Source organism: Physcomitrium patens, chromosome 15, assembly GCF_059467195.1.
Source record: "Physcomitrium patens ecotype Gransden chromosome 15, ASM5946719v1, whole genome shotgun sequence".
NCBI lineage: Eukaryota > Viridiplantae > Streptophyta > Bryopsida > Funariales > Funariaceae > Physcomitrium > Physcomitrium patens.
The window spans coordinates 8,313,867-8,575,597 of record NC_143424.1 but is presented as its reverse complement, the minus strand read 5'-3'; the positions used below and the strand labels follow the sequence as shown (position 1 = coordinate 8,575,597).

Here is a 261,731-nt window from a genome sequence, read left to right as displayed (position 1 = left end):
TGAAGAGATATTTCAAAGTATATAAGATATTATATATAAAAAATAGAATTTAATTAGATTTTTAAAAAGAAGATGATTGAGCTATTTGGACTTATTATAATACTAGAAATAAGAAAATATCTTAAATCAATTATAGAGCATTTTGGAGAATAATGGGAGACATATTTACATGCATTAAAGGACAAATATTTTTAGAGAATACTAATTAGATTACTAAAAAAATATTTTTGAAATGAATTGAGTAGACTAACAAAAATTTATAAACTATAAATTTTTTGAAAGAATTTGAAATGCAATATTCTTCATTATTAAAGATAGAAAAATTAACTATAGAGCTGAATAAGATTGAATTATTTTTTTGAATAGTTAATAGAGAATTGCAAGAAAAATTAAAAATTCTTTTTGAGAATAAAAAAAAAGATGAAGGATTGATAACAAAATGAAAAAAATTAAAGATACTATAAAATTACTTACAAACATGGAAAAAAGAATGAATAGGGTTGAAATTTAAAGAATTGGACAAGTAATTATAATTCAAGTATCTACTTTATAATTCACAATACCTATTGTCCAACCTCCAATGATCACATCAAAGAAAGTAGATATGAAACTTGAAAAGATTGTACATGAAATGCAAGATCTTTAAATCAAATTTGCCAGGCTTGAGGAGAAGACTTCCACAACAAGTTCAAAGGTTACTTTTAAGCAAGGATACATTATCATATAATGTATAAAAGGTAGAAGAAAAATTACAACAATAAGATTCTAATAATTCTAATAGAATTCTAAATAAATTTTAATTAAACCTTAATAATATTAAGAAAGCTTTAATCAAATCTAATAGAAATCTTAAAGAAATCACAAAAAAAACATGAAGAAATCTTTAAAAAAAATTAAAGAAATTATAAAGAAATAATAAAGAAATAATAATTAGATCTTATAGAAATCCAAAATAAATATTACAAAAATCTTAAATAAAAATTAAATAATTCCTAAAATAATTTTATTTTAGTTCTAATTAAAATCTTAATGGATCTTAATTAAATCTTAGGTCAAACCGTAACTAAATCCTAATCCAAATCTTAGATAAATTTATCTAATCCTAAGGTAATTTAGAACCTTAATATCTATCAATTATACTATTGATCTTACTTAAGAGTTTACAAATCTTTTAACAATTAAATTGGCAATATGTACAAAAAATTTGAAAAAGATCAAATTTACCAAATAGAAGATCAATCCTAAATTCTACTTGGGTATTAGCTAGCCTCCTACTTCAATCTAAATGTTGAACTTTTAATATCAATATCTCCTTCAAAAACCATTGAATTACTTTTAAAATTTATTTATATTGTTAAAAATCAAGTTTAGTCTCTAAACAAAAAAATTCACTTCAATCTAATTAATAGATTGCTAAAAATCTTAAAGATACTCATTAATCTTCAAACTCTACTTTCTGAGTTCTCAATTTACAAACACCTTCCTACACTTTGATCTAATTGTTTGATTGATTTTAAATTTTGCATACATATTTACAACTAGTATACCAACACTCTATCCAAAATTTATCCATATACATACCACAAAATGTAAGTAATCTTCAATTTTGTAAACATAACTTTATTTTTTAAAATCTAATCCAACCAAGAACATCATTAACTTTGAAAAGCTTCCAAAAACTGAATATTAACTTGATTGACATAAAAGCAATGATCGAAATTTTTTTTTAATTTTTCTCTCAAATCTCATTCTTTGATCTACTAAAGAACCTCAAAGTTGCCATAGGTGCGTGGTTTTGTACCTTAAGATCTCATTTCAACCTAAGTTGACAACCGGTCCTTCTTAGGTATCAATATTTGATAATTTGAGGTAATTTTTTCTTACACCTATTAGTAACTCACTTTTAAATATGTCTAAATTAATCACTTATCTCATTTACTTTGATTTGAGGCATTTATGTCTCTACAAAGCAAATAAAAGCCTCTTCTTTGAAAAGTAGCATTAAAACTAAACCTTTTATTATCTTCCTATTATTTATCCTTATTTTTCTATCACATTTTTATACTAGTTTCTTCTATAAAAACATCCATGTTTTTATTTTTCACTATATAGTTGTATTACTATACAACAACATATACAAATTTATTTGATGTGATGATGATTTTTATTTTCAAAAAAATTGTAGAAAATTGAATAAAATAGTACAAGATATTATTTTTTGGAAAGATAGAAAGATAGCATTGAAGGATACTAATAATCTTCTCTAAACTAATTTTGCTAAGGGAGGTATAAAAGTATTTATTAAGAATTATTTGATTGTATATAGAGTTACAACAATGGAAGCTACAAGTTATAGTACTAGAGTGGATGATGTTGGCAAATAAAGTTTTTTTTTGGAAATATTATATCAAGTGGACTTTGGTCTTTCACTATTTTTATAATACAAAAAAAGAAGATATCACAAGAAGCATTATTGATGACTGCTACTATAATTTGTGAAATTATATGTTGGAAGGATCTTATGGAAGCTTTGTGAAAGCATGCTTATATTACAAAAAAATCAATATAAAGCGTTAATAGAAAAGAAGAAGATGCAAGATTTTGAAGACACAAGAAAAAAAAGTACTTCCAAGAGACAAACTCAAACAGACAAGGCTCGTGAGGTCGCTTCATAAAAATTACCTACAAAAGATACATCATCAATATTAGAAAAAAATACAAAAGAGACAAAAGGTAAAAATAAATCAATACCTTATAAACTACTTTGTGACATTGAAGTAACAATGGATTTAAAAGGGATAGATGGACATATTATAGTTTAGCTACTATATAAAAGTAATGTACATAAATATTTAATGTACAATTTACTATACAATGTGATAAGAGCCACAATATTAAAATTTAATTAGTCACAAAATATGATTAGATTACTACTTTGAAATGGTTAGTTTAAATAGGCTATTATTGAAGTTGGTTTTATATTGATAATAGTTCAATATATTTAAAGCCACCTTTATTAGACATTGGTGATTCTTAAAATCTTATTTTATTTCAAAATAAGATTAAAACATATATTAAAGCATATATTATATAAATTATAAAAAAAAAGATTGAAAATGAGTTTTGGAAGCAAAAAGAGTAATTAAGGCATCTGTATGGTTGAATGGAGATACATGATAAAAATCTCAATTACTATTGGTCAAAAGAGATGCCCAATAGGCTTTAAAGAGATAATCCAAGGCCTTATTAGGAATTAGGATTATTTTTTTGATGTCATTTGAACTTAAGAGGCTAGAATCAGAGAGTTTAGATTTTTGGCTATGATTTTGGTGCAAATTTTGGATGATTTGAAGTTTTTATAAGAAAAATATAGCTATCCAAAGTTAAGGTGTGGATCTTGTACCTACTGTCATTCTTTTGGACATAACATGCACATTAGGAATGCAATGAAGGATCAACAAGTAGGATTGAATAGAAGACTTTTTTACCTATATTTTTTATTTATTATACAATTAATTCTAAATTGAGATGAAGAAAATATTGGAGGTTGAAGTTAGCACTTACAAGTTAAAGATAGTAAGTGATCCAATTTACTAGTGGTTATCTTTTAAATTATATCTTAAAGAATTTGATAAGATTTTAGCTTAAAATTTTTAAGAATATATATAATTATGTTAATAAATATTATGCAAAAATTTTATGGTATTGGAATTTGGGATTTTTGAGATATGAAGAAAATAGTGCTCAAGTGCTTGTAAGTTAGGATTTAGAGCACTTGCTATGATTTCTAAGATACCAGAAGATTAGTAGCAAATTTATAATTTATCTTTTAGTAGTAAAGCTTAAAGATGATAGCTATATTTTATAAAAATTTGACAAAAATTAAACAATTAGATCAAGAGATACAAGATTGTAAAGTTTATGGAAAAAAAATCTTTTGCATAAAAAAAAAATAAAAATAAAAATAAAAATAAAAATAAAATAAAATATTTTGAAAATATTATATTATATTTTGAGATTTTATGCCAAATAAAGGAGTTTTTGGAAGCCAAGAATTTGAATATAAGTTAAAGGTGGAATAAATTACTTATTAAAACTTAGCCAATATGTTAAAACTAAGCTCTCTATAACTAGATATCCCATGTATTTTGAGATTACAAATCATGCCATACGACAATAGAATAAATAAGATATTGAGGAATTTTATTCCTAAGAAGACTATGCCTTTTCTACATGATGTTCCTATGAAAGGTACAAAAAAAAAAAAAGACAATGATGAAACTTCAAATAAGAGGGGGTGTGGCAAGTATATTGTTGATTATATATAAGATTATAAAAAAATATTGACTTGGCTTCAAGAAGTTTATTATTGGATACAAAATTTACATTTGAGATATAAGAAGTCATAATTGTTGGAAATTCATATAGATTTTATAGAAAAAAATCAGATGCAAGCAAAGTTGATGCAATTGAAAGAATGAAAGAGGATTGTAATTCTTTAATAGAAGTACGTAGGTTTTTGGATACATGTGTATTATATCATATTTGGATTTCTTACTATACTTACATAGGATATCTATTATATGAATTATTATGCAAAGATTATTGGTTTAAATATATATATTATAATGATTGAAGAAATTATTGATACTATTCTTAATATTGAAAAAAATTGATTATAAGTACAATAGACTAGTGATTCTTATAGTAGATACTAATTCAATTGCCATTGGATGGATTGTAGGTCAAGATGATTTGGATGGATACAGATTTGGAATTCAATTTAAAACTAAGGTTTTATAGTACTCACTAATATGTATATTTATAAGTGAAAAGGAGATTATGGAAAGTTGTTTCAGCTATAAAAGCTTAAAAATATTATTTGATTAAAAAAATGATAGTAATTAAAATAGATTATTTTTCTCTATTTGAAATAATTACTAATTGTACAACATCGAATATTGTAATGTTGAGATGGATTGCTTATATAAAGTTATTAAATCTATAATTTAAGCATGTTGCAAAAAAAGACAATTTGGTAGTAGATATATTATTTCAAATAAAATATGATGGAAAAAATGAGATGATTTAGGATACTAATGATGTGGGTAAAAAAATTTATTTGCTTTCACAATTAAAGAAGGAAGATGAGCCATTTCATAAAGAAAAATATAAAAGAGAGTTATTAGATATTAGACATTACTTGAGCATATTAATCAAGCATGCTCATTGGTTAGTTGAAAATTTTAAACAAATCAGAAAAAAAGTATATAAGTTCATATTAACTTCTATAGAAGAGGCCAAAATCAAACATTGAAATGCCACAATGAGTAGTAGGTATTAAAAAAGATACAAAAAAACTATTCAAGGAGTTTCATGATAGTCTATAGACGAGGCATAGAAGAATTTGGGCTATTTTTATTAAATTGAAGGAACAATATTAGTGGAAGAATATGTATCGAGATGTAGCTTTGTTTGTAGAATCTTATGTAACTTATCAAATATATTCAAATATATGACACAAAGATGGTTTACATCCAACATATCTTTTGGCAATTTATTTTAAATAGGTTGTGGATTTGATTATTATTCCAATGGAACTATGATAAATGAGGTAATAATTTTAGTTCATAAAGATTTATTAAATCAAGCAGGAGATAGGATACTAAGAATAAAATCTATAAAGGAAATTTAAAGGTTTTTGCTTGAAAATGTTATTTTTCATTATAAATGTGTAAAAAAGATTATATCAAATCATAAAAAATTGGATGTACATAAAGCTCATGAATTCTTTAAAAAATATAAAATTAAATTATCATTGACTATTATTTATAATCTAAAGAAGAAAACAAAGATTGAACGTGGACATGCATTAATTATAAAAGCCTTGATTAAAGCTTGCAATGGAATAGTGAAAGAATGGCCTTGACTTCTATTTTATGTATTATGGATTGATTGAATAACATATAATTTAATAATAGGATATATGCTAGTGAAACTCATGATAGGTCAAAAAACTATTATACCTATTGAAAAATATGTGTCAACTTAAAATATGCTACCTTGAGAAGATAGGTCGATAAGAAAAGAATTCTTGGCTATTAGCATCTAACAACTTAAATAAAGATCAGAAGATCTAGAGCTCATATTAAAAAGATTACAAAAGGTTAGGCTAAAGAATAAGGCTTGAATAGATAAATAACATTAATTGAGGCCTAGAATAATTAAAGAAGATGATTGGATATTTGTTTATGATAGTAGTTTAAATAATTAGCATAGTACTCTACGAAAGTTTTTAAAATGTTGGTTTAGATTATATGTGGTGGTATTAGTCCATGATAATGCTACATATCATTGAAGGAGTTGGATGGTATAAGGTTAAAGATACCTGTTGCTGAAAAATAAGTGAAGATTTTCAAAAGATAAGATAGAAAAATCCATGTAGAAGATCATACTGAAGATATGAATATTTTTGAAGAAAATAACTATATTGAAATAGATGGTGAAAATAATAATGAAAGAATTGATGCAAAAATTAAGAGATGGTATAATACCAACTATGACATATGGTTCATTTGACACATATTGGAAGATGCACAAGTTAAAAAGAGATGGATGTCATGTTGTAACATAACTATATGATAAAAATATAATCAAAAATAAATTTTTAATTAATATTTAATGATCTCTCTTTAATAATAATTTAAAAAATTTAAACATGGCTTTTAAAAAATTCTCTTAATTTATTTTTTTGTCTTAATAGCTAATAGATTAAAGATTGATTAATAATTTTATCTTCTAGGCTATAAAAATTCTTTTAGTGCCTTATAAAGGCTACAAATTGATAAAAATAAGTTAGAAGAGATAAATAATTAATATGCTTTATAATAAGATTAAGTTGAAGATTAGAATAGGCTAAAAAATTCCTAAGATAGGTTGGATTGATATGCAAGGATTGACTATTAGTAGAACAAGGTCAAAATCAGTCCTCCAACTACTAAAATAGCTATCTATGACAAAGTATATAGATATTTGGAGATTAAAAATTATAATTAAAGAGCTAGATTTAAGCTTGTTTCAAAAATATAAGATTATTTTTCATAAGATATGGAATTAATTTGTAATTGTTATTCAAAGTCAAGATTTGTATTGATAACTTTGGATTTATAAAATACAATTAGGACTAGTACTCTCAACTAGTTCATACAATTGGTATCACATCTATGGTTCAAAATTTGAAAGTACTTGGTTGATTAGGTGTACTAAGTGTGCATAAATTTTTTTATTAATTTAATAGTATCTTTGAAAGATATCTATTTTTTGGTACAAGATGGTATTAGAATTTGGCAATTTGGAGTGATATAGAATTTCTATGATATTTGAAGATCTATTACTTGGAACAAAATTAAATTTAGCATGATATTAAAAGACTTAGAAATGAAGCTATACACCAATTTTGAATTAAAGTTAATAATTAAAGAAGAAAAAAAATGCTACTAGAACATCTACTTCAACTTTCAAGTTAGCAACCAAGTGACATCACCATGGTTTTTTGGACGTTTTTTCACGATTTGTAAATTGGATCAGATTGAATTTTTTTGAACGTTGTTATGATGCACTTAATTTAAGTGCATCAAAGATTATTAAAAGGTAATTAATTTTATTTATAGGAATGGAAAGAATATAATATTAATATATTTATAAATTTGAATAGAATTTAGAATATAAAATTATTATCTTGAATAGATTATTTGAGCTTAAGGATATTATCTTTTAAGATAAATACTTGGTTCTATAAAAATTTAAGATGGATATTAGAAGAAGATTAGGAATAGGGATTTTTAGCATCAAGGATTTAAATTGTTTTGGAAGGGGAAAGAGGGGCTGGGAGTAAAAAAGAGGAGAAAGGAGGGTTGCTGGAAAATTTGAAGAACAAGTTTCAAGCCTAATTCAACTTTTTGAGGACTACTTATAAAAAAATTATCTTTTTGTTTTAAAATTTTGCGAGAAATTAAATTGCATTATTTGCTTTCTAAGAAGCTATAGTACATAAGAAACGAAGCTATGACAAAGGAGATTCAAGAAAATTTGTGACAAGAGGATTCTTAGAGTTTTTGGGTGACAAGATTTAAAACTGGTTTGATGTTTTCTATTGCATTTCTTAAACATTCATCTTTTTGTTTTGAACTTTTGAGAGAAGTTAGATCACGTTCTTAGATTTCCAACAACTTATAGCAAACTATTGTAATGCACTTAATTTAAGTGCATCAAAGATATTTTGAAGGTAATTAATTTTACATATAAAAGAGAAGGAGGAGGAATATATAACTAATATATTTACAATTTGAATAGAATTTAGAATGTAAAATTGATGTCTTGAATAGATTATTCAAGCTTGAAAGTATTGTCTTTCAGAATAAATACCTTGCTCTATAATAGTTTAAGATAGATATTGAGAGAGGATTAGGAATAGGGATTTTTGACATTAAGGTTTTTTTTAATTTTAAAAAAGGGAGGGAGGTTTAGGATAGAGAGGCAAAAAAGAGGGTCACTGAAGTTTTTGGAGAGGAACGAGATTCAACTTTAGTTTGGGATTTTGAAGGCCACTTACAAAATTTTCATCTTTTTTTTTTTAAATATTAAAAGAAATTAGATCATATTATTAGCTTTCTAATAAGCTATAGTATGTAAGAAATGAAGCTATAATAAGAAAAAACCATGCAAATTTGTAAAAAATAAGGTTATTGGAGTTTTATTAGCTTTAAAAAAAGTAAAAAATGATTAGTTTTAAAAATTAGATTATATTAATAGCTTTCCAACAAACTATAGCACGCATGAAATGGAATTATGAGGAGGGAGAACCATGTGAATTTGTGAAAGGAGTGTTGCTAGAATTTTTGAGCGGCAAGATTCAAGATTGATTAGGAATTTCTATGCCATTTTTTGTATTTTCTTCTTCTTATTTTGAAATTTTAAGAAAAGTTAGATTGTATTTTTAGCTTTTCAAAAATTTAAAAAGATTGAGTATAATTTCAAGTGGTAAGTTCATTTTGAGTATTATTGAAGAAGAAGGATTTGAAGATGATTATGTAAAAGTTTAAGAGGGATTGGCTTTATGTATGGATAGAAATGGAGCTAATGTTGTTTTAGAGCTTTATTTAAGACAAATATATAAAGAGGTTTTTGAATTTTCGAAGAGGCTTGGAGTCATTGATAGTTATATGATATTACAAGAAGCTATGGTATATACTAAGTATAAGTCCATGGCCAAGAAGGTAAAACCCATTGTCGCATAGCATAATTTGTAATTAGAGAATATATGGAGTGTTTAGCTATAGAGAATTTAGTTTTAACTTATTGACTAAGTTCCAATAAGTGATTTATTCCATCTTTAATTTATATATAAATTCTTGGCTTCCAAAACCTCTTCACTTTATATAAAATATCCAAATTGAAAAGAAATTTTATATAAAATGTAAAATTCCTCAAAATATATTTTTTCCATAAAAGATTTTTTCTTTCTAAACTTTAAAAATTCATATCTTTTAATCCAATGATTCAATTTCTTTAAGATTTTAATATAATTTAGTTATTACTTTTAAGCTTGACTACAAAAAAAATAAACTACAAAATCGCTACCAATATTTTGACATTTTAGAAACCCTAGTAGATGCTCTAAATCCTAACTTATAAGCACCTGAGTACTATTTTCTTTATATCTCAAAAATCCAAAATTCAAATGCCACAAAATTTATGTACAAAATTTATTAATATAACTATATACATTTTTGGAAATTTTGAACCAAAATCTCATCAAATTATTCAAGATATAGCTCAAAATACAACCTCTAGTGAATCGGGTCACTTACTACCCTTAAATTTGCAAGTGCTGACTTCAATCTCTAATATCTCCTTTATTCCAACTTAGAATCTATCAAAAAATGTGAAAAAAGTATGGATAAGAAAATTTTCTTACAAATCTTAGTCGCCTATCCTTTATTTCTTTTTGTATGCATGTGTTATGTCCAAAAGAGTGACAGTAGGTACAAAATCAACACCTTAACTTTGAGCCTCCATATCTCTTTCATTTAAATTCCAAATTACATAAAATTTTCACCAAAATCATAGCCAAAAACCTAAATTTGTTGGTCTTAGCCTCCAAAGTTCGAATGCCTCTGAAAAAATAATCCTAATTCCTAATAAGGCCTCAAACAGCCTACTTCAAGCCCATTGGGCATGATTTTTGGCCAATAGGAATGGAGATTTTTATCATCCATCTCCATTCATCCATATGGATGCCCTAACTTCTGTTTTTGCTTTCAAGACCCCTCTCCAACCCTTTTTCTAATAAGATTTATATAATATATACCCTAAACATCAAATAAAAGAATCAAAATAAAACTTCAAGGATCACCAATGTTTAATAAGGGTGATTCTAATTGTTTGAAAGATACTACTAATAAGATCAACTTCAAAAGATACTATTAAAAAAAAAAAAAATTATAAATTCTAATAATAGTCCTTTTAAATAATCTCTTTTTAAGAAAGTAATCTAACTCTATTCTACAACTAAGTAAAATTCATTAACATAGCTCTTACCATGTTACTTAGTAAATCATATATCAAATATATAAATACAATATTTTCACATGGTAGCCAAACCACAACTTAACACCATAAAAATTCAATTATCTCAAGACACCAAAGAGCATATCAAACAAGCTACTATAGAGCCAGAATTGAGGGAGTCAAGAAAGATTGGTCATAAATTTATCAAGGAGTCTTCGGGTAAGTTGAAGATTGGAGAGAGTGACTTTTTGACCAAGGAGGAGAGAAAAAAGTTTCTAGAGATGCTCTCTAAATATGTAGATTAAACTTTAAAGAATTTTGTATCAAAGAAGACCATATTTTTTAGTTGATGTTTCAATCAAGGATTGCAAGAAGAGACTAAAGATTTGACTTTGAAAGAGGATGAATGTCGTACATTTATAAAAAGAATATATTGAAGATATGGATTGCATTTTGAAGAAACTTAAGGAGGTATATATTACTTTATTTCTTAAAAAATCTACATTTGGATTTAACAAAATTATGGTTGTTGGATTATTTATGTGAAAGCTATAGAAGAAAATCAAAATCGGAAAAGGTAGATGTCATAGCAAAGATGAAGGCATTTAGAAATTAATCAAGGTTGTGGCCTAGGCTTTTTTTATTTATTTTATAATCAAATAAGACTACTTATAGCACAAATATTGGGTATATGCCAATAGAGTTGATATTGGGACAAAAGTCTTTAATGCCTAAAAAAAAATCTATTTTTTCTTGATTATTTTTATCTTAGAAAGATACCATTGATAAGAAAAGATTGTTGAAGCTTTTAATTTTCTAATTAAAAAAATTACCTAAGGATCATCAAGTTACTTTAAAGAAGCTTAAAATGACAAGGTTGAATAATAAAGAAAAGTTCAATAAAACTCACTGATTGAAGCCTAAGTCAATTAAAGAAGATGATTGGATTTTGATTTATGATAGTAGTTTGGTGTATCAATATTTTGTTCTTTGTAAGTTTGCATAGCATTGGTTTGAATCCTATATGGTAGTTGAAGTGTACAAAAATATAACTTATTCTCTTTAAAAGTTAGATGAGACACCATTGAAGACAAGAATTTCAAAAAAGTAAATTCAAGTTTTTAAGTAGCAATATGGGATGAAATATGTAGAGGATTTAGAAGTTTTTTAGTCTCAATATTTTAATCAGTAATTAAAAAGTAATATGGCTCCTAATGACTATAATCTTAATCACGAAGGTATTGTGGTCTAATTCTTTCGTACATATAAGCATGTATATGGGCCTAGAGGGAGTGAAAGTTGTGATATACTTAATTTAAGTGCATCAAAAATAATTAGAAGGTAATTAATTTTACTTATAAGAAGAAAGAAGAATATTATATTTATATATTTATAAATTTGAATAGAATTTAGAATATGAAATTGTTATCTTGAATGGATTATTCGAGCTAGAGGGTATTATCTTTTAGGATAGATACTTGGCTCCATAATAATTCAAGATGATTATTCAGAAACGATTAAGAATAGTAATTTTTGATATGAAGGATTTAAATTTTTTTTTAGGGGAGAAGAAGGTTGGGGATTGAAAAGAGGAAAAAATAGAGTTGTTGGAAAATTTGGCAAGGAACAAGGTTCAAGTTTGATTTGAGGTTTTGAAAACCACTTACAGTGTTAAAATGTAATATGAATAATTGGTAAAAATGATGAAAAAATTATTATATTATAAAAGATCTTACTTCAAATATTATAAAAAATTAACTTAGAAAATAAACAATAATTCAAAAGAAAGTAAAATCAAAGATATAAATGCTATCTTTTTGTAAAGTAGGATTCTACTTACTTTGTAAGCCCATAAATAAGGCAAAACAAAGTAGATTAGGAAAATAAAGAATATGAAAATATTTAAAAATAAGTTAGGAGTTGATTTTAATAAAAATTAATTCAAAAGAATAAAAATTGATACCTAAAAAGGACTAGTTATCAACATGGGTCGAAATTAGACCCCAAGGCACAAAATTATGTACCTACAATAACTTTAGGGTTCTTTTGTAGATTAGAGAGAAAGATTTGAGAAAAAAATTAATAAATTTTCTTTAAAAATCAATGTTAAATGATTTGAGTGTGTAATGACTTTGTGAGAGCTTTCCAAAGTCATAGTTGTTTTGGATGATTATAGAATTTATAAAATAAAAAGGATGTTATGTTTTTAAAAAAATTCTGAATTTGATAGTAGATCTACAATTCAAATTTTGAGGACATATGTGAATAGTTGTTTGAAGTATCTGTTGTAAGTTTGAGCTTGATTGAATGGCTGAATTGAAGGTTATTAAACTTCAAGTAGGTTGAAGTCTTAAAAATCAAACTTTGAAGGGTAGTTAGAATTTTTAAGATCTTTAGCAAGCTATTAGTTGGATTGAAGTGAAATTTATTTATAAAGATAATAAACTTAATTTGTTATATATATGTGAAATTTGAGAATAATTGAATGGTTTGAAAAGGAAATATTGGCACTAAAAGTTTAACATTTAGATTGAAGTAAGTGGCTATTTAACTTTCGAGCAGATTTTAGGATTTTCTTTTGATTTGATAAGTAAAATTATCTTCAAATTTTGTGTGTTTATTACTAATTTAATTGTTAAAAAGTATATAAAATTCTAAGTAAGATCAAAAATTAAATCAATAGATATTGAGATTCTAAATTATACAAATGTTAGGTAGAATTGATTAGCTTTTGGTTAGGATTTGATTCAAGATTAGGATTAGATTAGGATTTAGATTTTATTAATGTTTGGTTAGGATTTAGTATTGGAGTAAGATATAGGATTTGATTTAGTATTTGATTTAGAGTTTAGGATTTTTTTAGGATTTGATTTAAGTTTTAGAATTTGTTTAAAATTTAATTTAGGATTTAGGATTTATTTAGAATTTGATTTAGAATTTAGGATTTATTTAAGATTTAAGATTAAGGATCTAGAATTTGTCTAGGATTTGGTTTAGAATTTAGAATTTTTTTAAAATTTTATTTATGATTTAGGATTTATTTAGGATTTGATTTAGGATTTAAGATTTATTTAAGGTTTTATTTAGAATTTAGGATTTATTTAGGATTTGATTAAGAGTTTAGGATTTTTTTAGGATTTATAATTTGAGCTAGAGTTTGATGAAGTCTATTGGGATTTCAATTAGAATTAAAATAAGAATTGATTTAGATTAATTTAAGATATATTTGTAATTATTCTAATATTTCTTTAATATTTCTTAAATATTCTTTTAAATTTTTTTTTTTTTTTTAAACTCCTTTAAGATTTCTTATTATTTCTTTTGTAATTTCTTTAAGATTTTTTTTGAATTTAAATAAAGCTTGCTTAGTATTATTAAGGTTTTAATTAGAAATTTTTGAGAAAGGAGGTCACTAGAATTTTTAGGTGGCAAGATTCAAGATTGGTTAGGGATTTCTATGCCATTTTTTGTATTTTTTTCTTCTTATTCTAAGATTTTTTGGAAAATTAGATCTTATTTTTAGCTTTTCAATAAACTATTTTACATAAGAAGAAGAACTATGTTGATGGAGATTCATATGAATTTGTAGGAGGGGATTTATTAGAGTTTTTAGGCCACAAAATTCAAGACTAGTTTGGTAATTTTAAGTCATTCACTTGATTTTTTTTTCTTTAATCTAATAATTTAGAAAAAATTAGATCTTATTTTTAGCTTTTCAATAAGCTTTAAAATACAAGAAGAAGAGCTATGATGAACGAAATCCAAACTAATTTGTAGATGGAGGTTTTGAAGCAATGGCTATAGCAAGCAGCCAATTTTTTTTTTCTTTAATATGGCTCTCATTTTCTCAAGATTTTGTTTATGGACTTTGATAATTTGAAGTTTTTAGCTTAAGTTAAGCTCAATAAGCTAAACTTTGCTTAGATTGAATTAGTAATAAGTAATAGATATTTTAATAAGATGAGGTTTGGATTTAAGATTTGAAGTAGAAATTGGCTCCATCTTTGCTAAAGAAAGAAATTAGTCTAAATTTTTTACTTAGTCTTTGGCTATCCTTTCATATTTGATTTCATTTGAGCAACATTGTGCTTCTTACAACCCACTTGTAATCAAAAACTCTATGTTTTTTTAAGGAGGCTTGTTCTTTTGACAATATATAGAAGACTTATAATGGCATTTGTGTGCAAAATTTTGTACCAAGTGCACAACTAGATTAGAAGTTATAGCTTCCTAAAACTCACTGACTAAGATTAGGGCTTACAAAATAAATCAAAATTACCAAATTATGAAAGTAATAAGGTAATTAGAGTTTGTATATAGTTGAAATTACTAAAAAGAGTATTTTTGAGCACTTTGTATTAGCTTTAAGTACTTTTGAATTGAAATTTGAATTATAGACTTTTTATATATGTAAAACCTATTAGGATTTCTTTAATATTTGTAAAACATAACTTCACCTTCCACAACCAAGTATTCACTGTATTTTTAAATAAGATAATATATAATAAAATAGCATATAGAATATAAAAATTATACCTAAATTTCAAACAAAGATACGTTAGAATCTAATATCTAATTGGATCTACAAACAAACATTCTAAATTTCTTTCAAAATATTAGATTGTCTAACTTTAAGACAACTTGATATTTTTTTTAAGATAGGTATCTACCATCCATTTCTATTAGCGGGTATGACTAGTAAGTAGATTTAAAAAAAAAAAAAAAAAAAAAAAAAAAAAAAAAAAAAACTTCAAATGGAAGATGGATATCTATTCTAAGAAATTGGTTAAAAAAAAGAAAGATAAAACTTTTGAAGAAAGCTATGAAATAAGGATAAGTTCTAATTTTTGACTAAATATCTAAAATTATAATTTCATCTTCCTATCTAATTTGATGTACAAATATTATCTTCTAACAATGCAATAATTGATATTGTATAGTAGATCAAAAATCATTGCAACCTTCTCAATATACCAAATACATTTTGTAAGGCTTGGAATTGAAACACTAATAAAATGACAAATGAATTGATACTCCAAGTCCCTATCAATTCAAAAAATTTTGCCTTGTAGCTCATTGCTACTTTCTTGCAATCACCTTGTTAGATCTTTTTGTTGTACTTTTGCAAGTTTGGATCAATAATAAAGATAATGCTTATATATTCTTTGAGAAGCAATTTAAACAAGCCTATGAAGACTAAGATCTACATGAAGATGTTATAGATTGTGGAGGAATGTAACAATATTTGGATGTCATTGGATTTACTTTCAAGCAGATTTTATTTTCAAATTTAAAGAATAAAAAATCCATATATTGTAACCGTTGTTTAGCTTTGATAGTACGGTCAAGTCTCTAAATTGAGCCAAAAGATAACTCAACTTCTACTTCTTTATAAAGCATCATGAAAGTATTTTGGATTCTTTTAAAGATGACTAAAGATTGATATCAAATAAGATTTATACTTCAATGAATGGTGCTTTATGAAGCATAACTCTTATTTTTAGAATAAATTAAAAAATAAGGTTTTAGATGAATTTGATTGACAAATCTCAATCTACATTTATCACTTAGCAGAGTTACAACAAATTTGGAACCATGTGGCTAGCTATAGCAATGACTCTTGAGTGCAAATTTTATTGTATTTGTCACCATGTGCTACAAAGAAATCAAATATTCTTTTTTGTTTCTACCTTTCTCAATTTTGACTGCAAGCATCACAACAAACCTCTTTGTTGTCATCATTGCACTTATTGCAACATTTTTTTTTTAAAATATATATTTTTTTTTCTACTTCCTAAGCTTTTTCATCAATATGTCAACTTATGATGACACCAAGGCTGCTACAGCTCAAATGAGTGAAGAAACCAAAGGGGCTGCTTAGATATATGGTGAGTGCAATTAAAACAATGTTGATTTGGTAGAACATGAGACTTCTGGCTTGTCTCTAGCGAGATAGAAAAATTCTAAAAAAACTTATTGTAACTAGAAAGTGTTAGTTTTTTTTAAATAAAATAATTATTTGTCTTAGGTTCTATATATAAAATCCTAAAGTAGAAAGGTGCTTAAAATTTAGTAGTCACTATATTAGAAGAATCTATGAAAGGAAAGACTTGAGTTTTTAAAAAATCTTAATATTTTAGAAATTCTAACTTTAAAATCTTAACTTAAAAAACCAAGTTTAAAAACCTTAATTATAAAAAACCTTAATTAATTATATAATTAATTATAGAATCTTACTTATAAAATTTTATAATTAATTATAAAAATCCTAAATTATAAAAATCTAAATTTTAAAAGTAATAATAATTTTGTGAAGTATTTTTTGAATGTGAATAAAGATATGGTTGGATGAGTATATTATTGAAGATGGAATTATTAATCATGTAGGGTAAAAAGACTATAAGTCATATATTATTTTTGTTAATCAATATAAAGCTTCTATAGTAGCAATAAAAAAATATTATGCAGTTAAAAAAGAATTAGTCCTTTGTATTCATGGTACTTGGAATAGTTGTGAAAAAGCAATGAAAAGATATTTAGGAGCAAAATTCAAGAATTTTAAGAATTACAAAGTTATTATATAATTCACAAAAGATATAATTTGAGTAGATTGATGAAATTTGAGTAGACTAAGAGTTGTTCAATACTACTCAAATTTATTTTGAAGTAGCGCTTTTATAAAAAAAATGTCTACGTGTTAATTACTTATATATATATATATATATATATATATATATATATATATATAAAGTAGTTTTATTTTAATTAAGTATTTCTCTGATGAAATGGTAATGTACTTTGATGTATTTTGTTCTTATATAAAATATAAGATTTTTGGCTAACTTGATTGTTGATTGGTTTTTGTAGAATAAAGTGTGATTATTTTGGAGTTCTAATATAAGATTTTTCTTCTTGTTGTTGACTGAGAGTAAAAAAGATCATAATTAAATGGCTCCAATCTTGATAAGTAACTATCTAAATCAAATAGCTCTTATAATTCTTATTAATAAGTTTATATATTTAGATTTTTTGGAAGATTTAGCCATTGTTGGTTGTCTTTGTCATATAATTGGTGCTCCAACTAGCGTGAAATAGTAGCCTCTTCTAGATTTGCAATTTTTAAAATATGATGATGACATATTATGTATATTCTTGCAAAAGAATGCACTAGGTTCCTAATTGTTGAAGGTAAATAGAAATGCAATAATAATTCTATTAAGTCTAATAGAATTTCAAATGAACTTTAAATAATCTTTAATAATCCTAATCAAATTTTAATCAATTCAAAGAAAATTTAAAAGAAATCATCAATTAATTATATAAAAGTCAAAAAATAATTTCAAAGAATAATAATAATAAAATCCTAAATATATATATATATATATATATATATATATATATTTTAAAAATATTATTAATAGGAAATTAAAAAAAAAAAAAAAAAAAAAAAAAAAAAAAAAAAATTTAAACGTAAACGTAAAAAATATTTTAAAAAATCCTAAATAAATCTTAATCTAATTCTAATTTAATCCTAATTAAAATTTTAATGAATTTAAACCAAATCCTAAATAAAATCTTAATTGAAATTTTAATGAATCTTAACTAAATCTTAGGTGAAAACCTAATAAAATCTTAATAAAACCCTAAATCTTAATAAAATTCTAAATCCTAATCAAATCCTTTAATAGATTAAAAATTAAATATCTAATAATTGAATCATTTATTTTAATTTAAAATTTTTAAATTTTATAAATACTAAATTAAAAAAAAATTAAAAAGAATTTAAAGAATATTGTATATATCAAATAGATATTAATCTCTAAACTTCTCTTGGATGTCAGTTTGCCTCCTTTTTCAACCTTGATGTTAGTATTCTAGAGTAAAAATCTCTTAATTTCACCATTAAATTGATTCTAAATTTTGAAAAATTATTTAAAGTTAAATTAGCTATTATTAAAAAAATTATATATCAATCCAACAAGCAGATTGATAAGTATCTTGAAAATTCTCATTAAACCTCTAAATCCCAATTTCTAAGACCACAATCTATAAAAACTCTCATATTCTTCAATCTAACTACTTGATTGACCTTAACTTTCTTCCACACATTTACAACAAGCATAATAAAAAAACCACCAAATTTTTACTTATGAATATGCTAAAAAATTCACAAAACTTTTAAACTTAAAAACTTATTTTATTTCTCAATATTTGAATCTATTGAACACATCATTTAACTTTAAAAATCCTTCAAAATCTTAATATTAATCCAAATGATATAAAACTAATTCTTAAACTGTCTTATCAAGTCTACTTTCAATATCTACTCTTTAATTTGTAAAAAAACCTTGGACTTGCTATAGGTACATGATTTTGTGCCTCATGGTTTGATTTTGACCTTAGTTTACAACCGGTCCTCTTTGAGGTAATTTTTGCTTAAATCTATTATTAATTTTTTTTAAAGATGTCTATATTATTTACTTATTTCATTTACTTTGATATGAAGCACTTATACTCCTTCAAAGCAAATAGAAGTTTCTTCTACAAAAAGTAGGATTAAGACTAAAACATTTACCACCTTCCTATCATTTATCCTTATTTTTCTACTACTTCTTTCTATTAAGCTCTTTTATAATAATATTCTTATTCCTATTTTTTATCATATAATTTTGTTATCACACTATAATGCCTAATTGGCATTGATATAGCTTGTCACTTTATTAAATTTAAATTTATAAAAAAGTCCAAAATTAGAGATTATTTTGATGTATTTGAGAATATGCTTCATTGCTTCAAAGTGTATTATTTGTGATTTTGAAATGTACCTCGAGACATTGCTAACTACAAAAGAGATATCTAGTCATGTTGTTGTAAGAAAGATAAGTTTTTCAACCATTCAACAATATTCATAAGGATCCACAAGTGGCTTTTTCATATTTGTAAAGAACAACAATCTAAAAGATAGAAATATATATGCATCTTTTGAGTCTTATATTCTAAATTCTTATATTATCTTTTCAGTATATTGCAATTGAAATAGAAATAGTTCCATCAATAAAATTTTAAATTTGATGCTCAAATATTCATTGATAAGATATAAATCACTCATATATTCACTATAATGTCCAATGTTGTTTTAACTAGTGTATTTTGTTGGTATCTCTTCCAACTAACAAGAGGTCATTGGCATAGGCAAGAAGAATTGTTTTCATGTCATCAATCCCAATTTGATAAAGATTGCGATTACTTATACTTTAGATTATATCTAGACTTTTTAGGTAAGTATCTAACCTTTTGCACCACATTCTTTGATTTTGTCATAAATCATAGAATGAATTTTTAAGTTTACATACAAGTTAATCATGATTGGATTTGAAGAAGCCAAGTAGTTCCTCCATATAGACCTCATCCATAAGATTGTCATATAAAAAGATTGTTTCACATCTAGATGTTAGATAGGATGGTTTTTTTAGGGAAGTTCTAGCTACAAGAGATCTTATTATGGACCATTTTATTACAGGGGCAAAGACTTCATCAAAATCAATTCCATATACTTATTTAAATCTTCATACTATGAGTCACATCTTCTTCTTTGGTGGTTGATTGTTGATGCTAGGCTTGGTTTTAAAATCCCATCTTAAACTTATTATATGTTTTTTTGGACATAATGTCATTCTTAGCAATAAAAGAGAGCCCATCTTCCATGGCTTGATGATAGTCTTTCTTGGAGTCTACTTTTGTAAAGAATATTTTGTCCTTATTGTCTTTGAGTGAGTATTAAATAAGATAAATATTTGCATGTTTTGGTGTTATAAAAAGAATACAATTTGAGTTTGATAGTTTATTTTTTTTATATGTATAGAATGCCAAAAAAAATAGAAGGAATATGTCATTGGTTAAAAAATACATAGAATGTATCAAAATTGTTGTTAGAGAGTTTTAAAAGATAAGTAGTGAGAATGGAGTACCGATGATATTATCAAGTAAGTTATTAAAAGCTAAAGCATTGCTATGATTGTCATGGACTAGAATACTTGCTTCTTGTTTTAAAAAGAAGTAACAGATGTCATAACTAGAGAATATTGAAGATGCAATTGGTAGAGTTTTCAAATTATCTTCATCAAAATTAACATCTATTGTAATAATCATTTTGTTTGTGATATAGTTGAAACATTTGTAGGCTTTAGGATTGTCATAATAATCAATAAGTATAGATTTTTGAGCTTTTGACTATAGTTTGTTTATATTTGGTAGATGATAATAGGCTATGCAACCAAACATGCATAAGTGAAAGAGATTAGATTTTTTATTTACAAAGAGTTATAGTGGCTAAATTTAATAATCTAAATCAAGCCCTACATTTGATAATTGGTGAAGATAGAGTATTAATGATGTTATCAATGAAGAATTTGATTGGAGATATAATTTGCTATACAAGCTACTTCTTTTCATAGATAGACTAATAGATTAGCACTAAAGAAAAGAGTGCATTGTTTACTAGAAGCATATATTCTTTCTTTTGGCAATTCCATTCTACTAGGATTTTTATACTATAATTAATTGATATTGTTTGCCAAGTTGAAAAAAAAAGGAAGTAAATTCCTTAGACATATATTCCTTTCCACAATCACTTCTTAGGCAAGATATTTTGTAATTCATTTCTTTTTCAATCATAGTTTTGAATCTTTTCAAAGTTTCAAATACATCTTCTTTATGAGTGAAGAAGTAGATCTAAGGTTGTCTTAAAAAGTCATCAATAAAGATTAAAAAATATTGTGATCTACATAAAGATTTTATATGTAATAATCTACACAAGTCTAAATGTACTAATTGAAGTGATTTGTTTCTAGGAGTCAAACTTGATTAAAGAATTGAATGGCAAAGATGTTTTTCAAGAATATAAGCTTTATAAGATATCTTCACAAGAGATAAAATAGGAATATGAGTGACTATATCTCTATGTGATAAGTTGTAAAAAGACTAAAAATTGAAGTAATTTTTTTGTGCCATAGCCTTGTGATGTCCAGTGCAGAGTGGTTGATGGAATTGATAGAAGTTGGTACGGTGTTACTCAGCCTATAAAAATTCATTTCCTCAATCTGATAATTGCATCGTGTATTAAAGAAGAAGAATGTTTACTATCAAGATGCAGTACACAAGGGGATACAAATCACTTATGTGTAGTACTTATATGTAGGTCTATGTATAGATATATAATCTAATTGACCAATAGCGTGAGTTCAGTGGATTATCAACAGAGAATGAAAAGGTACATGATGAGAAATGAGCTTCATCACTCACTGGCACCCCAAATGTGTATTACAAAAAAAAAAAAAAAAAAAAAAAAAAAGGTATGTCACCTCCATCACCTCAGTCACACATATCTCGGGCGAGACATTGGTACAGTATCAGCGACTACTATAGGGTCAGGGCAAGAGAGAAAACTTCATTTGTACAGAAGTGATATCACGAATGACAGTACTTTCCTGGCATTCGTGATATCTAAGCCTAATATGGAGCATGAGAAGGCTGCGATTAAAGAGGTTCTAGAAGGGAGCAATGATCCACATTGTAGGCTGCGAGGTAGAACTGGAAGTTGGCAATCGCGGCTACCTACACCACGGTATCCTTCATTCTGGTCGCAGTTTCAAGCTCTGCTGCGAACATGGGTGGTAAAGAAGTGGTGCGATCCTAAGATAATACAGAGCTTGGTAATAATGATTAAGGAGCCTATTGATCGGCATCATCATTGTAGCAATAGTAAGAGAAGACGATATGAAACGTGTACAGTAATGGGCAACAATGGAATCCTATTAAACAATACGTTGGAAGAGGCAATTGATGCACATGAGGTAGTTGTGCGGCTAAATAACGTAAGGATAAAAGGGTTTGAGAAGCATGTGGAAGAAATGACAACTATTGCGTTCATGAATAGCAACATTCTGCACAAATGTGCACATCGAGTGCGTTGCTACTGCCATCCCCACAGAGACGATATTTCGATCGTGATGTAAGTCAGCCAGGTGCCTTATTTAATGGACATGGCTATGTGTGACCCTGTGCATGTGGCGCCTCCACTGGTGACCGATCCTCATTTTGACACTCTGACATCGCGCATTGCAAAGTGGTACTCGGTGCGCAAGTTTGTGGAGCAAACTGAGAAGGTAGTGAATGAATGGCTATAGGTGCAAGGATTTCACTACTTGTCAGGCAAGCAGGCGGTGATGCTTGCGTTGGGTATCTGTGAAATTGATCTTCATAGATTTAGAAAACGAACAAGTACAAACAAGACTGTGTCCAGGCACCACTACCACACGGCCCAGCAAAAAGAACTTCACTTACATAATAACGAAGCGGAGTATGTCTTCTATGATGAACTTGTCATGACATGTCACTCGAATAGCAAGAGTAATCATTCAATTCCTTTCCCTTGCATCACATGCGAATTCCTTTCTCTTGTGATGCAGGAATTTGCATTCCTCCTACGTACATGTTTGGAGGATAGTTTTATTGGTCAGCAGTAAGATTGTCAATTCCTGTACTGATGAACATCATATGGAAGATTGATGTCTTGGTTGAATATATGCAGGATTTGCATTCCTCCTGTGTGTGTTTGGGGGATAATTTTATTAGTCAGCAGTAAGATTCTCAATTCCTGTACTAATGAACATCACAAACAAGATTGATGTCTTGGTTGGGTATATGGAGAATTCAATGGGAACTAGGATGTGGAAAGGAAGATGCAATGATGTTCTAGATAGGTAGGTTGATGTAGTAAAAACTTGGGTAGCTTTAACATTCCCTTATACATACATATATGTATATAGAGAGAGACATATAAGATTAAAAAGACAAAATACCAAAAACATTTATAAGATTTCTTCTATTCCTAAATATTATCATTTTTTAATTTTTCTTATTTTTATAACTTAAATTTTGAATTTTATATATGCATAATTGTTTTGGACTATTAATAGCCTTGTAGTTAGGTCTTTTATAATGTAAATAATTTCTCTTATTACCAACATTATTTTTTTTTCATTGCATTAAAAAATATAATATTGATTTGCAATTCTTCTATTCTAAATTATACATTTTGAGTGGTTATAGTAATGTTAAAATAAAGTCTAAGGATAACATGAATTCAAAATTAGTTTTTTTATTTTTGTTTTGTTATTATAAAGATATATACTTTATAAGTGTGACATTTTTTATTTCATGTTAATATCTAATTTTTATAATTAGAATATATATATATATATAAAATAAAAATTATATTGGTTGGTACTCAATTTTCACTATGTTTTTTATATAGCTTAAATACATGTTTAATTAAAATTAAAATTAATACTATCAAAATTGCAATTTTATTGCTTTAAGAATAATGACAACCACAATTAAATAGGCCAAGTGAATAAAGTTCTAATAAATAAAACTTAATATGGTTGAGTCAGATAAGTTTATGGTTGAAATTTAATGACCACGTAAAAGTAAATAAGCCCTTTAAGCTTGGATCATGCTCAGTTGGATTTCTTTCAGAATCCAACGTGTGGTTCACTAAATGCAAAAAGCGGCATCGAATATTAAAAGTCAAGATTCACTGTTATTTGTCACGATAACCAAAAATAAAATTAGACTTTCACACATAGCAGTAAACCACAATCTCAAACACGAAATTACGTTCATTGAACACCACTAGAACATACACCCTTTTCCAGAGCACACTTACTTTTTTTGAGTTTTGTACTCTTCACAACCACCAATTCAATGTACATTGTGCACACATCATGAATCCAAACATTCTTTACCCTCCCAACCCCGTCCCAATCATCAACCAGCGCTTCCAGTTCGCACTCAAAATGGGCCATAGAGATTCATTTTGCACCACATGTCACATTATCAGGAACCATCAAAGCTTTTATTATTCCAAACAAGCAAAGGAGAACCTGCTACAAGTGGCATCATCAACTATTTATCACGCCAGTTTTATTCATTCCCAGAACCAGAACAATATCACTTCCGAAACAAAAACATGGGTGTTAAAATCAAGCAGGAGAATGCTAAGTAATGAGTTCCATGGAGCAGTGAAACTAGCCAAGTTTGCATTGTGACACCAGATTACTGTTGTAAAACACAGTGCAAGACAAACAGCACTGCTTCACTAACACTTTTGGGGCAATGCTTGAGGTGGGTTGCTCAATGATGCACTGGAGAGTGAAGAATAGGGTATGTGTGGTTAGAGAGTTGGGGTTGCTGCGGTAGATGGGCGTGAGCATCAGGGCGTAGCACGCAATTGCTGCTTCGAGGAGCTTGTGAGTGTGCACAGGAAGCTCACTGTGCAGCTCAGCTGCAGCTGCAGATGTAGAAGGCTGGAAGGGGTTGTGGGGTGGAGAACCCTCCTTTGAATTGTTTCGAAATTCCTCTCTCGTTTTGTAGCTTGAGGTGCAGGTGCTGTGAGAGCCTCGAAGGAAGGACGAGTCTAAGTTTGATTTTTGTCTGTGGGAATCGTCGTTGGATGTGACTTGATTTGGTTCTAGTACGTACCTGATCATCCCTATTGCCTCTGCTTTCGTGGCAAACCTAGTTTTTTATCAGTTTGCGTGGTTGTTTAGTCATCGGACAGCGTCAATTAGCGTTATCACTCTTAGTTTTGTGACGACGGAAGGATACCCGAACGTCTTATGTTTTTTCCTCCTTTTCTGATACTTTGGTTGTGATTGGAATTTTACTGCATAGTTTTCGGTAATGTCTGTAAGGAACTTATGACACTGATGCCGCAAATTGAGCTTGGCGTATGGAGTCAGAGGAGGTCTGTCCTATCTCGTCTTAGGGTTTCGAAGTTTTGCACTAGGATTGATGGTTTGTGATGTACTTTGTTATTTTCAAGAGGCTCTTCAACATTTATGAGAGTAGATGCAAAGTGGGTAACGAAACGTCCTAACCTGAGGTTGGGAAATGCCCGGCCCGAATTTCATATTAGTTTGGTTTCACAATTTTTATCCATGTGACACAGAGGTCTGGAGAAGTGGTTTATGGGGACGCCCTTAATATGTGAATTTAGAATGATCTCACATTTGCTTTAAAAAAGTATATTCTTTTTTTAGCGTGACTAGCCGGAATTTCATATAGAAGAAGAAAAGATGTTGAAACCTAAAGATTCTAAGGATGTCGATATGAGCTTTTGTTGTACAAAATATTGTAAACTAGTAGTCGTACACTCTGAATGGTTTGGGTGATCAAGTTCTCCGGATTGAGTTTGCAGACCCTGCCGTTTGAACACTTTTGTCTGCCGAGAACATAGATGAGGCAGTGATCTGGAACCTGACGATATGCAATTGTGTCAGTTGTTGTGATGGCCAGACGGCAAGCTCTGATTGGATCATGGGCTTTAAATTCGTGGACATCGTGCACAGGGGATCATTTTTAACACTAGATCTGCGTTCGTGTAGAAAGAAGGCGCTGCATTAAGATAGACCATTTTATTGACCTGTTCAGGTTTGAAGGCTGTCTATTGCAAGGTACTGGTTCAATCCTAATTTACATATGCAAATGGCTAATTGACTGGCGACCTTAGGAAGTGCACAGATCTCAGCACTACAAATTTACATGGTTGGCGTTCTGCAGGTAGTTGAAGATGTCACGCCCCATGGCTTTGGGGTTGGTCTTATTGGTGTTGATTTTGACTAGTCAGTCAGACTGGAAGCAGGACATGAAGACAGAATCAGAAGATAGAACCTCTACTATTACGAAACAAGAGGTGGCTTTGACCAACCTTGAAGCATTGAGGAAAGAAGTAAGTCTGATCTTCCTTAAGTTATTTAATTGTGAAACAGAGGGAGTATAATGAAAGAAAGTGGGCTTCATAAAACGATTGTGGTAGTTCGTAGGCTTTTCTTTCATCTTCAGCTTGCTGGATGCCGTATTATGTCTCACCATGTATCGGATGCGCAGGTCATCCTGATGCAGGAGAAGGAAATACACGATCTAAAGCTGCAGGTGCAGAGTTTGCAAGAACAACTGAAGAATTGCAAATCAGGGGTTCCAAGTAATTCTCCGAGTAGGTTGACTTCTTTGGAGCAAGAATCAGATACTCGAGTAACCCGCAGAGGCGAGTTGGAGGAGTCTGCTCCACATAAATCTACAAAGCTAAGAGGAAGTGTCAGAACTGCTAGAAACGATAAGCTCTCTGAACGTCCATCTGAGTTATTAGCGGTTGACGCGTTCGAAATGGCCGATGATGACGAGGAGAAGCTTGGGGACAGGTAGACGAGTCTTACTCAAGCAGCTAAGAAAATTTGGGCTTGTCTTGAACTTGTAGTCAAGACTTGAGTTTGAGCCTTGGTCTCTGTAAAATAGATGTACCTAATATTATTCTTCCTGGCTATCAATGACGTTGGCAGCTAACACAGATGTTCATAGAACACCATGCGATTGTTTTCCGATAGCCTGCTTACCTAGACCTCGAGAAATCTGTAGCTTTTCTTCATATTTCGACTACTGGATCACGTAGGGTTTTTAGTTCTTGTGAACATGGCTTCTATCCTTCACTTCTCTTCTACTCATGAAGCGCAATGCCATGTTCACAAATGTTGGCTTCTGAACACATAGTCCATTTTCACAGCTTTCAAGTCATTTCAGAGTTGTATTGTTGATCACTTATCACTGTTTTGCATGCAAGTCCTGGACCACAATTCGTTGAAGCACCACTTACAATATGCAAATTGTATAGAGAAGATGATGTATAATTCCTCCCACGTCATTGTATTATGCTGGACTGAAAGTTGTGTACAGGTTGCTCTTGTAGAAGTGAAACGTTTCTGTACAAATCTTCATGCACAACCATCAGCAGTGAAACCAAAATGTGGTACCACCGGATTGTTATGATAGTTAGCAAATGATATTTCGCTTCAGTTTCTGTATTTGTAAGGAAAATTTTACATGTTTTCTTTAAAATTAATCTTGAATTGGTCTTCATAAGTAGATTTTTAACTCCAAAACTTTGCAGAAAAATCCTCATTATTCTTACACTTGCAAATGTAGGTATAAATAGAGATGAGACTAAACATTTATATTTTAACTTTGTCATCTTGTTTCTTGTGACCTATTTTTAGGTCCTTGGAAGTTTTCTAACACCTTGTTTTTTTCAACTAGTTTATTTATTTCTAATTTAATTACAGTCAATTTACAAAACCACAATATTGATTTGTGTCTAAACAAGCAACTTATTTGTCAAGCTTCTTTCTTTCTTTAAGAGCTTGAACAAGAATCCTTGTGTGTCTACAAGCATGAACCTCTTTGCCAAAAGTTTTTTAGAATATACTTTGTTCTCAAATTTCTCATTTGACATTTCTTTTAAATCCTTCAATTTTTCCTTTGGTTTTAGGATTTTTGTAACAAGAGTTGCACCACTAAAATAGCTCCAATGTCCCTATTTGTAATAATTGATGATAACAATTTTACAATCTTCATGATCATTGGAAAGGGAGGCATCTAGTGTCATTTGATATAGCAAATCTGCTCGATCTACATCAACTTGGTGGCACATGAACCAAATGAACACGGAAGACAAGACTTTGCTAAGATATGCTACGTCCATCTTTTGCAAGCCTTTGAAAACCAACACTTTATATCTATGAGGTAGTTGCAAGATGGTGTATTTGACTATGAGCTGGGATGGATGGCATTTCTAAATGGCAAGCTGAGTTGGATTTGTGTATGATAGAGTAAATTGTGATATAATTATAAAATATGTGAGATATGGCAAAACTCTACAATTCAAGTTTAGGATAGGTTGTGGTGGTATTAGCAAAAATTGTGGTGATATTTGGTGGATGGCAAGTTGCGGTGGTAACACCAAAAATTGTGATGACATTAGTAACATCCTATTACTAAATAAATCCACCCTTGATGAAGAATATGGTAATCATGATGAATGTGGTTGATTCTCATTAATTGAAGATCTATTAATGGAGAAATGATTCCAAAAATCATTATTTATTTAATAATAGTTAGGATGAGGGGTCAATTTAATTACTTAGGTCTATTTAATATTCTCCTAAATTTAAAACATACAAAATAATTGGTGTACTATAAAACTAAATATCTTCTTACACATAATATAAGAGCATAACCTAGTAAAATTGGCATCAAGGTTAACTTAAATTATAAATAAACAAATGCCTCATAAGACATGGAGGCAAAATATGTTCATTTTCCAATCTAAATTGTAACATAATCTACTTAGAACATTAATTTGTTCTAAGTTAAGTAACATGAATCAGTATGAGGTCGTAGTGATGTCACCAGAGCGAATGTCACAATGAAGGCCATTTTTGAATCAAGCTAAACCACTGTTGAATTGTGAAGAATTGTGTCAATTGTGGGGCTAAGCGGTATGAGTAAACATGACACTGAATTAATTGGGTCAGGCACATGAAACCCCAAGCAACCAGTGAAATAACTCACAAGATCATGGAAAGGCAATTAGGAAAAACTTGAGCCTGAAGATGATTTCAAAGACTTCTGGCATTGTTGGCAATTGGATGGACAGTTTACAATATATTAGAGACTTTCAAAATGAGCTCCAACGACTTCCAAGTAGCCGATCAAAACACTAAATTAACTACAGGTAGTCATCAAGACCCATGTCACGAAGAGCAGCTGAACCGACATCGTTGCAAATCGAATAAGTATCTTTAGCCCTCCGTATCAGTGGCTCCAGACCCTTCTCAAGAGTTATAGGCCTGCACACATCGACAGAACAGAAGCTTTGGCATCACGGATACTCGTTTACATTCATCCATGTACTTACTACAAGAATTACATTACTCATGAATAGAAACTTGTACCTCAAACCATCTCTTGAATTAATCACGTTCTATGCTTTTTCTTTCAACAACAAGTTCTTCAGGTTTATCACTGTCATCAACATAGAACCCACTCAGGCAAAAAATCTAACTAAACTTCTTCAGATGGGATCTCTGACATACGATGGTGAAGCTTGAAAGCAAAGAAGCTTTCACACATGGATATATGCCTGTCCTAGCAAGGCGTACCTGTTTTCTGGGTTTCGAACATTAAGGTTGCGAACCATCTGACAAGCTTGGCGAAGCATTTGGGGAGCGTTCGAATGAGCCTCCATCATCTCTGCTGCCAGATCTAGAGCCCCAGCTTCAACTGCTTTCGTTGCATGCAATGGTGAGCGCAGAGTCAGCGTTGTCACAACTGCAAATCCCTGCAACGCCACCATCACTGAGGGAAATAAGAATATAATCACATTGCTGTTAACTCATGAGAAACAAGAAAAAACCAAAAGAACAGGAAAAATTAAAAGCAGACGAAACGGCTTCCTATTCTCTACTAGTCAAAAGTGAATGTAAAGCAATCACCTCTTGCAGCACTGATGGTTCCTCATTGTAGCTCTGCATAACCCTAATTATTTTTTTTAAACCATCCATTTTCACGATTGCTTCCTTGTTTGCGTCACTGCCTGCAAGCTGTCACGTACAAAACCAACCCATGGAAGCTGATACAACCGTTGCGGCATAGCAGGGGTGTTCAACTCAATAATGTTCCTTTTCACCCGGCCATTGTGTAATTATCGACCACCAGACTCTTGAAAGACATTGCTAATAGCTGAGAAATTGCTGAAATCCGGCAACAGTTAGCATATAATTTCTCGAAATGGATCTCTGCCGGGACTTAAGTTTAAGTAGCATAAAGAGTCCACTTGTAAAAGAGGCAAATGTACAACATTCTACATTAGAGGTCTCAAAACCCTAGTAAGATCACCGGATGCACAACATGCTTACTTGATTATTACTGCTTCAGTATTAGTGTGTTCGAGACACGGAAGGGATACACCCGTAATGAAAGAGAGACGAGAAAGGCAGTACAGTGTACAGAAAAGTCATAAAAGAAAACCAACCTGACATAGAAGCGCAAAAGACTGACGTGCAGCAATTTTATTTGGATATTTACACGCATAATCCAAAAAATCAATGACCATGTCTAGACCACCTTCCTCAGCGAAATGTTTGCATAACTCATCCTGGAAGCAACAAAATATACCACGTGGTCTTAGATCTCACTGAGTGCGTAAAAATTCTGCAAAAAAACATCTCACTGGTCGACACACCAATCAAGAAAGGAAACTTGGAATTTCAAGGAAAATTTGAATATTTTGAGAAGCAAGACTATAAAACGAAGGAATTAAAGCAAAGAACATACGGATGAAGATATTGATTGTACTAGGTCTTCATTATGATGAATAGCTGGGAACGAAAGCTGCTTACGTTGACGCACAAGCTCTTGAGAGTGAAACAAAGAGAAGCCAGAAGTGGGATAGTCTTGGCCTTCTGAGGCATAATCTCGAGAAAAGCATCTATTGCACCAAGTTTGGCGATTTTCATTGCATTCCTAAAAGCCTGTGCCAAAACAATTATGTTCTAGTTATGCATGAGACCTGGAGTCAACATAAGAGATCATCAAGTTGAAATACACGCGATTTAAGTCCTGACTGACGACACTGAGAAGAGAGTAAGCATCATATTTACGTTAGAAGTAGGGACTCGATCGTCATCTGCCACAGTCATTGACCGAATTGCATCACAGGCTGCTTGAAGAGCTGCACCATCAGATCCCATTTCCTCTGCATGGAATTTGAGATAAGTTACAAGTGTCCGATCTGCTCCTAAATCCATAAAACACTCCTTCAACTTTTCATTCTTTGTTGTAGCCACGGCTATAACATTTGCAGCTGTGCACGACAATTCGCGAATCATAGTATCATAAGGTTCCTGTAAAATTAGAAGTTGTCAATGACTTGAAAACCCTAAGTCTTACACACAATCAAACGTCAAAACAGCAGGAAATACTTTCTTTTTCTTCTTTGAATTATATTCCTAGAGTGATTTCACTGAACAACGTTCAACATGTGATCCTAAACATGCCTGCGCTCATTATCAATCACAAGAAAGCCAAAGTTTCTATTCAACTCAAAACAATATTCATAAAATCTCCTTTAAGGAAATCCCAGCTTCATGAATGAAGTACGAAAGTCATTTTAGTCCTCTCATAGTACTAGGACAAACGAAGAAGGCACAGCATTCACCTTATCCTCCAACGCTATAGCTTCCAGAACAACCTGTGGACCATTGGAGTTCAGAAACACTTCTTTGCCTGGTTCCTCTGAAGGGGTGTTCTAGGAAGAAAACCAGCAGACAGTGAGCAGAAGACACAAGGGTCACATGCATTGGAGAAAATTAATTAGAGACTTGGATAAATAACAAATGACCTAGGAAAACAACGTCACATACATTGTACCCTAATGGACAATAATCCCGGGACAAATGCTTCAGAAGCGACAGCATAGAGCTACTAAACATTTACAGACATCAACAAACAGTGAAACACATTAAACACCATGAGAACTCACGCTCAAATTGTCCCAGGCTCGAGCTACCAAATTAACTGTGTGTTTCGAAGAGCATACTTTCCCATATTATACTACACTAATGCTCAAGAAAATGCCATAATATTGCGGGTCTGCGTTTCCCAGTGCCTGGCCTCTAAAAACATTTTGCAAGTTTATCTAAGTCCAACAAAACTGTCTGAAAAAACAAGGCACAACCTCTTCTTGTGGGAGAAACAGAAAAAGCATATTTGTGTGTGCTCCGTGATAATGCTTCCGAACAACTAACTTGAGAATCAAGGAATCACCTGCGATAACGCTGAGAAGAAGTCTCAAGGCAAGACTCGCCCAAGTCGTTCTATACGACTTCAACGCATGATAGGACTGTAGGCTTGCTTCTACAACCCCGTGCTTTACAGCAATCTGTGCATTTTCTGGTCCCTTGCACAACTCTGCAACCTTTTCCAAAGCCTCTACAGCAGTCTCAAAAAGTGTTTGAACTTTTTCGGGTTCTGTAACACCGAATTTGAGAGCGGTCAAAATAAACACTAAGCCCAACAATGAAAAGTAGGTCACCACAGAAAGAATCAAGATAGGTAGGCAGGTCTTCATTAAGATAAAGGAAGGCTACCCAAAATCAGTTTGAGCACTATATCCCTAGTCAAATGGGTGCAAAAGAAAATTAATGGCAAAGTTACCTGAATGCCTAATTTCCCAGTCAAGGTAACTCCCATTTTCAAGTCGCAGACAAAGTAGACTCTCGTCAAGTTTCTTCAGAGCTTCTACTACAGGATGGACGTAGTCAGCCTTTCCTATGTTGCTTCCATCAATAATAATTCCTGATATCAAAAAAAAGAAAAAAGAAAAAGGAAAAGAATCAAGTTGTTAATCGAGTTGAATCATGACGGCAATCATAACTACTGAATGTCACGCAAAAGCTATTCTAGTTTAGATCCAACTGAGAATTCGAATTCAGAGAAAGGACGCCCAATTTAAATCCATATGGTGCACGAACGTAGCTCAATAAAAGGCATCACCGCTAGCAAATGGAGATTTTAAGTATCTCGACTGTACGGTTGAATCATAACCGCGAATCAAAGATTTCGCAAGATGTTACAAAAGCTACTATGTTGCCTTCAGTTATGCATAGCCAGGACAACCAGCGATCCTCTATCAAGGAAACCAGCAAAAAGACATCAAACTCACAGAAAATAGACGGACATGAAAATTGGAGGACTAAAGGGTGCCAATGCTACATCATGTGCTGGCCATCTGGTGCCTACCCAGCGGACATCAAGACAACCTGAATAAGACAACGCTAGAGATAGTAGAATACAGAAATGTAAAATGAATGCCGTTGTTACTCCAAAACGTAAAGCAATGCCAGCAAGAAATAGGAGGTGCTCCAGAGCTGATCGACCTTAGAAAAGTATGTAATCGAAACTTACAGAAGCGGAGGCTAAAAATCTAAGATCTCCTTTCTAGCCATTTCAGACTCAAATTGTCAGGTGAAGTGGGAGGGCTATCATCCAGAAAATTATCATTTGCAGCCAGTGATTTCTCAACTTTTTCCTCAATTTTAAATCTGTTCCAAAAGGGACTCAACATCTTTCAATTAATCGCTTAGAAATATTATAATCTTAACTTTAATAAAAAAAAGGGGGTTAAAAACCCACCAGTGAAGGATTAGCGTCAAGCTTAACATTGTTCTTGATTGCTGGGCTGTAAAGATTTATCTTCCATCTTATCATTTTTAGCAACTACAGACTTAACACCCTTCAAATGTAGCATTGATAACCTTCAGTAGCCCATTTTGCGTCCATTATGTTAGCGACATTAAAAATCCACAAAGAAAAAAGGACATCCAACTTTACGGGATACAAAGCTCAAATACTGGATTCTATATGCCGAAGGTTACGGACGGTCGACGTATTTCGAAGCACTACATACAGATACCACCCCATACGGAGAAATATTTTCAATGATTGTGTTCTTCTTAAAGACATGAATATCTTTTTTAGTCCTTTTTTTTTTGTTGTGAAGAATGTAATCCACACATTTACAGACACAACGTATACGAAAAAAGAAAAAAGAAAAAAACCATTTCAGCTGCAAACAAACAAGAGGCACGCGGTCACAGTGAAACAAAAGACACAAACCGATCGATCAACACCCCGAGATGCACACCCTACAATTCCAGCTCTTAGCACAATAACGCGACCCCTATTTCTGCACTATTCGTAGTGATACATCACATCGGCATCAAGACAGAGAGAGACACGACCCCTCGAAAATGCACGTACCGGACAGATCGACGCCCTGAATTTTGAAGGCCTGGACGGCATCTTGCACAGCCTCCTCCAAGTCCATGTCGAAATCGTCCATGTTCTCCTTGACGGCTGCGTCGAAACTCTCCTGCGAGATGGTCATCTTCTTTATACTGGGCGCCATGCCTCTCCCACTTCACGGCTCTACAATGCCCCCCAAACCCTACTACTCTGATCAAGCACCAGCAGCAGCAGTTCGTAACCAGAATCCAAACAAACAAAACAAAACAAAACAAAACAAAACTTTACTGCTCCCCTTTGCTTTGCTTCTTCCACTGCTCTGTCCCTCCCCTCCCCTGCCTGCCTTCTTCCCTCCTTGGACATATTTCATTCGTTTTGGATGAAACTTTGTTGGAGGATGTTTTCCACCCGTGACTTGTTTTTAATATGTGTTTGTTATTAGTGTGGTTGAGATTAGTTACGTGATTCTGATTGTATTGATTTTGGGTTTTTATGAAACGGGAATTGCTGATGTAATTAATGTAGGGTTGTGTGATTTTGGGAGGCGGTTTTTTCAAAATTGTGTTATTTTGATAAGAATAATTGACTACCGATGTGATGATTAGATGCATTTCTATTTATTTATCTTTAAATTGGCAGGAATTTTGTGTAAGAAAATCGTTTGGTTTTTTGTTCAAATTTATTTTATTCCAACTTAAGGCATTGTTTTAAAATTGCGTGTATTGTAGAAGCTAATCATCAACTCTCTGGTAGCAAAAGATCGTACAAAATGATTTTAAAACTTACATATAGTTGTATGGATTTAGTTAAAAGAACCTTCACAGAAAACTAGGACATTGTTTTATACATTTAGAAAATACCAACCTTCCTTCAGATTGGAAATAATGCGTGGCTTTTTTGATGCAATATGAAAACGAGATGGTAATGTAAGAATTAGAGTATAGTAGGAAAAATTCAATTCCTTCATCAAAAACAAGAATTTAGAGTACACAAATATTAAAAAAAATTCAACCATATGGCCTGTTGTTTAAAATATTCAGCGTTAATTATGATACAGTATCTTTTTATTCTGGATTAGATCAATCAATTTGAATTGAATGTACAATGTTAGACGACTCTAATCTTAAAAAGACTTTATGTTTGCTAATAATCCTTGAATCAAATTCAAAAGCATTTATAAAACACCAAAAAAATCAAAATTCAGAAATACATAAAATGTTAGTATTGGATATTAATATTCGTCATGAAAATCTATATATTCCTTTTAGACCTGATTTAATAGTATAGTATTTAGTATATGCTGTACGATACACACACACACACATACATATATATATATATATACACACATATAGTACTCATAATTTGTTTTACTTATTATAACAGAACTTATTGCTAAAAGAATAATGTACCACAAATACATACTTGGATAATTTTTCAATCTTTAAATTAATTTTAATAAAACTATATTCCAATTATATATATAAATAAATAAAGAGAATTTCACATGTGTAATATACATTAGCAATATTAGGGTAATTTTCAGTTTCTTTCTTTCTTTGTTTTAAATTTGAATAACTGAGTGTTTTATGGGCTATTTTTTATTTTTAAAAAATGTTTAATTATCTTGTAGAGTTTTAACAAAAATGCATCTGTTACTTTTATTTTACTATTTTGTAAAAATTCTTCCTTTTTTTCTTTTTTTCTTTTTATAAAAATTCTTCCCCCTTCTTTTTTTTTTTTTTTTTTTTTGTCAAGTTGTACCATTGATATCAAGTCTCAAAAATCTGTAGAGGTACAAGAGATATTTGATCTGATATTTTTCATAAAATTTGAGATGATCAATCTTTTTTTATAATACTAAGAACAAAAATTGCAAATGTCTTTTTATTTCTTTACCTCTTTACATTTGAATAACCATCTACTACTATCTCGGTTGCTGCCAAATTTTGTCATGTTTAGTTATTAATATTTTTTATTCCAATAAAAATAATACTTATATATTTTTTAAATTCGACATTTTGTGTAGTTTCTTAAAAATTGTGTATATATTTTAACATTTTAAAAATTATATTTATATATATAGTATATTTTAAAGGTATAATATACAGAAGCCATTATTGCACTTGGTACCATCCAAATTTTTTAATTCCTATTTTTTACTCTTAAAAGTGCAGCTTATGACTAAGTGGCAAAATATTATGTAATATTACACTACACAAAAGGATATTTTGAAGAATTCGTAGCAAATCTTGATAGCTATGTAGTAGAATAACTATACAGCATCACATGGCATTACTAACATTTAATTTCTTTAAGTAAATAAAATTAAATAGAAATAGATTGGATAGACAACATACTTTTGCAAAACATTGTAGAAGCTTTTTAGATGTAGATTGAATCTATAAGCATCTTTCAAAGTGCCAATGGACATAGAATATTTTTTAATTTTTTTTGTCAAGATTTAGGAATAGAATGCAGAAGCATCCTTCAACTTCAACACTGGTTTTGCAAGTTTTGTAGTTCTTCTAAAACTTCTACATGACCTTCTTATCAGCTAGTATATGTAATAACAAAATCAAGGCCATCATCCATCTTGTTGATGCTTTACTTGCATTCTAGTTTAGGATTAAAACTTTCCATATTTCCATACTTAGTAATGCTATTCTAGAATTATGTCTCTTTCTAATATATTTTTGTGATTTACTATGGATATGTAAATTACTGTTTAAAAACATTGTATAAATTCATATCTTTGATATATGATTATTAACATTTATCATTATTTAAAAATCATGAACTTTTGAAGTTCATTTTATTTAAATTGAAAGTTCCTAAAGGTCATGAGGTACTTGCTTGAGATTCCCCTTTGGTTTCACATAAGAGCTTGCTTAACAGGACTATATCTTATTCTGTATAAAACATTTTGATATAGTCTAATAAAATTTATAAATACACTAATTGATTATTTCTAAGTAAATTTTTAGACATTTCTAATGACATCCTTAGAAAATTCATGGGTAGTAATTACATCTGGATTACAAATGTATCTAAGATAATTTAGAAGATCAAATGCAAACCAAAAGAATTTATTCGACAAAGCATTGTCACGTTGATAATAAAATAATGAAATAGAAATAGAAATAAAAATAATAAAGAAGGAGGGTTTTTTATATATAAATCAATTAAATCATAAAGAAGGCCTCAAATATAAGTAAAATTTGTTTCTAGTCTTGAATAAACTTATGAGGTTGAAAAGCATCAAAACTTTAAAAATACTTTAATATAAAAAGCTGATAATTTACTTATGTAATTTTTGACATGTATAAACTGTGAAGTTATTTTTGCAAGATTTTTATAATATTCTTGAAAAGTTTGTAATTATTGAATATCACCTGAGATATGTATTAGTAGTAAATCATTTACACATCAATGATTGATTCGATGCATTATTTCAAATTCAAATTATTAATTAATTGAAAATATTGTCATACGTTGCAAAGGTAGTTTTCAGTTGAAATTACATGCCATTGATGTGTTTGTAGATTTTAATATATAAACATTGAGTGTTGATAGATCACTATATAATGTAATTATGAAAAAAAAACAATAATACTCATATTGATAGTTTGTTTTAAAAAAATATACATGTGTCATGAAGAGTAGAATATATATATATATATATATATATATCTCTTTACAGACACAAATACATTTATGCTTGTATAATTTTATTTATTTATATATAAAATTGTAATAGTTAAATATCCTGATTTTGGAAGTTTTTAAAATTTTACAGTTGATCACAAAGTTTTAATTTCGAAAAATGATAACATTATTGTTGTCGTTGCAGTTATATCAACAATGTATTGTTAATATTGTTTTTATTGTTTTTTTAAACCATAACAATAGACCTTTTGTTAGGTTTATTTTTTGAATTTAAATATGTTATTCCAATCATTGATAACAGATGGTAGCAATGCCAGTTATGTTCTTCAATGTTTAATTGAATGCTAAATACCTATTCGTTTTTTATTTGTTAAAATATGTTTTTTAATATTTTATTTGTTTATAAAAGTTTCCCCAACAAACTGCACTTTTCATTATTATTACTATTATTATTATTATTGCTAATAATTTTCACAGGTAAGGAACTTTGATGATCACCTTTATAATTTTTTTCTTGGTTATGTCAAAAAAGGAATGTATCATCAGACTGATTGCTTTAAGGATGATACTCTTGCGTTTGTTTTAATTATTTTTTACATAACCAAAATAATTAATTTCGATGTAACACCATTAACTGTGAAAACAGTATCACAAGAATCCATTTTTACAGAAAAGAACGACTCTTGGGAAAAATCGATCAAAAAATATATTTTAATTTAATTTATTAGATATTTTTGTTAAATTTAGGGATATATCTTCTAATATACAAATAAATAAAATATCTAAGAGAATTGGACTGTACACAGTGGTACGTCGTGATGTTATTTTTTTCTATTAACACGTTCACTATACTTGAACCAATTACATATTACCTACAACACTTTTACTTTGTTTATACTTTTAAAGTAATTTCAATGACAGGTCTCATGGTGGGACAACTTTCACTTCAAAAAGCCACACTTTCCCCGTCGTGGACGAAGAAGGCCCGTTCGACGAACGATGAAGACACTCGTCCTCGATAATTCGTCGCGGTGGACGTGGATGGGCCCCGAAACTTCCAGTGTCATCCTTTGTCGAGCTTGTGCTCCATATCCAGTCCACACTCGACCTAATCAGTAGCAGACTGGAGCTGCTCGTTGTCGCAAATCCAATGGTGTACTTACGCCAATGTGGCTCGCCGGAGCAATAAGATTGTTAGACGCGCTTGTCAGCGCGTGAATTGCAGACATGCCGTCGTGAAGCAAGGCCGATGCACTTTGCACAGGTGAATTTCGTTGAACATCTCTTGACGCGGCTCATTTGTAGACGTTTTGCATTTACGGGTACCGAAGTTTCACAATGTGTGTGTTCTGATTCTTTACACTCTGAGCGGTATTGTGCTGTCATTGACTTCCCTGAGAATTGAATTGAGAGGGCGAAGTGTCGTTTGCAGAGCGCGATAATGGTTTTGGAGGAGATTGTGAGTTTCAGAGAATTGTGAATCTGAGAATCAGGAGGAAGTGTTGCAGGCAGCTGGAGGACCAATGCTGTGCTTCATTTTGGAATTATAGGTACTGGCTGGAAGTAGCTTTCTAGTGCTGTGAGAACGAGGTCTATTGGTGTGCGTTAGGTTCATTAATTGTTGCTGACTAAGGTGTTTATGTTGTGAAATTGAAGGGTTGTTTTGCTTTTGAAGAGAATAAATAATTTCTGGTAGGGTTACAATACGGAAGGTGAAAAGGTTCATAAAATCTCTTGTAATTTTAGACCGGGTGTTGGATTCTGACACGTAGGGCACGTTTCTCAATGCAGGGCATGGAATCTGCGAGTCCACGAGTTTTCAAGTAGCGTTTTGAGATGGCGTTTATAGGCATCAATGCGTCTTTTCAAGCACTCAATTTTGATGAGGCTTTGCGAGTCGCTCACAACAATGCATTCTCAGGTCTGAATTCCTTTTGCTTTTCTACTTCGGTGATTTTAAATGAGAAAGATGTGAAGGATTCCCCTGAGAACATACTGTGCGTCAGTTCTGTAACAAACCATCAATCATGATTATTACGTTTTTGCCATAGTTTGTGGAATTTTGTTGGTTTCGAAAGCCTACGATTTTCTTATGTATTTAAGCTTTGAAGCATTTGTTTCGGTCTCAAAGATTTTGTCTAATGGGTTTACGTCGGGCCTTACCGTTTTGTGAAATTAGATATTATTGTTCTTGTTGAGCATGGTGCCTATCTTCGGTGTAATAGTTGCAGGATATGGGCTGAGCAATTCATGTGCTTCACGTCAAATGCAGCCTTACTCTGTCGTTGTCATTCGAAAAGATTGTTCTGATAGTACTCACTGTTCCCAACTGTATGGGGAAGTGGTTAGAGTCTGGGGAAGTCCTTGAATAAAGTTCCGCTTGAGTTTGAATTACTGCTCAATAGTCTTGTACACATAACGGAGGCACGATCTGGGCTTTTACATATTGCACATTTGTGATTGATACTTTGCACATTGCGAATAGCAGGTATGGCTCTTCGGAGTGGAGCAACAGCGGGGTCGGGGTCGGGGTCGGGGTCAAACTTTAAGGTCTCCGGATTTTCGCTTGGTAGACATGCGATGTCGAGCTCTTCTGGAGACTTCCAACTTTCAGATGTTGAACCCTCTGTAATCGGTATAAATATTCTCATTATCTCAATATCTTCGATGCAATTTCAAACATTCAGCAATAATTTTGTCGAGTGGGGATATGTTAATTCTACGAAGAAATTGTAGCTTATTCAAAAACTGTACGTATCCAAGCTTGCTGTTCCCATTTGCTGTACTCAGAATCATTTCTGCATACAAGATGTTTATTCTTGCTTATCAATCTTAAAATGCAAAAAGTACTCTGAAATGGGCGATCTAAGGGGTAGTATTCATGCAAGCAATTGAAGTGCCACGTAATCTCTTCTGACGTCGTGTAGTGATGGTCTTCGAAAGTTTATGAGTGACGGAGAATGTCTGAAAATATAGTGTTTTTTGTTTTTCAGTGGACAAATTCGTGTCCCGGATTATTTAATTCTAGTTTCAATTGCTAACCTTGCTAGTGACTGGATTTGTTTTGAAATTCCTGTTTACTGCTTTCTCGTAAGTCCCGACTTTCGAAGTCTGCAACGGTATCAATAGTGAATGGTTTTTTAACATAAGAGAGAAACGCGCTTGAACATGAAATCAGGCTTTGACACTATTTTTACAGCGAACGCATGCATGATATTAAGCATCTGAATAACAGCTTTTATCCTGTGTTGTGACACTTCCAAAATGTTTTCAGCTAATGGACAGAAAAGCTGGGAGCTTGTGGACCTTAAACAAATGGTTGGTGAGCGAGAAGAGATAAAAGCCATGCTTGTTGACTTCCTGCGATCTCGGAGTGTAAGCCGTCCTCTCGCTGCTCGTGTAGTGAACAAATCCACCCGGCTCATTACCCACCTTCTATCCCTCTTGCGCACGGTTCACCGCGCACGTTATCTTAAAGGTGCATGTTACTTCTCTAATTATGTAATACAATTTGATTCTTGGAGGGGGATGTTGAATTGCAGTTGCTGTTAATGTTTTTTTTGTTGATTCGAAGTGTCTTTTTTATTTCTTTTCTTTATTTTTATTATTTCATGATTTTTTAGTATGTTTGCGGAAAACAGAACAAAGTAATTTTGACTACATCTATTGTCGACGATTGCTACAGTGTGTCATACCTCTAAGTAAAAGTATGTGTTGCATAGTAATAGCCTTTTGCTGAAACTTCTTGCTCGTTTTCTTACCAACTGGCTGGTTTGCTAGGGAGAGAGCCAACGACATCAGAAGTGAGGAACACGTTACGATCTTTCTTGGAAAACCTAGGAGCTCAACACAAGGATGGACTTGTAGATGTACTGTTAAGCTTCCCCGATCCTCCACCAGCGAAGTCGAAACTTTTGGATTTGCAACGTTTACAGAGCACGTTTACTTCATCAGCCCTGTGGGAGTTAAACCTTGGTGATTATCCCAAGCTTGAAGCATTTGTTGTAGATGGACAGCTTCGACCCGCTTTGGAATATTTTCTAATTTTGGGAATTTCTCCCAAAGAGCTTGAAAATCTTGTGTCACGATATCCAATGATTTCAAGCTACAGCGTGGAGGGTAAAATTAAGCCTGTTGTAGATTTCTTGCTTATCATGGGCGTGCCCAAAAGTGACGTCCCGAAGATTGCCGTGAAGAGGCCGCAACTCTTTGGGTGCAGTTTAGATAACATAAAGCCGACGGTGGCACTCCTTGAAGGTCTTGGCGTGGAACCAGACAGATGGCCGAAGATACTGGCTTCATTTCCACATATCTTGACTTACAGCGCTGCCAAGGTTGATCAGGTGGTGAAGTTTTTAGCTGACATAGGGATGTCTCCCGAGGAATCAGGTAGGATACTTACCAGGTTTCCACACATCGTTGGGTATAGCACTCAGGAGAAGCTGAGACCCATTCTAAATCATTTCTACAGCATTGGGATAACGGACGTGAAAACGCTAGTCTTACGCTCCCCTCAGATTCTTGGGTTAAGCCTAGAGGAAAACATCAAGCCGACACTTCAATTCTTCACAGACGTCGGTTACAGTAAGGAAGAGATCAATACTATCATACTTCGATTTCCACAGATTTTAGGGTTGAATATAGAGGGCAATTTACGGAGCAAGTGGATGTACTTTCTGCAAATGGGCCGCGAGTCGAACGCAGATATAGTTGTGTTTCCCCAGTATTTTGGATATAGTTTGGAGAAGCGTATAAAACCCAGATATGAAGCACTTAAATCTAGTGGTGTTGATTGGTCGTTAAATCGTATGCTTAGCACTACAGAGCTCCTGTTTCAGAAGTATTTAGAAAGGGATAAAGAGCTAGTTGCTGTTGTACGTGATCTAAATGTTAATGAATCTGTTGGGGACTAGTTGTGTATTGCTTTCGTGTTTATCTTTAAGCTCCATAGCCTTCTGGTGAATCGACGACTTCCATCCACCCTCAATGTCTCGTTGGGTTTTATTCCCATAGTGGAACAATGTTCCGTTTATATCTCAAGCGAATGGTTGTAGTCTCACTTTGTGTGACTTCACATCGAAGTTCTCTACTGAAATTTGTCATTCGACTTTCATGGACACAGTTAAAAGATCACCTTTTCTTGATGGACTTTATTGCGACGTCCACAGGTGAGTCACTCTAGCCGACACTAAGAATCCAGAGTATGAAAGTTGGTGATCATTTGACAGTTTTGGTATTTGAAGCATGTAAAGCAATGTGGTCGTGTCTCAGCAAATATACATGAAATTATTGCGTTATCCAGAAGTGAACTAGATAAATTCATGAGAACAAGCAACCTTGCATGTTCGTGAGAGACATTGCAGTATAGGCTTGAAACGAAACAGGTATATTCTAGTTAAATGCAATCCAGCTGAAACCTTGTCAAACGTTGTCAGGTGACATGTACTCCTTGGGGGAATATTCAAATCCGTTGGCGAATGTAGAGTTTGTCTCGTGTTCTCATGTCATCGAAGTGTACTCTGAATGAAAACATACGCAATCTATCAGCTTGATCTGCATGAATCAGCAAGATTAGTGGTTGTACTGCACTAAGAAACTCATTTTGAAAGGTAATGGTTTAAACTCAAATGACGTTCTTGTCTAGTGAAAAAAAAAAAGTTGTTTTTGGAAACATTCGTGTTTGGAGATAATACAAAGTGAGAATGAGATATCACATGTAATAAATTATTTTCTCATTGTGATTATAAATGTGGCATCTTATATCGTAATTGTGGCAATTGTAAAAAATTTAAGCTACCAAGTATAATGGTCACGGGAACATTAAAAATTACAATCTTTCTCTACCTTATATGTTTAGAATTTTAATAAACATGTTAAGCAACTTTTGTAAAAATCACCTTGGAAAAAGATACATTCCACCTCGTTTTTTCCAATCATGACCTATTGGTTGATTTAAAAAAATGTAAACCCAGTTAAAAGAGGCTTCTTCATGCATTGTTCATGGGACAATTTCCTGCCTTCATGGAAAGAACATCTCCCAAATTACCAAAAATTGAAACATTTCAGGTCCCGAGTAAATGTTACCAACTGACTGGTTCTTTCATCAGGACAAGTGCATGAGCAGAAATTAAGACCTTGCGTCTTTTCTGAGTCCAGGATGACAACAAGGCTAAGTCATAAAAAACACACACAAAATTCTGAAAAAGGATTTTTTGGTAAGCAAAATGTAGTGTGTTGAGTTGACTTCCAAATCTACAAGGAGGTTATAAGATCAAAAGAAATCCTTGAAATGTATCAGATGGCTGTTCTCGAGGACTCTTATCACTAACTGACAACTACTGCTGTTGCCGAACTACCCACAAAGTCTTCTAAAACTCTGATGGTCTAATTTGAACAAATATTACATTTTGAAATGCACATGCTGTAATGCAAAAACATCTCTGAAGATGGAAGGATCAGTTGTAATACCATGTCATTTGTTCAGAAACTAACTGCGGGAAACTTGTCAATAGAAACGTTTTGATGTATTAACGTGAAGTGGTGAAAGATGAAGAGGTCCAGTTGTTAGTAAGAAATTTGCGAAATTCATTTAAAGTCCATTATCTGAACTTGACATCCCATTCATAAAATTAAAAACAGAAAAGAATGGATGGCTTCATAGCCATCCGCTAAGCTGTGATAGGCGCTTGTCAGGATGCTGTTGAAATTGCAGCAGTTAAGGCAGCACTCTGTAAAAAGCTGCAGCCACACTAATGACTGGTTTATCCAACTGCAAAGCTTCCAAATACCGCTCTTCGCTGTAACTCAAACCTGGCTACCAGTCGTCAGATCCTCCTTTCTACTCCACGCAGCGCCAGATCGAAGCCTCCGTTCTCAAGCCATTTTTCTGCACATCTGAAACCTTTTGCTCGACTTCTCCCTTGTGTGTGTGCACAGCCTCCAAGAGGACACAAGCAAGTACTTGCAACTTGCTTTCGACTGCGTTAACTACGTGAGACCACTGCCGCGTTGCTTAGCTCATGTTTAGTGGAAACGGTGTGTGTGATGAAGCTTATAGGAACTGGTAATGTGACGATCGTTCTTAGGTCAGTAGTGACCTTGCTGAGTCAATCAATTCACAAGGTCGTAAAGCATTGTAGCTGTGACCACCGGATCAAAGAGCCTGCACAGTACATTCATGTACTGTAAGGTGAATTGCAAGTTGAGTGTACCACCAGCCTCTCCTTTAGTCTCTGCAAATGGTTCAGCACGTCTGCGAAGTTTTCAGGTCACGTTTCATGATCTCCCCTCAGTTGTAGAAGGTCTGCGTTTTTGTTTTTTTGTTTTTTTCAGGGTAGCTTCTGATTTTTTTAATGTATGTCGCCAAGACCTTGTCACGGAAGTCAGTGGTTATTTCTCAATTGGTGAAAAGAAACGAAATTTTTGTAATTAGTTTGACGATTTTGAGGAGTGGCATCCTAAGGCTGTGGTTGGCACCGGCATTGCAGCCTGCAATCCTGCCAATCCTTGCCTGAATTGCACCGCCCAGATTTCAGGTTGCGTGTTGAAAGGAGCTCTGGGGAGGATATCTGAGAAGATATAGTGAGCTCTAGCAGTCGTCTTAGAATGACTTGAATGGATTTGTGAAGAAAAGGAATTCAGGAGACTATACAAACCTTTGGGTGGTTGAGTATTTTAGGCATTGGATTAAGATGGCGGCTCGATTGGATGGTGCTATTGCACCATTACTGGGGGGGAGTGCCAGATCCGAGGTAGATGTGCAAAGATACTGGGTCAGAATTGTAGTTGGCGTTGCAACAGTAGTTTCGGTGATCGTTCTCCTGGCAGCAAGCAACAGCCTGCAGGGAAAACCTGGAATAATTACCCCTCAGCTGGCCGGATTGCAAGTTTTCGATGCTGCTTGCGGGGTGACTTTCCACCCCGAGACGTGCATGAAGACGCTGCTGCCGTATCACCGGGCGCACTCCTCAAAGCCTGAAGAGTTGACTAGAATCGTGCTTTCAAGTGCTTCCGAGGGAGTGAGGAATACTTTGACGGCAGTTCGTGCACACAAGGGCAACAATGGGATTGGGTTTCCAGGATCGAGGGTCTGCCAGCAGACGCTTATGTCGTCAATTGAGCAGCTCGAGGCATCTCTTGAGATGCTCAGTGAATTGGGTTCTGATGTCTCCCAATACCCTTTCGAGACATTGAAGACAAGACTGAGTGCAGCCATGGAGTTTCACACAACTTGCATTGATGCGCTCGTGGAGACCAGTGCGCTTGAATCCCACATCGTCGAGACGAAGCATCACACTGAGGAGCTCCTGAGTAATGCATTGGCATTCGTTGAAGCTCTGTCCATTTATGGATCCAACTTGCTATCATGGAAACATTCCAAGGGCGCAAATGCTGATTCCAACTTGGAGGATAATTTCACTCCTATTCAAAACTCTCGCGTATTTGTGACATCTTCAGAAGCAGAGAGTTCAACGAGCTACCCTAGCTGGATGAGCAGTGAACAGCAGAAGTCCCTCTTCGCTGATCTCCCATCCGACGTTGTTGTTGCAAAGGACGGTTCGGGAAAATACAAGTCCATCCAATCGGCAATCAAGCATGCACGGAAAAGTGGGAGTGCAACCGCAAAGCGCTACGTCATTCGCATCAAAGCTGGGGTGTACAATGAGCAGGTCATTGTGCCCCAAAACGCCACCAACTTCATGTTCATCGGTGACGGGGTTGGGAAAACCATCTTAACTGGCGACAAGAGCGTCGGCAAAACCCCTGGGATGACCACTTTCTTATCGGCCTCTCTAAGTGCGTAGCTATAACTCTCAACTTAAGCGGTTCCTCATTTACTTTGCTTTCTAGTGATCAATCTTGATGATACATTCATATTTGCCTAGTGGTTCCAACCAGAAACTCACATCCCATGTGGCCTCTGCAGTTGTTGAAGGTCCAGGATTCATCGGCAAGGCCATCACAGTTCGAAACACAGCAGGTGCGGACGGTTTCCAAGCTGTGGCAATGCGAGTAAGTGCAGACATGGCTGCATTCTACGATTGCGTCTTCGATGGCTTCCAAGACACACTCTACACCCACACATTCCGTCAATACTACAGAGATTTAACCGTTATGGGTACCGTCGACTTCATTTTCGGCAACGGCGCCGTCGCCTTCCAGAACTGCACCATCATCGCGAAGAAACCCCCTCTGGTTGGGCAACAAAACACGTACACGGCCCAGGGTAAGACCGATCTCGGGCAAGCCACGGGCTTGTCGTTCCAGTCGTGCACATTCGACGGCACGCCGGAGCTCAAAGCCAACAAAGCCACGTTCAAGACCTACCTCGGCCGACCGTGGAAGCCATACTCGACCCACGTGAACCTCAAGTGCAACTTGATGGAGCACATCGACCCAGAAGGCTGGTTGCCATGGAACACATCCGATTATGGCCTCAAAACGTCGTTCTTCGCGGAGTGGCAAGACTTCGGCCCCGGGGCCAACACTGCGAAGCGCGTATGGTGGTCGAAACAGATTACAGACAAAAGTGTAGCGCAGAAGTATCAGGCAGTGCCGTTCACGCAAGCTGACAAGTGGGTTCCAGCTACTAGCATTCCTCTCACGCGAGACCTGCCTTAGATGGACTTGTGGCACGAAATTGTGGCCATCATGCTACTCTTGGTTAGAGTCGCTGACATGCCGCTGCAGTTATCTATCTGTCCGAAAACAAAAACGGGGCAGCTAACTTAGGCAGTATCGCTGGCTGTACTGTGCGGCTGCTATTGTAACGGTGCCGATGCACTGCGGCTGCTGTAATACTACCACGATGTGTGCACAACCTTGTGTTGGCTTCAGAATTAATGCTTTGTCTTATGCATGGGTGGGGTGGCGACACTGTTTCCTTTGCATTGCGGCTTTGACTTTGTGCTCCTCGGTGCCGTCGCCGTCCTTGCTGCTATGTGTCTTGTCCATTTCTGCATGGGGTTAAACCTGACAATCTACTTATCAGTTTTCGAAATCAACGTTTTGAGATTTGTTTACAGAAATCACCATATCGTGTTGGATTTTAAGTTTGAAGTAATCAGCATTAAATCATATGTTTTGAAGTATGCTTATATCTATCATATTAGCGGAAATCTGTGCTATTGAACACAAAACAACATTTAATAGAATATAAGGCAACATATGTAAAAGGGCAACATTTAAAATAAAAAAAAATAAAAAAAATAAAACATTTCGATACAAACTAATGCAACAGAAGTTTTTTTTAATTGTTCTCAATGTTGTTGAAGTGCTTTGCAGTAAATGAAATTGCATTTTAATCCAACATCCTCTTTTACATTGCTTTCTAGTAAAAAAAATTATGATTTTTGGAGCCATTGAGCAAGAGAATGGAATATTTAATTACCGTTGGTGAAGACATTTTTTGCTGAATTTAGCCCAACATACTTCATTGCATATCCTTGAGATTTATTTATTGTCATTGCAAAGGCCATCTGCAAGGAGAATTGTTTCTAATTCAAAAGCTAAGAAGAATATGACTTATTAGTAATTAGAATGATTCCAAAAAGGAATACAATCTGGCCGAACTTTTTTTCCTATCAACACCTTGACTTCAATGACTCAATTTGTAAAATGTTTAGATTACAAAAAAGTATTACAAATGTGTCAACTTTTTATATGAACTTATGATATTGCCACCGACTTATTTGCAATATGTTTATATATTCTATTTGAACCATATCCAAGCCTTCTATATTATAAACCTTGCTTGTGCTTAATTAATCTCAATTCTCTTGTAATATTCCTTCTAATATATATTTTTATTTATCATAGCAACTTCATCATTTCTAGCGGCCAAAATAACACATTTGCTAAGAAATTCCTTGCTTCATGGAGCAATTTATATTTTAAGGTATGTCTTGTCAATTAAGTCCAAAATACCTTGCTAACTTTAAAGCATGTTAAGTGGACAATCAACATAATCTTCTTCTATAGCCATGAGTTTAATTTTCACCTAAAGTAGAAGCCAATTTGAAAGCATTTTACTCAAAAATTTAGCATGCATAGCAAGTGCAATAGCTATATGCATATTTTTTTACAAATAGAGAATATCAATACACCTCCAAAGGTTGGACTTTCATTTATTGCAGATGACTTAAACTTTGATTTAGTTTCTTTTAAAACCACAAAAAAGACTTGTTTGGAATCACTTGATATCACAAAAATAATACATATAAATAACTCATATTTTTTGATTATATCTCAAAACATTTTGTTGACCATTTCAAATGCCAATTTATTCATCATTGGAGCTTTTTTCCAAAAGATTAATTTTTTTTGCTATAAAAAGTTTTATAAGTTCCAATTTCCTCTAAAAATAATAAATCAATATAAAATCTAATTTAGTTGGGATTTTTAATCTAGAGTATGTTATCATAACTTTTTGCTAAAATAGAGTGGTAATATACAAAGATGCAAATCTAAGGATAATTTTATCATCGATGTATATGGTTTTAAAAAGAAAATTCTTAACATAGATTTTTTTGATTCTCCTAATATCAAAGAAATGAATCTCATAGAACCAAATGTTTCATACACTCTTGTATCACTAGAAGAGAGTAAATAGTTACTTAAAATTGGTATAACATTATACTAAAATAGATATTATTATAGACTAGAAGACTAAAGACTCTTGAAACATGACTAAGAACAAAAAGATGTTGACAAGAGTGAGGAAGGCCTCACTCTTGGCTTCATATATACTAACTAGGAGTTATGTGACAACATTTCATGGGACTTGTAATATATATCCAACTTGCAAAACATGTCTTTGACTTGTAATACAACTTTCTTATATGTGCACCACATAGTTAATTTATACCACAAGTCTTCAACATGTGCAATATGTAGCTAACTTGTATAAATGTGTGGAGCCCAATTCATATCCTTAACCAATAGAAGAAATGATTAGGAGAGGTGGTAGTCTTTTTTATCATGGCTTTGCTATCTAGTCAATTGGAAAGGGAGGATTATGAAGCAATGTTTTTTGGAAGGGTTTTTGAGGACAAAGCAACAATATATATATATATATATATATATATATATCTTTGAATGGATTAGATTTTTTCTAAAAATAACTAATTTCTATGTAAAATCCTATTCATGCAGATTTCTAAGATTTTGTTTTGTAAACTTATTTTACAATGACTTTCTTATTCTATTATATAAGTGAATTTCTAATAATTGGTATCAAAGTTTGGTTCTTTATTTCTATGGTTTAGATATACAATAGGTGATGGCATTTGTACTTATTTGTATTGATTTTTTGAGATTACCATACTAGAAATATTGATTCAAGTGTTTGAGTGGGAGCAATGGCTTCAAATGAAGGAAAAATAAAGATTGACAAATTTAATAGGAAGGATTTTAGTTTTTGAAAGATACAAATTGAAGACTATTGGTATTAGAAGAAGCTTTACAAATCATTGGATGGTAAAAAGCTATTTGCAATGAAGCAAAAAGATTAGGATTTGTTAGATTGTCAAGCTTTAGATATGATTTTTTTAATATTAGCAAAGAATGTTGCATTTATCATCAACAACAAGATGACTACAATAAATATAATGAAGGCACTATCAAATATGTACAAAAAGCCTTCTATCTCTAACAAGGTACATTTGATGTATTGTTTATTTAATCTAAAGATGAGAAAAGGTATGCATGTTGCTAATTACATTAATAAGTTCAATGTGATTAAAAATCAATTGAGTTTTGTAGAACTAATCTTTAACAATAAAATCAAGGTTTTATCTTTTATTTTTATAAAAGGTAGCATCTTAGTTTCTTTGTTGCAATAATGCAATGCTACTATTGATTAGTTGCTAGATACAACAACAACAATTGTACTTGCAAAATACTAAGTTCACTATGAAAGCCTAACTGTGCTGCTTTTCTTGTAGCTTTACTCCTTCCTCTTTCTTTTAATCTTTAAAAATAATAATTTATTTAATTCTTATTGCCTATTAAATCCATATATTATTACTACTATTTGTACTTGTAATCTAACCCACATGTTAATGCTTATTACAAATGTTTTATAAAAATTTATGTGCAAATTAAAATATATAATGTTTAAAAAACCTATGTTAGAGGCTTTAGTATATTTTTAGAAGAATTATTTTGGCAAAAGCACAGTTTTTTAATTATATTAAGCAAAGAAAAAACAAGACATTTATAGAATTAGAAGATTTGGTGAAAAAAAGTAGAAAAGACTTAGAAAAGATATGCTAAAGATTCTAAGTTTGACTTTTGCTAATATCACTTTGGTATCTATTTAATATCTATTTTTCTACCTTTTATAATCAGATAGAAAAGAATAGAAAAGAATGGAAAAGAAAAGAAAAGAAAAGAAGACTTTGGAGTCTTTTTGCCCCAACTATCTTTTGATAAAAGATAAATAAATAAATAAATAAATATTTTGGTTAAAAAAAAACTTTAAGCTAAAAAGCCATTAATTATAAAGATTTATTACAATGGATTTTTTTTTTCATTCTAAATTTTTTATCTATTTTATCCTTAATTGCAACTAAATTCTCTACTTTAAAGTCATTTTTTTAATTTTTTAAATCCACATCTTCCAACTTTTATTCAAGATTAAATTCTTCCTTACTTTAAATTCAAGATCAATAATTATTATTATCATTATTTTCTTGCAACCTTCTTGTTTTTTTTTTATAGAATATTCTTCAAGAGTTCTTTTAATATACCATTGTTTTGTTTATGAGATGATTTTCTTTTGCATTGATAAATTCTTCATTCTTCATCCTTCATCTACATAAATACATTTGTATAAACATATTGAATGAAGGAGATTTTTTCTCCAAATTTATATAAGCTTGTATTATTTCAAATTTGTCTCATCATGAATAATTTAAAATATTTTACATTTTATACAATGTAAAAAATTGAATTTATTGTATATTAAAATTTACTTATTAAAGGAGAATTTTTGCTCTAAGTTTGGATCATAATAGTTCAAACATTTGAAGTAGAATAAACAAACAAATAGTACTCAAGTAGTAGTTGTGTTGGATTATGCACATACTAATTTTCTCTACAGGAATCTACAGTTGGCTACTTAAAGGCCTTCTATTGATTTAAAAAAAACAAAAATCAACACAATAAGTTAAAGATTTGTATCACACAAAAGTCAAGAACAAGCAAACCCAATTTCAGGATTCTCATCCATTTCAAACCAGGATATATACATGAGCCAATTTCGCAACCACCAAAGTGATGAAACCCTAAACGTAAATCTCACACCATAATGCTTCCAAGAGCGGCTTAATTGCATGAACAGTGTTACAGATTACTGCGTTCTGAAGGTAACGCACCTTCTCATTTAGCATAAAAAAATCAATACGGCAACAGTTTCTAAGACCACATTCAAGGTCTGTTTTCAGTATTACAAAACACATCACTTGCTGATTTACTTGCAGGTTTACTTGCAGGTTTGTTAGTGTCTTTTTAGATTTTAGCTATGGTTTTGGTTTGGTTTTGTTTTGTTCCCCCCCCTCCATCCAGAGCATTAATGCGAGAGCTCACTTTAGAATTGGGAATCAGTAGAGGGAACAGTGCATTAGTCGTGTGCTATAGAACGTGCTTTGTAATCTACATGGTGGAAAAAGTGGACTTTATTTCTGGGGGGCCATCTCCACAGCCAACCCTTCCCCCACATTTTTTTCTCTTTTTCTTCCTCTTTCAAGGCCCTCTGCCAACTCTCTTTTCAGGTGGTGGTGTTGTGGGCCGATTGCCCAGACTCGGTTGATCCCACGCCATGGCGGCTGCGCGATGGCGAGGCGCAGCAATGCTCCTCCTCTTCGTCGCATTGGTGTCGCAGTTTCTCCCCGGGACAGCTATCTATTGTGAAGAAGATGACTGCTATGATCTGCTGGGGTATGAATTTCAATTGGGTTGTCACTTAGCTCCCTCTGCTTCGATGTGGTGTTGATTCGTGTTGCGGTTTTGAGTGTTTTGTGAACTGGGTCGGATTTCATTTCGAGGATTCTGGATTCAGATTATGGATTGGGTTTGATTTTGCTGTATGGGTCTAGGGTTTTGCTGCACAGAGGGAGGTGCGGAGGTAGTCTCGGCTCTTCTTTTTTGTAATCATACAGTGTGTATATATATATATTTATACTTAAATAAAAGAAGTTAAAACGTGTTTGACGGCCATGATTGTTGACCTGATTTTTCAAATGATTTGCAACTGATTAGTCAGGAAATTGTGCAGTATCACTAACCTGCCAGTGCCAGTAAGCCCTTCCAGCGAGAATTCTTGAACTAAAAGTACGAGAAGAGCCGCAAAATTTCAATCTTGTGAGTTAGTAGAGTTTTAAGGGGATTTTTGTGTGGTCTTGTTGAACAGGGTTCCGGAAACTGCATCGCAATCGGACATCAAGAAGTCCTACTATAAACTGTCGCTTAAATAGTAAGTGTGTTAGCACTTGGATTATGACTATCAAATCTTTGTTTATTTTATCTCCTGTGTGAAGAACAAAGAATAATTTCATTCGATTCTAAAGTATTGCTGCTTAGCTTTAATGCCCACTGCAAAGTAATCGTTCCGACATTTTGTGGTACAGTCATCCCGATAAAAATCCTGATCCAGAGACCAAACTCAAGTTTCAAAAGATCGCAACTGCCTATGAGGTAGTATTCGCGTTGTACATGTCACAAATTAATTATGCCCTCATGTTTTTATAAATGGGGCTATCACTTATTTATTCTCCTTCACCATGCTTGCCTTTTATGTGTTACAAAGTTGACTTGGTGTATGGCAATGCCGTGGATGGAACCAGATTTTGAAAGATGAAGTCAAGCGGGAACAATATGACTATGCCAAAGCTCATCCAGAGCAGGTTTGAAGCTTCTAGCTTTTGTTGGCAAACTTGTTTTCTGCGTGAAAGCTGGGTGTTCCGTTATCTTCCATGCATCATGCATCCGGAATCGCAACTTGAATATATGTATATATTCGTCGACGGTTGTGATTGCTTGAGGAGTATTTTCTGTTTTTCTTTCTTTCCTCTATTGCTATATGTGGAACATTACTGTGCGAGAGTATTACAATTTATGCCAACTGCTCATACCTTTGTCAAAAAATATTTAATTCAAAGCAAATGGGTGGGAATTCAATTCCCGAGATGCGTAGGGCTAGGAAATGAAAGTCGCACTCACCAACTGTACTGAAGAGAGTAGTAATAGATGGCAATTCTCGTTCTTGTTGGATTGTTTTCGAACTACCCGTTCTGGATTGATCATCAGTCGTTTGAGGACTTGAAGACTAGTTCTCAGAGTTGGGGGTTTCGTCTTTGCAGTTCTTTTACAATACGGCCCGCTATTATCAAGCTTACTACGGGCCGCAAGCGGTAAGTTATCCCTTCACATTTTCTTTTTCTTTTTAAAAAACATATGAATGTGGCAGTATTTTTCTCGTGGAGCTTATTAGTTCTTATATATATATATATATATATATATATATATATATATATATATATATATATATAAATTGCTTTAACAGATTGTTTGATGTTTGTTATCTGGAATGAGATCTGTATGAAGGTGCTGAGCCGATTATCGAGTGTTGTTCTTTCAGGATTTACGCGCAGTTCTTGTTGGTGTTTTGGTTTTATTATCGTTCTTCCAGTTTCTGAACGAGAAGATCCGCCACGCTCAGGTGAGAGGATCTCATTGTCATTCTATTAATCTTCTAACATTCTTCTAATTTTCAAGTTGTATTTTGTGATAACATCGTACTGATCTCTAATATTTTAGAAAAATCAGGATTTGTTTATGAAATGTGCAAAAAGTACACATGATTTTAGAGAGTAAATGAATCAGACGTACCTGAGTGTTTTGTCTGATATATAGGTAACAAACATAAATACATCAGATTTACCTGAGTGTGCTGAGTGATTTTTTCGTGACTTAACTGCAATCTGATTTTTTTTGAATAGATGGTGGACATGGTGAAACAAACACCAGCATACAAGAACAAACTAAAAGCTCTTGAATTGGAACGTAACGGTGGAGTTACCAACAAGAAAAAGGCTCCAAGAAACCGGAGGTTGTGTCGACTTATTTTTTTTGTATTTAATTCCTTTAGTTACTAGATTGATTGTTGTGAGGGTAGAAAGGACCTTGGAGCTTTTTATTTGTTGATAGGATGTTCGACAGGTTTATTTGAGGTAATGAATTTTTATCGATCTGGACTTGTGAATTTATGGAGGTTATACGAAAGTTCTTTCATGTCGTTTTAGAGAAAATTTTGTTTCTTTATTAACTGAAGTAGCATCACACAGGGTGGAAGGTGCAGATGATTTGAGCAAAGAGTTGGACTTGCAGATTGCAGGAGCTGAACGACCCACTGTTTGGAGACTGTTGGGTGTCAGATTTATTCTCCTCCCGTATACACTCGGAAAGGTCAGCTCCTTTATAGATTTGAAATTCAGAATCCATATGAACTGTTGATTTTATTCATGTGCAGCGAACTTAACTAGTGGGATAATACGATCCCGTTGCACGGATATTGCAGTGGGCAACATGGAAAGCATCGTGGATTTGGCGTTACTGGATTAAGAAGATGCCTTACACCTGGGCTGATGCATCATATCTGACCCGTTCTAGCCTTGGAATCTCTTCGACAACTTGGAAAAGCATGAGTGAGTATGAATGAGGTTTATCGTGGCGGAAAATGATATCTGGATGCTATTATCGTTGGGAAATAGTAACAACTATAATAACACCAATATCATTCCACATTGTAGATTATGCCTGACTGTTTTACAGAGTTTAAAAAAAGAAATGAAACGAAAAGACAGCTGTTTTTGGATATTTTGAAAGATGATACATGTAACTAATAGCGTGGTTTTCAATGGGTGTAGATGACAAAGTAAGAGATGACCTGGTCGTGAAGAGATTGTGGATAAAGTCGAATTTGGATGCGTACAAGACAGAGAAGTCCAAAGACTCTAGGCGGCGGAAATGAGGTGCTTTTCTTTTCTTTTTTCTTTTTCTTATGCTGAAGTTTCGCCAAAAACTCTTGGAAGTGAGCTCTTTTTCAGTAACAATGAATTTGATTGACAAGGAAGTCATTTTTCTTGATCTATTCCGAGCCCCATGGAATTTTTTTCTACTCTTTGTATCTGAAGTAGAGGGAGATAATATACATTAATCAGCTTGCTGCAAGTGAAACGTTAGTGTCTAATCATATTGTCGGTTTTGCCTTGGCTGCAGCCTTTTGTTCACCAACCCGACAGTCGATTGCTCTTTGGCTTGGATAGAATTTGAGTTCTATAGGGGCTTTTGGAATTTTTAAGCTCAACATTTCGAGGTTCTAGTATTTTGCATTTAGATGACCAACAAAAACAGCTTTTCGTAAGCTGATTGACCTTGTTGGGTAACTATGGTCATCTGGATATGTTCTCGAAGACCCTCCAAATGCATTATGAATTCCTTGGTTGGTCTGGTGTTTAGTGACATCAGCTGACTTACCAAAAGAGATTTACGTTCATAACAGTGTATCTTGCAAGAGATGTATGTATCTGGATGCCTTATAATGGTAACAGTTTGGTATTGCGAAGTCAGATCTCTAAAACGAAGAACCTGTTTTGTTTTGTTTTACTCTGACAGTCATCAGGAATACGTTAAATTTGATGAATACATACAGTCGCATTTTCATTCGATTCTAATAGTGATACTTGCGGAATCATCAACCGTGTGCGAGTTTGCACCTGAAGTAGTGGTAAGTGCGTGCAATAGGTTCTGAGATGGTCTTAGAACAGTTTGTATAGCTCAAGCCTGCATGTTTGTCAGGTCATATAATCTAAATGGTTAGAAGACCACAATGAGCACCACTCTGTGTGGAAGGTTTAGCTGAAAGCACCCTCGTCAGTTTGGCTCGACCATCTTCCTCTATCAGGTGGAGCTGTTTAAAATAACCGTGGAGCATTACAGTTCTGTTTTGAACCGTCGGCACTAAATTACTAAGGTGCCTCACGTATTTGTGCGTTGGTAAGATCCGTAAGCAGCGGAGTTAATGGCGAGGCTATCCTGGTGCACTCACAGATCACAGATACGTGATGTGTCCTTTGAAACCCTGTTGTTTTCTCTAGTTTTCAAGAGCTGTGTCTCTTCCTGTCTGTTCAAGTGAGCAGAGAATAGTACATTTTAAATTGGTGATTACTCCCGCCAACTGCTACATGCCAGTTGATCCTTTATTACTACCATCATAATACTTTCCAGATACATATTTGTTGACAAATGACGTGGATATCTCCCGTGCATATGTGACACCTTTCATGATACAATCATGGGTTAGAGATCTGCAACTACTAGTGACCTTCGGGACTGAAATATTTAATGAGAAGCTGACAAGACTCATTTGGAAATATGTGCCTTAATCACGTCTAAGTTGAGTCTGTTTGTGCAAACAGGGGTGCCACTACGAGTTCTTCGATGCTTACGAACCAATCTTAGGGAGAAGAGACTCTTTCATACAAGAATTGGCAGGAAATGGAAAGAACGACAGTTTATCCTTTCACTGTTTGTTACTCTTGTTACGCCACTTGGAGAAAATATGCCCAAGGACTTTTAGCACAACTGAGAGCCTGCCCAACTTGCAGAGGAGCAGCCGATGGATTTCCAATCTCTTTTCTCCAAAAAGCTCAGAAGCTGTCAGATGGTAAGATGTTGATATCTAAAGGACTTAATCCGACTATCGATCACGTTCCCTACACTAATCACACTGTTGTGGAGAAGTATGACATGGCAAGCATAGACCCCAACTGTCCGAATCACGGGAAGTTTAGTCGAACAGCGTGGCTCCGGAAGCTGAACACGGATACGGCAGGGTCTGTATCACGGCCAGGAGTGAAAGTGGAATCTAGATTACAGATTGCTTTAAAAGCAAGGGAAAGGCTCAAAATCGCTGATAAAACAGGTAATAATTTGATGCATTGATTTCCTTTAGTTTTGATTTCTATGCCAAATACGAGATATTTGCAATCGTATGATGAGTACTTAAATCATGGTTTTACTCAAACTTGGGTGATCAGCTTAGTACACAAGAATCAGTGCAAATGAGGGTTTCTAGTTGGCTTTGTCATAACGCAGAAGTGTTTCTTAAACGCAGATGGAGTCGAAAGGCCAGATGGAGAATCGATGGATACATCTCAGCTGTTCCAGTTGGACATCGAGATGATAGACAACCCACTGAGAATGGTCTGTGTGCACAAGAAGCACAAGGGTGAGAATTTTGAGCCTGGTAGGCAGACACAGATTGCCAAACCTGTCGAAAAGGTGGCGACAAGTGACGTGAAGTGCATGTCATCAGTTTTGGCCAAAAAGCAACTTAGAATTTCAAGGGTTTATAATCAAACGATGGGTTTGCTCTCATGCCGAACGAAGTCACCTGTGACACAGGCGTCGAACTGCAGCCAAGAAGAGAGCTATGTTTGGGAACTTGAGTCTTGTGAATCCAACACCGAACAGGAGAATCTGAATAGGAAACGGGAAGAGCTAGCTTTTACAGGTGGTCTGGATGATGCACAGATAAATGCATCACGGAGTATGGGTTTCGATGATGTTGGCTCTAGGAATATCAGCTTCAGCGCGGACCATTGTACTCCCACTCAGGCTGCAACTGCAACGTCGACGATCTCGAGGATGGGAAAATCCACGCCAGCCTCCATACAGGATGGCACAGCACTTATGCAGGAATTTCAGAAAGTTGGACCAAAGCAAGAGACATCTAAAAAAAACATACACGGATGTCCAGAGACTTACGGCTCGCAGTTTAGGGTGACCTGTCTTCTCAAGGGGCTCAACAAAATCTCTACCGACACTTGCAATGAAAATGTCAAGACCATGGAGTATCAAGAGAAAAAACTTATCGAAAGAGTACTCGAGCTAGAAACCAAACTGAAAAACAAGATTTCATCAGGAAGTGAATACTTTCACCAAGAGAACGTTAATGCAAGGGATGAAATCACAAGGTGCGCAGCAGATGAATTAGGCATTCCTCCGGCAATCAAGTGTTCTAAAGTAGATGATCAACCCGCGACATGTAAAAAGTTCTATTTGGAGCTTGAGAAAACTGCAGAACGACTGGAAAAGTTTGCATGTACAGCGAGGGCTCTACAATTGGGACTGGAGGATCAGCTTGTGTACGAGAGGCCGGCCGCAGCAAAAGTTAGGCTCATAAAAGCCCAGGGTGTTGGCAAAAAGGAAGCACGAGATTGGCTTTTGGATACGGCCATAGAAAGAGCTGTAAATTCTATGCCTCAGAAGACCGACGTTGGAAGAGTCCGCCACCTTGTACAGGCTTTTGAGAGTATCAAATAGTAATTCCTTTCGCAAAAAATCTGCAAATAGAGCCGCTCATTGTGCCCGATGCCTTTCTCCGGATATTTACGTTGCTTTTTCAGAGCTCATGAAGAGCAGCAATTTCGTTGTGAATTGAAAGATCAATTTGGTTACGTACCTCTAAAATTAATGGGATTCCAGCAGTCTCCGCTGCCTCCGATGGTAATTCAATTATGCTACATTGCAAACGATTATTTGCTAGGCGCCTCTCCGGAATCGAACTGCTTAACCAAGTACTGCGCGAGTATTTGGTGCTACTACTGCTAAGAGTCAATTCAACCCGACCCAAGTTACACTAGATCAGCTAAATTGTCTTGGACACAAATTGGTCTGAAATCAATAATGCGATCTTCTGAACCACTGGCGAAGCCAAACCTCCCACTAGCGTACTGCCATACCCGGCTCTGAGTTACGCCCCCCGCGCCAACATTGTAGTTCAATCCAGGTTGATCATCCACGGTTGCCCAAAGCAGTTCCACAACTTCCTCGTTTAACGAGTCATCAACTGTGAGACACCCATTCTGGGCTCTAAGTTCACGAGGAGACGGAAGTATGTGTTGTCTAAACTCAAATACTTCTCGTTCTGTGTCCGGCAACGGTCCAGAAATCCCATGCCCTGCTTTTGCAGTCCAGCAAATAGAGCCACTACGTGTCATCCCTGACGAGTCACCCACCTTTCGGCAAACGATGCTTCCATGATCATCGTAGGAGAGGACGACGAAGTCTAGTCCTTTACCGCGGCCGATACCCTGCAACGACGACAATTATAACGTGAGCAATGTTCCTTACAGCAAGTAGAAATATGCATAACGCACTGATAGGAGCTTAGTTCACAGACATCTGCTAATACCCTAAAATGAATAGTCCAACTAATTAGGTACTGTACCTTCCAAAGACCCTGAAGAGGTTGCTCTGTAGTTGGACAGAAGTGAGGGATTTTTACGAAATGCTCAGGTTCGTAACGATGCCTGCCTTGATTCAATGCACGCTCTCGATCTCTCCTTCTCTGCTTACGAGCAGCCCGCTCTCCACCGGGACTGGTTACCTTCTTAGCCAGATAATGGTACATCTCATAAGGGAAGCTACCGGGGGGGCTTTTGCCTGCCTCTGAGCCACCACCAGAGCTTGCTGGGCTAAGGTGTCCAGGACTTCCTCCCGTTGGGCAGAGATTTTCACTGGATCCGAAGGAGGCCAAAGCTGCTGCCTCTACCAGAGTTTTTCTACCCGAAAAGGGATAGCCATTAAAAACAGCCTGTTGATATTCTTCCAGGACAACGTGTTCACTTCCTACGAAGTGGAGGTCCACAACAACCAGGCCAGCAGGAGTAGGATCCTCAAGAGTCCAGTCTAACCCAAGTGCCTCGAAAGGGCTCACTCTTCCTGTCACAAAGAGGGGCAGCCTTATATGTCATCAAGTGGGTGCAGTTGCACTGCAGAATGTCTACTTGGCGGCACTCCACATTTGTAAGCTTTCAGGTTCCTTCAATCAGCCCTTTTAAGCTTGACTGGTTCATAAGAAGACGAGACTCAACATCAGAGCAATGCCAGAGAGACAACGAAAATAGATCAAGGAGACAATCAAGATCGAGTAGACGGAGACTACCTGATGAAGAACAAGCATTTTTCCTTGCTGCAGATTTGGGGGAAACAGGTATCTGCAGAGGTTGTGACAAATGCGGCTCACTCGCCTCATTCCTACCATTTCCGTCCACGCCGAGGATCTCAGGAACTAGCTGCGCCCAATCGGGATCCAGCAGGCAGGCAGGCATTTCCTTGTGCGACACTCCAATCCACCCTATTTCCATGAACGGCACTTTGCGAACTTTGTAGGAACCTAGTCGCGCAGGTACTACTCGGTAACCCACAATTTTGAATGAGTGCCACTCAAACACAACGAGAGATCCATGGCATCCGTTGCCCACTCCTCTCCAAAAGCCAACGAGGTTTCCGAAGTGAGACAAGACGGAGTGAACTACCTTGTATGATATGCGTCCACGACCCCACCACTCGTGGACGTTTGTGACACCCCCGAATCGCCGTTCGCACATCGGATACCATATCTGCAATAATATTCTCTTACAAATAAGTGCCTCGGCTAACTCTGATTCTAGAAATGAGCTCACATCGTCTTCTGCAAACTCAAAGTTACCCTAACTTCCATGACACCTCTGAGTGTCACAATGTTCTCTGAAGCTGTGATACTCTCTCAAGTCAATCCAAATGCTCTCTTCAGAAAGTATGAGTCATTTGTCCAAGTTATGATGTGGCCCTACCGACCTGAATTACAGACATCTTCTAAAAATGACCCATTGCGGTAAGCATTACTCTGCTAGGTTGCCTCAGTTGCATTGAGCAATCCAAACGCGAATAAAAACCTAAATGCTCTGTAACCTAAAATGCTCGGAACTAACATTTCTAAAAAGCTAAAGGGGCATCTGTAATCGGGAACTTTCTGTGCGAGAAAAAAATGGCGTGACCAATTCCTCGTTCAGAATTCCACGCAATTACAACCAGCAGTAACCTATTACAATCTTGATGCAACTTTAAGCTTCTATTTCCTTAATTATTGAACAAAGCTACTCTCGAAAAACCAACTGCCGCAACCAAGAACTAAGTTTCCCATTGCTACATGAATAATCCACCATCACTCAATACCCAAAAAAATTCACAACAAATCCAAAACGACCAACGTAAAAATCCGAATCCCACCACTCACCTTATCCTCATCCCTGCAAAGACGACGCAACCGCTGGCTTACGCGACTACAGGATGCAATATCCACAGGCGAGAGGAAGGACAATACGTAGCTTAGGGCGTCATCCCCGAGGTCATACAAATTCCATGGGCCTGAGGCCATGGCTCCTGCCCCTTCCAATTCCACTCCACCACCATCTCCAATCATACATCCTCTTTGCAAGCACCTCACCAAAACATCCTCATCCCCCTCCATAACGGGGGCATGCTCACAAACACGCGCACACTAACACCCACAAACTACCATGCAATGCTGCACAATTACAACACAACACCGCACCAGCTGAACTGTCGGTCTACGACAGCCTTGAGATTGTGCTTCACGCGCCTGGTAACAGCAGTCTGTCTTTGATTGCAGACCTGGGCTTTTTCAAACTACAGGCCCCTAGACGAGTAGAGAATAACCGACTCTTTTCCGAATCTCGTCGAGAATATGCCCACGGCAAGATGTCTCTGCGTGTGGCTTGGGTTTTATTTTTCGCAAATCTCCGATCTCTCGGACTTTTTCTAAGGTACCAAATATGGAATATGTGTACAGCCTATTCGTATTTACTATCCTCCATTTTCCTATTCTCGTCACTAAAATCTGTGTGTCGTGCACTGCAACGCAAGGACTTAATGGTTCATGGTCATCTTCTCTCACATTGATCCTGAAGTTGGACTAATCAGATGAACCCTAACTTTTCATATTACCAGCAAAACAATTACATCGATATGTTGCGGAAGGATAGATGTGATGTATAACTGCAGCCTGTAATGCAGGTTATTTATTTGCTTGTGTTGGAAGAAAAACAGACATTAACTGATCACTTGGATGTTCAAAATCACATGATATACCTTAAAAGGTCTCACTAGCCAGATTAGAAGCAACTACACTACTGCACAATGGTAGCACCTTAGGGAAGGCTATTTTACAGCTACCCTATTCACAGCGAAGCCGCTCATTTACAACTTGAGCTGCACTAAAAGCTTGTTTAAGCGTTTTCTTTCATTGATCGAGTCTTCTCAATCTCAGCACTCAAGATGTGGTTCAAAAGCGAACTGACGTTGTCATTTCTTGCCCTGCCACACAAAGATGAACAGACTTCTTATGAAAGAGTAGCCGAGCCATCAAATAAATCAGCTATAAATACAAGGTGTGCATAATTATCCTCAAGTAATTGAAAATCACATGTTATTTCTTACCTTTTAACCTTGTTGCGAGGATCACGAGGATCACGAGAAACTCTTCCATTGCCCTGCAGTTTTTGCTAAAAGAAAAGCATTAATCTGATTGTGATAGCAAAAGAATTTAGCATATAGAGAGCAATTATAAACCGATTCCTGCACATAGAACAAGCTTTGGTCGTTAAAGAGGTCAAACCTCATCATCTGATGAATCCCCGTCAGACGCAACTTCAGATTCTTTAGCAGTAGAATGCATTTCCATCTCTGCAAAGAAGGCTTCCAACACAAATGCTACCACCTGTTTCAACACAAACGTATATTTGAGTATATATAGTTTCACCACTTACAAGTGGTTGTCAACACATGAGCTCACACATTTCACAAATACTGAACCTCAGCTTCAAAATCTCAGATTCACATACCGTCAGAAACAGCTTTGAGATTTGGAACATACCAGATTGAAAAGAAATAGAACTGCGAGCACATAAAAACTCCAGAAATAGAACTGGGTCCACCACTTGCCAGTTACTTCTTGAAAGCCCTGGTACGCTCAAGTATTGAGTTCAGTCAGAGACACACAATTCACCATTTTCTGTTCATGATCTTGAAATTATCAATTAGGCTATTGCCAAGAATTAATTAGTTTATGAGAGTTTTGATGTGAACAATAGCACTTACATCCATCCATATATGCCAGTTTCCTGTAATGAGTAAGTCGAAAAGAACCACCATCCCAGAGGGAAAGTCGTTGAAATTCTTCACCATGTAACTGTGAATGGTTAAGTTTTCACAATTCATTCGGATTCATGCCTGTCAGTGCATAACGATTTGCAAAGGAAATACACACATTTTAAGTAGATTTGGATACTCATTCTCTTCAATAGCGCTGCCTGGAAGCCTCGGATTGCCATCGTATATGATACCACCAAATGCCTGTAAACACACCATCGACCAGAATACGAAGAAGTTATGCGTAGAAGACATAATAACCTTTTACATTTTCTCCGATTTTAAACTAGTTCTCAAATTTTCACCCAAGCAGCAAACCCATCAAAACAGAAGGCAAGTAAAAGTATTTACCTGGACACCTAGAGTACAGAAGAAACACATGATGCAGAAAGTGATGCCCAAGTAAGGCATGAGACTTGGAATGAGCTTTAAGAACGTCGACACCATGACTTGGTAACGCTCCATGAGGACCAACAGCCTTGTCAACCTCAACAACCGTGCAATCAAAAGATAACGAATCCTGCCAGTAACACAGATTGGGTTATTTACTAAGAAAATCAATTACGATGAGCAAGTGCAAGACTACTCCCTGACAATTCTATGGTCTATGAACTTGAACTTTGGCAGACTTCCAATGCCGGATTCATAAAACATACCATTCCTCGTTCGCAAAAAAGTTGATCTTGTTGGGTAAAGTGTAGGTCAATGTCTCCGCAACGACTGGTACATCACAAACTTAGTGAATTTGCATATATTGTTGCTTACATTAAAATAATAACACTAGTACATATACTGTAAATTAGAAAACTAGCACGAATGAACGTAAAGGACCGTGAAGGAGTCGCCATTTTTGCAGAGCAGAGACTCACCTATAGTCACTGTAATTACAAAATCGAAACGATTCTGAGCTGAACGCCAATAGTTATTGAAACCATAAACCACCACTTTAAGAACCATTTCCACCACGTATAGCCAACCTGCAATGATCCAGAAACAAATTCCATTGTTAAGCACCTTCAGAAATTAGAACCGCCTAAAATAAAATAAAAACACTGGTGCATAGTGAAAGCAGCATGAGAATACGAGCACACCAACGTGTCATTGTTGAGATATGATAAGCGAGAAATGGGTCTACCTAAAGCAAACTCGACATATTGCCAACTCTTCTGAGAAGTGCTGTTTTGAATATCCAGCTGCAAACCACGTCTCATTTTAGAAACTGAATGAACTGCATAAAAATTGGTTATGATCTCGAAGACAAATCATCAAATATCCGGACACTCATTGCAATTTGGATCAAGCACAGTCCTGATGAAGAAATAAGATTTGATGGTGCAGCTTACTGTTGTTTCGATTATGACGGCCACCAAGTTCACCAAAAGCATGCCAATCACAATTTTCTCAAACAAATCACTTCGCACAAATCTCTTTAATGCTTCAAATTTCTGTGAGTGATATAGCCTTGGAAACTTTTCCAGATAAGCTGGCTGCAACACAAATGAAAGTAGGATATTTAGAACTAGGAATGCCAAAATTTCGAACAACGAAGATGATAATGATGTATGATCTGTAGCTTCCTAGACGAATTCCCTTATGTAGAGTAGTAAAGTGAGTAATACATAAATAAATAAAGCACGTACGGTATTCAAGATGTTTTTCTTACCTCATCAGCTTTGTCGAACTTCAAAGAGATTGCGTTGCAAAGGTCAGCAAGTTCTTCCCTATTAATCTGTTCACGTACAGACGCAACAATTCATACTTCCAATATACTGGTGTTTGATACCAATTCTTGTATCATGCATAGCACGATTTTCGTGATGAAAATTTAAAGGGAGGGAAAATAAAATAAAAATTAAAAACAAAAAGAAACACAGGACGGGTGGCAAGAGAACTCCTGCGACTAACCTTGAAATCACCGCTGTCATCCAAGGCGTAGAAGATTGCCTCAATGTCCTCATCAGCAATGTGTGGCAGAGTCCTTTATTAGCATCAGAATCCCCAAAAGCCTCAAATCAGCATCTTTTCAGTGTCTCGAACAATCATAATCATGTAAATTTCATCACTCCTCGCAGGAACGTTTATTTCGTTCACTAGAAACATTAATGTATTTAATTTTATATGAGTATATACCTGTAGGTCTTAATTTCGTTGAACAGTTTACCGCACTGCTGTTTATCCAAGTAGCCTCTTCCCTGTACCGTCAGAGTTCTCAAGAAAATGTTAGACAATTATCCTACTTGAGTTTATCCATAAAAATTCAAATTGGCTGTTGGCCAATGACGTATGACTCGATAATTAAGCCATTGATTTTAATATAATGTAATCAACTTGTGCTGGACCTTGTGAGTCGACCATAAAAGTACAACTTCTCAACCACTTTTAGCGCTTTGTCAACCAAGGTAAATCTTAGTACCTGATCGTCTAGAAGATCAAATGCTGCACTTAAGACCTCCTGTCTCGCATTTTCCGCCTCCACCAGAAGTTTGGCTAACTATAGAAAAGCCGAATTCAACACTGAAAGTCAGGGTTGAATACGAAGAAAGTGTTTGCAATGGTCAACATTTTAGTGAGTCAAGATGGATACATTCAGGCTAGTGTAGTAGTAGAAAGCGACGAGATGAAAGATGAACTACCTGGCCCTTGAAGCTGTCGTAGACGACAGAAAGAACAAGATTGGCGACGAAGTACACTCCAAACAAAATATAGATTACGAAAAATATTGCTGAAAACCGTGATTGCCTGTACAATTTGTTTCATAAGAGACGTGAATACAAGTACTTACAAACTCTCTAAAAACTTTTCATATAGTTCACAGCACAGCTTTAAAACAACTTTACTCTAAGAATTCAAAACTATATAAAGCCGATATCATGCTTAGATTCCAGTCTCTAAACATCAGAAAGTAATAGATCGTGAGGAATTAGTGTGGCAATTTGTAGCAAGCTTGAATTTGAAAAAGTCTAAATAGATTGAAGCTACGCAGAGAACTCACTTGTATGCAGGAAGCCAAACGTCAGGATTATTGGAAGTAGTATAGAGGATGGACATTTGATAGAGAGTGTCCCCATACGTCTTAAACAAGGTCTTTCCTTGAATCGTGTCCTCAAAGAGAATAAATGCAAGCCAGCTTGAAAACAAGAGGAACAACAGAAGGAGCGCCTGTTGAGCAGCAACAGGATCTAGTTAGAACTTCACCACATCCACTTCTTTTAGGAACAATCAAATAGGAAATACAAGTAATGTAAAACTTGATACACGCCACTTGAATTGGGTAGTCGGATTACTTACAGCAATGTCCAAAAAATCTCCTAAGATACCTGCTAATGTTTTGACGCAGTCCCGCAATCCCCTGCCATCACCATAACCGTCGCGGATAATCAGCAGTATGTACATATGTTAGTCTTTGGAAACTCCTTACTGGCATCACATAATTTATTAATCGAAACAAGCTTAGCATGCGCTTACCGAAGGTTTACTACCACAATCAACACTCTTATGTAAGGACCCAGACGAAATGGGAGGTGCTCAATGGGACCCCATGGAGCTACGTAGACCAAATTAAAGATGGTGTCTCCAGCTAGCAACACTAACAATAACACCTGTGCATGAAATCAGGCAACAAGATGAGTTATCGTATCATCAATTAAAAATCAATTAATCAGAGGACAATGTATGTTTTCAATTTCCACGTGTCACTTCTATTAGCAGGATCAACAATGGTTTCTAAATAATGTCTTTAATCCAATTCTTTACACTCAACCATACAGTAGGTGCGAAGCGAATATTTTAATAACCGGGGCTCATTGAATATGAAAATGAAAGGCAACAAGCTCAACTTACTTTTATGTTATCAAGCCGAGTGTCCCAGAAAAGCTTGTTCCCATTAAAAGCAATAGGGAAGAAGGTATGCACGGCAAGAATTACCACGCAGGTTACCTGTGTAAAGAATAACACGAGATTAAATACACATCAAGCATCCATTCCAGAACTTAAGATGAACTTTGAACTGAAAATGTCCCTCGTCACTTGAAAAATCAAGTCACGCTTAAAAATGACCAGGGTTCTTTCACCAATGGAGACCAAATGGTTCAGTAGTCACTTCAAAAGAGTGCTAAGTTACAAACCTCAAGGATCAGAGATTCAGTTCTTGTCAAATACGGCAAACCTCCAAGGTAGAACTTCTCAGGATCCCCGCATGGATTAGGAAAGTCTTCTCTGCACCACAGAGGCACCTAGCTAACAACTGAAGAGATTACTTAAAAGAATAGAGGATTTAAAAACTGTACACTCCACATTCTAAGCAGACTGTAAGGAATTGACATCTTATGATCTAGAGGAAAGTGTTCAACTCCTGCTGGTAGTATTGCATCTAATACTGTGAAGGAAGCTTTTACAAAACAGTGAAGTCTAAATATTTCTCACATGACCTGCAGTTTCTGCTTACCTCAAAGAAGTTGAGTAGTAGAAGTATTGTAAGATTGAGAGCCCAAATAGGGTTAAGCCATATAAACCAAAAGTAAAGCTTGGCACAATGCTCGAAATTGGGTTGCTTCAACACCTCGACTGGTAACCCCACTCCATCATCTGCCTGCAATGCAAGAGCACGAGTTAAACATTTTTTTTGCAATTCTTCACTACGGCAGGATAATGACTTCACCAGTATAAATATCCACGACAAATGACGAGATTATTTGTATCCATGGGGTGATCGATTTCGTGCCATATCCTTCTCCGATCTGCTTCGCATTTTCTACAGCCAAGAAGAAGCGTCTTCCACACTAGCGCTGAGACCATCTCTGAAGCACAAGCTACGCAGAGCACTTGCACGAGCTTTGAGAATGCCAAGGCAGTTGCAGGCTGCGACACAAGGATTTTGGCTAATAATCGTCACGAATATTTCGCATGACCATGTGATCCTGTCTTAACCAAAAGTTGACGATTAGAAACTTTTGAAGCCCTACTGTAGCCGAAATCAACCTTCTCCGTTAAACAGAAAACCTTAAAAGCGGAACTCCACAGCCTTTGAGGTATATCTCTGTGTCTAATCAGCTCCAAGGGTATGATCTACGAGAAAGTTTTCTCAAGTCTGAATTGCTCACTTGATCAACCATGGCGGCAGCTTTCTGGTATCTGTCACCACCTGCAATGGCACGTTCTCGCCGTCCCAGCACAGTGCTTTCCACGCCATCTTGCCTCCGCGAATCAGCCGGAGTGCTTCCGCTTGGAAGCAAGGCTTCCTCCATAACTGCTGTACAACGACCGCTCAAGCAAATACAAAACTGTGTAAGGGGATCGACCAGTACTTCCTTCTAAGCTTGGGTGTGTAACAGATTCTTCAACCCTTCCCCTATCCGAGCAGTCGGTCTCATCGAGCAGGCTCTAGATCACGTTTATAAATTTATTTCTTGCAAGATTTTCAAGCTCTAGAGCAGCAGCGATGGCACCATAAAGACGGGAAAATTGCGGCTCCTTGTGCTGCCATGTCACCGAGTACTTGGTCTTCTTCGAGTGCTTCATGACACCTCGCAAGCTGATGTTTGCAGATCCTAGTCTTAGAAACTGATACCAAGCCTGACCTGTCATTACTCGATACGGATTGTACTCTGAACCAGATTGTAGGTTAGTGAAGCTTGGAGTCACTCAGAGGAAAGAATCAAAAAAGGTACTGTATCAGAGAAGCAGATGGCCAAGCAACAGACTGCCAAGTGCGTAGACATACAAAATATGTGCCATGTGGCCTTGGTACCCACAAAGTCAGACGTTGGATTTCTAGACGCTTGTATTTCTAAGTTGGTGGGACCTATTCTACCCTCAACTTCCGAAGACTGTGCGTGAAATTCTGCAAAATAAACACGTGTGATCCTTAAGACATAAAGGTATTTTCTCTTCTGGAAGCCCGAAGAAAGCCCTAATTTGCAAGGTGAGCGATGGTTAGATGATCGTCTCACATTCAGCCTTTCTTGCAAGACACCTCTCAAGTTTCCATCGATGGGAAAACAAGTAGATTCCGCCACCTTGACCCTTTTTCAGTGGATCCCACAAACTGAACTGAGTATATGCAGTATACTAACTTCGTCTTACTTTACGGATCTTTCGGTGGTAAATTTTTTTTTCCGCGAATACCGATTCCGTGGAAGTTGGACTATGGTGTGCGGTGAAGCACCTGAAATCATTGCAGTTACGTATCTGCAGTTTGTACATTAAGTTAGTTCCCCGAGAGGATGACAAAGCGCTTTACTGAGACTGCAATTTGGTTGATAGGCTGCAAAAACCGCGCCGTAGCAACGGATCATTCCCAGCACGTCTTTCCGACTCAACCTTATAATCCATTTCGAATACAATTTCATGACTGCCCACTACAGAGTTATGCTTACGTATCTCAAAAGTCTAGTCTCGCTGCAGTATTCGTTTGGCTGTAAAGTTTGATCTTAATTGAGAGTGCTGCAGTTCATGAATGGTGAAAGACCCTTCTATACCCTGTGAACTACTCCTGGATGTTGGAAGTTGTGTGCTCATTTGGTAACACAGTGAAAGAGCTCAAGCGTTCTTATTTTAGAGCAAAGTGAAGGTGCCAGCCATGTCGTGTACGCAGAAGCAAGTAGCCATCAGCAAATTCCAAAAGAACCTTATCGCCCTGCTGCAGCCCAATTTCTCTCTAGCTCCGTTCCTCACCGGGATTTTCATTGATCCTCCACTCTCTTCCTCTGTCTATTTTTTAGTGTGCCGTTCGTAGCAGGCTCATCATCAATAACTCGACCTCGGGTCCGGACGCATTCCTTCCTATAAATTGGTACTAATTATCCCTTGTGGTACTCATTTGGTATTCATTTTCGTGATAGCCGGGTGAGCTGTACATTGCCTGTGACTTCGCGATTGGTCGCGTTGAGTTGCGGGTACGGGATGTGGGTACCACTTTTGCGGAGGTTTGTGACCCAAATTTTACATGAGCAGTGTGTTATTATTCACCGCAAGAGCTGTCCTGGATGGTTGTGATTTTGTGGCGCGATGGAACATTTTCTGATTCGCTTACAGAATTACACTCAAGCTGTAGAACCCAAGTGTCAAATTTCCCATCTATTCAGTGTCACGTTGTAGAGCACTCTGCACACCTTTCTTTACTCTGCCAGGTTTAGCAGTGCAAATTTTCCATATTGTATCTGTGAGCATTTTGACATGGACTCCTTACAGAGATTCAATTGGCTACTTTCTTGTGAAAGAGTTAGGGGTGTAGAGTATTCCGTACCGGCTTAGAGGTCGAGATGGTCTAGTTTACTTCGAAGGATAAGGGAGATGTCTAGACCATAGCACTCGCTGATCATACAATCGTCCATTTTCCTCCGGGTGCGCATTTCGTATTAGGTTCCTACGGATTAAGTGTAGAGAAATGTACGCTCTACAATTCCTAGTTCTAAGACAATTGCCGCTGTATTCCGAAAAGCCTACATAATACTTTAGTAAGTGGGCTTCATCTTCAATCTTGGGTTTCAAAGTCCTTATCTCATGTCTTCTGAAGGATGATGATTTCTCTCTGTAGAAAGGTGGAAGGAGCTGCCGCCTTTGCATTCTCCAGACAATTGTAGCATGCCAGGTGAAATTACGAGGTTGTCATTAGTTTTTCAACTTTCTAAGAGGAGAATGTACATTATGCATAATCTATGCACCCAACCTTGATGCCTGACAATTTGGAAACCGAAGTTATACTCTGTTCAAAGAATCCTGATAAGTAGTCTCTGTTACGAGAATGTACAGAGAGTTACGAGGTGCATGTGGTGATCACTCTTAACAAATACTGACAAACTCGATTGCTTACAAGAGTTTGGTTATGATGTAGGGAGTTCTAAGAGATGGATCAACGAGAGCCGAACGTACCCATAAAAAAAATTTGCAGCTTTTATACATGTAGATACGGAAAGTGGAATTGCCTAGTTGGCAGGCCTGAGGAAGGCTTGGGCACTTGTGGGGCAAGAGCAACCACGGGAACCATGACTAGGTTGGGTCATGGTCTCACTCCTCTTGAAAGTACTGTAAACGCCCCTCAACTCCGAGTTGCTCAAAGTGGTTCCCATGGTTTTAGGCTTTTTTCTTCTGATGTTTTTATTCTTCGAGAGAAAAAGTGCACATCATTCTCGCCATTTCAAAATCAGATGAATAATCATGGCATCCGGAAGTCTGACCTTCAACGGTACGCCATTAGACCTCGGCGAAGCTTGGGGTGCAGAGCATCCTCTGCAGTTGCAGGGGCCGGAGACCTACCCAGCGAGCTTGCAGATGATTCTAGATCTGGAGTGAGTAAGTTGAAGCAGGGGGGCAGCAAGTGGTGGAATGAAAGGCGTGGCTGAAGCATTTGACATCTCGTCTCGTACTGCATTTGGAATTTTGGCTGTCATTGCCATCTCCGGTCTGCTGTTACCAATTTATATGCCAACCTCTGGAGTAGGGATGACTTTAAGAACTAGAGTACTGTCTTATTTAACACTGCTGCTCGGTTTCTACATGGCGTGGAATATCGGTGCTAACGACGTTGCTAACGCCATGAACACTTCAGTAGGCTCCAGTGCCTTGACTTCACGGCAGGCTGTCTTGACAGCAGCTGTCCTGGAATTCTTGGGGGCGTTTATGGCTGGCTCTCACGTGAGCCATACTAGGCAATCCGGTATATTAACAGCAAGTGTCTTCGCTGGGAAGGAGACCTTGATGTTTTGAGGGATGCTCTCTTCACTTGGAGCCAAATACCCCATTGGGGTTAAAGTAAAAAGCAGTAGCAAACGCATTACTTGTTGAGTAAACGGGTTAGCGCCTGTGTGAACGCAATGATTTGTTATGGTAACAGGTTGTTACCTTCCTTGTATTTCTGTCTTAGTTGCTCTCTGTGGAGTCTAGTCGAGAGGATTAGGCCTTTGCTATTCTGATGTTTCTAAAGTTGACATGGGTTGCAGAGCCCTCGTCGGATTCTGTCTCTGAGGAGTGTGTGTTTCCGTCATGGCTGTCCATGTTTTCTAGCTGTTCGCACCATTCTTGCTCGTTTCTATATGCATTATCGATTAACCGAAATAAGTCATCATCTGTTGTGTTTGTGGCTGCTATGGTTGCTTAGACGTGTAATCGTAAATCTGATGCTGTCGCAGTTTGCTGGCAAGGTGCGTATTGTTGAAGGCATTGGCATAGGTTGGGGGTTGTGTCTCTACATTGTCCATCTGTGCTTATTCTCTTAGTACGTTCTCTTTCAATTTCTGCTTAGAGTTGATGTACTTCTTGCTGGAGTATCTCCTTGCTTGGTGTAGGGCTGTGCGTAAGGTTTTCTTGTCCAGGGGTGTTGTGGGACGTACCGTCAGAGGGATTTGAGAGTTGTTGTGTGTGGTACCTTGTTACAGTCGGCACATCGGTCTAATTGTTGTGCGGGTGTCGCGATAGGTCTTTGAAGAGCAACTGTGTGAGGGGGACTAATTGCCAGGCATGTTCCTTTACTATCGCCTATGCAAAAACTCCGCTGGCGGTCCATATGTCCGTGGAAATTTTATTTTTCGCTGTCTGCAGTTCTTAGGGGTCTCTCATTGCGTTGGAGAACTCGCCACGCCTCCATTCTTATGTGGATTGTTGTTTTCCATGCTCTGTAAAGCACTAGTCTTGTATAGTATGAGGCTCTTCCCCTGTCGTATGAGCATCGACTACTTCATATATTCCAGAGTATAAGCGTGCGTGGTAGGAACCAGGAGGTATCGGGGGTGACGTGCACGAAGGATGTAAGCTCCATAGTGTGTTGCGTATTTGGAGTGTTGGGTCTGTATATGACCTTGTTCTAGATGTTGAGAGGAAGAAGTAGGGCCGCAGTGCATAATTGGTTATATTTTACCCACGCGGTAGTGATATGAGGGTAATCCCAAAACGCGTGCTGTATTGTTTCGATAGCATCGTCATTGCATAGGAAGTAGTGGTCATCCTTTTGCATCATTTGTCTCTATGCTCCTATTGGGATTCTGCCTGCAAATACTAATCATTGCATGGCGGAGACTTTCCTCGGGAGCCATGGGTGCCAAAGATTGTAGTAAAACTGCTTTTGATCTATATTTCCAAAGTTGAAGTCTCTTAGGTTTCCCTCGCCTTTGGGTGGCATTGCGATGGATTTACATTGTTGTTTGTATCCACGTTTGGTAATTTAGTTGAAAAATATGGTATCGGGGAGGGCTCCCTGTCTCTTCCAAGTTCAGTCTATTGGATCCAGTGGTAGTTGGCAAATGGGTTTGTCACCTACAAGCCAAAGTGTATGTCCTATGTCGGGCTTCTGTAGGGGGTTGTAGTCATTAAATATCTGATTTTCCCCCATGCATGATGTAATGCAGATTCGTTGGACTTCATTGTTTCCGAGGTGCATTGGTCCTGTGTTGGTGTACTCTAATTCTTTGGAGGAGCTGACAACATACTTAACTCCCTATAATGTTGAGTTTTTGATTTTGAATATATGGAATATCTCCATAATTGAGCCATGAATATCAAGTGTCTACCATTCTGAGGATGCGTACGGTTGTGCTTCTCCTGGGTGCCATGGCATGGTATCTAGGATTTTTGCAAGTTGTGTGGTCACCCTTCTGCTTCCTATGTGGTGGTGCAGGGTCTCCTAGTTGTGCCAGGTTGCTGTGATACTGTCCTAGAGGTCTCCATAAGTTCTCGTACCCTTTCTCGCCCATAGATGAGAGTCGTCTGGGATGTGTTGATCCCACATAGTTTCATCCCGGGCTCATAGTAGAGTGTTGTTGTAGATTGGTTGGCATGTGATTTCATCCAGGTAGGGAGGGGTGTTTTGTTATAGGTAGGCTTGAATGCATTGCCACACTTGGCATATGTTATTCCATAATTGGGATCCTTCACTGTTGACCGCTACCTTGGAGCCCATTATCCAATGTGGACTAGGATACCAGGTTTTGCCCTTACGAAATTGAGTCTCTGCAACTCGATATCGGAGCAGGGTCTTCTAAGGTTCTAGTTTGGGTGTCATATCTCTTGTTATCAGTTTCGTGAAGAAAGCGCAAGTTTGTAATTCAGGGTCAATAACTTTCAGTCCTCCCTGTGTCAAGAGTTGTGTCAAGGGTTGAATGGTGGTGATCCCTGTGTCAAGAGTTGTGTCAAGGGTTGAATGGTGGTGATCCCTGTGTCAAGAGTTGTGTCAAGGGTTGAATGGTGGTGATCTAGTGTACATTACCACGTGCGGTCCCTATGACGATGTCTGACCATAGGTAGTTGCATACTAGTGCCCTGATGTTTTTGAAGGCTTTAGATTCTATGCATACACAAGAAGCTATGTACCATATGGAGGTTAGGATTACTTGATTGATAATCATAGTTCTTGCAAGTAAAAGTTGCTTGGATTTCCATTTGATGAGTTTTGAGGTAGCTTGGTGAGTTATTTTGATGAGTTATTTTGATTCTGTTTTCTTCTAGAAACATATGAAATTCCATCAAAAATCCCAAGTATCTCATTGTTATTCTTGGTCGTATCCAAGGGAGTCCTTATTGTTCTTCCTATTCAAAATCTTTTGGTTTTTGTGATGTTTAGATTGCTAATTAATTTTTGTCATTGAGATTTGGTAGTATTTTTCTAATATATTCATTGCTTTGTTTGGGTTGTTGGATTTTGTTTTTAAGAATAAAGAAGTGTCATCAACAAATATAGAGTTGGAATAGTAAATTTGGTTTGAAAAAGTTAATTCTATTGCTCTATTGTTTTCATCATCAAGCATATATCTTAGGATATCTTAGGGCATCTTAGAACATCCATAGAAAATAAGAAAAGGTGGAGAATTAAAAGGTAGTTGAAACAAGATAGGATTATCTTTAAGATTTAAGATTCTTTTAATTCATAGCAATATAAATCCTATCACAATGTAGGATAGTGTAAATGAGAACAAAATTGAATAGAATTAAATAAAATGGAATATGAAAGATTAAACAAAGCAAAAAAGAATAGTACCAAATTGAACAGAAAAATTTAAAATCAAATTTTATTAAAAGAAAGGGACTAATACCATATTTAATTAGGCATTCAAATGGTCCTAATTAATTTAATTTATATTTTATTTAATCATTTTAAAACTTTTTAAAATATTCTTAATGGTGGGCTTCAATTACATAATTATTTTAAAACTTTTTAAAAATATTCCATGGTAGATCTTATATAAACCACCAACTTAGTCTCAATTCTAGGAACTTTTAAAAACTTTCCAAACGTGGCTTTAATTATTTATTTCTATGCATCAATAATATAAATATCTTATTCATATCTTGTTATAATTAATTCTCTTCTATTAATGCAGAAGGTCCTCATTTTGTTCTCAATGGAATCTCCAAATTGTTTCTTGATCATAGGTGAAACTCTGTGCAGATTTTTATATTGCATTGTCGATGGAATAATCTTTTTAAAGGACTTTGTATTAAAGTTTTGGATGTCCATTGTTGTGACAAAGGTAGCAATGCTCCAAAATGCTGTCTACTTCATATTCTTGTTGGTCATCAATCATAATTAATGGTGGTGGTGGTGGTGGTTGGTATTGATTCAAAAAGCAACTTGATTTAATATGAAACTTCTTGAGTTCTGAAACATGAAAGATTGGATGGATTGAAATATGTGGCAGAAGTTCAAAGCAATATGCAACATCAAAAATCTCTATAAAAATGCAAAAAGATTCAAGCCATTCATGTGTCAATTTATAAATTTCAATTAATGTAGCAAATAGAAAGTTGGCATTAAAAGATAACACTTGGTCGTCCTTCCAGAAGGTCTTATGTTGTTGATAGTTATTTGTATATTGCTTTCGTTAATTTTGTGCAATAAAAAAATAATATCATGCCTCTTGTAAGGTTATTGTAAGTCATTATATAAACTCCTCTATTATCGAATTCTTGATGTCAATGGAATGATAAAGAGTTAGTGTAACAAGGTATAGATAAGATATTTGTATTTTTGATATATAAGGATAGATAATTAAAACCATGGAAGTTTCTAGAATTAGAGTTAGGTTAGTGAATCAAGTAGGATCCATCATAGAATATTTTAGAAAGAGTTTAAGATGATTGTTTAAATGGGGCCTATCATAGAACCTTTTAAAAATGGCTTAAGGCAGTTATTTAAGTAGGATCTACCATAGAATCTTCTAGAAGGAGTTTAAGATAGTTATTTAAGGGGGATCTACTACCTAAGAATATTTTAGAAAGTCTATGGTGGTAGAACAAAGTATAAATAAGATTGGCTAGAGTCTTTTGGAGTATCTGGTTAAGTATGGCTTTTGATCTTTTTTCTTAATACAATTGGATTTTGTATCTTCTTGTTTTGTTCTATTCTATTTAAATTCTAGTTACTCAGTTTTATCTTTTGTGTTCCATTCTATTTGATTCTGTTCAATTTTGTTTTAGTCTAATTTGTCTTACATTGTCATGAAGTGTCATGTTACTATAGATTAGAAGGATCTTGGATACTTAAGATAGACCAATAATGTTTCATTAGTAATAAAAGAAGTATTAGACTATTTTCTTTTGATAGTATATTGATATTCATCATCTAGTCTAAGGTTAGTTGTTGTGGTCACATTGAGTACTGTGTTGAGGCTACCATGAGCTACTCTTAAAAAGTCAACTAAAAGTTGAAAAGGCATTATAATAATAAAATCCAATGGAGAAATTACAACATAAGAGATATGGCAGAGCAATCCCAGATGGAGGCTCAAATACGACACCTTTTAGGCTAGATATCTACTTTGCAAGGATAAATAAAAGCCTCTAGTACAATGGAGTCGACATCTGCTAGACTGAAAATGAATAAGCTTAAATCATACTCTGAGACTTCAAGACAAGAAGATGTATGTCAATGGCTCTTCAATATGTGACAATACTTCTAACAATTTGGAGCAAATACCATTGAAAGAATTATATATGCAAACAACTATTTGAGAGATATGACAACCATTTGGTGGCAACATTGAGTTCAAAGCTATGAAGCTTAAGGTGGATTTTGTGATTGAGAAGAGTTTGAGACCAAGTTTACAAATCAATTTTGATCCATCAATAGAGAGAAGGTAGCAAGTGATTAGTTAGTAAGTCTTACACAATCTATGTCGATGCTAGATTATGTCTTCCGATTGAAGTCCTTATGTCTCCAAATTGACAATGTTTTAGAGGCAGAGATGATGGATCAATTCCTATGAGGTTTGAAACCTAGGGTCTAGCGAGAGGTGGACCTAAGGAATCTATAAACATTTGAAGAAGAAATTTAGATTGTAGAGAGGGTCAATATTATAGATTTTAAAAATCATGGAGCATGACCTATAGTATAAAGTCCTATGCTATTATCTTATATTATAGCACAACAAGCAATTCCAACAGAGATTGATGCCCTACAAGAATCATTGACACTACAAAGGCAATAAATATTGGTGCAAAAAGAATTGTGTTTTTATTGTCAAGAGCCTGGCTATTAGATTGGAAGTTGTCTAAAATGTCAAAATTTAAGTACTAGCCAAATAAGGGAGGTTTACAATCTCAAAATTCACCAAATTGATAATAAGACAAAGCAGAAAAATATGACTTTCTAGTAAAAGCACCAAAAGTCAATACTAGGGATATCTACTGTCCCATAGAGACAAATGGCATGGCCTCAAAAAATTGTAAAAAGAATCAATTGGTGCATTTAACGGGACTACTAAAAAGACAATTATGTGAAGTGCTTGTAGATTGTGACTCTACAAAAAATTGCATCTCAATTAAAATCGCCAATTGAATTGAAATTAAAACAAAGGCAATCAAAAGAAAAAGTATGTATCTTATAGATGATCGAAAGAATGTATTGAGTGAGACATGTGAATAAGAAATCTTAAGGTTGAGTGACACATGTATCTTAAGATAGAAGTTTAAGATAACAAAGATAAACTATGATGTTATCTTTGATATGCCATAGCTAAAGTTGAAAAATAAGCAAGTTGATTGGATAGCAAGGACAATCTTCTTTAGAGATGGTAGATATAAGGTGGTTCTTTGTACCTCTGCATTAAGTAAAGAAAAAAGACAATTTGCAACTAAAGACTTATTCATAGGGACGACCTTTATGAAGAAACAAATACAACATAAGCAACTTATATATTTGGTGTTTCCAAATCTTACATCAATAGTAAAAAAGATAGTCAAAGGAATAGAATGGATTAACTCATACGAGAATATCGGAATGTCTTTCTAATCAACCGAACTATTAGCATGCCTCATGATTGAGTTGCTCCTTTTCAAATAGAACTATTGACTAGAGCCAAACCAACAAGTTGACTAATTTATTGCTTAGCACTAAAAGAACTTAAAGAACTACAAAAGATATTAGATGAATTCTTAGAGAAAGACCTCATTCAAGAAAATACATCACCATGGAGAGCACTTGTATTCTTTGTACACAAGAAGGATGGTGGACTTTGCCTTTGCATCGACTATTGAAGCTTCAATATACAGACTGTTAAAAATACATATCTACTTCCATCCGTGGATGAACTTCTTAACCAATTTCAAGGTGTGATTATCTTTAATAAATTAGATTTTTGAAATGGCTATTGACAATTACCTATTACAAGAGAGGATATAGAAAAGATGGCATTTTGTACCTGCTATGGATATTTTGAATGGTTGATTTTACTTTTTGGTCTTATTGATACTCCAATTTCTTTATGGATTATATGAATAGATTGTTTTGGGACCTTTTGGACAAATATATATTTTTTTTCATTGATGATATCCTTGTATATAATAAAATTCCTAAAGAGCATAAGCAATACCTATGAAAAGTGCTATGCTATCTACAAGATAGTTGCTTCTATTGTAAGTGTGATTATTATTTTATTTATTCTACAAATTTCTTTCAGAATAAACTTGTAGAGGGAGATTCAAAAGCAAGGTAAGACTAACCACATGAGCATACACATTAAGGTCATACAATTAACCATATTTCAAACCACTAAAAATACCAAAGAATACTACAATGCTTTTTCTTACTAACAATACTCCTTCATCAACTAATAATAATAAAGTGCAATCCTACACTCTCAAAAGACCACTCAAAATACATAAATTCTATCCAACACCAAAAATAACAGACTTCCACTATAATCAATCTAGCTTCATACAATTTCTATAATCATAGACTTCCTCTGTTAAAACATACATAACTCTCAATAAACAACAATCATAATCTTCCATCTATGAATAATCTTCCATAAAATCTGATAACAAACTCTTAATATCTTCTCATAATAATTCAATCATATACTACTCTAATTACATATTCAATATCTTATAAATCAATCTGTGATTTATTCCACAAATTTACTTCATAGTGATCAAAACTTAAAATAAAAAAATAAACAAGAAACAAGAGATAGTACCAAGCTTATCCTAGCTCATGACTATCACAGTTTGGCTCTTCCAATATCTTCTTCAATTACTATATACTTACCCCTGAAATTCCAGATTCTAACTATCATTCTCTAATTAACCATTTTTCACAACTAATTCAATCATCCAACCTATTAAATTGACTACCTTAGAAATGATTAATCTATTTTATCAATATCTTATAAAAAAAAAATTCTATCCATTCTACATAGCTATACACCTAACTATGCAACGTCCTCGCTAATATAAAATTCATACATATCTAAAAAAAACTACTTAACAAAACTCTACAATATTGCTATCCTTTTGGCCTACCTAATTGATCAACTTTCATATTATCTATTGTTGGTTCCATCGATTCTTGTTCCAAATGCAAACTTTCATCCTCTTCCAATCCTTGTATCGGTTCCTTCCTCAACTGGGCTGAAAGATCTTCATTGTACTCTCCTAATTTACAAACTTAAGCCTCTAATTTCAGGATCTAGGCATCTCTGAATTCCAACTAGTGTTGATTTTATTGCACCAATAACTCTGCCTTTTTCCATTTTGCTTGTAACTGGCACCTGACTTTCTCCCGTTCCAAATCTCATGTTGGCAATTTTAGAGCAATTCTTTCCCTTGACCTTCTATGATTTGTAAGATGTGTTTTTTTTCTTTTATCCAAGCTTCTTGTTTCTGTACAAACCTTTGCTCCAATATCAACTTGTACTCTGTATTCTCTTAGAAGATTTGTTCTTTCTCTGCAATTCTTTGGTTCTGCTCTGATATCACATTTTTGCTTGCCTCCAATTTCTATTTGTCACTGCCCTCTATATTCAATGCTCGTACTATGTAATATATTTACAAAATGTACTTCAATAAAGTATTCTTAAGGTATGTGCCTTCTAGTAGTCAGCCCTATGAAAAGTATATCATGAATAGGTTCATTGCCCCGGATATTGGACAATTGAGATAAATGGTCAATATTCGTATGGTTCTTCCAAAGTCTTACAATAATAGTAAAATTAAATTCTTGTAGTAGCAATATCCATCTGACAATATGTCCACTCAATTGAGGCTTATTAATCATGTATTTTAGAGCATCATGATCTACATAAAATACAAATGAATAATCCAGTAAATATTGCCAAAATTTCTAAATCAAATATATCATGACTAAAGCTTTCCATTCAATAGTAGAGTAATTTCATTCGGCAGCCATCAATTTTTGACTGATATAATATATTGGATGATCGAAGCCCTTGTCATCCTTCTGACCTAACAAAGAGCCAATAGCAACATTGGATGCATCAACATACACATGAAATAGCTTTGTCCAATAAGAGGCCACTAATATTAGTGCAGATACCAATTTTCACTTCAATTCTTCAAATACCATTGTACACTCCTTGGTCCAAACTGGATAGGTCCCATCGAACAAAGGTTTCTTTAAAAGATTACTCAAAGATTGACAGATGACTATAAACAAATGAATAAATCGTCGATAATAACTGACATGGCCGACGTAACTATTAATATCCAATATTATCTCTAATCTTGGTAGGTTTATTATGTACTAAACTTTATCTGAATCAGTAGCAATATTGCTTTTGGAGACTACATGTCCCAAAAAATTTCTAGACAAAATACCAAATTGGCATTTATCAGAGTTCAACGATATCTTATATATAGCACATTGAGCCAAACATTTGTTTAGGTATTTTAGATGATCTTATTTTGTACTAAAAGTTTAAAAATCGTCTAAAAATATCTCTATAAATATTTATAAGTAATCTTGAAATGCTTGAGATATCACCCTCTGAAACGTGGCTAGAGCATTACATAATCCAAACAGCATAATGCGATAAGCAAATGTTCTCAAATCCGTAGTAAAAGTAGTTTTTAATTGATCTTTTTTTACAATTTTAACTTGATTATAACTAGAAAATCCATCTAAGAAAGAATAACATTCATGCCTTGCTACAGCATCCAATATACTATTTGTAAAGGATAATGAAAAGTAATCTTTTTTGCTAACCACATTTAGTATCTAAAAGTCTTCACAAATTTTTATTTTTTCATTCTTCTTCGGCACCATCACGATTGGAGAAACCCACTCACTATTTGATACTGGATAAATAAAACCAACCTCAATAAGCTTGTCTAATTCTTTCTTCACCATTAAGAAATATTTTGGATTAAGTTGGTGTTGCCTCTGACAGACAAGTTTAGCATCCTTTTCTAAAATAATTTGATGCTCACAAACTTTCGTGGAGATATCTTTTAAATCAGCATAAGTCCAAGTGAAAGCGGATTTATGGTGAATGAAAAATTCTTTCCAACATGTCAATTCTTGATTGTGAATACTTTTATAAATTTTAATTGCCGAGATATTTCATTTGTTGCCAAGTTAATAATTTGACATAAAGATTCAGTTGCCTATTCTTATTTCAACTTCCTTACCAATTGTGATCCATTCGTCAAGTCCCATATATTGGAGGTACTCAATTCTGATTCCATTACACTGATCCGGTGCACATCATATTTGTTCATCCAATCTGCAATAACATGATTGAAATTTTCTATATCCGTTGAATATATCAAATATTCTTCCAGTCCTCCATATTGATATACCACCCCATAGAGTTGAGTTGTCTCAAAAGATGCTCCTTCCTTTGGTACAACATCTTCATCAAAACTGAGCTCATCGTCACATATCAATTCAAATGTTGGCATTTCAGATTTTCTATGATAGTGTGCAGGGTACATTTGTAATACCATCTTGTCTCTGCCTTTCTCGATCATCAAAGTACCATGATTCTAATTATTCTTGGCTTTTGCTTAATAAAGCTAAAGTCATCCCAATAAAATCAAATATGATAAAGTTGAACGTTATAACCAAAAAATAATATAGTCTATTTTATATTCAATACCTACAATTATGATTTGAATATTATACAAGATATCCATTGATTTAACCCGACTATGATCTGCCATCCATAATACCAATATTGTAGATACTAAATGTGCTAAGTCTAAAGCATCCATTGTATCTATATTCATTAAATTGACATTGGAGCTATCATCCACTTGGACTCCAAAAATCAAAATGTCATCTATTGATACGTTGATGGTTGGCGTGCCATGGTCAAGATTCAAACTGATCTCATGAACTTCTTTCTTATATTGCTTACATTGTGTTAACGATGAATTCAATATAGAATGATATTCTAGTGCTATTGTTAGAAGTTGCTTCATTGAAATAAAAGGCTAAATAGTGTTGTCGTATTACATACTGTCATGGACATACATTGGAAGATTCTTCAAATATTCTTCTAGAATATTCTCTAAAGATTCCTTTAAAAGGTTCTAGAAGATTATTAGAATATTCCCTAAAGATTCTTTTAGAAGGTTCTAGAATATTCTTAGAAGGTTCTAAAATATTCTGATAGATTCTAGGAAGTTGCTCGAGAAGTTTCCTAATTAGTAGAAGTTGTTGGAGAAGCGTCCTAGTTAGCGGAAGTAGCTCGAGAAGCTTCCTATTCAGTAGTATATATAGGAGTCGAGGCTGAAGGGTTCTTCAGTCTCGACAACACATCTCTTGGAGTTCCAGCTCACCTTTCTGGTGTTGTTCTTGTACTCATCTGTTTAATCTAGTTCTGCCACTTCTTCTTGAACTTCTTGTTAGATTTCAAGTCTGTATTTTGTGTCCGTGACAGTTTGTCGAGACTGCATTTTCACTGGTATCAGAGCTAGTTCCTTCTTGTTAGAGAGTGGATTACCCCTCTTCTTGAAGGTGTGCTAGTGTTTTAGAGGTTGCGGATTACCCTCCTCTAAACTGATATCTCTTCTTTCTCAATATTGGAGCCTTATTCTTCTTGGAGAGAGTGGATTACCCCTCATCTTGGAGTCTTAAGGCGTTTTAGAGGTTGCGGAGTACTCTCCTCTGAACCAATATTGTCCTCTTGTCAAAACTCTTTTTTCTTCTTTCTGAAGGTTAGGCGAAGGTTAAGACGTTAAAATGGCTGAAAGTTTGGAATCCAAACTAGACGCCATCATAAATGCTCTTGCCTCGTTGTCACATAGGACAACAGAGATCGAAGGAGTCATGGTAGGACTCCATAACAATGGAGTATCTGGGATAGCGCTATCTAAAGCATATCAGCCTCAAACTTCTGCGCCAGAAGAAGCAGTTCTACCTCCATTTCAACAAGATCGAGTAGTCCTATAACGAAAGGAGCCTCGAGTTAGTCTTCCGGATAAGTTTGATGGAACTCGTTCCAAGTTTCGAGGTTTTGTCAACCAAATCAGGTTGATAACAATTTTATAGCCCGAACGTTATCCGACGGAGGAAGCGCGTGTTGGGCTTGTTGGAACCTTGCTTACAGCACAAGCTCTGTCTTGGTTTACTCCCTTGTTCAAGAAGCGATCGCCAATCCTGAGCAACTTTGAAACGTTCTTGGAGGCGTTTGCAGAAGCATTTGGCGAGCATGATAAAGTTCGATGGGCTACAACAAAGATCCGATCGCTACGACAAGGAACACGCTTTGCATCAGTCTATGCCTCGGATTTCAGACAATTGGCAAGTGACATTAATTGGGGTGAAGAGGCGTTGGTGAGTCAGTTTTATTGGGGCTTGAAGGATGATGTGAAGGACTTGCTGTTATCTCTTCCTGATCCTCAAATGCTCAACGAAACTATTAGCCAAGCTATAAAGTGTGACAACCGCCTATTCCAGCGTCGCCAAGACCAACGTCCAAGACACCAAATGACTCGTTACGACGTGACTATGTCTGCAAATAGCTTAAACTCACATTCGGAGGCAACAGACATGCAAATCGACACGGCGCGTGTCCGATCTCTTACTCCAACAGAGAAGAAACGGCATATGGAGGAAGGGTTATGTTTGTACTGTGGAGAAGAAGGTCACAAGGTTGGAAATTGCCCAAAGAAGCAAAATTGGCACCCTGTCAAGACTAGAAGTGCGATGATTCCGGAAAACGACGACGCCCAGCTACAGTAGGAACCGTGCGGCTGGACAATCTAATATCACGACAACAATCAGGTTCCTCCTTCTCTGTCCAACCTGCCCGTTGTTTTACAATTCCTTTGTTTTTAGGCCCTCAAAAACAAAAAAACTTTAGCTCTATTGGATTCGGGGGCATCTACTTGTTTTTTAGATGAAGAGTTTGCTAAACGCCACAAGATCCGTTTAGTACAGAAGTCCTAACCTGTTCACGTAGAGGTGATAGATGGACGACCCTTATTGTCAGGCAACGTTATCCACGAATCAGAACCTATAGAAGTGGTGTTTAAGGACCATAGTAGTTACGTTATTTTTAATATTATTAGAACCCCATCAAGCCCTGTTATCCTTGGTCTTTCTTGGTTAGAAGATCATAATCCGTCCATTGATTGGAGGCTACGAAGGATAACATTTCCTGAAAAAAATAATAATAAACCTGTTGGTAGAACCTACATGAAGAAATCCATGTTTATTGGAGCGAGAGCGTTCCTAAGATCGTCCAAGGAAGGCGCACCATTTGTCATTTATGCAGCTCCAACTAGCGGCGAGAATATCTCAACATCGAATATACCAGAGCAATATAGGGATTTTGAAGACGTGTTTCAGAAGAAGAACGCCGATATACTGCCGGAACATCGACCATATGATTGCGCCATAGACTTAGAGGAAGGAGCGCAACCACCTTTTGGTCCAATATACAACCTATCGCAGACGGAGTTGGCAGAATTGCGGAAGTACATCGATGAGAATCTAGCCAAGAATTTTATTCGACATTCAAAGTCGCCAGTTGGAGCACCAATCCTATTCGTGAAGAAAAAGGATGGCTCACTGCGGATGTGCGTGGACTACCGAGGACTCAACAAGGTGACCAAGAAAAATTGCTATCCCTTACCTTTGATCTCTGGCCTCTTAGATCAACTTGGACGTGCAAGGAATTTTACAAAGATTGATTTAAGAGGAGCCTACAACCTTGTGCGAATCAAAGAAGGAGATGAATGGAAGACAGCCTTTCGTACAAGGTATGGCCATTTTGAGTACAATGTCATGCCTTTTGGTCTTACCAATGTTCCAGGGGTCTTTCAGCATATGATGAACGACATCTTTCGGGAGTACCTCGATGACTTTGTTGTCATCTATCTGGATGATATTTTGATATTTTCCAAGAATGAAGAAGAACATGAGAAGCACGTTTGTTTGGTTCTTGAAAAACTACGCGAACGAGGACTCTATGCCAAGTTGGAGAAGTGTCAATTTCACCAGAATGAGATGGAATTTTTGGGCTTCATTGCGACTACAAAGGGCTTGAAGATGGATCCAAAAAAGGTAGAAGCAATTATATCTTGGGAAGTTCCGAAGACGGTTAGAGATGTTCAGTGTTTTCTTGGATTTGTTAACTTCTATCGCATCTTCATCAAGAATTATTCTCAAGTTGCTGCACCACTCACGCGTCTAACAAGCAAAGACAAGCTCGAATGGGGATCACAAATAGCAAAAGCATTTCAAGATCTCAAGACGGCATTCACTACGGCTCCAATCTTGGTACACCTTGACTTTACAAAGGCTTTCTATTTAGAGACCGATGCTTCAGATTTTGCTTTGGGAGCTGTGCTTTCACAGATGGGCATAGACAAGAAGCTTCACCCAGTTGCGTTCTATTCACGAAAGTTCTCTGCTGCTGAGATCAACTACGAGATCCACGACAAAGAGCTGCTTGCTATAATGGATGCCTTCCAAGAGTGGCGTCACTTCCTCGAAGGAGCTGCACATCCAGTGACTGTTTATACGGACCACAAGAATTTGGAGTACTTCATGACAGCTCGAATTTTGAATCGTCGTCAAGCTCGATGGAATATGTCTCTATCACGATTTGACTTTATTATCACCTACCGCCCTGGAAAACAGCAAGGATTATTCGACGCATTATCGAGGAGATCGTATCTTGCGCCAAAGGCTGGAGAAGCAGCGTTTGATCAACAATGTACAACATTGTTGAAACCAGAAAAATTCAGGATTTTTGCTACTGTTGCAACTATCGATGACGGCTTCCTCAGCGAGGTACGTACTACGACCATTGAGGATTCTATAGCTCTTGACATCAAACAACGTGTCGATAATGACAAGTTTAAGGTGGAGGGAGATCTTCTGTATTTTGAGGAGCGGTTGTATATCCCGAAAGGACCAACTCGACTCCGAGTACTTCAATCTCGCCACGACTTTCCAACTGCGGGACATTTTGGATTCAACAAGACTTTGGAGCTCATTTCACGAGATTTTTGGTGGCCCCAAATGTGGAAGGATGTGAAGGAATTTGTCCTTTCTTGTGATGTTTGTTCAAGATCCAAGATCCCTTGACATCGTCCGTATGGACTTCTCCAGCCATTGCCTATTCCGCACCGACCATGGTCTTCAGTTTCTATGGACTTCATTACGGACCTACCGCCATCGAATTCATTTGACAGCATCTTTGTTGTGGTGGATCGATTTACAAAGATGGCGCATTTCGTGCCTTGCAAGAAAACATCGTCAAGTGAAGACACCGCAAGACTCTTTCTTGATAACATATATCGTTATCATGGCCTACCAGATGATATCGTGTCGGATCGAGGTACTCAGTTTGTATCCAAGTTTTGGAGGTCTCTCTTTGAGATATTGAAGGTGGATATTAAGCTCTCTTCGGCTTTTCATCCTCAAACTGACGGTCAAACGGAGCGGGTGAATCAAGTTTTGGAGCAATATTTACGATGCAGCATCAACTATCAAGAAGATGATTGGACTGCATATCTACCGCTTGCTGAGTTTGCATACAACAACACTCTTCATGCGTCAACTCAACAAACACCATTCTTCTCCAACTACGGATACCACCCCAAGCTCGATTTATTGAGTTCTTCAGCAAATAACAACCCAGCAGCTGAAGGATTTGTGAAGCAACTATCGGAGCTTCAAGTGACGTTGAAGCTTCAATTGCAATCTGCCCAAGAGAGTTACAAGGCATCTGCAGATAAATATCGAAATGAGGCGCCTACTTTTAAAGTTGGAAGTAAAGTATGGCTTCTTCGACGGAATATCAAGACCAAGCGGCCATGTGACAAATTGGACTATCGGAGATTAGGGCCATTTGTTATCGGGAAGCAGATCAATCCGGTGGCATATCGTCTGGAGTTACCAGCTACTATGAAGGTACATCCAGTCTTTCATGTGTCTTTGTTGGAACCTTATCGAGAGTCAGCTTTTCCCCAAAGAGTACAAAGTCCGCCACCAAGTATCGAAATTGAAAACCATGAGGAATACGAGGTGGAAAAGGTACTAGATTCACGGCGTAATAGGAGAAAATTGGAGTATTTAGTGCATTGGAGTGGATACGACATCAATGAACGAACGTGGGAGCGTGCCGAAAATCTTGCCAATGCACCAAAAAAGGTACAAGAATTTCATCAACGATATCCTCATAAACCTAAGCCGATTCAACGATAGCTTCTTGCTGAAGCTTGCTCATCAAGTAGCATAAAAGGGGGGGAGGGCACCTCCAAAACCCATAGTTCGATAGTGTAGAACTTTGTTAGCAACTATAGTTTGCTCTCATCATTTTAGCCTTTGGACATGGATAGTCAAGATACTACACTTGTTATGTCATCTCAAGCGACTAGCTCACGAAGACGACCGCGAGATGAAGAACCGCCTGCACCACGACGACGTCGGAGGATACCGAGCAACAGATCGCTAGTAATTGTATTTGAGGTCGAGCCTGCCTACGACGGTCAGCCAGAAGATGTGTTTGGAGGACAGTTTCACAATGAAGATACAAAAGTCCACGCTTGGTCAGAGGTTGAAGGTGTTGGTCACTACCGTTGGCTCCAAGGGCCGATGAATCATTTGCCTCGCGAACAACAATTGGAATTCATAGCGGATGTGATGCGACAGATTTTTATTTTCTTGCGTTGGTATTGACTGATAACAACATTGCTTCTCGGAGACCTCGAAGTTAGAAGAGGAGGTGATGTCATGGACATACATTGGAAGATTCTTCGAATATTCTTCTAGAATATTCTCTAAAGATTCTCTAAAGATTCCTTTAGAAGGTTCTAGAATATTCTGATAGATTCTAGGAAGTTGCTCGAGAAGTTTTTTAATTAGTAGAAGTTGTTGGAGAAGCGTCCTAGTTAGCGGAAGTAGCTCGAGAAGCGTCCTAGTTAGCGGAAGTAGCTCGAGAAGCTTCCTATTCAGTAGTATATATAGGAGTCGAGGCTGAAGGGTTCTTTAGTCTCGACAACACATCTCTTGGAGTTCTAGCTCACCTTTCTGGTGTTGTTTTTGTACTCATCTGTTTAATCTAGTTCTGCCACTTCTTCTTGAACTTCTTGTTAGATTTCAAGTCTGTATTTTGTGTCCGTGACACATACTATCTTGCTTGAGAATGCTTTGGACATCTGGCTGTGGAAGATAAAATGATTTTTTGTAAGTATCCGAGTAGTTTAGTGGATTTCAACCATCTAAATACAAAAGATTGCAAAAAAACGTTGTAAATCCACATTGATGTCCTTTGACCTCCACCTAGAAAGTTGATGACAAACCTTGATTTGTAATTTCTCCTTCTCCAACTATTAATTCTCATTCAAATCTTGTGTGCAGCTCCGCCTTTAAGTCCTCGACTTACTACATTAAAATTCATCTTATTCCAGTTGATAGATTTCCAGATATTACAGAAATCCTAAACGATCCTAATATGCTGACTTTTGATACCTCTTTACACTAATGATCAAATATCCTCTATCTGCACCATTAGATTAACACAAATTTTTGCAAACACTTGGCATACTCAATCATCTACACACATTTAAAATTTCAACAGCAGATATTTCTCCAATTTCACAAAATAGTCAAGAGTACTAGCCTTAACTTTATTGCAAAAAAACCCAATTCACCAATACAAACATTGACTTTGAACAACGATTGCAAAATCCTTCCAAACCCTATGAAACTAAGTCTTACACCTTTTGAAGGAGCTTGAAGCTAGCTCTCCGATTCCAAAAATCCTGATCTCCGAATGTCCTCTTACTTTTTCTTTCTTTTCTTTTAACTCCGTGAGGTCCCCTATTCTTCTACCCTGGACTCGGAATTGGAACAGCAGACCGCACTTCTATAGAATTCCTGTCTCTAAGAGGATCTTTCCACGGAAAGGATATTGTCGTGTTGTAACACGAGTATACCGTGAAAATATAAAGAAAGGGGACTTTTATTAATGTTCAGTTACCTTGAATATTGGGAGCAACGACCAATTCCAGTGCAAATATTGAGAGGCCAGGTTCAGTCACCCCGTTACAGTCAGCTAGGGCATACTGAAATGCTCCATTCGATTCCAATAACGGAAGTTAGCAGAAAGAAAAAGGACCAATTCAACGACGGGTGAGCCTAGTTCGAAGAGTCAATTGGATCTAATTTCAAGACATCCAATTCAGGTCCTATTATGGGCCTCTTACCCAATATGAAACCTGACTTGGTCAGGCAACCCAATGTGGTCCAATTATGGGAATATCTAGGTCTTACTACGGGCCTCTTAGCCAATATGAGACCTGAATTGGTCGGGCGATTCAATGTGGTCCTGATTATGGGGCTCCGATTCCATTTCAGGTTGTTCCGTCCTTTGTGCCATTCCGGGAACGTCCTTTTGGTAAAAAGATCTCTTAAAGGTAAAAATGGAGGAGAAAGCTCTGACGACGGAGCCAATTCCGGATCCAAGATGGAAGATTGAAAAAATTCAAAGGCTAGGGTTTGAAAGAGGGGAGAATTAAGGTTAAAGGGGAGGATAGGTTAAGAAATGAAGGGGGGAGAATAAGTTTTTTAAGGATCGGAGAGCTAGCTTCATGCTTCGGGCGGGGAAAAAAGACAAAGAATTGGGGTTTTTTTTCATAAGGTTTTGGGAAGACTGAGGCAATCGTTGCTGAAGTCAGTGCTGTACTGGTGAATTGGGGTTTTAATAAAGTAGGTGTGATTACTCTTGACTATTTTGTGAAATCGAAGTTACGTCTATGATTGAAGAATTAAAAGGGTATCTATAGGATTGAATATGCAGAATGAATGAAATTTATTGGATTAATCTAACAAGACAGTCAATGGATACAAAGTCGTGAATATAAAGCGGTATCGGAGATTAGCAGATCGAGTTGTTTGTGGTTCTCTGTAACGTCTAGAGACCTACCGGCTGGGGCAAAAAAGATTTTGGCGAGTAGTCGAAGGACATCCGTATAGATTTAGAGTATATTCTTGTAGTCGTTTATATTCCAACAGTCAAAAACCAATAGATTGCTTGAATATTAGCGAATCTCCATACTACCTTCTACAGCTAGACGCTCGACGTGTTCTCGAGCAGGAAAGCACGTAATACGACACAAGTGGTGAACTCGACGTGAAAGCTTGAGGTGGAAGGTATTGGATTTTGTTTGATTTTATTTTTATTTTTATGGAAAACGAAAATAAAAATTTTGAAGGATCTTTGGGAGGAGTTTCTGGTGGGGATTCTTGTAAAGGACAAGGTATGCACATGGATCCGTCTATTGCTAGTATGTTTCAAGCCTTCTCATTATCAATGCAGCAATAGCAAAGCAATAATCGAAAGGAAGCTTTGGCAACCAAAGCATTACAAGCAGTGGTCAATAAAATTGATCAATTTGATGGAAGGAATATTTCAAGGTATTTAAGATATTATATTTGTGAAATGGAATTAAATCAGGTTTCTGAGAAGAAAATGGTTGAATTATTTGGACTTGCCATGATACTAGAGATAAGAGACCATATTACATCGATTACGGATCGTTATGGAAATTCATGGGAAGTTTTTTCACATGCATTGAAAGACAAATATTTCTTGAAAGATGTTGATCGCATTACTAAGAAGTTGTTTCTGGAATGGATTGAACGGCCTAATAAGAATTTGCAAGCAACAGAGCTACTAAGGGAATTTGAGAGGTAGTACTCTCAATTATCGAAGGTAGAAAAATTGACATTGGAGCCGAACAAAGTTGATCTATTTCTTCAAGCTGCTGATGGAGAATTGCAAGAGAAATTAGAACTCCTTCTTGAAGACAAAGAAGAAGATGTAGGATTGACAACAAAATAGAAGAACGTTGAAGATGCGGTGGAATTGGTTACAAAAAGAGAAAGGAGGAAGGATAAGAGCAATATTCTAAAAATAGTACAAGCACCCAAAACTCCAGTACGTACAACACTACCAACAATGCCTACAGTTCAACCTTCGACATCCTTATCAAAGAAAGCAGATATGGAGATGGAAGAAATTATACGAGGAATGCGAGATCTTCAAATCAAATTAGCAAGACTTGAAGAGAATACTTCTACAAACAATTTGAAGAATGTTTCAAAACAAGGATATGTACAAAGATGCATTTGGTGTGATGATGCTTCATACACTAGAAAAGATTGCAATGAATTTAATAATATGATAAGGCAAGGAATTATTTACTGGAAAGATGGGAAGATAGCATTAAAAGATAGGGAGGATCTTCTTCAAACTAATTTTGGCAAGGGAGGAATGAGAGCATTGGTTCAAGATTACCTAAAAGAGCATGAAACAACAGCACGAGAAAGTACAAGTTATGGTGCTAGAGTAGATGATGAAATTGGTGGAAGTACGGAAACTAGTGAATTATGGGCTTCTGCCATTTCTACAATGTAAGAAGGGAAATTACCTTGAGAAACATTATTGAGGACTGTAGCTACAATACAAGGTGCAACAGGTTGGGAGGATCATGTTGAGTCTCTTTCAGTTCATGCATATATTGCTAAGAACCAACATGAAGCTTTGATGGAAGAAAAGAGACGAGGAAATTTTGATGATACTAGAGAAGGAAATTCTTCTAAGATACAAACTCGAGGAGACAAGGCTCGGGAGGCAGCTTCACAAGAATTGCCTGTAAAGGATACCTCAGCATTATTGGAAGAAAAAACAAGGAGACAAAAGATAAGGGCAAATTAATTGCTTATAAGCTACTTTCTGACATTGAAGCAACAACAAATTTGAAAGGGGTGTTGGAAGAACGTATATTAAACGCTAAGGTGGAATTTACATTGGAAGAAGTTTTGGGAATTGCAAAGAAAGAGTTTCATGATGTTATCATTGACAGCATTAAGCGAAAGAGGCAATTAATGAGCGAAACTGGAATGAGTCATGCTATTGATACAAGAATATATAAAGATGAAGAAGAAGTTGATATTGGTTACAAGCAACCAACAAATGAAAAGAATGGGTATAATCAACGAGTATGTTTCGAAGATTATAGTGATAAGAAAATAGAAACTTTCAGCCATTATTCTCGAAAGCATTGGGCAAGGGCAACTACAGAGGTATTGGTGAAAGTAGGAGATATAGAAGAACCAATTGTTGCTTTAGTCGACCATGGTTCTGAAATAAATCTCATGTCTAAAGATCTTTATAAGAAGCAAAAATGGCCAATTGATATGGAACATGGATGGGCAATACGAGCAGCTAATAACACACAGGGCGAATTATATGGAGCTTGTTCAAATGTCAAAATTCGGATTAGGGATGTTGCAACGGAGTAACATTTCTTTGTTCAAGCTACAACGCCTTATCCGTTGATTTTAGGACAACTTTATATTATGGCAACACGGATGGAAACAAGAGTACTTAACAATAGTTCTGCTTATGCAAGGGTACATAGCGAAGATAGGAGGAAAGCTGTACAATTTCTAACAGTACCTCCTAACCATGAACGGAATCGAGATAGGTTGAGGGAGAAACCATTGCCAAAGATTGTTGAAGGATTTAAGGATTTGGGGGAGGTACCACTGTAAAGCGAGATTATGGAGGTACAAAAGAGGAGGTACTCTCGCGAGATGAAGGTGCCTTTGATGCGAGTTTTATTGATATTTTGGAGAATGGAAATATTATGTATAAGAAAGTTAATGATTTTAAAAGAAAAGAAAAAAAAAGATTATATAATATTGAAGGAGAATTATGCAAGTTAGGTACATTGCAAGATGATGAGAGGATTTTAGGTGTTTATGAAGAAAATGGATTGGAAGATTCATTGGAATTGATTACATCTATTGGGTTAGGGGATAATGATAAGATTGTTGAGATTCATTCAAGAGAAGTTTATACCATACTTGAATCTTTTCAAGCACCAAAAGTCACAGTAGAGACAAGATATAAAACGGCAGATAAGAAAGTAAAGCCTGTTGTCGGATCATTACCAGAAGATTCTAAGGAACAAATGGGAAAAGCATCAAAAGAAGCAAGTTTAAGAGATCCAATGAGTATTGGACATCAGTTTACTAAAGAGACTTTTAAAGAATTGAAGATTGGTTCTGATGGTTCTTTATTGCCGGAGGAAATTACTTGCTTCAAAAAGATATTGGCTAAACAAGGTAGATCGTTTGCCTCCGAATCTCATGAAATTGGGTGTGTGGATCCAAATATTATAACACCTATGGTTATTTTCACTGTACCGCATGTACCTTGGAATCTAAGACCGATTTCAGTACCGAGGGCACATATATCTAAATTGGTTGAGCTATTAAAAGAAAAGATAAAGATGAAAATATTAAAACCCTCGTTTGCGCCGTATTCTAGTCGATGGTTTACGGTACCTAAGAAGAATGGATCACTACGGTTTATTCAAGATATGCAACCGGTGAATGCAGTAACTGTCAGGAATGCAGGAATTGGACCTATTGTGGATGAATTTGCTAAGGCGTTTGCTGGAAGGGCGATCTATTCAATGGATGACTTGTATTCAGGTTATGATCAATTTCAACTTGCCGAAGGAAGTAGAGATATGACAACAATGAGGACACCACTTGGATTGGTTAGAATGTGCACTCTTCCTTAAGGCGCGACCAACTCAGTTGCGCATATGATGAATGGGATGAATAAGGTGTTGAGAGATTTTATTCCGGAAAAGACTATGCCTTTTCTGGATGATATTCCTATAAAAGGGTGCAGAGAAGGAAACAAGGATGAAACTTTAGATACGAGGGGGTGTCGCAAATATGTTGTTGATCATATACAAGATTGTGAAAACATTTTAACTCGGCTTGGAGAAGTTCATCTTACATTATCGGGTATGAAGTCCGTATTTGGAGTACGAGAGGTTGTAATTGTTGGACATTTATGTGGATCTTACGGAAAAAAACCAGATCCGACTAAAGTTGATGCAATTGGAAGGATGAAAGAGGATTGTGATTCTTTAACAGAGGTTCGTAGGTTTTTGGATGCATGTGTATTTTATCGAATCTAGATCCCTCATTTTGCTCACATAGCGGATCCATTATATGAACTGTTACGCAAGGGTTACCAATTTAAATGGGAAGAAAGGCATATTCAAGCAATGCAAAGATTGAAGAAATTATTGATGTCACCTCCAATATTGAGGAAGGTTGATTATAAGTGCAATAGACCAGTGATTCTTACTGTGGACGCTAGTCCAATTGCCATTGGATGGACTGTGGATCAAGATGATTCAAGTGGGAATATATTTGCAATTCGATTTGGAGCTAAAGTTTTAAGTATTCGTCAACGTACATATTCACAAGTCAAAAGAGAACTTTGGGGAGTTGTTTCAGCTATAAAAGCTGAAAAGGACTATTTGATTAGAGCAATAGTAGTAATTGAAACAGATTGCTTGCCATTGCTTGGAATGATTACTAACTGTTCAACGCCAGATATTGCAATGTTGAGATGAATTGCTTATATTAAGTCACTAAACCGGAATTTAAGCATGTTACTGGGAAGGACAATTTAGTAGCAAACATGCTATCTCGAGCAAGATACGAGAGGGAGGACGAAATGGTTGAAGACATTGATGACGTCGGATTGAAATTCTATTCAATATCAAATCTCAACAGAGAAGACAAGCTATTTCTTGAAGGATCTTATGAAGGAGAATTATTGGATATTGGTCATTACTTGAATACCTTGACTAAGCAGGGAAATTGGTCTACAGAAAAATTCAAACAAATAAGAAAAAAAGCATATGGATTTTTGCTTCGAGATGGATTCTTATGAAAGAGACCGAAGAAAGGAATTGGGATGCCACAACGAGTGATAGGCAAAAAGGAAGAAAAACTAAAATTATTAAAGGAGTTTCATGATAGTTTATGGGCAGGGCATAGAGGAATCTGGGCTACTTTTGCTAAACTCAAGGAACGATATTGGTCAAAAAATATGTATCGAGATGTGCTCTCATTTGTAGAGTCATGTGAAATCTGTCAATCGTATTTTAATATCCGACATCAAGATGGTCTTCATCTTACGTATCCTCTAGCTATTCATTTTAAATGAGTTGTTGATTTGGTTATTATGCCAGTTGAGTTATGGCAGATGAGATATTTAGTTTTAGCTCCTGAAGATTTATCAAATCAAGTAGAAGAAAGAGCATTGAGGACAAAATCTACAGAGGAGATTTGTAGGTTTTTGCTTGAAGATGTCATTTGCCACTACGGATGCGTAGGAAAAATCACTGTAGATTGTGGAGAATTAAATGCACAAGAAGCTCGTAAGTTCTTTGAAAGATGTGGAGTTAAACTATCACTGACTACTGCTTATAATCCAAAAGAGAATGCAAAAAGCGAACATGGTCATCCACCGATTGTGAAAGCATTAATTAAAGCTTGTAATGGGAAAGTTAAAGAGTGGCCACGGCTTTTGTCATTTGCATTATGGGCTGATCAAACAACACATAGTTCAGTGACAGGATATATGCCAGTAGAACTTATGACAGGTCGAAAATCAATTATGCCGATTGAAGAAAAGGTACTTACTTGGAGTATGCTACCATGGGAAGATGGATTGACAAGAGAAGAACTTCTGGTTGTTAGAATTCGACAATTGGAGCAAAGATCAGAAGATGTGCAAATAGCATTGGAAAGGTTAAAAAGAGCAAGATTACAAAACAAGGCACGATTTGATAAGCAACATCGATTGAGACCTAAAGCAATCGAGGAAGGTGACTGGGTACTTGTTTATGATAATAGTCTCGATAATCAACATAATACTTTGTAGAAATTTTCAAAATGTTGGTTTGGACCATATGCAGTAACAACTATTCATGATAATGTGACTTACTCATTACGGGAGTTAGATGGTACAAAATTGAAAATACCAATTGCAGGGAAGCGAGTAAAAATATTTAAACGAAGATATGCGGAGATAAATATGGAAGACCTTAATGAAGGTATAGAGATTCCGCAGAAAGAAGATGAAAGTGATTTGGATAATGAAGGTGACGAAGACGAATTGGACAAAGACGTAGAGAATATATTCTAAATCAAATAGCAATTGGATAAATTGGTGCATATCGGAGGATACACAGGTTCAGAGGGAGTAGATGTCGTGTTGTAACACGAGTATACCGTGAAAATATAAAGAAAGGGGACTTTTATTAATGTTCAGTTACCTCGAATATTGGGAGCAACGACCAATTCCAGTGCAAATACTGAGAAGCCAGGTTCAGTCACTCCATTACAGTCAGCCGGGGCATACTGAAATGCTCCATTTGATTCCAATAACGGGAGTCAGCAGAAAGGAAAAGGACCAATTCAATGACGGGTGAGCCTGGTTCGAAGAGCCAATTGGATTCAATTTCAAGACATCCAATCCAGGTCCTATTATGGGCCTCTTACCCAATGTGAAACCTGACTTGGTCAGGCAACCCAATGCGGTCCAATTACGGAAACATCCAGGTCTTACTACGGGCCTCTTAGCCAATATGAGACCTGAATTGGTCGGGCGACTCAATGTGGTCCCGATTATGGGGCTCCGATTCCGTTTCAGGCTGTTCCGTCCTTTGTGCCATTCCAGGAACGTCCTTTCGGTAAAAAGATCTCTTAAAGGTAAAAACGGAGGAGAAAGCTCTGACGACGGAGCCAATTTCAGATCCAAGACAGAAGATTGAAGAAATTTAGAGGCTAGGGTTTGAAAGAGGGGAGAATTAAGGTTAAAGAGGAGGATAGATTAAGAAATGAAGGGAGGAGAATTAAGGTTAAAGGGGAGGATAGGTTAAGAAATGAAGGAGGGAGAATAAGTTTTTTAAGGGTCGGAGAGCTAGCTTCATGCTTCGGGCGGGGAAAAAAGACAGAGAATGGGGATTTTTTTTTCATAGGGTTTTAGGAAGACTGAGACAATTGTTGCTGAAGTCAGTACTGTACTGGTGAATCGGGGTTTTAATGAAGTAGGTGTGATTACTCTTGACTGTTTTGTGAAATCGAAGTTACGTTTGTGATTGAAGAATTAAAAGGGTGTTTATAGGATTGAATATGCGGAGTGAATGAAATTTATTGGATTAATCTAACAAGACAATCAGTGGATACAAGGTGGTGAGTATAAAGCAGTATCAGAGATTAGCAGATCGAGTTGTTTGTGGTTCTCTGTAACATCTAGAGACCTACCGGCTGGGGCAAAAAAGATTTCGACGAGTAGTCGAAGGACATCCGTATAGATTTATGGTATATTCTTATAGTCGTTTATATTCTAACAGTCAAAAATTGATAGACTGCTTGAATATTAGTGAATCTCCATACTACCTTCTACAGCCAGACGCCCGGTGCGTTCTCGAGCAAGAAAGCTTGTAATACGACAATGTTTCTTCCAAAATGACATAGAAAATAGAACAGCTTGAAATAGAATCGAAGCCTTCGTATTCGGGACCTCATTGGATTGCCCAACCGAGTCAAGTCTCATACTAGGTAAGAGGCCCGTAATAGGACCTGGATTGGATGTCTCCATAATTGCGTCAAATTGGCCCTTCACATCAGGCTTATCTGAATGTTGAATTGGTCCTTTTTTTTTTTTGCTGACTCCTGATAAGAATGGCTTGGACACATTCCACCCGATTTATTAGAGAATCTTGAGGACCTCGATTTATCTCCTCAATTTTTCCTTGGCTTTAGATCTATTAATCTTGATTATTGAAATTGAATGGAGCATTACATTGCTGATAAGTATGCTCCAACTGCTTGCTATTCCCACACACTGGCGCATAATTATCATTGCCTTTGGGATTGGAACATTCATTAGTATAATGACCAATCTGTCTACAACAAAAACAATGAAGTGGTCTTCTTGCACCTCCATTAGGTATATTGGGTGTCTCTACTAGTATATACCTACTAGGCTTGTTCCATGTAGGATTAGAAAATGATCCTCGTTGTCTCATTAGTACGAAAGGTACTTGGTTCGATGATGTCGGTGGAGCATATGCTCTTATCACGTTCGATGGTACAACTTGCAATGGAGTGACATTAACTGGCCCTTGAATATTGGCACTGGAATTGGCCACTATTTATAACATCCAAGATGACTAAATATTAATAAATCTTTTTCATTTATATTTTAACCATATAGTCGTGTTACAACACAACAGCATCAAGATCTTTCAAAACGTCATAAGGTTCCATGTTTAAAGCAATTTCCAATGCCCTTTTTTTTTTATTTGTTCCAGTTTTATTCCTTAAGGTAATATATTTTTCTTTCTTTGACTTGGAATTGGAACAACTAAAAGAACTTTCTCAAAATGGCCATTCACGAAAAGATCTTTTAATAGATAAGACATCTCCTGGAATTACACAGAGGATGGAATTGGTTTAGGCTAAATTGAGACTTCAATGGTTGGAACCTCATTCGTTTGTGTAGACGGACCATATCTCATCATCGATAAGATGTCTGTTATAAGAGTTGGATTTGACGTTCTCATAATTGGATTGAATTAGTCCTTTGCAATTGATTCATTCAAGTGTTGAATTGGTCCTTTCTCATTTTGCTGGCTCTTAATAAGTATGACTTTGATACATTCTACTCAATTTACTAGAAAATCTTGGAGACCTTGATTATTATCTTTGATCTTATTTTATAGCTAGATCTGCTGATTACAGTTGTTGAAATTGAACCGAGCATTACACTGCTGATATGTATGCCTTGACTCCTTACAATTTCCACAAATTAGAGCATAGTCATCATTAGCTCTTGGATTAAGAAATTTATTAGCATAATGATCAATCTGCCTACAACGATAATAATAAAGTGGTCTTCTTCCACCTCCATCAGGTATATTGGGTGTCTCCATTGATATATACCAACTAGGCCTGTTTCAAATTGAATTGATAAATGATCCTAGTTGTCTTGTTGGTACAAAAGAAAGTGGAATCGATTGCGGTGATGGAGAATATTACTGATATCCTGACTATTTTTTCACATAGTTATGTAAGTTTGATGCAAAATTCAAATTAAAATTTGGACCTTGAAGGTTATTAAAGGCTTGATTTTGCCTTTTCGAACCATTTCTATTCCAGCCAAACATATTTCCTATTTGAACTTGATTGACATTCCACTGCGTAGAAGAGATCATGGTCTAATTACCAAACTATTGTTGCTTTTTCAATTCCAACAATTAGCTACCAAATGCTTTCCTCCACAAAATGCACATTATACCATCATTTGTGGAAGAGATGGGCATTCTGTCACCAAATGACCTTAGCCCTTACAATTACTATACCATATATTGGGTCTAGTATTGGTAGGTTTTTGTCTCTTTTCTTTATCCTATCCTATATTAACTGCCATTTCTTCCATTTTCTTAGTCAAATTTAACAACAAGGTTTCATTAGAATCTTTTGGAGCTGATACTATTGGCAACTCTGTCCTAGTCAATGATTTCTATTGATAAGAGAAATATGGGGAGTACGATGTTGCCATGTTTAGTGGTATATCTTGCAATGGAGTGACATTAACTATTCCCTATGTATTGGTACTTGAATTGGCTTATGTATCAAACATTCTCGGATAACTAATCACTATTCCATTCTATGCTAAGATTTGATAACATCTTTGAACTGGAATCATAGTGGCTCACGTAATTAAAAATTGGTCATAATGGCATTTCTCCCAAACCTTGGCTCGATTAAAAGATGTAGTTACCGTATTTGGTTGAGCCTCTTTTACAAACATTTTTAATTTGGGTGGTTGCAATTCGTTGATTAACATGGACAATACAAAACCTCCGACATTTGATGATTTTGCCACTTGCGGAATATATCTATCACACGGCCATAGTACGATTCCACTATCTCTTCTAGACTCATTTTGATATTCATTAATCTTTTTCAAAGTCGATTTTTAAAACCAAATGGGCAAAAATAGATTAAAAATGTATTCTTTAATGCTTTCTAATTAGAAAATTGATCCATTGGTTGGCGGTTATACCATTCAAATGCTGTGTCTTTTAAGGTCGTTGGTAGCTATCGCAACCAAATATCTTTAATTCTGCCATTATTGGCTATACATGCGACTAGGAACTGAGACAAGTGTTGATCAAGATCTGCACCTGGCAAGCCCCTAAAAGTAGATAATGAAGCCACACTAGTTATGCGATCGTCCACGTCACCCATTTGGACTACTATTGAAACTGCTGGACCACTTATCGTCATTAAAGAGGACAATGTGTCATTTAATTTCTTATTAAAATAACCATTGCCTTCCTTAAATATCTTTTTTGAACTTTTCAACCTCCTTAATTTTCTATTATTATCTTTGAATAAGTATATTAGTTGAATTGGAGGTGAAAACGATGGATTTTGAAACACGCTAAATTAGCCCTTATTGGCAAGCAATTTATGCCATTCTACAACACCAGTTTTGACAAAATCAACAGTTTTTGCTATTGAAAAGGTACCTAATGGAATATCCAATTCTTTTGTGTTTCCTCCACTTATAGTTAACGAACTCAAGAAATAAGCTCGGCTATTTATAAATTTTTTATGAGTACTCTTTACCATTTTTTTAACAATATATATATATATATATTTAAAATATTAAAGGTCGATTAGCTTCTGTGTATGCTTGGATATACTGATAGGCATGCAACCAAGGCTTAATCCAACTTTGTCAATGCTTCCTTTTTAACTTGCATTCTTGCTCATTTTGCAACAATTTTTTTGCTTGTGTTCTCTCTTATCTTTTTTTTGACTGACAAACTTTTTTTATTGCAATATTCTCATTCTTAATAGCCATAATATTTCATTATATATTGCTGAATTTGCTTCCTATCTCCCATCTAATTACACATTTCTCTTCACTTTTGAATCAATTTTGATTTTATAACCTCTTTGCACAACATCCAAAACTACTCGTTTGGCAGTTAATTCCTAACAATTAATACTATTATTATTTCTCAATAGAAGTGCCAAAATATGATTATTGTTTTATTTATTCTACAAATTTCTTTCAGAATAAACTTGTAGAGGGAGATTCAAAAGCAAGGAAAGACTAACCGCATGAGCATACACATTAAGGTCATACAATTAACCATATTTTAAACTACTAAAAACACCAAAGAATACTACAATACTTTTTCTCACTAAAAATACTCCTTCATCAACTAATAACAATAAAGTGTAATCCTACACTCTCAAAAGACCACTCAAAACACATAAATTCCATCCAACACCAAAAATAACAGACTTCCACTGTAATCAATCTAGCTTCATACAATTTCTATAATCATAGACTTCCTTTGTCAAAACATATACAACTCTCAATAAACAATCATAATCTTCCATCCATGAACAATCTCTCACAAAATTAGATAACAAACTCCTAATATCTTCTCATAATAATTCAATCACACATTATTCTAATGACATATTCAATATCTTATAAATCAATCTGTGATTTATTCCATAGATTCACTTCATAGTGATCAAAACTTAAAATAACAAAATAAACAAGAAACAAGAGATAGTACCAAGCTTATCCCAACTCATGACTATCACAGTCTGGCTCCTCCAATATCTTCTTCAATAGCTATATACTTACCTCTGAAATTCCAAATTCTAACTGTCATTCCCTACTTAACCATTTTTTACAACTGACTCAATCATTCGACCTACCTAATTGACTACCTTAAGAATGATTAATCTACTTTATTAATATCTTACAAAAACAAATTTTTACCCATTTTATAATAAGCAATCAAAATATGAACTTTAGAAGTCAAAAGTCATCTTTTTTAAGCATGTGGTGTCCTTCAAAGGCATACATATGGAGCAAGTTAAGGTAAAGCAGTAGAAGATTGGCCAACTCTCAAAGATGCTTCTAAAGTTTGTTCATTTTTAGGTCTTGCTACATATTATCACTATTTTGTTCAATAATTTGCTCATATTGCTGCCTCATTGACAAACTTATTAGAAAAAGGTGCTCCATTTGAATAAGAATTGGAAAAACAAAGCGCCTTTGATAGATTAAAAGAAGCACTCATTACTGCTCTAATATTGCAACCGTATGATCTTAAACTTCCTTGTACACTTAACATTGATGCTTTCGACTTTGCTATTGGAGTTGTCCTTTAATAAGACTTTTGTAGGGACCTTTAACATGTGGTGTATGAATTATACAAGCTCAGAAGGGTAGAGCGCAATTACTTTGCACGTTGTCATGTTATGTGGTATTTGGCTTGAGAATACACTGGGCACCTGGCTATAGAAGATAAAAAGGAAATTACAACAAGTCTTAACAGCTCTAATAGATTCTTAAAAAAATTACAATTAAAATTTAGCAAGTATAATCAAACATCAATCAAATTCAATCAAAATTGCAAAAGAATTATGTAAGAAATACAAAGTATTTCTAAAGATCCTTTAAAGAAATCATAAAGAAATAACATATAAATTCAAAAATATACTAAAATAAAAATCTTAATAAAATATTAAAATAGAAATTTTAATTAAATCTTAGTCAAATCCTAATAAAATTGTAAATAAATCTTAATAAAATCCTAATTAAATATTAATCAAATATTAATCAAATCTTAACCAAATCCTAGTCAAATCCTAATCAAATCCTAATCAAATCTTAACCAAATCTTAATCAAATCCTAACCAAATCCTCATCAAACCTTAAAAAAATCTAATCAAATCCTAAAAAAATCTTAATTAAATCCTAGTCAAATCTTAATAAAATTCTAATCAAATTCTAACCAAATCCTAACCAAATCCTAATCAAATCATAATTAAATCTTAATCAAATCCTAGCCAAATCTTAATCAATCCTAAATAAATCCTAATCAAATCTTAAAAAAATCCTAATCAAATTCTAATCAATCATAAATAAATCCTAGTCAAATCCTAAAAAAACCTTTATAAAATCTTAGTCATATCTTAATCAAATCCTAAACAAAACCTAATCAAACCCTAATCAAATCCTAACCAAATCCTAAATAATTCCAAGTAATTTCTATAGTAGATTTAAACCTCAATAACTAATGAATGAACCATTGATTTTAACTCAAAATTTGTATACCTCTTCATAATTAAGTTGACAATAAGTAAAAAAAATTTGAAGAAGATCGAACTCACCAAAAAGAAGATTAGTCCTAATATTTGCTCGGATGTTGGCCGGCCTTCTTCTTCAATCTAAATGTTGAATTTTCAACATCAATATCTCCTTATCGAACAGTTCAATTGATCTCAAATTTTCTACATACATTAGAAAATAAGTCTATTATCCACATATATAATTTTCACTCCAATTCAATTGATAGATTGCAAGAAATCTTAAAAATCCTTACTAGACCTACAACTCTACTTTCTAAGACCTTGATCCACTTAAATCTCAATAAACCTCGATCTATCCCTTTGATCTAGCTCAAACTCACAGCATATATTGAGCACTTATAAATCCACAAACTCTCAAAATTTTATTTGTAGATCTATTGCCAAACTTACAAAATTTGGGTCATTATTATGGTTTTTCAAATTGACCATCAATCCTTACTATACAATTTGCATCTGAAAAATATGAAATCACAACATTATCATTGAGAAGAATAGTTGCAATTTTTTGATATCCACCTTGACTATAAGTAAGGACAACAACATATTGTGCTAGTCAGCTTATTACAGAGATCAAACTTGAAGGATAAAAGAAGAGATAAGGTAGAAGTTGCTACCATTAATAGTATTATTTTAAATCTATTGAAAGAGGTAAAATGGAAGAAAATTACATATTAGGATGTTTATTTTAAGATGGTTAGTAATTGGCTAAAGATGGGCAATATATAGTATCAAAATTATAATCTTAATGATGGCTTATTCTATTTTAAGAAGTAAATTTATATACTTAAAAATACTATATTCCGGATGCACATACTTTAAGAGGGATATGACATTCCAATATCTAGACATTTGGGATGAAAGAAGATTTCAGAATGGATATCAAGGATATGATTTTGGACAAGTTTGGATCATGACATTTGAGCCTTTGTATGCTCTTACAAGTCATGTCAACATAATATAGTATACAATGCAATGTCTCCTAGACTATTGTAGCCAATTGTGCTATCTACGATACATTGGAAGCAAGTGACTATGGATTTCATTATGTATTTGTTACAAATGCCTCATAATCATACTGCGGTTGCTGCCTTTGTGGATTAATTCTTGAAGCAATTTCACTTGGCCGTAATACACTTGTTGATCAACAAAAATATGAAGTAGACAGCATTTTGGAGCATTGCTACCTTTGCCTTGGTAGCAAATATCCACAACTTCAATACAAAGTTCTTTAGAAAGGTTATCCCATTCACAATGCAATGTAAGAACATGTACAAAATCTCACCCATTGCCAAAAAATAATTTGGAGATACCATTGGGAGCAAAACGAGGATGTTTTGCATTAATAGAAGGAAATTAATTGTAACAAGGTATAGATCAGATACTTGTATTATTGACACATAAGAATAAATAATTAAAATAATAGGAGTTTCTAGAATTTGGATTAGATTAGTGGACCAAGTAGGATCCATCATGGAACATTCTAGAAAGACTTTAAGGCAATTATTTAGGTGGAGGTGACCACATAATCTTCTAAAAAAATCTTAGGATAGTTATCTAAGTGGTGCCTACTGTAGAACCTTCTAGAAGGAATGTAAGGGGGTTATCTAAGTAGGATCTACCTTCTAAAAACATTCTAGAAAGTCCACATCAGTAAAACAAAATATAAATAGGATTGGCTAAGGCATTTTGAAGTATCTGATCAAGATATTGACTAGTGTTAAGGAAGAATATTGAATGACTGATATTTATTTTAATACTATAATCGTAAGAAAATTCCAAAGGCATAAAATATTCATTTTAGACATTATGATGAATTGCCATAAATGTTCATAGCATATCTTCTAAGGTTTGATTTGTAAACTTTGTATGTCCATTTATTTCAGGATGGAAGATTGTAGATATGGCAAATCGTGTATCCAATAGCTTAAACAAAATCTACCAAAAATTTCTTATGAATCATAGATCTTGATCTCAAATGATGATACAAGATAATACATGGTGACAAAAGAAAATATCAAAAAAGACTTGCGGAAGTGTTATGTATCAATATCAGAGCATATTATAGTCAAGTAAAGTTTCTTCAAGAATTAATGCACAAAGACAGCAACTACAATATGATTATGAGGTGTTTGCGATAAACTTATAATGAGATCCATAGTCATCTGCTTTCAATGTGTCATAGGTAGTGGAATTGGCTATAATAGTCTAAGAGATGGTACATTGTATATTTTATTATATTGACATGACTTGTAGGAGTGTACAAAAGTTCAAACATCATAATCCAAAGCTATCCAAAATTATGTCCTTGAGATTTGTTCTAGAATCTTTTCATATCGTAAATGTCCAAATATTGAAATTTTATGTTCTTCTTTAAGTATGTACATTTGGAGTATATTATTATTAGGTCCATAAATTTATTTCTTAAAATAGAATAAGCCATAATTAAGATAGTAATCTTAATATTGTATATTTTTTACCTTCAATTGATTGATAAGCATCTTAAAATAAGCATCTTGATACGTAGCTTCCTTCTATTTTGTTTCTCTACTTAGATTTTAAATAATATTATTAATAGTAGTAACTTCTATCTTGTCTTTCGATTTTGGCTTCAAGTCAAGTCTGTATGATAAGATGTTTGGCATGGTGTATTGTTATCTTTGCTTGTATTTAAGTTATATAACAAAGAGCTAAAATTTTTCTTTCAAATGATGATGTCTTGATTTTATATTTTTTAAATGTAAATCATATAGCAAGTATTGATAGTCAATCCAAACAATCATTGGCTTCTCTAACACATAGTATTGCCACACCTTTGTGGTATGTACAATTGCTAGTTGATCTTGATTATGTGCACAATAATTACCCTCTACTCTTTTGAATTTGCATGATTCATATGCCACAGGTTGAAGATCCCTTCGAAAGTCTTGTTGAAGAACAGTTCCAATAGAAAAGTTGGAAGCATCAATGTCAAGCATACAAAAAAAAAAAATTGAAATCATACAATTATAATATTAAAGTAATAATGAGTGTCTCCTTCAACTTATTAAAGTCTCTTTTTTGTTTTAGTTTCTATTCAAATAAGATACCCTTTTCTAATAGGCTTATTAGTGAGGCAATAATGTATATAAATTATCGAATGAAATAGCAATAATATCTAATAAAGCCTAAGAATGAACAGGCTTCAGAAGCAATCTTGGGAGTTGGCTAATCTTCCACCGGTTTTATCTTATCTTACTCCATGTGCATGCCTTTAGAAGATACAACATGCTCCATAAAGGTGACTTCCAACTTTTAAAGTTTATACTTTGATTGTTTGTAATAAAAGTGACTATTTTGTAGCCAGTATAGTACTTCCTATAGATATTGCTTATGCTCCTTGAGAATTTTACTATAGACTAGGATATCATCGATGAAGACAAGTACATACTTATTTGAAAAGTTCTAAAATAATTTGTTTATGTGATTCATAAAAGAGACTAGAATATTGATAAGACCAAAAGGTAAAATAAGTCATTCAAAATTTCCAAAACACATATAAAAAGCCATCTTTTAAATATCTTCTTTTACAATGGCTGTTTGCTAATAGCTACTTTAAAGATCCAATTTGCTAAAGATGGTTGCATCTTGAAATTGGTCTTTAGTCACAAATCTTTTTTTACCTTACTTGATGTGATGATATAAAGAATCATCTTATGTCTACTATCTTTAAAGGAGATCATCCTTATTAGCCAATCAACTTACTTATTTTCTACCTCTAGCCATGGCATATCAATGATAACATCATATATAAACTTTGTTACTATGAACTTCTCTCTTAAGGCATAAATGTCACTCAACCTTAAAGTTTCTTCTTCATATGTCTCATTCAATATGTTCTCTTAGTCATTTGTTAGATATATATTCCTTTCACTAATTACCTTGGTTTTATTTCCAAATCAATTAGCAATTTTAATCAAGATGTAATTTTTTGTAGAGCCACAATTTACAAGCACTTAATATAGTTCTCTTTTTAGTCAATCCATTAGATATACCAATCGACCCTTTTGATAGTAGTTTGAAGCTATGTTATTTGTCTCTAAAAAACAACAATTATTCTTAATATTGGCTCTTGTTGCGTTTATTAAAGAGCCTCATTTTCTTGCTCAATTTTATTATTGACTTAGTGAATCTTGAGATTGTTAATCGGCTTTGATTTGTTGGTACTTGAATTTTGATGTTTTGAATAATCTCTAATCTACTGGCTTGGCTTTTGATAATAGAAACATAATTTCTCTCTGCCAATATTTGTCATTTTTGTAATATTAATGATTATTGTAAGGTAATAATCTCCATCAACTTTGGCTGTTGTCTTATAGTATTACATAGCAACATAGGACTTTATGCTATAGTTTGTACTCCACAATTTTTGAAAATTTATACCACCAATTTTTTTTACAATCCTAATTCCTTCCTCAAATATTTGTGGATTCTTTAATTTTATTTCTTACTAGACTATAAGTTTCAATCCTAGTACAAACCAATCCATCATTTTTTCCTCTGAAATATTATCAATTTAGAAACATAAGGACTTGAACTGGAAAATATAATCTTCCATTGATCTAAATTGTGTAAGTTTAGCAAATTGATTGTATGTTATCTTCTCTACATTGATGGATCAAAATTGACTCCTAAACTCAGTTTTAAACTCCTCTTAATTACAAAATCCACCTTGAATTTCATAGTTTTGAGATCAATGTCGCTACTAAATGGTTGTCGCACCTCTCAAATAGATCGTGACATATATGATTCTTTTGATGGTATTTGTTTCAAATAATTGGATGTATTATTGCATATTGAAGAATCATTGGTATACATAATCCTGCTTTAAAGTCCCGGAGTATGTAACTAGCTTATTTAATTTTAATTTAATAAATGTCAACTCTCTTATCTTAGAAACTTCTATTTGTCCTTGTAGAGTAGCTATTTAGCCTAAGAAGTATTGTATCTAAGTCTCTATTTGAGATTGCTTCGCCATATCTCTCATGTTGTAATTTTCTTACTTAACTTTGTTACTATAATGCCTTCTCTTTTTTCAGTTGATTTCTTAAAAGTAGCTCATTGTAGCCCTAAAATAATACCTAATGTGCCTACAACAATTAACCTCTAAGTAAACGATGGCTATCATTATACTATCAAAGAATAGACTAATACTTGCTCTCATACCAATGAAATAAGACTAAACTATCTCTGAGATTTAAGACCCTTCTAATCCATAGTAATATAAATCTTATTCAAATACTTTGGAATTTCTAGTTTAAATGGTTTTCCATCTTCAATATTCATTATTATCAAGGCTTTAGCTTCTATGTTGAGTACCATAATCTATTATATTCATTTTAAAGAAAAGTCTATTTATTTCATAATATCTTGCAAGAAGGTCTAATTAATTCTATTGTAAGCTTTTTTAAAATTTAAGAGCATGAATATTAAGTCTTGTTGACTTTTCTTTGCTCAATTCATTACTTCAATGACAAAAAAGATGTTATTAAATATACATATCCCTCTTATAAATCATATTTATAATCTACGTATTTATCTTAATAAGTTTGCTACTAGGTGATTAGTTAGTATCTTTGCTATAATCTTATAGATGGTATTAAATAGAGGAATTGGTCAATAATTTGTAATTAAAAATAGATTTTTTATTTTGGATATTAAAATAATCTTAATAGTATTGAGCTACATAGAAAGACAATCTTATTTGAAGAATTCTTTAATTAATTCTACCATGTCTTTATTTATATTCTTCCAACATGTTTTTAAGAATTTAAATGGTATCATATCAAATCCTAATACTTTTTTTCTTGGAAGTCAAAATTTCATTGATTTTACTTCTATTTTTTTAATCTTTCTCTCTAATTTTATACTTTGTATTTGAATTACTAATCTATATATTCTCTTGAGGTGGTATTTTTGAATTTCAATATTTTTTTCTATTGAGGTATTTCTAGTATATAAATGTGTATAATATTCTTAGGCATATCTGGCAATGAAAGATTGATGTTTGAAGATATAGCCATTTAGATTGAACTCACATATTTGGATCTTCTTATGTTATGTTTCATAGTATTAGAAGAAGTCTGCATTACAACAATCTCCTACCTTGGTTCATTTAGTTGAGATAGAAGTAAATTATTTTTCTAATCTTTTATGCTTAATTTATTTAATTTTAACTTATATTAAATTCAATGATTTCTTAGTCTTTTGATCATGCTCATTTTCTTCTAGCTTTAATTTTATTATAAATAATTTCATAAATTACTCTTGATATTGTTGGTTCTAAAAGTAGCGGATTTTTTTGGATATTGTTGTATTTATTTTGTAAAATACATGAAGGGCTACATAGATTCTATTACACCAAGAATTTGATGTGTATTATTTAATTACTTGTTTCTATATATCTGTGAGGAGTTTAAAATGGCCTATAATTATTAATTTGTTTTTGTCAAAGAACTATGTGAGAAGTAGTGGGAGACTTGATGGTTTAATTTTAATGAAAAAAATTAAGTAGTTAGAGATACTGAATTAAGAAGGCCATATTTCAAACATTCTTCTTTTTGACTTGCCACGCTTTTTTTATATAGATTCTATCTGTGTATGTTAGAACTATTCTAAGTGTTGGATTGCAATTATTCCAAGTATAGGTTTTGCTCTTAATCTTCTTAACTTGCTCATGTAAAATGTATCTTAAACTTGTAGTTTGGTAAGTATGTTGTTCCAAGCAAATATTTCTCTTGTACCACGTCTTAGGATAGTATTATCACCTTGTTTATCTTTGAGAGATTTCATAAAGTTGAAGTCTCTTCCTACGATTCATTGAACTTTCAAGAGTGGATGATTGGCAATTTTTTGCCATAATCATGATTGGAGTTTCATATTGTTATAATCATATATATTAAGAATTTTGAATCTGTATTAGATGTTATATTGAAGGTTACAAATTATGCCTATTTGTAAACAATGATACTATAATCTTGAATATGTGATGATATTTTTATAGATGTTAATATGGATGTTCTGCTAGCAAGGTTATCATTGAGGGTTGAATAGACCTTTAAATTCCATAGTAAAAAAACCTTTGATGAAGTCCAACTAAGTTGATTTTTCTAAAAAATCACTCTGTGTGAATCTATATTCTTATAATAGAACTATATTGAGTTTAGAATATGAATTTATATTAAATCTTGAATTTTTCTACATTTTTTATATTTGCTAGTCTTTTTTCAAGACACTAGACATTAAGTGATGCCAATATTAAGTTGTCACTTATGAAGTATGATTGAATAGTCTTTTTCTAATTTCTCTTCTAAGTGATTTAATGGGATTAAGTAGGGGGTTGTTATAGGCTCTTTTTTCTTTATGGAGTCTAGGATATTTTTCTAGTTTTCTTGTAGTATGGCTTTGATTTGATTGAATATTACATTGGAGCCACTGCTAGTGGAGAATGGAAGAGATTGCTACTAGAGGTTGCACCTATGTTTAATTATTATTACTTGTTTGTCATAGGAAATAATAACTATTCATGAAAAGAGTAGTTTTTTGTCTTGTATATTTTAATTTGCTATCCAATATGCATCATTCTATTGGCATAATGGATTAAATCCACTATTTTGAGTGATAATTTATATTTATATCTTCTATGTAATATAATTAATTAATTGGATATGTATAGATAATTGTATTCAATCTTTTTCATTTAGTGTTTGTTGGAGCTGAAGTGTGTCTATTTGAGTTTCATTTTTTTGTAAGATTAGCAATCCTTATAAATTCAATCAAGACTTTATTAATATTGGAATAACTTCGTCATATGACATTTCATTGAAAAAAGGTGATAGCTCTAGTACTTACCAAAGTCAAGGATGGATTAATAGAGTATCGTAGCACATGGATCCTTCAATTGTAGTTGATTGTACTAAAAATTAGTTTTGTAGTTTTTTCTACGCACATAAAGTGGCAAATTACAAATGTATGGTATGGGCATTTGTATGGTCTCTATTTGTAGAATGTAGGATGGTCTTTTTCATTATTAGTTGTATTAGAAATACGATGGTTGATTGATTTTGAGTCTATAAATATAATTAATTTTTTACGGAGGTGCTCTTTTACTTCTAACTTATTAGTTGTACAATTCTTTACTTGGTGTGAAGTATTGTGGTAGAAAATATATTATTTAGGTAGTCCACTATATTCTATTTTATATTTTCTATGATTTCTAAAGAAATTGGGTAATATCATGGATTGTGGTAGGTTGATTTATTAAATACTAATATCTTAACTTGAGATCTTATTATCTTATTGTGATATGATTCTTAAGAATCAATTATAATTAACTTGCTGATTCTATTCAAGGCTTCTTTGAAGGGTTGGAGAGTTCTAAAGATACATCTAAGGCCTTGCAATTGTACCAAGATTAAAAATTTTATTAGATTTGGATTATGATTGGTATCTAGATCAAAATCTGCATACCATATTATAAACATAATATCTTAGTTGTTAAATTTGTATTATTTACTAAGAATTTGTATCATGCCTTATTCATTAGTGAGTTGAATCTCAAATTAACTACCTCTCAACATAGTGATTGAAGAGTACGAGGGATGCAAGTTACGAGAAGTCCATTCTTGGAAAAAATAGAATCTTTGATGTTTTTGCATATATCCTATGAAGGTATGTTTTTCTTTGTATGCTATTTAAATCTGTATTTATTATAAAGTATTCTAACTATGGTGTATTGAAGTCTTAATTGGGATAGTATTGTCTTTGATGGTTTGGAGGTCGTTGTAGTTCCTATGATTATAAATTCAATTTCATATACATAAAAGAAAGTTTTGATGTCCAATTTTATTTATACCACTAGTTGCTCTAGTTTATTGTTTATAAAATATTAATAAATTAATCTTAATTATGGATTTGATTGAATAAAGTCATTTATAATATCCTACTTTATTTAAATGTATTCATTGAGTTTCTTCAAAGTATCAAGGATGTAAATCTTGAAGAAAGAAAAGCTTCAATATAGTCTTATGTCTCTAAAGAGAACTACAAAGTCACTCAAAGATGATATAATATTAAACTAGAATGGCTATTGCCAAAAACAAGAAGACTAGAAAGTCTTGAAACAAGACTAAGGACTAAAAAGGCATTGATATGAATAAAAAAAGACTTCCCTCTTGCCTACATATATACTCTTAACTAGGAACTACATGGCAATGTCTTATAGGTCCTCCAAAATATATTGACTTTGTAAGATACATATCTTAACTTGCAAAGCAAATTTTCTATATGTGCACAACATAGTTAGCTTGTTCCGTAAGTTATCAACATGTGATTAACTTATTGATCAAGTTTCTAATCTATCAATTAACTATAGACACATATAAAGTCAAAGTTGCATCTATGAAGCTTTTGAGGAGTTTTTTTAGGTCTTATGAAATTAATCTATTTTTATCTTTTTTTATTTATTCCTAACTAATCATATAAGTATTTACTAAAATACCTCTATATATCTCTGACATTATACTCCCTTCTAGGGATGAATTTGATAAGGAGTGGTTTTCATATATTGAAAAAATCTAAGATGTGACGAATTATATTTGCCACATACTCTAATCTTTGTTTTCTTTAAAGATGGTTGATAGGTCCTTTCAACAATCGATAGTATTGCATACCAAGATGAGAAGACCACCCTGTTATTTAATTATTGTTAAGGCTTTTGTAACTTCCTTCAAATAAAATATTTGGAATATTATCAGGAGTTGTTCCTACCTCTAATAAAATTATCAAACATCAAGAGTCTCTTCCAAGGTCTTGATACCAAACACATCGTATCTTGCCATATATTTGAGGAAGGACATGTCATTCTTAAAGATCTTCATCTCAATTTTATTGTCTTAAAGGTTGTGACAATAGCAATGTCTCATTTGATAAGTCCGCAAATGAAAGCTCTTAAGTTGAATCTCTTGATTGTTGGTTTTCCATCTCTTTAGCATCACAAATATATAAAAGCTATTAAAGAAGATAGAATGTAGAATGTTATCTTTCTTTGATTTTGTTTCTTTTATAGCAAAGATTTGCTATTCTTCATCTTGATTTTGATAGATATTGTCGATAAAAAGCTTCAACTCTCTTTGTTGCATTTGCAAGATTCTTTGTTGACTTCCATGTGTATTCACTAATATCATATCAATACCAATAAATAAGATATTTTAACCTATTTTATTGCCACCTTGAATCTAAGACTTCTTTCACTTCAAATTCTTGATAATTATCTATTTTTATAGGAAGAGGTGGCATTTATCTTCTTCTTGAGATATTTATTATCTTATATGGCTTAAGAAGAGACACGTGAAATATATGGTGAATCTTCATAGACTCTAGTAGATGTAATTGATAAACAATATGGATGATTTTTTCACAAATAGGAAAAGATCTCAACCTACAATAGTCTAACTTATTACAAAAACAAGTAGTCTTGATATTGCAACAAAGTAATCATACCTTGTTACCCACATTGAATTGTGATTGCTCCTTGCAATAGGCATCGGCATTGGTCTTTTGTTGTTCTTGAGCTTTATTTAATTGTGTCTTCATTATTATATGTAGCTCTCACAAATAATTTTCTAAATCTTTTGTTGCACACTTATTAACTTTTGAAAAGTCAAAAGTATCAAATCATGGATGATAACCATAATTACTAAAAAAAAATGTATTTATTGAATAGAAGAATTTATCAAATTATTATATACAAACTCTACCAATAACAAAGGAGTTGTCCAATCATCTTGATGATAGTTGATAATATATCTCAAATATTGCTCCAAAACTTGATTCACTTTTTTTATTTATCTATTATTTTAAGGATGAAAAGCCAAAAATAGCTTAATATCCATCTTTAAAATCTTAAATAGGATTTTTTAAAATATTCATACAAATTTAGTCCCTCTATTTAATATAATATCCTATTATAATCCATGATAGCGATAGATATTGTCAATAAAAAGCTTAGTTGTTTCTTCACCTGAAATAGATTTTATACATAGTACAAAATATGTCATTTTGGTGAAACAATCTATAATTATGAATATAGAGTCATATGAATTTGAACTTGAACTTGAACTTGAAAGATCTATAATAAAATCCATAGAAATGGAAGACCATGATTGTTTGGATATAGCCAATGGTTGAAATAGTCCATAGGAGCAATGACAAGGAGTTTTTGATCTTGAACAAACATCACATGATTAAACAAAGTCTTTTACCGCCTTCCACATTTGTGGCCACCAAAAATCTCTAAATATAAGCACTAAAGTCTTGTTGTATCTAAAATATCTTATTACTAGAAATTCATGACATGCTTAAAAAATACGTAAATGTACTACTCCTTCTGGAACATGTAAGCATCCTTCAAAATAGAGTAGATTATTTTTGAACACAAACTTTGAAACATCATTAGACTTTGAAGAAAGATTCTTGATATTATGAATAAGAAAATTAGAGGACATATTTGATTGAATTTATTTGACAAAGATCGAATCAATAGTTAATGTTGATTTCACTGCTCAAAGATGGAAATGCTTTGGCTTCAAGAAGATTGTTCTTTGTTGATCAAAAGATAGGTCTCCTTCTTTTGGTACAAGATAAGAGCGTCTAGAAAGAGTATTTGATAAACCTTGTTGTTTTCCAAGTCAATATGTCATCTTAAAATCAAGTCTTGATAATGACATGCTCCAATGGGCTTGGCGACAATTCAAAATACATGCTGATATGAAATATTCGAGGTTCTTTTAATCTGTATATATTGTGATTGGACTTGAAGCACAATCTAGATAATAATGCCATTCTTGAAATAAATCCACAATTGTAAGAAGTTCTTTGTCATGGATCTCATAATTAATCTTGGCTATTGAATATTTCTTAAAATAAAAAGCTATTAGATGGAATTTATCATCTATTTCTATTTGTCATAATATTATATCCAAGGCAAAGTCTGATGCATTTGTTTCCATAAAAAATACCTTAGAAAAGTCTACATGATATAAAACTGGTGCAAAAGTAAATTCCATCTTCAAAACAACAAACGATGCTTTGGCTTCTTTATTCCACTCAAGTTTGTCTTTACAAGTCAAACATGTAAGTGGAGCTACAACTTGAGAAAAGTTCTTGATAAAGATTTGATAATAATTAGCAAAGCCCAAAAAACATTGCACATTTTTTATTGTTATAGAGATCTCTCAATCTATGAACCTTCTTTGGACCTTCTTTGGATCCATCATAAGGCCTTCATTGGAAATGATGTATCTAAAAAAATCAACTTGAGTAGTGTAGAATACATACTTTTTCATCTTCATGCATAATTCTGTATCTTTTAGTTTTTATAACATACAACAAACATGAATTTTATATTATTTTATATTTTTAGAATAGATTAAAATATCGTTCAAATAACAGATGACAAAATTATTAAGAAACTCACAAAAGACATCTTTCATTAGATGTTAAAAAGCAGTTGGTGCATTCATGACTCCTAAAGGTATGACATTATATTTGAAATGTCCATACCTAGTTCAAAAGTAATCTTCTATTCATCTCCTTTTTTGATGCAGACTAGGTTATATGCTCCTTGTAGATCTATTTTTGTATAGATCTTTGTTTGATTTAGTTGATCAAAAAGTCTTGAAATCAAATATAGATAATACTTATTCTTGATGGTGATCTTGTTAAGTCTTTGATAGTCCACACACATCGACAAAGATTTGTCTTTTTTCTTCACAAATAAGATAGAAGCTCCAATTGAAGATTAAGAATGATATATAAAATTCTTAGTCAAGTTTTCATCAATGTATTCCTTAAGTGCAACCAACTTATTTTGTGATAGGTTATATTGGTCCAAATGGTAGTTGAGCCCCTACATGAAGATCGATGGAGGAATCATAAGGACAATGCTCTGGAAGGATATTTGCATTCTTCTTTTCAAAAATATCTTGAAAATCTTGATATTAACTAGAAATATCACTTGACGTCTTTTTACCATCAAAAATGAATATGGCATATAAAGCAAAAGATAACCCTTCTTTTGCGGCATGCATAAAAGCTCTTGCACCTACTAATAAGCATTTGAATGTATTAAACTTATGTATTTTTACTTGACTAACTAGATTTTGGGTTAAACTATTAAAAAAATTAAGGTTACAAGAAATCCAATCTATCTTAGAATTATACTTTTTTAACCAAGATTATTCTAAAATAATCAAATTAAATGGAGATCTTATCACATTAAATATTACTATGTTATTATGATCTTTAATTGCTACATCTAAAAAAACAGTCTCATGCATAATATCTCCAAAAGATAGTGAATAACTATCTATGACTTCTACATATACAAGTTTAGTTTTTTTGACTAACGATATTCCTTATTTTTTGACAAATTCTTTGTCTATAAAATAAGCTGAGGCTTCTAAGTATAAATCTCATTAAATCCTTCAAATGTAGAAGTATTAATGGTATTGTATTATTTATTTTTTGTTCAAGTGAAGTCAATCTAAATGCCCCTATGTCTATAGGTTGGAAGGATTGTAGCTCAAAGCTTCCTTTGGACCTTCATTCTTTTGAATCGAGACTCGCAAAACTTTCTAAACTCTCTTATGTTTTAGATAGAATATCAAGAGAAAGAATACTTACTTAAGAGGTTATGTTATTGTCATTACACGCAAAATAGTTGGGTGTGCCTAAAAATTTGGATCTACAATTTGTGTGTCCAATCTATCTGCAAATTTTTGCTTCTCAATCTCCTAGAGTGTTAGTGTTGCAAAGCTTCTCCAAACAATTGTGCTATGAAATCTCTCAACAATCAAACATTCTGATATTTGTGGATCACTAGGGTGCGGCTCCAGATTTCATGGATCCCGCCGCCTTGCTCTGCTGCTCTACCATCTGCTCTACCATCTACTCTACATCCCCTCCTCTTCACTCGGAGCTTCTGGCACCAGGCCTCAGGTGAGTGCGTATCTGGGTCTTGAGTGCTTTCTATTTTAGAAGCCGACCCTTAGTTCACAGAACAAGTTTTTCCATCCAATTACAGCACAGCTGATACACCACATTGGAATGATAATATAGAAACCTGTATTATACTTTTGTGTAGAATGTATTCCTATTTGCTTATGTAATTTGATAGGAAAAGACTTTAGCTTGAGAGCCTCCTGCAGTTAAAACCTCAGTAATTGCGAACTGTCCTCCGATTATCGAATTTGTATTTCTTTGACAATTGTCCACATTTCTTGTATTGTACTGGTTTGAGTTGAAAACTTATTTCAAAGAAGCAACATTGAAAGGCTAATCTAGCCTTATCCTCTTTCTTCTTTCTTAAATAACATGAGTATATGCGGATTTTTAAATAATTATGCTGGAGCTTTTCCTCATTGTTAAATTGGTATAACTTGCAGGTTGCTTCTTATTTTGGATGGCCAGTGTCGACCATACACTGTAATATCGGGGCCATGGTGGGCTTTGGCCTTGCGTTTGGTGGCGTTGGAGCTGTTCATGGGACATCGCTATTTCGAGTTGTATCTTCATGGATCCTCATTTCTGCTCCACAAGTGCATTCGAAGGGCACGTGTCTCCACTACTCCCTTGTTCAGCCCCGTCAGCTATCGTCAATGATTCCACTTCCAAGTCAGTCAGTGCAAGTCTGTAAATTTATATTCGACGTTTCATCAACTTGCATTATTACAAAGCAAATGACCTTGCGCTTCTAATCCCTTGGCATAGAACGGAAAGTTGTGGTTATGAATCCCCACATTCTCTCAAAGTAATTCAATTTATTTTGACAACGCTTCATACTCACATTTTTTTAAGCTCTCTAAATTTGATGGGGCTTGTTAGTAAATTGGATCAATTCGTTTACAGGGCACCGAATCCTGGACAAGCAGCGTCCACTGCCGCGCCGTTGACAGTTTTTATGGGAGTAGCAGCGTTATCATTCATGGTTTTCCCTATACAGGAGGGTGCTGTTATAGCTGGATGCAAGGCTCTAGGTCTTGGTTTGGTGCAGTTATTATCAACATTGTCATTCGCCGTCAGCTGGGGCAACTACTAGGAGCATATTGCGAGCTACCACAGGAGGAGGAACAGGGGAAGCTGAAGAAGGATGAAGGACCAAACGGCAAACAATTGACGATTGTTTACAGTGTATTTGGTTACATGCAAGTTCTCTCAGCATGTTTCATGTCATTTGCACATGGAGCAAATGATGTAGTCAATGCTATTGGACCCACATCTGCAGCTCTGGGTGTTCTGCGTAACACCAGCCTTGCAAGCGGCGGCCCGCCTAGCATGCCTGTAGACGTGCTGGCTTGGGGTGGATTTGGCATTGTGGCTGGATTACTTGTTTGGGGATATAAAGTTATTGCTACAATAGGCTAGAAGATCACAGAATTAACACCTACTCGGGGCTTTGCAGCAGAATTTGCTGCAGCCACAGTAGTCGTTTTAGCTTCTCGATTATGGTTTGCCCATTTCTGCTACCCACACATAGGTAGGAGCTGTGATGGGTGTTGGTTTTGCACGGGGTCTCAATAATGTCCGAGGAGACGTAGTTCGAGAAATTGTGGCGTCCTGGTTAGTGACCATTCCAGTAGGAGCTGCGCTGTCTGCAGGGTACACCTTTATTCTTACTAAGCTCACAACCTCTTCGGTGTGATCAGTTCTCATGTTGCGAACCACCGATTTCGAACTATGAAGTTTGCTATCTGAATTGTGCTGTCTAGTTTGCTCTAATCAGTTATCCTGCAGGTTGGAAGCTGGATTTTTAATTCTCTAGGTGAGAAAGTGATCTTACGTTTGTGGTGCGAGTCTCAGTAAAAAAGTGGCAGAGCAAGCGTGTGGCATAGTCTACTGGACTGTGGTCAACAATGACATCTGAAGATTTATGCTCGTACCACTACCTGCAAGTAGGTGGGTTTCAACTATCCCTTTCTTAAAACAAGTGTATTATTTGTTTAATTCTGGCACACAAGGTACTCTGTGTTGCCATTGCACCATAGCAGTTTTTGATCGACATTCTAACCGTTCTATTCATTCAAAACACAAGATCGAAGCAAAGGTGATTGGTACATAATGCTTGAACTCCACAAAGTTTGGTATACATTTATTATAATTATTATGAACAGTCTTCATTGTGCATGAGTTTTGTTTCTTGTGGGAAAACAATAAGGGTGATTTACAATATTGAAGAAATATACGTAAGTACGCACTTTTGGCCTTAAACTTCAAAAAAAGCTGAATATTAATTGGATTTTAAAATATTGCTCTTTTTGTCTTTCACTTTTTTATTTTTATAAAAGACTTCTAAAAAATCCTACATATTTGAAAGAGGCTTGAACCATCAAATACTATTGATTCTATATTTAATCTGCTAAAGCATCTAAATAGGTAAAGAATTTCAAGTTGTTGGAGGAATTTGTCGCCTTCAAACATCACTTGATGGCCTCTTGCAAGTATGGAATCTTTTTCAATTACAATTACCAAACAACAAATATCTGGTCTGACATATTCGTACCAACTTGTACTTCTTTCTTCATCCACTATCACTGGTTTTTAAATTCTTTTACAGTTTTTAATTTTCATATATGTACGGATATACATATGTATGAAAAAGAGGAACAAACAGTTTCTTTAAATTTATTTTATTTTCGACAAATATGTGGAAGATAGAATTTCTTAAAGAAACTCTGTTACTTTGAATACAATAGAAAATTTATTGATCTAGAATATACACCTCCTAAAGAAATCAGAAATCTAGGCATTATTATAATTTGAATAATATGTTGTATTTACATGGCTTATAATGTTGGAACACTAATTGTAAACTGACGTATCTCAAATTAGGTTCTTTTAAATGAAAATTGATAAAATCTGTCGGAATTTAAGAATTCATACTGACTATTTTCTTTGAAAAAGGATCGTTGTATAAATAAAAATAACCACTTTTCTAAAAATTTGACAATAGAACATGTCATATCATCTCTTTTGTACGTTTGAAAAAGAAGGTAGTTCCTTTTACATATTACTTAACCGTTTTTCCATTTGCCATATTAACTTCACTACTTTTTCTTGGTTATCTCGTTCAAAGATTCCTTTTAATTAAAATACTTCTAAAAAGAAATAATAAAACTCATTGCTGTAAACATCCTCAGCAGTTGCCACACAACCTTGCAGCAAAATTTTGCAATTTCTCTTCTATAGCTGATTGTTCAACAATCCAAAAGCTTCAACGTCGCTTTCTAGTAGTCGTCACCACTTCAATCACGTTATTTTCAAATTCAAATGTTTGTTGTCATTATAATAATAAAATTATCGTTACTACTGATGAGTTTTACCAAATGTTCACATTCTAGAGAATAAGTCGTGTATCTAAGTGTATGTAAAATCAAACAAAGGTTATAACACAATTTCAACTTGCAGAATATTCTTCGCTAGTTTCCCAGACATCAGGACCAACACTATAAAGATGGTTTTAAAACAGTACAAGTGACTTTGAACTGGTCCCTACATGCCCATGACTACATTGTATTCAAATAATTTAAGTGCATGCGTTAAATTACCCAATGCACAAAGGTTCCATGATATACTCTGATTATTCAGGTGACTTTTGTGCTGCATAACTACACACTTCACCAGTGACGAGAATTGATCTGGACATGAGGATTCTACAGTAAAATATTCGAACAAATGAATAGGACTTATCGCAGGATGTTCAAGAACCACTGAATTTGCCCTTCCATTTCTACACACTCTCCACATACAAATTCAATATCAATAAAACAAAGAAGGATGCAAACCCTCATCATGCACGAGATATGGAGGTTGCAAGAGCATAAAGGACTTGAATCATAAATGACAAACAAAGTTCATTCAGGAGATGGAGCTGCAGTAGCTCTCGGCAATACGTTTAGAAGCAGTCTGAGGTCCAGAATCTACGAGGTCAAACAAACAACTGATGCGGTAACCTGATACTCTTGAAGAGGTGCAATTGAAATTCAAGCTGTAATTCCCTTGATGATGAACCTCGGATGGTACTGGAGACAGTGCACAAAAAGAACACTCGATGCAGACTAGTGATCCACATACAACGTTCAGTACAAAATTGATCATTGAATCAAAGAATGTAAAGAATTGGCTTGAGATGAGAGGAATGCAGTGATTCACTTGATGCAAAAATGTGTCGACTGATACTTCTGAAGTCAGAAACTACTATCCCTAGACTCTTTCTACTTTCCTGGAGCCTTCTTCTTGCCAGCAATTGTGACCTTCTTGCCCCTCCTCGTCCTCGCATTACACTTCGTGCTTTGCCCCCTGCAAGGCAAACCTGCTAGGTGACGCTTCCCTCGGTAGCACTGGATATCTTTCAACCGCTTGATCGCCAGGGTGTTGAATCGTCGCTGCATACAAAATAATAATATCACCTTGCTTAACAATAGCACATTGACACACAAATGCCTCTTACCTACATATATCCACCTAACCGTGAAATTACCTCTACCATCAATCGTTTAAGGTTTTATCAAAAAACTCGCTCATATGTGTACATTCCTACTCTAACCCGTCAATTGCAAGTATAAAACTGAAAATAAAAGCAAATGAGAATCAAAATCACTTACAAGGTCTCCCTCAATCATGTACTTCGACACCTCATCACGAAGCGACGTGAGCTCCTCCTCAGAGAGCTCCTTCGTTATCTTGTTCTCAAGTCCCACGTCCAACAGAATTTGCTTGGAAGTGGTGTTGCCAACGCCATGAATGTACGTCAATGCGACCTCGACGCGCTTGTTGTTGGGGATTTCCACTCCTCCAACACGAGCGCACCGAATTTGCAGAAGACCTCTTCGTGAAGCACCACCGCTCTGCGCCAACATTAACATATCATAAACATTAACACATCATATCATGAAGTATCTATTCTTCAACCTAACTGACCACAATCAACACCACCAAACCCCCCGCTAACACCCCAGAATTCGCTCATAAGATTCAAAACCCAACTCCTAACAAGCTCCTCTGCAGATTCTGAGCTCTACCCAATAACCAACACGACGAGTATTGAAGAAAGAACCAAAATGCAGAACGATGCTGCAATGCTCAGTAGCAAACCTTGGAAGCTCCAGAAAGCGAAAGACCCACGGAAGGGGAGGTAGAAATGTGCAGCAAGCGCTGTTCTGCGCAGACGGGGCCAAGGGCAAGAGTCGAGAGGGCGTGAGTGACAGTAGAGACCGCCATCGCTGCAGATCCTGAGGCACCAGCACCAACACAAAGTGCAATTCAACAAGTGCACACAATCGCCAGGGCTTGTCAATCTCGACCCCTCCCCATCCCTACCCTCGCACAGCGGCAGAATCATCTTCCTTCACTGGATAAGGCTGCTGAAGCCTCCGCCGAGGGGACAGGCTGGGCCGGTGCCGGGTCGGTTCTCTTCACAAGGTATTTAGTCCCCAGGGCTCATGAGGCGTGGGGATCGTGATGGAATGAATAAATAGATGGATGACGACGTTGATGTTAGTGGATGAAATGTTTGCAGAGGATCTGTTATTTTGACTCCTTTGAAGTATTTCTGCATTGAAGTGAGGGTTTTTGAGATTTTTGAGGAAGATATTCTAAGAAGTTTCTTGATAAAGAACATTGTTTGCATGATCCATGCAATTTTATTCTTTTAACAACATCCAAGAAGTATGTGTTTTTAGTACTAACACATTTTGAATGATTTTAATGTAGTAATTTCATTGTCCTGCCTCATCCCTTTTAATCCATGATGCAACCTTGTTTTTAATGTTGTTGTAATACAACTATAATGCGTGTATTTTTAAACTTTAGAATATAGTATAGAAACTTTATTTTTCCAATATCTAACAAATAAATATACCATCTATTTTTTACATGTGAAACAAAAAAAATATGTCACAAATGAAGAAGTATGCATACATGTATATACCCAATAATTTAATCCAAACTTTGTAAGTGTTTTAATCCAAACTTTGTAAGTGTTTTTTTTTATAAAGTATGTTGAACGATTTTTTAAAAAATAAAAATGAGTGTTTGATGAATATAATTCGTGAAATATTTGATCTCTTTGTAGTCATTTAAATTTATTAAAGAAAAAGTTAAACATCTTTGAAGTTATTAACAATCGCATAAAAAATAAGCAGTGAAAAATTACAAAATAATATGATTTTACGTATGTGGTCTCAAGAAAACATAACGAAAAAGTCAAAAATCCAAAACAAAACTTCTGTAAACATTTATTATATTTGAAGAATAACAATGTGTTTGTGATCATTTTGTACTACTGGAATGATTTGATTATTCTATACAATAAACAATAAAATATTACATGCTTAAACATGAAAAGCAAAAGCTATATTTAGTCAGCATAACCAAAACATATATTTTTATACTAAAATTAGGATTGATTAAAAAACATGAATAAATAAAAGTAGTGATAATAATACTGTTATTTTACAAAAACATAAAATAAAATAAAATAAAATAACACCTGCTCTAGACTATGTTGTTACAATGGAAAATAATTAAAATTTGAGTTAGTAATTTCTTTGGGATATTGTGACATTAATGATGTTCCAAGTAAAAGTTGTATTTGGGAATTTCAATTAATGTGTGTGTATATATATATATATATATATATATGAAATTAATTCTTGGTATTTCAAAATAACTTTTACATTAATAAATTTATTAAATATATAAATAAATATAAATTGAGTAAGAATAATAATAATAATAATAATTGTGCTCATGAGGAACATACTGCACAAATCAGCTTTCAATACAATACAATAAATAAATAAATCCATTTCACAAGTCACCCAAAGACATTCAATATTGAAAATTTAATTGTGGACAAGATTTTAAGATAATTAAAAGCTTTGTGTTCATTTCAAGTAAAAGGTTTTACTGTGTGCAATTATACAAATTATGTCCAAGTTGCTTTGTTTGTAAAGGAATTATGTTAGCAACATTAGATTTTATTTTATGTATAAATATTTTTCAACAAATCAAATGTTCGATTTCAGAGAGCTTAGTTGAAAAAATTGTTGAAACTTAAAAAATAATAATAAAAGAATGATGGTGGAAATACTTTAGTAAATCTAATGATTTATTTTCTAAAAAGTATTAAAAGTTTGTTCTTGTACATATTCTCCCTTCTATTCATACACACATAAATTTGTTTAATTTAATTTCTTATTATTACTAAGTTTGCAATCATCATTTATTGGTATCAATACTGTTTAATTATAGTATATGTTCAGTATTTTATGTGCTTTATTAAAGTACACAACAACTTGTGGTAGTTGAATCCTATTAAAAAAGACTAGCATTCAATGTGATTGCAATGTGAGATGTACAAAATTTAATTATACACTTGTGGTGATCAACCAACTTGTTAAGTGACGTAATAAGACAAAAGTATTTGCATGAGTTGAATCTTGATAAATAGGTCAGAAATTAGAATTGTTGCAATACAAAATCTGATAAACTGTATTTTAAACTCGTGTTGTGTATCATATCATTCAGAGAACAAAAGCGTAGGATAGAATTGAATTCATTACAGACAAGTAAATTGTATCATTTGAAATCCTTTCTTACCATTAGATTATTTCTCCATCAAATTGTATCATTTACAGCTTACATTTTCTACACTACCATCTGGATTTTCATTATCACAAGTGTAAATTCACAAACAAATAATATTAAAAACATGAAAAAAATAATCAGGGACTTTGTGAGGTTTTCACATTATACCTTCACAACTACACAAAATGATTAAAAGTATTTTAAAACAAATATTGTACATGAAAAAAATGAAAAAAGAATAACCATGGAGGTATTACAGTCAAACTAGCACCATCAAAAAAACCTTTTTGCCTAAGTGAACAACATATTTGGCTAAAATCCACTTTATACTAGACAACATGTACCAGAAGATTCACAATATAGTAAGTTCGTCGTGTGGGAATGCATGATCTTATGCTGCATGTTGATGCAGCAGTGAGAAACTTTATGGTGGTAATCCTAAAATAAGTAACAGTAGAACCAAGTTCCAATGCTATCTGTCACTTTTTGGAGGCTGTACTTCTAAATAGAGCAAAGTCCAAACTTCCAAACTCCATTATGAACAGTAAAGCTTGCAAATATGCATTCTTCGACACTTTGTTATCCATATTATTGTTTGTGGGATTTTTTTAAAAATAAGCCAGGACGAAAAACCAGTGCTTTGAAATAGTATACCTCCCAAATCCTTAATTTTTTAAAACGAACACTCACATAATAGCGTACAAGTAGCTAGTCCAACTCTCAACATCTTTATGCTCATATATAAAAATATAGAAACAAGGACCAAAAACAAATGGCACATCACTTCGTACCAAGAGCTTGATATTCAAATCCAAGGAGCACAAGAATTATCAGAATAAGAAATGGTTACCAATTGTAGCTTCCGAATTAAAAAAAGAAAAAAAAAAAAGAAAAAAAAGAAGAAAAGTCGAGACACACACTAATCCTAGCTCCCACAATTCAACAGGGAGATGAACAGACGTTAGATAAATGGATGAATGAACACAAACGCAGATGAAGAATAAGAATGAACAGATTAAGTATCTACAGGCGAATGGAGCGCGTCAATTTCGACGAACAGAAGGAGCATGTGAGAGAGGGCGGCGCGAGGAAAAGGCCGCGCAGGTGTGATATAATAATATACTACGCAGCGCCACGGAGGCGGCGTGGCCCATGAATGAAGCTTCGATCACGAAGAGAAAGATTGTCGGGGAGGATGAGTCACCATGGCCTCATGATTCCGCGACTGGGGGGAGCTTTTTCCTGTTGCGGCGTTGAGTGGAGCCCTCCAGCTGCGATTCGATGGGAAGGGAGGGAGAAATCCACTACCAGCTGGTGGTAGTGGCGGCCCCATCCTGAAGTTCAAAAGTCGAGAGGCATCTATTAATCGCAACGGCTCTACAGTGGATTCACGACAGCGGTTACTATTCGATGACGATGACAATCGCGATCCGCCTGGGTTGGTTGGCTGGCTTCTGCGACGTCGACGGATGCTTTCTCCTCAAGGGTACAATTGACTTGGGCCACACGCACCTGCTCCGTCGAACCCACGATTAGATACTACCTGGGTGGAGTCGACGCAGTGGACAAATCGAGTAATCGTCGTTCGGTAGGGTACATGCATTGACTGTGGAGTGCAGTGCAGTGGAGAGTGTGTGGAAGTTTGCTTGGCTAGCACGCGGTTGTTCTGATCGTAACGGGATCCGTTTTAGTATGACTCTACCTTTCCTCCGCTTCCTTCGCGGTTGAATCTAGTCAGCGGTTGATTTATTATTTCCTCTGGTGCGTTCTTTCCATGCCCTTCCTGGACGCGTGTATTATAAAGCGAGATCTAACCTACCTGGGGGTCTTTTGAGGTCCTGCATCAGTTTGGAGTCGAGAGCTCCGTGTTGGGGAGTTGCTCTCAAAGTCCAGAGTGTTCTTAGCTGTCTGTCGTCGAGAAGCTACTGGAAGTTCCACGGGGAAGTGCGATTGTACGTGGGTGAGTTGTTCGTCTGCCATATATGTCTGAAAGTGTTGTGGATACTCAAAAGTTAAACAAGAGGGAAGCTAACCGGCTTTGCTCCAACAATTCACATCTGTTTAAGAGCTTTATCCGAGGTTTTCGACTCGAGCGTTCTTAGGAGACTTCTGGCTTCTTCTTCGTATGCTGCCTGGACTCGGTATTATTTTTTCCGTGGAGTGCACGGGGTGGTTCCGCTGAGTTATACTGCGAAGTTAAAACATCTCAGCGTACAGACAAGAGTGCGATATGGGTTGGTCTCCAGAAAGCGCGGCACAGGCTTACTTGCAAACTGTTGAAATGGTAAGTAGAGTTATCACATATTCATCGATTTTGGAAGGATGGGAAAATGCTGCATTAGAACCTGAATGGGTCTGTTCTCTCGCACATGATGCCTAATATCCCACACCTCAGACAGACGGGGAAATGATAACAATCTTAATTCCAATACGTCCTCAGCACTACGCTAAGAGTGCAGAATTTACCGTCTCGATCCTTGTCAAGCTTGTTACATTTGGTTGCGAGGCAATTTCGCGCTATCTGGTCTTGTGTTTGAGTTCGTGATTGTGCTTTTTTGTTTTGTCTTGTATAGTTTGTTTGTTTTGGTAATTTCGTTTTTTTCGTTTCCGTGATCTAACGGAACGTGCTTATTGTTCTTGCAGGGAAAATTAGAAATTAATAAGAAACATACTTCAGGGGACGCAGAGCACCACAGCACGGAGTTTCTCGCCGCGTTGGCTGGTGGTATCGAGGCAAAGCTTCTGGTGCAAGTCACCGCGTGCGCAAGCCTCTCCACCATTGCGCTCGCCGTTGCCGCACGCAAGACAGGCGGGCGTCTGATCTGCATTCTCTCCGACTCAAACGCTCTTTTGAATGCCATGGTGACCATGAACACATTAGGTGTGTCAAGAGTGGCCGAGTTCATTGTCGGAAATGCTAAGGATATCCTATCTCAAATTACGGCTGTAGATTTCGCTCTCATAGACTGCAAACAGGAGCAATCTGTGGAACTTTTCGACTATTTGCGGTTGAATCCTTCCCGGGCGGTGGTGGTTGCTGAGAATCTATTTCAACGAGATGCTAGAACCTCATACGAGGACAAGATGATCAGGAGGCCGGGATCTAAGTCCACCATTCTTCCCATAGGCAAAGGAATTGTAGTGGCAAGACTCTGTGGGAAGGAAAAGAGTACCGGCAAGAGAAGAAGCACCAAAAAAGTCAGTTGGGCGATGGACATGGAAGACATTCTCTAACTCTACATATGGCTCTACAATCCTGCCTGCATGAGAATGTCCAGGAATGTATCGGCCACAACCCGTTCCCATTTCCAAGCAGATGTTATTATGTTATCTGTTAGAAACCTATGCCTACAACAGATTCCCCCTCCACAGGTCAGTGTGCTATGGTGAATTGGTTTTCCAAATTCTTAAATTTGTGGATGGACATACTCATGTTGTAGCGAGGTGTATGCTTGGAACGTTTGCAGACATACTGATTTTACTACAGTGGTCACTCAAAAAATCTTGTTCGAATCCTCGCAGATAATTTTGTTGGATTCGGTGGGTGGAGCTGTCCCATTTTTGCGAGCGTGAGGTGTACACAATGTTGGAGCATGTCGCAGACAACAAATTAATTAGTGTATCATGAATCTGTGTACATAGGGAAGAGAGCTCTTTCGTAACGTGTGCTCTATGAAGAGATACCATAGCAGTGAGTCTTGGAAGGCTCATCGGCACTAAAGCTCATCCTCACATTACTTTTTTGCAGTGATGTCGGCGAATGAAAATTAAGAACTGTTTTTGACGAGCAATTACTTTTGACTGTATCACGAAACTTGTATTATTTGTTTGACTTCGTTCTTTGATGCTGTTCAAGACCCCGTATCTTTCAAAAGTGTCACAGATACATTGCACCGCTGAATTTGTTGTGATTTTTTTATTTGAGATGGATGTTGTCAGCATAGTACAGAACATATAAGCATACGTGTGCACGTCTTTCGAAATGTGTGTCATCAGATGTGATATTTTTTAAAAAAATGCCCAGAGGATGAACTTTTTGAAGTCAAAACATGTGTTAACAGCAATGCATTTGATTTAAGTAACTGAGAGTAGTTTCATCAAAATTTACTTGGTTCAAACATTAATATTCACATTCTGAATGAACTCTCTCCACCCAAAATTTAGATGGGAATTTGTGCAATACATCGATTTACAACCTTCATCATCAGTGGAATAACTGATCAAGCCGATTGATGAGTACTCTCATCCTGATGTTTATACCATAAGTCGGTACAAGCAATGTTACATGTTACTAAATTGACAAATACTAATTTACACCAATATGGGTATCATGGTAACAGATATCAGGGAAGATGGTTAAGATAATCGTCCTTCCGAGAGAATGGGGTCAAATGGAAGGAGAAACTATGCGATTTTATTTTCATTTTTATTTTATTTACGTTTTTCTATACTCATTTGCTTGCTATTCTCTGCATAAAGATTGAAATTTTCTACGAGTACAAAATGGGTACCTTCTTTGCGTGGAATATTGTTGTTGAAATTTCTGCAACAGTTACATTCTACACTCTTCAAAGCATAATCGGTGTACTAAATTCACAGTGATTGTATTGATCCACATCAATTTTCTCATTATCTTTTCTCCATCCATTCCTCCTACTCTGCCGCCCGTAACATACTAGTATGATGTTAGCTAGAGAACACTCCATCGTGAAATTCACAACTTTCAGAAATGTCCAAAGAGCCACAGTTCATGTAATGGAAAAAAACTAGTTATTGATTACATCAAAGCATGTTGCAACACATGACGTTCGTTTGTAACAGACGCAGTAGTTAGCCCAGATAAAACACACAGAACATATCATACAAATCCACGGCATATTAAGAATGAGGGCGTCTGTGCATAACTTCCGGAAAGCTCGTATATCTTCATGTGAATAACCTCAATCAACATGCCATGACACGTCAGATTACGACGTAATTTCATAGTGTTCAAATAATAACTGTAGTCAACAGATATAGGTGTACAGGAATTTAATTCAACCTGAAAATTCAATTACTATCCTTTCTACTTTCCGGGAGCCTTCTTCTTGCCAGCAATTGTGACCTTCTTGCCCCTCCTCGTCCTCGCATTACACTTCGTGCTTTGCCCCCTGCAAGGCAAACCTGCTAGGTGACGCTTCCCACGGTAGCACTGGATATCTTTCAACCGCTTGATCGCCAGGGTGTTGAATCGTCGCTGCATGGGACACATCGACACTATTCTTAGCTCCAAATCACCAATACCTAAACAAGCCATATCCTCTATGTATTGTTATGCAACTACAAAAACCATCAAAAACCTTAAATCGATATCAGCCGCGGCATACCTACAGTACATTGTTGTTATTTTCGGATTTCAAATGTAGCAACATTTACTCAAGACACTGCTAGAGGCGAATGAGATTGGATTTGACTCTGCACTGTAACTTCTTCGCAGCAATGACTTTAAAAGGTAGAAGCTTTGCTTCAATTTATCATAATGTATATCTTTAACCTATTCCCATCCTATTCCTCGAATGCAGAAAGTAGAACCAGGGCAGATAAGAATCAAAATCACTTACAAGGTCTCCCTCAATCATGTACTTCGACACCTCATCACGAAGCGACGTGAGCTCCTCCTCAGAGAGCTCCTTCGTTATCTTGTTCTCAAGACCCACGTCCAACAGAATTTGCTTGGAAGTGGTGTTGCCAACTCCATGAATGTACGTCAATGCGACCTCGACGCGCTTGTTGTTGGGGATCTCCACTCCTCCAACACGAGCGCACCGAATTTGCAGACGGCCTCTCTGAGCTGCACCGCCACTCTGCACCACCACCACCACCCAAAAACCATAAACCCTCTTATCTGCACGAGATACGCCATATCCAGCACTGAACTCCCCGACCTAACCCACAACCATGGTTCCCACATACCCTCACCAACACCCAAAAACCTCACTCGAAAATTCGCCTCCCAACAGTGTCCCTCGCATGCTCGGAACTACAATAGACACCCCACAAAAAAACTAAAAGGAGGGAAAAAAGAAAACAGGAGAGCAACGAGAGAAAAGAAAGCAGTGGCATAGTAATAATAATGATACCTCGGAAACACCAGCAAGCGAGACACCAGAGGACAGGGAGATGGGGCAGCGGAGAGAGCCCTGATCAACACAGACAGTGGGTCCGAGGGTGAGAGCCGAGAGGGCGTGGGAGACAGTGGAGGCCGCCATCGCTGGAAATTCCCCACCAACAGCAACATACACACGATGAAGCAACAACGCAGCAGAGTGCACTGCAGTGCAGAGAAGGGCCTCTAATTCACCACCACCATCAGCATCCTCCTCCTCCTACCCCCCCCCCAATACTGGATAAGGCTACTGGGGTCTTGGACCTTTCTACCCATGCCCGCGCTTTCTTCGCCCACCCCTACATCCCATCCATGCTCCATCCGCGGTTATGGGTTTCCGACGCTGATGAAGGTTTCATGAAGTTTTCTTCTGATTCATGGAACTGATTATGGTTTGAATGATGCTTGAATTCAAATCACGGTTTCTTTTTACATTTTTTTCCTCTCAATACATTGTATTCATCATATATATTGATTATGATGTAAGAAAGGTAAAGGTTAATATGCTACAAAAGAAGAATATGTATATAAATTAGATAAAATTGATAGACTTGAATAAATCAATATCAAAAGTTGGTTGCATGTAACTATTTTTCATATTGTAATTGTCTTAACTCAAATCTGACTTAATGTAGGTTTTTTAAACAATTCAATAATAAGTTATTCTTTAATTAATTTTTGAAATCATTATATATATATATATATATATATAATATATATATAATTTAAATTAATGAATAGATATTGATTGATTTAAAAATTAAAGATATATTATTTAAAAAAAAAATTAATTTATAATATTATTTATTTTATGAACGAAATATATATATATATATATATATATATATATATTTCATCTTAAGTGATTTTATTTATTTTTTAATAAAAATATATTATTTTATAGATTTTATATTCTAAAATTTAACTTTAATCTAATGCTTTTGAAAGATTTTTTTAAGAATATTTTTATTTAATTTATTTAATATTTTATTATTATAATTATTAATTAAAAATAAAATTTATTAATAAATATACAAAAGAATATGAAGTCAACTTAGGCTTTTACTAAATCAATCCACCTATCATCACAAATTTGTACATAGATTGTTGAGTTCATCTTCATGATCATAATCATCATCCATATTTGAATTGATTGAATCATGGTTTTAAAAAAATAAAGTTTGCATAATTATGGAAATATCACTGATAACAAAAATTAATAATCAACAATTAAAATAAACAACTCCGTTTCTTTGCCTTCTTTTATTAAGACTATATATAACTTTTAATGTATTTAATCATATACTTCTTTTATGTACTTACATAAAAGAATGCATCATACTATTATAAGCAAACTTTGCCAATGGCAAGAAGGTTTTCTAATCATCTTGTTGATAATTGATGGTACATCTTAAGTATTACTCCAAAACTTAATTTACGTGCTTTCTATGTCTATCAATTTGACGATGAAAGGTTGAAGAAATTTTTATATCCACCTTTAGAATTTTAAAAAGCATTTTTCAAAATCTTAATACAAATTGAATCCCCTTATCCTATATAATATCTTTTGGCAATCCATGATATTGATAGATAATATCAAAGAAAAGCTTGGCATTTTTTTTACCCGTGATAGATTTTGTGCATGGTATAAAATTTGTCATTTTGGTAAAATGATCTACTATCATGAATATAGAATCATACGATCTTGAGAGTGAAAGATCTGTAATAAAATCCATAGAAATAGAAGACCATGGTTGTTTTGAAATAGGTAATGGCTGAAGAAGTCTATAAGGTCGATATTGAGGAGTTTTTGATCTTGAGCAAATATTACATGATTGAACAAAGTCTTTTACAACCTTCCATATTTTCGGCTACTAAAAATCTCTAGATATTAGCTCCAAAATCTTATTGTATCCAAAATATCATGTTGCTGAAAAGTTGTGATATACTTGAAGAATATGTAAATGTGCTTTTATTTTTTGGTACATATAGGCATCATTTGAAATAAAGTAGGTTGTTCTTGAAGTCAAACTTAGAAGTATTACGAGACTTAGAAGAAGTATTCTTGATATCATAAACAAGAAGATTAGAGGACATACTTAATTGAATTTGTTTGAAAAAAGTTAAATCAATAGTCAATGCTGATTTCATTGTCTGAAGATGAAATTATTTTTGCTTCAATAAAATTGTCTTTTTTTGATCAAAAGCTACATATCTTTCTTTAGGTACAAGATAAAAATGTCTAGAAAGAGCATCAAATAAACCTTTTTGTTTTTATCATTGATAAGTGATATTGAATTCAAATCTTGACAAAGACATGTTTCAATGAGTCTGGGCACAATTCAAAATATAAGTTGATATAAAATACTCAAGGTTCTTATGATTTATATATAAGATGATTGGACTAGAAATGCCTTCTAGATAATAATACCATTCTTAAAAAGAATCCATAATTACAAGAAGCTATTTGTCATAGATCTCATAGTTAATCTTGAATGCTAAAAATTTCTTGGAATGAAAAGCTAGTACATGAAGTTTATCATCTATTCCTATTTGTGATATCTATATTATTTTCCTATTTTAGGCACCTAAAACAAAATCTGATACATTTCTTTCCATAAAGAATGCCTTAAAAAAGTCAATGCAATACAAGATTGGTGCAAGTACAAAAGTTATCTTTAAAGCTTCAAATGCTGCTTCTGCTTCTTGATTCTATTGAGGTTTATCTTTACAAGTCAAATGTGTAAGTGGAGTTGCAATTTGACAGAAGTCCTTAATGAAGATCCGATAGTAATTGGCAAATCACAAAAAAATTAGATATCCCAGATTATTTTTGAGATCTTTCAATCCATAATAGTTTGAACTTTCTTACGATCCATTATAAGTCCATTTGAAATTATATAATCTAAAAAGTCAATTTAAGTAGTGTGAAATACATACTTTTTTATCTTGGCATAGAGTTCCACATCTCTTAATTTTTATAACATACAACGAACATGAAATTCATATTCTTTTATATTCTTAAAATAGTTCAAGATGTCATCTAGATAATAAACAACAAAATCATCCAAAAATTCTCAAAAAACATCATTCATAAGATGTTGAAAATTTGCTAGTACATTTATAAGTCCAAAAGCCATGACATTATATTCAAAATGTCCCTACCTAGTTTGAAATGTAATCTTCCATTTATCTCATTCTTTAATACATACCAAATTATATACTCTTTATAGATCTATTTTTGTATAGATCTTAGCTTGATTCAATTGATCAAAAAGTCCACATATTAAAGGTAGTGGATACCTATTCTTGATGGTGATCTTGTTGAGTCTTTGATAATCAACACACATCTACAATGATTAATCTTTTTTCTTCACAAATAGAATAGGGGCTCTTGCTAGAGTTATGGAATGGTGTATGAAGTTTTTGACTAGATTCTTTTCAATATACTTCTTAAGTTTGGCCAACTCATTTTGTCATAAATTATAGATTGGTCCAAATTATGGTTGTGCTTCTTCTTAAAGGTCAATTAAATAGTCATAGGGACGATATTTTGGAAGTGTATCTATATTATTTTTCTCAAATATATCTTAAAATTCTTGATATTGGCTTGAAATACCACTTGAAGTCTTAGCACCATTAAAAATGGGTGAGGCACAAATGATAGAAGGTGATCCTTCTTTTGTAGCATACAAGAAAACTCTTACACCTACAAACATAGATTTAATTGTCTAGTCTTGTGATTTTTTACTTGATTAATTACACTCTTAGTTATATTTTTAGAAAAATTGAAAATACAAGAAATCTAATCTACTTGAGGATTATATTTTTTTAATCATAATAAATCTAAAATGATTGGATTAGCAAAAGATCTAATGATATTAAATACGACAAAGCTATTATGACCATTGATTATTACTTCTATAAGAAAGATTTTGTAAGTAACATCGCCAGAAGTCAAGGGACGACCATCTATGATTTCTATATGAAGAAATTTAGTTTTTCTTACTAAAGATATGCTAAGTCTTTTAGCAAATTCTTCATCTAAAAAATATGATGAGGCTCCTAAATTTAATAAGATAAAGACTTTGTAATATATAAGCCTTAAAATAATATTTAATATAAAAAAAAAAAAGTTCTGAGGAGAGAATGGGACCTTCATTAGGTATTATATAAGGTTCCAGCTGCATGGTTCCTATTATACCTAGATAAAATTATTTTCCAATATATTATCTTCTTTGATATTTGTACTCTTTATTTTATAATTGGGTCACTTCTTTAGATAATATTGAGCAATATGCTTAGGTTCTCTACAATACAAGCTTAATTCTTCTTGATGGCGATGAGTCTTTTCTTGCTCAATAAGAGGTTTGAAACATACCACATTAATTTGTATATCCTCTAATTTTAAATGTATGTATTGATGAAGCATTGGTATTGCTATAATTCAATCGTTCTACTAACAAAACTTCCAAATTATCCAATATTGAATCTCATTGTTCAAGAAAAGATAAAAACCACAATAATGTTGAACTTGAAAGAAGTGTATCAATGAATCTAACTTATGATCTTGGAGTTGGATAGCTTTGGAATTGAAGTTCAATCATAATTTATACTTGATTGATAAATCTTCAAAACTTGAATCTTGTGCCATCAAACTTCTCAAGCAAGACAACCCTCGGTTCTCTAATATTGGAAGGATGTTCCATTGTAGGAGAAGGGACATGATTGGATACAAATGTTGAAGCAACTCCAATCATATCTATATCTTCACTTTATGCCATTCTTGTTATTCTTTATGATAGTAAACTGAATTGATGCATTGCAAGCATTAACTCCTTGAATTATTCTTGTATTTGTCTCATTGTACTCTTCATTTTAATAAGATATACTATAATAATACTTAAAAAATAAATATCTAATATTACTCAAGATAAGCAGAAGAAGGAATTTGAGAACAAAAAAGATATTAAGAACAATATTAGTTTAGAAGAGGGTAATCCACAATTTCTAATATGCTTATGTCTTATCAAGAAAAAAAATATAATCTATTCATAATTAAGAGAAGATAAAGATTTAATATTATAAGTGTACACTTGTCAATCTATCAAAGACATGAATTGGAAAAAGATGCATAAATTTGAAAAGTTTGTATTAAAAAAAAAGTGACAAAATAACAATAAAGTAACATATATATTAAAAGAAGACTGAAATGGTTGTTGCCAAAAGACAAAGAAAATAGAGACTCTAAAATCTAAACTAGAAGCAAAAAAAAGTTGACAAGAGTGAAGAAAGCTACATTCTTACCTCTATATATACTCTCTAACTAAAAGCTACGTGACAATGTTCTATAGGACCTCTAATATGTATTGATTTTGTAGGACACATGCCTTAGCTTCCAAGGCAAGTTTTCGATGTGTGGGCCACATAGTTAGCTTGTCTTTCAAGCTACCAACATGTGTGGCACATGGCCAACTTGTTGACAACTTTTTTAAACTAAAAAGTCAATTAAAGATATCTACAAAGTCAAAGTAGCATCTATGAAGCTTTTCAAAAGCTACTATAGAAGATATTATAGAATTAAGCTATTTTTATCTATATTATCTAATTATATAGATAATTATTGGTTTGCATGTATATATCTGTGATACAAAACAATAATAAATGTATATCTTTATAAAAATTATAAAATCCTTGGATATAATATAAGCAATTATCTTATTTAATTTTTTTAATAAATATTCAAAATGGATTGAAAATATAATTAATTTTATAATAATAATCTATACAATCTAATCTTTATAGAATTAGAGTTTGATATTTTATTCTAGTAATCTAATTTAAATACTATTTTAGTTTGTAATAATAATAAATATTTTTTTTGATTTTATTGATGGATGATGGTCAAGAGGTAGTAGAGATAGAGGCTTCTCTTGAGACACACCTTCATAAATCTTATAAAGTATTAATTCCATGATATTACTATTCATAGTATTCTAATTTCTTTGAGAATAAAAGACCAATTTTTCTTATACTTATTATTTGTAAAAAGTTCATCATATAATCTTTAATTCATTGTCTTGATACGGATAACAATCATTTGTATGTCTACTTTCTACTTGTCAAACATAATTGGCTTGCCAACTACATTGGTAATAATACAAATATCTTGAACATGTAGATTTGAATAGATTAGCCTTGCTATTTTCTACAACTAACTCTAAATTGTGTTACATACAATAATCCAAAATCAAATTTTATAATTAGAAACTTTGAACAATGCTATCTCCAATTATATTAACCTTAATAAAGATCACATATAAATTCTAAAGATTTTGACAAGACATACATAGTAGTAAGATTTATAAAAGATATAATTGTATTGATAGCAGCCACATACTTGGCAAGGAGATTAAGATTCTTATTGTAGGATTGCACCACAAAAACCTCCCTACCATAGGCAATGAACTTCCTCACAAAACTAAGGTCATCATCTAGGCTCTTACTAACAAAACCTTGGTGTATCATCTTACCAAAAATGAATCCTTGAATACTAGTAAGTCACTCATATTTTCCATGTGGCTCAATAAGACTTAATAAAAAGTTATCATAACTAATTAAATTGAAGAACACTAATTAGCCATCTAGATATTGAAGCCAATTATATTCTTTACAATAATATGTGGAAATAGAAAAATAAATAGATAAATAAATCCTAATAAGCTACATCAAAAAATGCCATATGATTCTTTTGTTGAATATGATTAGCAATCTTCTTCCATTACTTTGGTATTGAATCAATGCCAATTGAGTTGTGTGCACACTTATGAAACAATATATTTAAATTATTAAGTATATTTTTTACAATTTCAAAGCTATACAACATGTCTTTAATAATATATATATATATATATATATATATAGTTGTAAATTATTGCCATTAAATATATACTGAATACACTTAATATTATTAAGATCTAAGTTTGGCTTCTACTTCAATATCTTCTATTATGCAATTGAAGTTTAAAATTATAGTTTTAAAGTCAAAGTAGCAATATTCTATCTTTGGAATACCAATATTATTAAATATATTTTTTTGGTTCTTTGTTGAAGTAAATGCATCAAAACAATACAAAAAAGTTTTAAAAAAAATTCTCCACGATTAAATTTTATGTCAAAAACTATAAAAATTGAAACATAATAAATCTTAGCCTTATTCTAAATTAGAAAAGAGATGTAAATGATGGTGCCAATGAAGTAATATTAAATAAAATTAATATCTAAGCAAAAGAAATTTGTACTAGAAAGGCCTTAGAAAATGGCAACCTAAAGATCAATACAAATTGCTAGTCAATTTAGACATACTACATGTATAAATGCATAATTAATAAAGCCATAGTTATCCAATAAAGAAAATAACAACTTGCTCTATGATACATGTTCTTTTTCTTGATTGCAAAAGAAATAAAAAAATATTGAGTTTTTGAAGGGAAGAGATCTCAAGACAACTTATAATTGAGCTTCTTAAAATTTCTTAAGAACACAAAATCTTTGAGCCATTTTTTCACAACTCAATACCTAAATATGTTCATCCAAAATATGTCTATGCCTAGAGTATTTTAAAGATAAAACTACCATTTGGCCTTCTTAGAGTATTACAATGGATTCAACAAAAGTAACTAATAAAAGACATGAATATCAAAACTATGCCACTACAACCATCTATATAGGCATACAAATCTTTTCATGTTGTATGGCAAATACAACTACGTCATGCACAATAACGCATTTTTATTTTCTCTTGGAGCCCTTTTATTCACAAATCATTCTTCTACCTTCACTCCTACAAGCTCTCACCTTTACCTACCTCACAATATCAGCCATATGCTCAACTATCCTACTACAACCTACAACATACATCCTACAACTTTCTTGCAACTATTTTGAGATGTCCACAAGTACAAAGAATTGATGATAGATAAGATAAAATAGAAAGCTTAAGAAAAATGAAAGGCTTGGCAAATAGATTGTTTTGAGGTATATCTCTTCTTCTTTTTTAAACTAAAAATTAGAGTTTTTTAAAAAAATACAAGAAAAATGAGAGGTAACTATGATTAAATGTGATTAAAGAATATGATAATTTAACTATGATTAAAGAATATGATAATTGTAATAAATGTGGTTGGTTTTCATTGGTTGCAGATTTAATAATAGAAAAATGAATCTAGTGGTCATTTTTTTTTTTTTTTTTTTTTTTTTCATGATAATTAGGATGGATAGACAAGTTTATCAAAAGCCTAGGTCTATTTAATATTTATATATATATATATATAAAATATTATATTTATTTAATGATTTTATTAGAAATTTCTATTTAGTTTTTTTGAAAACTTCATTAATAGATTTATTAATAATTTTATTATTTTTAAAATTTTTAATTAAATATTTTGAATTAAAAACTCATATATCTGATATTTATCAATAATTTATGAAAAAAATAAGTAAATTCTTTTTTAAAATTCATCAAATGATTAACATGTACTTCAAAATACAACCAATAAATAGCTATAACTATAAAATTTTAAATTCTTTGTAATAGAATTATAGGTAAATTTACTTGCATTAGAAAATGTCATTAAAAAAAATAGTCTTTTTATTTTGAGTTTTTTCCATGCTTGCTGATTTTATATAAAAAAAAATTAAACTCATTATAACCTATAACAATAGAATTTGGTATGTTTGTTCGCCCTTGAATGTATAATTTTTTTAGACTTAATAAATAGTCATGCTTATATTTCAAAAATCAAAAAAAAATCAAAAAGACTAAAATAAACAATATTATGATATTACAGTTCATTACTAAGTTAAATTTTATTAACCTTTTATAAAATTGAAACTAATAATGGTATTAATGAATAAGCCACTAGCATGTTTTAATTTATTTAAGTTATGCTTATGATAAGCATGCAATCAAATAATTTATACCATATTAGTACCATGTACACAAAAGAAAAATAAATTTAGACATATTATCAAAATAAAATATCTATTTTATAAGTTATATCTACATTTTTTTTATTAAGACTAAAGCATGTAAGTAATTTTTAAAAATAACTACTACAATTTTAGATATTAATGCTATAATATTTGAAAAAATTTAAAAATTTAAAATTATTGTACACATTTGTTATAGAATTCTAATGCATGTACACTATCACATGCTAGTAATCTATAAATCTTTTAAAATAAATTACATTAATTTTAATATTCTAAATTAAAAATTATTAAATAAGAATAATTTTAATAAAATATATATAATTATTACTAATTAATATAAAAATATAAAAAATTCTAAATCAAATAAAAAATTTATTAAATAAATTAAATTTCAGATTATTAATAATATTTTTATCTTTTAATAGCTTTGATATAATCAACCAATAATCAGTAAATACATAGTTATAAATTTATTATTTTTTATATTATTTATAAAAATATTATTACAAAAAATTAACCAAAACACCTATAGATGGTTAATAAAGATATCAAATTAAATGGACAATAATTAATTTTTAAATTTAATATCAAATTATCTTTATAGATAAAATTAACTTATGTATATCAATTTATGATTTATTTTTTAAGAATGTTCTATTTGGTTAAAAAATCAGAAAAGAAACTTAATTTTTAGAAATAAAATCTAAAATAACTGAAAATAATTTTTTTTATTTTTATATTATTAACTTAAAAATTTGAAATCATTATAAAGAAATTATTATAAAAAAAAACCTTGTCATTGGTAGTGAAGAAAAGAATATAGGAAACAATGTTGTATAGTAACATGACTATATGGTGAAAGATAAATATATATATATATATATAGGTTTTATTACAGAAGAACCTAATACAAAGATATAGTAGCAAAACAATGATAAATGATAGGAAAGTAAAAACTTTTAGTCTTAATGCCGCCTTTTTATAGAAGAGACTTCTACTTACTTTGTAGGGACATAAATGAGCCAAATCAAAGTAAATAAGATAATTAATTAATATAATCATTTACAGGAAAAAATTAAAAATAAGGAATAGCAAAAATTACCTCAAAATATCAAGAATTGATACGTGGAGAGAACCGATTGTGAACAAAGGTTAGAATCAGACCCCAAGACACAAAACTACACATTGATAGCAATTCTAGAGTTCTTTGGCTGATCAAAAAGTAGGAATTGAAAGCAAATTAGTGAGAGGATTTTTAAAAGTTGGTTTTATGTAATTTGAAGGCATATTGAGTTTTGAGGGTTTTTCAAAAAGAGAGATGTACTCAGTAGTTTTGGATTTTGAGCAATAAAATATAGTTTATAAATTTGAGGATTTTGTAAGTTTTGTAGTATATACATAGATGACAATTTGTAGGATTTTCATTGTACTTGTTGTAAATATGTTTGTAAAATTTGATGTCAATCAAACAATTATATTGAAGGATATGAGAGTTTTATCAAGTTAAGATCTCAAATACTTGAAATATAGGCTTAAAGCAGGTTTTTGAAATCTTGTAAAATCTTATTGTTTGATTGAAGTAAAAATTGGTGAAGGCTATTTTAACTTAGATACCTACATACCAACCAACTTTTGAATCAATTGAATGGATTTGTAAGAAAGAAATTATTGCTGAAAGTTCAACATTTAGATTGGAAAAGGAAAGTAGTAAATATCCAAGAAGTTTAGGAGCTTTGTTGTTTAATTAGTGAGTTTGATTTTTCTCAAATTTTGTATGTATATTAATTTCTTGTAAATTGAAGTGTAAGTAAAATTTTAAATGAGATCAAAAATTTATTATTATTTATTAAAATTATAAAACAAATATAGGAATTAATTAAAATTTTCTTAAGATTCAGTTTGAATTTCATAAGGATTTTATTAGGATTTATTTAGGATTGATTAAGATTTCATTAGAACTTGTTTAGAATTTTGTTGGGATTTATTTAGAATTTGTTCGAATTTCTTTGGGATTTATTTAGGACCATATTAAGATTTGGTTAAGAGTTACTTAACATTTATTTAAGGTTTATTTAGAATTTTATTTTTAGTATTAATTTTGGATTCATTGTCATTTCTTTAAGATTTCTATTTTAATATTTCTTTCAGGTTCTTGTTGTTTCTTTAAAGTTTTTATTTTAGTATTTCTTGAGAATTTTTTTGTTATTTTTATTTGAGATTAATTTATGTTTTTTTATATATTTCTTTATTAATTTCTTTTAAATTTCTTTTGGATTGGTCAAAGTTTGATTAGGTTTATTAAAGATTACTTAGAGTTTATTCAAGATTCTATTAGACTTAGTAGGATCTTCTTGTTGCATTTTTTATTTACCTTCCATAGCTAAGTGTCTGATATATTCTTAAGTAAGAATTCATGTTATACAACAATGGAAGAATAAGGGAACACAAGAGTACAAGAAATTTGAGAGATACAAGAATTTAGGGCTTTTTGGAGCCTTTTAATTTGGTCAAGACCTTTTTCATTAGTTTTTATAACTTTTGTATATCTAATAGTACAAATTTTTGCTGGTATAAAATAATTAGAATTCTCTAGAGACAAAATAGAATACATTTATTTGATTTTTATATAAAAATTTAGCTAATATTATGAAATCTTTATTAATATATATATATATATATATATATGTATAGACCATCTTGATTTAAATTATATTTTATTAGACTAATTATTCATCTTAAAATCAAATAGTTAAAGAAAATATTATTTAATTGATATATCATAATTAATAATCTTTAAGATTATATACTTCTCAAACCATTGTAAATATAAAGGTCATATTTTTTTAAATAATAAAATATATAGAATCTCTTAAATATATATTGTATTATATTTATATATCTTATTATTAAAGTAAATAAATAGAAATCTAAATTATTTTTTATTAAATCAACAATCTTAGAAATTCTTTATTTATTATAGTTATTTGAGTGTATGTAATATTTCATAAATTTTAAATTAAAAAATAAATATTAAATGTTTCATTTTTGTTTTATAAATCAACATAATTTTTTTATTAAAAAAATAAAGATATACTATAAATTTTAGCATTTAAAAAAATATCTTAAAAACATCTAATTAAAAAAAATTCTACAAAAATATATTATCTTTAAGATATATTTTTAAAAATATAAGTGGAACAAAACTTCTTTGTTTTTAATTTTAGATGTTGGAATAAAAGAATTTTGTAGGACATTGAGATTATAATGCATCTTATTTAATATCTTTTGTGGCAATAAATAATTTATCAAAGAAATCATTTTTATTCAAAGAATATATTCTAAATATTTTATCACTATTCTAAAAATATACCAAAGAATAATTCTTAAAATATTATATAGATTTTTTTTTTACCTCGATGGAATAGATTTTAAATTTAAGTAGCACTTCCTAACAATTTTTTTTAATAAAATAGAATTGCCATTTTTTGTCACTTCAAAGAAAACAATTGACTTAATTTCAAATTCTAATAAGCTTTTTATTCAACTTTTAATTTTTCTAAAGTGATGTATAATCAATTTGTATTTAATCACTACATTAATCAATTTGTATTTAATCACTACATTAATCAATTTGTGTTTAATCACTATATTAATCAATAATATGTGTAGCACCTCAAGCCTCTCTACCATATTCTTGATTTGTTTCAACAACTATTTAAAAGATTTATTATTGGCAAAAATATATTAAATATTTTAAACATTTTTATTGAATTATTAGTTTTTAGAATAGGGTTAATATAAATTTAGAGTTTTAAACAAAAAGACTCAAATACAAGAAAAGTATCAAGAAGCAAAAAAGTTAGAAATCCATGAAATATATATTTTTTAGAACAAAGATTTTGTGATAATATGTACCAAAAAATCATATATAAATTATAATCTTTTTAAATCAGAGAGCACACTAAGAACTCATGGCTAGTTTAGATTGTATGAAAGTTGGATGTCGATAAAACCACCACTCAATAAGTATATATATACACACACACACACTTATTTTATGCATTCAAAGATACGACTGCACTGAAATAAATGCACTCAAAGCAACTTCATACGGTTCACCATAGCCAGTAATATTACAAGCATCGAGAGGCAATACCTTTTCTGGAATAGAGATTTTGATATAACCTTACAAATTAGTCTTCAAAATGACGCTATACCGACACCAGATATCTCATAAGCCCACTAATCGTTGCTTGTTTAAGATCATGGAGAGAAACGAATGGGCCTAAATCAATGGCTACCTGTGACGAAACCTGTGTGAGCATCTCATGAGTTCCATGTTTTTAAACCTTAAAAGAAATTTGCTCACCAATCGAAACGGCAACTTGGGTTGCAGTGTTTCGGCGACAAAAAAACAGACCCAGTAAGAAACCAGGCTCTTTACAAGTGATAGATCTTTTGAAGGACCGCCATGTGAGGTCATGGTGGTGGCTGTCAGGTGAGCTGAGAAAATCTTTGCCGTGTACAAGATGGCCTGGGTGCAAAATCCTCTTCCATCTTTTGGCTACTGTTTTTGTAAAGCTAATGTTTGGTTGTATGTGTGCGTGTCCAGTGTCGATCAAGGCTCCCAGAATTTCAAGGGGTCACTTGAATACAATGAACGGTCCTGGACCTCGAGGTTGGCGACGTGCAGATCGATGGTCCGTGCTTGGACACACTTCACTATCAGAAGAAGAGCCGGTAGCACCCACCATGTGTCTTTCTCTCTGAATAAAAAAAAAAGGTTACGGTGAGTGAATTTGTAAGTTGGAAAAGTGGTTGTCTGTAGCAAGGTCGGTGAGTCATTAGTGTGCATGAGTTGTTGGTGTCTGTATGCCTAGCAGGCAAGGAAGAGAAGGGTAATTGTTGTAAAGTTTAGGGTAACTTACGAATTGATGTATCTGCGTGGTATGTGCTTTGAGTGAAGATTTAGCGCAACGTTGTAATGGAGGAACCCGATCGCCAGTGCCATCAGCTGCACTCAACACCAGATGCTTAGAAACCGAATGGCACATAGAATTTCAGCAAGCATTCGATGTAGTGTGGATTTGATTTCAGTTATGCTATAAAAAAAAAAATGCTTCAAAGGCTACTAAAAAGCCAAACGATGAGCTGCTTACCACGTTTACAAGAGAGGCGACGTTCCAAAGGGCAAAAACACGTGCTAGCCCTGCCGATCTTTTGGAGCCATGGCTGAACAAGGCGTTCAAACCAGCAGCGCAGGGTAGAACGGATGACAGTGGCAGGGACAACAGAATGAGGAGGACGGCTTCGACGCTGACGGAGTAGAATTGCAGCAACATGAGAAGAGTCAAGCTCAGATCAAGGAGAATCAACAAGGACATGGCTAAGCCGACAGATGCCTGCTGGCCGATTGGGCGAGTGTTCCTGAGGAGGAACGACAGCGGAAACATCGCGTGATGTCGATCCTCCAGTGATTTCACCGATACAGCGTCTAATGTTGAACCGCCAATTCGTTGTCTATACCTCAACAAGGAATAGCTGCGGCCCTGATGCCAGCTTTGGGTTCGCCTGGTCGTACCCTCCTCAACACATCCCAAGCTCCCTGCACTTATACTTCCTGGAGATCGCGGAGGCACGTTCAGCAGTGAGGCAGGCAGGACATATTGCGGAATATCACCGGGTTCGCTCAAAAGTATGCCTAGTTGGTAGTAACCTGACGCTGTGGCTTGACACCAAGCCAAGTCAATGCGTAAACCATGCTCAAAAAGCCAAGGATTGACGTGCGATTCGACCCAACTGATGACTGGGAACAGATTGGTGCGAAGGGAGCCCTTCCTGACAGTCCTCAGCTGTGCGTTCAATCCCGCTGCTAATCTGTACCACGTGGTTGCTGGAACTGCTTGAGACATAAGATTAGTGAGGAGATTGTCGCTATGAAAGTTGTAAGCAGACAGGTAACTCCCATTGCCGCCAAATATCATCAGCATTGGCAACCGTTCATGTAGTGTTGGCGCTAACTTCTTCTCATCCCCTCCGAGAAAGACATCGATATAAGCCAGTATCAGATCTGGTCCGGCTGCCATCTTCAACCCTTCGTAGAGTGCTCGGGAACGGCAAGAACGCAGACAGACGTGATCGTATTCAGAGTGTACAAATTCCTGCAGCCGCTGCAACTTCTCCCGGCGACGCCATTGCTGCCACGACCAGGCGAACGGGTAGGCTAATAGTGTTAAAATACTGTGCACTGAGCCCTCCCACCATTGATACGCTGCCAAGCCATTCACCTCATCCACAAACCTGTTGAAGGCATCCTCATATCTGCCGTGGGCCACATTTTTCACATATGAAAATTTGCAGGAAGAGAATTTTTATATCTACATCATCCCAACCTGAATAATCAAAACTGTAGAGGGGAATGTGTGACTTACACAAAATCGGCAATCTGGTCTGGAGGAGAGTGCGGCAGATGCCACGGTTCGTTGAATGAATTGCACCCCATGAAGTACACTCGGTGAACATGACGCTGCGACTCCTCAACACGAGTGGTTTCAAGGACCTCATTCAAAGACTCCAGGAAAGGGAAAGATTGTTCAACGTGGAGTCCTCGAGGGGTTACAGTGGTACGAGAGTAGTCGTCGTTGCCAACTAGTTTCATACGCGCTACGCTCAACATAAGAGCCAGAATGACCATCACGGAGGACAGGAAGAGGATGAACAGGTAAGGGCCTCCGAGTGTGTAGATCAGGTCCTCCAGCATAGTGTAACAGTGAGGCGTCCGGTACTTCTCCGAGATGCATTGGTAAGGGCAAGTTGGTTTCGAAGCACCACCTGCATGAATTAATTCATGTTATTAGCATAAAGCTCATCGATAAAAACCTCCCTCTATAAGAAATCACCCCCCCCCCCCTCCCCCCCCAACTCAAAGAATTAGACCAACACAAGATATCCACCTAGTTAATGACGACGCATGAAAAAAATTTAAAAACACATTAACTGAATCTTACCACGGACGTAAACATGTTCAGCACGAGGGGGCAAAGGAGGGCACTCCCGGCAGAGCTCACGTGAGGAGCCCGTCTCATTTTTATATGTTCCGACAGGGCATTCCTATTTGAAACTCACAAAAAAACCACAATTTTCATCTAGCCGTTACTTCATGACTAGTTTCATATTGGCACCACAGAAACTTACTGCAAAAACCAAACACATGAAAAGTGCAATGAAACAATTAGACGACTACTTTGTCTCACCACACAATAAAGGCCATACAGACCACGAGGACACTGCTTCCCACTGACGTTGCTGTCGCCACCTTTGAGGCCATCATTGCTGCCCTCACCTCCGCTGCATCATATACCACACTCCTACCGTAAAAACGAATGCTTGCACTTCGCCATGTGCCAATGCTTCACAGTCCATGTGTTCCCAAGCCAAAAAGACTGCATAATGGAAAAAGATGTGGACCAATTGGTGACCCACCCGGTAACAATAAGTCCTTCGACAGTAGCAATCGGCACGTAGTCCTCTCCCGTGGGAATATCAGCCCAGTGAAAGTGGATTCGTCCTCCAGCGCCTCCCCCACCACCTACTGCACCACCCTGCCCGCCGGCAGTCGATAGAATTGACCCGTTTCGTAAAGTCATGGTTTGCAGGAACAGCAAAAGACTTCCGCCTGATCCGCCCCCAGGTCCTCCTCCCAGTTGGGCTTCCACGGGATCAGCGCGTGTGGAGCTCTCTCCATCGGCAGCCACCACTCCGCAGACATCCAGCATTGAAACAGGGTGCTCCATTGACCCTACAACTGGCGCAAGGGTCAATCCCGTCATCACTACTTGCCTCAGAGGATTACTGGCCCCATTTTCACTATATGAAAATAGAACGTCCCCATCACATTTATCATGGTGGGCGTTGCCTAAAAAGGACATGACTGGCCCACAATAGCAGAGTTTGTGCATTGACTAGGGAGAGAGAGAGAGAGAAGAATGAATGATAACATGATGCAATCCTACATGATTTTCTTTTTTATGGATAACATTTCATGAGTGTACCCAATATGATTGTAATCATTAAAACAGAGAATAACTGGACTAATTGTCTAATGTTTTCTGTCTTCTAACGGTCTGATATTTCTTGTAAACTACGTTTGTTTAGAATCCTATGTCTGTTAAACGAAGGTCTTTCAAATTCTTTCAAAATTTTCCTGATATGCACCTGGAACAATCTTTGGTAACTACCTTGATATAGAGTGTAAAAAAGTCCTTAAACAAACCAGGACAAAGATTCAACAATGCAGATATAAAAGGGAAGAGTACGTGAGAGAAGAATAAACACTTAGTTACGGGAGCCTCAGAGCTTCTAACCTATAAGTCCACCGCCAGCAGTTGAGCTACCAGCGCCGGGATTCCCACCACCACTACCAAGCTCACAGGGCATCTCCTTGTTGCCATAGCTAGCTCCTCCCTCTGATTTCATCCCATCCAGGACTCCGGAACCCCCATTACTCCCATGTCCTCCCCCACCTCCAGCGCCTCCTTGGCGTACATTGCCTACTCCTAAACCCTCCACGCATCCTGTAAGCCTATTCACAGATTAGGCTTCGGTTCAAGCATTACACATCACAGATAATTTCGACGGATAAGTGTTCAAAAAACTCGAAAGTTTCTTTATTAGAGGAGATACTTGAGTAGAAGAGCTTGTGAACTAAGAGGCGCACCTAAGCCTGACGCGGTGAGGACGCCCTCACGGTTCACGGCGATATTACGAGCTCGCTGTATGTGCACAACACTCCCTGATACCTCGCCATAAATACTCACATCTTCAACTCGACAAATCTGGAGAGTGAATGGCGATAACACGTTTAAGGTGCAATCCTCGGAAGGGCTTAGCACCTCAGTTGGACAAAAAGGCTCATTACAGTACATGCTCGTAATCCTGTGAAGAAATGCGACCAGTGAAGGCAGGTTAATACGCTGATATATATCTGTCAAGAATGGCACTATAGAAGAATTTTCTTTTTGTTGGTCTTCGTGATCTTACCGGGCTTGAATGGAAGAATCATTTTCTAGTGGCGCCCGCAAACTGGCGCCCGGTCCAATCTGGACAAGCCGCCTCTGTTAGGATGATTCTTTTGATGGACCAGAGCATAATTCTAAGGTACTCGCTCGTCTAATCAGGCTTTGGATGTTGAAGTGAGAGCGTAACTTACAATGACGTTGAAGAACAAGGAGATGAACAGACGTTGTGCCATGATAGAATCTCTAGCACCCTGTAATTCCAGGAGACCCTGCCCATGCACCCCCAAATTTGCGTTTGATCTAATTGTAGATCCTCCCTGCGAACGGTCTCCACACCAAGTACATCAATTGGATAGCAAGAGACAACCAGGGATCAGCACACAGGGTTGTGCCATCAACAAAGAGCTAAGGGAGGAAGCGAGAGAGTAAACAGAACAGATCCATCACTCACTCGTATACATGCCAAATTGCTTGCCTCCACGACTGAAGTCGCAATTGTTAACTCATCTAGAGCAGCTACAATATCAATCAAAGAGTTGGTTAATGAGAGCATGTTTGCAGTCAATCGCAATGCTCCATACACCAACAAGGTTGAGTTGTCCATAACAAAGTCGCCCGATATCAGCTCCAACTCCGAGCTGGAAAATTGGGTGCCAAAGTTGAGCAAACTATTCGACATTAGCCTCACTGCTCCTGCCACCTGCAATCAGTTCGCTACGGAATGAGGAGCTTCTTTGGAAAATGGAGTGAACTAGAGCCCATTAGACACGAAAACTGCTCAATCGTAGGAATCTTTACCTGAATCCGACTCCACTGCATAGGAACTCCAACTCTGGCCGATTCTTTAAGAACGACGCTCGACCAGAGAGGTCGAACGGGAAAGGAATAGAGCACAGTATCAGTCCGACTTTTCTTATTGTTGTTCGAGATTATCAGAGATTGAGTCTTTACGTCGAAGTGGGTGCCTGCAGAACCAGCATTTTGTGGACAGGCTAAACTGTCACCACCGTTGGAGAAAATGTCAACACCATGCAAACGCTCGTAGAGGACAGCCACACGGCCGCCGCCGCCGCCCCCCCGCCCTGAACCTCCTGAAGCGGAGATCGTCCCATCTTTCCCATCACTGCAATTCCACCCAAAAACACGTACAGTCGATAAGCTAAGCTAGCTGGGATGATTTTACGAGAAATTGCAAGAGAAAGAATCCTTGATCCTTGGTATTTGGTTTCACGTAGTTTCAGGCATTGGAAGATTGAGCGTTGTGGAAGACGCTATGATGTCATAACCGACCGCAGCAACATGGCGGGATTTGGAGAGAATGAACAAGACTGGTTACATGTTTCGAGCACTGATAATGATACTGCCGCCGGAGCCACCACCGCCGTGTAATCCAACGGAACCGCCGTTAGCCTCAATGACACCGTTGAGGTTCAATTCTACAGTAGTGATCGCAATGCGACCTCCTCCAGCGCCGCCGAGGTCCAGGTCCCTTTCCTCCGTGGTGCCGCCCCGGCTGCCATGGCTCCACGGTGCGGTTAGTGTTTCCCACGAGTACGTATCCCCGCCCCAAGTGTCGCGTTGATCTTTGTCTTCGCTCCTCTCGCAGGACGCCCCGCGGCCTCCATGGCCACCGCCTGCACCTTCAGTATTCGAGGGGGTACCGCTAGTGCCAATTGGGGGGTCTCCAGCTGACGCTGTGCTTGTGATAGAAGACCTATCTAGTACTGTAACATTCTCAGCTTGTATCGTCAAGCTGCCTCCGCTGATTGAAGAATCTGGACCCAAAATAAGATTTCCAGACAGTAACACAACGATTTCGCATCCTGCCGTTGGACAGGCAAGACTCACATGGTGATCGATTTCAAGTGTTCCCGCTCCGACAATCAAAGATGTCGTTCCAAGGACGACGGAAGATCGCAACCTACAAAACGAGTCCAGTGAGCCCACTCCCCCGAGATCAGACTCGCAACCAACTGACTGATTGGCCAGTTTCGAATAACACTCGGGGTCGTATCTCATTTGCGATGCTTCGCAACGTGGGGGGTTCCCGTTCAGCTTCACGTTCGCCCTCCAAGGGGGTTTCACATCTGGCCTCCAGGAATTTCTGTCTTCGCTAGAGCTGGAGGAAATGCTTTGCGATGCAGGCTGACGAATCAGACTATTTTCTGAGGTGGTGAAGATTGCAAGCGATGCGAGAATTTCCAGAAAGAGGAACCACTTCGACCATAGTCGTAGCGAATTTGCGACCTTCATTTTGACCAGTTTTCCTCATAGTACCCTCGATTGAGCACTCATTGACCGCTCCAAATGGACAACCAACCTTCTGACTATGTAAGCATTTTTGATATGTCATTTATTCCACCAAAGAATGCCATCGATGGCAACTGGAGCTCCAACAAAGCATTGACTTTCTGCTAGTTCATTGTCAGACTAAAAGTACATGCACCTGCAAGTATCATGCGGGGTACCTTAGGAGCCGATTCCGAAAATGTAATCGAAAATTTGTGATCTACAATTCCAATCAGCAAACTATCTATTGAACTTCCCAGGTAGTATTCTTCGTGGGCAGCCACTGCTTGAATACCAACCTGCGACTACCGATTGCGGCTCAACGATGCAGAAAGGCGGACTGTTGAACTGCAGGAGTTAACCAAGGATTAGAAACGCAAGACACATCGTTTTTTGTGCCATGGCCGACTATCTCCACTGATCGTGCAAAATCCCAAAGCGTTATCCTCTCTCAGTTCCTTGGGCTCCTCTCACATCCCCTCCTGTAGTCGCTCATTTCCCAAAACCCAAGGTGGTAGTCTGATCCTCTACCAGACGAACCTAGTATTGTCGCAAGAGTACTGCAACCTTAAAATTGGCGCGCTCTTTCTGGAGCTTGCTAATTCCAATAGCACACTGTTGCCGGCCGCCAGCGCAAGCCCCTACCTGTTAATTGGAAAGTACTTTAGCTCGTTACGGAAGAACCTCGACTTAGTCTTTGTTTCATCTGTTGCATGTCGGAGTACACAATCTAACTTTTCGGACCCACCTTCCAACTGAAATTGATAAGAAAACGCTCCACTAACACCTTCTCCACAAAAAATCCTTCAGAATATCCACAAAATACCACACCTTGATCGCCGGCAAACCGCTCCGATCAAGCTACTTTCACTGGACGCCTTGGGTGCCTCCTCGGTCTCGAGCTCTCTTTCATCGAGACAAGACTTAGGCACACGCCAATAGTTCTGCGTTCATCGCACCTTGAATGAATCGAAACACTACATGTAGCAAGGGCACGCCCCCATTCACTCCAACAAAAAGAACATGACACTTTGTAAATCTCAATACCCGTTTGCGCAGTGAATTTAGATCCACAGCTTCCTTAAATCATCATCGGACTGTTGCACGAACTTGCAGAGCCACAGTGAAGGCGCGACCTCGCAGTCCAGCCCAACCCAACCTCTACAACTCAACGATTGACTGAACAGGTTTCAGTGTTTATCAGAAATTCTACAGTAGGCTAGCGGCACCCTAATAGTGGCTCAAATATAGATTGCCGTCCTGGTAGAGAACCGCGGCGATGGGAGGGGGCCAGACTGGTTCGACACATTCTCGACAATCGAGCATGAAACCAACAACAGCTCAGCTGCTCGCATCTACACCCCCACATGAATACTCATTCACACCCATCACGGTCATCTGATCATGTTACCTCTTCAAAATTTCCGAAAACCCATTCTCAATCCCATTAGAACGTGACACTCCACCCGCTGCAACCCCCTGTCGCAATGGTAGCCAACAAAGTGAACAATAAACAGCAGAAAATTCTTTTGTTCTTCATTTATAGCACGAATGAGAAGTCTTTTATATGTTATTTTATTTTATTTTATTTTTATCGATATTCAACAGAAAATCCCTGGAGGTGTTCACTGAATGCATCTTGTCCAAGGCGGAACTGAACCCTTCGACCCAATCAAGTCCTGGTACGAGTCATTGGATGCCGTGTACAGTAACGTACGCACAACGGACAATGGAGACAAGGAGACTGTTGATGGAAAGACGGAGGCGAGAGAGTGCCGGCCAAAAGTTGCACCCATCTGATTCCCTGTCGGTAACATGGTTACAGGATTAACTGCCTCCCCCATCCCACGTAACTCATTCCGTGACCAGTTTTATTTTATTTTTAGATTGCAACACATTCTTCCTCTAACAAGGCGACGCTGCAGCGCCTGATCTGTCCTCAACAACAAGTGCAACGGATCAGTGACGATGATGGCTGCATGTTAACAATCCAAGGAACCTTGCGGTGGATTTATACAGGAGTTAGCTAGTTATGAAGCATTCCAGTCTCAGGAAAAGACCCATAGATTGCGGAGCTGTGGTGCTGAAGAGACGTGTGAATGTTTGCTGTTTTCAAATCAAGCTTGCTTAACATGGTGACGATAGCAATATGTGTTTCTATATTATTTCCGGGTGGTTGCTTTTAATTAGTGCTGCGAGGAGACCCGGGCTGGGCAACGACGATAAGCAGCTGACCTGAAGACCATGATTGGCAGCCCCTCAGGAGCGGCATCCGATTAATTCTCTCTCCACATCATTTACGTCTCCCTTTAAATTGGATTTCACCGTTTGCAATTCATTCCAAGTCCCAAGTTCCAGCCATTGCACTTGGTCTTTGAGTTCAGTACCTTGTGCATGAGAAGTCCACATTTTTTTCATCTACAACCCAATTGTTTTGAACGTGTTACGCTGGGTAAGATTCCTTGGGTTTACTGTGAGCTTTTAATGCAACATTCTTCCTCAAATCATAAAAAAACAAAAACCCATTTCTAAAGATGATAATTTTGTATCATGAAGAAGCATAAAAACGGATTTATACATGTGTTCTGAGATAAAACCATTGATTTCCTAATCTCAAATGTCTGAAATCTGATGTAAGACCAAAAAGCAAACAAATAAATAAATAAATGTGACACTACAAAACTGTATGAAGAGTTGGCAACCACTTAAACAAAACACACATGTAAGTTCATGTGTTGTGTTCCATTGAATGCATAAAAAACTGCTGTTAAGATCTGTGAAGATTGTGCAAAAGAAAAGCCAGGTTTCATGATGGGGTTGCAGCCCTCCATGAAACCCATGCATTCTTGTGGGTACTGCCTTCAAAAGCTTCTACTCAGCTTCATGGCTGATGGCAAAAGTAAAGCCAAATGAATGCCACCCCTTTAGCAAATAAAAATAACTACAAGGAAAAGAAAAAGGGCGTTGCTAGTTTTTGTCTTTCTTTTTTCTTCTCAGAATTGTATTTGGAAGATCATTGTCCTTGCTGTGTCCTCAACCTAACCCAGCTTTCATTCTGGTACTTAGTGCTTTTGATTACAATTTTCAAATTTGTTGAACTAAATCCTGGTTGTAGCTTGCTTTTTGAGTGCACTGATGTCAAAATTAGTGTGGATATATATATATATATATATATGTATGTAATAGCATGTGATGGAGTTAAAATGGGTATTCTAGGGGAGTCAAAGGTTTGACAGTGAATTGATGTTCTATGAAATTCATGTAGATTTTGGAGCTAAAAATATTTAGGAAGAAAATTCATTTATTGGAAAAATGAGAATGGATGTTGAATTTGATGAAGGATGGAAGAATCCAAGAGTTTGTAGATAAAATAGTTTTAATTGTGGAGTAGATTAGTTGGATTTTGAGTGTTATGGAAATCTAACTACTTGAATATAGTTCTTTTTTTCTTTTTTCTTGTCTGTGGAAACTTGAATGATGATGTTATGATTGATGAAATTACATGGGAGTGTCTCTGTTCTTGTATATAACTGATTGAATAAATACTAGTAGGATGTAAAAAGAAACAAAAGAGTAAATGAATGAACAGAGAAAGAAGAAGGAAAAAAGAAATAAAATAAACAGTATACAAAAAAATAAACAAAGAAGAAAAAAAAAATATATATATATATATATATATGAATTAAATTTTAAATTTTAAAATCCTTTGCCACCATTTTTTTACAAACATGATTCATGTGGCAGTGCAAAAGTGGTCGCCAAGTTTGGTCATGATATTGAAGCTTTTTGAACACTTCTGTAGGTTGCCAACAACCACCTATTTATAAATGTAAAAAAAACAAACATTTCCTGTGTCGAGTCAAAATTTTAAATATACTTGTTAACTCGTAATATTAAAAAAAAAAAAAAAAAAAAAAAATCACATAGGAAAAGAATACATGGAGCGTTTTTGGCAAAAAACTAAGCCACAAAACAATTCTTCCCAATAGCATTTTCTGAAATTCATGTTAAGAATCATAAATAAATTTTCTATTATATGTGGATTTAAATTCTGTGATGTTAAGCTTACTATCCAACATCTATGCTTTAAAAATAAATGATTTGTGGATAAGCATAGAATTATTTGAATTAACCTCCCTCATGCAAAAAAAGTTTAATAATATGTGCACGGAGAAGGTTAATTTATGTTTTAATTTACATTTGTTACAAGTACAAAAAATGCCCTATTTCTTTAGAAACCCAAAAATCCTCATTACAAACTTTATTTTTCCAACAGAATGTAACAATTCACCATGTACCCACAAATCATAAGCACAGAACCCCATATTCCCAATGACTTTTGTTTAGAAAAAGCACATCAAGTTTTAAGACATCACTGCAGGTGCTAATATAACTGCAAACTTTTACCACAAATTAAAACTCCTTTTTCTTTGTCTTCCTTGTTTGTTTTGTTATGTGTTTTTTCATGCTGTGTGAGAAAATTCAGTGTGAACAAACTGGATATTACAATAATCAGATCAATGAACAGTGAAAAATTATTTGGAGTTTGTTTTATGATTGCTCTATTTGTACTTGTGTACCCAAATATTCAACTAACTTCTTAGGCAGACCTGGCGCACACACACACACACACACATACATACATATATATATATATATATATATATGCAGAGGTAGTGGAGTCATGGCTTGTGTGAAGAGCAGTGGGTGTTGGTTTAAATTCATCCATCCATCCAATGCTTCTTGTTTTGGAGGTGTTATAGCTACCTAATCCACAAAGCACGTTAATTATCATGGTATGCCACAAACCAAACTATTTTATTTTTTATGTGTTTATTTGTTTATCTATTTGTTTGTTTTTCATTCATGTGATGTGCTAGAATTGATGTTCTCATGTAATCACACAGCAGACAAAGAAGCCTTTTAGGGTTGGGTTAATTTGTGTATCAATTATATGTAGTTTTTCTAGAGAATAAATCCCAAGATGCTAATCAGTGCATCCCCAAAGCACATTCCAGAAACCCAATTTCAAGCATATTCTAGTTCACAACATTGAAGGATGAGAATGGTTTATGGGACCAGCTTACATTAGAACACTATGACCCAGAGAGAGAAAAAATTATAATTAAAATAGATTGCCAAGTATTCCAAAATTGTGCTTAATTCAGGAAATATGGGTAACCTTGAATGTTACGCTCTGTTTGGTACTTTTGCTCTAGGTCATTTTAGCACACCATGAAAAAAAAAAACATAATTAATTGTGAAATAAATAAGAAAACAGTGCAGTGCTTCATCATATATGTCAAAAGTTCTATGGAAAGGGAATCAAGCAATATAAATACAAAATTTTTTTTTTCAAATATGTAAAGATTTTTAAATGGTCGTGCAAAACCATAACTAGGGTTTGAGTCACAAGATACTCACAGCTTTAGAAAAGAATTGATAAGATATGTTTATATTGCATATTTTAAAATATGTTGTACTGAAAGAAAATTAAAACTATTTGTTGTAAAAATTTTGTTTAATATTATTTTCAAATTAATGGAAAATAAAGATTCCAATTAATAAAGTCCAAGATTTATGAGGAAATTAACATCTTAGGTTTTATTAAAAACCTTCAATTTCTTTTTTAAAAAACCATATAGTAATATCTTGAAAAAAAAAGCTTTTAATAGCATGGATGGTAAATATTGTTATGACACTTTTTGTAGTATCTTCTGTAGCAAGTCACTGGGAACTTGCAAAACAAGCTTTTGGCCTTGGAAAATCACAAAATTTACAGACAATCACAAAATCCAATGTGTTATTACTTTATTACTTTATTATTTTTAAAATTTATAATGTATTTTTTCTGTTGAAAAATTAGTCACACACAAAAATTCTATGTGATCAAAGCTCATGAATAGATTATTGTTGTATCCACATCTTGAGGCAGACAGGAACCACTTTTTTTCATTTTTTCATTTTTTTAAAATTAAAGTAAATAAGCATAAAATAATCATAAACTAAAGAATTTGAAGTATCTGAATGGTACAAGCAGATGAATTTCCTAGCTGACAGATGAAGAGGAATGTTGGTTTCATTACATGATATAAAAATAACAACAACAAAAACAACAATAATATTAACAATATTTATTTATTTATTTAGTTGTTTAAATGAAACACATTTATTGAGATTGTGAAAGTAATATTCGTACCAAGTGTGACTCTCTTCCAATGCTACCCTTGTCTTCAAAATTTTATAACAAATAAATTCAATTCATGTTCTTAAATATAGGTATTGGCTTTCATATTGATTTTGGCTTAAAGTGATGATATGATTATTACAATGGAATTAACCAAATTCAAGAAAGAATAAATTAATCTAAATAAAAGGTTGTACATGGAACTTGCATTGATCTTAACAAGGTTTTAATATTCTCTTCAAAACTATGGGAATAAGTAATGTGATGCATTGTTTAAAATATAAATAAATAAATACATATATATACATATATATATATACATTAATGTAAAATAACCAAATAAATATTAGAATTACAAACATTGCCAGTAAATGTATCATACTTGACATGATAATGAAAAAATAATAAAAACTCGAGGACCTTTTTGGTGAATCATTATCACGTGTCATGATCCACACATCACAACTTTTAATATACCATAGTACTTATAAATTATGAGGAGGCTGTAAAACATGAGTATAGACTGGATGATATTCTTTCAATTTTTTAAAAAAGTAAATTGAAATCAATACATCAGTCTTAATTGAAAGACACACCTGGCTAGAAATATATCTATATATATATATATATATATATTAGTTTTATTTAAATCAGAAGTCAATTTTTGGTCCATCTTACATTCATGCTTATTTGGTCATGGCAAGTCCTAGAAAGTTTTCGAAAACAATTCATCCATAAACCCAATTTGGTGTCACGAATAGTTCTCAAGTCCACTAATGTCTTCCTGGTCCAAGGATGACTTCCAATATGTTTTATTCTCTCCCATTTGGCAAGGAACTACCTACACTATTGTTCCATGCTACACTATTGTTCCATGCTACGATGTTACTCAGTCTTCATTTTTTGTCACAGTTTTTTGTCATATTTTATTTTATTTTATCTCATTTTTCCCTCCTGATTGTGAGGGTGCCCCACAAGACCAATCCGGAGGTGCACAGGAACATCACCCAGTGAATGATTCATTGATTTCAGTAACAACAGTTCAAACGGTTACCAGTAAACAGCCACTCAGACTCGATCAGAGAATGCATGGGGTGGGGCACAAGGCCAAAGCTCAAAGATCTCACAAATCGAGGTCGACTTGCTTTCACTCTTGGTTTTGTTGATGATAATGATGATGATGCTGCTGCTAGTGCTGCTGTTGTTGGAATTGGCGCAACTCCCGAAGCAACTGGTTTCCTTCCGGAGGTTGTTGCCATATCTGAGAGTGAAGAGAAGAAAATGGGAAACTTATTTGGAAATGGGAATCTGGCTGGATGAATCTTCGAGGGAAAGCCGGAATAGGACAATTTCACAAGAGGAGGAAGAGGAGGAGATGGGATATTCTACACATGCCTCCTAGGGATAGATAATCGTTTACAATGACTGCCATGCTGGGTGAGATGTCTAGGGGGTCGTAGGTACCGCTAATCGACAGGGAGGAGCCAAAGTGGGGAGGGACCAACCGGCCTTCCCACTCACCAATGGCGATGCGGTTGCTACTCTCATGTGCATCGGTTCTGAGACTTTCATGAGGGTATCGCTGATATTTTCCTAGTTTTAGGTGCTTCGGAATCAGGTGTGTCTTTTTCTTTGTATTCACGGTCAAAATTGTATCGGCTGATCGGTTTACCTGGAGCTGAGTCAACCTAGGATGAGGTGGGGCTTTTCGATCACATGGAGGAGCGGTTGTGACCAAAATTCGAGCGATTTGGAACAAGTCATACTTCGTACTGGGAAGAAAGTTTCAAAGTGGATGATCAGGACTCTATATGGGACCATTTTTTGATACCAGGCTCTGTCGCAAGAGCTAGATAAGTCTGCCTGCAGATGAGGCACTATCCACGAGCGGTGCCAACCAGATCGGGCCATTCATGTTATGCTACGACTTAGCCAAAGTTCATCTAATATTGAACCGCGGACCCCGTGCAGACTAGATGAAACAACTTGAATGCTTTGACACTTCACTCCCCGAACAGCTAGTTTGGCTAGGAAATCGTTTTAGGATATGGATGAACCTTGGAGTTGTGAGAATTAGTTGGGCCAGTTGCAGTGCAGGCTCCACAATTGGAGGATTGCGATATGAACAGGACTCTCATGTTGGGACCTTGGCGGACTGCACGATCTGGAATCTGGAGGATCGGCCGCTGCGAGTTGCTTTTTACATAAGGGAATGATGTGCCTTCTTTGAGGGAATGTCTCTCCTTGCCACGCAGATTGGCGCAACAAACATCGTGTATTATCATCCTGCATCGGCTCCTTCATGTAACTTGACAATCTCATGGTTCTCGTTTTGGCTGATGCCATTCGTTTACCCTTATGACATCCTCAATACATGGCCCATGAAAACTCAACGTTTGAAGTGATGCTTTTGGGTGGATGCGATGCGGTGCGTTGCAATTGCAGGCCCTGCTCAAGTGTGAAAAATACTAGGTTTTTAGGAGATGCAAAAACTGTTCACAAGCTCGGACAAAACTCCCAATGCACGCACTGAGGATTCAATTAGCTCTGGATATTTGAGTGACAGATTCAAGCTTTTCCATACAAGCATGAATGTTGAGACGAATGCTCTGCAACCTCGTCATGTGTTGCTTTCCAGAGTGTACTGTAAATTGGAACTGTTGAGGGTCATTTCGTCCCATATTGTTACCGCCTACTCAGATAAAAAAATACCTACTTTTTTATATGTTGGCGTTGTGTAGGGCACTTGTAGCAAGGGAGTCAGAATTATTAACTCAAACCTAAGTTTGGTGATCTACCCTCCTGAAAGCACTTCAGGTGATCCCAGCTTGTCATGTATTTTTGATGATATTCAGTGTCTTGGACTCTGCCGGTTGTTGTCGAATTTGTTTCTTCTCAATAGAATGTATCTCCCAGTTTAGAAAATATTGAATTCAGGAGTCCTTGGTAGAATATTTCAGTCCTGCCGATATCTTAAATCTGACATCTTCGTCCACTCCTTAATGGGGCCAGCCTTGGTTCTTGTTGGGTTTAGGGTTCGTTTTGCAAATATCGCACGATCTCCGTCTATCTCTGAGCTTTAATTTGGTACTGTCGTGTGTTGACGTTCAGATCGCTGAGCATAGTTATCAATTACCCGATGTCTTGTCGATCTGTTGAGTTGTACACATTCAATCCTCACAGCTTAGTGCGTTGTATAAGGTAAGAACTCCGTGTGAAAATCTGGAAACGTGAAAGTTTCAATATGCTCACCATTTTGTCAATTTGTCTGGCTGGGGCACATAACTTTCTTGAGTCAATGGTTGAGCAGCAAACCATCGATCACGCTTCATTAAAAAATCGGCGCAGTGACCAACGACAAGCCTAAATAAATTTCATTATTGTCGAAGCTAATTAAGAGAGTGTGAAAGAGTGGACAGGTTTTCAAGTCCTTCGCTAGTTTCTTTTGGTGGTCATCAACAAGTGAAAATGAGAGATTGGAGTGACACAACAATGCCAGATTTTTCCTAAGCTCGAACGCTTCGAAACCCTGAATAACATTCCATGGAAGTACCTTTCCCCTGATGCTTTGACTAAGATGGTAATTGTGTGAAGGCTAGCGGAAGCCGTTGGCATATCCATGGAATTGAAGTGAAATCAAATAAACAAAACAGTGTACATGTGGGCCAGAAAATCCTATGGACTACGATCCCAATTTGTGATCCCTATATACAAAACAGTATACATACTCATCCTTGCTGTGCAAATTTCACCAACCAAAGCACTTTAGAGTGAACTCTTTACTGATGACAGTTACTTCGGAAAAAGTCAAGAGTCAAGCTCTCAGGACTAGTCTAATACATTAAACAATAATCCTTGGTCTCAATCATCATAGTTCCGCATGAGGGTGTCAAACAATTACTTCGCATAAGGTTCAAGGACATCGAGGGGCAGCGCGAGATTAGAAACCGAAATAACAGCCATCAGGGTGCAAATATTAATCAGCAAAATTGAGAGCGAATCCACAAGAGAACTTTCATTGGTGCACAAATCACGACCAATGGGAGATCTCTACAATCTTCGTTGTCATACAAGGGACACGTCCACTCCAATGGGAATATTGCCATAGCACAACCCTGCAACATGGAACATGCTGTGCACAACACCAGAAATTGACAAATTGGTTCGGGCAGAATAAAGAAAGGGCTATGTTTCAAAACTTCCGCCAAAAAAAAAAAAAAAAAAAAAAACCCTCCCAGATTGGCTAAGATTAAATATCAAATCATTGACCCTCAATCCGGAAAAGTCATGGCAATCTGAACGAGGTTTCACATCTAGGTGTAACCTCATCTTCGGAAATAGTAATAATTTTAGTGCCAAGGAGAAGTAAAAGAACTCAGGCTCTCCTTGAAAAGTAATTACCATTGTTCTAGGTGCCGAATAAACTACAATTTTGTTGTGGGGCGTGAGAGACCCATACCAGTCCCACTACCTACATGTTTGAAAGCTTTGGCCTCCAGATTTTCATCATGACCAGAAAATCCGGTTCCTCCTTTCTCCAATGTAATCAAGTTCTTAGCCCTGCAGGGTTTATTGCAATCTAAGCACACCTTGTCTGTCGCAATAAACTTGTCAGCACATCTTTTACAGAAGACATGGCCGCAAGAACTCACAGCCACGAGTGTTAGCGTATTCGTTAGGGTAACGGAACACGAGGGACACATGTACCTAAAACCATCGAGATCAACTTCTTTCTTCTCTCTGTTTCGCACTTCAGTGAAGACAACTGGAAACAAATCTTTCAATTTCAATTTCTCGTTGCCCTCTGGGCATATGGTGTCTGAAGAGGGGGCTGAAACCCGTTCCACTGCACCAGGTGTTGCTGATGGCAACCAAAAAGCCTTCATTGTACGAAGTGCTTCTTCTTCGTAAGAGGTAACCCTGACACTGTTAGCCCCGTGGAATTCATGGCGATCGCCCGGATGACCAGTGATTTGCTGGTGTGACACAGCAGAATTGTTCTGTCGAACAAACGCATCAAGTTCTCGCTGCTTCTCAACGGTGATTTTCTCCAACTCGTCCTCTTTATCGCTCTTCTGTTGCTGAGTGAAAGTAGCAAGCTTTCTGCAACAAATCCAACAGAAGCATTCGTTGGAACATGTAGACGAAACCGGCGAAAATAAGACAACTTGCTAACATGCTTTATGACTCACAATCAACAACTGTGAGAAAAACGAATGCGACACGGAACTAAATAATGCCAAGAGTTCCAACCCTACTCAACTAGACAGCATGGCGCTTAACAGCAGTCCAGTGTTCAAATTCTAGTTTTCCAGGCTCCACGCACATTCAACAGGGTCACCATAAGCCGAAGTGGAGACCATCAACTTGAGCAGGAATAAACATATCACCTCTTGATGTCCTTCTTCTGAGCTAGCAAGCACTCAAAGACACACTCCTTGCAAAACAAATGTCCTTTGCCACAGCTCAGAGGATCGACTACAGGCTGTAGACATGTGCAGCACGAGTCAAAGGGCTTTATGGAATCTTTCCCCAACCGCTCCTTTTGAGTGCCATACCCTAATTTCTTCCTTTCATCGTACGTAAAGAACGCGAGATCATTGTTATTCTTTGAATGACGTTGTGGCATTCTGGATATTTAACTAATCAAAATCTTTACAAGGGAAAGTGTAGGGTCGACACCAAATTAAACAGCCCTGATAAAGTCCCTGAAAACTATCCTATGCAGAACACGGCTATAATCAAAACAACAAGCGGTCCCTACAATGCCTGACAACGACCAAATCAAACCCAGAAATAACTCAATATGAGCGCAGCTCAAAACAGGTATGCAATTTCCAACGCAAATCCAATAGCAACCTTCAAGGACACAATCAAAAACAGGAAAATGCGAGCCAAAGATCAGCCCTAATAACCAGGAGATGCAATACAAGCCGTAAGACGCTCTAAAAGTGACCACATCCAGCAGCGAGTGAGCACCTTTGCGCTGACAAACTCGCTGGTTAGCATGATTCTCAATAAACAAAACACCCTCTTTTGACCCCAGCTCATTACCCACGCAGTCCCCACCCAATCAAAATCTACACTACCAAACGTCAGAACTTAGCAAGTCCACCAACCACAAACTCCGCCAACGTCATCTAATTCCCACTTCACTTCAGCGAAGCCTGAAAATAAACCTTCAAAAGTTCTACAACAAATCAAAAACAGACTGTAAACCCCCAAATGCAGCTCCGTCAATTCCCAACCTCTTCCCCTCTCACTTCCAGTCCCTGCGAGAATCGCAACCAAACCAGAAGACAACAAAAGGATTCCAATGCGAACACTAAAAGTTACAGACAGAAGCAGCGCTCATCTCCGTTACGGAAAAGCAAAAATGCCAGCAGGGGGCGAGATAGCAGCATGGTGATCTAGATGAGCACAGAAGGATTGTGGCGCGGGAGGAGAGCGTTACTGTAGGAGCCTCACTTAAGGGCGGTAGTGGTGACTTGGTCGGTAGCAACGCCAGGTGATTTCTGAGGTCGGTAGGTGGAGGCTTCCGACTGCCTGTGCGTAGATACCGTGGTGGCATGATACCGTGATGCCTACACACCGTAATATCCTGATGGTTAGAGACCGTTATACCGTGATATCGATATACCGTTTCTAAAATTTCCAAACTCAATAGGAAATTAAAATCATCAGGGGGTCCCAACTCTCAGCATTCATATTCTTATGAGTACCTTCACGCATTTAACATTGAACATATATATATATGTCATTCTTATTAAATAGTGGGAAATGCTTCCGAAAGAATGTGCAAGAGTTTGTTTCAAGCCAGTGAGTGCGTTTGAAAATTATGCATTCTTACATAATCTCATGGTGTATTATTGGAAATCGGGATCTTAGATCAGCTGGGATGTTGACTTTCCACTTCATAGGAATTTCTGGAGTTTCTAAACAATAACCAAATCTCCTCCAATTCGTGGCAAGTTTTACAATGTTGCAGCCACCAGCGTCATGGGAGCCGGAAGTTTCACTCGAAGGTCACCGAAAATCCTGACCCAAATCCCCTGACCCAAAATTATAGCTAGACATCCACGAAAATTATCAAGCTTCTATCATGCGAAAATTATGGTTAAGGACCCTTCCGATGAAACAACTGTTGAAAGGCGGCGCTGCTCTTTCTGTTCGTGTAACTCAACTGAACGCGTTGTCGACGGCGCAGTTTTATGTAACCCCAGTTACCAAAACGGGGACGGTGTAGCTACCAAATCCTATGTGGGACCTATCTCCACGTCGTCGTATCGGCTGAAAATCGTCGTTAGGGTGTTGAGTTCCACATTTTTGTTGTCTCTTGTTGCTTTCGCATTTCGTCAAGGCTACTTGGAAATGTCATCTGGGTCGAGAAGGAGTGAAGTGAGTAAGGGTAGTTTCTCTTCGCAGTTGCATAAATTCTGAGGTGTGAAAATTCCTGTGAATCGGTTGGAATTGGCATGCAGTGAGGAAGAATGTGCAAGGTTTCTGGGTCAATTCTGAACTTTTGTGGGTTTTGTCAGTTTTGTCAGTTGTATTTCTTGCTCACGAAAGAAGAAAGGTTGTTCCTCTGTATTCACACTTTAGAAGATTCCATAAAGGAGATATCTGGCCATGCTTACTGGATTTGCAGTTGATGTTGTAAATATGGTGCAAGCCCGTGAGCAGAACTCGTTTTGCTTCTGGTGATGCTTTTTCATCAGATGTGTGGTGGATATTGCGAAGAACTCTTGCTTTTTTACTTGTAAAAAAGCTAATTACGATAGTGGAAGAAAGTATCATATTGAGTAATTGGTGAGAGGCAGTGTAGAAAAAGTGTGAAAATGAACTGAGGATCCAGGAAGTAGTAGCTCCATAGCTATGTTGTCCTTTGTTTTCTAAATGATCGTCGAAATTATCCGTGTGAAACTTCTCCAGCACCCTTAGAATAAACATCCCTATGTTTATTGTCCTACTATTTTAATCATCGCATATGCCATTATGACAATGGACGAGCACGTCTAATCATTTAGTAAAAGAACACACGCGGTCGAAAGCTTAAATTGAATCAGTCGATACTGCTGAATGTTGCTAAACGACCCAAAAACCTATGAGAAAAATGAGTTGGTTAACGAAGCTGGACAATGCCCAATTGGACGCGTGGACTACTACTTTCAACCAAGACGATCACCTACACGAGTGACTCGAAATGCTCTGGAGTAACCTTACTTCAAATATTCTACATGAACTAAACAGGGAGAATCTCCCTCAGAATAGGCATGTAGCCTAAGCTTTCTCAGCTCCATGCCTCTTTGCAAAAAAATCTGTAACTTTCAGTTGTTTCTCTCAAGCCCGTGAACAGAAGTAATATTACTGGGACATCTGAGATTTGATAGGCTTAAGTATTCGGAGAAAAAATCGTCTGAGTTCAAGTGGGGTTGGAATCAATGAGAGAGAGAGAGAGTGTGAGTTAGCAGGGTTGTAATCTCCGTGAAGAGTTGAATTCTAAAGGACTGAGTTGCAGTCCATTTAAAAGAGCAGTGGATCTGCTTCTGAGGTTGGTAGCATTCCAGAAGAGCTGCTGGATGCTCTGGATCAGAAATGCGAGGACCCATGAGGAGCTAGAAGAAGGTTTGGATAGAATAACACGATTCAATGGTGCTTCTCAATATTTCTGTAAATAGGTGGCCTCATAGAACTGCAATTTTTGTCTGCTTGAAGTTGCGTTGAAGAATTTTTAAGATCATGCTAACAAGCGGTTGAGAAGAATTGGTCATTCTCATCGATGGCACGATATTTTTGTGCGGACTTTAAAACCACGATGTCTTACGGCAACCTTGAAGTTAACCAACGTTCTCGTTCTCAACAATGTTGGTGAGTTACTAGATTTATCTTGAATAATGTCGGAATAGTTGCAGAGAAGGAAAGTTCTTCGAATTCAGGGTTTCCAGTTACCCATTGCGTAATGCACGCGACAAACGTAACATATCACATTTGACTGCAAACCAATGGCAAGTGTGAGGCAGTTAAGGTCCGAGTCTTTGTAGCGAGCTCTAGAGAGGCAGGTATATACAAGTATAATTGAATCAGCGTATAATCGAATCCCTCACAAGCCTGTTTGGAAGAGTTGGTGCCGGAACTAACTGGACCCCACTAAAGTCACCTTCAGATCGTCAATCTCTACATTGTCAAAACCAGCAACGCTTCAAAATTATACCTTCGGACACCCAAAGCAAACCACGATAGGCGAATTCTAAATTGTCGCAGGAGTAATAGATTCGGTCCATAAACATTTCCTCAAGCAACAAACTCAGCTTTTCAGTACAGCGAATATCTAAATCAAACTTTGAGCATCGTCGGCACAAAAACTTGCCTTATATAATGCACACAACACAAGCTGTGTGCATGGCACACATCTGCAGGGTGTACATCAGTTGGTTCCAGAATAGTCAGCCATCAACATGTATCAACAGCGAGATTGGATTTGCAATAATGATCCCTCTGCAAGCACCCAACTCCTGATCCTCTCACTAACGAAGTCATTTTTAGCCGATTGAAGTCAATCGCACGATATGTGACGAATTTGTTTCCAGCATTTCCATGTGTGAGACATACCAATGCAACCCCACAAACAGAAGTGTTATATACACAAGAATAGGCCTGTACAGAGTTTTGTGTTTGTGCAGTGTGAGATAAAAGGGATCAAATGGGGGACAATTTTCATCTAAGAATGCATTTATATTCATGATGTAGAGATTAACTATATCACAACGCACCACAAATGTACTAACTGCAAAATTTAATGAGACACCCCTAGGACTGAAGCCTGAGGAAAAAGCAGCAACTATCAAGGCTTTCAGAAATACCCACTTCTGATGCTTACGCCTCCCCTAGCGGGTCTAAAAGAAATTCTTGGTTAACAAACAGGCTCCGCGTTGGGATTCTTACTTAATTAAAGCTCTTCTGTGGGGATCTATGAGATAAGAATCATTCAGTCCTCAAATTATACACTACTCAAGCCAAGGAAAAGCATATGATTCGTAACCATTTAACTTCTACCTAATTGGCCAGCAGAGCAGAGTAGAGCCAGGTTATCACATCCACTTAAATGGTGATTATATAATCTGATCTAATTAGTGTTGACTGTGGGGAGATCCAAAGATGTGCTCTCTAACCATTGCGTGACGTCTACACCTGAGGCTTCCAACCAGTCTTTTCGATCAGCACATTCTTTAAAAGGAGAGGAACACTCTTTCAAAAGAGAAGAAATGACGACAATAAGCCGAAACTCATCTGCGTTCAGTTGATTGCCCACTCCAGTCTCAATAATAATTCTGCCGGGAAGCTCTTGACCTTCTTTGATGGCATACCTCACAGATGATAACCAGCTCAGAAGAGCACAATGAGCCGCGCCAGTCGAAAGAGACCGCAGATGCAGGGACCACATAGTTGGAGATTTCGTCTGCAATCCTGTGTACACGCCCAGCACGCGAAAGAGTGACAAAAGCTGAAATGAGTGGTTGCGGTCTCCCTTGTGCCAAGACAACTGCATTAAGGAATTACAAATTGGTTTGTGAGCTTCCTCTGTGATGTCACTCAACAATGACTGCAACTCGCCCCGTAACTCCCTCAACACAAGGTTCTCTTCAAATATCTGTCCAACAATAGTATCCATCGTTGAGCTACACATCCTCAGGCAGCTGCGGAGAATCCCAAGCTCTTCATCTGTGTCGCATGAGTCGAGAAGATTGAGAATTACACAGCACAGCCGCTCATCAGGAGCGCAGTTCACCGACGTCATCTCGTCCAGAATCTCTTGGACCTTGTTGTATTCTTTGGCGTTCCCATACGCTTGGAGAAGACTCGTGTAAGCCATAACATCAATTTGATATCCAGCTTCAACCATCTGTGAAAAGGTTCTATGCGCCTCCACAGCCATACCCTTCTTCGCATATACACTGATCATATTTCTGTAAGTCCAGTCGTTGGGCTGATGGCCAGACTCTGTCATCTCTCTCAAATACTGCTCTGCTTCAGATGCCAACCCAGCTTCTCTACACATTTTGAGCACTGCATTGTATACAATGACATCACAAGCTACACCCTGTCGCAGACGTTGAAAAACTTCCAATCCCTCCATGACATTGCCGCACCTGCTGTAAGTTTCCATCACTGTGCTCAGTGTCACGGCATTAGGCTTCACTCCTTCTCGCTCCATTTCTTCAAAAACCTTCAGAGCGTGGCCCATCCTACCCGCACGACCAAGACAGGCGATCATGATGTTGTACACAATCGCGTCGGGCTGGACGCCAGACCCTTTCATTTCCTCAAATATAGAGACTGCCGCTCTAATATACCCTGCTCTTCCAAAAAGCCGCACCATGGTGCCGTAAGTGACCTTGTCCGGCTTCCAACCTGCTTGTTTCACACGTTCGTATAGCGCGATGGCTTCGTCATACTTGCCCATTTTTCCATACACATCTATCATGGTGCTGTAAGTGACCACATCAGGAACGCACCCTGCTTCGTGCATCCTGTCAAACCATGCCATTGCCGCATCCTAACAGAAGGCGAGAAGAGTTGTGTAAGCACAACAGCCTTCGTTAAAGTTTAAAGAACTATATACACTAATCAAGACTTCATCTCGGTTTAAACGAATCAAAAATAGGATATTGTCTCTTGGAATAGAATCTTTCTGCAATTAACAAGAAATTAGGGCAGGGCATGACAAACCTGGTAATTGCAGCGATTGGCACAGCTGATGAGCGTACTATACGTGATGTTATCAGGGCGAACGTCGGCATTGGCCATATCCTCAGCAATTTGTTGAGAGAACTCCCATTGACGCCCGCGCCGTAGCACCTTCAGCATCACATTGTAAGTGTAGATATTGAGACTTGAGCTATGTTCAGCTCGCAACCATCTGAACAACAACAGCGCCTGTCTCCAACTCTTTAACGAATTGAGAATAGCGACAACGTCGTAAGGGTCAAATGAACCTTCAAATTGTTTCATTGCCAACGCAACTCCTTCTTCACTCTCATTTGCAGTCTTTAATCTGCAGCACAATTGAAGATTCAGAAAAAAATAAAAATAAAATACAACTGACGACTAACTTACATTTTAGAAATTTGCAAGTAAGAAAGAAAGTGACATGATATCTCCACGAATTTAAAGCAAGCATCACTGGGATCTTGTAAAAGACAAGCAGTCAAGATTCTCACATTTCGAGTACTCGTCCAACGACGACAGAGTTCATTACAGTACCGCTACCCCCACCCTTCGATGGCCTAGCACTGCGACTATTGCTCTTAACGGGCGTCTCCACATTCACCGACCTCGCTCCCGACCCTCTCTTACTCATGCTGTTCAGGTTTAACAAGCGCAATTGCTCTCGCAGCGTCTTGTGCTGCTCACCATCGCTGCCCTCATTTCCACTACCATTTTTGCTACTGCTAACGCGACTTGAATCCTCAGATTGCAACGTTTCCTCATTGTGTATAATATTACTGCTGCAAGTCATCACAATTCGCATCCTTGTGGAAACGATAACTTGTCCTGGGCCAAAAGGGTGTGCAGGCATACAGCTCCCATGGCCAAGACAGTGGGGAGCTAGAGCCATCGCACTCGCCTACAAATCAAAACATACACTGCGCAAATCCACCTGCGGAGACTATTCAATCTCCTACCACTGAGCTCCCAAAATTCCTCCAGTCTCCACTTCGCAAGTTGGAAAATGCAACTGAAGCTCGAGTAGCAGGAAAATTCGAGGCCCTGGTGTCCAATTGAGCAGGAAGAGACACTCGCCACGACACAGAACCTTCAAATCCGGCAGCAATTTCCGTCGCGGAACCTCCTAAACCCTATTGTAAACCTCCAGCATCCAGATTGCTGGAGCGCGTGGTTTCCAGAACGACACTCTTCTTCTGGATAAGCCTACTCCGTTGCGGGATTCATTCATCCATTCAACCACTCATGCGAATATTACCATTCATTCTTTGGTTTCTACACTGACATCTGTGTGCCATGGTATCACCTCAGTAGCAGCTCCGACCGATATGAAACGGATATCAACAGGATACGAGGAGAGGAGACCGTGTGCTGTCAGTCGCTTTATACCGATCGTTATTTATGAGTTCTATTTTTTACTTTTTAAATACGTATTGAAAAAGAAAAGAAATAACAATAAAAATAAAAATAAACTTTTCTCTGCTATTAGTGTCAACTTTCAGACATTTTAGTGGAAAAAATAATATAAGTATATTATGTCCAGTTTTTATAAACATTCAAATGTTGTGGAATTTTATTCACATGCATATTTTGTGATGATATTGAAGATAAGGCAGTTTTTGTATTGTATCGAGCTTCATTATATTTCAAACTAGATTCATCAATGATTTTTTTATAAAAAAAATATTAATCTCTGACAACAAGATTTTCAATATTCTCTATCTGAAACAAATTAGCATAAGAATCTAAATCATAATTTGAGAACAGTTGTATTATATTAAGTATATCAAAGATACTTGCATTCATATACCATCGTGGGAAAATACAGTTGTATGATGTATTATTATTATTATTATTATCATTATTTTCTCTTGAATTGTATTACTTTATGACTACTACATTAAATCTTGATACACTGTTTATTTTTTATTTATTTTATTTATTTTTTAACCAATGAAGAATAGGTGGAAAAATCTTCTGTAGAATAGGTGGCAAAACGTGTAAACCAAGATGATGGCATATCTGATGTAATGAAGATAAATTGTAAGCAGTGCTGAAATATTTGAAAATTTGAGCATTTGAATCTTTCATGTTGAAAACTAGGCTTCTTTCAAAAAGATGGTGTTGTATTTCAAAGTACCAAAAACTTACACTAAATTTTTCTGTCATATATACTGTAGTGATAGATCCTTGTTTCAACTCTTTAAAAAACAAGATTAAAGAGAATAAACTCCATCATCTTTGGTGTATTGAAACAACAAAAAATCAAATAAAAACCACAAAATTGATTTTCAAATGAATTGAGTTGGATAAAGTTATATATATGTACATGTCAAAGCAATCTTACAAATTAATTCAATAGAAAAATATAAAATCTTTGTAATCCTTCAATTGTTTGATTTGTTATAAATTATTCATGATTTGGAAATCTTCAAAATAATGCAAAGAAAAATCTTAATATTTTTTATCTTAAAAGAAATAGTTATCTAAAAATGTTTCAGAGTATAATGATTATTGTTATTGAAGTTGACTTTTGTTTGATAATAATTATTGTATGGCTTCCAAAATCTTCTACATGTAGGCATAGAAATCTTAATGTCTGTCTATTAAGACAAGGATTAATCCTTATTTTTGTGAATACATAGAGGCAAATCTTATTCATTAAAAGAACATAAAACAAAAACTTTAAAATAGTCAAACAGTTCCAAAGCTAAATGATATATATATATATATATATATATATAAAATTAAGATATTAGTATCAAATAATAATTTTGAGATATATAAATTTCTATTTCTTTTTCACTTAATATGGTTTTGTAAAATCAGTTTTACATTTTTAAAATTTATTCTTATTATTTGAGACATGCATCAAAAAAGTTTTAAACTAATACAACCACAAAATCAACGTCTTTCTGACAGAGATTGAAAAGTAAAGGTTAGGCAACTATAAAAAATCAATGTTAGACATATGTACGGAAAATAGAAAAAAATAATTTGATTACATGTTTATCAGTAGATAATAAATTTAAATTAAAAATTAATAAAAACTAATAAGGTTTAAAACTTGGAAATGAAAATTTTTAATTTTTAATCCTTTATGAGATTAAACAAATCTTATCAAGTATAAAATTTTAAATCAAATAAATGTAAAAATCTAACTTCAAGAATTTAAATTAGCTAATTTGTATTTTTTTATTTAAATGAATTAAATTATTTTTAATAAATTTAATATTTTTTTTGATTATTTAATTTTTAAAAAATATTAATTTTTTTAATATGATAAAATTTGAAAAAAAAACAAAATATCAACTAATTATATTAGAATTTCAAATTAAAATCTACTTTTTTAATTATAAGATTTCAAAATTATTTTAAAAATTACTTATTAAAATTCTTTGAATTTTTTTATTAACTATTAAAAAATTAGATTGAATAAAATAAAATTTAAAAATAAAATTTTAAAGTAAATGAATTATTTTTATTCATATATTTAACATATTAAATATATTTTAGTGAATGTTTGACTATATTTGATATATTTTAGGCTTAGGCTATAAGCACACTCTTAGTTACTATATACATACTTATTATGTCTATACATACATCTAAAGCTTCTTATTAACTCATTAATTTTTTTTTTCTTATCTTGATATGGATCTTGACTCTTCTCTTTTTTTATTTCCAACATAGGTTTTGGTTCCCTTCTTTGACAAGATTGGCTAAAGATATTAAATAATTATCTCTTTTATTCTCATCTTTATATCCCTTATTTGTTTTCAAATTGACATGGTCATTATTAAGGCTTTTTTAGATATCTAATTCATAGTACATTACTTAGTTTTTGATTCAATTTATTCTTACGTTTTATTGCCAATTAAACCTCACTCTTTAAAATAATTTTTTAAGTCAAAATACCACTCAAAGTGATTAGATTAATATATCTTTAACCTTACACCTTTCTTTGTTAAGGAATTCTTTGGTCTAATGACTAAAATCTATGAAAATATTCTTATTTTTTGAACAAATGAAATTGATCTATCTCAATTACATAAAAATATTGTTAGAGTGCCTACAAATTATTATCTAATTTTTTTGTGATAATATTGCTAGTCATGTTAACTCATCTCTAATGTAGATCCAAAGTAGCTAATGATTAAAGAATATATCATAGTTAAGAATCAAATCAAACTTCATTTAGATCTATCTTGCAGGCCCAATCGACATAAATATGTGTTATTTAAAGTTGGTATTGTTGAAACACAGCAATGACACCTTGAGTTTAAAGCCATCTATAATTGTGCCAATATTATCATATCTAACTCTCTATAAGTCAAGTCCAAGTGAAACTATCCATAATATGATGAAGTATATAAAGATTAAGAGAATTCTTAGTATACAACTAATTAGAGACAAATTTTATTTCTTTATACTATGGGTATTAATTGTGTTGCAATTTAAGATAAAATACATATGTCTTGGCAATATGTTTAATTGTCAAGTATTGAGCTATGGCTAAAAAGCAACACATGGACCAAGCTATTGTTTCTAAAGCTACAAATACACCTTAATTGTGTTATTGATGGATTTCTAATTCCTTATAACAAATCAAACTAAACATTGCTTTACTTGATATAATAAGTTTGATAAGTGAGTCATGCATATTATGGTATTTTGTTAGTTATGAATTTATTTTTATCAATATATTAATTATTCAATTCTTATGAAAATTACTTCGTGTAAGCTAACTAATTGAAATTTATTTCTGTAAGTGTATTACTATAAATGATGAAGATGCAAAGAAGTGCTAAAAATATGCCAAATACTATCATGTATTTTAATTTGGTGAATAAATATGTACTTTATTCTATCAACACCACTTAACTACTATTTAGTTAATTGACTATTAATTTCTTATTTTTATCAAAATTCTTACAATTTTAGATAGAGTGTATTGTATAGATATGTATATAGACATAATAGATTTGCATATAAAAACTTGAAATATACTTGTAACTTGACCATATATTCTAAAGTTTATTATTTTATAAAGTGTCAGGGACAAGAACTCGATGAAAGCTAAAGAGTAAGTGAGACTTTTCTCAAAAAGAAATAGGACAAAATAGAAATATGTATATTAAGAAAGAAACTGGAATGGCTATTGCCAAAATACAAGAAAACTAGAGACCCTTGAAACTAGACTAGAAGCAAGAAAGGAGTTGACAAGAGTGAAGAGGGCTTCACTCTTGCCTCTATATATACTATCTAACTAGAAGCCACGTGGCGATGTTCTATAAGACCTCCAATATATGTTGACTTTCTAGGCCACATGCCTTTGTTTGCAAGGCAAGTTTTCTATGGATGGACCACGTAGTTAGCTTGTTCTTTAAGCTTCCAACATGTGTGGCACATGGCTAACTTGTTGACCAAGTTTCTAACCTAAAAGTCAACTATAGACTCCTATAAAGTCAAAGCAGCGTCTATGAAGCTTCTAAGAAGCTTCTCTAGAAGATATTACACAATTAACCTACTTTTATCTACTTTTACATACTTTTATCTATATAGGTAATTATATGTATGTCCGTGACATTACCCCCCCTTCTAGGGACGAGTTCCACGAGGAGCGGTGATTATATATTGAGAAAATCTAATATGCGGCGAATTGTATTTGCTACATACTCTGATCTTTGTTCTCTTCGAAGATAGTTGATGGGTCCTCTTAGCCATCGATAGTGTCCCATTCCAGGGCGAGAAGACCACCCTGTTATTTGATCACTGTTGAGGCCTTCATAACTTCCTCAATCTTGTCTCTTTTATAAGAGAGGTTTTCATCTTGGTTTTGATGGATGTCGTTGATGAAAAACTTTGACTTTAGCTGATGCATTTGCTAGATTCCTGGATGGCTCCCATGTGCGCTCACTAATATCATATCCGCACCAATGAACAAGATATTCCAGCTTATTTCGGCGCCGCCTTGAGTCTAATATCTCTTCCACCTCAAATTCTTCATTATTATCTACTTCTATAGGAGGCGGTGGCATTTGTCTTCTTCCTTGTATATCCACTGTCTTATATGGTTCAAGAAGAGACACGTGGAATATAGGATGGATCTTCATTGACTCCGGTAGATGTAACCGATATGCAACTGGGTTGATCTGTTCAGAAACAGAAAAGGGGCCAAGCCTACGATAGTCCAATTTGTCACAAGGTCGAGTGGTCTTGATATTGCGACGAAGTAGCCATACCTTATCACCCACGTTGAGTTGTGGTTGCTCTTTACGATATACATCTGCATTTATCTTTTGTCGTTCTTGAGCTTTCTTCAACTGCGCCTTCATTATTGCATGTAACTCTGACAACCGATTTGCCATATCTTCTGCTGCAGGATTATCAACTTTTGAAAAATCAAAAGTATCAAGTCGTGGATGATAGCCATAATTGGCAAAGAAAGGTGTTTGTTGCGTGGAAGAATGTACCGTATTATTATAAGCAAACTCTGCCAATGGCAGAAGGTTTGTCCAATCATCTTGTTGGTAGTTGATGGTACACCTTAAATACTGTTCCAAGACTTGGTTTACGCGCTCTGTTTGTCCATCAGTTTGAGGATGGAAAGCTGAACATAGCTTTATGTCCACTTTTAAAATCTTGAAAAGAGTCCTCCAGAATCTCGACACAAATTGAGTTCCCCTATCCGATATGATATCTTTAGGTAATCCATGATAGCGATAGATATTATCAATGAAAAGCTTAGCTGTTTCTTCACCTGTGATAGATTTTGTACATGGCATAAAATGTGCCATCTTGGTGAAACGATCTACTATCACAAATATAGAATCATAATATCTTGAGTTTGGAAGATCTGTGATGAAATCCATAGAAACAGAAGACCATGGTTGTTTTGGTATAGGTAATGGCTGAAGAAGTCCGTAAGGTCGATGTCGAGGAATTTTTGATCTTGAACAAATATCACATGATTGTACAAAGTCTTTGACTGACTTCCACATTTGTGGCCACCAAAAATCTCTTGATATGAGTTCCAGAGTCTTATTATATCCAAAGTGCCCTGCTGCTGGAAAGTCATGACGTGCTTGAAGAATACGCAAACGTGCTTTTCTTTCTGGAACATATAGGCGTCCTTCAAAATATAATAGATTATTCTTGAACTCGAACTTAGAAGAATCATGAGACTTGGAAGAATTATTCTCGATATCATGAACAAGAGGGTCTGAGGACATACTGGACTGGATTTGCTTGAGAAAAGTTGAATCAACAGTCAATGTTGATTTCACTGCTCGGAGATGAAATTGCTCCGGTTTCAAGAGGACCGTTCTTTGTTGCTCAAAAGCTGCATCTCCTTCTTTTGGTGCAAAATAAGAACGTCTAGACAGGGCATCGGACAAACCTTGTTGTTTTCCTGGCCGATAAGTGATAATGAAGTCGAATCTTGACAAAGACATACTCCAACGAGCTTGACAACGATTCAACACGCGTGCTGACATGAAATACTCGAGGTTCTTGTGATCTGTATACACAGTGACTGGACTAGAAGCACCTTCTAGATAATGACGCCATTCTTGAAAGGAATCCACGATTGCAAGAAGTTCTTTATCGTGGATCTCATAATTGATCTCGGCTGCTGAGAATTTTCTTGAATGAAAAGCTATCGGATGAAGTTTGTCATCTGTTCCCATTTGTGATAAAACTGCACCCAAGGCAAAATCCGATGCGTCTGTTTCCATAAAAAATGTCTTGGAAAAATCAACACGATATAAGACTGGTGCAGAGACAAACGATGTCTTCAAGGCTTCAAATGCTGCTTCCGCTTCTTGATTCCATTGGAATTTATCTTTACTAATCAAGCGTGTAAGTGGAGCTGCAACTCGTGAGAAGTCTTTGATGAAGATCCGATAGTAATTGGCAAATTCCAAGAAACATTGGACATCTCTTACAGTCTTTGGAATCTTCCAATCCATGATTGTTTGGACTTTCTTAGAATCCATCATAAGACCATCATTTGAAATGATGTATCCTAAAAAGTCAACTTGAGTAGTGTGAAATACACACTTTTCCATCTTGGCGTACAATCCTGCATCTCTGAGTTTTTGTAATACTTGACGAACATGTATTTCATGTTCTTCAACATTCTTAGAATAAATCAGGATATCGTCTAGGTAGCAGACGACAAAATTGTCTAAGAATTCACGAAATACATCATTCATGAGATGTTGAAAAGCAGCTGGTGCATTCGTGAGTCCAAAAGGCATGACATTATATTCAAAATGCCCGTACCTGGTTCGAAACGCAGTCTTCCATTCATCTCCTTCTTTGATCCGTACTAGATTATATGCTCCTCTTAGATCTATTTTTGTATAGATCTTAGCTTGATTCAACTGGTCAAGGAGTCCTGATATCAAAGGTAATGGATACCTGTTCTTGATTGTGATCTTGTTGAGTCCTCGATAGTCAACACACATTCGTAAAGATCCATCTTTTTTCTTTACGAATAAAATTGGAGCTCTTGCTGAAGATTTTGAATGGCGTATGAAATTCTTCGCTAAATTCTCGTCAATATATGTCTTGAGTTCAGCCAACTCATCTTGCGATAAACTGTAAATTGGTCCAAATGGTGGCTGAGTTCCTTCCTTGAGATCGATTGAACAATCGTATGGGCGATGCTCAGGAAGAATATCTGCATTCTTTTTCTCAAAAACGTCTTGATAATCTTGATATTGACTTGGAATGCCACTTGAAGTCTTTACGCTTTCAAAAATAGGTGCAGCATAAATAGCAAAAGTTGATCCTTCTTTTGCTGCGTGTATAAATGCTTTTGCACCTATAAGTACGGGTTTTACTATACTGGACTCATGGTTTTTTTACTTGATTAATAGAACTGTTACTAATGCTCCGAGGAAAATCAAGTTTACGAGAAATCCAATCTATTCGAGGATTATACTTTTCTAACCATGATAAGCCTAAAATTATTGGATTAGAGGGAGATCTAATTATATTAAAAATTACGCAACTACTATGACCATTTATTACTACATCTACAGGAAGTGTTTCGTGAGTTACATCTCCAGAAGACAAGGGACGACCATCTATGACTTCTACGTGTACAGGTTTAGTTTTTTGTATTAATGATATTCTATGACATCTAGCAAATTCTTCATCTAAAAAACAAGCTGAGGCTCCTGAATCTATCAAGGCAGAGGCTTTGTAATTATTAGGTCCTAAACGCACATCTATTATAAAACAAGGAGATGGTTCTGAGGAGAGGATAGGACCTTCATTAGAAGTTGTACAAGATTCCAGCCGCACGGTCCCTATTGTAGCTGGACGTACTCGTTTTCCGACATACTGTCTTCTTTGACAGCCGTACTCCTCATTTTGTAGTTACGTCGCTTCTTTGGACAATGTTGAGCAGTGTGCTTAGGTTCTCCACAATATAAGCACAATCCTTCTTGTCGACGACGAGACTTTTCTTGCTCAATAAGAGGTTTGAAACGTACCGCATCAATTTGCATATCCTCTACTTCTGAAGGTATGTGTTGAGGAGACGTCGGTGTTGCCATTGAATTGTAGTAACGTTGAGGCCTACTTGTGCGACTCTCGGATCGAAATTCAAAAAGTCGATTGTCGCACTTCACAGCAAAGTCAATTGCTTGACTCAATGTTTGAGGATCAGGTAAATTAAGCATCAATTTCTTTACCTCATATTGTAATTCGTAGAGAAATTGACTCACAAGTGCGGCATCATCCCACTTGATATCAGTTGCAAGTTGTCGAAATTGCGAAGCATATAATGTTACTGATCGATTGCCTTGTTGCAAAATACGGATCTTGTTGGTTGCAACACGAATTGCATCATGTTCTCCAAACATGGATCGAAACTCCGCCAAAAAAGCCTCCAGATTATCCAATATTGGATCTCGTCGTTCAAGAAAAGATGAAAACCATGACAATGCTGAACCTGAAAGAAGTGTACCAATGAATCTAACTTGTGACCCTGGAGTTGGATAGCTCTGAGGTTGAAGTTCAATCACTAGTTGGACCTGATTGATGAATCCTCGAAACTTGGATCTGGTACCATCAAACTTCTCGGGCAAGGCAACTCTCGGTTCTCTAACACTCGAAGGGTGTTCCATTCTGGGAGAAGGGACATGGTTTGGTGCAGATGTTGAAGCAGCCCCAATCATCTCTATATCTTCACTTCCTACCATTCTTGTTGCTCCTTGTGGTGGTAAATTGAGTTGATGCATTGCAAGCATTAACTCCCTCAATTTTTCTTGCATCTGTGCCATTGTACTCTTCATTTCAACAAGCTCTGCCATAGTAGCACTTAGAAAAGAGAAGATGTCTAATAACGCTCAAAACAAATAGAAGAGAGGAATTGATAACAAAGAAAATACTAAGAACAATATCAGTTTAAAAGAGGGTAATCCGCAACTTCTAATGCGCTTATGTCTTATCAAGAAAAAGGGGTAATCCACTCTTAATCAAGAAAAGACAAAGCTCTGATATTGTAAGTGTACTCTTGTCAATCTGTCAAGGACAAGAACTTGATGAAAGCTAAAGAGTAAGTGAGACTTTTCTCAAAAAAGAAATAGGACAAAATAGAAGTATGTATATTAAGAAAGAAACTGGAATGGCTATTGCCAAAATACAAGAAAACTAGAGACCCTTGAAACTAGACTAGAAGCAAGAAAGGAGTTGACAAGAGTGAAGAGGGCTTCACTCTTGCCTCTATATATACTATCTAACTAGAAGCCACATGGCGATGTTCTATAAGACCTCCAATATATGTTGACTTTCTAGGCCACATGCCTTTGCTTACAAGGCAAGTTTTCTATGGATGGACCACGTAGTTAGCTTGTTCTTTAAGCTTCCAACATGTGTGGCACATGGCTAACTTGTTGACCAAGTTTCTAGCCTAAAAGTCAACTATAGACTCCTATAAAGTCAAAGCAGCATCTATGAAGCTTCTAAGAAGCTTCTCTAGAAGATATTACACAATTAACCTACTTTTATCTACTTTTACATACTTTTATCTATTCATATAGGTAATTATATGTATGTCCGTGACAATGCCACTTGAAGTCTTTACGTTTTCAGAAATAGGTGCAGCATAAATAGCAAAAGTTGATCCTTCTTTTGCTACGTGTATAAATACTTTTGCACCTATCAGTACAGGTTTTACTGTACTAGACTTATAATTTTTTACTTGGTTCGTAGAACTATTAATAACGCTTTTGGAAAAGTCAAGTTTACGCGAATTCCAATCTATTCGAGGGTTATATTTTTCTAGCCAGGATAAACCTAAAATAACTGGATTGGACGGGGATTTAATTATGTTAAAAGCTATGTAGCTATCATGACCGTCTATTGTTACTTTTATAGGATGAGTTTCATGAGTGACATCTCCAGAAGACAAGGGACGACCATCTATGACTTCTACATGTACTGGTTTAGGTTTCTGTACAAAGGATATTTTACGACTTTTAACAAATTGTTCATCTAAAAAATATGCTGAGGCTCCCGAATCTAATAAAGCAGAGGCTTTGTAATTCTTAGGTCCTAAATATAAGTCTATTATAAAACAAGGAGAGGGTTCTGAGGAGAGGATAGGACCTTCATTAGGAATTGTACAAGGTTCCAGCTGCACGGTCCCTATTGTAGCTGGACGAATCCGTTTTCCGACATGTTGTCTTCTTTGACCGTCGTATCCCTCATTTTATAGTTGCGTCGTTTCTTTGGACAATGTTGAGCAGTGTGCTTAGGTTCTCCGTAATATAAACATAATCCTTCTTGACGACGACGAATCTTTTCTTGCTCAGTTAGGGGTTTAAAACGTACCGCGTCAATTTGCATGTCTTCTACTTCCGAATGTACGTTTGGCAAAGATGTTGATGTTGCCATTGAGTAATAACGTTGAGGTTCCCGTGAATGATTCTCAGATCGAAATTCAAAAAGTCGATTATCACATTTTACCGCAAAATCGATTGCTTGACTCAAAGTTTGAGGATCAGGTAAGTTGAGCATCAATTTCTTTACTTCGTATTGCAATCCATAAAGAAATTGACTGATGAGTGCAACATCATCCTACTTGATGTCAATTGCAAGTTGTCGAAATTGTGAAGCATATACTATTACTCAGCGATTTCCTTGTCGCAGAATTCGAATCTTATTTGTTGCAACACGAGTTGCATCGTGTTCACCATAAATAGATCGAAACTCCGCCAAAAAAGCTTCCAAATTGTCCAATATTGGATTTCGTTGTTCAAGAAAAGACGAAAACTACGATAATGCAGAACCAGAAAGTAGAGTGCCAATAAACCTGACTTGTGATCCTGGAGTTGGATAGCTTTGCGGTTGAAGTTCAATTGCCAATTGTACTTGATTGATGAACCCTCGAAACTTTGATCTCGTACCATCAAATTTCTCAGGTAAGGCAATTCTTGGTTCTCTAGTGCTTATAGGGTGTTGTATAATTGGAGAAGGAACGTGATTTGTTGTAGATGTTGAAGCAGCTCCGATCATCTCTATATCTCCACTTTCTGCTATTCTTGTTCTTTCATGTGTTGGTGAATTGAGTTGATGCATCGCAAGCATTAACTCCCTCATTTGCTCTTGCATTTGTGCCATTGCACTCTTCATTTCAACAAGTTCTGCCATAATGACACTAAGAAGAAAAATTTGTTTGATATTGCTCAAGACAAAAGAAAAGAAAGACTTGATAATAAAGAAGATACTAAGAACAATATCAGTTTAGAAGTGGGTAATCCGCAAACTTCTAATACGCTTATGTCTTGTCAAGAGAAAGGGGTAATCCACTCTTACTCAAGAAAAAACAAAGCTCTGATATTGTAAGTGTACTCTTGTCAATCTGTCAAGGACAAAGACTCGATGAGGAAAAATATACACCAAAATGCTATCTCGATATAATAAGTCAAAATATAAACAAGTAGGTATATTAAAAGAAAACTGGAATGGCTATTGCCACAAGACAAGAAACTAAAGACTCTTGAACCTGGACTAGAAGCAAGAAAGGAGTTGACAAGAGTGAAGAAGCCTTCACTCTTGTCTCTATATATACTATCTAACTAGGGGCTACGTGGCGACGTTCTATAGGACCTCCAATATGTGTTGACTTTGTAGGACACATGCCTTGACTTACAAGGCAAGTTTTTCTACGTGTGGGCCACATAGTTAGCTTGATCTTCAAGCTAACAACATGTGTGGCACATGGCCAACTTGTTGACCATGTTTCTAATCCAAAAAGTCAATTAAAGACACCTATGAAGTCAAAGCAGCGTCTAGGAAGTTTCTAGGAAGCTTCTATATTAAATATTATATAATTAACTTACTTTTATCTACTTTTACTTACTTCTACCTATTTCTATATGTAATTATTAGCTTACATGATTATGGCCGTGACACCTATGGTACATTGAGAGCAGATGACTATGGATCTTATTACGTGTTTGCTGCAGATGCTTTATAATCATACTGCAATTGCTGTCTTTGTGGATCGACTCTTGAAATAACTTCACTTGACCACAATGTGCTTAGATATTGATACTTCAATGCTTGCACAAGCCTTCTTTAATATTATCTTTTGTCATTATGGATTACTTTTTGTCATCATTTTAGATCAAAATCCATACTTTACAAGAAGTTTATGGCAAGTCTTATTTAAGCTACTAGGGATATAACTTGTCATGTCTACAACCTTCCATTCTCAAATAGATGGGCAAATAGAGCATGCAAATTGGACTTTAGAAGATATACTACAAGCATTTGTGGTGGTTCATCATAATGATTGAGATGAATACTTGATGACCTTGGAGTTTGCTTACAACAATAGTATTTAAGCAAGTACTGGTCATTCACCTTTTTTCTTTAATATCCATGAATATTTGATTATGTTAGCAACTTTCCATTGTCCCATCAACACCAACAATCTAACAATAGAGAAATTTATACAATGGCTTACAATGATCTTACAAGAAGTACAACACCACCTTTTTATTACACAAAATCAATAGAAACAATATGTAGATAACCATCAGCAATATAAGACCTTGGGAGAGGATAATTAGGTGTTATTCTTCAATGCCAATTTGCCACTTGTTACATCAACCTAAATCTATAAATTAGTACATCGATGGCTTGGACTTTTTTGTAGTGATTTTTGATATCACATATTGTCTTAAGCTTCTATCATATATTTGAATCTATCTAATCTTCTATATTTTGTAACTATAGGAATTTCATGCTGAGCCAAAGTGCTTTTCAGATTGACGTCAATCACCACCACTACCAATTGTAGTTGATGACCAACAAAAATATGAAATAGACAACATTTTGGAGCATCATTACCTTCACCGTGGCAATGGACATCTACAAATTCAGTACAAAGTTCTTTGGAAGGTTATCCCATTCACAATGCAATGTAAGAATCTACACAAAACCTCACCTATTGCCAAAAGATAATTTAAAAATACCATCAAAAGAAAAACGAGGACGTTCCGTATTAGTAGAAGGAGATTAATTATAACAAGATAAAAATAAAATATTTGTATAAGGATAGATAGTTAGAACCATAGAAGTTTCTAAAATTAGAATTAAATTAGTGGATTAAGTAGGATCCACTATAGAACCTTCTAAAAAAACTCAGGGCAATTATTTAAGTGGAGTCTAGCATAGAACCTTCTAGAAGGAATTTAAGGTGGTTATCTAAGTGAGATCCGCTACCTAAGAACATTCTAGAAAGTCTAGGATAGTAGAATAAAGTATAAATAGGACTAGCCAAGGCCTTTTGAAGGCATCTAGTTAGGTATGGCTTCAAACCTTCTCTCTTAGTAAAGTTTGGATTTGCATCTTCTTATTTAGTTCTATTTTGTTCTATTTTTTTTTTTTTGCTAAATTTTGTCTTCTATAACCTATTATATTTGGTTTTGTTTAGTTTTGTTTTAGTCCAATTTTCCATATCTTGTGATGAGGTTTTATATTGTAGTGGATTAAAAGGATCCTACATACTTGAAATAGACCAGTCTTGTTTCAACCTTCTTCTAATTTGACATGTAATTTTATTAAATTTATTTATTATGAAGACAAAAGTAAAAATAATGGATGATATACTTAGCAAAAATGAGAATAGATTTCTAACTATTATAGATCTTTATAAACTTATCAATATTCTTAAGGAAAAATCTCACATATTATCAACATCAATTATAAAGATATTATTTCTATATTTGTAGAAAAATTTAACAATAAAATTTAAAATCTAAGCCAAAAATTTGTCCAATTGAGAAAAATAAGAAGATCAATTTTATAATTGAATTTAAGAAATATTACTATAATAATTTTAAAAGATGCAAAAATAAGTATAATAAGTTTTTTTGATAAAAAAGATCAAAATTTTGAAGATTTCTATAATAAATAAATTTCTATCTAAATTTACATCTTTTTAAATATTTTCATGGATTTTTTTAATTTGAAATCATAAGTTCACTTTTATTTGGAAGTATTCTATTTTAGATTTTACTTTTGATGGAAATAGATTCAAGACTCTTCTATAATTTGAATTTATTTTTAAAATTTTTATGGCTATATTTAGAAAAAATAATTAAGAAAAGATAATAGAAACCAAATAAATATTTTTGCAACTAAAATCATATTTAACTATTATATATGCTATTGAATTCCTAAACCTTTTTTGTAATATGGATTGAAATAATAAAAAATTTATCAATTAATTTTAATATGATTTGATAAATAATGTCAAAGATTTATTATTGATAATTATAAAAATAAAATTATTAAAATAATTTATTGGTCAAGCCATTATATGCTAGAATTGATTTTTTGAAAGTTGCAAAGAAAAAGAATTTGATTAGAGAAGTAGAAGTCAAATTATGGCAAAAACTTCTAGGTTTTTAGAAGCTTAATCATTAAGGCTAAAACCTATGAAAATTGACACATTATGTTTCAAATATATTAATAAATAAGAAAAGACTTGATGTTGTTAAAAAATATTATGATTATATTATGAAAAACCTATGTGTACTTTTTAATATTGTTCAAAGAAGTAATGTAATCATTAAATAAAGAACATGATTGCCAAAGAAAACAATGTGTTCAAAAATAAGTTTCAATAACTATAATATGAATAATGCAATTAGAATCTTATACAACACCTAGTAAAGGTCTTATTCTCTGTTCTAATCCTTCACCTTGTTTCATAATAGATATTTTTTTTAGCACCAAAAAATTAAAAAGTCTTTGTCTTCTTAGATTAAGAGCCTTAACTTACTTCATAAATAAAGATTTTGATATAAAAATAAGAAATATTTTTAATAAAAAAAACCAAGCCAATGTATGTAAAAATCATAGATAATAGTTTATTATCTTTTGGAGATATTATCTATGAAATTATTCCTTTAGCAACTAATTCTTATAATAATTTAGTGATATTTAATATTATTAAATCTTTTTTTAATCCAATTTTTTTAGGATTATCTTGACAAGAGAAGTAAGCTCTTCAAATCGATTAGATTTTTTGTAATCTTGAGTTTTTTCATTGCCTAATTGAGACTTCTATAAAACTCATAAATATAATATATCCAAATTTTTATTATTATATATAAGAGCATTTATGCTTATTGCAAAAGAAGGATCTTTTTTCTATTTATACCACACTTAGTTTTGATAGTATAAAGACTTCAAGTGGCATTTCAAACCAATATTAATATTATCAAGATATTTTTTAGAAAAAGAATATAGATAATCTTTTACAATATTGTTTTTATGATTATTTAATTAATCTTTGAGGAAGAATTCAATCCTTCTTTAGACTAATCTATAGCATATTACAAAATAAGTTGGCTTTATTTTAGAAATACATTAAAAAGAACTTGATTAAAAATTACATTCACCATTCTAAATGTCCAATAAGAGTTTATATTTTATTTTTGAAGAAAAATTAAAAAAAAAAAAAAAAAATCATTACAAATATCTGTGGATTTGTTATAGACATCAAACAAAAAGATTTTAAGAATGTTTTTAAAATAATCTATTAAAGTCTAAAAGGTTTCAAAAGATTCTTAAAATATTCTAATATGAGGTTTTAAAAGGTTCTTAAAATATTTTAGCAGATTTTAGAAAGTTTTCGGAGAATTAAAGAAGTTGTCCAAAAAGCTTCTTAGGATTATTTCAACTTCAAGCACTATGGAAATTTCTTAAAAAGCTTTTTAAAGTTGTTTTATCTTCAAGTAATATGGAAACTTTTCAAAAAGATTTTTAATATCTAGTATATATTAGAGTCAAAGCTAAGGGATCCTCACTCTCAATAACATATTTCTTGAAGCTTTAGGTCACCTTTCTTGGTGTTTATCTTGTACTCATCTGATTTAATAAAGTTCTTGCTAGATTTCTTATTAAAACTCTTTTGTTTAATTTCTTGTTCAGTCTCTTATATAATATATCCATCATAGGATTATTGAAGACTTAATAAGATTATTATAAAAAATAGATATCTTTTATCTTTAATTTTAGATTTTTTAGTTAATTGAATCAAATAAAGATTTATATCAAATAAATCTTCAAAGAACATACAACTTGATAATATATATTCAAATGCAACAAATATTTTGAATATATATGTAAATGATATACATCTGGTTGCATTTGCATATCAAGATATAAATTGTTGCATTTGCATATCAAGTTACAACTTGTTATGTTTGCATATATATATATTATATTAAAAAATAGTTGTTATACTTTGTATATTTTTTAATAACTTATAAATGATGTTATTTTAAGAATATTTAAATGGTTTTTTATTTTAATTTATTTCAAAAATATACAAGAACATAAATTTTATATTTATTATATATTAAAAAATAAAAAATACATGATTGTATACCAAGATAGAGAAGTGTATATTTTATACAACTCAAATTATTTTATTAAGATATATTATTTTGAATGATATCTTATAATAGAGCCTAAGAAAATTCAAACTATTATGGATTAAAAGGTTCTAAATTACTAAAAGATGTCCAAGTATTTTTAAAAATTTTCAATTATTATTAAGTCTTTATAAAAAATATTTTTAAAGTTACAACTCCACTTATAAGTTTGATCTATAAAGACAAATTTGAATGGAGTAAAGAAGCAAAGACATCATTTGAAGCTTTAACAAAAACTTTTATTTTTGTAGCAATCTTATATTGCATTATCTTTTTTAGCAATTGAAATCAACTACAAGATTTATGACTAAGAGCTTTTTATAATAGTGGATTTATTTTTAAAATGGCATCATTATTTGAAAGAGGATTTAAATCTATTCATTATATATATATATATATATATATATATATATATATATATATATATATATAGATTGTAAAAATCTTAAGTATTTTATGTCAATATGTATATTAAATCGTCACCAAGTCTATTGAAGTATGTCTTTATCAAGATTTGATTTTAAGATCATTTATCAATTAGAAAAATAATAAATTTTTTCAAGCACCTTTTCTAAATGTTTTTGTCTTATACCAAAAGAAAGAAATACAATCTATGAACAACAAAGAATAATGCTTTTGAAGCTAGAGTAATTTTCATCTTTACATAAAGAAATCAATATTAATAATTAATTAAAATATTTTTAGGTAATTTTAATTAAGTATGTCCTCTAATCTCCTTATTCATACTATTATGAATAATCTATCTAAATCTTATAATATTTTGAATTTTAAATATAAAAATAATCTATTTTATTTTAAAAGATACTTGTATATTTTAAAAGTTAAATCACAATTATGTGCTCTTTAAGCTTGCCACAACTTTCGAACTACCAAACATTTTGGATACAATAAGACTTAAGAATTCATATCAAAGAATTTTTGGTGGCCTTAAATATGGAAGGCAATTGAATACTTTGAAAAATTATGTGATGTTTGTTCAAGATTTAAAATTCCTCATCAATCATTGTTGTATTATATGTATTTATGCTTGAGAATGCACTAAACACCTAATTGTAGAAGGTAAATAGAAATGAAATAACAATCCTATTAAGTCTAATAAAATCTTAAATAAACTTCAAATAATCTTTAATAATCCTAATGAAACTATAATCAATTCAAAATAAATTTTAAAGAAGTTATAAAAGAAATATAAAGAATTCATAAATTAAATTCAAAAAAATATAATAAAAAATCCTAAAGAAACATAAAAATAAAACCTTACAAAATAATAATAATCTTAAATAAATTCAATAAATAGAATTTTTTTAAAATAAAAATCTTAAATAAATTCTAAATAAATCTTAAGTCAAATTCTAATTGAAATTATATTGAACCTTAATCAAATTTTAAGTCAAATCCTTGATAAAGCCTTAATTAAAATCTTAATCAAAATTTTAATAAATCTTAATCAAATCTTAGGTCAAATCTTAATCAAATATTAATCAAATCTTTAATCTTAGATCAAACCTAATAAAATCCTAGTCAAATCCTAATAAAATCAATAAAATCAAATTCTAATGAAATTTTATTCAAATTCAATCAAATCTAAAAAAAATCCTAAATTCTAATTTAATCATAGACAAATCTTAAATCTTAGCCAAATTTTAAATAAATATTAATAAAATTTTAAATAAATTATAATTAATCCATAATCAAATCTTAAATCTTAAATAAAATTCTTAATAATTCTATAGCAAATTAAAAATTATATCATTAATGATCAAATCATTGATTTTGATTCAAAATTTTTACACTTTTTAAACAACTAAGTTAGCAATAAGTACATAAAATTTAAAGAAGATTGCACATACCAAATAGATAATAATTTTAAACTTTTACTTAGAATTTAACCGACCTCCTTCTTCAATCTTTATATTGATATTTTCAAGCAATGATCTCATAATTTCACCATTCAATTCATTCCAAATTTTTTTTAATTGATAGAAATCAAAGTAGGTACCTTTAAAAAAAATTATATTTCAATCCATTTAGTACATCCATAGATATCTTAGAAATCCTCACCAATCTTCAAAACTCCATATTTTAAGACTATAATCTACAAAAATCCTCATATGCTACAATCTAACAACTTCATTGAACTCAAATTTCTCACATAAATTTATAACAAGTACAACAATAAAATTTCTAATTTTTACTTATAAACATGCTATAAAATTCAAAAAATCTTTAAATTTATGAACTTACTTTTATTTCTCAAATCCAACTTCACCAAATACATCATTAATTTTGAAAATCCTTCAAAATCTCAATATTAATCCAAATAACATGAAATAAACATTAAAAAATCCTTCCTCTAATTTGCACTCAAATTTGTGTAATAATATAAATATATGATAATAAATAAAAACATAGATATTATTATAGAAGAGCCTAGTAAAAAGATATAATAAAAAAATAAGAATAAATAATAGAAATATAGTAAAAGATTTACTCTTAAAGTAGCTTGTTAGAAGAGAGGCTTCTACTTGCTTTATAGGAACATAAATGCCTCAAATCAAAGTAAATGAGAAAAGTAATTAATATAGATATATATAGAAATAAATCATCAATAGATTCAAGTAAAACTTAGCTTAAATTATCAAATATTGATGCCTAGAGATGACCATTTGTTAATTCGGGTTGAAATTAAACCCCGAGGTACAAAACTCTATACTTATGGCAACTCTAGGATTCTTTAGTAGATCAATGAGTGAAATTTGAGAGCAAACTAGCAAAGAGATTTTTGAGCACTAGCTTTATGTCAATCAAATTAATATTTAGTATTTGGAGAATTTTCAAAATTATTCATGTTTTTGGTTATATTAGATTTTAAAAAATAAAGTTATACTTACAAAATTGAGGATTTCTTGAATTTTGTATTATATATGTGGATAAATTTTAAATAGAGTGTTGGTGTGCTAGTTATTAATGTATGTGTAAATTTCAAGGTCAATCAAACAGTTAGATTGAAGTGTGTAAAGGTTTTTGTAGGTTGAGATCTCAAAAATTAGAGTTTGAAGGTTAATAAGTATTTTTAAAATATTTAGTGATCTATCAATTAGATTGAAGTGAATGTTATTAACATAGAGACAAAACTTGATTTCCAATAGTTTAGGGGAATTTGAAGAGCAATTCAATGGTTCATGAAGAAAATATTAATATTGGAATTTCAACATTCAGATTGGAGTAAGAGAGAGTAAATCATCAAATTGACTCATTAGTTGTTTTAGAACAAAAGAATGCATAAAGAAGGCCAAAATTACAATTTTTAGATGAAGATGTGCTTAAAGGATGTTAAATGAAGGAGAATAGTATTAGTGGAGAAGAAATGGAGTCTAAATAAGTCTTTGAGGCAATTATCTTAGTTGATTTAGTATTTTTTTATTTATTATTGAATATTCATGAATATTTATTAAGGTCAACATTTATATTAGCCTTCTATCTATACATATTATTTATAAGAAAAAATATAAATGTTGATTAGTAATTAGAAGAAGCATGAGAAAGAATCTCATGTCTTTTTAGTTAGTTATATGGGAAGTAGGATTTATAGTAGATTTAAATTGATTTTACTACTATAAAAATTATTAAGATAGTAAATTATATTTTTAAAATTTTATTAGTATTAAAAAAATATTTTATAAATTTTAGAATTTATTTAGAATTTATTTAGATTTATTTTAGGAATTTTTAGAGAAATTTCTAAGACTTTGGTAAAAATGAGTTTTAGTACCTTGGGAGCCATTATGAAGAAATGGAGCAAGATTTGAAGGCCACAAAAATTTTCCAAGCTAATTGAGTATTTTTAAACACCATCGTAAAGTCAAAAATGTAAAAAAAGAAAGAAAAAAGAATATTACTAGTAGAAAATAGGAGGACCAATAGCTTATCTAGTCCTTGTATGAAGGGAGATGTAAAAATCCCATATGGGTTGTAACACCTTGGGTATAGGTAGGAAGATAAGACTAAGGCCTCAAGGCCTCTTTAGACAGCCCATATACACTACTTGAGAGCCTTGGTGAAGCTTGAACTCTTGATCTGTTGAGCAAGTTATCATTGAAGAAAAAATTATTTACTTAATTTTTATTTATTTATTTGTTATTTTTTAAATCTTCATAACTTACTTATAATAACTAGGATTTATATATTTTTTATACCATCGAAAAGATAAAAAAATTGAATTTCTAAATATATATATATATATATATATATATTTATTAGATAAAAACTCAATAAATAGATTGTGACTAGTTTTATAGTGTACAATTGCTTGATTGCATTTATTCCAATTGTTTTGTATTTTGCTTCTTTTCTTCTTGTTCTTGTTCTTGCTACTTTAACTTCACACCACCTATTACAAACAACTCTTGATTGAGGCGATCTTGTAATTGGGTTAAGGAGTGAATTTTACACTCATAGAGGCCGGCCAATATTCGAGTGGAATTTAGAATAGAATTAGATTAATTTGTCTAGGATTTGATTTTGGATTTAATTAAGATTTTATATAGAATTTACTTAAGATCCATTAGGATTTCAATCAAAATTAAAGTATGCTTTGATTAGGATTTATTTAAGATCCATTAGGATTTCAATTAGAACTAAAATAGGATTTAATTAGGATTTATTTGAAAATTATTTAAGATTTCTCTAATAGTTTTTTAAAATTTCTTTATGTTTCTTTTGTAATTTCTTTGAAATATCTTTTGATTTGATTAAAGCTTGATTATCATTATTAGGATTTAATTAGAGTTTATTTAGGATTCTATTAGAGTTTTTAGGATCTTTTTGTTGCAATTTTCCTTCTATCCTTTGTGGCGAGTTGCTCGGTGTATTTTTAAGCAAGACTTTACTTAATATGACACCAAGTATCAATTTTTAAAAAATTGAGGTAATTTTTGCTTTAATCTATTATTAATTCTCTCTTTGACATGCATATAATAATCTCTTATCTTATTTATCTTAATTTGGCTTATTCATACTTCTAAAAAATAAATAAATTTTTTTCTTTAAAAAGTAATATTAAGACTAAATCTTTTATTACCTTTCTTTAATTTATTGTTATTTTTCTATTACATCTTTCTATAAGGTTTTTCTATAATAATATCCATATTTTTATTTTTTATCATATAATCATGTCATTATATGATATTATATGGACTTTTTTAGCTATTACATATACTTAAACAGCTATAGTCTTTTTTTTTAATATATTTTATTATAGATCTTTTAATTTCAAATTTTTATAACTCAATATTTGTGATAATAGATTATTTTATCAAGATGGCACATTTTGTATCATATATAAAATTTATCACATAAAAAGAAATAATTAAACCTATCTTCAATAATATTTATTGCTATTATGGATTGTCAAGGCATATTGTATTAAATTAAATGACTAAATTTATATTAAGATTTTAGAAAATTCTTTTTAAGATTTTGAAGATAGATATAAAACTATCTTTAATTTTCCATCCTCAAATTTATGAACAAATAAAACAAATGAATTAAGTTTTAGAGCTTATTTGAGATATACTATCAATTACTATGAAAATGATTGGATAATTCTTATTCTATTGGCAAAGTTTACTTGTAATGAGATGATACATTTTTCTATTCAATACACAACTTTTTATATAAATTATAGTTATCATTCAAGACTTGATACTTTTGACTTTTCAAAAGTTGATAATTCTATAGCAAAAGATTTAATAAATTATTTATCAAAGATATATGCAACATTGAATGCATAATTAAAGGAAGCTCAAAAACAAAAATAGATCAATGTAGATGTATAATGTAAAGAATAATATAAATTCCACATAGGCAATAAGGTATGGTTATTTTGTTGTAATATCAAGATTATTTACTCTTATCATAAGTTATATTATTGTAGACTTAAATCATTTTTTATTTATAAATAAATCAATTTATTTTATTATTAAATATATCTATTAAAGTTTATAAAGATCCATTTCATATTCTACGTATTTCTTTTAAGCCATACAAGATAGTGGATTTAAAAGAAAAGGAAAAAAATATTTTCTCCTCCTATAGAATGAATAATAATCAAGAGTTTGAGATCAAAGAAATCTTAAATTGAAGGCAGTACAAAAATAAGTTGAAATAACTTATACATTGGCATGGATATAATATTAATAAATATACATCAAAGCTATCCAAGAAATCTTGTAAATACACCAAAGAAGGTTGATACTTTTTATCAATGACATCCATTTAAATCAAAATGAAGAATCATAATATGATTATTGTAGCTTATAGAACTTGCACTTAGAAGGGAGAATAATTTCATGAACATACATAATTATTAAGATAAGAAGTGTTAGATTGAAGATAAATATTGGTAGATTTGATAATATATTATAGAAAAGCTTTATAGGGATGAATTTAACTATATATATATATATATATATATATATATATTTGTAGTTGATTAGTAGGTTAGAAACTTAGTCGACAAGTTGACCACATGTTGTACATGTTGACAACTTGTAATACAAATTGGTCATATAATGCATATGTAGGAAATTTATTTAATGAGTTAGACACATGTTTTGCAAGTTGGATATATGTTGGAGGTCCAATAGAATATTGCCATGTAACTCCTTGTTAGATAGTATATATGGAAGCAAATGTAAAGCCTTTTTTATTCTTGCCAATGCTTTTTTTGTTCTTAAACTTGTTTCAAGAGTCGTTAGTCTTTTTGTCTTTTATAAAGTTATTTTAGTTCTAATATATTATTATTTTTTAAGAAATATATATTCTTTCCAAATAACCTAAGAGTGTATTAAGGCTTTTATTGGTTTTGATTCATCTCCTTGATCCATATAGAAAAAACTTTATTATTGTTTGATTTGATTTGATTTGATTTTAAGAAAACATTATATACAATTATTGTAATATTTTTGGATTAACTTATAAATATTATTAAAAAGATTATATCTGTATAAGTTTATATTTAGCTTTACTTTTTAGATTTATATAAAGTTTCTTATTAAATCATTAATTTATTAATTTTATTTTACTGAAATATCTTTTATGTGTATATTTATTATTTGTTTAAAAATAATAATATGTTTATTTAAAATCAATCTAACAATCTAACATGAGTAATGTTACATTCCAATCTAGATGATATTGACTACAAAACCTTACCTTATTTAGAATAATATTGAAATAAAATCATGTATTATGGAGAGTTTATATGTGCAACTATCTTGTGTAATTATAATGTGTAGTATGTTTCAATTTCCACCAATTAACAACTAACATGTATATTTATTAATATTATCATATAAATATTAAAGAACATCTAAAAAAACCATCAAATTTATTTATAATATTAAAGAAGAATAAAATGATATATATATATATATATATAGATATATTTTGTTATGATTGATAATCTCACTATTTTCATATACAATAATACTACATAATACAATGTAATACCTAGTTAATTAATTTGTAATTGTACAACATAGTAAAAAACTAATTTTTTAAAAAAATGTTACACTTAAAATTTCAACCATTATTTAAAACCCAATGCTAAAATTTTATTTAATATATATTCTCACATCTACATTTCAATTGAAATCAATGCAAAATTAGTATTTAAAAATAAGACGTCCATTATTTTTGTATATATATATATATATATATATATATATAAAATATATATATATTCCATTTCCAAAAACTTCATTGATAACACATGTTATTTTTCAATGTGATCACAAGGCAAAATTTGCATCATATACTTATTATTTCATTAATACTTGAAACCAAGTTATTCAACATTCAAAATAATAATAATAATAATGACATATACATACAATTAAAACATGTATGTACCTCCTCACCAGTGAACCAATTGTCAATGCGTTGAACAGGAAGCAAAACGAACAAATAAACAAAAGGTAACTCACAAATCAGTAAACCAGAGGCACCGTTTTTTTCTACCACTGCACAGCAACCAATATGGAACCTCATGGATTGAACACAAACTGTCAACCCTTACCCCCTCATCCAGTCGATCCATCCAAATCAATTCCAACAAAAAAAAAATACCAATTAACAATGATAACAATAAAACAATTAAAAAAAAAAACAAAAAAAAACAAAAACGAAAACAAAACAGAAGAGCAACTCATGAAAACTGAATGCTCTAGCAAAGACACAGAATCAGTGAAACTCCACAACACTAAAACCCAGCTACCATTCCAACACAGTGTACAAAAAAGAAAAAAGAAAACTCAGCACTCGTCACTGCAAAGCTCAAGACCAACATGCAGATGTTACTACTACTAATCATAGAAACGTTACTTCAAAACACAGTGCGAAGGAGTTAGTAAGCAAAGAGGAAGGGCAGCCAGCGAGCAAGAGAGAGAGCAATGGAGACAGAGCCCACACAGCCATGGGGGGGACCCTCATGGAGGCAGTCCTCCTGGTCGTCCCGTACACTCACTCTCTCTTTCTTCCAGACCGTCAAGCACGAGGCTATTGAAAAAGCACCACCCAGTTGGAATGGGGGGAGGGGGAGAAGAGAGAGCTTCAGTTGAAAAGCGCGCGGGGAGAGAGAAAGACCTCGGGGGTGGGGACTGGGGGGTGGGACCCACATGAGGGAAGGGGAAGGGAAGGGCAGGGAAGAAGGGAGAGGCGCCATCATCATCGCGGCAGCAGCAGCATCAGCTTCGAGCCCTCGCGAAACTCTGCAAAGCGGTGCGTCAGCGCGGCGAATGGCGGCTGAGCGCGTGGCATCCGCCACACGCGGGGTCACATCGCCCACGGCAGCAATGGCGTCACAAAGGCATCGTAGAAGGAGGAAGTGGGGAAGGAGGGGCCGCACCACCCAATCCGAAGAGGTGAGCGAGCGAGCGAGCAAACGAGCGCGACCAACACGATGATGCTGATGATGATGATGCTGATGGTGTAGCCCAATCACGACAGTGCGTAAGGGAATACCCCTCGCGGCAGTGGGCGCGGTGGCAGGGAAGGGAAGACGAGCAGGAGGAGGAAGAAGAGAGAGCGGGGCTTAGCGTAGCATAGCTTAGCGACGGGGTGGGTGTTAGTCAACGCAGGTGCTACTAACTGTCAGACTCAGCTAGCTCTCGAGGTGCATAATGGCTGTTGTGCCCATTCCCCTCGCTGCCATCCGCACCCCACTCTCTCCAATTGCCGTGGGCGCTGCTGCAATTTGACTGATTATAGATTGACTTATAATACGTGAACCCGGGTGTTTATTCGGTCTTGTGCCTTGCGCCGGTTTCGGTGTTGTTGAGTAGAGTCGGTGTTAGTGTGTGTCTTCATGGTGATTGGGTTTTGGGCTGGGAGGGAGCGTGGGCAAGCGGGATGATGGATCGCTTGCTTTAGCTTCGGTGTGGTGGGGTGGAGTGGGCAGCGGGTGCTCTGGCAGTGGGACGGAGTAAGTTCCGCTTTTAGTTGCGTCTTTCAAGCTGGTTTGGACCTTTAAAGGTGGCCTGACGTCTGCTGCTTCCATTTGTCGTCTGGTATACGTGAGCCCAGAGGAGTAAGGGTTTGGGTGTTGGTCGTTTGTGGTCGTGGGATCAATCTCTGTGGCGGTGTGACGTGTGTTAGGTGGGAAGCAACAGGAGGTGGGCTTGTTGAGCTGCGGAGTATGGAAAAAAGCGGGAAGGTGACGTGAGAGCTGGAATGATGGCCGAGTGAGCGTGTTTGTTTTGAGGGGGTAATTAGATGGGAAGATAGAGGTCGGATGAGTCTGGGCGGTTTGCGTAGAGACGTCAAGGAAAAGGAAAGTGGCGAGGTGTAGGATCTTGGTGGATTTTTCTCTCCTGAAGCTAGAGACTTCCGGTGCAGAATGTGGTTAAATGGAACTCAACAGGTGGAATTCATGACATGGAAACCTACTGGGTCTTGTTTGGAATACAATCTCACGCTGTCGACTTCTCTTTACGTCATTTTCTTAGGTTCAGAGATATAGTAGAAAGGTTTGTGGAATTATCAAGATGGGTGACAACAGTGCAAGTGCAAGGACGGATTCATCTTCTGACATGGACGGTGATGCGAAGGTATGCGACTGAACGGCATCCTGGTGATTGACCTCGCGGATGCCCAATCTCCTAGGTTCTGACACCTTAGTTGGCTTCCATTGATTGCGTGGTCGTCAGCTCATACTGCGTATTGCGTGATTATGAGCTTATGTATAGCATTTTTGAATTAATTTTTTTTTTTTTTGATCTCCTCCATGAACTTGTGGCAGTTGGATGATGGGCAGCATTTAGCTAGTGGCGGTGGAAACTCAAACGATTCCAGTCTCGAAACTGGAACGAAGAATGGCGATTCTAAGGTACGATTGCGTATGCTGGATGCCGTTTACAACACAAGAAAACTGTTTGATTTGTAGTTGATGACTTTGTTCCTTTCTTCTGTGATGAACATCGTTGTCCACACCAGCAGAGGATATCTGAGTATGAAAATCGTCAGAAGCTTTGCTTCGTAGGCAGGTTGTGATGATTTTGCAAAGTTCACCTCCTTATGTAGGACCGCCGATGTGGTGCAGGTACTAAGGCGGTTAGCACAAAATCGTGAGGCAGCCCGAAAAAGTAGGCTCAGAAAAAAGGTGAGCGATCAAACTGGTGGACAAGTGCACTCCTGATTGCACAAAGGAAGACATCACATGTTTGCACTGTGATGGCAGTGACAAATTGTTGGTTTATGGTTCAGGCATATGTGCAGCAGTTGGAGTCCAGCCGCATAAAGCTGAACCAACTCGAGCAAGAGCTTCAAAGAACTCGGCAACAGGTTTGTCCCTCCACATCATTCTTGTTGCATTTGTGCAATATATACATGAAACCTCACACACGCACTCAAAGATACCATTACTTGCTTTATTTGAAGGCTGTTAAACTTTAGTTCAGGGCACGTTGAGAACACGTCAAATTAATCGCTAATTAGTTAATTGAGTAACTTTCCAGCATAATCATCAAAGTCGGACAAGGTGAACCTTCCAGGCCACTTTTGAAGTCCTAAGCGCGGGCGCTTGAGTTCTGCAGTAGTCTTGATTTGATTGTTAGTGTAGTTTTAGGATGCCCACACTCTGTATTTGGTCATTGCGTTCCTCCTGTCTTAGTCCACCATTGGGTCCATCTGCCATGTTAGCTATTTGAGGATTATGATTATGCGCGCAGAACTCGCGTAAATTTTTAGCTTTGCAGCCTTGGAATTTGATTCTTTCCCTTTTCTCGTTCTCGTTCTGAATCGGAGTGCGGTACATTTTTGGTTTTCTTTAGCAGGGTCTATACCTTGGACCTGGTTCGTACAGTGACCAAAATGGTCAGTCGGGTGGAGTTGGTGGAGCAAACGCATATAGTTCAGGTCTTTTGAATCTCATTTGGCATGGACTTGTCATGTTTTATTTAACCTTTTGAGTGTGCTTACAAAGCAGAATATTTTACTCTTAGTTCTCCCTATTTAGGTTACTGCTTAGCTATTAGTGGAAATCAGAGTCTCGGTTTCTAATTTTGCGAGGGTGACTTGGGACAGCAGGAGCTGCTGCATTTGACCTGGAGTATGCAAGGTGGGTTGAAGATCATACCCGGCAGATGAGTGAGCTCCGGGTGGCCCTACAGGCTCATGTCGCTGACGCTGATTTACGATTACTAGTGGATGGGAGTATGGCCCACTATGACGACCTCTTTCGGCTCAAGGACGCTGCTGCAAAAGCCGACGTGTTTCATCTCGTGTCCGGCATGTGGAAAACTCCTGCAGAGCGATGCTTTGTATGGATTGGAGGCTGCCGACCCTCTGAGTTACTAAAGGTGCTGATTCTACCTATGCTATAAGCCACGTTGAAATAATTCCCGGCACCTACTAGCTTTGACTTATTGAACACATGTATCATTTTAGTAGCAGCAGGTCTTTTTCCATCACCCTGATGCCTGACATGGTGGCATCAAGTATGTTTATTTATTTATTTATTTTTTGTTGTTGTGTGCAGATATTAGTACCTCAAATAGAACCTTTGACAGAGCAGCAGTTGTTAAACATCTGCAATCTGCAGCAGTCCTCTCAACAGGGTGAAGAGGCCCTCTCTCAAGGGATGGAACAACTTCAGCAGTCGCTTGCCGAAACACTGTCTGCCGGTTCTCTTGGCTCAGCAGCAAATGTTGCCAACTACATGGGACAGATGGCTGTGGCCATGGGACAACTTGGGAACCTCGAAGGTTTCGTGCGTCAGGTACGTACTTTATCTGAAATTGATTGCTGTATGCTTCTTTAAATATCCTGTGAGTTGAATTTTAGAAGTATACTGCTTCTGTTCCTCTAATATTAAAGATAGGTCTCTCTGCATTTCTGTAGAGCATAATTGTGTTTCTTTTCGTCAGCTGCTAAGTTTTTATTTTCATCTTTAGAAAGGTAATTTATTTATCTTTTAATTTTGAGTTTACGTTCTTAGATTGACTACGTACGTGAACAGGCTGATCATTTGCGACAACAGACGTTACAACAAATGCACCGGGTATTAACCATTCGCCAAGTAGCCCGAGGACTTCTTGCGATGGGTGATTACTTTGCTCGTCTTCGAGCTCTTAGTTCTCTATGGTCCGCCAGGCCTCGTGAATGAGAAACATTGTCGTTTCAGGCGATGGTGAAGTCTTCGGCGCAGGTATGGAAGCCACAACAGTCAGCACTCTTGGTCATGTACCCAGTTCTGATAGCACAGATTGCTGCGTAATTTCTTCTTAAACAAGTTCCAGTGATGGAGGGCTGTGAGCGTGGACGTGAACTTTGTTACAAGTTCCAAACGTAGCTTGAAAGCGCGTCACTTGTCTGCGGTTGCAACATTGGCAATAGTCATTGGTGGTTGGGAAAAGGAAAAGCTGTTAGGTGATTCGCTGGTCCTTGTTAGACTCATGGGAGCATTCTACTGTGACAACAAATGACTCGTTCCGGCCCACTGGTTCAAGTGTGGGGTGCAGAGCAGTTCTAGTATTTTGACCAGTGAAGTGAGCCCCTTGCCTGAGGGCTCGGAACGTACTCTAAAATTCCACGATTTATGTGCATTCCAGGAGTCCATGTAATTCGGATACTTTATACATTGTGTATATAATATGCTTACGATACATATGAATTTGCGAATTCAGTCTCGATTTTATATACATTGGTTCTTGGCTGTGAGTAAATTAGAGGTGTCTTGGTGCTTTAATAATGCCACAGGTGGTTATGTAGTATCTGAACTGGATTCTCTGGGTTTCCCAGTCGAGATAGTGATTCTCAGTGGAAAGACTGGGAAACCGGTGTCAACTCATCGACCACCACGCATGGATGTGAATATCATGTAACTATCTTGAAGGATGAACTTTATAGCTCGAAGTTATGAGAGGTGTAACTTTCGTCCGCGGTCAAGGGTTTTTAACAGTGAAGCAGAATCTTCTCGACGAGAACAGCACACAGGCAGCCGGAATAGTTCAACTAACGTGGCGGCTACTCTTATTCACCAAAACTACGTTATAGAGGACCCCCCCCCTCCCCCAAGAAGGCAACGTTCTTTCATGTCGGTATGGGTGATATTCATTGTATCAGAAAGGATTGAAGTGACCTACCTCGTACGCTTTTGTACAACGGTCTTGCCGAGTGCACCTACGGTGAAGCATCTCCCTACTCTTTTTCGCCTTGTTCTGTAGACGCACTATTCTGACACCGAAGCTAGGGATATTGATCCGATTCCAGTTGATTCGTCCGACCTGCATGCAGCAAATACTTTTTCATGCCCTTGCCTTTTATGACTTCCACTACCCGCACCTTTCGGACCAGTCCGTACAAAATCGCTGCACTGGACCCTTCCGATCTATTCGGGAACTACTGCCACTGATGTGTCCAGATCATCTAACCCCGTGTTTGGTACGTGATTAGGGGTCTGCAGCACCGTGCATTCATCCATCAACTAGGATAGGAAACTGTACTTAGGCTTGGATACGACAACTGGGACCATCTTACGCATTGGCTGGGCCAGGCCCGAGGGTGAGCAACATCTACATCTAAGCTCTGATAGCTTGATTACAAATGTTGCCGTCACATGGTTTTAAAAAGCGTAGGCACCGTTGTCCGCTCAGACAACCAAAACCATGTCCCCAACTCAATATTCAACATGAATCAACTACCGATACCACAGCAGATTTGCAAACTAAGTTTAGCATGAAGGCGTCCTGGCAGCACTAGCGTATTTTAAGCCATTCTCATGATAAAACTATCTTCCTTTCTATTGGAAGCAGCGGCCTTCCTCGGTGCTCTGTCTCAGGTATGTCATCCCGCAGCTTGGCGCGATGCGTCCGCAATGTATTTTGGAAGCCAGTTCACATACTAATGAAGACCCATTAAATGTAAACAAAACTTGATACTGGTGGCTCTGCCTGCAAGTAGCAACTGTCGTTTCGCCCTAATCTCAACTTTCTCCATATTGTGTTGTTTTTAGCACAAGATCATCCTTAAGTTGCGTGTCTAGATTAATATTGAAAGCCATCTTTGGTGATCTGAATTGGATTCTCTCTCCTGAGCCCATCAGTAGTCGCAATTGGCAAGCTAAGCCGGAGCAGGCACGATCACAGAACCAACATGAAAACCAGCATGTATCCAGTTGATGACTATCTCTGAAGGCTGTGGAAGTTGCTGCTGTAGGGCAATTAGATTGCGAAGGAGAAGCTAAACCTATCTGATATTTCTTTAGCACCGTACTTGGTCCTTTTAAGAAATAAAGTAGGTATGTGTACTTGATAGCTGATATATATTTTCATATCTTTATTTATTTATTTATTTATTTTGAAGTATTAAATTTTATTTAGAAGAAATATATTTGAGATGGTTGTACAGGAAGAATGTATTAATCATGATAAATGTCACAATATTTGAAATAGAGAGAGAGAGTATTTGAGATGTATTTGAAATAGAAGATTTTTCAAAGTCAAAGTGAAGAAATATTTTGAAATTATTTTTGCAAACAATGTCATGTAAATTTATTAGTTTATGAATATGAATTTTTATTTGAAGTCTTAACTTTAAATTTTACATTGGTAAGAAAGACATTTTGTCCATAAGAACCATTAGAATTAAAAGAAATAAAATTAAATCTCTTGGTCCAAAACTCAAGTATCTACTTATTAGGTTTTTAGTTTAAATTTTGGTAATGTAAGCATTTGCCAATTTAAAGCTTAGATACTTGCTTGTTAGACCTTTGATCTAGACTTTGTATCATAATGTCTTCTAATAATACAACTATTAGGTGAAAGAAGAAAGGAAATATTTTATTATAGAAGAATTTAGAAAATTATCTTAAAAATATAGATAATAAACAAAGAGATAATAAAAATTAATAAGTGATAATACTATAGCTTGTAGAAGAAACTTCTACTTATTTATAGGAGCATGAATGAACCAAATAAAAATAAATGAGATAAATAACTAATATAGGCATCTTTAGGAAGGAATTAAGAATAGGATTAAGTAAAAATTACTTCAAAATACCAAGAATTGATATCTAAAGAGGACTAGTTGTGAATCAAGGTCGAAATTAGACTCCAAGATACAAAATTATATACCTATAGTGACTCTAAGGATTCTTTAATTAATCAAAGAGCATGTAAAGAATATAAATCTCAAAAAAAAGAAAACTCAATACACTTTTGTGTCATTTGGAAAGAATAGAAAGTCACTCAGAGATGGTACTATATTGAATTAAAATAGTTATTGCTAAGACAAGAAAATTAGAAATTTTTGAAACAATCTAATTTTCTAATTTTTAATTAAATCTTTAATTAAATCCTAAATCTTAAATAATTTTTAATAAATCCTACAATAGATTAAAATTAAATAACTAATAATTGAACTATTATTTTTTATTCAAAATTTTTATACCTTGTAAAAATTAAGTTAGCAACAATCACAAAAAAATTAAAAAGATTGCACAAATCAAAATAGAAGATAAGCTCAAAACTCAGGGGTTGGTTGGCCTCCTTCTCCAATCTTGATGTTGATATTTTTGAGCCATAATCTTTTAATTTCACCATTTAATTTGTTCCAAATTTTTCATAATTCTCAAAAATCAAGCTAGTTATATTATATCAAAAAATCAATTCAATTGATAGATTGACAAATATCTTAGGAATCTCCACTGGTCCTCTAAATTCCATTTTTTGGGACTAAAATCTACAAAAATCTTCATATGCTTCAATCTAATTGCTCAATTGACCTCAAAATTTTCACATACATTTAAAACAAGCACGATAAGAAGTTATCTAATTTTTAGTTGTAAACACACTACAAAACTCACAAAATCTTAAAGTTTGTAGACCTATTTTGATATTTCAAAATCTAAACTCATTGAGTACATCATTAATTTTCAAAATATTTTAAAATCTCAATATTAATTCAAATAATATGAAATTAATACTTTAAAATATTTTTTCAAGTTTTTTCTTAAAAAACCACTCTTTGATTTGCAAAAGAATCCTGGAGTTGCCTTAGATATATAGTTTTGTGCCTCAAGGTTAGATTTTGACTCAGATTGACAACCAATCTTCTTTGGGTATTAATTTTTGATAATTTGAGATAATTTTTATTTTAATCTATTATTAATTTTCTTTTGAACATGCTTATTATAATTTCTTATCTCATTTATTTTGATTTGGCTTATTTATGCCTCTACAAAGTAAATAGAAATTCCTTCTATAAAAGATAGCATTAAGACTAAACTTTTTACTATCTTTTTATTATTTATCTTTATTTTTCTACTATATCTTTTTACTAGGCTCTTTTATAATAAAATTCATATTTTTATTTTTTACTATATAATTGTATTATTATACAACAATGTGGCAATATTCTATAGGACTTCCAATATGCATTAACTTTGCTAGATACATGTCTTAACTTGCAAGGCAAGTTTTCAATATATGTACTACACATATAGCTTGTTCTACAAGCTATCAATACGTGTGACATATGATTAACTTGTTGACCAAGTTTTTAACCTATCAATTAACTATAAATATGTATAAAGTCAAAATAATATCTATAAAGCTTCTAAGAAGTTTTTTTAAAAGATATTATAAAATTAATTTATTTTTATTTATTTTTATTCAATCATATAGATAATTATTAGAATAAATATGTATGTTGTTGATATTACCTTCTCTTCTAAGGATGAATTATATGAATAGTGGTGATCATATGTTAAAGAAATCGAAGATGCCACAAATTGTATTTGCCACATATTTTGATCTTTATTCTCTTTGAACATAGTTGATAGGTCCTCTCAACCATTGATAATATTTCATACTAGGATAGAAAGATCATTGTATTATTTGATCATTGTTAAGGCCTTTATAATTCTCTTTAAATAAAATATTTAGAACATTGTGTGAGCTCTCAATTATACTCTAAAATTTATTTATTTTTTATTTTCTTATTTTATGATAATTGAGCATGTTAGATTAAGAATTATATAAGTAGAATTCAATTTTATAGAATTATTATAATTACAACCCTTAATGGTATAAATTATAGCCTAATTCCTTGAATTAGATTAATGAGGACTAAAGTGATAAGAGTTAGAAATTAGAATAGCAACTTAATTAGTTTAATAATTTAGAGGTTGTTAGTCATTACTATGAGGGTTGAATAAAAGCCTATGAGTGCACCTATAATTATTCACATGATTTAGGAGTTAGAATTATAATTCTCTAAAAGATTTACTAAAGTTAGCAATAATAATTTTGAGCTTTCCTCTAAATTCAACAAATTCAAGTAGCATGGTAGTTCTTCTAATTAATGGAAGTCTTTTTAATGCAATGGTAGCACCGGATTTATCCCATGGAGTGAAGGAAATAGAATTAGCACCCTCTCCTTCAAAATACAAGTGAAGCAATGAAATTCTCATTTTGAAGAATTTTACAAAAAATTGCCAAGATCCTTGTAACTAAAAACTTCTATGAAAATTATAATTGAGTATGGATTGAGGCATGTGAATAGTCGATATTAGCTTAAAAAGATGTTTTGAACACAATGGTGAAGTTAGATTTATTAAAAAATACTTTCTTGATCACTTACAAGAGCCATTAGCCTCGGTAACGAGATTAGCACTTGGATGAATGAAGGCTATAGATCTAGATTAGGGATCTTAAAAAATAAGGGTGGAGATGTAGCCACCCTTCTACGAGCCTCCACTCAATTGTATAAGAGAAGCTTAGTTTTCCAAGCCTTCTCTCTCTCTCCTCTTTTGGATGAAGGACAAAGCCAAGCTAAAATTTGGCCAAAATCCTAATCTTAATTTTATTTAGATTTTAAATCTCATTTTGAACCTTGTGATTATATGTGTATGAATTTTGAATTATAAAGGATGGTCATTAAGTTTTAAAATATGCTTCATTGAGGTAAATAGCTCCCTCGGCCTCCCAAATACCCCAAGGGTTTCAAGGACCTTGGATTTTCTTCAATAAGTCACTCAATTTCTCTTGTTTCAATATGAAATTCCGAATAGTTAAAGTTTTTGTTGTTAGCTTTTTGACAAAATAAGATTTGCTTGATTTAAAATAAGAAAGAATTTTTGGTGAATTTTTGAGTATGAGGGAGTCGATTGCCTTTATAGTTTGGATTAATCAAGTTCCGAAAGGTATTTCTCAGTGCTTAATAATTGGCTTCATTTGAAATTTTGGGAGCATCAATCTTTATAAGCTAAGCTCCGAAAGGCATAAGTTTTGTTGGATTTAAAGACAATCTGAATTTTTAGTGAATTTCTAAATGAAGAGGATTGGTCACCATGGCAGTTTGGATCACTCAACTTCAAAGGACAAATCCTCAAGACTGAATCATTAGATTGCAATAATATTTATTGGATCATGAGCATCTTTAAGTTAGCCTTGTAACACATTTAGAATCATTTAAATTGAAGCTGATTACAAATTTTGGAAAATTTTGGAGTAGAAGGGGGTTGTTGCCTTCAATCCTTGCATATTGTCAAGGTACCTTTGCTTTCACGTCTCTTATTTTATTTTTACTATTACCTTCACAGTGACTTGTAATCTCCACATTTCACCTTTTAGCTACTAAATTTTAAGTTTTAAGTTTTAACCTTTAATATTCTCACTTTAAGTTTTAATTTTAATTTTTAAATATAATTTTAAATTTTAACTCTTAAAATTTAATTTTTAATTTTTAATTTTTAATTTAACCTTTTAATTTAACTTTTAACTTTTAACTTTTAACTTTAACTTTTAATTCAAACCTAAGTTTTTATTCTTATGTTCAATTAATAATAATAACTTATTTAATTATTTTTACTATATTTGGATAATAAATTTCATTTAATATTTTAATTTAATATCAATTACCATTGCTTAGAAGACGTTAATTTGAATTGAACTACAAACATCTATATTTAAAGTAATTCAAAAATTTCACAATTGAGAGTCCCTCCATTCCACCCCTTGAACCTATTGTCTGGCATCAATTTAATGAGTGGTGAATTTGAGACTCAAACATTGTTAATGGTTGTTCTTATCTCTAATAAAATCACCAAACATTAGGAATCTCTTCCAAAGTTGTAATATCAAACATGTTATATTTTATCATTTATTTGAAGAAGAACATATCATTTATGAAGATCTTCATTTCAATTATATCATCTTAAAGATTGCAATAATTATAATATTTTTTTCTAATAAGTGAGCAAATAATAATTTTTAAATTAAGTTTATTAATTGGTGATCTTCCATCTCCTTAGAACCACAAATTTATAAAACCTCCAAACAAAGGTAGAAGATAGAATATTATCTTTTTTGGATCTTATTTCTTTTATAGCAAAGATTTTTTATTCTTCATCTTGATTTTGATAGGTATTATTGAAGAAAAGCCTCAACCTTCTTTTTTGTATTTGCATGATTATTTATTTTATTCAATAATATTATATTTGTACCAATGAATAAGATATTCTAATCTATTTTGGTGTCACTTTGAATCTAAGACATTTTTTTTATCTCAAACTCTTGAATATTATCCACTTCTATAAGAAGTTGTATTTGTCTTTTTTTCTAGTTATTAAATGTTTTACATGGCTCAAAAAGAGATACATGGAATACAGTATTATGTAACAATATGGCCATTGGGTAAAAGAAGAAAAAAAAAGTGTTTTATTATATGAGAGCTTAATTAAAAAATATAGAACAAAAACATAGATAAAAGATAGAGAAGAAATAAAACTTTATAGTATTAGAACTATCTTTTGTAAAAATAGATTCTATTTATTTTGTATGGCCATAAATAAGGATTTAGGGTTCATAAAAATCCATTATGTATCATATTATATGAAGTCTCTTTAAAAATACATTGAAAAATTGGCCATAGAAGAAAAAAATAGAACTTGTAATAAGATGATCCTAACAACTCTATTAAATTTTTAAAATGTTTTTTAATTAAATTATAATAATATTAGATAATATTTAATTAAATACAAAAATAATCTCAAGAATTAATAAAAAAATATAAAGAAATAAAAAATTAATCTTAATAAAATATATATAATATAAAAATCTTTAAAAATATATCAAAAATAGATATCCTAATTGAATCTTAATCAAATACTAATATGACCTTCAATAAATCTTCATAAAATTTTAAATTAATTCTAATAAAACTTTAAATCAAATCCTAATCAAACCTTGGTCAAATCTTAAATCCTAACCAAATCCTAGAAAAATCCTAAATCCTAATTAAATCCTAAAATAATCCTAAATTTTAATCAAATCTTAAATATTAGACTAATCCTAATTAAATCTTAATAAAATCCTAAATTCTTAAAAAATCTTAAATTCTAAATCAATTCTAATCCTAGTGAAATTCTAAACAAATCTTAAGTAAATACTAATCAAATCATAAATCATAATCTTTGATCAAATTCTAAATCAAATCTAATCAAATCCTAAATCAAATCTAATTAAATCCTAATAAGACCTTAAATCCTAATCAAATCTCAAAAAAATTCTAATCAAATCATAGATCTTAATCCTTAATCAAATTTTAAACTAAATCCTAAATAAATCCTAAATAAATCCTAAATTCTAAACCAATACTAATCAATCTTTAATCAAATCGTAAATCTTAAATAAATTCTTAATAAATCTTACAATTGATTGAAAGTTTAATAACTAATACTTGAACTCTTGATTTTGATTTAAAATTTTTTAGCTTTGCAACAACTAAATTAATAAGCACAAAAAATTTGAAGAAGATTGCATATATCAATTATAAGAAAAGCTCCCAAAACCTCTCAATTGTTGGCTTCTTTCCTTTTTTGACTTCAACATTGATCTTTCAACAAAGATTTCTTTTTGTTAAATTATTTAATTAATTCAAAATTTGAATTATGTGTGGGTATTCAAGTCTAAATTATTCTTACTAATTTTTTCTTCAATTTAATAAGCAAATATTACCAAATCATGAAATCCTTCACTAATCTTAAATTTCAATTTTTTGAGATTATAATCTATAAAAACTATTATATTCTTTAATCTTACCACTCAATTGATCTCAAATTTTTCATACACATTCATAACAAGCACAAAAAAAAATTACCAAATCCAAACATCAATATTAATTCAAATGATATGAAACCAACTCTTAAAAATCTCTTTATTAATCTGCCCAATGCTACTATATCTACTAAAAATGTCTTTAAGTACAAATCTACATATCACTTATGTAGTCTTGATTTTCAAAGTCCTTTTTTCAATATAATTTAATAGCTCATCTCTTATCAAAATTGAGTATTTTATATCCTAAAGTCTTGATGGCATAGCTACCAAATCAATTATCCATTGAAAATGTATAGAATTTGAATAAATAAGATATAATCCATTTCTATACTTAATCTTAGATTTTAATTTATACTTTGTGCATAAATTCACAAAGTCTTTTATATTCTTTTATGAGCCCTTCCACCAATACTTCTCTTTGATTTTAGTATATATAGGCCAAATTCCTCTATGTCCTATTTAGAGTGTATCATGATATTTTTAAAAAACTTTAAATTTAGTTTCAAGGTCTTTTACTATGCTCAATAGAATTTTTTTATCTTTTTTTGGTTTCTTCTATAAAAATCCATCTTTAAGTAGATAACCATAAGATTGGTATCTAATATCTTTGAAGGTTTTATTTATCCATCTTTCTTATTTTTTCATTTTGCTTAAATGAATTTTAATATCCTTCAATTTGTCTTTATATAAACCTTTATAGAAATTTTGAATCTCATTACCAAAATCCATTCCATCAGAAGCAAATGAATTTCCATAGCTTTTTTTGTCTTAATCTTCATGTCTTTCATGTTCTATCAATTTTTCTTTAAAAGTATATCTAGCTCTAGATAACATATCTACCATCAAGTTTTTTTTTATTTTTAATATATACTAAAATAAGATTTAATATTTTTATATAGGCCATCTATCATAGCATGGTAATATCTAAAGTAATAGAATTAATTATTATTCCAAGTAATAGCAAACAATTTGTTTCCAAAATCATACTTGCTCCAATTAAATAGTTCTTTTTAGTCTTTGGAGTAGTAATTATTCTTCAAAAATATCTTTTAACTTCTAGATAAGTCCTTTGATTCTCTGTAAGAATCCTAGTTTCAAATCTTATAGCAAATCTTTTTCTTTTTACATCATCTTATTCAATAGCGCCTCCAATTGCTACGGTGTAATATTACGTGAAGTCTTACTTGAGAGAACATTGGGCATTTGGCTGTGGAAGATAGAATGGAAATTGCAACAATAAAATTATAATTCTAATAGAATACTAAATAAAATCTAATTAAATCTTAACAATGCTAAATAAGCTTTAATAAAATTCAAAATAAATCTTAAAGAAATTATAAAAGAAACAATAAAAAATCTTAAAGGAGTTGAAAGAAAATCCACAATAAACCTTAAAAAAACTTCAAGAAGCCCTAAAAAAATTACAATTAAAAAGCTCTTGAAAAGTCATTATACACTCAATTTCTTAAAAATTAATGTTTAAAAAAAATTTATCAATTTTTCTTTCAAATTCCACTCTTTGATATGCAAAAAAACCCTCAAGTTGCAATTAGTGCTCAATTTTGTACCTTGGGATTTGATTTCGATCCAAGTCGATAATTGGTCTTCTTTGAATATCAAATTTTGTCCTTTTGAGTTAATTTTTATTCTAATCAATTTCTAACTTCTTCCTACATATGCTCATATTTTTTATTTTTCTAATCTACTTTATTTTTCTTTGTTTATGGCCTTACAAAGTAAGTAAAAGCCTACTTTGTAAAAAGGTAGTATTCAAACTTTTAGTTCTACTTTCATTTCGACCATTTGATTTCTTGGCCTTTATTCAATCCACTCTAGAAGTTCTATTTTATCAATCACTTTGATTCTTCCTCAAAAAATTCATCTTTCAAGAGTTCTTTAAATTTCTTGCATAATATAATCTCAATATGCAATTCTCACACCTTTTCTTTGATTTTTGGTATCATTATCAAATCAAAGGTAGTATTCATCTTTATTTTTGAAACTTGAAGCATTTTTATTTGACATATGTAAATCCTTAGGAACCTAGTGATGTTCCTCCTATAAAATCTTCCAAACTTATCTATCATTGCTTATAAAGGTTTGGTGGTGTTCATATCTTCTTCATAAACATGTTGCCTCTCTTCTATAAATTGAGAAAATACCTTAAATCAATTATGACCATCCATTCTACTTAGTAATGTAAATCCTTAGATCTAATCTCCCATTCTGATTTCTTGAGAAATTTAGTATTTAAAGCTCTCTAAATGGAAGCAGCAATATGTCAAAATAGGGAGAGTTGCTTCAAAAAAGCATTGAACTTTTGGTTGTCACTAATTGCTTAATCAGGCTTCAAGATAAGAAAGTACCAAGTTTATATATATATAAATTTTCCTATAGAGGTAATTACATCAATACATAAGCCCTATGTACCAAAGAATATCCAAAATGTGACAAAAATACTGTAAAATCTTATATATCCTTAAAATGAAATCTTTCCAAACTTCAACAATTCATATTTCACAACCAAACTATTTAAAAAAACTAAAAGTTTCCATGAAGTACTAATATCTTTTCAACAACTACCACAACAAATTTTAATTCCAAATTTATTACAAATCTTTAGATATCACCAAAATCCTAATAGTAGCTTCAAACCCTTACTTATATGTATTAGTGTGTAATTTTCTTCATATCTCACAAATTAAGTATTCAAATACTGTAAAATTTTGATATATAGCTTTTTAACCTAATAATTCACATCTTTAAAAATTTTGAGCCAAAAATTCATCTAGAAACTTAAAATTTGGCTCCAACCATAACTATCAATAAAATGGCTTATTTACTACCTTTTAATTATATATGCTATCTTTAATATCTTATAATTCGTTCATAAAAATTTTAAATATAATAATTCTTTTATAAAAGACATAGGACTTAAAATTTTCCTTATAATTGCACTTCTTGATCTATAAAAGTTACTATATGATTTATTATATCTTCAAAAGAACAATAATATATTTTAAAAGATACTTTAATTTCAAACGGCTATAACTTCTTTATTATAATTCCAAAGCCTCTAAAGTTTTTACATAAGTTTTAGTCTAAATTCCAAATCTTACAACTCTTACTTTTGATTCTCAAATGTTCCTTCTAAAGTCACAAAAATCATTGTTATGGTCACAAGTAGCCTGCTGAAAGTCTATTTGGCATTGTCTTCAACCAATAGGAATGAAGACCTTCACCTCTTGCCTTCATCCGCCTATACCTTACTTTCAGTCCTCCAAATTAGATTCATAGTAGTTAAAATCTACTTCTTTGAGATCCTATCTTTTCTAAAATTTTATACTAAATATCTAATCATATATAATTTAAATATTATAATTAAAATAGATAAAATTCAAAATAAATTTTCTTACATAAAATCTCTTTAAATTAACCTACTAAATAATTAATACATATCAAGAATTATAAAAATATTACACGTTTTAATTAATTTTTACACACTATAAGAAATTATAATATGATAATGGTATCTTTTGTTTTTTCATAAAGTCTTTATTTATAAAATAAGTTGAGGCTCTTAAATCTAATAAGACAAAGACTTTATAATTTTTAGGTCTTAAATATATATTTATTATAAAATAAAGAAAATTATGTGAGGAGAAAATAGAACCTTCATTAGATGTTGTATATGATTTTAGTTGCATAATTCATATTGTAGCTGGAAAAACTCATTTTTTGATACATTGTCTTCTTTAGCAACCATGCTTCTCATTTTGTAATTGTATTGTTTCTTTAGATAATATTTAATAATGTGCTTAGCTTCTCCACAATATAAGCACAAACTCTTTTAAAAATGCTAAGTTTTTTTTTGCTTAGTAAGAGATTTAAAATGTATTACATCAATTTCATTTGATTTTGGCCTTGAAAAATAAGTTTTTGAAAGTATAGGAGCTATCATCATTACTTGGCTTATTTCTTTCTAGCCAAATATTTTTTCTTGATGCCTTTTAACTAGTTGATTATTGAATGTAATGGCTTGAGCAATAAAATATTCCAAAAAACTCATTTTGACATTGTAAATATCAAATCATTGATGTTATCCTTCAATCTTTATCAAAATTGATTGATAAAGGCTTTGTCATTCCAATTCACATTGCAAAAAAAGTTTTAGAATTTAGCAGCATATATGGTGGCTGATTGTAATTTTTATCATAAAAATAAGAGTTTGATCTATACTACTCTTTTTTTTATCACTTTTTCCAAATGTGGCTATAAACACTTTTAAGAATGAATTCAAATCATAAAAGAATCATAAATCTTTTTCCATCTAAGATACAAGCTAAAAGAGAGAATTTCTAGAAAGAAATGCACTTATAAATTGAACTTGAATAAATCTACTATGATATTAAAAAAATACAATTTTAAATAGAGCTTAACTCATTGTAAAAATCCTTAAAATTTTGATCTAGTTCCATAAAAATTCTTAGGCATACTAATCTTTTCCATCCTTTTGCTTGTAGAAACAAGATTTTTTGAAGGTGGTTGTGAGACTAATCTACTTGCTTTCCTCAATTGCACAACTTTTTGGCATGGATTTTGAACTTCTTCTATAGGTGTAGAAATAATTCTTCCCTAGTTGGCATTGGTGATGCATGAAATTTCCACCTTAAGAATATTGACAAACTTGTGAAGATCTACAATAGTTACAAATCTATTCTTACTTCTACTAAGTATAGCATATTTGATTTTTTGTTCTATTTCTAATAACTTAGTAAATTTATAAATCAAATTAAAAGAATTTAATCTCCAATCTCTAATATGAAATGAAAATTTTTACATAGAAGAGTAATCTACTTTCTTTAAGAAAAAAATCAGTATTAGAAAACTAAATTATTTATTTAAACATAGATAGTCTGCAACTTTCAAAATATAACAGTAAAAATATGATAATTAATTAATTTTTAAAATAAAAAAATAATAATGAGTTAAGACTTTTATCAAATTGTAAAGGATATGAATTTTTAAGAGAGAAAAATTCAATATATTCTTATGTCACTTTAAAAGAATAAAAAGCCACTAAAAAATAATAATATATTAAATTAGAATAGCTATTGCTAAAGACAAAAAAACTAGAAAGTCTTAAAACAAGACTAAAGACTAAAAAAGCATTAATAAGAGAGAAGAAGGCTTCACTCTTACCTATATATATACTATCTAACTAAGAGCTATATGACAATGTTTTATAGGATCTTCAATACATATTGACTTTGCTAGATATATGTCTTAACTTGCAAGATAAGTTTTTTTATATGTGTATTGCATAGTTAGCTTGTTCTACAAGCTACCAACTTGTATGATACATGGCTAACTTATTGATTAAGTTTCAAATCTACCAATTAACTACAAAGATATATAAAATCAAAACAACATCTATAAAGCTTCTAAAAAGCTTTTGTAGAAGATATTATGAAATTAATTTATTTTTACTTATTTCTATTTAATCATATAAGTAATTATTAGAATAAATATATATATATATATATATATATATATATACATATATATATATGACAAAACAAGATTAAAAAGAGATTTGTGAGAAGATTTTTGAAAGTTGATTTTATGTGATTTAAAGGCATATTTAAGTTTTAAAGGCTTTTCAAACCAAGATGTATTCAATGGATTTGGATTTTAAAAAATAAAAATAAATTCATAATTTTAAATATTTATAATTTATAAGTATTATATTATATTTACAAGTAAAATTTTGTCAATTTGTCATTGTGTTTGTTTTAAATATATTTGTAAAATTTGATATTAAATAAATAGTTGGATTAACAATTATGAAAGTTTTTGTAGATTATGGTCTCGAATAATTGAAATTTAATGTCAATGAGAGATTTTATAATCTTGCAATATTTGCTACTTTGATTGAAGAAAAAAATGGTGACAACTATTTGAACTTAGGATTCTATATGTTAGCTCATTTTTAAAGAAATTGAATGGCTCAACAAGGAGAAATTGCTATTGGAATATCAACATCAAAGTTAGAGAATAAAGGTGGATGATATCTAGGCAATTTAGGAGCTTCTTCTTTCGAATTAGTGAGTTGATTTTTCTCAAAAATTTTGTGCTTGTTAATTACTTATAAAGCCTATTTTTTTCCATACTCTCTTAAGAATCTTTAATCTGCTACTACTGCATAAATAAAACAAAAGCTTCAAACATGTTTGTAGAGTTAAGATCAAAATATATACCTTATCATCTAATTATAGCTCTACTTCCAACTCTATTAGAAGTACCAATTGAAGTACCATCCAAAGCTCCTTCTTCCATTTTCTTATCTTCTTTTTCTATAATTCAAATAAATCAAAAAATCCAAATACCTTCTATTTTAAGATTCATTGGAATTATTTATAATTTTTTTTTAAATTATGTGACTTGTATTAGGTATTGAATAAAAAAAGATGAAAATTTAGATAGATTTTTATATACAATAAGATTTTAAATAAATATTAATTAGATTGATATAATAGATAGTTCTAATTAAATCTAATCATTGATAGCTTAACTTCTTTAATCTATCAATCTATTATTTAATCTATTTGTATTTTTTTTTAAAAGACTTATATTTAATGTCTTACTCTAAATTTTAGTAAAATTTTTAGATAATATTTAGTATAAGTTTTATATAAATTTTGGATGTCTTTAAATACAACACATATTGTCAAATAAAATTATTTCTATTTTTTTATAAAAAATAATCTTTTATATAAGGTAGTATAATTTATTTTTAAAAATGGTCTATAATTATCAAAGTTTAATTTTATCATAAATAAAAAATAAAAAATATACCAATTTTATTAGTAATTATAATTTTAGTTCTTTCTAAAATATGAAGAGATTAGAACAAATTACACATTATGAATTCCATTGTTATCTAAATAAATAGAAATATATAGAAAGAAATAGAAATTAAATATCATCTTCTTGAAGAAATATCATAGAATTTTTCAAGATGCAAATTGGATTTATGGATGCACCATATGTGTCACAGACATACTCATGTAAGCTAATAATTACATATACAAATAGGTGGAAGTAAGTAAAAGTAGATAAAAGTAAGTTAATTCTATAGTATTTAATATGATAGCTTCCTAGAAGCTTCATAGATGCTATTTTGACTTCATAGGTGTCTTTAATTGCCTTTTGGATTAGAAACGTGGTCAACAAGTTGGCCATGTGCCACACATGTTGTTAGCTTGAAGATCAAGCTAACTATGTGGCCTACACGTAGAAAAACTTGCCTTGTAAGTCAAGGCATGTGTCCTACAAAGTCAACACATATTGGAGGTCCTATAGAACGTCACCAAGTAGCCCCTAGTTAGATAGTATATATAGAGACAAGAGTGAAGCTTTCTTCACTCTTGTCAACTCCTTTCTTGCTTCCAGTCTAGTTTCAAGGGTCTCTAATTTTCTTGTCTTTTGGCAATAGCCATTCCAGTTTCTTTTTCAATATACATACTTGTTTATTTATATTTTGTTACCTTTCTTTGAGTGAAGGCTCACTTGTCTGAATTATTTTTTCATCAAGTTCTTATCCTTGACAGATTGACAAGAGTACACCTACAATATCAGAGCATTGTCTAATCTTGATTAAGAGTGGATTATCCCTTTCTCTTGATAAGATATAAATATATTAGAAGTTATGGATTATCTTCTTCTAAACTGATATTGTCCTTAGTATTTTCTTTGTTCTCAAGTCCTCTCTTCTATTTGTCTTGAGCGATATTAGACATCTTCTTTTTTCTAAATATTATCATGGTAGAACTTGTTGAAATGAAGAGTGCAATGGTACAAATGCAAGAGCAATTGAGGGAATTAATGCTTGCGATGCATCAACTCAATTTACCACGACAAGGAGCAACAAGATTGGCAAGAAGTGAAGATATAGAAATGGTTGGAGCTGCTTCAACATGTGTACCAAACTATGTCCTTTTTCCTATGGTGGAATGCCCTTCAAATGTTAAAGAACCAAGAATTACCCTATCTAAGAAGTCTGATGGCACCAGATCCAAGTTTTGAGGATTTATCAATCAAGTATAAGTTGTGATTGAACTTCAACCCCAAAGCTATCCAACTCCAGGATTGCAAGTTAGATTCATTAGTACACTTCTTTTAGATTTAGCACTATCATGGTTTTCATCTTTTCTTGAATGACGAGATCTAATATTGGATAATCTAGAGGATTTTCTAGCGAAGTTTCGATCCATGTATGGAGAACATGATGCAATTTGTATTGCAACCAATAAGATCCATATTTTATGATAAGGCAATCGATGAGTAACGTTGTACGCTTCATAATTTTAATAACTTGCAATTGATATCAAGTGGAATGATGTTGTACTTATTAGCTAATTTTTCTACGGATTACAATATGAGGTAAAAAAATTAATGCTCAACTGACCTGATCTTCAAACATTGAGTCAAGTAATTGACTTTGTTGTGAAGTGTGACAATTGTCTTTTTAAATTTCGATCTGAGAACTGTACAAGTAGACCTCAACGTTACTATAATTCAATAGAAACACCAACACCTCTTCAACACATACATTCGGAAGTAGAAGATATATAAATTAATGTAGTATGTTTTAAACCTCTTACTGAGCAAGAAAAGACTCGTCGTCATCAAGAAGGATTATGTTTATATTGTGGAGAACCAAAGCACACTGCTCAATATTGTCCAAAGAAATGACACAATTACAAAATGAGGAGTATGGCTGTGAAAGAAGACAATATGTTGGAAAACGAGTTTGTTCAACTACAATAGGAACCGTGTGACTGGAACCTTGCACAACATCTAGTAAAGGTCCTATTCTCTCCTTAGAGCCCTCTCCTTGTTTTACATTAAATGTTATTTTAGGACCTAAATATTATAAAGCCTTTGCCTTGTTAGATTCAGGAGCCTCAGCGTGTTTCTTAGATGAAGAATTTACTAAAAGACATAGCATATCTTTAGTAAAGAAAACTAAATCTGTTCATGTAGAAGTCATAAGTGGTCGTCCATTGTCTTTTGGAGATATTATTCATGAAACCATTCCTATAGAAGTAATAATCAATGGTCATAATAGCTTTGTAGTATTTAATATCATTAGATCTCCCTCTAATCCAATCATTTTAGGTTTATCGTGGTTAGAAAAATACAACCCTCAAATAGATTGGATTTCCCAAACTCTTACTTTCTCTAAAAGTATAACTAACAGTGTAGTTCATCAAGTAGAGAGTCATAAGTCCAGTTCAATTAAACCCGTATTTATAGGTGCAAAAGCTTTCTTGTATGCTGCTATGAAAGAATCACCATATATTATTTATGCCACACTTGTTTCTACTGGTGGAAAGACTTCAAGTGGCATTCCAAGCCAATATCAAGAATTTCAAGATGTATTCGAAAAAAAGAATGCGGATATACTCCCGAAACATCATCCCTATGATTGTTCAATTGACCTTCAAGAAGGAACACAACTACCATTTGGACCAATCTACAGTTTATCACAAAATGAGTTGACTGAACTTAAGGAGTATATTGAAGAAAATCTAGCCAAGAATTTCATATGCCATTCTAAATCTCCGACAGGAGCTCCAATTCTATTTGTGAAGAAAAAAGATGGATCATTGCGGATGTGTGTTGATTATCGAGGACTCAACAAGATTACCATCAAGAACAGGTATCCACTACCTTTAATATCTGGACTTTTTGATCAGCTAAATCAAGCTAAGATCTATACAAAAATAGATCTTCGAAGAGCATACAAACTAGTACGCATTAAAGAAGGAGATGAATGGAAGACTGCGTTTTGAACTAGGTATGGACATTTTGAATACAATGTCATGCCTTTTGGACTTACAAATGCACCAGCAGCTTTTCAACATCTAATGAATGATGTTTTTTGAGAGTTTTTGGACGATTTTGTAGTCTGTTATCTAGACGACATCTTGATTTATTCTAAGAATCTAGAAGAACATGAACTTCATGTTCATCGTGTATTACAAAAATTAAGAGATGGAGGACTCTATGCCAAGATAGAAAAGTGTGTATTCCACACTACTCAAGTCGATTTCTTAGGTTACATCATTTCAAATGATAGACTTATGATGGATCCAAAGAAAGTTCAAACTATTATAGATTGGGAGATTCCAAAATCGGTAAGAGATGTCCAATGCTTTTTGGGATTTGTCAACTACTAATAGATCTTCATTAAGGACTCCTCTCGAGTTGTAGCTCTACTTACACATTTGACTTGTAAAGACAAACTCCAATGGAATCAAGAAGCGAAAGTTGCTTTTGAATCTTTGAAGACAACGTTTGTTTCTGCACCAATCTTGTGTTGTGTTGATTTTTCCAAAGCATTCTTTATGGAAATAGATGCATCAGGCTTTGCTCTGGGTGCGGTTTTATCACAAATGGGAATAGATGACAAACTTCATCTAATAGCCTTTCATTCAAGAAAATTCTCAGCAACAAAAATCAATTATGAGATCCATGACAAAGAACTTCTTGTAATTATGGATTCTTTTCAAGAATAGCGTCATTATCTAGAAGGCGCTTCCAATCTAGTCACCGTGTATACGGATCACATGAACCTCGAGTATTTTATATCAGCACGCATATTAAATCGTTGTCAAGCTCGTTGGAGCATGTCTTTATCAAGATTTGAGTTCATCATCACTTATCGGCCAGGAAAATAACAAGGTTTGTCTGATGCCTTATCTAGACATTCTTATCTTGCACCAAAAGAAAGAGATGCAGCTTTTGAGCAACAAAGAATGATTCTCTTGAAGCTGGAGCAATTTTATCTTCAAGCAATAAAATCAACATTGATTGTTGATTTAACTTTTCTTAAGTAAGTCCAGTTAAGTATGTCTTCAAACCCTCTTATTCATGATATCAAAAATAATTCTTCTAAATCTCATGATCCCTCTAAATTTGAATTCAAGAACAACCTACTTTATTTCGAAGGACGCCTATATGTTCCAGAAGGAGAAGCACATTTACGTATTCTTCAAGTTCGTCACAACTTCCCAGCACCAAGACATTTTAGATATAATAAGACTTTAGAGCTGATATCTAGGGATTTTTGGTGGCCTCAAATGTGGAAGGCAGTCAAAGATTTTGTACAATCATGTGATGTTTGCTCAAGATCAAAAACTCCTGATCATCGACTTTTTGGACTTCTTCAGCCATTACCGATTCCAGAACAACCATGGTCTTTTGTTTCTATGGACTTCATCACGGATCTTCTAATCTCAGGTTCTCATGACTCTATATTCGTGATAGTAGATCGTTTTACCAAGATGGCATATTTTATACCATGTAAAAAATCTATTACAGGTGAAGAAACAGCTAAGCTCTTTCTTGATAATATCTATCACTATCATGGATTACCCAAGGATATTATATCAGATAGGGGAACTCAATTTGTATCAAGATTTTGGCGGACTCTTTTCAAGATTCTAAAAGTGGATATAAAACTATCTTCGACATTCCATCTTCAAATTGATGGACAAACGGAGCGTGTTAATCAAGTTTTGGAGCAATATTTAAGATGTACCATGAACTACCAACAAGATGATTGGACAACTCTTTTGCCATTGGCAGAATTTGCTTACAATAACACGGTATATTTTTCTACAAAACAAACATCTTTCTTTGCTAATTATGCTTATCATCCATGACTCGATACTTTTGACTTTTCAAAAGTTGATAATCCTGCTGCAAAAGATTTGGCGATTCATTTATCAGAGCTACATGCAACGATAAAGGCGTAGTTAAAAGAGGCTCAAGAACAACAAAAGGTTAATGTGGATGTCTATCGAAAGGAATAACAACCATTCGTCTTGGGTAATAAAGTATGGCTACTTTGTCGCAATATCAAGACCACTCGTCCTTGTGATAAGTTAGACTATCGAAGACTTGGACCATTTTCTATTTCTGCACAAATCAATCCAGTTGCATATCATTTACATCTATCGGAGTCAATGAAAATTCATCCAGTATTCCACGTATCTCTTCTTGAACCATACAAGACAGTGGACATACCAAGAAGACGACAAGCTCCACCTCCTCCTATAGAAGTAGACAATAATGAATAGTTTGAAGTAGAAGAAGTCTTAGATTCAAGGCGGCGCCAAAATAAATTGGAATATCTTGTCCATTGGCATGGATATGATATTAGTGAATGCACATGAGAGCCAATAAAGAATCTTGCAAATGTAGCAAAGACGATGGAGGCTTTTCATCGACGACATCCATCAAAATCAAGATGAAAACCTTCTTTATAAAAAAAACAACATCTAGGCAAGATAACATTCTACTTTCAATCCTTGTTTGTAGCTTCTTTGTAGTTGTGATGCTCAAGAGATGGAGAACCAACAACCAGCGGATTCGATTCAAGAGCCTTCATTTGTTGACTTGCTAGACGAGATATTATGATTTTCACAACCTTTAAGACGATGCAATCGAGATGAAGATCTTCAAGAACGACATGTTCTTTCTCAAATAGATGGCGAGATACAACGTGTTTGATATCATGATTTAGAAAGGGACTCCTGATGTTTGGTGATTTTACTAGAGGTAGGAACAACTCCTGATGGTATTCCAAATGTTCTATTCGAATGAAGTTATGAAGGCCTCAACAATAATTAAATAACTGGGTGGTCTTTTCGCCTTGGTATGGGATACTACCGATGGTTGAGAGGCCTTATTAATCATCTTTGAAGAGAACAAAGATCAAAGTATGTGGCAAATATAATTTGTCGTATCATAGATTTCCTCAACAAATGATGACCGCTCCTCATGGAACTCGTCCCTACAAGGAGGGGGGAGGGAAGGGTAATGTCACGGACATACTCATGTAAGTTAGTAATTACATATACAAATAGGTGGAAGTAAGTAAAAGTAGATAAAAGTAAGTTAATTCTATAGTATTTAATATGAAAGCTTCCTAGAAGCTTTATAGATGCTATTTTGACTTCATAGGTGTCTTTAATTGATTTTTTGGATTAGAAACGTGGTCAATAAGTTGGCCATGTGCCACACATGTTGTTAGCTTGAAGATCAAGCTAATTATGTGGCCCACACGTAGAAAAACTTGCCTTATAAGTCAAGGCATGTGTCCTACAAAGTCAATACATATTGGAGATCCTATAGAACGTCGCCATGTAGACCCTAGTTAGATAGTATATATAGAGACAAGAGTGAAGCTTTCTTCACTCTTGTCAACTCCTTTCTTGCTTCCAGTCTAGTTTCAAGGGTCTCTAATTTTCTTGTCTTTTGGCAATAGCTATTTCAGTTTCTCTTTCAATATACATACTTATTTATTTATTTTTTATTATCTTTCTTTGAATGAAGGCTCACTTGTCTGAATTATTTTTTCATCGAGTTCTTGTCCTTGACAATATGATTAAAGTAAAATTTAAAATGTTTTTTTTTTTTTTAATATTAAAAAGCTACAATAGAATCATTTTACATTTTTGAATATTTAACCTATTTTTCTTTAGGTCTTTAAGAAGCATCATTCTTTTGGTAGTTAATATATATATATATATATATATATATCAACAAGAAAAAATCCATTCTTAATCTTGATTGTATTTTCTTACATTCAAATCTTAATTTAAGATTTTATTTCATTTTATATTTTTGCTTAACAACAATTAATTTCTTTACACTTTATAAATATCCTTCTACTTATCTCCTATCTTTGTTTTTTTTTTCTTTTTCTTTTTCTTTTTTATTTGTCCTTATAGTATTTGTCCTAAAAATATACATTATAAAAATCAATCTAAACTCATTTATTTAATACTACACGGTTAATACCTTGAAACCTTGACTACAATACATATATCACAATATTAAAAGAATATCTTCATAAGATTCTATATTTATTGCTATTAATAATCTTTAAAAATAAATTATAATTATAATTCTTTATATTCAAACATATATTTTATATTAGTAAAACAGTGATTTATTTGAACAATACAAAAGCTTAAAATTCTTAAATATAAGAGACCATAGCAATATTTTTTTTCTAACTTTTTTTTTTTAAAGAATTTATGCATAAATGTTATTTCATTAATTTAATTTTTTTTCTTTCATTGACCACAAAACCAATTAATTGGGTCTTAAAAATTGTTAGGTACAGAGAATTTTCAGATTATCCGAAAATGACTTGATATATAACTCAATTGGATGAATTTTAGATGATGAAAGTTGGAATTTATAAATTCAAAATGAGAAACATTTTAGTAGTGAAATTGTACCATGCATTGTCAAAGTTGGCTTCATTACAAAAGCCTCTCTGTGCATTATATAAAGTTTGATGTAAACTCATTGTCAAACACTTAAAGGAGAACAAATTTCATTACATGTAATATAAACTAGAACTTTGAGACCTTCAGATATGCAAGCAGCTCGTGACAGATTATAATTGCAGCTTTTCTAGTGGATCAGGGCAACAAAATCCACATGAATGAGCTAAGACCAAGTACACATCCCCTGAAAATCACACATGTACATAAATTTCCTGCCATAGATTATGTGAGAACAGAGCATATATTTGAAAGCATCTGGCATACGACAATCAGAAAATTCAGATGCATAACATGATGATTGTGCTATATGATAAATGCAAGACTTGTGCTTAGCCTAATGAAACAATTGGCTTTCACCTCTTTCAATCTTGAAATAGAGATCTCTATATGCTGGAGGTTGGCACTTCGATATCCCTGAATCTGTCACAGCCAAGAAACACAAAATCTGAAGAGTCAAAACTACAGGGAATACAAGAAAAAGACCACAGGAAGGTTTATGAATTGGGATAGTTTGGAACCTTCGAGCAGTTCGTCATTTGTGGAACGGTAATTACTAGCCAATTCCCATTTATGGATTTTTCATAACGCCCTCGTGAATTTTTCAAACAACTTGACTTATCAACTCTATGTTACATCAGAGTTTACACTAACAGAAGGTCATCGAGCTATGAGAATTTTCACATAAATGCCAAGTAGTCACTATGCGAGGATTAATTACCTGGTCCATCAACTGGTAACAAACTCATGATGAGGTGAAAGTTGTTGGGTGGAATTATTAGTGTTTTCATGTACTGTTATTTGATTATAGTGCCCATTGCTCATAGTTGCGGAGGATTGACCATTGCTGCTGATACCTTCAATCCTTCCTTCAAAATGGTCCACCCTGTTAAGCTGGTTCATTTGATCGTTCATATCCATATTGTACGGATTCTTTGTGAGAGTGGGAGATACCATCGAAGATCCAAGCTGGTTTGCATCACAGTGACGTAATCCTAGGGTGAGCGATACACCAGTACTTGTAGTCAGGCCAGCTGAAATTGTTCTTGACGCATAGTCCTCATTCCCATATCTGTGTCCGATGTTGCTGTTATATGATCCGAAAGTCCCGCTAGCAACGTTTGCTTCAAGCTGATCGACTGTCGTAGCTCCCCTCTGAGAGATCGTGTATCCATTTTCGTCTTGGTTGATCTGATTCATAGATTGGCTATGAGCACCAAAATCGGTATCGCCTTTACCTTGCAAGTCTAATTCATCTTCAGGAGAGAAATTTTGGGGCTGTGCGCAGTTCTCACCAGTATCAACGTTCATTCCAGGGTGAATAAGCGCCGTTGATGAATTAGAGTTGAAGGCATCAGATACAGAGTTTAATTTAGGCTTCTTGACTTCTCGACCTTCCGGATTATAACTCCCGGCAACACCGACATCTAGGTGATGACCTCTGGGAAGTGGCTGTGAATGAAATTCGGTGTTGGTGTCAGATGACATTGCTCCAGCTTCTGAAACGCTGGCTCCAGCATCATGTTCTCTGTCATCGTTTCTCTTCACGCCGTTCGGTAATCTGGACGATTGGGCACCTGCACTGATCTCATGGAGCAAACCCGAGTGCCCTCTGCCTCCCTCATACTGCTCATATGTGTTGTTCTCAATCTCCACTTGGTCTCTTGCCATTCTTTCAGACTGCGCCAAGGCTGTAGAATGATCTTCGGAGTACTCTTTCTGTTCCTCCACGTACATTTCCTCTACCATTGGCTTCCATAATCGAACTCGTGCGTTGATGAACCAGTTAGAGACCTGATTTCACAGAAGTCACGTAACTCTGTCAAGCCATCTGCAAGTAATTCTATCCCCTCTGACAAAAGTGGATGTTTAACAAAAGCGTTCTGGATACTGGGTAGGGAAGGGGACTTCAGGTTAAAGATTCGAGGAAATCGAATGGTGTATATAGAACACATTCAAACTGTACAATTAAACAAAATGAGTATTCGTAGGTTGCGGAAACATCAAATTACAGCTCTCAAATTCCTGCTACTGATATATGAGCACCACACGAAAAGTCTTGGAGTAATATTATACCTGACTCCTTGTCAGTCCAGTCTGCTTCGCAAGGGACAATTTGTCCACGTCTTTCGGATATCTGATCATTATTTGTCACATCATGCATCAGCAAGTGGAGAATTTTGTTGTAACAGAATTAAAGTTTCCTGTTCCTATAATTGCTAACAAAAAACTCTAAAACATTTACTCATAGAACTAATCTTCCTAACCAAATTTCTCATTAATGACCCGATCATGCCACTTCCGCATTTCAGCCAAAACTAGGAAACCTAAATAAATTGATCTGCAAAGCCTTTCGATCATCTTAGGATGCAAACTCAATTCATTACCATTTAAGACTTATTATGCGTCTTGCCCTTCACTAACAACCTCAGAAGTACAAGGCAAGTTTTCTTACGGATGAAGGAAGTGCTCAAATAACCAGGCCCTCAACACGGATACAGCCCGTTCTGGAAGACCTCGTTGCGGTCTCCATGCATGCTGTTGGAGCATTCCAAGTTGCTGGAGTGCTCGCTGTTGACGTATCTGCTGATCCACGTAACGTAGTCTGGATGTTTCTCCTTGACCTGTTCTGTCGTCTTCTCCGAGAGTTCTTTTGACTATTCTGAGCTGACTTCCAATAGCATCCTTCAGGCATCTGAAGAATGTCAAGGACCACATAAATTAAACTTCAAAAAACATTTGATGGAAATTTTTAATCATCAAGGACACAGTGGACCACTCGAAATAATTCACTGGAATACATATGCACAGGTCATTAAGTCATGTTGGAGAATTCCAGGAGTCGGCTATAGAATGAATTAGTGGAGACTACTTTACTTTCGAATCTAGCTAACCTACTTCTGAAGTTACTGGTAAGAGTCAATTACCTTTATCAGGCAAGACGATGCGTGAAATGTATTTACCAAATAGGTATTCTGAAACAGTAATTCTATGATGTCTTTACATGCTTGCTATGCATATCATGGACAGAGTGACAGTTAAGAAACAGAGTTAAACTAACTTCAGTATGCAATGGATGAATTTTTATTTGTGAAGTGCGTCACTTCAGGTCATGAATCATTTCTGTACTTCGTAGATTATGAGCCTTTCTTCAGGATGCTACTTAAAGTATCAAGAACAGTATGCCAACCTGAAGTGACGGGACATTGCTTGTAGGGCTAGTATTGTGTAAGGAGTCGCTGTGTTCGGTCCTGCTTGGGAATTGAATCCAGTGATGACGAGCTGGAGGTGGTCACAATATCGGCGATATCTGGCTTCAACCTGTGCATGAGAACATTTCATTTAAGAAAATAGCACGACAGTTTAGAATCCAAATCTAAAGGATAATGAGTTTGTGCGGGTGGTAAGTACGTTATCAGTCCTAGCGGTAATAAGTTAGGCATCAAAAGCAAGGTCTAGAAGAATATTTTAAATGTTGGGGACTGGATACTTCCGAGTTTGTATTATGAACTCCTTATCTCACTGTCACATGAACCACAATTGTCTACGCGGCATTGGACCAATATTATGAGCCAGAGCCGACCTTTTCAGGAGAATTACTTGACTATTCTAAAAGCGATTTTTTCGGATTTTTATGCTTGACATGTCCAATTCAGATGACATCTAGGTTCATGAAATCAGGAAATAATGAAATCTTACTAGTGAGAACGACACCAGATCCAGTTTGCTGCAACATTTGCTAAGTACTCGTGGCAGTCAGTGACGTAAATTATACCCCACAAATTCTTAAAATCCAACAGTCCAGGTAACGGAAAAGAATTCGTAAGGATCTAGATCATACTAGCGTAACAGTTTTCCAGCCGTTAAGAAGAGTAACCACACAATAAATTAAAATTACCTCATCAAGCATGAGAGAAAGCTTCTGCTTTTTCAGCTCTAGATCATCCCGACTTTCACACCTAGCCGCTTCGGCAAGACCTTGAATCATCTCTGATTCAAGAGGAACCTGAGAGACCGTTACGAGAGACGATGTGGTAACAAATGAGGCTGGATCTCTAGCGGAATCAACTTCGCCGGCGAGCATTCCGGAGCGCTCCTCTCGTCCATTGTAAGTTAAGTTGGCATCAACACTTGTTGAGCTTCCCCCAGCCATGCTCCAATGCTGTTGATCAGATGATCTAACAGACTTTGGAGGTCTTTTTAGTGGTGTTACCCTACAGACTTCGTTGAGGATGGCTTGAGCAGATCGTAGAAATTTGGACGCTGATATGTGATTACTCGATCCGGCCGTACCTGATGGGCCACTGTAGCTGCTTGATGCGAGATGCTTCCTGCCTCCACTGTCCATGTGTTCTTGTAAAAATCTTGCCCCCATGCCCATGACATCATCTCTTGATGAGGTTCGGAAACGACTAAGGTCAGCACTAGCCCCTGTTAGATATCTGGACGCCAGTTCCTTGGTCTTTGCTATTGCGGCTGCTTGAGCTGCAACTGCATTCATTTGTTCTGAATCGGGTAGTTGTCCTCCCCCCGAATGAAAGTGAGATTGATGTGAAGATAAAGACAGAGACAAGCCTTGTCCAGTGACAGATACTCCGTGTGAACGATCCATTTGCAAACCAATTTCAGATTGGAGATGATCTGTTTGGTGCATGCGTGATAGATCTGCTTGGCATGCACGTGTTATACCATATTGGGGCAAATCAGTGTCAAACTGCGATTGGTGGTTTTGGTTCAACTCTTCATTCATAGGTAGGAATGAGTGCTCATTCCCTCCGTTTCGCCAGTTGTAGTGATGGTTTCCGCTTCGACTGGCTGAGTGATCGTGAAGAGATAGTCCTGGGATTGCTCCTGAAGCTTCAAGAGCTCGTTGGCTAACTGCGCCATGTGCAAGTGCAGTTTGGGATATGAAAGGAACGCCAAATTGTTGTTGACTTTGGTCGCTGGACGATTGTGGGGCAGTAGTTCCTCCTTCCTGTGGAGGATATAGTAATGTGGTAACTAGTCCAGCTTGACGGCCATCAGAATGAAACCCCGCGTTTGAGAATCCTGCCGCTGCATTCACGTAATACAGCTGTGCCATTGATTCTTCCTGGTTGTTAGATGGGGTATAGTACACACTCCCATGATCACTATGGCCGCCGTCGTTAAAGGATCCACCATGCAAACCACCGATGAGTAGCTGCGCAGTTGCTGTGCTGGTGGGAGCCGCCATGATCCCACTTCCACTAATGAGAATGTTCTGCATGTTGGAGTTACTGTACAATCCTCCTCCATTTATATTCTCCCAGTTATTAGACTTTGAAACAGGTGTCGAGCGACTCGGAAAGCTTCCGGATGTTGGGGAAGGCTCATGATTCGTATAAAGGGTGTCAATCAAGGGGCCCGAAGAGTTTTGAGCTGCTCCTTCAGATGTCTTAGGGGCCTGCGATTGGCTTGGTTCTTTGAGGGGGACTTCGAGGACCCCCACCCCTGTCAAAAAGTTATAAGAGTCGGATGCCATCAGTGAACTGTTGTAGGAGTCGGCCTGTAAGTTGTGGTTGGTATCGGCCGCGTACGCTCGCAAAGGCTCTGAAGAATCCATGTGAATGTTTCCACGATATAGTGAAACTTCTGTACCTACAGCAGAATTCGAAATGACCACGTAGCATGTTTAATGTAGTTCCAAGTCTGACCAAATCAAATCATGCTTTCTAGATAACAGATTTTTCGTGTGGGAAATTAGAAGCCAATAATACCTTATTAGATTCTAAAGAAAGGCAAAAAGAAAAGGAATATCCGCATTAGTTGTGAAAGCCCCACCGAAAGCTGAGCTTGTAGAGACACGAGATCGCTGAGAAGCCCAGCTTCAGGCTTAGTAGATGGGGTCAAACTCAAAACGAAGTTCCACTGAGTTCATCAGGATCTATGCGTTTCAGTTTGTGCTTCTGAGTTCATGAAACACAAGCCCTTCAATCATTGATTGCTTTGCATCTACATGCAATTTGTCCCTTCTTAAGAGAGGTTCTCAAATGTTGCAACCTCCGCAACGATACCTTCACAGCACTGTGTTTCAACCAGATGGGGGCTTGAGTACACAATAAATCATGTAGGGCTTTTGAAATCTCAAGATCTGAACTCAAGGTACTGACTGCGTCAGTACAGGGGAGGGGAATGACAAACTACTACACAGAAGTTTGTTTGAAGGTCGTCAACAGTACTGAAAACAGCTGATTCTTTGGCGCTGTGATGCGATCTTTTTATTTTCAACTTATAACTTCACGGCCCACGACTTCCATATTCGCCAAAACTCTGCATTACCAAAGGGTCGTCCTGTCATCGCAACATCTTCGTCAAGTGGCACCTTGTGGATTATTGAACATTATTGCAGACTGTTTCAAGTAGAACGAAAACACGCAGAAGATGTGATAATATGCAATTGCAGTGCGTCCGTCTCCGATTACATCTCAGTCAGTCATGAGTTACTGACATAAACTTAAGCCTCTAGCGAGCTACTTTCATATCAAAGCTCCTTAACCAAAACTCGACTAGTGGTCACAAGAGACACGAGGACGCATGATATCGCTACAAGAAAATCAGCATCAACACCAGCACCTGAAAATGCTGAGGGGCAACCTAACCACACGCAATTACCTGCTGAATCTACTCCAACGTATCCAACGCAAGTTTCCGTCAAAACCAGAAGGAGAAGGGGGGGAAAAAAAAAAAAAAAAAAAAAAAAACCCTTACTAAACTACAGCCGTATCCACGCGCTCCCAACCCATCATAACTTTTTTCTCACGTACACATCCAATCCCCTTAAACAACTTCACTCAACGCGCACACACACACACACACACACAAACACATGCACACTACCTCTCTTCTACCTTCTCTTCGACCTCACACCACCGACTTAACCCTGATCTCTTCCTCTACCACCTTCCACCTTCCTCCAATCCTCCACCACAACTCCAACACTACAGCACTGAGTGCTGCCCCCGCCGAGTCAACATGGTTGATAGAAACTTTTTTTCCAGTTTATATCCTTCGCACTCGCAATTAATCACTTCACCATATCTAGCTACAACACCTATTTCGCACACAACAGTGTATGCGATGTGATATAACTCTGATGGAAGCTTTTCTTTTCGCCCTTTCCTGTCCTCCGCTTGCAAGTGGTTGCACCTCTCCCAACGTCCTCCTCCTAAAATCAATCGCACTCTCACACTCAATCACGTTAGACGTCGTCGTCTGAAATCCCCCATTCCTCTTCTTCCACCCCACCCCCCTGGTAGACTTCCGGCAGTGCACGAGTGTCACCGTCGTCTACGATGGAGAGAGACGTCTCTCCCCTCTCGATGATGCATCTATTGATCTCGCCCCCTTGTCTCGTCGTCCCCTTCCCTCTCAAAGCTTCTCTCTCACTCTCTCTCAATCTATCTCTCTCTCTCTCTCTCTCTCTCTCTCTTTCTCAATCTCTCTCACTCACTCCCTCTCCCTCTCTCTCGTGAGACTTCCTTCCTTCTCCCACTTGCTGTCTCCCCCCACCCCGCCTTTGTCCTACCGGAATGGGCAGCGTCCACCACCAACGAACGCCCTGCAGGCAGCGCGACGTAAGAAGAAGAAGAAGACGAAGACGAAGGAAGGGAAGGAAAGGAAAAAGATGACAGGTAATTTAAAATATATATAAATATAAATAAACACACCAACTGCAAAAACACACTAGTACTACAATACTACAATACTACAACAACAAGGATTCATGCATCCATTCAGTGAGTCAGTCAGTCATTCCATTCATTCGTGGAGATGGGAAGGGGGGAGGGGGGGAGGATGCCCGCGCTGCTGCTGCTGCCCGTCGTGGACTCGACTGACTGACAGCATTAGCAGACAGACATACCATTGCATGAGCTGGGGGGGTCTTTACGTACCCCGTCCCTGCACTAATTACACTTTTAGGGAGAGAGGGAGAGGGGGTCTGGTATGCTCGGGCACTGGTCCCCACTCCTTCCTTCCTCTCTCTCTCTCTCTCTTCCCTCTCTGCTATTCCTCCGCCACCTAATCCCAATCCAGCCTTCAGCCCTTCGCTCTCATATACATTTTGCTGCTTGCCTTGCCTTCCATCCTGCCGGGCTGTCTCTCACGTATCTGCTCCTCATGTCTCCGCTGCCCAGACCGGCGAGACCCTCCCCCGCCCCGTCTCCCTGCTCTCCGCTCTCCTGGTCTCGAGAACCCTCTCCTTCTCCTTCCTTCCTCTCCCTCCCTCCCTCCAAGTTTCTTTCTTTCTCTCCCCCCGTCTCCGTCTCCGTCTCTCGTCTCGTCTCCCTTGAAACCCACACCTGTTCGGAGTAGACTCACGGAGTGAAGCCCCGCCTCCCCCCTCGCCCCGCCCTCCCTTCCTTTCCTTTCCTTCCTCTCCACCCGTCCCGTCCCGTCTTCTTCCTTCCCGATCCCGATCCCGTTGGCGGCAGCAGCAACATTGCCAAGGGAAGAAGGGGGTGGGGGGAGTGAGGGGGATAGTTATGGAATCCAATGGGTGAGAGAGAGAGAGAGAGAGAGGAGTGAGTGAGTGAGCGTTGTGGTGTCGGGTCCACGACGGACGATCCCGATTCCCTCGTCTCCCTCCCTGCCTCCCTGTCTCCGTTCTTCTTCCCTTCCCCTTCTTCTTCTCCTTCTTCTGCATCAATGGGGGTTTGTGCCTTGAAGAAACTGGGCTGCTGCCTGGCTGCTCTCTGCTCTGCTGGGGGTGAGAGAGTGTGAGAGAGTGCGTGGGTGTTTCTCTCTCTACTCAGCTCTATCTCTACTCTCTACTCTCCAACTAACTAGGTTGGAATAGGAGTAGTCGTAGGGGTAGTAGGGAGGGGCCATGTTGAGTAGTTAATGTAAGTGTGATTAGCAGGTGAAATGACATGGAAGAGCCTCGCTAATCATGGTTCTCCCTAATTGAATGGATGTTGATCTATCATAACACCACCCCTGCATTAGCCTAATCCCCCATTATGGCTTCAATCTGGATAGGAGGGGAATGGCCTTGCTTGCTTGGCTCTCCATGACAAAATCAATTCTCATGAGACAAAACAATAAACAAAAAAGCTTCTCGCATGCTAAATCCTTATCTTGCTCTTGTCGTCATTATGTGATTGATTTGTACATGGGCTTAATTGAATGAAAAGCCCCTTGCCTCATGTTCCATCTTTGCAAAATGTGGATTATTTTGGTGGACATCATTTTTTCCCTATTTCTTTCTCCTTTTTACATGTTCATCTTTACCCTTTTTTCAGCTCAAAAGAAATTTTCACTTTTTTGTCATTTTTTTCAATACAAATGTTTACAAAAACCATGTGACCATCTTCTGTGTTGAACCATCCCCCTTTTAAAGTTCTAGATGTAATCATTTTTCATGTAAAAAGCTTTTTGTAATCAATTCCATGTGCTAATTATTTGTCTTTTTCTTTTCTTTTTTTTTCTTTTTTTTCTTTTTTTAAGATCTCATGAGAAGTTATTGCTCAACAGTTTAATAGGTATGTGTATTCTTTTGATTACCTCTAGTCCCAAAATATTGTAGTTTAATCCCAATATGATCAGTTTCAAATCTGCATAATTATTATATATTACTTTGAGATTTACTTGCTATAAATCCTTTCTCCCTTTAATCTTATAAAATAAGAAAGAAAAAATGATGTCCACCAAAATAAATAAATAAAAAAAAAAAAAAAAGTTAAAGCTTTTCATCGATCAATATTTTTTTTACTTTGCTTTCGAAGAACATTGAAAGTCGTACTATGCATGTTCTGTATTAGAAGGATGTGATAACTGACATAATGTTACTTTGAAAGAATAAACAAAATGAATAACTATGTATTACATTGAATTTAAATTTGAAAAATAAAATTAAAAAAAATGTATAGTTTTTCTTATAATACTACCTCTTTTTGTAATATAAAATCCAAAGAAAAACAAGTTTAAATTTATTTAAACTTATAAATCAATATAAATCAATATAAATCAATATAAATTATACTATCTAAAAATAATAATAATAAAAAGAGTTGTGATATTGGGGACCATTACTTAATGTCTTGCTTCATGAGAGGTTCTACAAAACAACTCAAGCATTCCCTTTGCATATGAAATATACTGTTTGATATGATGAATAACTAAGCTCAAAAGTGTCTCAAGGGGTCAATTCATGATTAAAATACATGATTAAGGTAGAAAAATTCTGTATTAGGATTCACTCTATGACATTGTTTCTTATTTTGGTAAGATAAAATTTTACAATATTATTGTATTTGATTTATGTTTACAATATGTTGGACCTTTAAGCTGTGTTCATTTATGGTTATCGAAATATTCATGAATTTGATTTTCTAAAAAATATATGTAATTTACTATTATTTGTAAATATCATAGTTGATGACTGTTATATTAATGAGTTAAGATTAAAATACATAGTGTGATATGCACAAGATGTATTGACTGATGTCATTTGACTTTTTCAGTAGCTGTGAATAAAGATAATTATTATAATCAGTTTTGGGAAGAATTTCTAGTTTGCTTTTGGTTTTTTCAACATATATATATATATATATATATATATATTTGTAATCATAACAGAATTGATGGTAGTTTGTTTTTGGTAACTGTGATTATAAAATAATTTTTCTTACTAAAAAGATAATAAACACCTTTGAAAATAAAATTTCTGAAACTTAAAACTTGAATGAAGATATATTTTTTTTGAATCATGGATATATATATATATATATATATATATATACATACATACATACACACACACACAAATTGATAAATTACAATTCAAAAAAAATGTGTGAAAAAATATTGTTGTAATGGGTGCAATTGATCACAATTGACACAAAGTGTGAGTCATTAGGTTCTTTTAATATTACACATTTTTATAAATAAAAAATAAATTATCATGTTTCATTAATAGGAGAAAATGAAATGATTTTTTTTTTTTTTTTTTTGGTTTTATTTGATTTTAATGAGGAAAGTTTACTAATATCCAACAAGATGAAAACTGAAAACAGTTTAAGCAAATTGACTCAAAATATTGACCTAAAATTTTTTTTTCTATGTTTTTATATGTGCTGGATATTAATAAAATAAAATTATTGAAAATTTGGAAAAAATTATATTCACGATTTTAGGCAGTGATGGTACCTCTTTTCTAGATATTAGTCACATATTTTCTTGAAAACTTCCGGATACAAATTATGTAGTATACAATATGACAAACATATCTACTTTGTTCCAAATACCCATGTAATTTCTAAAAAAGTATAGTAAACCAAACGAATTATGTCAATTTCTCCTTACTTCTCATAACTTCTCTATTGTCATTCAATCATTTTTCAATCATTGAATGTGTTATATTCGAAAGAAATAAAATTTAAACCAAATTCTTTTATTTTCTTTTTTTCAATATTTTATTGAATTATGAATGAAAGACACTTCACTTCAATCTAAGTAATCATTTAACATAACTCTTAAATGACGGCCGTAAGAATTCTTTTATGTTTGGTCTCATTAGCATATTTGTTTTTCACAAGTTGTGATGATGAAACCATCAAAAATATTTTAAAGTTATATAGAATAATCATTATATATATATATATATATATAGATAGACACATCTAAATAAATTCAATAAACTTAGATATCAAATCTATGTTCATTATTGCTCTCTCACACACACACACACACACAAAAATTTGAGAAAGTTTTAAATATTACTTTAAAATTGTACTTAAATACCAACGATTTCAACTTTCTGAAGACTTTGATAGAGAAATTCCAGAGATGAAACCATTATTCTTTATATAAAAATTAAGTTTAATATTAAACCAAATTTTATACGTTTAAAGCATAACAAACTATAAAAATAAAATAGTAAATTTAAAATTAGAAATAAAAACATGTATTCTTCAAAATTATTCAATGAATTTCTGATATAATTTAAATACACAGTTTACTCATTTATGAAAATCTCTATAATGTTTTTGTTATAACTAACAAACTCAACTAAAATTTCAAAACTTTGAAAAAAAAAATTCTAGTGCATTACAAAATACAATAATAAAATTATTAAAACGTCTTGCTTCTTTTGAAAAAATAACACAAATTATAATTTAAAACCAAACGTTAGATACCATATCTACTTTATGTTATAAACAAATAAGTTTGCTATATATTCATGAACATATAATGAAACACAATATCAGAATAAATGGTTTTTTTTGTAAAACAATCTGTAGTTTATTAATAGTTTTAGCTATTGATCACTTGCATTTGCATCTTTTAAATATATAATACCATAGTTTATTCTGATTGTACTTTCTTCATTTTAGCTCATGTGGATTTCAAAATATCAGTGTAAGTTGTTTTCTTGAAATGATATAAATTATGACGCTATTTAAAATATTAAATCTTACTAAACTATAATAATAAAACGCTGTTTGTTTTAAAATTTCTAACATTTATTACTAAATAGTGAAACACTTAGAGAATTAAAACATGTTTATTTTGTGTTATTCACAATTGGATAAGGGTCTTTTAGTTCTAAGCTTTTTTATATTTTCTAAGCTTTTATATTTTATTTAATTTTTTAGAGTTTTTTTTTTTTTTTTTTTTTTTATCTCTTGCACACCAGATATGGTTTCATCCAACGTACACATTTCTTAATCAATTACAATCATCAATGTAAGCTGATCAGGCCTTAATCCTTTAAAACTAAGAATTGAATTCTAAGAGGCTTTGTGGAATAGTTTCTGAAGCCTTATGATATTTAAAAAATGTGGTTAAATAGGACTGAAGAGTAGTATGCAATAATAGCTGATGAAATCAACAAATTTTTATTTTTTCTTTTAACAATTCCTCTGAAAAAAAATGGTGCTTGGCTGTATTGCAATAACCAATATTTTTTTGGACGAAGTTCAAAGAGAATACTTAATGTGGAGAAAAACCACCATCCCTGTTTGTTGAAATTGTTCATCCAAAACATTTTACAAGTAGAGTAATGTCTGGTCATGGTATTCTAAATTATTATTTTAAAAATAGGCTAATTTTGATATTTTTCACATTACGTTTTGTACATGTATTCATTTAATTGTTTTTCAATGCATCGTCCATTAAATTTTACTTTGAATAACTTGAAATCAAATTCTGATATTGCACATCTGACCTGATTCGTAGCTCAAATCAATAAAAACATGTTCCATTTTGTGGCGTTACATCATGTTCATACCATAAAAAACAATATCATAATTTAAGATATTTAATTCTATTAATATTTTTGTCCATATGTTACAGTAAATCATTCTAAGAATCATACCATGGCTTACCTACCAATGTAATTCTTATATATTTTAAATTTATCAGCGGAAAATTTAAGTAATGTTTAGAAAATACTGATAATATTTATGATACATTTTTCATTATAATCGCTCTATTTTCATTTTAAATTTTAGTTTAAGAAATTGATTAATTATTTAACACGTCAAGCAAGCTTCTACTTAAATTTTCACATCATTTCCTGTCTTAGGTCCCTTTTTATATTATGGTTTGTCACTTCTATTATTTTAATAATTCATTTTCTACAGTTGAGATATTTAAAAATAAAATATATTTATTGGTAAAATAAAAATCTAAATTTAAGGTCACAATATATGAAAAATCTTTTTTTAGACATTTAATTTTAAAATTATCATTGTAGCTAGTTAATTGTTGTCATGTTTTATGTTTTATTAGAATTCAACGTCACTCTCTAAAATGCATATATATATATATATATATATCAAACTTTGAAATTTGGATCCTAAAATTAATTGCAGTCTAATTTGCAAAAAGATTAAAATGAATTCATAAATAAAATTAATTTATGATTTAATCATTCTTATTCTCTTCAAAATTATTTATCAATTCTTATGTACAAGAGAAAAAAAAATTACGTTCTTGGATTAAGTGTTCAGCATTTAAACACAATATTCTTCGAAAAGTTATTAGATTTTCCAACATTCCAGTTGATTAAATAAATACTATGTTTGAAACAATTATTTCTTAAAATAAATTGAAGAAATTCCGAAATTCTTACAAGATTCTGTTTTACATATGTGCACAGTTAAAATACGTCTTTTTCTTTTTTCTTTCTGGCAAAAATACGTATCAAAACGTTGGATTTACAAAACTTCACGAAATATATGGTATTTTTTATACGTATTCGTGATTATATTTATATTTATATGTAGTTAGTTAGTTAGTTAGTTAGTTAGTTAGTCAGTCAGTCAGTTGATTATACTAAATTTGTCACAGAAAAATCAATAGGGACCATAAGAAGAAATAAAAACTGTTCTTATTGATTCATTTAACATTTTTTTATTTTTTATTTTTTCAAAAAAAATTGAATATACAAAACCACCATTCATGAAAGGAAAAATTACAACTAAAATAAAATAAAATAAAATCTTTCTGTCCCTCTATCTGTCCACATGTTCATTCATACATCTTGCCCTATTTATCCAACATTTTCAAAAAAAAACCATTACCATGCTCTAAACCAATAGAATATGACAATTTGGTAGAAAGATTGAGATGGCTTGCCGCAACCTCTCACCTTTCTTGTGATGCATTCATCAAGTTAGGTTGTGTTGGACATGGACATGAAAAAAGGTGTCCATGTCTATGTGCCCCTTTTCTATTGGTTTTTGGCAACAAAGATTATGGAAAAAGGGTTAAGGTCCTCAACTCAAATGCAACATAAATGCAACATAAATTAAAACCCATGTCACAAATTTTGCAAAAGTGAAATGATGGCTCATGGAGGGGAAATTGTTTGGTCATGGTCATTGCTATAGTTTGGTGGTCCATGGGAGCTCTTTGGAAATCCCATTAGCCTCTTGTCAAAACCCCTTTTCTTAAAGCCCACAAATTCACTTTGAGTAGGGACATCGAAATTGTTTTGTTTTCTTAACTTGTCCTTTAGATTGAATGTTGAGGTGTCTAGCTTGTTTACTACATAAAATTCTAAGCTTGTTTATAAAGTGTAATGCCACTGGTCAAAAATAAGTTATTGTAAAATAAATAAATGTATTGCATTTCTGTGGCAACACAAGCATAATTGGTAATAATATAAAGAAGTATTTATTTTTATTTTTTTGAATTATGACACATTAAATTTGTTATGTCTTATATGAATTAAATTTAAGAGCAGGAGATTCAAGATCTATGTAAAATGACTGGCTATTTTGACAAAGAAAGTCACATCATTCAAATATGAACTATTAGGTTCTAAATTTCTGGTACTCTTTAAAATATAAATTTCATAATCTAAATTTTAAACTCTCTCTCTCTCTCTCTCTCTCAATGAATTCAATACACTCTCATAATCATCCACATACACAACCTAATGCTTCATTATCACAGCTCAAGTAACACCTTGAAGTTTCACCTCATTCTCACTTCATCTACAAAATTAGCATCCAACTCATGTGTTTCCTTGCTCATTCTCCCCTTCTCTCTAATGAAAGTTATTGAAAAGTAGTTGAACCCAATAAAAAGGCACAAAGAATGGATCTAGATTAGAAGCTACTCCACAAGTGCCGGGGTTTGACCCAACATTTGGGTCATGAAAGGGAGGTCACATGTGTTGGGGAATCAGTATCTTTGGTGAAAGCAGTGTTTCCTTGGTACCACCAAAATATGGAAAAGAAAGAAAGAAAGAAAGAAAGAAAGAAAGAACAAAAGCAACATCCAAAGGGAGGTATAGTTGTAATAGTAGTTGAAGGAGAAGAAGATGAAGAAGGGTTTTTATTTATTTATTTATTTTGTGTGTGTGTGTGTGTGTGTGAGTGTGTTGCCATTGTTGGTGCTGCTGCAGGGATATGCTTTGAGGGTAGATCTGAAAGAGAGAGGAGGGAGCTGTGGAGACATGACTTGGATAATCCACAATCCAAGGGGAATCAGCCTGAAAGGCCCATCAGCGGCAAAGCTCAAGCCCCCCTCTTCCATGTGCTTGCTTAACTCAACATACAGCAACCTAGCAAGAAAGAATATCTATCTATCTATATCTATATATATATATATATATCTATTTCAATGTGAGAAGTCAACATGGAGCATCAATAACATTTTACATCAACTATGTTTTTGTTCTTACTTTCCTTTCACCTTTTCTGTATTTCTTTCTTACTTCATTTCTTTTCTGTTTTTTTGCAATTACTTTAGAACCTCTGTTTGTGTGAAACCTGAAGAAAGCAGTTGGAATAAGAGTTGGAGAACCAGTTCATTGAGCAATATTTTTGAAGATTTCTGGCTCAATGGATGAGTGTTTTGCCATTTCTGCAGTACATAAAAATATACAATAAAATTGTACACAATACAAGGCAAAAAAGAATCGTTGCACTGTTGAATAATCCCACAATTATTATTAATAATATTATTATTATTATTGTTATAATTATTCTCTTCACCTTTTTTCTCTTTGAAAGCTTCCTTCACTTGGAAGGCATTGGAACCTGCAAGACAAAATCAACTTTTGTTGGACTTGATGCTCCAATGTGGCCAAATCCATGTGTAGGTGATCCATTGCTGTGTTTTTTTTTTTTTCTTTCTTTCAAAAAACAAACAAACAGTATGTGATTTTAAAGCTAATTAGTACAAAATGATGGTTGTGAGGATGATTGAGCTGAAGAATCATGCAAATACATGTCCACTTCCAATTAGGCTAAGAAGTCATGATTCAGTTCCAAGCTCATGTTTGTGTCCACTATGATAATGACTTATTCAAAGTACCCTGAGGGGAGAGGTCTCATAGCTTCATTCCCCTCACAAAACAACATTGATTTCTTTTATTATTATTATTATTATATTATAAAGAAGTATTTTTAATGGAATAACATGAAGTATGGAGGAGAGTGCTTTATCAGGGACTTCAGCCTGGGGAAAGATTCTTAGTTTGCAAGCACAGTCTATTTTGGGATCAGCCTCTGTGATGGTGAGTGTCCCTGCCCTTGCCAACTCCCCAATTAGGGCTATTGCCTCCTTTTTAGTTTTTTATAAATGGACACAGAGCATAATGTGTTCCAACACAATATTTTTCAGACACTTGGCACCTGGATATCATGTGAGAATGGGTGATGCATAAACCTAAATAATCATTTTTAAAAAAAATAAAAAATAAAACATTTTTCAATATCTGAATCCATTCCAAAAACAGATTAAATCACTAACCTCCTTTACCTCATTTTAAAGAAGAAAAAAAACAGAATGGGAAAAAGTAAAATCTCTTTTCCTCTTTTTACAAAGTAAGTAGAAAAGGAAGAAGCAAGAGTCGCAGCAAGCAGTGGGCACACACCCCTGGTGTGACATGGCTTTCAATTGTTCACACAGGATCATTCTTGTGGGTGTTCTTTTCATTGAGATTCTAGGGTTTAGAGGACATAGGAATCATAAGGTGGAGCCACTACTACCACCACTAATACTAACAAACACACAAACACACACACACAGGGGAACACAGGATGAGTGGAATTGACAAGGGAACCAAGGTGAGTCAAATCCCATCCCAAGGAGACTTTTTAGGAGGGAAAACCAGAGGTCACTGAGAATGCCTAAAATGCCCTTCCTTACACACTCACACACTCACTCACACTCTTACACACACAGCATTTGTCAAAGCTTGATGATGTGGTGCTTTGCTGCATCCAGTCAGGGTCAACAGTTACTTGCCATTACTTACACTGAGATAAGGACCTGCTGCTACTGCTGCTGCTCCTTCTGCTGCTTGATTTGCCCCCTCCTCCCTCTTTGATGTCTTCCTTTTTGGTGGCCCATCTGGGCTGACAGGATATTTATTTATTTACATATATAGATAGATAGATAGAGAGAGAGAGAGAGATAGAGAGATAGAGAGAGAGAAATGTAATTTTTTGTTTTTGGTTTGGTTTTGAATGCTGTTTTCATTGCTATATCTTTTCTTTCATTTTCTCACCTTTTCTCACCCAGGCTGCCTGAGGGAGGGAGGCTATGTGTATGTATGTCTTCCAGATCCCTTTACAGCTGCTTTCAATGTTCAGTCCTTCCACTCCATAGCCTGACATTTGAACAAGAACAAGTTACCTCAGATGGTGGCTTGCAATCCAAGAACTTGGTATGGCACCTTCATGGAAGGATAATGACCCCTTTTTTGTATCGAGAGAAAATTACTTACCTATCGGGATAATGACAAGTGGCATTCAGAGCAGGTGTACTACTACTCAACCTACAAGGACTAGTCAGCAAGCATATAACAACACACATAACAACACAGAACCACAAAAGGGCAAACCAACCAACCAACAAACAACAAATGCCACCATTGAGCACACAACAGAGCCCCCCCCCAATCTTCAGCAGCATCTCTGTACATCAAAAAGTGTGTGATGTATTAGACATTTGTGGGGAGGATTAGGAGGCAGAATTAGTAATATATATATATATATATATATATTTCCCCCCTCCTTCAACAGTGAGGGTCATATACATGTATATATATAAATATATTAGTTGATCTGCCTCCCCCTCCTCATCTGCTTCTTTGTTTTTTTGTTTTTCTTCTTCTCCCCCCTGCCCTCCCCTGGCACCCTGGGTTTTGAAGGGTGGGCAGAGAGCCGATGAAAGGGAAGAGGAGGGAGGGAGGGAGGGGGTCTGCTCTGATTTCAGTGCCAGGGAGAGAAGGGAAGGGCAGATTCAAGTTGTCAACATCTCTGATATTTCTTCACCAACTGGGTCTGGGGGAGGGAGTAGTACCTACCCTGCTGCTCACACAAACTGATGAATGAAACCCAGCTTCTTCTTCTCCTCCTACTTCTTCTGCAGCAGCACCAGGACACTACCCAAAGCCCCCTCCCTCCCTCCCTCTCCCACTTTGATGACATGGCCAGCAATGGACCACGTCACTGCTGCTGTAATTGTTGTTGTGGAATATAATGTTGACCCAGCAGCAGCAGCAGCAGCATTTGGAATAGATAGATACTAGATACTACATAACTTACTTACAGGGGAGGAAGAAGAAGAAATAGTAAAAGAAGAATAGAAGAAGGAGAAGCCAGAGAGAAAGCGAGAGAGGGAGAGAACGGAAAAGGGCAAAAGGATAAAGGGTAAGAGGAGGGAGGGGAGGGCAGGGAGACCAGTGCTTATGCGCTCCATTAATGCCCATCTCCATCACCAACGTCCTTCAAAGCAGCAGACCCACTGCCTGCCTTGGGTGCAGCTCCCTTGATCTTTTCAAAATCCCAGTGAGAAAAAGAATAAAGCACAATAAATATTTAAAGAAAGATGAAGGGGAGAGAGTGGAAAAGAGGGAAAAGAAATTTTAAAAAAAGAGAGGTGTATGTTTGCTTTTTTGAACAAGCCCTTCAAGGTTTTCCTATATTCATTATCTGTTAAATTTTTTAGATCTTAAAGTTAAACTACCAGCATAATTTTCATAACTTGACATGGAGATTTAGGGATGGCCCCATTCCATAGATTGATTGGCCATCTCAATTGGGCAGTTTTTCTATTACAGGCAATATATATATATATATATATATATATATATGTATGTATATATATTTATTCTCTTTTATGTTGATCTGTAAAGTTACATCCTGTATGTAGCAACACCTTCTCCCCCACAAGCTCCCAGTACCCCACTGGAAAGCAGTTCCCATTCTCTCCAGCCACCATAGCACAAATATTATTAATTAATAAATAAATAATGGGCCATAGCCAGCACAGTGTAAAACCAACATACCACAGAGTGTGTGTGGGGAGGGGGGGGGGAGTATTAGGGAGATTACACAGAACTGGTCTTTGATTAACACCCTTTTTGTCATACAAGACAGCAACATCTGTCTGTCTGTCCACCAACACTCTTCCTCAAATGGTAGCTTTAGTTAGTGGTCTTTCTGGTCACATCCTGCTTAATCCACTTGAACTCCCAACTTGATTGAGTTTAATATGTCAATGCTATTGCTTTCTCACTGCAGAATAAAAAATCTTAGAAAATAGAGGATGAAAAATTATATTATCATAAGTGGGTACAAACTGAAAACCCCACCTGATGTGATATCTGAATGAAATGTAAAATCATGCAAGCTGCAGCCAATTTAGAGGCCACTATTACTCTGTTCTCCTCAGCTACATATGGGCTGAGATAAAAGAGAGTAAGAAGCACTGATCCAGTTTCCATTTAGTGTACCATTCAGGAGCCCAATCAAGGCACTGGGGTTGTTCTTTTTTTCATTTTTCATTTTTCATTTTCCTTTTCCTTCAGTGAATTTTTATTTTTTTATTTTTTTATCAATTTTTATTATGATTATTATTTTGAATTTGGTGAGAGGGAGTCTGAATTGTGTGTCATGTGCACTTGAAGTGGTGGTACTGAGTTAGGGGCAAGGCTCTCAGAAAAAGCAGCCAGCTTAGACTTATTAGATAGAGACCTCCACCGGCCTTCTTTGTACAGCCAGCAGCCACCCCACAAAAAGCTGCAGCAGCAGCAGCTGCCACCAGCCATAGGATTTCCTTTGAAACATGGAGTTGGGTCTTTGACCACTTTTGAACACGCACAAGCTCAGTACCCCAGCTTGATCTTGTGCTTCCTTCCACATTCACCTTCTATGCATATAGAAGACAGATAGCAACTAAGTAAATTGTAGTAGTAGTAGTAGTAGTAGTAGTAGTAGTGCCTTATCTGAGTAATTAAGGCTTTTTTTTATGGCACCCAATTTGGCCTTCATTAATTTTAGACACTTGGAGTCCACATGTTGTTTTGTATGGCCATGCTTGTGTAACACACGGAGACTACATTCATGGTCACAAAACCCATCCATCCATCCATCCATCCATCCATCCACCCACATGTCCATCCATGTTGGATTCATTTGTCTATGAAACAACATGTTGAGGCACAGTAGGCTCAAATGTAGTTGTATGAGAATATTGGGTAGGGATGGAGCCTCTTTAAACTATGCTTTGTACTTTGAAACTTGTTGAGAGTGTGTGTGTGTGTGTGTGTACAGTTTCTAGTGGAAGCATCTTTGATTTTGAAATGTTTCTACATTCATGCATATGTATATTAAATATTTTAAGTAAAAAAGAAAAAAACAACTCTTATTTTCATCAATATGTTTTTAGTTGTGAGATCAATATTTTTATTTAATTTTCATACAGAATATAATTAATTACTGTTTTTTAGGAATTTCTATTGCACAACATACCAAAATGTTTTGGTACTGTTCTTTTTTGGTTAGGTCTCATAGATTATTGCACTATCTGTAAAAAGTAGTTCCTTAACAAATGCTTTTGTTTTAAATTGATATTCATACTTTTAGAATTTAAAAACTAAAAAAAATGAAAATGAAATTTCCGAAAAATATTATATTAGTATGTTTTAGATTTTTTAATTTTTAAAAAATAATTTATTATTATCATTCTCATTAAAATATAAGGTTTTAAGGGGAAAATGATTTTATAATGTTATATTTTTTATATGTTATATAGTTAATAGTTAGATCTTTATATTTTATTAATTCAAAATAAAGAATTTTATATTTAATAATATTTAAAATACTATACTCTTCAGTTAAGTCCATGGTGGTATATGGGATTTGGAAGCTAAGAACAATATTCAAGAGAAGAAGTTGATGATAAACTGTAAATTTGATTTCAAAAACGCCTAATAAGTTTTATTTTGGAAATTTTAAATTCAATTTCTTTAAGTTTTTCACATAAAATAGGTATGCTTATTAAAAATGGTGACATGAATCATGTTGATAGATATTCCATTCATTTCTATACTTATATTATATAAGTAAGTAAGTGAGTAATATATATATATATATATATATATATATATGTATGTATAAATATATATATGTATGTATGTATGTATATACATGAAATATACATATACATATACATATATATATATATATGAAAATATATATATATATATATATATATATATATATATATACATACATATATATTCTATTTAAAGCATGCATCAACCTTAAACCAATTATTCCATTGTAACAATGAATTAGACTTATAAAAAATACTTGTTATTTTATTAGTTATTCAAAATTGAAAAATTTATAACAAATTTTAAAATTATTCAATTTTTTTAATTGGTTATCAATTACTATTTTTAGTGCTATTAAATACTATCTCCTTACAATACCCAATGATTTTTTTAATAATACAGTTTTGTTATGGTGCAATCAAAGATAATACAGTAAATGAAAACATAAATACTTGAAAAGTATTATTTATAAATATTGAATATTTTTAGTTCTAAATTAAAATCTATCCCAAAATATTTGTATTATATATTCAACTTGATTTGAAAACTGTAATATAATCCTAGTATAAAGAAGAGATATAAATGGTCCTCAATACTTGATATAAAAAGTATCATTTACTATATATAAAATGACAAACGCAAAACAAAAAGAAATGAACATAATTTTTTTTGCAATCCAAACATTACATTTTAATACATGGAATATAAAGGATAATGTTATTAATTCTTGTAATTTTTTTCATATTTATCAACTTGAATAATTTTTCTTTTCTCTTATTTTGAAAAAATAAAATAAAAGAATAAAATAATAAAATATGGAAGTTTAGAAACAAATTTTAGATTATGTATTTTAAATCTTCAAAATTTTGTTTGTGAGGAATATTTATCAAGTTTATGAATATAAGATTAAAGGCTCTGGATATTTTTTATGTTTCACGAAATTCAAAAGTTGGTAAAAAATTCGAACTATTCCAGGTTTTAGGGGTTAGTAATGTAAAAGTGTTTGTATATTGAAAAACCTTTTCTGAAAAACTTCCACACACAATTATGTGCATCAATGCATTCAAAGTCTCCAAATTTGAGTGGGGCAAAAGTGTTAAACTAATTGAAATATCTCTAAAATTTTACAAACAATATACTTTAGTAGCTGTTATAAAAGTTCAATAATCAGCAGAAAATGAAATTGGCTTATCCTTGACTCATATCAGCTTTTATTTCTACTTTTCAACAATACATATTCTTTAAAATATATTATTTTTTAAATTTACAATAAAAGCCATACTTTTTTGTTTTCTAAAAAAATCCTATATATATATATATATATATATATAATTATTAAAATAAATTAACATAATTTTGTATGCATATAATGGTAACCATTACAATTACAATGTACAATCACGTCTGGAATTTTAAAATGTTCATGAATGTAGTTTGAAACTTTCAATTTGATTAAATCTTTTATATTTTACTATTACATAATAACTATAAATAGTATAAGTATTTTATTTATATATTTATTATGCAATTCATGAATTAAGACTCTATGTCATTACTCAATCCATCACAAATTTGAGGTGCATCATATTTTTTTTCTTCTTCTAGATCTTGTTGTTTTCATGGACAAAAATGCAATAATCATGGTTTAAAACCAAATATGTCTATGATCTTTTTCAACATCAATGCCCCCCTTGTGATAAAAATTAAGCTTTTAAGCATGATATAACCTGCATAATATTTCGTTTATATCATATTCATTACGAGGTTAGAATTGAATCCCACATGTGCTCATGTATTGATGCATATTCTTACTTCTTCACAAACATAAAAATAAATAAATAAATAGATAAGATAAACACAACATTCTCATAATTGTTTTTCAAATATCTGTTTACTGTACTTTCTACGTATAAACTAGAAAAATAACAAACTAAAAACTGAAAATAAATAATGAAATCTACAAAAATATTCAAGAGCATGCTGATACAATTTGATATAGGGTAGATTTTTTATTACTATTTATGTTGATATTAATATGTATCTATATATATATATATATATATAATGCATACGGAGCTGATTTTGGCACATAGTGGCAACTGTAGTGGAAACAATGGGACCTGGAGCAACTGGCTCAGAACCAACAAGACTACAGTATTTTAAAGAAAAAGAAAAAAGAAAAAATGGAAAAAGAAAAGATACTTTGGCCACCAACTGTGCCTACCCATGCAAGCCACACCACCTTTGTTTACCACAGTCCATCCACATGTCATGAGCAGATAAATTATCAAAGAAATATGCACATTCTTATAACGAAATATAATAATATTAATGATATTAATAATCCACGATTTTTCTTAATTTGTTTTGAAGGTTCAATGCAGTGAAATAATCAGAGTAGCCAGAATAATTGTAAATATAATTTCTGCGAAATTTTATAATTTTTAAGTTCAAAAAACTAGAAAAGAGAAGAAAATTGATGAAGTTTAGAGTATTACTTAATGCTAAGGAATATTTTCTGAAAACTTATGTTTTTGCAAGGTAAAGGCTTTCTGTTTTCCTTTTTATGACAACTTAAAAATGAAAAAAAGTATTTTTGTAATTTTTTTTGTTAACCAAAAGTTATGATCTTTTTTAAAATTAATATTTTAGAATAAATCCCTTTTTATTCACATAAGATTGAACAGTAATGTAATAGCTTTTTTCACAAAAAAAATTTAGTGGTACATTTTGTACTTTAATTTTCATTAGTATGATTTTCGTTAGGATTTGAGGCAAATTTGAGGTAAATCTGTTTATCTTCTTTTTTACTTTTTAAATTTTTTCTTCTTCATCAGATATTTTAAAATCAAATCATATTATCATTTTAGAAAAATTGGACACCTTCATTCAATTTCTTTATATATATATGTACATACTATTTTTAAATTTTTTCACTATGCAATTTGTGTACTTGTGACTAAAAACATCTACATTCCTTATGCAGTGAAATACTGGCAATGTTTTATACTTGGGATAAGATTTATCAGACTCATAATATTTTAATGGTACTCAGGGCCATACAACTTTGCAGGATTTGAAATACAGTTTAAAATGTAATTTTAAAATTTGAATATTTATATCATATTATTAATTTTTTTAAAAAAGGTTTTTGATAAGCTTTCCAATTTTAATAATTTTATCTTGAAATATATTATTTAAAAAATATATTTCAAAGTTTTAATGATGAATGCACTATAAATTGAAATTAATTGAAAAATTTATTCCCTACATATAGAAATACATATATATATATATATATATATATATATAAATACACAAATAATAAATGTTTTATGTCATAAAATATCACATTATAAATCTTAAAGCTCAGTGATCATTATTTAATTGTAACCTATACTAATTACGTTATACCTGGTCACAAAAAAAAAAAAAAAAAAAAAAAAAAAATCATTTGTAATCAACAATGTGTTCAAAAGATCAAAGAATAACTTATCATTTAATTTTAACCAAAAAACCAACTCTTTAGTTTTATTGGCAAAATTATTTTGAGAAATTATAACATCTGATGTATTTTTAGATTATATTAAGTATATATACAGAAATGTATACACATTGGTTGTAAGAATAGATTTTCGGCAAACTATGAAAATGTTTGTTTGCTAATTATGCCATAAGTGAAATTTTGATTAAACATATGTGCTTTTGATTATTTTAATGATCTATTTTATTTATATAAAAATATTTTAACATTTTAAATAAAAATATTTTTTAATTATATATATATATATATATATATATATTTCATTCAAATTTTATATTTTAGTTTTTTATTTAATTATTATATACTTAAAATATTTATGCTTGAAGGTAATTCTTAAATTTATCTAAATATTTAAAACATTTATAACTATTAAAAAAAATAAAGAGTACGCAATATTTATTTGATGATAATACATCAGAAACTATTTCAACGTTATTTTTTTAAAAAGTAAAAAATTCTCCATATAAATTACAAATTTTTTTGGTTTAATTTACTTGAAGAATGTAACATCAAAGAAAGATATAAAGAAATGATGGTTTTTAATCCATCATTTGATTCAATGCACTTTAAAAAATTCAACTTAGTACACTTATTTGCATAGATAATCAAGTAATATTTACAAAAACTCTATGGTTATAACATAGCAATAATGGATCTATTTTTTTTGAAATTTTTTTGAAACAATTAATAATAAATTCTCTTAAATGGATTTCAAAATATAACCTTTTAAACAGATAATTTAAAAATTAGGCAGATTTTACATCCTTAAAAACAAAAGATAAATAAAACATTACTAATTTAGCCTTCTCAATAATTCAATATAATACCTGATATATAAAGCATATATGATGCATAATAATAACTTTTAGATAAAATTTTGATGATTTTATATTTAAAAAAATCAAAATAAAAAATCAATTATTAATCTAGAATTCTATGAAAAAATAAATAAAACTACTTAAATATTGGAAATAAACAAGAAAAAAACACCTGTAATATATATCACAATATTTTATGCTAAATTATTTTGAGATGATTTTTAATACATAAAAAATTATTTTATATTATTTAAAAAATATAAAAAAAATATTAAGTTGACCCAAGTATTTATTAACTTGATCCACTCATTCTAACCATCATCAAAATATTCTCTATTATTGGATTTGGATTAGTCAAAAACTAATAAAATACTTATTGGATTCTCAACTAATGATGATAGGTGGGTTGATTTTATAAATTCATAGATTAATTAAAAAAATTCTAATTTATTATACTATATTAGAAAATATGTTTAAAAATTATTTTTAATTTTTATAAATAAAATAAAAATATCAAAAATTTACTATTAATGTTAAATATTACATGATGATATTTATAAATTTATAAATATTTAAAGTCTAATTCATAGATATCTTATAATGCAGCATCTTTGAAGCTTTATAGATGTTACTTTGACTTTAAAAATATTTGTAATTGATTGATAGGTTAGAAACTTGGCCAAAAAGTTAGCCATGTATCTTGTGTATTCATAGCTAATGGTATAAGTTAACTATGTGGCACATATATAAAAAACTTACCTTGCAAGTTAAGACATGTCTCTTCCAAGTTGAACACATATTGGAGGTCCTCTAAAACATCACCACATAGCTCCTAGTTAAGAGTATATATGGAGGAAAAAGTTAAGCCTTCTTCACTTTTGTCAATAATTTTCTAATTGTTAGTCTTGTTGCTAAAGTTAATAAATTTTGAGAGATGAATTTGGATTATTAAAATGGTAAAATTTATTAATACTATAGCTAATTAATATTTTTATAAGTCATATTTTTTTTTAATAATTAAAATTTGATTTATTTGTTAACATCATTTTTTTAAAAATAAATTACTTATCTTATAACTAAAATCAAATAATATTTCAATTTTATATATAAATAATATTTTTATTTTTTTATAAAATCAAAATATTTAATTATAATATATATATATATATAAAATTTTTAAAAATAAATTATCACATTTAAATAACTAGTTATTATTTTTATTAATAAAAAAATAATTCATTATATTCTATTTTTTTATTCTTGTAAACAACATAATAATCTTATGTATCACTTGATCTATGGTATTCTAATTGATGTTTAAATAATATTAGCTTTGCAATAAAAAAATAGATTAATAGGTCTCTACATTTATTTTTTATAAGATCTCTATCTTATTAAAATTAGATAGACAAGTAGTAGTTTAGTATAAATTTATGTTTAACAATATAATTATAGAATATGAAAACATTCAATCAAAGCAGAGTATTATAATTATAATTTTTTATTAAAATATAAAATACTAATTTTTGCTATGTGTATAAATTATTTAAATTATTTAAATAAAAATTAATATTTATTCAATACCAATATTTTATTTTAAATATTTTAAGAGGTCAATTTTTTTTTTTTTTTTTTTTTTTTAAAAAAGTAATCTTGATACTTTTTAGCAAAATCTTTGAATTTCCAATGAAATTTTATTAATACACTGTATTTTTTTATCTGATATAACTACACCTCTAATATGTGGAATAGAGCTTTAATATATATATATATATATATATATATATCAGTATGTACACATACCATACAAACATATCAAACTATATAATTTTTAATAATTTAGAAAGAAAAGAAATTAAGTTTATATAAAATTATTTTTTAAATTAGATCCTATTCATTTCACAAGACTATCAAATTTATTTATTTTCAAAAATAAAATAAAATCTAATCATTTAAAATTATGAATAAATTTAGATATTAATAAATTTAAAATAAAATAATGCGAAATAATATTTTATTTATTTAAAAATAATTCTGAAAAAATAATTATAAATCATGGAGCATTATTATTGAAAATTCATAATTTTTTAGTATCATAAGTGTGGAAATAAACTTAAGATATTACAAAGTAAAATAGACAGATAATATTAGCAAAAAATATAAAGTTCTAATTAAGAAATAAAAAAAAAGAATTCTATAAACATTTGTAAGATTTTACAAAAATTTCTATGTATATTTTTATTGATGAAGTAAATAAAAATAAATTAAAGTATATGATTTGGATTTTGGATATGGTATTTGCTTTGAGAAATTTTGAAAAAATATTCTTAAATTAAGATTATTTTAATAGTTATTTTGAAATATTATAAGTAATTATTATATTTTATTCTTAAAACATTTGCATCAAAGAAAATACAGAGATAATATTTTCAACTTATCTATTGTGCTGGCTAGCCTTGTAATTATGAGGAAGTTTTCAACATAGCTTTCTTGGTAATTGTTAGTTACAGAGACAAGACTAATAATATTCCTAGTCCTATTATAGGTTTTTTTAAATTTTAATCTTGATTCAAGATTATACGATTGATTTATTTTTAGTGATAACTATTTTAGTACACAACCATCTTATAAAAAAGTCTCTTTTTCTTCTTTTTTTTTTATTTTTTTTAATTTTTTATTTTAAGTATTGTGGGCCACAAAAACATAAATTTAATTTTAGATCTTTTATTGGATATTTTAAAATTTCAAAAATAATATATAATATTATAAAATTTAGATATATTTTTATTAGAATCTAAATCAATATTTAAAGAATATGATGTAATTTTTACAGATTTATTAAATATTTATATTTTTTAATAATAAACATACACTAATATATATATATATATATATATATATATATACATAGATGTTTAATTTTTCTTTCTATCTTTTTATATTAAAAATTTTAAAACTTCATATTAAATATAATAATATTACATCTATTAGTATGTATTTTCTAAAATTATAATATGTTGCATGTTTCTAGGGTTATTAATGGTATAATTAAGATACACCTCTACAAATTTTGGTTTAGGTTTTGGTTTTGGTTTTAATTTTTTTAATTTTTTAAAATTAATTTAATTTTTTTTATTATTATATCTAACTTGGCACTTATTCTTGAAAAGGTTCTTAAGGGGGTATTTAAGTAGGACTTTGGTTGCTAGAGATCTTTGTTGGTTAAGCCAATGTTCCTATCAAGGGAAGGATGCATCTACCTACGACAACTTGTAGTTGTTGACTCTATGGAGTATTGGAAGGATAAAGTGAAGAGTTGTTAGAAGAGCCATGTAAAGAAATTTAGCCCTATTGTGTGATGGCTCAAATGTGAGCCTCAAATGGGAATTGGAATGACAAATGATACATCAAATCGGGTTAAAAAAAGAGAGGGGGATGGAATCAATATTTGGATTACCACTAAGTATGATTGCTTGGGTACCTTGTTTAGGAACAAAGAAGAAGATGGGAATAAACTATCTTAATTTTTTAGTACCAACTACATTGCACATAAGACGGCAAGACTAAATTTCTTCAAAAGACAACTTACAATAGTCTCAAAAGATCCAATCACCAAACAAAGTAGATAATAGTTTGATTTGGTGGCAATAGGGAAAAAAGTGTTGACCTGGTATTCTCTATTTCTCAAGAAGTTGAAAAGGCAAGAGACAAATATGATCTTTCTATTTAAAGAAAGGAAAAAATAGCCAATAAGTCAACAAATATTAACTTTTAAGATTATTATCTATAAAAAATATTCTTATGTAATTTAAGAATATAAAAGAATATAAATATTTTTTATATATTATACTAAAATTATTTAAAAATATAAGATTATAAATCAATATACAAAATTTTATATTTTAAATAAATTAATCATATTATTAGAATATTTTGACGACTTGAATAGATTTATTAATCAAATTAATTAGTAAATTTGATAATTTTTAAAAAAAATTATTTTATTACTTTTTAATATAATATCATAATTTCAATGTCAAAAAATATTTTATTTAATTTAAAATAAAATTAAAGGACTTAATTATATTATTGAAGAATTTAAATTAGCTTAAAAAGTAAAAATACTCTTTTAGTAACTAAGATTAGAATATCACAATGGTCTTGCAATAAGTTTTAAAGGTAAAGAATTTAAAAATTAGTTAATAAATAATACTTTAAAATATTAATAATAATTATTAAATTTAAAATTAACTATTAGAATTATATAAAATAAGAATATTGAAAAAAAAATTGGAGTTGTAAATGTAGATTGGAAGGCTTTATTTTCTTAGTTTTTGCAGCAACATTCATAATCTATCCACTATAGAAAGCCTAGAGTTTTGGAGTAATAAACACAATTTAATACATTATGAGTTGGTGTCTTTAATGGTACATTACAAATAGATATTTGATTAGAATAAATTGGTATTAATATGTTGGATTTTACTTTAAAAAACTCATACAATTAGATTCTAAAAGACAAATTACTTTGATAATAATTGTTATGCCATAGATACATAGTATCTTAATTGAGAAGAATTTTAAAAAAATCAGGTGAAGATTGGATCTATATATGTTTCATTAAACTTAGTCGATAAAGAACAAATTGGAGGTTATTTCTACATCTAAGAACGTATTTTAGAAGTTTTAATACATGCCAATATTACTAAAATAAATAAAAAAAGTGGGAGTAGATAGAATCATATAAGATAGATAATATTTTTAAAAATAATTATAAACTAAGTTTCGTAGATGTAAAATATATTTTTAGGTATTTTAAGTATGCTACATGGTTATAGAAATTTATCTTTAAAATGTTGCTTTTGAAGCAACCTACAACTTTGTTGCTTAAATTTCAAGCCTTGACGTTCTTAAGAAGCTTTTGTAAGACCTTGTTAGTTATTAATATATAAAGAGAGAAAATAAAAGATATCTTTAAATTTTATAAAAAATATTATATTTATAAAAAAATACTAAAAATAAAAGATATTAAAGTATATTTATTAACAAAATAAAGAATAAATTTTATGCTTATTATGCAAAAATACTTTTACTACCTCATCCAATATCAAAAGAGACTAATGATAAAAATAATAATTGATATAAGATTATTTAATACTTCACTTACTTTAAGTAAATCATGTAAATAAAATTGCACTATCTAGAAATCCAAGAGTTGATCTTTTAAAAAATGTAATAGTACTATATTTAAATTTTGAAGACTTATTAACCTAGTCCATTTTATTATTTATTTCTGATTTCTTAATTATCCAAATTAAAAATCTCAAGTCACTTTCGTTAAAATTTTACTATTTATATTTTTTTAAAATAAAAAATCTTTTATTAGATAATTTTGATTCATTTTTGATAAAAATAATTTATATATGGTGAAAGTAATAAAATTTTTACATTATCTAATAAAATTTAAGTTTTATTAAAATTAAATAAATTTGTGCCAATATTTACATTAAAATTTAAAAAATTAATAATTCATGTTAAATAAAATAAAATTACATTTATTAAAAACTTGCCAATAAGTTGGCCACATGTTGCACATGTTGACCTCTTTCTTTATAAGTTGGCCTTATGCCACACATGTTAGTACTAATCATATGAATTGGCCATGTGGCATATATTCAAAATTATGTTACAAATTAGACATATGCTTTACAAATTGGACATGTGTTGGATGACTAATAGAAAGTCACTATGTAGTATATACAAAGGTAAGAATGAGGCGTTCTTCACTCTTGTTAATGCCTTTCTTAAGTTCTTATCTTAGCCCAAGAATTTCTAATTTCTTTGTTTTTGGCAATAAATATTCTAGTTTCTTTTATATATCTATCTTTGATTTTTTTTACTTTTTCTTTTTGAATATCACAAAAGTGTATTGCTTCTTTAGAATTATGTTATAAATTATGTCCTTCATTATTTATCATTTCAAATGATTATACAAAAATATATTCTACATAATAATATAATGATTTAAATTTCTCTAATTCATTCTATTACAAAAAAAAACATGCACCATAATTTATATTTGATGTGTTTTTTTATCTAAAATAGATTCTGATAATCAATTTTTGTATATTTTTTTAATTAAAAAATTCTTATTAATTGAAATTATTTATAAGATCTACAATAAAACTTAATATTTAGATTTATTTCAAGAATGGCATTATAATTAATAAGATACTTCTAATGTAATTACATTTGTATTAATTACAAGTACCTTAAATTTTTTATGTTAGCATATGTTTTAAATTTTTGACAAGCTTGATTAAACATGTCTTTGTCTTAATTTTTGTTTAATATTATTTATTATCTTAATTTTTTTTAAAAAAAATCTTGTATAGAAGCTTTTATCTAATATCAAAAGAAGAGTATGTTTATTATAATTAATAATAAACTATTATTTTAAAAGAATTTCAGTTGTATCTTTAAATTAAAATATCAAGAATTCAAATTAATATCACTTATTTTGATTACATCATAAAATATTCTTAAAATAAATGTAAGTAATAGTATTAATAATGACTAATATATTTGATTTTAAAGTCAACCTTCTCTACTATAAAAGATATTTATATGTCGTAGAATAAAAAACTAAGTTTCTTTTGATTAAAGAATAATATTTATTTGTAAAAATAAAGTATATTTAGATCAAAAAATACTTAAATATTTATTTTACAAAATTTTAAGTGGCTTTAAATACAAAAGTTTTGTTAAAATTTTATTCAAACTTGTCATAATTTTTCTAAATTTTTTTTAATGTTATTAATTATATATTTTTTTAAAACTTGAAATATTTTTAAATAATCGTGATTATTAATTTTATTAAAATTATAAGTTATTACCAATTTTTTTGTGATAGCAGATTGTATAATAAAAATAGAATAAAAGCTATTATTTGTGGAAAAACCTATGTTTTTTTTTATAATATTTATCAATATCATAGACTTTTAAGTTTTATTATATTTAATTAAGGACCCTAATTTGTATCAAGCTTCCAAAAGATACTTTTTTACATACTAAAGATTGAAATTTAGATGATTTTGACAATAATGTTTGATAGATCTATAGTTTCAATAACCATTGTTTGTATGTAACTATTAATTTAGTTGAGATGTATGACAATGGACTTTGTCTAGATGTAATACCATTTTTTTTTATTTTTTTGGTTATTATATAAGTTGATTGTTTAGATTATGAGGATCCCATTCATAAGGTAGTAGATGCCAATAATTGCAAATGTTATAAATGGATAGTTTGTTATATTGACCTTGGTGGAAATATGTTACAATTAGCTTTATTGTGTTTGGTCCTTCAAAAATTTGTAAAGCCATATCTATCATTTTTTGCAACAAGATAATTTGTACATAAATTAATTTTTTTTGAAGTGAGATATATAAATCTTTTTAGAGCCAATTTCATAATATCAAGTCATTGATAAGTATTTATAATTTATCCAATATTTTTTTTGAATCAATCATAAAAAAATAGATACTGGTTTGTTTGTATATTGCTTAATTACTCAAAATACTTGCAATACTTTTTTATTGCTTTCAAAAGTCCTAAATTTCTTTAAAAACTTTTTTTTAATTTCTTTTTAAGATGTTGTAGGATGTTGTTTAAAGTCATAGACCTAATCAATTGCCATTTCTTTCAAAGTTGTAACAAAAGATTTAAAAGTTTTATTGAATTAACAACTTCGTTCATTCTAGTCAAAATTTTAAAACATCACAAGTGTTGATTTGAATTGTTATTTGTTTAAAATATTGGATATGAGACCACATGTTATAACTTAGTAGAGAGTGTCATTGTTTTTATTCCAACTAATATAATAATTAGTATAATTTTGGATACTTGAATATTAATTGTGGTTAGTTTTTTCAAAAATAATGATGTAATAAATAAAGATTTTTTTTCTAATATAATAATTTTTTGTGTTTTTAATCTTATCAAATTTTTTTAGATCTTTGCATCCATTTCTAGCATTCATAGCCAAAACTTGGCATTTCACTTCTTTCAAAAGATTCTTTGTAGATTTTTTTATTCTTTGAAGCTTTCTTTTGATATTTCTACAAAATCAAGTACTATATCAAATCATGCTCCATAATATTGGTGGTTTGTTGAATTGTACTTCTAAAGAAATAGCTATGTCTATCAGTTATTGTGTTTAGTTTTTCAAATTAAATGAACATTTTCAACATGGTTCCTAAAATATTAGCTTGGAATTATATTAGTCAATGGCTTGGTATAGAATAGTGACTAAAATATTAGAACACATTGAAGTTATAAATAATTTTTTTGGTATGGTATTTCTTTGCAACACAACCAAATTTACAAGTGCTTCAAAAACAATGAATCAATGCTTTTTCTTTTATTCTTTTGAATACAAAAAGTTACATTATTTTGCCTAGCTAAAATACTTCTAAAATATGCTGAATAATCTTTTGTATTAATTTAATATATATATATATATATATATATATATATATATTAAAAAAAAACTATATGTTCCTTCATTGGTTCTTATAATATCTAAAAATTTCCTAATTACTACTTTTATCCTAAATTTACAATGGTGCTACGACTAATTTCATTTTTATCTTATCTTTTTATTGTATGATCATCTTTCTTTGTTGTGAGTTTTGCTAAAGATTATTGACATTATGTAAGACATTGAAAAAATCATTCTTTTGATCTATAGTTATATCATATCTTTAGACAATATGTCATGGATATACTTAATTACTTAGGTAAGAAGTGATATATAGAAGGTAAATATTTGTAGATTTAATACTATCTAATGGTGAAGCTTCTTAGAAGCTTTATAGATTTGGATTTAATTTTATACATGTTTATAATTAATTTATAGGTTAAAAACTTAGCCAACAAGTTAGCCACATGTTGCATATATTAATAGCTTATAGTACACATTTAGAATGTAGTATGCATGTAAAAAACTTGTCTTGCAAATTAGAGACATTTCTCATAAGTTAGACACATGTTAGAGGTCCTATAGAATGTCACTACATAGTTCCTAGTTAGATAGTAACTATAGATGCAAGAGTGAAGCCTTTTTTACTCTTATCAATGTCTTTCTTTTCTTTAGTCTTATCTTATGAGCCTTTTATTTCTTATCTTTGGCAATATCTATTCTAGTTTAATATTATGCCATTTTTGAATAATTATCTATTTCTTTCTAGTAACATAAGAATGAATTGACTTTTTGGTTCTTTATGATTTATATTTCTTGACAATTTGATAAGATTACAAATTTATTGGTCTTATTTTCTTTTAGCAGTATGTAGATCATTTCACTTCTTTTCTTATGCTTTAAAGATTAGAGACTATCTATTTTTAAATTAACCTTTTTATTTTTTAACATTCATTCTTTCTTTAAAAAGAGTAAATTTTTTTTTGCAGAATTTATTATTTATTATTAGAAGTTATTGATTATCTTCCTCAAATTTGACTTGTGGATTTGTTAAAATCATGAATTATAGAAATAAAAGAAAATATTATAGATACTACATTTGATAGAAGTAAAAATAGATATATAACTATTATAAATCTTTACAAACTTATCAACATTTTATTGTGGAAATCTTACATATTATCAAAATCAACTATGAAAGTATTATTTCTACTTATGTAGAAGAAATCAATAAAATTCAAATTCTATGCCAAAAATTGTATAATTGAGAGAATTAAGTATATTAAACTTACAATTGAATTTAAAGAGTCTCACTATTATAAATATAAAAGAAGAAAAAATAAATATGCAAGAAAAGTTTGATGGAAGAAGATCAATATTTTGAAGATTTCTATAATAAATAAAGTTCTACTTAAGGTTGTATCTTGTCTAATATATTCATAGATTTATTCAAGTTAGATTTATAGGTATAATTTTATTTGAAAGTGCTTTCTTTTGATTTATATTTTTAATAGAAATTTTTTTTTAATTATTTTATAATTTAAATTTATTCTTAAATGTATTTATAGCCATATTTAAAGAAAGTGATTGTAAAAGGATAGTAGTGACCACGTTCAACTATCATATGTATTATTGAATTTTGAAACGTTACTTGTAACATGGATTGGAATGACAAATCCTTTATTAATCAATTTTATATGAGTTTAAATATAATGTTGAAGATTTATTATTGACAATATAAAAAATATGTTCATTGAAATAATTTATTGCTTAAGCCATTCCATGCAATAATTGACTTTTTGAAAGCTATCAAAAATAAAGATTTAATTAAAAAAGAACAAGTCAAGTCATGACAACAACTCCTAAGTTTTGAGATGCTTATTCATTAAGGCTGAAATCTATATAAATTAATATGTTATGTTAACTTCTTAGCAGGGAAGAAAAAATTTAACATTATCAAGAATTTTTATATTTATATTGTAGAGAAACTTAACACACTATTCAATATTATTCAAAGAAATGATGCAATTATAAATAAAGAGCATAGTTTCCAAAGAAGAAAATGTATTAAAAAATAAGTTTTTTCACCTATAATAAAGACTATGCAAGTAGAATCTTGTACAATATTAAATAAAGGTCATATATTTTTTTAGATCTTTTATCTTATTTTGTAATAGATATATATTTTAGACCAAAAAATCACAAAGTCCTTGTCTCATCAAATTCAAGGACCTCAACTTATTTTATAGATGAA

At 33.6% G+C, this 261,731-nt stretch overlaps 16 protein-coding genes, 1 long non-coding RNA gene and 2 pseudogenes across 37 annotated transcripts; 10 read left to right on the top strand and 9 right to left on the bottom strand.

The window, feature by feature from the left end:
* Positions 1-21,852: 21,852 nt before the first annotated feature.
* Positions 21,853-23,093, top strand: LOC112292114 (beta-1,6-galactosyltransferase GALT29A-like; annotated as a pseudogene).
* A 1,467-nt stretch (positions 23,094-24,560) lies between these two features.
* LOC112292005 (uncharacterized) lies at positions 24,561-27,201 on the top strand. 4 transcript variants are annotated; one of them, XM_090256360.1, is made up of 4 exons: positions 24,561-24,756; positions 25,914-26,087; positions 26,194-26,362; positions 26,521-27,201. In XM_090256360.1, the coding sequence occupies exons 3-4, from the start codon at positions 26,204-26,206 to the stop codon at positions 26,833-26,835; spliced, it is 474 nt and encodes a 157-aa protein (XP_090112486.1). In that variant the 5' UTR covers positions 24,561-24,756; positions 25,914-26,087; positions 26,194-26,203; the 3' UTR covers positions 26,836-27,201. The 4 variants fall into 4 exon arrangements, with proteins under 4 accessions (XP_090112486.1, XP_024395835.1, XP_024395832.1 ...); XM_024540067.3 differs by having other exon boundaries at positions 24,571-24,756; positions 26,019-26,087; XM_024540064.3 differs by having other exon boundaries at positions 24,586-25,105.
* A 1,875-nt stretch (positions 27,202-29,076) lies between these two features.
* On the bottom strand, positions 29,077-34,535 carry LOC112292020 (uncharacterized). 2 transcript variants are annotated; one of them, XM_073539263.2, is made up of 11 exons: positions 34,285-34,535; positions 32,680-32,820; positions 32,290-32,493; positions 31,682-31,758; positions 31,125-31,367; positions 30,864-30,995; positions 30,497-30,619; positions 29,958-30,065; positions 29,625-29,803; positions 29,418-29,487; positions 29,077-29,312 (listed from the first exon to the last, which is right to left on the bottom strand). In XM_073539263.2, exons 1-10 carry the CDS (start codon positions 34,430-34,432, stop codon positions 29,436-29,438), a joined length of 1,407 nt encoding a protein of 468 aa, XP_073395364.1. In that variant the 5' UTR covers positions 34,433-34,535; the 3' UTR covers positions 29,077-29,312; positions 29,418-29,435. The 2 variants fall into 2 exon arrangements, with proteins under 2 accessions (XP_073395364.1, XP_024395866.1); XM_024540098.3 differs by lacking the exon at positions 29,418-29,487.
* A 4,478-nt stretch (positions 34,536-39,013) lies between these two features.
* LOC112292605 (transcription termination factor MTERF5, chloroplastic) lies at positions 39,014-42,871 on the top strand. The gene is made up of 6 exons (XM_024541262.3): positions 39,014-39,202; positions 39,371-39,488; positions 39,730-39,859; positions 40,427-40,573; positions 41,213-41,416; positions 41,719-42,871. The coding sequence occupies exons 3-6, from the start codon at positions 39,775-39,777 to the stop codon at positions 42,849-42,851; spliced, it is 1,569 nt and encodes a 522-aa protein (XP_024397030.1). The 5' UTR covers positions 39,014-39,202; positions 39,371-39,488; positions 39,730-39,774; the 3' UTR covers positions 42,852-42,871.
* Positions 42,872-42,958: 87 nt separating this feature from the next.
* On the top strand, positions 42,959-43,666 carry LOC149987734 (uncharacterized). The gene is made up of 2 exons (XR_016506667.1): positions 42,959-43,106; positions 43,374-43,666. It is a non-coding gene; the product is annotated as an uncharacterized LOC149987734 (long non-coding RNA).
* Positions 43,667-44,790: 1,124 nt separating this feature from the next.
* On the top strand, positions 44,791-47,781 carry LOC112292604 (pectinesterase). Its single transcript, XM_024541258.3, has 2 exons — positions 44,791-46,734; positions 46,865-47,781. Exons 1-2 carry the CDS (start codon positions 45,630-45,632, stop codon positions 47,557-47,559), a joined length of 1,800 nt encoding a protein of 599 aa, XP_024397026.1. The 5' UTR covers positions 44,791-45,629; the 3' UTR covers positions 47,560-47,781.
* A 4,933-nt stretch (positions 47,782-52,714) lies between these two features.
* LOC112292700 (chaperone protein dnaJ 50) lies at positions 52,715-56,497 on the top strand. The gene is made up of 11 exons (XM_024541446.3): positions 52,715-52,878; positions 53,351-53,413; positions 53,568-53,634; positions 53,784-53,843; positions 54,300-54,350; positions 54,578-54,658; positions 54,939-55,048; positions 55,284-55,404; positions 55,517-55,643; positions 55,866-55,970; positions 56,218-56,497. Exons 1-10 carry the CDS (start codon positions 52,760-52,762, stop codon positions 55,967-55,969), a joined length of 903 nt encoding a protein of 300 aa, XP_024397214.1. The 5' UTR covers positions 52,715-52,759; the 3' UTR covers position 55,970; positions 56,218-56,497.
* A 126-nt stretch (positions 56,498-56,623) lies between these two features.
* LOC112292698 (uncharacterized) lies at positions 56,624-59,459 on the top strand. Of its 2 annotated transcripts, XM_073539279.2 has the most exons (3): positions 56,624-57,296; positions 57,417-57,922; positions 58,115-59,459. In XM_073539279.2, exons 2-3 carry the CDS (start codon positions 57,496-57,498, stop codon positions 59,323-59,325), a joined length of 1,638 nt encoding a protein of 545 aa, XP_073395380.1. In that variant the 5' UTR covers positions 56,624-57,296; positions 57,417-57,495; the 3' UTR covers positions 59,326-59,459. The 2 variants fall into 2 exon arrangements, with proteins under 2 accessions (XP_073395380.1, XP_024397212.1); XM_024541444.3 differs by having other exon boundaries at positions 56,624-57,922.
* Positions 58,892-62,691, bottom strand: LOC112292697 (F-box protein At3g12350). Its single transcript, XM_024541443.3, has 4 exons — positions 62,063-62,691; positions 60,950-61,406; positions 60,233-60,726; positions 58,892-60,095 (listed from the first exon to the last, which is right to left on the bottom strand). Exons 1-4 carry the CDS (start codon positions 62,294-62,296, stop codon positions 59,637-59,639), a joined length of 1,644 nt encoding a protein of 547 aa, XP_024397211.1. The 5' UTR covers positions 62,297-62,691; the 3' UTR covers positions 58,892-59,636.
* A 143-nt stretch (positions 62,692-62,834) lies between these two features.
* LOC112292695 (two pore calcium channel protein 1) lies at positions 62,835-69,850 on the bottom strand. Of its 4 annotated transcripts, none has more exons than XM_090256362.1 (24): positions 69,096-69,850; positions 68,717-68,912; positions 68,441-68,584; positions 68,121-68,228; positions 67,837-67,932; positions 67,462-67,595; positions 67,285-67,345; positions 66,989-67,155; positions 66,630-66,735; positions 66,410-66,487; positions 66,127-66,188; positions 65,902-65,974; positions 65,660-65,725; positions 65,340-65,483; positions 65,132-65,189; positions 64,866-64,973; positions 64,653-64,716; positions 64,348-64,516; positions 64,136-64,200; positions 63,946-64,036; positions 63,722-63,808; positions 63,464-63,565; positions 63,286-63,338; positions 62,835-63,162 (listed from the first exon to the last, which is right to left on the bottom strand). In XM_090256362.1, exons 2-24 carry the CDS (start codon positions 68,741-68,743, stop codon positions 63,075-63,077), a joined length of 2,151 nt encoding a protein of 716 aa, XP_090112488.1. In that variant the 5' UTR covers positions 68,744-68,912; positions 69,096-69,850; the 3' UTR covers positions 62,835-63,074. The 4 variants fall into 4 exon arrangements, with proteins under 4 accessions (XP_090112488.1, XP_090112487.1, XP_024397208.1 ...); XM_090256361.1 differs by having other exon boundaries at positions 63,286-63,350; positions 69,096-69,231; XM_024541440.3 differs by lacking the exon at positions 68,717-68,912 and having other exon boundaries at positions 63,286-63,350; positions 69,096-69,849.
* Positions 69,851-70,792: 942 nt separating this feature from the next.
* Positions 70,793-120,509, top strand: LOC112292699 (inorganic phosphate transporter 2-1, chloroplastic-like; annotated as a pseudogene). Its single transcript, XR_016506669.1, has 5 exons — positions 70,793-70,919; positions 71,828-72,738; positions 100,120-100,125; positions 119,248-119,462; positions 119,693-120,509. The product of XR_016506669.1 is annotated as an inorganic phosphate transporter 2-1, chloroplastic-like (transcript).
* A 2,331-nt stretch (positions 120,510-122,840) lies between these two features.
* On the bottom strand, positions 122,841-124,116 carry LOC112292694 (small ribosomal subunit protein uS13c). Its single transcript, XM_024541439.3, has 3 exons — positions 123,959-124,116; positions 123,469-123,711; positions 122,841-123,249 (listed from the first exon to the last, which is right to left on the bottom strand). The coding sequence occupies exons 1-3, from the start codon at positions 124,082-124,084 to the stop codon at positions 123,079-123,081; spliced, it is 540 nt and encodes a 179-aa protein (XP_024397207.1). The 5' UTR covers positions 124,085-124,116; the 3' UTR covers positions 122,841-123,078.
* A 4,182-nt stretch (positions 124,117-128,298) lies between these two features.
* On the top strand, positions 128,299-130,245 carry LOC112292693 (uncharacterized). The gene is made up of 3 exons (XM_024541438.3): positions 128,299-128,738; positions 129,098-129,826; positions 129,977-130,245. Exons 1-2 carry the CDS (start codon positions 128,685-128,687, stop codon positions 129,686-129,688), a joined length of 645 nt encoding a protein of 214 aa, XP_024397206.1. The 5' UTR covers positions 128,299-128,684; the 3' UTR covers positions 129,689-129,826; positions 129,977-130,245.
* Positions 130,246-131,351: 1,106 nt separating this feature from the next.
* LOC112292113 (30S ribosomal protein S13, chloroplastic-like) lies at positions 131,352-132,751 on the bottom strand. The gene is made up of 3 exons (NM_001378614.1): positions 132,574-132,751; positions 132,055-132,297; positions 131,352-131,690 (listed from the first exon to the last, which is right to left on the bottom strand). The coding sequence occupies exons 1-3, from the start codon at positions 132,700-132,702 to the stop codon at positions 131,520-131,522; spliced, it is 543 nt and encodes a 180-aa protein (NP_001365543.1). The 5' UTR covers positions 132,703-132,751; the 3' UTR covers positions 131,352-131,519.
* Positions 132,752-145,740: 12,989 nt separating this feature from the next.
* LOC112291995 (uncharacterized) lies at positions 145,741-153,947 on the bottom strand. 2 transcript variants are annotated; one of them, XM_024540056.3, is made up of 14 exons: positions 151,950-153,947; positions 151,412-151,736; positions 151,065-151,313; positions 150,805-150,930; positions 150,636-150,694; positions 150,313-150,530; positions 149,960-150,169; positions 149,079-149,400; positions 148,850-148,943; positions 148,604-148,706; positions 148,028-148,427; positions 146,756-147,917; positions 146,525-146,610; positions 145,741-146,362 (listed from the first exon to the last, which is right to left on the bottom strand). In XM_024540056.3, the coding sequence occupies exons 1-14, from the start codon at positions 152,864-152,866 to the stop codon at positions 146,215-146,217; spliced, it is 4,419 nt and encodes a 1,472-aa protein (XP_024395824.1). In that variant the 5' UTR covers positions 152,867-153,947; the 3' UTR covers positions 145,741-146,214. The 2 variants fall into 2 exon arrangements, with proteins under 2 accessions (XP_024395824.1, XP_090112485.1); XM_090256359.1 differs by having other exon boundaries at positions 149,079-149,394; positions 151,950-153,015.
* A 9,427-nt stretch (positions 153,948-163,374) lies between these two features.
* On the bottom strand, positions 163,375-165,553 carry LOC112291989 (E3 ubiquitin-protein ligase CSU1). Its single transcript, XM_024540037.3, has 2 exons — positions 164,480-165,553; positions 163,375-164,192 (listed from the first exon to the last, which is right to left on the bottom strand). Exons 1-2 carry the CDS (start codon positions 164,716-164,718, stop codon positions 163,514-163,516), a joined length of 918 nt encoding a protein of 305 aa, XP_024395805.1. The 5' UTR covers positions 164,719-165,553; the 3' UTR covers positions 163,375-163,513.
* Positions 165,554-168,800: 3,247 nt separating this feature from the next.
* On the bottom strand, positions 168,801-172,000 carry LOC112292653 (pentatricopeptide repeat-containing protein At5g46580, chloroplastic). The gene is made up of 3 exons (XM_024541357.3): positions 171,308-172,000; positions 170,817-171,141; positions 168,801-170,643 (listed from the first exon to the last, which is right to left on the bottom strand). Exons 1-3 carry the CDS (start codon positions 171,703-171,705, stop codon positions 169,213-169,215), a joined length of 2,154 nt encoding a protein of 717 aa, XP_024397125.1. The 5' UTR covers positions 171,706-172,000; the 3' UTR covers positions 168,801-169,212.
* Positions 172,001-197,776: 25,776 nt separating this feature from the next.
* Positions 197,777-202,011, top strand: LOC112292828 (transcription factor TGA2.2). 8 transcript variants are annotated; one of them, XM_090256356.1, is made up of 9 exons: positions 197,830-198,296; positions 198,470-198,921; positions 199,113-199,199; positions 199,413-199,472; positions 199,577-199,654; positions 200,146-200,227; positions 200,399-200,670; positions 200,850-201,089; positions 201,330-202,011. In XM_090256356.1, exons 2-9 carry the CDS (start codon positions 198,859-198,861, stop codon positions 201,474-201,476), a joined length of 1,029 nt encoding a protein of 342 aa, XP_090112482.1. In that variant the 5' UTR covers positions 197,830-198,296; positions 198,470-198,858; the 3' UTR covers positions 201,477-202,011. The 8 variants fall into 8 exon arrangements, with proteins under 8 accessions (XP_090112481.1, XP_090112480.1, XP_090112478.1 ...); XM_090256353.1 differs by having other exon boundaries at positions 197,882-198,296; positions 200,143-200,227; XM_090256357.1 differs by having other exon boundaries at positions 198,158-198,296; positions 199,128-199,199; positions 200,143-200,227.
* Positions 202,012-224,837: 22,826 nt separating this feature from the next.
* On the bottom strand, positions 224,838-231,561 carry LOC112292250 (uncharacterized). 4 transcript variants are annotated; one of them, XM_090256350.1, is made up of 8 exons: positions 231,438-231,561; positions 230,607-231,116; positions 228,703-230,423; positions 227,995-228,125; positions 227,260-227,499; positions 226,881-226,941; positions 225,526-226,598; positions 224,838-225,227 (listed from the first exon to the last, which is right to left on the bottom strand). In XM_090256350.1, exons 3-7 carry the CDS (start codon positions 230,386-230,388, stop codon positions 225,534-225,536), a joined length of 3,183 nt encoding a protein of 1,060 aa, XP_090112476.1. In that variant the 5' UTR covers positions 230,389-230,423; positions 230,607-231,116; positions 231,438-231,561; the 3' UTR covers positions 224,838-225,227; positions 225,526-225,533. The 4 variants fall into 4 exon arrangements, with proteins under 4 accessions (XP_090112476.1, XP_024396314.1, XP_090112477.1 ...); XM_024540546.3 differs by having other exon boundaries at positions 230,607-231,095; positions 231,438-231,529; XM_090256351.1 differs by lacking the exon at positions 231,438-231,561 and having other exon boundaries at positions 228,703-230,417; positions 230,607-231,085.
* Positions 231,562-261,731: the final 30,170 nt, after the last annotated feature.

What these genes read in the sequence shown, in the direction of transcription:
- LOC112292653 (XM_024541357.3), bottom strand. Translation starts at nt 171,705, where the DNA reads ATGGCTCTAGCTCCCCACTGTCTTGGCCATGGGAGCTGTATGCCTGCA. An exon ending in GTTGGACGAGTACTCGAAAT is followed by an intron (nt 171,142 to 171,307) that starts GTGAGAATCTTG and finishes ATTGTGCTGCAG; the next exon opens with ATTAAAGACTGCAAATGAGA. An exon ending in CCAATCGCTGCAATTACCAG is followed by an intron (nt 170,644 to 170,816) that starts GTTTGTCATGCC and finishes GCCTTCTGTTAG; the next exon opens with GATGCGGCAATGGCATGGTT.
- LOC112291995 (XM_024540056.3), bottom strand. Translation starts at nt 152,866, where the DNA reads ATGAAGGTCGCAAATTCGCTACGACTATGGTCGAAGTGGTTCCTCTTT. An exon ending in ATTATCAGTGCTCGAAACAT is followed by an intron (nt 151,737 to 151,949) that starts GTAACCAGTCTT and finishes GTGGAATTGCAG; the next exon opens with TGATGGGAAAGATGGGACGA. An exon ending in TGCAGTGGAGTCGGATTCAG is followed by an intron (nt 151,314 to 151,411) that starts GTAAAGATTCCT and finishes AACTGATTGCAG; the next exon opens with GTGGCAGGAGCAGTGAGGCT.
- LOC112292020 (XM_024540098.3), bottom strand. Translation starts at nt 34,432, where the DNA reads ATGGCGCCCAGTATAAAGAAGATGACCATCTCGCAGGAGAGTTTCGAC. An exon ending in CTATAGCGTTGGAGGATAAG is followed by an intron (nt 31,368 to 31,681) that starts GTGAATGCTGTG and finishes CTAATTTTACAG; the next exon opens with GAACCTTATGATACTATGAT. An exon ending in GTTCGAAACCCAGAAAACAG is followed by an intron (nt 29,313 to 29,624) that starts GTACGCCTTGCT and finishes CGATGTGTGCAG; the next exon opens with GCCTATAACTCTTGAGAAGG.
- LOC112292697 (XM_024541443.3), bottom strand. Translation starts at nt 62,296, where the DNA reads ATGGAGGGGGATGAGGATGTTTTGGTGAGGTGCTTGCAAAGAGGATGT. An exon ending in TTTGCAGGGATGAGGATAAG is followed by an intron (nt 61,407 to 62,062) that starts GTGAGTGGTGGG and finishes ATATTATTGCAG; the next exon opens with ATATGGTATCCGATGTGCGA. An exon ending in CTCTTCAGGGTCTTTGGAAG is followed by an intron (nt 60,096 to 60,232) that starts GTACAGTACCTA and finishes TCGTCGTTGCAG; the next exon opens with GGTATCGGCCGCGGTAAAGG.
- LOC112292694 (XM_024541439.3), bottom strand. Translation starts at nt 124,084, where the DNA reads ATGGCGGTCTCTACTGTCACTCACGCCCTCTCGACTCTTGCCCTTGGC. An exon ending in CGCTTTCTGGAGCTTCCAAG is followed by an intron (nt 123,712 to 123,958) that starts GTTTGCTACTGA and finishes ATGTTGGCGCAG; the next exon opens with AGCGGTGGTGCTTCACGAAG. An exon ending in ACATGATTGAGGGAGACCTT is followed by an intron (nt 123,250 to 123,468) that starts GTAAGTGATTTT and finishes TTTTGTATGCAG; the next exon opens with CGACGATTCAACACCCTGGC.
- LOC112292005 (XM_090256360.1), top strand. Translation starts at nt 26,204, where the DNA reads ATGTCACGCCCCATGGCTTTGGGGTTGGTCTTATTGGTGTTGATTTTG. An exon ending in TTGAAGCATTGAGGAAAGAA is followed by an intron (nt 26,363 to 26,520) that starts GTAAGTCTGATC and finishes TCGGATGCGCAG; the next exon opens with GTCATCCTGATGCAGGAGAA.
- LOC112292828 (XM_024541676.3), top strand. Translation starts at nt 198,859, where the DNA reads ATGGGTGACAACAGTGCAAGTGCAAGGACGGATTCATCTTCTGACATG. An exon ending in AGCAAACGCATATAGTTCAG is followed by an intron (nt 200,228 to 200,395) that starts GTCTTTTGAATC and finishes GACTTGGGACAG; the next exon opens with CAGGAGCTGCTGCATTTGAC. An exon ending in TCGAAGGTTTCGTGCGTCAG is followed by an intron (nt 201,090 to 201,329) that starts GTACGTACTTTA and finishes GTACGTGAACAG; the next exon opens with GCTGATCATTTGCGACAACA.
- LOC112292695 (XM_024541440.3), bottom strand. Translation starts at nt 69,239, where the DNA reads ATGGAGGAAGCCTTGCTTCCAAGCGGAAGCACTCCGGCTGATTCGCGG. An exon ending in ATTGTGGTAGTAAACCTTCG is followed by an intron (nt 67,346 to 67,461) that starts GTAAGCGCATGC and finishes TGGTGATGGCAG; the next exon opens with GGGATTGCGGGACTGCGTCA. An exon ending in AGTTCGACAAAGCTGATGAG is followed by an intron (nt 65,484 to 65,659) that starts GTAAGAAAAACA and finishes TTTGTGTTGCAG; the next exon opens with CCAGCTTATCTGGAAAAGTT.
- LOC112292605 (XM_024541262.3), top strand. Translation starts at nt 39,775, where the DNA reads ATGGCGTTTATAGGCATCAATGCGTCTTTTCAAGCACTCAATTTTGAT. An exon ending in TCACAACAATGCATTCTCAG is followed by an intron (nt 39,860 to 40,426) that starts GTCTGAATTCCT and finishes TGCGAATAGCAG; the next exon opens with GTATGGCTCTTCGGAGTGGA. An exon ending in TGTTGAACCCTCTGTAATCG is followed by an intron (nt 40,574 to 41,212) that starts GTATAAATATTC and finishes AAATGTTTTCAG; the next exon opens with CTAATGGACAGAAAAGCTGG.
- LOC112291989 (XM_024540037.3), bottom strand. Translation starts at nt 164,718, where the DNA reads ATGCCACAACGTCATTCAAAGAATAACAATGATCTCGCGTTCTTTACG. An exon ending in CAGAAGAAGGACATCAAGAG is followed by an intron (nt 164,193 to 164,479) that starts GTGATATGTTTA and finishes GATTTGTTGCAG; the next exon opens with AAAGCTTGCTACTTTCACTC.
- LOC112292604 (XM_024541258.3), top strand. Translation starts at nt 45,630, where the DNA reads ATGGCGGCTCGATTGGATGGTGCTATTGCACCATTACTGGGGGGGAGT. An exon ending in TTTCTTATCGGCCTCTCTAA is followed by an intron (nt 46,735 to 46,864) that starts GTGCGTAGCTAT and finishes TGGCCTCTGCAG; the next exon opens with TTGTTGAAGGTCCAGGATTC.
- LOC112292113 (NM_001378614.1), bottom strand. Translation starts at nt 132,702, where the DNA reads ATGGCGGCCTCCACTGTCTCCCACGCCCTCTCGGCTCTCACCCTCGGA. An exon ending in CGCTTGCTGGTGTTTCCGAG is followed by an intron (nt 132,298 to 132,573) that starts GTATCATTATTA and finishes GTGGTGGTGCAG; the next exon opens with AGTGGCGGTGCAGCTCAGAG. An exon ending in ACATGATTGAGGGAGACCTT is followed by an intron (nt 131,691 to 132,054) that starts GTAAGTGATTTT and finishes TGTCCCATGCAG; the next exon opens with CGACGATTCAACACCCTGGC.
- LOC112292250 (XM_090256350.1), bottom strand. Translation starts at nt 230,388, where the DNA reads ATGGATTCTTCAGAGCCTTTGCGAGCGTACGCGGCCGATACCAACCAC. An exon ending in GCAATGTCCCGTCACTTCAG is followed by an intron (nt 227,500 to 227,994) that starts GTTGGCATACTG and finishes GACATTCTTCAG; the next exon opens with ATGCCTGAAGGATGCTATTG. An exon ending in TTTGAGCACTTCCTTCATCC is followed by an intron (nt 226,942 to 227,259) that starts GTAAGAAAACTT and finishes AATAATGATCAG; the next exon opens with ATATCCGAAAGACGTGGACA.
- LOC112292693 (XM_024541438.3), top strand. Translation starts at nt 128,685, where the DNA reads ATGGGTTGGTCTCCAGAAAGCGCGGCACAGGCTTACTTGCAAACTGTT. An exon ending in ACTTGCAAACTGTTGAAATG is followed by an intron (nt 128,739 to 129,097) that starts GTAAGTAGAGTT and finishes TTGTTCTTGCAG; the next exon opens with GGAAAATTAGAAATTAATAA.
- LOC112292700 (XM_024541446.3), top strand. Translation starts at nt 52,760, where the DNA reads ATGGCGGCTGCGCGATGGCGAGGCGCAGCAATGCTCCTCCTCTTCGTC. An exon ending in AAGGCTCCAAGAAACCGGAG is followed by an intron (nt 55,049 to 55,283) that starts GTTGTGTCGACT and finishes AGCATCACACAG; the next exon opens with GGTGGAAGGTGCAGATGATT. An exon ending in GACAACTTGGAAAAGCATGA is followed by an intron (nt 55,644 to 55,865) that starts GTGAGTATGAAT and finishes CAATGGGTGTAG; the next exon opens with ATGACAAAGTAAGAGATGAC.
- LOC112292698 (XM_073539279.2), top strand. Translation starts at nt 57,496, where the DNA reads ATGGAAAGAACGACAGTTTATCCTTTCACTGTTTGTTACTCTTGTTAC. An exon ending in CAAAATCGCTGATAAAACAG is followed by an intron (nt 57,923 to 58,114) that starts GTAATAATTTGA and finishes TCTTAAACGCAG; the next exon opens with ATGGAGTCGAAAGGCCAGAT.